This window comes from Equus przewalskii, chromosome 1, assembly GCF_037783145.1.
Source record: "Equus przewalskii isolate Varuska chromosome 1, EquPr2, whole genome shotgun sequence".
In the NCBI taxonomy this organism is placed as follows: domain Eukaryota; kingdom Metazoa; phylum Chordata; class Mammalia; order Perissodactyla; family Equidae; genus Equus; species Equus przewalskii.
In genome coordinates this window covers 161,332,788-161,575,929 of record NC_091831.1, presented here as the reverse complement: position 1 = coordinate 161,575,929, position 243,142 = coordinate 161,332,788, and the positions used below count along the sequence as shown (strand labels likewise).

Sequence of the window (243,142 nt, the reverse complement as noted above, 5' to 3'; positions counted from 1 at the left end):
GATCTGGTAGAGCCGGCAGGTCAGGGGCTGGCTGGTGGAGCCAGTCTGAGGGCCCGGCTGCTGATGTCACCAGTCTGCAGCTTGGGATCTGGGGACCTCCCTGGGCAGGATCAGGCCCAGGCCCAGGCCCATGGGATGGTTTCAGGGGCTGAGCCCCGCTCGGGCTGCATGGGAGGCTGACAGCAAGGCTCCATGAAAGCAGAGGCAGGCAGCCTGAGCTTGGGAACAGAGGGGCTGCTGGATAGGGGTGTGGTGGAAAGGGCTCGCTGCCCCACTGCCCTCGGGTCGGCTCCGCCCAGGAGGAGGGGCTCCTTATGCCCCAGCCCGGCAGGAATCAGCCTGATGTGGGGTCCCTCAGACGGGGCAGTCTCACCAAGGCCCTCCACTTTCACTCAGCTTCAGCCCTGACAGACCCAGCCCCCGCCCCCTCCCGAGCCCCGGCCCCACCCTGCATCCTCAGGTTTCCACGATTTCTGGGTTCCTCGAAAGGGGAAAGAGTGCAGCCAAGCCTCGTTTCCTGCCCCTAATCTCGCCTATCTCGGAAGACAGCCCCCAGAGGCCAGGCCTCCACCCCCCGATGAGGGATGGAGCAACCACGCTTCCCCTTCTCCCCAGCAGCTTGGCCCCGCCCTCCCCCCCCCCCCACCTCATAAACCACTTACCGGCCCGCCCCACACCTTCCACTCGCGCGGCAGCGTCCTGTCCGTCCGCCCCGTCCCGTCAGTCCCGACCTGTTCCACCCCGGCCGCAGGACTCAGCGCTGCCGTTGCCAACACCGCCGCCAGGTGAGGGCCTCCGACGGGCACCGCGGTGCTGAGCCCCGGCGACGGCGATGCCGTCTGGGGGCCACGCGGAGGTCGGGCCCCTGCAGGTGGGGTGCGGGCCAGCCCGAGCCTGTCGCCCCCGCTAGGCTGCCCCCGACGCCCGCCCAGAGACCTGCGGCCCTCCGTCTCTCCCGGCAGCTCCGTGATGGCGTTTGACCCAACGTGGGGAATGCCAAGGACCCCAAGCCCGGCATGTCACCCGCCTATCTTTCGCAAAGAGCCTTGGGTGGGGTATTTGTGCGAAGAAATGGGTCCTAGAGGCGTCAGCCCTTGGACCTCTAGACTGAAGAGCCGGCAGATGGAGGAAGCAAGCCAGGGGATGGTCTGCACCGCTAGGTTTTTGAGGCTGTGACAAGTGCCTACGCTATTCCTGGGACGGGTCCTTGAGCAGGTTTCTGTCTTGGGCGTCTGGTTTGGTGGATGTCTCTGTGGGACTGAGAGGGGGAATACCTTCTCTACGGTGCTGGAAGTTTCTCTAGGTGATTCTGAAAGGAGTCTCTGGGGAAGGTCTCTGGATGGGTCTGGGGGAGTCTCTGGGTCAACATCAGATCATCTCCATCGTCTGGCTGGGACTGAATCAGCTCTCTGGATGGAGGGTCTCCCGGTGGGCTGGCTGGGGCATCCTGGGTACAGGAGGTCTGAGCGGAAGATCAGAGCCTCCCCTGCCTCTTCCACGTAGGCATGACGGATGGTCCTCGTTCAGACGTGGGCCGCTGGGGCGGGAACGCTTGGCAGCCCCCCACCACGCCTTCTCCGGAGCCGGAGCCAGAGCCAGAACCAGACAGTCGTTCTCGCCGAGGAGGCCGTTCCTTTTGGGCTCGCTGCTGTGGCTGCTGCTCCTGCCGGAATGATGACGACTGGGGGCGTGAGCCCTATAGAGACCGAGGGTCTGGCTCCAGAGGTCGAGGATCCCGTTCTGGAGGTCGAAGACCTGACTCCCGGGGCTCTGACTCCCGCCAGCCTGGCTCCCGGGGCAGCGGTGTGAACGCAGCTGGCGATGGCACCATCCGAGGTGAGGCTGACCTGTCCACCTTAGCTAAGAGCTGGAAGGCCTTAACTGAGCCTGGGACTCATCCTGGCATCTCTGGGGGCCTGGGAGGCTAATGTTGGGGGCCTGGACGCCCCGTGGGGCTTCACTGACCCAGAGCTGTGGCCTTGCAGAGGGCATGCTGGTGGTGACCGGCGTGGATCTGCTGAGTTCACGCTCGGACCAGAACCGCCGAGAGCACCACACGGATGAGTTCGAGTATGATGAGCTGATTGTGCGCCGCGGGCAGCCCTTCCACATGGTCCTCCTCCTGTCTCGTCCCTATGAGTCCTCCGATCATATCGCCCTGGAGCTGCTCATCGGTCAGTGGGACCTGAGTGGGAAGGGTGAAGGCCCTAGACTGGCGGGGGGCCTGGCTAGCAGGGCCCCCTAGTCCTAATATTAGGATCAGAGGGCGTCTTTAGGCTCCTCCTCCACCCCACTCCTCACCTCTGCCAGATAAGCAGGTGCAAGTATGTGAGTGTGTCTCTAGGGATGTGTCTCAGGGAAGGTCTTGGCGTCCCCATTTTCCTAAGCTCACCCTCTTCAAGCCTCCAGGAGCTTCTGTCCAAAAACACTCTCTCTTGTGTCTCGATCTTGTGTCAGCATCTCCTTCAGTGTTGCTGCCTCTGTGCATCTTTCCTTCTGGGTCTGCTCTCCTTCCCCCGGGTGTGGCTGGCTCTCTCTGTGCTCTCGGTCCAACTCTGTCTCTCTGTATCTCCATCCCCATGACCCAGGGCAGGTGCCTCCCTCACCCCTCACCACGTTGCATGGTGGCCATGGACTGCCCAGGCTGGTGATTATGCTGCTGCTGGGGGCGGGTGACTCCTCGTACCCCTTGATTAGGGCCTAGCCTCATCCAACCCAGCCTCTAATTTCCCAGATACCCCCACCACCTCCACCAGGGATGCCCTGGGCTCTGGAAGCTGCAGCCCCGGGGAACAAGCAGGGCTGGCCTTCAGGATCTGAACTGCCCTTTCATGTGGGGTGGGGGCATCTGGACCCAGCCAGGCGGAATAGTCAGGCAGGCCAAGGGTGACCTACCCATTTCTGAGTTCAGTGTCGGGGGAACAGGTTTGGGATGTTGGACTTGGGCTTTGCCCTGACATGTGGGCAAACATCGGGTGGGGACAGAGCTACTCTCAGAGAGACTGTCACAGACTAAGGCGATGGCCCAATTCAGGGACATACACACACCGGCTCACACATTCTGGGTGGGGCTGGGAGAAGTCCAAGTCCCCATCCCCCCTCCTCAGGGAGGCCTCACCAGCTAATTGCCACTTCCCCCACCTCAGGAAACAACCCCGAGGTGGGCAAGGGCACCCACGTGATCATCCCAGTGGGCAAGGGGGGCAGTGGCGGCTGGAAGGCCCAGGTGACCAAGGCCAATGGGCAGAATCTGAACCTACGGGTCCATACTTCCCCCAACGCCATCATCGGCAAGTTTCAATTCACGGTCCGCACGCGCACAGAGGCTGGGGAGTTCCAGTTGCCCTTTGACCCCCACAACGAGATCTACATCCTCTTCAATCCCTGGTGCCCAGGTGAGCCAGCTGGAGTCAGGTCATGGGGAGGGCAGGTCAGGGCTTCCTTTCCTAGGATCCTGCTAGGTGCCTGGGTGCCTGGCCCTAGGAGAAGCCAGCCTCCCATTGTCCAGGTGATGGGACCTAGGTCCAGGGCAGAAAGATGACCCACCCAAGGTCACACAGCCTCACCTCCCCTGGTAAAGGGCTTTGGGTACACCCACCTTCTTCCTACCATCTGTCATGCAATGGCCCTTCCCAGGAGCATCCTGTCAGGCTAGAGGCAGCGTCCCCTCTCTTCCTCTGCGGACATGAGTCCTGCAGAATTGGCCCAGGGGCAGGTGGGGCTAGGACAGGGCTGGAGGGAACTAGACATGTGTGTTCTGGGGAAACAGAGGACATCGTGTACGTGGACCATGAGGACTGGCGGCAGGAATACGTGCTTAATGAGTCTGGGAGAATTTACTATGGGACCGAAGCACAGATTGGCGAGAGGACCTGGAACTACGGCCAGGTATGGGTGCCCAAGGCCGCATGCACTCAGGGGAGCTAGAGGCCAGCGGAGGGTAGTGGGAGAGCCAGTGCTGGCCTGGGGGTCGAGCTGGGCCACAGTGGGCCGTGGTCATCTGTGCCTTCCCTCCTTCCAGTTTGACCACGGGGTGCTGGATGCCTGCCTGTACATCCTGGACCGGCGGGGCATGCCCTATGGAGGCCGTGGGGACCCGGTCAATGTCTCCCGGGTCATCTCTGCCATGGTGAGCACCCTCATGTCTCTGAGCCCCCTCGTGTCTCTGAGCCCTACTCTCTGTCTGCCTGCTGCCTCCCCTGTACGCTTCTCCTGCCCTTTGTGATTCCTTCAGGACCCCAGCCCTGTCCCTTCCCTTGCAGAGGGTATTGTGGGGAGGGGTCTCACTTCTCTTCCCTGCATTGCCTGCCCCCACCCCTCCCTTCCTGGCTCCTGTCCCAGTTCTTGTGGAATGTAGGGCCAAACCCAAACTTGGCACACCCAGGATTCACATTCCTGTGTCAGACCAGGGATGGGGGGGGGGGGGCGGGCAGATCTGGGAGGGGTGGGCAGGGCTCAGGCTGCCTGCAAGATCCTGAGGCATTGGGGTGAGGGGCTGGGCTGGGGAACCACACGGCCTCTCCCCCAACTCCCCCCCACCCCATCCTGTCCTGGACAGGTGAACTCCTTGGATGACAATGGGGTCCTGATTGGGAACTGGTCTGGCGATTACTCCCGAGGCACCAACCCATCAGCATGGGTGGGCAGCGTGGAGATCCTACTCAGCTACCTCCGCACTGGCTATTCTGTCCCCTATGGCCAGTGCTGGGTCTTCGCCGGTGTGACCACCACAGGTAGTAGAGGGATGGGGAGAGGAGGAGGGAGGGAAGCCATGCTCCACCTTCACGAGTGAGCTGGGCCCAGCTGTGGCTACAGTGCAGGGGCAGGCCGGGGTGGATGGTAGGCTGGCCTTAATTACCATTAATTAGTGTTAATAACCGAGAGAGGCCTAGGGGAGAGGAAGGAGGAGGGACAAGCAAGGACAAGGCCAAGCAGGTGGACTGGCTTCCCCTAACCCCCAGCGTTCCCTGGCCCGAAGGCCTCCTGGCCCTGGTGACCCCTGACCCAGCTTGGCAACCCCAGTGCCCTTGTGCCCCTGCTGTTCCTGACTAGACACCTCACCTGGCCCCAACCCTGCCCTGTCCCCGGGCCCTGAACCCCAACCCTGGTTCCTCTGCAGTGCTGCGCTGCCTGGGCCTGGCCACCCGGACCGTCACCAACTTCAACTCAGCGCACGACACAGACACGTCCCTCACCATGGACATCTACTTTGACGAGAACATGAAGCCGCTCGAGCACCTGAACCATGATTCCGTCTGGTGAGGCTTGGGCCAGGGATGGACTGCCGTCCTTGCCGAGGATCGGTGACCTGAGGCCTGGGGGCCGAGGGGGTGCTGGGGAGGCCTGGAGGGACTGCTCAGACCCAGCCCTCCCTCCCGTCCATCCAGGAACTTCCACGTGTGGAACGACTGTTGGATGAAGAGGCCGGACCTGCCCTCAGGCTTCGATGGGTGGCAGGTTGTGGATGCCACACCCCAGGAGACCAGCAGTGGTGAGGCGGGGCCCCGCCTGGCTCCTGTACCCCACTTTGGCTCCTCCCAGCTCCCCAGCCTGAGTCACAAACCCCAGAGCATCAGTGCTGGGCTGGGCCTCAGAGCCAGCTCCTTTAACATCACGCTTCTTTCAGCTGGCTTATATATTTCCACCTTCCTATGTAACTGTTTATTTGCCTAAATTTTATTTATTTATAATTACTCAGATGGTTAATTACTCAGATGGTTCAAAAGTCAAAAGATTCAAGAGACTTCAGTGAGAGGTTTCCCATCCCCACCAAATCCACTCTTCTCACTTGCTTTTTTTACTTAAAGGTCCTGGAGATAATTAATTGAAGGGCCTTCTTATTTACGTATTTTTTAAAGTTAGAAAAGAAAGTCGTTATTATAAGTGCTACATGCTGGGAAGGAAAAAAAAAGTATGGAATTGAATAACATAAATTGTAAAAGTTCCCTATGCTCTCTGAAGAGGTTTTTGTTTGGTTTTAAGTGAATTTCTGGGTCCCACCCCAGACCTGATACATCAGACAGTAGAGGGATGGAGTCTAGGAATCTCTATTTTTGAAAGTTCCCCTGGTGATGCTGAAGATCAGCTGGGTCTGAGACCCACTCCAAGCCCTCGTGGGACACGTGGGAAGTGGTGGCACAGAGAGGGGCAGTGACTTTCTCTAGGACACAGAGCACTAGATCAGCAGCAGAGCAAACCCAGTCCCTGGTTTTCTCCCTTTCTGACCCAAATTCTCGCTTTCATCATGTCCTCTCCTGTCTGTTCCATTGCTCACTGTGAATTATATATACAGTATAGAAAAAATCAGGGTTCAGGTAGGTTTGAAGAAGAAAACAGCCCCGATAACCCAGCCCTCAGAGATAGTCACGGATGACATAACCTCTAGTCTCTTTTCTGTGTCCCCATACACGTTTCTGCAAAAATTAGACCTGTCATACACTTTGTTCTCAAGCCGGTGTCGTGTCCCCGTCCACCCTCCAGTCCCGGGCAGTGGGGCCTGCTTCCTTCTGGCCTCTTCCTTCCTCCCCCAGGTCCAATAGCCCATGCTGAGACTACATTCCTCCTCTGGTCTCTGGCCAGACCCCTCCCTCTCAATCGTCTTCCCCCTGAGTTGTGCAACCCAGTGAGGCCTGCGATGCTGGAAGAGCCCGGCCCAGGACCCTGGGAGATCTGAGTTCCCGCCCCCAGTGGGGAAGTGGTGGGTGGGCGACAGGTGGGGGCTCTGGGGCCAGCCAGCCCTGGGCTTGATTCCAGCTTGATCACTTCTTAGATATGTCATCTCGAGCAAGTTCCTTGCACCTTTGGGCTCTGCTGTTTTTGTGTGTCATGTGGGGATAACATGTACCATGTAGGGTGATTGGGAGAATTGCATGGGATCCTCATGTATTAGAGAGACCAGCAGCATGCCTGGAATAGTCCCCACTCAGTAAATCTTAGCTCCTTCCATTCTCTCTGTATCGCACTGTCCTGTGAGATCCTGAGATCTGCTTTGCCTCGCTGAGCCTCAGTTTCCCCATCTTTAAAGGGGGCCATAGTGCTAGGTGTTTTCTAAGATTCTTTCCTGTTGGATGGTTCTCCCTTCATGTTCCATGTCCTCTCTTGCCAAGCCTCCTCCCCATCAGGCCATCTCCTCTAGAAAAACCTCCTGAGCACAAGGAGGACAGACTCTATATCCCACCAGCGCCATCCCCACCTCCCCACAGAGAGGACACAGCAGGCTGTAGAGCTGGAGGTTTGTTCTGGATTTTTCTGGAATGGTGGCTGCAGTGTCACTGCTCTCCCAGCCAGCAAGCAGAGCCACAAGAGGGCTCTGGGTTTGATTCAATGTAGGAGGGGAGGGTCCTGACCTCTGGGGGTCACAGATAGGCAATATCCAACCTCAGCCAGTGGAGGAAGAGTATACGACGACTTAGTGATCAAGGCAGGCGTGTCCAGGCCCCACGCACCCCCTGCTGCCTGAGGCCAAAGGAGACTGTGCTCTTCTTTGTTTTCCTTCCCCGGGTTGGACCAGGTGGCGCTGACCCTGAGGCAGGGGGCACTGGGCCTGGGTGGGTGGGCCTCTCCCCAGCATCTGAGGGTCCCTTTCGGTCTCCTCGGACCTCTCACCTCCGTCCTGCCCTCACTCCCCCAGGCATCTTCTGCTGTGGCCCCTGCTCCGTGGAGTCCATCAAGAACGGCCTGGTGTACATGAAGTACGACACGCCCTTCATTTTTGCTGAGGTGAGGCCTGTGCTCCGGGGACCAGAGCTCTGGCGTCCATCCTGGGTTCTCTGGTCCTGCCTTCACCGCTGACTGACTAGCTGTGTGATCTTGGGCAAGTCGTTCTTTCTACGAGTCTTAGTTTCCTCAACTGTAAAAAAGAATATGTAATAATGGCTGCCGTGCTTCCTATACTCAGGATCAAAAGAAATAATGGGTATGAAACTGCTTAATAAGTCATAAAGCCAGTGAATGGGCATAAGGGATTACTGTCATTAATGCCCTAATGTGCTGCAAGGAGCCTCCCAGACCGGCTTCTTCCCTGCTCCCTGGTCTTGTCTGGCTCAGCTTGGAAAGTCGCCCAGTTTGGCTCTGCCAGGAGGCTCCCAACCTTTGGATCTAGCCCTCCCTGCCGCTCCAGGATTGGGGAAGGCAGCTGGGAATCAGGCCTGCCCTCAGGCCCTCTGGCTCGCTCGTTCCTGGGTTACACCCCCCACAAACCCTCAACAGGTGAACAGTGACAAGGTTTACTGGCAGCGGCAGGACGATGGCAGCTTCAAGATTGTGTACGTGGAGGAGAAGGCCATTGGCACACTCATCATCACGAAAGCCATTGGCTCCAGCATGCGGGAGGACGTCACCCACATCTATAAGCACCCAGAAGGTACTATTCCCCCTAACCTGGCCGGCTCCGGCCCATGCCACGTGTTCCTGCTGAGCACTTGCTCACCCTGCAGTAGCTGTAACTTCACCCTTGACCTTCAACCCCCCAGGCTCAGAAGCAGAGCGGAAGGCAGTGGAGACAGCAGCAGCCCACGGCAGCAAACCCAACGTCTATGCCAACCGGGACACAGCTGAGGACGTGGCCATGCAGGTGGAGGCACAGGACGCAGTGATGGGGCAGGACCTGACCGTCTCCGTGGTGCTGACCAATCGCGGCAGCAGCCGCCGCACCGTGAAGCTGCACCTCTACCTCTCAGTTACCTTCTACACTGGTGTCACCGGGTCCGTGTTCAAGGAGAGCAAGAAGGAAGTGGTGCTGCAGCCAGGGGCCTGTAAGTGCTCCTTCCTGGGCCCTGTCCCCTGGATGGCTGGGCACCTGGGGGCTGTGGACACGGAGACCCTGGGAGGTCAGTCTGGGGAAAGCAGGCCTTGGTGACGCCGTGCTCTTCTCCCCAGCGGACCGTGTGGCCATGCCTGTGGCCTACACAGAATATAAACCCCACCTCGTGGACCAGGGGGCCATGCTGCTCAACGTCTCTGGCCACGTCAAGGAGAGTGGGCAGGTGCTGGCCAAGCAGCATACCTTCCGTCTGCGCACCCCAGACCTCTCCCTCTCAGTGAGTGCGGCTTGCTGGGCGTGAGGGCTTGCCAGGGGCTGAGGGAGATCGGAGGGGAAAGAGAGAGGCCACTAAGCCAGGAGCCATTCCAGGAGGAGAAGTTCAGGGCCTGGCTCTGAGCTCTTGGGCCTCAGGCTCCTCATCTGTAAAATGAGATCATATCCCCGATTCTGTGGTACCTTCACGTGGGGAGTGGGTTGGAGTTTCCTCTCTGGCTTTTGGGGAGCCTTCTCTCAGGGACAGAAATGTGGGACTCGGGGAGGTTTTGACTCCCGAGGAAGGAGTTTTCTCTCTCTGGTGGAGTGTGCGACATGCCACACAATGTGTTTGGCGGGGGTCTCTGATGTGGGGGTGGGCCCCTCTTTTTCTCAGCTGCTGGGAGCAGCCGTGGTTGGCCAGGAGTGCGAAGTGCAGATTGTCTTCAAGAACCCCCTGCCTGTCACCCTCACCAACGTCGTCTTCCGGCTTGAGGGCTCTGGGCTACAGAGACCCAAGATCCTCAACGTGGGGTGAGTCTGGCCTCTCGGCCTGTCCCTGCAGCTGCCCCTGCTGCCTCCCAGGCTGCCCTGGGGCCCGGCTTCACTTCCTTTCTTTGTCAGGATGGGTGCGGTCTGTCAGGCCCAACCAAGCAGCTAGGGGCCAGCCAGCAGTAGCTTTTGACTCAGTTCAGTCCAAGGAGCATTTCAGGAGACCTGCTGTGGGCCTCGCCCTGCCTCCTGTCTCATTAGGGAGCTAAAACTTCCCGAGGGAATCATCAGCACCTCCTCACAAACATGGCTCAGCTCTCAGGAGTTGACCAGCCACTTTCAGGAATATTATCTCATTTGGAAACCACAGAAACCCTTTAAAGGACATTAGAGATCATCCTATGGTTAAAAGCAAAGCTTTGGGATACTAAAGGCTTGGGTTCGAGTCCCAGCTCCATCACTCACTGCCCTTGGGCAAGTGACTTATCTCCTGTAAGCCTCAGTTTTGTCACCTGGAAAGTGGGGATCACCTGGGGCCCTGGCTCTGAGGGTTCGTGGTGAGAATCAGATGAGAGGATGCACGGAAAGTATGTAGCTGGTGTGTGGCACAAAGTCAGGGCTCTGGGGGTAGCGGCCAACCACACTTTACAGATGGCGAGGCTGTGGCCACATCTCACGGGGGCTCATGGCTCATAAGGGGCAGACTCCACTCTTCCTGCCGTGGCACACGCCACACATGTGCTCTCAAGCTTGTTGACTGGTTTGTGCCATGAGAGCCGAGCAGCAGTTCCAGAGCACAGGGCCCCTTGCCCCGGGCCCTCACCCAGCCTGCCTGGGCATGATCCTGGGCTAAGTGAGGCTGTGTACCCAATGAGGGCACACACAGTGCTTGTGTTCCTGGCCTGTGCTGTCATCTCTGACACAGACCCGCATATGCTGCCCTGTCTCTTCCCAAGAATGGCACAGAGGGAAAGCAGAGAAGGCTAGAGGCTGCACTTTAAGATCAGCTTTCTGGGGACAAGGGGAGGCATTTTCCTCTTTCGACAAAGGCCCGCGTGGAGGGTCTGGGTGGGGGAGGCAGAGGGTCCTGGCCCAGCTGCCCACCCTTCCCCCTCACAGTAGGCTCTGCCTGGTCGTGGCTGCCCCTTCTGTCAACAGGCCAAAGCTGAAAGGGTTGCTCTCCTGATCTTTGCCTCAGCCTGGCCCCTGGATGCAGTGACATGTCTCAGAGGAGTGCTTTCCAGGTGCTGCCCTATAAGGGTCTCTGGCAGCATAGAGAGGGGAGCTTGGGACTCCCAGATAGCTCACCCTGCAGGCAACTCTCACCTGCAGATGCTGGAGGAAGGTTTCCCTGTTCTGAGGGTCCCCCAGAGCTGGACGCCCTTGGCAGCCTCGCCAGACCTTTGATTCTTGCCCCCACCTGGGAGTAAGGAGAGGACCACTGAGCTGAGCACCAGACACCTGGCTCTCTCTTCAGCTGTGGGGCTTTTGTGAGTCTCCTCCCATTTAAAGGCCCCAGTCTTCTTCCCACCAGTAAGTGAGAGGGTTGGATGACGGTTTTTCAAGGCAGGACCTTCTTGGACATTCTGTGCCTCCTCTGCTGCTATGAGCCCAAGCCAGGGCCTTCAGGACAATTGAGAGCCCCAAGGGGGAAATCCCTGAGCTGTGGGTTGGGATATATTAGATTCCAAGATGGGCGTTACTTAGCTCTCATTTGCACATCAAAGGCTGTGGTATGGAACCCCATTATAGCATAAGGTGTGCCACCCAGTGTGGCGACTGGCCGCTTAATAAACATTCCAGAACTTACTCCTCCAGACGGCTGTTGTCACCACCAAAGCAGTCACCAGCAGAGGCTGGAAGTCTGTTCCAAACGCTTCTCGGGGATTTTCCCCAGAGCCTGAATCATATCCTCTAGAATGTCCCTTGGGTGGCCTCCTTGGGGGGGTGGTTTTGACTTTGGGGAACCAGCCTAAAGTCATTTAGAGCTAATTCTAATTAATAAGTTAGGCTAACAAGGTGGGCAGTAATGCCCTTTTCAATCAGAAATGAAGTTTGGCTGTAGAGGAGGGCCAAGGAGTTTTTAAAAATGTTTCGAGCGCTGGCAGCGTGGTTGAACAGTGTATAATTGAAGGTCAGTGCTAATTTGGATGTCTAAATTCCGACATCCGTGTCAGGGAGTTGGTTTCATTATCTGTGCTCAGCTACAGGCATATTGTAGCATTCACAGCTAATGAGCTCAGCCTGAACTCGCAAACGGGTGTGGCAAAGGTCTCGCCTGACACCAGGACAGGGGCAGGGAGCGAGCTTGATGTCCCCAGCTGGAACCTGGAAAGCAATTTCTCTTGGAAGTAATGATAAATAAAGGCTAGGTTCTGAAATAGTACAGTCCAATTATAGTAGGGGTTAAATAGACCTGAGAAAGCTGGTCTGAGCCTAAACAACTTTAACTTTGTATCTATGGAAAAGTGGGCACAAATTAAAAACACAAATTTGTAACCAACCAAAGTAGAGACTACCGGTCAAGTTATAGACTTAATTTCTAGTTGTATGTTATGATGGGAAGTCTGGAAATTAAGTCTATAACTTAACAGCTAGGCTATATCTATCTCTCTGCCCACTCCCCCCCCCCCCCCCCCCGCCACGCCCATGGAGCTTGGAGGCACCTTCAACACCAGCTGATTCCACCTCCTCATTTGACATTCACTTCCGTTTTACAGACCCAAAAGTGAGGATCAGAGACATTCAGTAACTTCTCCTAAACCACACAGCTAACAGTGATAAACGAAGCAGGACAGAGCAGTCCAGGGAAGCCCCTTGGAAGCAGGTCCAAACGAAATGTTTTGCCCCAAGGAGAGCTCATCCTTGAAGTTGGGGTGCTGGCTTATTCCCTTGTAGGACTGGAGGCATCTGCACAGGGTCTGGCTCCAGAGACGGTCCCCAGGGCAGGCTTGGGTTGAGTAGGGGCCGGAGGTAAAGGTTTAGGCGGGTGCAGGAAAGGACAGAAGCTAACAGGCATGAGCAGATGCGGTGTAAACGCAATCCTGTTCGGTGTCTAAGGTGCGCGTTCAGATTGCCGGAGGAGCTCAGAGAAGGGTGAGATTCATTTTCCTGATGGCAGGGGGTGCTCAAGGGAGCCCTCCCTGAGGAGGTGGTGCGAGCTGGGCCTGGAGAAAGCCCAGGGGCACGGCATGAAAAGGGAGGTGAGTTGAGGGAAGGGAAGGAGCTCGGGGCTGGGGGGCAGGAGGAATAATAATGAGGCGGGGCCAGCAGGTGGGCTGAGTCACAGTGAGCCTGTGTGTCGGGTTAGGGAACTGAGATCTCATCCCGTAAGAACCAAGGAAGCCAAGCCCTTGACGGGTTCAGTTCACCTCCCAGTGGTTAGAGACTAGAATGGAAAAACGAGACGGGGAGGCCAGGAGGCCAGTTAGACAGCTGGTGAAACTGTGATTCCCAGAGAGCTGGTCTGGGAATAGATTTTCAGAGGTCCATGAAGAAGGGAGAAAATGAAGACGCTGTAGTGTGTGTGTAGGGGTGTGTGTGTGTGTGCACGCATGCGTGTGCCTCTCACTCTCTCAATCGCACACACACACACATGCACACGAGAGTGTGTGTCAACTTAAAGATGCCAGTTGTCTATTCTTGGGAAAGACTTTCCTTTTTTTCTGAGATAACATCCTTCTAACGTCTTGGGGTATTAAAATGCTCTTTCTTCTTTGGAAAGACGATCATGGCAGAAGATAATTAATTTCCTTCCACTTTCTTGGCAAAACTGAAAGTATTTGGCAATACTGTGTCGAACCCCAAAGTCTCGTTTCGAAGTTTCCTTGGTCTTGGAAACCCCAGGCGGGATGGGGATGGTCTGGTGAGGCAGGAGCCTCATTGACAGAGAGGGGGAGGCGGGGACAGTCTGTCCAGGTGTTTGTGGGAGCGGGGAGGGAGGAGTCCCGGATGACGCGGAGATTTCCAGCTCAGGCAGCTGGGTGGGTGGCCGCTGATCTGGCTGTGTGGAGGCGGCTGTGGGGGTCAGGCTTTGTCCTGGTCATGGGCGTGGAGATTCCAGCTGAGCCAAGAAATGTCTTAAGGGCCCCACCTTCTGCTCCTGCCTTCCTGGCTGCCCCGTCAGTTCTTACTCCCCACTCCACCCCCAGTCACCCCAGGCCCATGACCCTGTCTCTGCCCACAGGGACATTGGGGGCAATGAGACTGTGACGCTGCGCCAGACGTTCGTGCCTGTGCGACCAGGTCCCCGCCAGCTCATCGCCAGCTTGGACAGTCCACAGCTCTCCCAGGTGCATGGTGTCATCCAGGTGGACGTTGCCCCAGCCCCCGGGGGCGGGAGCTTCTTCTCAGATGCTAGAGGCAACAGTCGCTCAGGAGAGACCATCCCGATGGCTTCTCGAGGTGGGGCTTAGCCCTGGGCCAGGAGCAGTGGGACTGGAGTCGGATGAGCAAGGACACTGCCTCAAGACAGGGGCCCCACACAGAGCGGCTCCCCAGGGGCTCGGGTGGAGAGGCCTGGGCCCCTGGGGAGGGAGCCCATCTTCACTTGCACTGGGTGGCACAGATGCTAGTAATCTGTTTTTTAATGAAGCTGCTGTTCTCTCTATTGATCAGTCCATGCCAGCCCGACGAGTGTGGACCCATGGTCTGTCCCAGGGATGCGTGGGCATTTCTGGCTGCCCTGTTCAGAGAAGCATGGCTGGCAGGGCAGCAAGGGTGCCAGCTCAGCAGCTCTTGAGACAGGGCCTGCTTAGCATGAGGACAGCCTCCAGTGCTTGCCTGACCAGTCTCCTCCCACCCTAGGGGGCTTCTGCTGACCAAAGCCCTTTTGAAACCCCCTGGGTTGGGGTGGGACTGCCCCCCTTCCACGGTACCCACTGTGGGAAAGAAGGACCTAAATTCCTTTTGTAGGCACATGTTTGAGATAGAAATAGGCTGGAGGACTTGCTGAGCAGCAAAGGCCACTTTCCAATATTTGTTTTCAAATATCCTTGTCTAAGAATTTTTACAAAAGTAACACATGTTCAATGTTGAATAGTAAGAAAATAGAGAAAATTGTAAAGAAGAAAATAGCAATGAGCCTCACCCACCACTATGTACAGAAAATAACCATTAACATTGTGTTCAGATGCTGCTTTCCCCCCCACGTAACCTTGGTGAGCATTTCCCCATGACATTAAATATTCTTTGAAAACATCATGTGTAAGACTGGATGATAGTCTCGGCTTCCGGGCCGCCCTCCTGGTCCTCCTGAGTCTCTGACTGCCTTCTCAGTCTTCTTGGCTGGCGCCTCTGCCTCTGCTCAGCCTCGGGCCGTTGGAGTGACTCAGGCCTCCTCTCCAGGCTCTCTCTCATCCAGCTTCACTCTGCCCAGGTGAGCTCTGCCAGTCCCGTGGTTTTAAGGATCACTGGCTCCCCAAATTGTATGTTTTCCTTGAACCTCAAACTTGTATATTTACTGCCTTCTCAACGTCTCTGCTAGATGTCTCACAGACACCCCAAGTGTGACATGTCCAAGATCAAACTCCTGACCTGCCTCCGGTACACCCTCCTGCAGCCCCCTCCATATCAGTAAATGGCAACTCCATCTTTCTGGTTTCTTGGGCCCCAAATCCTGGTGTCTCCCTTGACTCCTTTCTTTCTCTCACATCCCCCATCCAATCTGTCAGCACATCTCAGTGGTTCTATCTCCCGTCCATTTGTGTCCAGAATCTGACCCCTCCTCATCACCCACAGCTGCCACCCTGCCAGAGCTGCCTTCATCTCTCACCTGGATTGCTGGACCCGCTTCCTAGCCATTTCCCCACCTCCGCTCTTGCCCTCTGATACTCTGCTCTTTATGTAGCAGCCGGAATGAACAGGTGACCCCATCGGTTCAATCCTTTGCTCAAAAACCTTCTACTGGCTTCCCCCAAAACCAGAGGCCTTACAGTGCTCTGTGACTCCACCCTCACCTCCCCTCCCCACTCCCCGGGCCTGGTCCATTCCAGGTCGCTGGCCCTACTTTCCTGGACAGAGCCAGGCACACACCTGTTCCAGGGCCTCTGCAGGGCTACGCGCTCTGCCTAAGTTCTTCCCCAGACGGCTCCGTGGTTCGCTCCCTCGTCTCCTTCAAGTCTTGCTTAAGTGCCACATCTCTGTGAGGGCTTCCCTACCATCCCATTCTAAAATTTCAGCACCTTCCACACTCCCTATGCCCCTTTCTGCCTTATTTTTCTCCGCAGCACATATTACCATCTGACATTCTATATATTGAATTCTTTGCATTAGCTGTTTATTATCAAACTCTCTCTACCAGTACTGCCCCATCCTAGTCTAAGCCACCATCCCCCCTCACTTGGATTGAAGCCCCAGCCCTCACTAGCCTGCCTCCCCCACCACCACCCGCCCCCCCCCCCCGCCCCCGCCCTGTCTATTCTCAACTTGGCAGCCAGGGGGATGCTTTTAAATGTCAGTCAGATCATGTCACCAATCCACTCACACCCTCCAGTGCCTCCTCACCTCTTGCAGAATAACAGCCGTGGTTCTCCTTGTGACCCTGGGGGCCCTGCAGGGGTGGTCCTACTCCTCCTATGATCTCAGCCCCCTACCCTCCATCGCTCAGCTTCACCTTTCTTGTTTCTTGAAGCCTCCACCTCAGGGCCTGTGGACTTGCTGTTTCCCCTGCCTGGCACACTCTGCCCCAACACCCACGTGGCTGGCACCCTCCCTGCCTTTGAGGTCGTTCCTCAAATATCACTATCTTAATGAGGCCTTTTCTGGCCGTCCTATTTTAGAGTGCACCCCACTCCCCTCCTCTGTACCACTTTTCCAGCTTTATTTTTCTCCATAGCACTTATCCTCATCCAACATACTATTTTAACCCTGCATCTGTCTAGTGTGTCTCCCCTCCCCCAACTAGAATATAAACTTGTGGAGTATATATCTCGTGATTTTTGTCCAATTTGTTCTTTGCTATATGTTCAGAATTCAGCGCATAGAAATGCCCGCTCGATACTTGCTGAGTGAATAAGAATGGAGGCACTAATCTATTTAGACATAATAACTCATATCATCTTCCCGACAACCTTGTAAGGTAGGCTGTACTTCTGTGCCCCCTCCACAGATGCAGAACTGAGGCAAAAGGGGTTAGGTAATTTGTCCATCGTCATTTAGCCGTCTGGTAGGATTAGAACCGGGGAGTCTGGCTCCACAGCCGATAGTCCGTCTCAGATTGAAAGTGGCCCCACAGGGTCTTAATGCCGCCCCCAAACTGTCTTTCCCCTAGTTGTGCCATCTCATTGTCACTCTAATGACCCAGCCAAAAACCTGTAAGTGGCCACTGATTCCTCCCTTTCCTTTCCTCTAACAGTCGATCCATCAGCAAGTCTTTTTTTTTTCTGCTTTTTTCTCCCCAAATCCTCCCAGCACGTAGTTGTGTATTTTTAGTTGTAGGTCCTTCTAGTTGTGGCACCTGGGACGCCACCTCAATGTGGCCTGATGAGTGGTACTATGTCCGCGCCCAGGATCCAAACCAGCAAAACCCTGGGCCGTGGGGAAGCAGAGCACGCGAACTTAACCACTCGGCCACAGGGCCGGCCCCCATCAGCAAGTCTTATCAGCCCTACTTCCAAAATATGTCTGAACCTGTCACTCTCTCCACGGACGCTGTCACTGTGCTCTCCCGACAGAACTGCTCTACCCTCCTGGTGTGTTTCCACTCTTGTTCTTGAATAATCCAATTTCTACACAGCCAGTGAGCTTTCTGAGCTTTCAATTAAATGCTGGTGCCCTCCTGCTTTAAACCTTCCAGTGCTTTCCCGTCACCCTTGGAACCATCCGAAGTCCTACCCTGCTCCATCTGGCCCCGCGGACCCCTCCACCCTCATATCCACCATGCGCCCCTGGTCCTTCTGCCTCAGCCCCACCGTCCTTCTGCTTCTCAAACTCACCACCCTTCTACCTAAGACTTGGCCCCTTGCTCCTCTTCCGGAGGAACATTCTTCCCCCGTGGGTGGCATGGCCGGTCCCCTCCTCTTGTTCAGGTCTCAGCTTAAATGTCACCACCTCAGGAGGCTGTTCTCTGGCCATGACTCCGGTTAGTCTTCCGGCCTCCCAGTCTCTCCAGCATATCACCCTGTTTATTTCGCCTCCTGCCCAGCACCTATTCTTTCACATCAGCGTGATTGTTTATTGATTAAATTCTGTCTTTTTTCTCTAAAAGGTGAGCTCCATAAGACTTCAGACCTTGTCTGTCTTGTTCACACCCCCATCCCGGGTCCTAGAACAGGGCCTGGTACAGAGCCGCACAGGAAATGTTTGCTACTTACAGATTTAAAAGCAACAATCTGCAAAATGTGACTTATCATTGTTCCTTGATTTATGGAGCAAACTCCAGCGGTTGCACCAAGTTTTGTTTTTTTTTTTTAAAGATTTTATTTTTTCCCTTTTTCTCCCCAAAGCCCTCTGGTACATAGTTGTATATTCTTTGTTGTGGGTCCTTCTAGTTGTGGCATGTGGGACGCTGCCTCAGCGTGGTTTGATGAGCAGTGCCATGTCCGCGCCCAGGATTTGAACCAACGAAACACTGGGCCGCCTGCAGCAGAGCGCGCGAACTTAACAACTCGGCCACGGGGCCAGCCCCCCCAAGTTTTTAATAACAAATGAACAAATTCTGTCCCATAGATGTGACCTGATTTATTTGATTAATCCCTCGTTCCTGGAAATGTAAGTCTTCCCAACGTTTGCTATTACACACAGAGCTATGATAAATATCCTTGTACGAGCACATAAATCTTTGCGCTCGTTTTTATTATTCCCTTAAAATAATCTCTTAGAGTGAGAATTACTGGGTAAAGGGATTGAGCGTCTTTAAGGTAGTTGATACATTTTGTTAAATTAGTTTCCAGAAAGATTGAGCAGTAACACAATAGTATCTCTTTTTATTGAGCACCTGGGAGAAAAGGTGAGAGCTTAAGATTTCTCACAATTTTGTAACTTGCTTCACATTTGTTCATTTTACCATGGTCTTCTGTATTTATTAGAGCTTAAAAATACTTGAAATCCGGGGCTGGCCCCGTGGCCGAGTGGTTGGGTTCGCGCGCTCCGCTGCAGGCGGCCCAGTGTTTCGTCGGTTCGAATCCTGGGCGCGGACATGGCACTGCTCGTCGGACCACGCTGGGGCGGCGTCCCGCATGCCACAGCTGGAGGAACCCACAGCAAAGAATGCACAGCTGTGTGCTGGGGGGCTTTGGGGAGAGAAAGGAAAAAATAAAATCTTTCAAAAAAAAAAAATGCTTGAAATCCTCAAAAAGAAAAAAAAAAAAGGGAAAGCAGTGCTATTCTCCAAACAGCTGGAGGGAAAGAAACAAATATATGTTGAGCTCCTACTATGAGTTAAGCTCAAACTAGGTGCTTTATGGGGATCATCTGCCTTAGTTCTCTGGAGGAGGGCATTAGGGTCCCTGTTGTACCAGCTCAGTCTGCTCTGGCCTCAGGCCTCTGGTTCCCCTCCCACCAGAATGTGAGCCCCCGGAAGGCAGGGACCTTATCTCTCTTACTCACTGCCGATTCACAGTCCGTGACATGGAGGAGGTGCTCAATTAAATCTGTTGAATGGAAGATGAACTAAAATGGAGGGTGACGGGGAGTCCTGAAGCTTGGGGGAGCAGCCGAGGATTGTGTTTTGGAGCATTTGTGGGAAGAATAGCTGATGGGTGCCTAGAGCCGCTCTGGGACAGAGAGACATGAATGGGTCTCAGGGGAGCTGGATAATGCCCAGCAGAGCTCTTGCTGGGACGGCAGCTCAGAAAACTGTGCTAGGGAAACCTATTTTATGCTGTTTATATTTAGTTATATGATTATTTCCTTTACATCATCCTTTATGGAACAGAGTGCAATTTTTTTTAAATAAAACAAAGAGAAGGTGATCTTAGTCTTGGTTTTAGGAAATCCACTAGAGTTGTCCTCTTGGTTGGTGGCCCTGGACAATGATGAGCCAGGCATTGTCTCTGAGTCTTGGTGACCTGTTCCGGTTTTCCTAGGACACCTGGTATATAAAGTTGATCATCAGGCAGGAAGTGGATTCTTTGCATCAGTAGCCCAGGGTTTCCTGAGTGTGAAGAACCAGTATTCTCCTTAATTCCCATGCCCCAAGAGTTTCAGTTGGGAAGATTAGTGTGGACTATGGTAGCTTCAATGAAAGCCCAACAGCAGGGAAGGGGACCATCCTAGGCCTGGAGAATCAGGCTGGATAGGAGACTCCCTGAACCCCATGTGGGTGGGTTCAGTTTGGCAAAACCTGTGACTAATTCTGGAAGCCCCTGCAGCTCCTGGGCCCAGGGAGCAAGTGTGGGTGTGGAATCCTGAGAGTGCATATACCAACTCCTGCAGTTGGTTTTCTAAGAGGGCGTTGAGTGGGTGGGAGAAACACGGCAGACCCTGTGGACAGCAGAGTGCTCCCCAAATAAGCATGGAAGCTGGAAGGCCTGCCCTTTTGGTCAGAGTTCTTGGAAAATCCTGGGAGAGGTAAAAACACCGAAGAGAAGATTTTTCTCTTCCTGCTCATTAATCCAGGTGGATCTAATTACAAATTTAAAAGCAAAAATTTAATGTGACTTATAAATGTTTTTCAGATATATGGATTGGACTCCAGTGGTTGCATTTCATTTTAAATAAAGTTAATTTTTAAAATAATAGCTAGCTTCAGCTGTTTGAAGATCCACCCCGGAAAGGGATTTTTGTCCACAGTTAGACCAGAATCTTACAGGAGACTCTGACTGGGAGGGTCCAGCCATGGTGGTGGCCAAGGGACCCATTCCTTCACCCAATTAACAAATATTTAGTGGCATGTACCAAGCAATGGGCCAAGTACTGTAACACAGGACAAGCCTAGTTTCTGCCTTATGGAGCTTACAACCTGAGAGAGAAACAGATTGGTTGAGTAACTGCACAAAACAAAAGAGAGTAAATAGCCCTGAGGTTTACAGTAAAGGCATGTGACCTGGCCTGCTGGTGGGGGTTAAGAAAGCTTTATCTGAATAGGTGACCCTGGAGGATAGCTAGCCAGAGAGGGAAGGGAGATCACTCCAGGCAAAGGGAATAGCCTGTGCAAAGACCCTGGGGTGGAAGGGAGTCTGGAAGCATACACAAGACTAAAAGAAGGGCAGTGTGGCTAAAGCAGAGAGAGCAAAGGGCAGAGTGGAGGAGGTGAAGCTGAGGGACACAGGGCCAAGACTTGGGGGGCCTTCTAGCCACAGTGAGGATCTTGGTCTGCAGTGGGAAGCCTGTGAAAGATTTAAGGGATTAGAGGTGACATGACCAGATTGAGTGTTTTGAACAGATTACTCTGCCTGTAGTGTCAAGAATGAATGGAAGCAGGGCTGGAGTGGATGCAGAGACACAGAGTGGAAAGCAGTTGTAGTCGTTTATGGTAGAGATTGTAGTTTGGGCCAGAACAGTGGTGCTGGAGACAGAGTGGAAAACTTGGAGAAATATCCAGGAGGTAAAATTCACAGGACTTTGGGAGGGATGGGATGTGGCTGGGTGGAAGGCAGAGAGGAGCAGTAAAGAGAAGACCCAGGTTTCTGGCTTGTGGAACAACACTGATTGGTGGTGTCATCCACTGATACAGGGACTGCTGTCCCTCACCAGAGAGGAAACTGCAAGGGAGGGTGTGGCTTAGAGACACAGAGTCAATCCCCTTTGTATAGCTCTCTTCTACCTGGAAATTTTCCTTTGGTTGACTTCTGGAGGATTTTGGCTTTGGTTTGAATGAAACTGTTCCTTACCCCAGGGTTCTTAAGTGTAGTCCCTAGACTACTGACATTAGAATCACCTGAGATGCTTATTAATAATTCAGATTTCTGGGCCCCAGCATAGACCTCATGAACAGAATCCCTGCAGCAGGGGCCAAGAAGTCTGTATTTTAACAAGCTCACTAAGGGTTTGACTCCCGTGCACACTAAGGATTGAGAACAACTTTTCCCAAGCCATCCCTGCCTACACCCTTCTTGGGCCAGCAGCAGCCATGAGACCACATGCCCAGTGTTCTGAGTTCCAACCACTTGTCTTCTTGAACCTTTGAGTTGAAGAAGGCTTGCAAGACAAGGGGCTCCTGGGGCAGGAAAAAGAGGACTAAAAAATAGGAGCTGTTCCTATGAGCTGTAAACACATGGACAAGGTGCTGCAACAGGCGCCAGTGGCATAACATGTACTAAAAAGAATCAAGCCCTTCCTTCAAGGGGCTCCCGCCCAGTGGGGGTGACGGGCATGTAAGCATTCAAAACACAGCAAATGCATACGCAGTACTTACTAGAAGCCAGGCACTGTCCCAAGTGCTTTATATTTACTAACTCACTTAGTCCTTCCAACAACCTTAAAAGATGGGTTCTGCATAGCAGTGGTGGCGATAAAAGGATGCTGAGGGCCCCAGGAGAACTATGAAGGGCTTCATGGAGGTGGTTATCAGATGAACCACAAAAGATGAGAAAAAGTCAAGTCCAAGAGGCAAGAAGGACAGAGGAATCATCCAGTATGTGCAAGGTACAGAAATGTGAGACAACACAGTATATTTGGAAAATGCAAACAGTTTGATGAGGACTGGCATATAGGTGCATGATGAGGGCAAAGTTGCAAGGAATGTGGAGGAAGAGGCAGGCCTGGCCAGATCATTAAAAATCCTTTTGCCGTATTTCGGAGCTTGAACTTTCTTTTGAAAGTACGACGGAGCTTTCAGTTAGGGATGATACGATCAGCGTTGCATTTCAGAAGATTCATGATGAAAGCAACATGGAAAAGAACTCACAGAGGAGTTGGGCTGGAGGTGGGCAGACCAGAGTCTTCTCACTGTGAGAGACGGGGGAACCCGAAAGAGGGCAGAGGCAGTGAAAGAGAAAAACAGGGGTGGGTGGGAGGTTCTATAGAAGTAGAGCTGATTAGACTTGGCGATGGATTTGATTTGGAGGGGAGGGAGGACAGAGTTAAGGACAGTGGTCTGGGTTTCTGACTCATGGGTCAAGAGAGGTGCCATGGACAGAAACACGGAGCCCAGGAGGAAGGGCAGAATTTTAAAGGGACAATAACTTCCAGTTTTCAGTCTGGCAGGTAAGGAGCTTGGAAGTCCTCACTCCTGTCCTCACAACAGGAAAAGATGAACAAACTGGAAACAATAACTCTTCTTACATCTGCTGGAGGATTGAAGTCATGAGGGACATGCCCCCCAAATTCGAGAGACAGACAAGCAGATACAGAGAATCACAACTCACTGAAACAGAGGCCCAGGAGCAGAAAGCTCTGGGGGAACGAGCGCCAGGATGGGAAGTGTGAACTCTCACCAACAAAGCACTGGAGGCTCAGGGCAGACAAATCTGAGAGTTTAAGCTCTAGGGGCCCAGTCTTAGGGGGTCCCCACACTTTCCTGAGCTTTACCTCCAGGAGCTCTACTAGGTTCTCACAGTGAAGATCACAGAAAAAAGCCCCTTGTGGGTCTGGCAGGGAAAGGGGAAAAGCAGCCCTTTTGAAACACACCCAGGGCATTCTGTTCTTCTTAAGGCCTGCCTTCAGAAGGAACTATTCTACCAGAGCCGAAGTGACCTGGGAAGAGGGAAATACCCGACTCCAGGCTGCTCTAGCCTTCTTGTCTTACCTACCAGTGGGAGGAGGGGGAGACAGGACTGAGGAGCCCGTGTGCAGTTCACAGTCCAGAGGCACAGGCTCACTGAAAGACTGAGAGCTGAACACAGGACTACAAGACGCTTCCCCTCGCCGTCACCTCACCACCACATCAGCAGAGCTCCCGTATAACAGGGGAATACAATGGAAAGACTGCACGTCTCAGACCTTATTTAAGAAGTCTCTAGGGGCTGGCCTGGTGGCACAGTGGTTAAGTGTGCACATTCCGCTTCAGTGGCCCGGGGTTCACTGGTTCAAATCCCAGGTGTGAACATGGCACCGCTTGGCAGACCATGCTGTGGTAGGCATCCCACATATAAAGTAGAGGAAGATGGGCACAGATGTTAGCTCAGCACCAGTCTTCCTCAGCAAAAAGAGGAGGATTGGCAGCAGATGTTAGCTCAGGGCTAATCTTTCTTGAAAAAAAAAAAAGAAGTCTCTAGGGAACTCCAAAGACAACAAGGGAGACAATAATGAGGACACCAGAGGAAATTTTAGCCTCTGACATTTACAGATACAGCAAACAATAAAGACAGCCTAACCCCTAGCCAGGTAAACATAAAACCTCACACCGAAAGCTTATTTACCTCAGTTCATTTGACCCAGTACACCTGACTTTCAACACAAAAATTAAAAAGCATACCTAAAGATAAAAAAAACACCAACAATTTGAAGAGACAGAGTGAGCATCAGAACCAGACTGAGATGTGGCAGAGATATTGGAATTATCAGACCGGGAATTTAAAACAACTATGATCAATATGCTAAGGGCTTTAATGGAAAAAGTGGACAACATGTAAGAAGAGGTGGGTAATATAAGCAGAGAGATGTAAACTAAGGACCAAAAAGAAATGCTAGAAATAAATAATACCATAACACAAAGGAAGAATGCCTTTAATGGGCTCATCAACAGACTGGATATGGCCAAGGAAAGAATCAGTGAACTTGAAGAACTATCAGTAGAAATTTCCAAAACTGAAATGCGAAGAGAAAAAAAATGAAAAAGACACTGGAGAATATCCAAGAACTGTGGGACAATTACTAAAAATGTAGTATATGCATAATGAGAACCACAAAGAAAAGAAAGAAAGAAACAGAAGAAATATTTGAAGCAATAATGACTAAGAATTTTCCAAAGTTAATGATAGACGCCAAACACAGATCCAGAAAGCTCAGAAAACACCAAGCAGGATTAAAAAAAAAAAAAAAAAAAAAAATGGGGCTGGCCCCGTGGCCGAGTGGTTAAGTTCACGCGCTCTGCTGCAGGCGGCCCAATGTTTCGTTGGTTCGAATCCTGGACGCGGACATGGCACTGCTCATCAAACCACGCTGAGGCAGCGTCCCACATGCCACAACTAGAAGGACCCACAACGAAGAATATACAACTATGTACCGGGGGGCTTTGGGGAGAAAAAGGAAAAAATAAAATCTTTAAAAAAAAAAAAAATCTATGCCTAGACATCATATTCAAACTGCAGAAAACCAAAAACCAAGAGAAAATCTTGAAAGAAAGCTGGGGAAGGAGGGAACCTTATCTACAGAGGAGCAAGGATAAGAATTACATCAGCCTTCTCACCAGAAACCACGCAAGCAAGAAGAGAGCAGAATGTAATGTTTAACATGCTAAAGGAAAAAAGCCCCCCAATCTGGACTTCTGTATCCAGCAAAACTGGGGGGGGGGGGGGGGGGTGACCTCATCAAGCCAACACCCCAGGAGACAAGATAGCAAGAGCTGATGGAGAAAACCCCAAGAGCACGCAGGAGAAAGTGCTCCTGCCCCCAACCTGCCCTGGGCCCACTCCACTGCCTAGGATCTCAGCTGAAAGCGGAGGGCTTAGAATACACAGCTCTCGACCCCCACCCAGTGGTGACAGGCGGTAACTGCAACCAAATAATATCAGAATGCAAAAAACCCAACCCACATACTCTAACATCAGACACTCCATCAAATCTCCAGACCAGAGAGAAAACGACAAACACCCAGAATTCAGTCCTGAGGATACAGAAATATATAAGCTAAATGACAATGAATTCAAAATAGCTATCATCAAAAAACTCAACAAGGCAAAAGAGAATGTAGAGAAACAATTCAACGAGTTCAGGAGCTACTTCACAAAAGAGATTGAAACTATAAAGAAGAATCAATCAGAAATATTAGAGATGAAAGACACAATGGAAGAGATAAAACAAAATATGGATTCCCTGAATGCTCAAGTGAACATCACAGAGGAGTGTATCAGCATAATTGAAGATAGACATGTTGAAATGCTCCAGACAGAGGAGAGAGAACTAAGACTAAAAAGAAATGAAGAAAGTCCCTGAGAAATATCCTACTCAATGAGGAAATGCAACATAAGAATGATACGTATTCAAGAAGGAGAAGAGAAGGAGAATGGAGCAGAAAGTGTGTTCAAAGAAATAATAGCAGAGAACTTCCAAAATCTAGGGAATGAGAGGGAAATCTGTGTGGAAGAGGCTTCCAGATCTCCTAGATTTGTCTCTGTAAAAAGACCTACTGCAAGGCATATAGCAGTAAAGCTGACAAAAATGAATGACAAAGAAAAGACTAAGGGCAGCAAAGCAGAAGAAAATAACCTACAAAGGAACCCCATCAGGCTTTCAGTGGATTTCTCTGCAGAAATCTTACAAGCTAGGTGAGAATGGAACGATACATTCAAATCTTTTTTCTTCTACTTTTCCTCCCCAAACCCCCCCAGTATATAGTTGTATATTTTTAGTTGTGGGTCCTTGTAGTTGTGGCATATGGGATGCCGCCTCAATGTGGCCTGACAAGCGGTGCCATGTCTGTGCCCAGGATCCAAACCAGTGAAACACCGGGCTGCCAAAGCGGAGCGCACGAACTTAACCACTCAGCCACAGGGCCAGCCCCCAAAATCTTTAAAAAACAAAAACATTCATCCAAGAATACTCTATCCAGCAAAAATATCCTTGAGATATGAGGGAGAAATTAAAACTTTCCCAGACAAACAAAAGCCAAGGGACTTGGTAGCCATGAGATGCGCCCCCCCCCCATAAGAAATCCTCAAGAAGGCGCTCATACTTGAAAAAAGAAAAGGGGTCACAAAACACAGAGTAAGGAGATAAATAGGTAGACAGAATCAGAATAGGATAGCAAATATTCACCTATAGCATTAAGCTAACGGGATGGAAAACACCAAGAACAAAGATAATCCTGTCATTTTAACCACAAACTCACAACACAAGTTGGAATAAGATATGAGGAAAACAACCTAGGGGGGAGGAGAAAGGGACTGAATTGGTTTAGACTAAGGAAATAAGAGGCCATCAGAAAATGGACTATCTTATACACTTATATATCTGAATACAAACCTCAGGATAACCACTAAACAAAAAAGCATAACAGAGACACAAAGAATAAATGAGGAGAAAACAAAGAAACACATCATAAAAAACTACATAATTCAATGGGTAGACCAAAACACACAGGATGAGAAAAGGAAATGCAGGAAAACAGGAAAACAAGTGATAAAATGACAGCATTAAGCCCTCATACATCAATAATCACCCTAAACGTAAATGGATTGAATCCTCCAACAAAAAGACACAGAGTGGTGAGATGGATTAAAGAACAAGACCCAACAATTTTTGTTGCCTCCAGGAAACACATCTCAGCTCCAATGACAAACACAGGCTCAGAGTGAAGAGATGGAAGATGATACTCCAAGCTAATGGCAAACAAAAGAAAGCAGGTGTCGCAATACTTATATCAGACAAAGTAGACTTCAAGATAAGGCAGGTAAAGAGAGACAAAGAGGGGCAATATAGTGATCAAAGAGACACTCTATCAGGAAGAAATAACTCTTATAAATATCTATGCACCCAACCCTGGAGCACCAAATTTCCTAAAAAGAAGATATTATTAATAACACAATTATAGTATGGGACCTCAACACTCCACTCACATCAATGGATACATCATCCAGACAGAAAATCAACAAGGAAACAGTGGAATTAAATGACAAGGTAAACCAGTTAGACTTAATAGACATACATAGAACACTCCATCCAAAAACAGAAGAATACACATTCTTTTCAAGTGCACACGGAACATTCTCAAGGATAGACTGTATGTTGGGAAACAAGGCAAGCCTCAATAAATTTAAGAACATTGAAATAATAACAAGCATCTTTTCTGATCATAATGCTATAAAGCTAGAAATTAATTACAAGGAAAAAGCTGAGAAAGGGACAAAGATGTGGAGACTAAACAACATGCTATTGAACAAGCAATGGATCATTGAAGAAATTAAAGGAGAAATCAAAAAATATCTGGAGACAAATGAAAATGATAACATACCATACCAACTCATATGGGATGCAGCAAAGGCCATACTAAGAGGAAAATTCAGGGGCCGGCCCCATGGCCGAGTGGTTAGGTTCATGCACTCCACTTCGGCAGCCCAGGGTTTCACCAGTTTGGATCCTGGGTGCAGACATGGCACCACTCATCAAGCCATGCTGAGGTGGCATCCCACATGCCACAAGTAGAAGGACCCACAACTAAAAATACACAACTATGTACCAGGGGGCTTTGGGGAGAAAAAGGAAAAATAAAATCTTTAAAAAAAAAAAAAAAAGGGAAATTCATCACAATACAGGCACACCTTAACAAACAAGAAAAATCCCAAATAAGCAATCTCAAATTACACCTAACTGAATTAGAAAAAGAAGAACAAACAAAGCCTACAGTCAGAAGAAGGAGAGAAATTTAAAAAACAGAGCAGAAATAAATTCTTTTGAAACAATAAAAGGCAGTGGAAAGGATCAATGAAACAGAGTTGGTTCTCTGAGAAGATAAATAAAATTGACAACCCCCTAGCCAGACTTACAAAGAAAAAAAGAGAAAGCTCAAATAAACAAAATCAGAAATGAAAAAGGAGAAATAACAGACTGCACAGAAATACCATGGATTATAGGAGAATACTACAAAAAACTATATGCCAACAAAATGGATAATCTAGAGGAAATGGATAAATTCTTAGACTCTTACAACCTCCCAAAGCTGAATCAAGAAGAAACAATCTGAATAGACCAATCACAAGGAAAGAGAATGAAAGAGTAATGAAAAGCATCCCAAAGAATAAAACCCCAGGACCAGATGACCTCCCTGAGGAATTCCACCAAACCTTTAGAGAGGATTTAATACCTGTCCTGCTCAAGCTATTCCAAAAAATTAGGGAAGATGGAACACTTCCTAACACATTCTACGAGGCCAACATCACTCTGATACCAAAGCCTGACAAGGACAACACAAAAAAGGAAAACTACAGGTCAATATCACTGATAAACAGATGCGAAAATTCCTAACAAAATTTTGGCAACCTGAATTCAGCAATACATCAAAAGGATCATACATCATGATCACATGGGATTCATACCAGGGGCATAGGGATGGTTCAACATCCGCAAATCAATCAACGTGATACAACACATCAACAAACCGAGGAGTAAAAATCACATGATCATCTCAATAGACACAGAGAAAGCATTTGACAAGATCCAACCGCCATTTATGATAAAAACTCTTAATAAAACAGGGATAGAAGGAAAGTACCTCAACATAATAAACACCATATATGATAAACCCACAGCCAACATCATATTCAATGGGCAAAAACTCAACAGCATCCCCCTAAGAACAGGAACAAGTCAAGGATGCCCTCAATCGCCACTCTTATTCAACATAGTACTGGAGATTTGGGCCAGAGCAATAAGGCAAGTGAAAGAAATAAAGGGACTCCAAATAGGGAGTGAAGAAGTGAAACTCTTGCTGTTTGCAGATGACATGATCTTATATATAGAAAACCCCAAAGAATCCATCAGAAAGCTAACAGAAATAATCAACAACTGCAGTAAAGTTGCAGGGTATGAAATCAACTTACAAAAATCATTTGCTTTTCTATACTCCAATAATGCACTTACAGAAAGAGAACTCAAGAATACCATTCCATTTGCAATCACAACTAAAAGAATAAAGTACCGAGGAATAAATTTAACCAAGGAGGTGAAGGACTTATACAATGAAAACTATAAGACATAACTGAAAGAAATTGATAATGACATAAAGAGATGCAAAGATATTCCATGCACATGGTTTGGAAGAACAAACATAGTTAAAATGTCCATACTACCCAAAGCAATTGACAGATTCAATGCAATCCCAATCAGAATCCCAATGACCTTCTTCAAGGAAATAGAGCAAAGAATCCTAAAATTCATATGGGGCAATGAAAGACCCCAAATTGCTAAGGCAATCCTGAGAAAACAGAACAAAGCTGGAGGTATGACAATCCCTGACTTCAAAATGTACTACAAAGCCATAGTGATCAAAACGGCATGGTACTGGTACAAAAACAGGCACACAGATCAATGGAACAGAACTGCAGAAATAAAACCACACATCTACGGACAGCTAATCTTCAACAAAGGTGCCAAGAACATACAACGGAGAAAAGATAGTCTCTTCAATAAATGGTGTTGGGAAAAGTGGACAGCCACATGCAAAAGAATGAAGGTAAACTGTTTTCTCATGCCATACACAAAAATAAAACTCAACTTGAAGATACGTCCTGAAACTATAAAACTCCTGGAAGATAATATAGGTAGTACACTCTTTGACATCGAACTAAAAAGGATCTTTTCAAATCTCAGACAAGGGAAACAAAAGAAAAAATAAATAAGTGGGAGTTCATCAGACTAAAGAGCTTCTGCAAGGCAAAAGAAACTAGAATCAAAACACACAGACAACTCACTAAATGGGAGAAAATATTTGCAAATCATATATCTGACAAGGGGTTAATCTCCATAATATATAAGGAACTCACACAACTGAACAATAAAACAATAAAACAGCCCAATCAAAAAATGGGCAGAGGATATGAACAGATGTTTTTCCAAAGAAGATATACAGATGGCCAATAAACGCATGAAAAGCTGTTCAACATCACTAACCATCAGGGAAATGTAAATCAAAACTACACTAAGATACCACCTTACACCTGTTAAAATGGATATAATCACTAAGACTAAAAATAAATGTTGGAGAGGGTGTGGAGAAAAGGAAATCCTCACACACTGCTGGTGGAGTGCAAACTGTTGCAGCCACTATGGAAAACAGTATGGAGATTCCTCAAAAAACTAAAAATAGAACTACCATATGACCCAGCTATCCCACTACTGGGTTTCTACCCAAACAATTTGAAATCAACAACCCAAAGTAACATATGTACCCCTATGTTCATTGCAGTACTATTCACAATAGCCAAGACATGGAAACAATCCAAGTGTCCATCCACTGATGATTGGATAAAGAAGATGTGGTATATATATACAATGGAATACTACTCAGCCATAAAAAAGACAAATTCATCCCGTTTGCAATAACATGGAAGGACCTGGAGGGAATTATGCTAAATGAAATAAGCCAGACGGAGAAAGACAAACACCAGATGATTTCACTCACGTGTGGAATATAAAGAAACACATGGACAAAGAAAACAGTTCAGTGGTTACCAGGGGAAGGGAGGTGGGGGGTGGTCACAGGGGGTGAAGGGGAGCACTTATGTGGTGACAGTCAAGAAATAATGTACAACTGAAATCTCGCATTGATGTGAACTATTATGAAGTCAATAAAAAAAGAAATTCTTTAGAAATAATGAAAATTATGTAGGTCAGAACCTCAGATCTACAGAAAGGAAGAACTTTACAGAAAATAAAGGTAAAATAAAAAAGGAAGATAACTAGAATTTCATACGTGTCCGATTCGGGTACTTTGGGACTTCCAACTAGATGTCCCGCGGGCAGCTGAATGTGTGGATCGTCTCAGAAGACTGATCGTGAGTGGAGACAGGGAGGAGATGGGCGCCATCGTCCCCAGGGAGGGAGACGGCCCAAGGAAAGGGTGGTTTCACTGGACCCCTGAAGGTAGTCAGGGCAGTTAATTCATTCAACCAACAAAGGCTATACACTGTGCCAGGTTCTGTAGGTACTTGGCGATGGAAATAAAGAGAGATAGCAGGAAGGGTGACCAGGAGACAGACAAGTAAATCAGTTACATTATGGGGCTGACTAGGGTAAGCATACAACAGAAATTTGAAAAAGAAAACTTTTATTTTTTATGTAAAAACTACACAATACAAAAAAAAAAAGATCTCAAACAGAAAAGCACAAAAAATTACCTACAGTTTCACCATCTAAAGAAAACCAGGTTAACAATCTGATGTATCTTTCAAACTTTGTATTTTATTTTCCGAAGGCGGGCACCCTCTCCTGTTCAGCAAGAGGAACAGTTGGATTCTTACTGGAAGCGGCGCGGCGCCGGGGAAGACGTGGCCGGCGCTGCTGTGGGGGCCGGGACCTAAGAAACCGCCTTTCAGGGGTGAAGACGATGGAGAGGGGAAGCGGCACGATCCTCGCCCTCACGCTGGGCAGTCAGACTTCAGAGAGGGATGCGCCCGCTCCGCGCGCTCCGCGGACAACGGCCGGGGCAGCACGGATGGGCGTGCCCCCCGGCTAACCGCCGACCGCGGTGACGGGCAGAGGGCGGGGCGGCGCCGGATCTGCCTGGGCGGGGCCTTGTGACGCCGCGTCAGTTTCTCTGCTCTCGCGGCTCATTGGCTCGCCATTGCGGTCCTTTTCCGGGGCAGGGAAGCTGGTCGCGGAGCCGGAAGCGAGGCAGCCCTCGGGTTCGAGACAGCTGTGGCGGCGTTTACAGCAGAGCGACCCGGTGTCAGTGAAGCCGACCAGCTTCCCCGGAAATTCAGGCTCCAGCCCGAGTTGGGGAAGACCGCCAGCGTTCTGGTGACTTAGGGAAGGGTGCTAAGTCAGATCGCGAAAGACGCGGCGCAGATCGAGACAGCCGAGCCACTGAGGGCCGCCGGCTGCCCCGCCCCTGGGAGGAGTCCGGAAACCTCGCCGCGGAGGAAGGAACCCAAAAGGGCCGCCCCCGGGGCGGAGCCCGCCGGCCATGGCCACGCCCCCGGGGGCCGGTCCCGCAGTTCTGCGCTTCGCGGCCGCAGCCAGCTGGCAGGTCGTACGCCGACGCTGCGTCGAGCACTATCCGCAAGTGCTGGAGTTTCTGCGAGCCCTGCGCGCTGCTGCCCCTGGTTTGGTTCGCTACCGGCACCATGAACGCCTGTGTATGGGCCTAAAGGCCAAGGTATTGAAGCCAGTAGGACCTGGGAGAGGGGAAGGGGGCGCGATGGGAGGACCTAACAAGGGCCAGCCGCATAGGGGTGGCGAATGGAACCGGTGGAAAAGGGCAACTTGCCCTGAAATGGGTATTCTGAGCTCAGTAGCCTTCACAGGTGGTGGTAGAGCTGATCCTGCAAGGCCGGCCTTGGGCCCAGGTTCTGAATGCCCTGTATCACCACTTCCCAGAGCCTGGACCTGTAGTGCGGGACCCCAAAACTGTGAGTAATACCTGGAACAAGCCCTAACTACTCAGTCAGCACTCCATGCAAAGTTGCTGCTCCTCCCAGACACTGGATCCTGGTGCCCCTAACTTGTCTGCCTTCCTTACCCTCAACAGACAAAGCAGGATCTGAGGAAGATCTCGGAGGCACAAGAAACCTTTCGCCAGCAGGTGAAGCAGCTGGCAGAGGCTCCTGTGGATTTGGCTTCGAAGCTGCAGGTGAGACTGGCTGGTTTGGAAGCTATGACATGGCTGTTTTCTCTAGTCCACTTCTGACCAGCTTTCGTCCCCCCTGCAGGAACTTGAACAAGAGTATGGGGAACCCTTTCTGGCTGCCATGGAAAAGCTGTTTTTTGAATACTTGTGTCAGATGGAGAAAGCACTGCCTCGCGTGCAGGCACAGCAGGTTTTGTTGGGACAGAACACAACAGGGCGGAGTGCAGGGTGGTGGTATTAAGAACTGTGGTCTTCATGCCCCTCTCCCTGCCCACAGCTGCAGGATGTGCTGAGTTGGATGCAGCCTGGAGTTTCTGTCACTTCTTCTTTTGCCTTGACCCAATATGGTGTGGACATGGGGTGGCCACTTCCAGGTACCAGGACTATCTGGGTGAAGTAGGAATTTGGGGTAGAGTGTTTGGCCTGAGACCTTTTGAGACAGCCCATTGGAAGGGTTACCTCGGCCTGAGGCAGAAACCAGAGTGAGTTGATGTGTTATTGTCGGTTCTCTTTATAGGAGTTTTGTTTTCTTTTTCAGAGTGCTCTGATGCTGATTCCATGAATGTGACAGAGCCCATGGAGCAGAGTCCTCCTCGGCAACCAAGACTAGCACTCCACGATCCTCTACCAGAAGCCAGACCTGGCCCATACCTTCCTCAGGGAGCAGGCTCAAGGAAACACCCAGAACCTTTGGCTGGCCACCACTTCAATCTGGCCCCTCTAGGCCGGCGAAGAATCCAGTCCCAGTGGGCATCCACCAGAGGAGGCCATAAGGAGCGCCCCACAGTCATGCTGTTACCCTTTAGGAATCTAGGTTCACCACCCCAGGTCATTTCTAAGCCTGAGAACCAGGAAGAATATGGGACACATGTGGCAGATCCAGCAGGTGCTGTGGGCAGGCGAGCAGCCTCCACTGGAAAGTCTAAGAGTGCATCCCAGACCCTGGGGGGAAGGGCTCTGAAGGAGAACTCAGTTGACTTGTCTGCCTCGGAGCAAAAGGAGTGAGTAGATGGGTTGCTTCCCCCTACTAGCAGCACACTCTTTGCCTGCTTTCCCTTCACCCTATCTTCTTTGCTTGCTCCCACCTCAGGAATTGTTTGGATTGCCCCATGGACCCCCTGAGACTATCATTATCACCTCCTAGGGCCAGGAAGCCAGGTAGGTATTCTGAGTCAGGACTGGGTCAGACAGCCTCCTCTCTTGGGGACTCTTGAGGGCCTCTGTTCACCTAGAAGAGTGCTTTGTCTCTGCTTTCCTTCCTGCAGTGGGTCCTCCATCTATGTGCAGCTCTGTCATTACCATAGGGGACTTGGTTTTGGACTCTGATGAGGAAGAAAATGGCCAGAGGGAAGGAAGGGTGAGTAGGAAGGAAGAGAAAGCTAGGGAAGGCTATGGGCAGAACAAGACAGAGAAACCTACATGCTCCAGAATCCGGAGGGCTCGCAGTGGTTTCAGATGATGACAGGCTCTCCCTGCTCCCTTCTCTGCAGGAGTCTCTGGATAACTATCAGAAGACAAAGTTTGACACCCTGATCCCCACCTTCTGTGAATACCTCCCCCCTTAAATCCCAGTGCCGTGGCTGTCCCTTCCCCTGACCATGTAGACAGCTCTAGACTCCTCTGATAGGACTGGAATGCCTTCTGCACTCTGCCTCTCTCCTTCCTCCTCAGCTGTACACGCAGTTTAGCGGGAATAAAGTGGAAGTCCACGCCTGACTAGTGCTCAAATGACTTTCTAACGCTTGATGATTAAACTCTGGATTTGTTACAACACTGTCTTGGTGTGAGGGAGGGGAATTAAGGCTTCTTTAAGGTCAGTCTAGGTCACTCCTTAGAAACAGTAGGGGCCTCTCCAGAGCTGGAAGAATCCCTACGCCTTTATACTTCCCTTGGAAAGTGTTGTTCAGATGTGGCCAGAAGGGTTACCAGGTTGAGAGCTTGGAAGAAAAATTTCCTTTTGCTATTCTGAACAGATCTATGTGTGTCCTGATGCCAGAATATACTTTGTAAATTCTCATGCTGCCATGCTACCTGGGGGCGGTGGCACTAGAATGGAGATATTTCACGGGAAAAGTACTCACTGTCCTTGACTCCACTGGGTCAGTGCCAGCTCCATCTCTACTTGCCCTGGAATAGCACCCAGATGCCCAGCTTTGTGCAGAAAGCCCCAGAATCTCTTTACAGTCGTTGGGATCTCTCTTTATTGAGGTATTTAAAATAAGTAAATACTACTTCTAAGTTTTTGAGATATTCAAAGATCCTATTTAATAAAGCTAATTCACAAAACATGATTCTAAAAGCCTACCTCTTCCAGACCGAGGCCATATAAAACACTGATGTAGCAATCAGCATCTTTTCCTTTTGATAATCTTCAGAATGCTAGGTGGTCCGATTCCCATTGGACTATCTCACTTCATCATCTCAGCGTGCCTGCCTTGCTTCCTTTCCAGTGAGTGCCCTGGGCATTTTGTGTGTACAGACAGAGCAGTACAGAATTATTCCAGGAGCCCTCAGGAGTGAGATGATAGGGAATGACTAAGTAATAAATGGCCATAGTAGCTGGGATGGGTGAGAGGCCCACTGGGGAGCCCTGTGCTGGGTGCTGGTGCCTTGGGAGGGCAGAATTGCTCAGGTCTAGCTCTCGTCACCGAAGATTGGATTCCACTGCTGGGTGACACGGATGAAGGTAGTTCTTCGGCTCAGCTCCTTCAGCTTAGCTGCTCCCACGTAGGTACATGTGGAGCGGATGCCTCCAAGGATGTCTCGGATGGTATATTTCACGTCCCCTTTAAAGGGCACCTCCACTGTCTTTCCCTCTGAGGCCCTTAGAGGAGGAAAAACTTTCTTACCTTTTCTTTTTGGATTCCTTAGGCCCAGTGACTTCCCCATTCTCTAGCATCTAGCCCCAGTTTATCACCTTTCTCCCAAGAACAGTATTATCCATCTCCCAGCAGCCATCAGTTCTGCAGCCATCCAGCTTAGTCACACTTTCCAAGACCCCTCAGCTCCTGGGCCCCCACACATACCTGTACTCAGACACGGACCCAGCGTACTTCTTCATGGCTGTTTCCGAACTCATTCCGTAGAAGAGCTTGTACTTCTTCCCATCCCTTTCGATGAGCTCACCACCTGACTCGCTGTGCCCAGCCAGCATGCCACCCAGCATCACGAAGTCAGCCCCTGCCCCTGCCAGCATCAACAAGGGGGGAAGAGACAAAGCTGGCCCAGGTGCCCACATGCCCACTTGCCCACTCTCAGAAGAAACTTATGCCAAATTTTCAGTCCTGACAGTGATTTCAGCATCTTCCTCATTTTGTTTCCCTAGCTGGGCCTGCTCTGCCCTGGCCTCTACTCTTCAGTAGGCCCGATTTCCCCAAGAATTTAAAAAGATCCTCTGGAGAGTCCCTGCCTGGCCTTTTACTCTCTCCTTTTTGCTGTTTTTGCCATCTTCTAGTCATTTCTTTTTACTGTGCCCAGCTGAACAAGACTCACTGCAAGTGTCCCAAGAGCAGAGGTCTCTGACTTTAGTGTGAGCCAGGACTACCTGGGAGGCTGTGAAAAAGGCAGATTTGCAGCCCCGCTCCCCAGAGCCTGACTGTAGGTTTGGGGTAGGGCTCAGGAATCTACGTTGTCTACCAGCCCAGGGAACGGTGCAGGTGGTCCTCATCCACACTTGGAGAGTCCATATCAAAGCTGCAGGATTTCCCCTGCTGGCTTGCCCCACGTGACTCCACAGGCTTCAAGGTCACTAGGTTCCTATTATGAAAGAATCTGAAGGGTTCTCTCAGCCTTTCCTAGCTTGATCCTAGACCCTCAGAGGTGACTCATCCTCTTCTACAGGATCCTCCTTCCGTGCCCTCCCAACGTCCTTACCGAAAGCCTTGGCCACATCCCCAGGACAGGTACAGCCTCCATCCTGCAAAGTAAGGAACACTATGAAGAGACAGCATGGCCTTCCCAAGCCCTCTCAGCAGTGTCCCCATGGCCCACCTCAAAGTGACAGGAACCCAGGTGTCCTGATGCACCTCTACCAGAGCCTCCATACCTGGGAGAAAACCCACAGGTTTGGCAGCTCTCATCCTACCCTGCCCTTGGGCCTTACTGAAATGATGTGGCCTTTGAGGCCATGAGCAGCGTCTGCACACTCCATCACTGCACTGAGCTGTGGATAACCCACTCCAGTTTTCTTCCGAGTGGTACACACAGAGCCTGAGAAGAACGTGACATGGATGAGAGGGAAGTGCTCCACAGGTGTTTGCCACCGAAGGGGTAGCCAGTGGCTCCCAGTGAACCAGCTTACCTGGGCCAATTCCCACTTTGATGATGTCAGCCCCAGAGAGGATCAGCTCTTCCACCATCTCTCCCGTTACCACATTCCCTGCCTGAGAGAGCAATCAAAACAGCATTGTTAGGGTCAGAAGAGAGAGGAGGTTGCATGCTCTCATAGATAGTATGCCAGGACCATGACCTGCCAACATTATGACAAAAAAAGGTACCTGGGCTCCCTCTACTGGGACCTCTGAGGGCTTTCAGACTAGTCATTTCAAAGGACCCTGCTTCCCAAGCTAAGGTAAGGGGGTGAGCGGCCAGTGTCACTGTTGCACCAGAATAAACCTGGGGTCCAATTGGACCAAGCTTAAATGTGATTTACAGCAGATTTATCTCCCCCTCCCCACCAAGAGACCCAACATATCCTGTCCTTAAACTTTTATGTCATAAAATGTCTGTGGCTTCAGGGAAAGGAAGACATGGTAATGAAGGCTAAATACCCATCTGCACAGCTGTATTTGCTTTTGATGGACAGAACAGAGAGACCCCCTAGATGCTGTGAAGATAATGAGGCCTTGTCATCACTCCTCTAGGCTTGGACAAAAATAAAACATTGTTTTATGCTACCCCTTTAATATAATTGCAGTAACATGTCCATTTCAGTGGGCAGGTGTATATGGACCGCCGGTGTTGTTCCCTCACGGTTTGGTGAGTGATGTCAGGGATTTTGGATTTACAAAGACTCTCTGTCAAAGGTGAGATAACTGCACTGACCAATAAATAAACATTTTAAGCATGGAACCGTGGATAATCACCCAGTAACAAAATTAAGTGGACTATGAAAGTCACAATGTAGCAGAAGAGAAATGAACTGATGTAACAAATGACTTGGCAGGAAAGAGGGGAAGAAGGAGAGGAATGTACCAACTACAGGGGGATAGAAACATACCATGATGGTGTGTTCAGGGAAGCGCTTCCTCACATTCTTTACAAATTCAACAAAGTGTTCAGAGTAGCCATTTGCCACATCCAGACATATATATTTCACCTGGGGAACAGCTTCCAAGATCTGTTCCAGCTGCTCAAAGTCTGAAGAGCCCGCGCTGGCAGCCAGATGCTGTGGGAGAAACAGGGCCATTGGCATGTCAGAAATGACCCGGGGAGCAGCCAGGTGGGGAGGTGAGAGTGGGTCCCCAGCAAGACAAAAAAAGATTTCTGGAAAACTGGGATAAGGAAGGGATTGGGGAAGGCCAGTGTTACCTCAAGACAGTCAGGATTCTGGCTAGCAAACTCTTCCCACTGCTTGAGGCTGTAGTGTTTATGGACAGCAGTGAAGAGGGAGAACTGTGGAGAAGAAAGGCATCAGAAAGGAGAGAACTTTATTAGGGTGCTTTTTTCTAGAAACAGACCTTTATACTATTCTATCTGAGGGAGAAAAGGACTGAAGCCTGGAACGAGCAACTTGAAGAAGTCAGTGGCTTAACTGGGATTTTCGTTCAATCATTATTCTCCCTACAAATCCCAGTAGGGCTTTTTACCATAAGTTAGTACTTGTCAAACACTCTCACCAAAGTACTGTCATCTAGATTGGCTTTCACCTGCCAGCACATACGGTGCTTCTGACCTAAAAGGTGACAAGAACAAGCTGTTGGTACAGTGGGAAAATCAGTAGGTTAGAACCATGAAGAGGGTAGACAGAGCCGGTGTCTGCCTGCACTGACTCAGCCGTTCCTCCTATGGTAATCTAGTACTGAACTAAACTATTTTTGGTTATCTTCTCGTCCATTTACCAGCAGTAATCCAGTGAGTCTAAATGCTCACAAAAGGTAAGGCCTCAAGGTGAATGGAGCCAATAAGGTGCTACCCCATCCTTTCTCCGTCTCCACTGGAGTAAAGGACAAATTTTCTTGAGACATGCACCAATGTGAAAAGTCTATGTCATTCAGTCTATTTCAGTCAACCAAGTTCAAGGATATAATGACTCATCAGACTTGCATTCCCTAGCTCAACAACTTACAAACAATATCACAATACTTTGAGAAAGCTGGCCACTGTGAATGCTGGTGTTTGTACTTTAAAAGTGTTGACATGCAGAGCCGGCCCCGTGACCGAGTTGTTAAGTTCATGCTCTCTGCTTCAGTGGCCCAGGGTTTCGCTGGTTCGGATTCTGGGCGTGGACATGGCACCGCTCATCAGGCCACAGTTGAGGCGGCATCTCACATGCCACAAATGGAAGGACCCACAACTAAAAATATAAAACTATGTACCAGGGGGCTTTGGGGAGAAAAAGGGAAAATAAAATCTTTTAAAAAAGTGCGGACATGCAAAGAGACGAGAGACAGCAGTTGACTGAGACAGCACAAATCCTGCAAGTGACAGAAATCCAAGGAAGTCATGTATCAACCAACAGTAAGGAAGTGCGATTGCTATACTCAGTCAGAGATCATCAACACTATGTAGCTAAAGCTGGTATTGAATTCTGCTTTCTCAGTAACACTCTGCCATCAATATGCTGACAAACAGAAAAACCAATCTAGGAAGTCAGCAGACCTTGGAGATATACTGGCACAATGAGCACATCCAATTACATACCAAGGTAGAGATCTAGAAAAAGATGCCTGCTTGCATCCAACCTTTTTATTATTACTGTGAGACTTAGCTCTCTGTCTAAAATCTGACTTCTTTAGCACTCATCGGCAGTACTGAAAAGCCAGGCTCAACATAAAGCATCAAGACAGTCCCAAAGAGGTCCATGTATTATGGCATGTCTATTGACGCTGAAGTCAGATTCCCCATTCCTCAACTCTGCTCGACAGGGCATGCAGGCAACAGCAGGACTCCTAAGTAGTTAGTGGATGGCAACAGCAATACAGCACTAAAACTCCACAAACTATCAACCTCAGAGAAATGACAGGAGACATTCCACAAAGACTTACAGCAATCAAAAACAGAGAAAGGGAGATAAGTCCTGAAGGCTAACAGAGCCACAGCAGGAGCAGAGTCCATCAACCAGGGCTACATGGATTAACCAGAAGAGTGCATGTGTTCTCAGAGTGCCCAGAGTAACTATCTACCTTCTCAGCTACAAGTATAGAGGCAGGTAATATTACTGACAGAAGCAGCATCTTCCATTTTGAAAGTGAACAATAACCTGTATATAAGAAAAACACATTCCATTTTGAGCATATCCCAGAAACTCCCAGGAACCTAGGACTCAAAATAGAAAAGAACAAGATTAAAAAACAAAAAGGATAGCAGGCATAAAAGAAGAATAATAAGCTTCTTCTCTCTAGGATCGTCTAGTTAGGAATTTTTGAATGCTCAAACTATATTTAGTTTCTGGACTAAAACAGTGAATGCTTATGTCCTAACAATGGTGTAACTGGAGGGACACATGTGATTTGGAGGAGGTGACCTGGGTGGTGGGAAGAGTTGGCAGGATGTATAAACTGTTGGACAGGAGAAAAGGGAAAGTTCTGTTCCTATATCAGAAAAATGGAGGCAAAACTTAGCCTTGAACATCACTAACGCAGGTGGTCCTTTGAACTTATCAGATAAAGGAATCTTAGTACTGGAGAAAATAGTAAATCGGAGCATCCTGATTGTTAATTGCCTGAGTTGACTTGGCATGGGGATGGGGACGCAAATACCTCTGCAGTCAGCCCACATAAACTGGACACCATTGAGGAGAGGGCATGAGGGAAGTCCTACCTTACAGAGAACCTTGGCCATTTCAAAAGTGCCCACAGTATCCATATTGGAGGCAATAATGGGGATCCCCGTGTACATCTGCTTTGAGTTCCGAAATGAAAAGGATCTTGTGAGATCCACCTGCAGATATAAAGAGGAAACTGAGCATTTTGTTTAAAAAAACTATATAACAGGCCCATAACGGCCCCCAAAACAGCTAACAAAGATTTAATTAGAGTTGCAGCCCATCCCAAGAATGTGACCTTTAAACAGTGAATCTGAAATTTCCTGAGTTGAACTAGTGAGGTAATCTGCATGACAAAACCCGTGCCAGTTCCCTTCCCCCCGCGCCCCCCAAAGAAGATGGTCTGGCCCAAAATATCTTTTTTCTTCTTTTGTTAACAACTCCCTTGCTCCACCCCTCTTCCTTTAAAAATCTTTGATTTTTGTACAACCCCTAGGAGCTCCCTTCTGGTGGCTACATGCGATGCTGCCCAGTTCATAAATCGTTTAATAAAGTCAATTAGGTCTTCGGACTTCCTTGATTGAATTTTGTTTTCTAATACACTCATCCAAAAAACAAGTACTGCACGAGGACAGAGCTAGGAATCTTTCTCAGTCCTGGACCGCCAGGAACTTCCGCCAGGAACTTGGGGTCAAGAAGTGCAACTAGGGAAGCCGGCTCACCTCACTTCGAGACTTAAGGGTACTTCGTTTGGGCCTCAACAGGACATCCTGGAAGGCCAGTTTGACGTCGTTGTCGATGTGAGGCATAGCGAGATCCTCAGGGTAGTGACGGATCTGAGGGCTGGAAGGTAGGAAAAATCAGGAGGGGGGGAGCTGAACCCGTAGCAGGCCTTACTGCCCTGTTAGGTTTAGCAGCAGGGCTCATCTCTTTCCTCGCTTAAACTGTGGAAGGTCCGGGCATTGGTCGAGGCATGGTCCCTGAAGACTGTCACCTTTGACCTGTCCCATGTTTGCGATTACCCTCGGTGTCTCCATCCTAGGTACTAGTTGTGAGGAGAAGAATTGGGATGGAGTCATGAGTGACTCTACAAGAGTGCATTCGTTACCCCGCTACTTTCATTCTCCCGCCCCCGGAAAGAGCAATTTGGAGTAAGACGCTGATTTGGGGACGAAAAGGAATGCGGGGTGGGGGGGGCATAACCAGCTTCCGGAATAGGGGTACTCACTTCCTGTCGCCGTGACCCAGGTGGCAGTTGACCGATGTTCCCCTTGCTTAGCAACTAGCCTCAAGCAGCCCCGCTGAGCCTTGTGGGCTACTCCAATAGCTTCCGCTAATTGCGGGCGAGAAACATTAACCCAGGAACTCTAGCTTCAGCGGGGCCTTGCCAGGCCTTCTGGGTAACAGAGTTCACATACTGAGGTTGCCGTTAGATCCTCAACGTTGCCGTCGCCCCTTGGAGGGGCGGGAGACTACAACTCCCAGAGTGAAACGCGCGGAGCCCCGTGGCACTATGGGAGAAGTAGTCCGTTCCACCCCCGCCCTCCACTAGCCTGGGCTTGCAAGGGTCTCTCAGAATCGTGGAGGCGTCATCTCTGCTGTAACTAAGCTGGCCGCCTTCTTTTCATTTCCGACGCCACCGAAGCGAAACCCGGGAGCATTCCTGAGCCTTTTGGAAACCCCGTGGAAAGGAGGGGGTGGAGCCAGACAGTGACCCGGAAGCAGACGTGACTCCCATAGGCAGAGTGCTGGGCAGCGGCAGCGGCGACTGCAGCGGTAGAAGCAGCAATTTATCTGCGCGCGGCCCCAAACTGGGAAGAAGATGCTAATTAAAGTGAAGGTGGGAGCACCTCCAGCCTTGCCAAGACGCAGTGGTACTGGGCTGGCCGCTGTGCCTTGCGGGAGAAGTGGGGAAGGGAAACCACGCCTTTCCCGAGCCTGGAGGGCACTGACAGCCTCAGGGCTCCGCGCGAGGGGTGATGGGAAGTAGGGGGACCCAAAAGGGCTGTGAGAGCTGAGGGCTGGCCCCGCCTGACGACCCCGGGGTCTCTGCCATTCCTGCTTTCTCGCCAGAACTGGGCCATGACCCAGAAGGAGGCCGCCTTTGTCCGAGATCTCGCTGTGTTCGAACCCCCGCGGTCAGAGAGCAGCAGCTTGGCTCCCCGCTCCTTCAGATTCTTATGATGAGCTCTGATCTCCATTCTTCATGCCCGGGTTACCTGCTTCTCCCGGCCCCTAACATAGGCTGCCTCCGAACACAGCACAAAAACGTTAGCCTGGGGAAGCGGGGGGCCTCCCAGGAGCTAGACTGTAAGCCTTTGCTGATTGTCGCCAAGGTGTAGTATCTCAGCCGGCCTTCAGGAACCAAAGCTGGGAGTGTGTTCAGTCAGCACCTGACTGAGGCAGGTTAGTTATCAGTGCCCTAGTTCTTGGCACTAGCAGTGTTTCCTTCATCTACACCTCTCTGCTCCCGTGGTTCTTCATCAATTCCCAACCCTCATTAGTCCTGTCTGCTATTTCCTCTTCTGTATCTTTAGACAGAGAGACAAAAACTAACAATTGATGTAGTGAAACATTAGTTTGGCCTTTTTACTGCTAAGTCAGTCTGTCGTTCTTTCATCAGCTCCTTAGCGTATTTACCATACATAATAGCCACTCTTAACCTCTTCGGTCCTTCCAAACCACCTCTTCGATAAGGATTGAGGTCAAACAGGGTGCGTGTTAAAGGTCGTTGTTTTTCAGACTTTGAGTAGTACCCTATAAAAGAGCCAGTATTTGTGAAATTAATTTAATGAGTCACAAGCAACATTAAAAGAGAAGAAAGAAAATAGAATTATCAGGGTATACTGCTGGATGAGAGTATTGTTTTGTGAAATTTTTGTTTTCATTTTATATGTATATTACACACATGTATGTTACTAGTTCATGTGATTTTCTTATTGTGGGTCACTGTCAAGAAAGTTTGAGAAACACTAGCAGATGAATGCTTTTATGTTTTCAATGCATATGGTTTCTCATGTCCTCCTTGGCCTCTCTTAGTCTAAAGAAGAGGTTATTATTATACTTGGGTTCAACGTTTTGTAAGATTTTTTTTTTTTATCTCAACCTACACTAAGAAATTTTACCTCCTGCCCCATACAGACACAAAAAACTTAGCATGTGTGATATGCTCTGATGTTTTCAATTCTATTCGAAGTTGCTTTCATAACCCACTGATGGGTTGAGACCTGCAGTTTAAAAAAAGTACCGTGTTCTAGATGGACTTCTCACCTTGAGAGTGCGTAAGAATCACCTGGAGATCTTGTTAAAATGCTGATTTTAATTCACTAGGTCTGGGACGGGAGCCGAGCGTCTGCATTTCTGATATGCTCCCAGGTCATGCTGATGCTGCTTATCTGGGGACTGCCCTTTGAGTAGCAAGCTTCTAGATTTAGATTTCGTCTCTCTGAATCTGTTTTAATTTTGTATTTCTCTGAAATTCAGTCTCCTTTCCCAAAACACTTTCCTTTCCGCCTTCAAACAGATTTCTCTGCCTTCCTTCTCTCCTTTTTGTTTACTGCATTTCTTTATACATTAAATACATATGAAAGCAAATAGTTAGCTGTCAATTCCTATATAAATGATAGGTTTTTATTAGCAGGGTTCCTTTGTGAATTATTCATTTTTCAACTGTCATCTCTGTGTAGCTGACTTCTGTCTCTCTTTCTGCAATCCTTTAGCAACTAAATCCCTCCTGATTTAAATCTTCTCTTGCTACTTCATCTCTGTCTTTCTAAAGTTAAATATATCATCTTCTGTCTTAAGGTATCTTCCCAATGCTCATCTCATACATTGACCCCATCAATCTACCAGGTGTCTGGAACCCAGTTCTTTAGAGTCATTGTTCTCTTATAGAACCTAATTTTTCCTTTGATACCTGTTTCTGCTTGATTTTCTTTTCCATTCCTGTTACCCTTATTCTGGTCTGGGGTCTCATTAGCTTAGGTCTTTATTGCCCTGTGATACCTCCAGCCAGGTTTTCCTATCACCATACCTTCTAGAGTTTAGAGTCCAAACCAAGATGTGGTGTACAAAATCGTAGTGTACAGGTCTTCTTTCGACTTCTTTTTCATCATATTCTCTCCCCAGATCCTGCATTGATCCCCTCTTAGCAGATTACTTTGGGCAACTGTCTTTACTTTCTACGCCCCAGTTTTCCCATTCATGTTTTTTTAACAGAATAAAACACAAAGTTCTTAAGGTTTCATTTCAATGAGTTTTTAACAACGGTATACTCTCATGTATACACAAGATCGAGAACATCTTCACCCCCTCCTCTGAAAGTTCCAGGGGTTGGTTTTGCTTGTTTTAGAACTTCATATAAATGGGATTATACGATATGTAGTTTTTGTGTCTGGCTTCTTTCACTCAGCATTATGCCTATTGTATCTGTAGTTCCTTCTTATAACTGAGTAGTAGTCCGTTGGATGACTGTGTCACACTGTGTTTATCCATTCTGCAGTTGATGGACATTTGAGTTGTCAGTTTGAGCCGGTTTTTGGCTATTATGAGTAAGGCTCCTCATACAGGTCTTTTGTTATACAGGTCTTTTTGTGAACATGTTTTCACTTCCTTTGGATAAATATCTAAGAGTGGAATTACTGGGTCACATGGTAGATATATGTAACTTTAAAAGAAACTGCCAAACAGTTCCCCAAGGGGTTGTACCGTTTTACATTCCCACCTGCAGTGAATGAGCATTCCAGCTGCTGTGTGCCCTTGCTAACTTGTAGTCATGTCAGGCATTTTTATTTGAGCTATTATGGTGAGTGTGAAAAGTTGTCTCATTCGGGTTTAAATTAATCTCCATTGATTTTCACTCACCACTCACTTGGTCATTGCACCTTATATTTGGACAATAATATTCATATGGTAGTTCCTTGTATGTTGGTTTGTTCTGTTAATTGTATGCCTCATTGTTTCTTGATTGTAAATCTTCACTTGAAAAAGATTCATAGCAAAGACTGCATTGCTTAATTTCTTTTATATCTCTTCCAGTGCCTAAAGGGGTATGTTGAGCTTAGGTTTATCATAGAGTTGTTAGATAGCATTGAATGTGTTCCCAGGTCACAATGACCAGATCTGAGGGAAGCAACCCAGTATGACATGATATATTGAGAATATCCTTTAAAATTGTTCAGTTTCTTTAAGAACAACTTTAATTATGGACGATTTCAAATATATACAACACCAGAGAGAAGGACATAACGCACCCTTTACCCAGCCTAAAAAGCTGTCATCTTGTGGCCAATCTTATTTATATTTACCAACTCTACTTATCTGATATTTTATAAAGCAAATCCCAGACAGCATAGCATGTTATTCATACATATTTCAATATTTACCTGTAAAAAGTTCTTTTTTCCCCCATGTCACCGTAATTGTCACACCTAAAAAATTAACAATGATTTCTTACTATCATCAAATTTACTCTGCTGTTTCATTTGTTTTTTACAGTTTGTTTGAATCTGGATCCAACTAAGATGATACATTGCAATTGGTTGATATGTATTTTAAGCCTTTTTAAATCTGTAATTCCCCCCTTAGAGTTTCCTACAGTTTGGATTTGCTGATTACTTCCCCATGTTGTCTTTTAATTTATTCCTCTTTCCTCTGTGCTTCCTGTCAGTTAGTAACAAGATCTAGAGGCTTGAGTAGTCTTTTTTGTATGTTTATGTGAGGGAATAGTTCATAGGTGGTGGTGTGGGATGCACTTCTGTCAGGTTATTTTGCTTTCTGTGATGTTGGTCATGCCTCCATCCATTATTTCATTGGAGGTTACAAAATGAGGATATTCTGATTTTTTTTGTTGGTTCATATACTAGCTGGAATGCTTGAGCAGTGTTCAATATGGTAGCCATTAGCCACGTGGGCTATCGAGCACTTGAAATGTGGGTAGTGAGACTAAGGAATTGAAGTTTTCTTTCAATTACTTATTTTAATTGTATTTAATTTAATTATAAAAACTGAAACCTTATTCAGTCGTTGGGAAACTTTTAAGTATGTTTGGAACAAGTTAAATATGTAAATCTATTTTTCCAACTGTAAATTATGAAATTTAAATACAGATCAAGTATTTCAGATTAAAATTTACTATCTGACCTGAGAGAAGTGCTGTAAGAATGAAATGCACACAGGATTTTGAAGATTTGGTTAGAAAAAAAGTATAAAATATATTAATAATTTTTGTATTGGTTACATATGGAAGTGATAATATTTTGAATATATTGACTTAAGAATATTAAAATTAATTTCACCTTTTAAATATATGGCTACTAGTGTATTTAAAATTGTATATGAGCTTGCATTACATTTCTCTTTTTGTGTTGTTTAAAGATTGGCACCTGAGCTAACAACTTGCCAATCTCTTTTTTTTTTCTGCTTTTTCTCCCCACATCCCCCCAGTATATAGTTGTATATATATTTTTTTAGTTGTGGGTTCTTCTAGTTGTGGCATGTGGGATGCCACCTCAACATGGCCCGATAAGTGGTGCTGCATCTGCGCCCAGGATCCGAACTGGTGAAACCCTGGGCCACCAAAGTGGAGTGCGCAAACCCAACCAGTTGACCACAGGGCCAGCTCCACATTACATTTCTATTTCTGTTGGGCAGTGCTGCTTTACAGAATTGTTTCCTTATACTCTCCTCAAGATCAGTGTTTTAAAAATAATTTTTTTTCTCATTACAGTGTATTTATGGTATAAAAAAATGGAAAACACCGAAAAGCACAAATAATATAATTAAAATCACCCATAATCTCACAACTCAAGATAAAAGCCCTGATGTATATATCCTTCCAAACGTTTTCGAAAGCGCATAAATACACATGTTCTTTTTTTTTGTTTTTACAAAATTGGAATTATATTGCTATTCTAAACATTATTTGAAGACTGTGTGATTTTCCTTCTTATGTTTGTACCACAATTTATTTAACCCTCAATTGTTTGATATTTAGATTGTGTCTAAGTTTTCAGCGTCAGAAGGCTGCAGTGATGTTGTTGTGGGTACATTTTTGGACACAGTCCTGCTTATTTTCTCAGAAGTGTTGTTGCTGGGATGCTGTATTGCCCGATTGCTCTCCATATACGTTCATGGGCTTCTACAGTCAGTTTCAAAAACAAAGGGCCAATCCTATGGTTTTAGTGTTTACAAACCAATAATTTTTTTTCATGTCGTACAGCCCAAGCATCTTACTCTTGGGAGAGCAGTTCTAGACCTTCTCTTAAACTCTTTCTTACTCTTTAAGCATTTTTATTGTCAGAATGAATATTTGTTTACTAATATTGATGTGACAAAGGAATATATATATATATATATATATATATATATATATATTTTTTTTTTTTTTTTAAGGAAGATTAGCCCTGAGCTAACATCTGCTGCCAATCCTCCTCTTGTTGCTGAGGAAGACTGGCCCTGAGCTCACATCCGTGCCCATCTTCCTCCATTTTAAATGTGGGACACCTACCACAGCATGGCTTGCCAAGCAGTGCCATGTCTGCACCTGGGATCCGAACCCGGGAACCCTGGGCCACCGAAGTAGAACGTGCGAACTTAACCACTACACCACTGGGCCTGCCCCAGGAATATATTTTTATTAGAAATGTAAATGGTACAGATAAAGCAAGTTACCTCCCCTCAGTCCTACTCCCCTTCTCGAAGATAGTCACTATTAAGAGAGACGTATGCTTTTAATCCCTTCTTCTATGCATGTACATATGTCTGTATCTCCATACAGAAAATGATAGATAATTATACATTCTCTAGATCTTTCCATGTTAGTGTATAAGCTGTTACATAATAAATATGTCATTCTATGGATGTACCATAGTTTAATAGTTTTCTTATTAATAGGCATTAGGCTATTTCTAGTCTTTTGCTCTTACAAAAGGTGCTGCAGCAAACCTCACCTGTTCCTCTCTGGATCCATGCTCAAGCTTTTCCTCCAACTTAGTTACCTAGAAATAGAACTCTCTGGTTGAAGAGTCTTCTCATTCAAAGTATTAAGATCAATAAAGTGAAATAATTTGTGGACAGCACAGAATTGCAAACTTTTCATTTCGTCAGGAAAGGGCCTAAAAAAAATCATTGTATATTGTCACTGTCATTTCATAAAAGGACATTTTAACACCCAAATATATTTAGTTTCATGAAAATCTCACTGTTGTCATTATTTTTCTCATTTTACCATAGACTATTGAAAATTTTCACACGGACCACCTTGGGTTCGGGTAGAAACTTGAAAATCACTGTTGTAATTTATTCTTTTGCATCCAAACAGGTAAATCCAAAGGAGTTACTCTTGCATTTTTGGAAATATACTTGGTTCTGAACCACTCTCATAGTTGAGAAATTAGGTCCTCAGTACTTCTTCATGCTGGTCTAGGTGAATACCATAAGTAGAAACCGTGTGTTATTTTGTGAACCTTCTGCAGGATCGTATACTGGATCTCAATACTAGACCAGCCGGACTCAGTTAAGCAGTACCGAGTACAGACTTAAAAGTTCAGGCTCTGGGTCCGAAGAGTCTGTGTTTGGATCTGCACACTCCTTTTGACTTCCTAGGCATGCTTTTTAACCTGTCCAAGCCCCATTTTCCTCATCTATAAAAGAGTGATAGTAATAGTACGTATCTCATAAATACTAGCAAGAATTAAACAGATTGATGCCTGTGGGACACTCAGCATAGTTTCTGACTCTTGCAAAGTGTTTGGTAAATGTTGGCTGTGATCATAACCTGATCATTGGTGTATTTGGCCCTTCCACAAATATTTACTGACTGCTCGTATGTCAAACCCTGTGCTTTGTGCTTAGATTAGAACAGTCTCTGTCCTTTAGGAAGCTGTAGTGTAAGTTGGAGAGTTTAACACTTAAACAACTAGCTCTAGTGGGTACTGAAGTGCACTGGTGGCAAGTCATTGATCTTATATTGCAGGGTCCTTGAAGGTTTGAGAAGAGTGGGGGAGGGTATGGCAACAAGGAAACGAGTAGAAGCAAAGAAATGCCCTTAAACTAGACCGTACATGGTGTGTTTGTGGTCTGGGTTACTGTAGACTGGCGCGGATAGAGCTTTAAGAGCAAAGACGCGTGGGAGATTAGATTGAATGGAGCATGGTATTTGTACGTGTACTGTCAGTATGATTATTGCATTTGGATATCATCAGGCCTTAGCCTATGGAAGAAGTCGAGAAGAGCAGAGCTGCAATTTAGGATTTAGGTAGGAGTCTAGAGAAGATATGGGGGAATAGAATGTGGAATTCTAGTGTTCCTTAAGAAGCTGGTCAGAGATGGTCTCTTGTGTCCTTGAGAATTCTTTGAATTACCTGAATGTTCAGTTCTAGCATTCATGTATAAAACTGGCTCCTTCTGACTCAAAAGAATACTTTCCTTAGGATACCTCTCATCACTGTCTCATCTAAAAGAACTCCAGTGTTCTCATGGATTCTAGTGGGGTGGGGGTGGGAGATGACCTGTGGCATTAAGAGGGTCAAATAATTCACAGAATTTTGCCCTATCAAAGTTGTCCATAGCCTAAAAATGTTTGACGAATACAGGTATGGTCAAAGCCTTCTGATTCTTCAAACCAGCTTAGCTGAGAATGTGTATCTCTCAGAAAGCAGTAGATCCCCAGGGACGAGGACAGGATGTTTTACCTAGAAGATGAATTATGTAGTGGGCTATAGGACTCATGAAACCCTTGCCTGTTTCAGACGCTGACCGGAAAGGAGATTGAGATTGACATTGAACCCACAGACAAGGTAACGTATGCCCACCACCTCTTCGTGCCTATCGCCCTGCATGTACGTTTGTTTGGATATGCTGATGAATGTAGTCCTTTGCTCTCATGCTATGTGCATAGCTCTTGTTCTTCCCACTTCCGTCCTACCCCTAGCAGCCCCTGACTACTTGTTCTCCTAAAGGTGGAGCGAATCAAGGAGCGTGTGGAAGAGAAAGAGGGAATCCCCCCACAGCAGCAGCGGCTTATCTACAGTGGTAAACAGATGTGAGTCTGGAATGGGAATGAGGGCATGGCGATCTTATGTGAAGATGAGGGCGCAAATACTGCCAGTGGAGGGGGCCTGCCTCTTTGTTTTGGTGCCTTGGACCCTTTAGCAATTTGGTGAAGCCCCTGAACCCCTTCTCAGAATAAGATTTTTGCAGACTTAAAATATGTAGAATTACAAAAGAAAGTAATTATATTGATATACAGTTATCAAAATACTAAAAAAGCAAATTTGTGATATAATTATCTATGTGCTTATTTATTAATACATTAAGGTCTAATGGTGGGTCCAATAACTACCATAATTTTGAAATATTTTCAAGATACTTGCAAATAGTTGTATTATGATATGAAAATATCTAATTTCTGTTGTTAACAGATTACCCATATTGCTAATACCACTGAGTGTTTTTACCTATGTTCAAGATTAAAAGAAATATCATATTTCAGTTAGGGGTTAGTAAAAATAAAGATGTAATTTTTTTCTCATCTGAGTTCATAGACCCCCAGAGAGATCCATAAAACCCAACCAAGAACCCTGTTCTAGAAGGTATTTCTAATGCTTTTTTGGCCTCCTTTTCCTGCAGGAATGATGAGAAGACAGCAGCTGATTACAAGATCCTAGGCGGTTCAGTCCTCCATCTGGTGTTGGCTCTGAGAGGAGGCGGTGGTCTTAGGCAGTGATGGACCCTCCCTCCATTTTACCTCCTTACCCTGTCGCTCGTAATGAGGCATCATATATCCTCTCACTTTCTGGGACACCAGAGCCACTGCCCCGTCTCATGGATGCCCAGTCTTGTGTGTCTACTGGTGGGAGACTGTGAGGGCCCCAGGATGCAGTGTTCCTGGCCCAAAGGGCCCTTGCTGGCTACTGGGTTTTAGTTTGCAGTCCTGCGTGCTTCCCTCTGTTATGGCTATGTCCCTGATTGTCAATAAAATATTTCCTGGCCTCTTGGAATCTATCTTCTCTTGCACAAATGTGATTGAAATCAAAGTGGACCCAGTGCACACTCGGTTACGCCAGGCTGAAGGAGTAGGACAGTGGAAGGGAATGTGCCCTCAGAAGGATTATCAGACCCTAGGAATGCCTGCTCTCAGTGGTGTGCTGGAGCCAGCACTTACCAGCTCACGAGAGCTAATTATTGGCGTCTGTTCTCAACCCCATGTTGAGTGACTTCATGTTGGTAGCTTGAAATTGGCCATGGTAGGAATATTTACAGAAATTGGCAGACAATACAAATCAGTCTCACCCACAGAATGGTGGTTACGTATCTACCAGCATACTACTGGCATGGGTGGTAGAACCAGGAGAGTGAATTCTTTCCCACTGTGGCCTACTGGACGTTTGGGCCTGGTTTGAGAGAGGCCTCAAGGGTTTTGCAGACACTCCTGTTTTTGATAGGAAAGATTCACCCTGGGCTAACATCTGTTGCCAATCTTCCGCTTTTTTTCCTCTCCAAAGCCCCGGTACATAGTTGTATATTCTAGTTGTCCTAGTTCTTGTGTGTGAGCTGCCACCACAGTGTGGTTACTGATAGACGAGTGGTGTGGTTCTGCGACCAGAGCTGAACCTGGGCCTTGGAAGCTGAGCACACTGAACTTTAACCACTAGGCCATCAGGGCTGGCTCTGCAGACGCTCCGTTCTTTATGGCTGGTATTGCTGGGGCTCTGGGTTCTACAGTACGGAGAGAGGCTGACACGGAGAAGGGTGGAGTGAGGAGTGACACAAGCTACGATACATCACTTAGGTCTCGGTAAGATAAAATGAGATGGGTCCCAGAAAAAAAGGCTTCCCTTCCCTGGCTTCTCTAGTTTAGTAGAATGGCGAGGCTGGGTGTAGTGGGAACGTAAGGGAAGAAGATCTCTTGAAGAGACAAAGACCTCTGGTCCTGCGCGCGGTGGCTCAGGCATTTGCTGCAGGCTGTTCCCTCCTCCACCATCAGAAGGCGCTCTTGCGCAGTCTTCAGACTGACAGCCCCGGCGCGGCGTGGCGGCGCTCTAGCCGCGTGTCTCAGGCCGGCGGGGCGGCCTCGTAGCCCTGGGAGCGCTGCGAGGACTCTGTGGCCGCGGGGAAACCCCGCCTCCGAGCAGTCGGCTTGCGGCGCTGGTGATGGCGCAGCTCCCGAAGCTGGCGGTCTTCGATCTGGGTGAGGGCCCGACTTGGGAGAGTTTCGTAGGGCGCTCTCTTCCCAAACCCCAGTTGCAGCGCTCGAGGCCCTGCGCCCTCCAAGGCTGAACCCCCGCTTCCTCTCGCAGATTACACGCTCTGGCCTTTCTGGGTGGACACGCACGTAGACCCCCCGTTCCACAAGGGCAGGTGAGGCGGGGCTGGGGGGCGGGCCCGGCGGGCCTGCCGGCGCTGAGCGCTCTCTCGCCCTCTCCAGTGATGGAGCTGTACGAGACAGGCGGGGCCAAACCGTCCGACTGTACCCAGAGGTGCCTGAGGTCCTGGAACGATTGCAGGGCCTTGGGGTGCCCGTCGCGGCCGCTTCCCGGTAAGAAGAGCGACTGAAAAAAACTCAGTTCGATGCTGAGAGATGCGTGCATGAGGAGACTTCCCGTGTAACCCCTTGGCTACAAAAATTTCGGCCATGTATGTTTGCAAATACTTCGATATTTTTCTAATTGTACCCTCTCCTGTGCCTTTTATTAAACATTGGCTAGAGCCACGCATGTCAGACAAGAAGGATATGGAGTTGAATAAGGGCCGAGGATGCCTGGCCATGCTGGAATACAGCAAGTTATTCCCCCCTGGTTATACGTAAGTTAACTTGCAGCCCTGGCCCTCCACACTCCTGATCTCATCTTCTACACCTTTGTGCAGGACAAGTGAGACTGAAGGTGCCAACCAGCTACTGGAGCTCTTTGACCTTGTCAGATACTTTGTTCATCGCGAAATCTATCCAGGCAGCAAGGTCACACACTTTAAGAGGTACGTGGGGAGGAGCAGAGAGAGACAAGACCAGAGAGCTGGAGGAGCGAAGAAGCCAACGTGGTTACCCCCTGCCCTCACCCCCTGCCCTGTCTTGCACAGGTTGCAGCAGAAGACTGGAGTTCTTTTCTCCCAGATGATCTTCTTTGATGATGAGAAGCGGAATATTGTAGATGTCGGCAAACTGGGTACTGAGTGGTGAAAACAGCCATTTGGGCAATGAGGAGATGGGGTTCCTAGGAGGGGTTAGGTAGATATGTACAGGATGGATAGTTTGCATGACGGGTGACACCCACAAAAGATGAGAGTAATTGTAGGGAGCCCTGAAGGCCTGATGAAACGTCGTTTCTTTTCTTTTCAGGTGTTACCTGCATTCATGTGCGGAATGGCATGAGTCTTCACACCCTAACTCAAGGCTTAGAGACATTTACAAAGGCCCAAGCTGGACCCTGAGATCCAGCCCCGTGGATGAGCCTCATTGGAGGCATAAAACTGAAAGGAAATCAGAAAGGAAGACATTTTCAGGTGTATTTGCAAATTATTAAAGTGTATTTGCATGTGACAGAAGAGAACTTACCCACAGTGTGGGTTGTTTCTACTTTTCTAGCGTGTGAACCGGGGTCGGCTGCCCGGAGGTGGCAAGACTGGAGTGTGAGGTCTTAGACTGCGTCAGGTTCTGCCTTATAAACTTGTGGCAAGCCCAAGACTATGATTCCCTTGTGCTCACCCCATCCCCACCCCTCTCCGGAGCTCTGTCAAGAGCATGAAGAACTCTTCCACTGGCCCCAAGTAGTGGGGTGCGTGACCCTGCACATTTCCCTCCAGGAAACAAGTACTTTGTTTTTTGGGGGGCGGGGCGGCCTTTTTATATAGTGGAAAATGAAGCGTCCGCTTTAAGAGAAGCGCGTGGAAGTGGGGCTGGAGGCTTGGGTCACGTGATAGAAATGGGCTCGTCTGCGCCTCTTGATGATGTCGTCGCGGTGCCCCAAGGAGGGATTGGCCGAGGCCAGTCTCCGCGTGATGAGACAGGACCCTCCCCGAGAGCAAGGCGGAAGTGTGCGGGCCGCCGCGGGGCGCAGGCGGGAGAGGCTGGGGTCGCGATGAGTGGGCTCGGCCGACTCTTCGGGAGGGGTGAGCCGGGCGAGACTGGTCGACCGGGAGGTGCTGGCCCCAGGGGTCGGGGAGACCGGAGGGGAAGAGACCCGGGAGACAGGCTGTCCCGAAAATCCCGGCCGATGGCCCGGCAAGGCCTTCTCCGGTGCCAGGAGGCCCCGCCTTGTCAGCGAGTCCCCCTCCGTGTGCCGTCCTTCCCCCACCCCCGGAGGGCAGAGCTCGAGGCCCGGGAGGGGACGTGAGAGAAGAGCGTGGCGACTGTGCCGGCTCCCACTGTGTAGGCTTGGGGGATGAGTTTCTGCCTGTTGTCGTGCAGTTCTTTCCAAACCCCTGGTGCTTGCTTTATTCTGGGCAAGAGGGAATCTGAGAGGACGAGGAAAGATTGCCTTCTTGAAGCTCTTATCTGGTGGGCAAAGACAAGCAAAAATCGGCATTTACAGTGTAGTGTGGCAACCCCACTGTGGAGATGTTCCTAAAAACCAGGGGAGCACAGAGGAAGCAGGAGTCTGGGGGCAGTGATCCAGGAGGCTAGAAATGTGCCAGGTGGGGAATTGACATTCTCCAGGAAGAGCTAACTGTATGCAAAAGAGAGGCTGGAAAGAGTATGATATATTCAGGGAAAAGAAGTTCTGGCTGCCCTGTGAGTGAGTGTGTGTGTGTGTGTGTGTGTGTGCGCGCATGCTGAAGGGGAAGAGGAAAGTAGAAGGCAGTGTGGATGGAGAGGTGAATGAGAGCCAGATCATGAAGCACCTTGTTTGTCTTGTTTAAAAAGTTTTCGATTTTATCCTGTAGGCAGTGGAGAGTATGGAAGGATTTTAAGCAGGCAAGGGCCATCAGATTTTTGTTTTAAATAACTCTATTAGATGTGCAGAAGATGAAGGGGAAAATCAAGATCAGACTTTTTTTCCTTTGGCCCCCTGTATTTCATTCAGTTTGATCCTGTAGAGTCAGGACCTTGGGCATCTCCTAGGACAGCAAGAGGAACGGTGATTAAAAAAGGGACTCAGCTCTGGTGAGGGGTGTGACAATGGGGAGGCCATGCATGTGTGGGTGCAGGGGGTGTATGGGAAATCTCTGTACCTTCCACTCAAGTTGCTGTCAACCTAAAACTGCTCTAAAAAATAAAGTCTATTAATTAAAAAAAAAATTAGAAATGAATTGAAAGGCAGCTTGGAATAGCAAAAGAACACTGGCTTTGGATGTCATACTGCCACATTTCAATTCCTGCTCAATCTCTTACGGGTTGTGATTTTAGACAAAAAAATGTAACATCTTTGTGTCTATCTTCATATTTATAAAGTGAAGATAGCACGTTCGCTGTAGAGAGCCATTTTGGGATTAATAATAACAGTCAAGTGCCTAGCACACACTGTGCACTCAGTGATTAGTGGCGAGTATTCTTCCTTCACACAATGTGGGCCTGCTCCATTGGACTCCAGGGAAGAAGGAGAAGGGGCCCACCCCTGAAGAGGCAATACAGAAACTGAAGGAGACGGAGAAGATACTGATCAAGAAACAGGAGTTTCTGGAGCACAAGATTCAACAGGAGCTACAAACGGCCAAGAAGCATGGCACCAAGAATAAGAGAGGTAAGGGGGAAAGGCGCCTTTAGGAGGGCCAGGTGGGCAGCAGGGGCTTCTGGCTCTGATGTTCAGCGTGTGGGCTGGGTCAGCCGCCCTACAGGCTTTGCGGAGGAAGAAAAGACTGGAACAGCAGCTGGCACAAATTGACGGGACATTATCCACCCTGGAGTTTCAGCGTGAGGCCATTGAGAATGCCACCACCAATGTCGAAGTGCTTCGTACCATGGAGCTTGCTGCCCAAGGCATGAAGAAAGCCTACCAGGACATGTGGGTACGGGGGTAGGGAAGGAGGGGGCCCAGGCACTGGGGAGAGTAGCTTGGTATTGTGCTTTGAATCTTACAACCTCTCAGAATGTGAGATCACAGTATAGACACCTCTAATGGCTAGACCTCTGTCCGCCTCCTTGCTTCCTGCAAGAAGATCTCTCTGCTGGCTGGGGCATTCCAGGGAGGAGAGATGATTTCCTAATTGTTAAAGATCCTTCCGAGAAGGAAGTGCAACCTGTCCTCCCCACTGTGGCTTCTTGCCATTTCTCAGCCTCGTCTTGCTCTTTACAATTGTCCAGGGATCTCTTCTACCTGGTAGCCGTAAGTTTATCAGTCTGAGGCCATGGGCAGGAGGGACTTCCTTCTTGTGAGGTGAGAACGTCAGGGGGGTTGTTGCCTAATTTTTTGGCTATATATCTTGTTCTCAGGGACATTGACAAGGTGGATGAACTGATGGCTGACATCACAGAACAGCAGGAGGTGGCCCAGCAGATCTCAGATGCCATTTCTCGGCCTTTGGGCTTTGGAGAGGATGTGGATGAGGTGATTGGAAGTGAGGGGTCAGGGAATATTGGAGAAAAGCATGGGACCAGGCAGAAGGGATGCCCAAAAGAATTGTGCGGCAAGTTCTGGGGAGGAACTCCAGAAGTGGTATGTTTTTAGAAGTAGAAGTTTCCTTTCTTCATCTTGAATAGTCTTGTCGTCCCCCATCCAGGATGAACTGTTGGAGGAGCTAGAGCAGCTGGAGCAGGAGGAATCAGCCCGGGAGTTGTTACCTGTGGATGATAAGGAGGAAGAACCTCCAGTCAAACTACCCAGTGTACCCACCCATGTGCCAGCAGAGCCAGGTACCCAGGGCTGTTCTGTTGTCTCAAGGACTTGAGAGGGTGGGATAGATATGGGGAAGATTATTCCTCAGTCATCCTGCCTCAAAGGAACCAGGCAGAGAGGGCTGCTGCTGCAGTTGCACAGGTTGTTGACTGCATAAGGGCACCTGGCTGAAGGGGAATGGGGACTGAAATCTGGCCTGTGCTCCATTCAGCAAGCTGTGTACCCTGGCTTAGGGCTGCAAACACTGGGAGAAAGGCATCTTTTTCTAACTTGCACAAAGATGCTATGGGAATAGCAGCAGCCCAGCAAGCAGAAGGACCACACCTTTAGGTTCTTTGCTAGGGAGAGAGAATTTAGCAGGCTCTGAGTGTTCTAGCAGGGGATGGTTGGAAGTTTCTGAAGCCTTAACACTTCTTTCTTTCTCTGGGTGTCCTTGTCCCCAAGCTCCCGAGGCAGATGAAGATGCAGAAGCACTGAAGCAGTTGGCTACCTGGGTGTCCTGACGAGTCTGGCCTTGTCTTCTTGACGCTGCCTTTGTTGCTCTTTTCCTTAAGTGCCAAGTGCTGAGCTAAAGGACCATAGCCCTATTGGGAGGTCCTGCTGAGGGTGGTAGTATGACCCTGCCGGAGAAAAGGGTCTGTTGCCCTCCCATCCCTGGCTCAACTCTCAACAAGGATCTTGGTGCGGGAGAGCCCCTGGGCTCCTTTCTCTTTGATAGCACTTACAGTGCCCTTGTTCCCAATAAAATTGGGTGGATGGAGTCCTAGTGCTTCTGCTGCCTGCTCTACACCTGAAACTCTTCCCCTGGTCCTTGGAGCTTTATTTCAAGCAATGAATAATAATGGGAATAATGAAGGAGCATTGGAACATAGAATAAATGGGAGTTTCCAATATCTTAACCTACTGTGTTCCAGGCAGATACTGTTTGATCTTTCAAGTTGGTTTGTCCCAGAGTTGCCTAGTGCTGAGGTTGAGGAAACTGCCATCTGTTACTTAGGACTGTGTGGAGCTGTCTCTGTGTCTTCCCTCATCACTTTGTCCCAATCATGCCTCTGCCAAGACAGGCCCATAATTTACTACCCATTGTCCTTTTGCAAAGCCCCTTTTCAAGGACAGAGAGGGAGAATACAGGGATAAAGTAGTTTTCCTTTATTCAGAACCCATAGGTAAAAGGCTCGGTTTGAACTGGCACTTGTGTGTCTAGGGGCAATAATGCGAGGGGTCATGACTCAGTGGGATTGTCTCAGTAGTGGTTAAGGTGACATTTGGAGGAGGGAGAAGGCACCAAGATAGTTCACGCATCCTGATACCCATTTCTAACGGAACAGTGACATCCCTTTGGATTATAGACAGAGGCAGAGCCATGACCACAGAGCAGCCAGGGCCTCCACCCCACGGCTTGAACATTTAGAGTGCACAGAGATGTAAAACAATGAGCATGTACTTAGTGAGAATGATGAAGCTTCCCAAGGGCAGGTGTTCATCTGAGCACCCCTCCCCATGAGCCACATACAAGCTACATTTTGAATCACAACGTTGACTTAACAGGAGTCTGTTACAGACTCTGGGCAGAAATCCACCTCTTTCCGTCAGCAGTCTTCCCTGCCAAGTTTCCCCTGAGGAAAGAATGTCTTTGACCTCAGCTGATGAAACTAAATCAGAATTAATTTATTTTTGGTATAAAAGATTTTTAGCCCCAGACCCTTCTGCTTTGCTTTTCTCTCAGTCCCCTCCCTCAGCCACTTTCAGGTACTGATTTCCAAGGACTGGCGATTAGTGGTGCTGGGGAACTGGCACATGGCCTCGAGCAGCCTGATCTCATTGGTGGGTTGCTCAGGCTGGAACTTGAGCACCCAGGGATCCTTGATGATGTCCAGGATGGTGGCACGCTTGGTGGCTTGGCATAGCATCTGGAGGACCAGGTTCTAGGGCAGGGGAGAGAGAGGTCTTGGCTGAGCTTGCCCCCATTGTGCCACACTGGCAATGAGCAGCTGGACCTAAGAAAGAAGCAGGATAGCCCATCATGCTACTCTGGTGAGAGGGGCTGTGGCCCCGACGTTATCCTGAAGAGCCAGGCATTTAATTCCCTTGGAAGGGAGGGGAAGGAAGTTTCCTTGGGGGAATCCCCTGCGAAATCCCTTTCTGGCCTAGGGAGAGAGAGGCTGAAACCTGCTTATGACATCGAAGGTGCAGAGCCCTTTGGTTGGCCCTTTAAGCCCTCCCACTATTCTAGGGCAGGGGCAAGGCCTTCCCTAGGGTTGGGAGGCCTAGGTTGGGTATTCCTTCCCTGTGGGTCATCCCTGAGGCCTCAGCCCTTCTGGGGGAGCCAGCACCTTGCACTCCTGGGAGATGGTGTGGTTAGATGGAAAAGTGACCTCCTTCTGAGTCTCTTTCAGCAGCTTCTTGAGATTGGTGTCATCAAAGGGCAGACGGGCAACCACTAGAGTGTAGAGGATGACCCCCATGCTCCAGGTGTCAGACAGGAAAGGGTTGTAGGGCAAGCCCAGCAGGATCTCCGGGCAGGCATAAGCAAAGCTGCCACAGTAGGTCTGGCTGAGGTGGGTAACGCAGTTCGCTTGGCGGTAGGAAGGGCTACTGCGCACAGGCTGGCTAGAAGGCACCGTCTTGGCGAAGCCAAAGTCCGATATCTTCACATTCTCCCGCTTGTCCAGCAATAGGTTCTCCAACTTTAAGTCCCTACCAGCAGCAGAAAGGCTGGGGGTCAGGCTGGGGAGAGGGCTTAGTGTTAGACCGGGAGCTGAAGGGCCACGGGTCAGAGGCTAGAGATGAGGAAAGGCAAAGTGGGAGAGACACCATTATGAGGACACAAGGCAGAGAGGAAGGAAAGCCATGGAGTTGTGAGCAGAGGCCAAAGAGGAGAGAGGATGGTAGCTGAGGATCACTGGGAGCTCACCATCGTATTTCATCAAGTGCTTTGCTCACAGTGGGTACTTAATAAACATTCTTGACCAGATGAATGGATGAAATAAAATAGAGTGAATGAATGGGCCCAGATACAAGGGAAGAAGAAAGGACTGAAAATGGGAGATGTGCATGAAACCCCCTCTAGAGCCCAAAGGCCCCAGTCTGGGTGGCAGCGCCCTCACCGGTGCACAATGCCCTTGCTGTGCAGGTAGGCGATGCCCAGGGTCATCTGGGAGAACCACTTGCCAGCAAGGGGCTCAGAGCAGGCCCCATAGCGCTGGATCCATTCAAGGACGTCACCACCTTGAGCCAGCTCCAGAATGATGTATACCCGGGATGTGGTCTCGATGGCCTGATAGAAGTTGATGAGGTACTTGTGCCGCAGGACCTTCATTACCTGGCCCCGGGAGAGAGACCCATCAAACCTGGGAAGGGAGAACCCTGCCTGTGCTCCCAGCCCTCCTAGTCTCCCACTGCCACTTCCTTAGAACTTTTCAACAGAATCAAACCCGAGGGCAGGTGGCCTGGAGGCAAGCCCTATGCTTTGCACTTTTACTTTTTGAGGGGCTGGAGGTGACTGGGTAGGTGGAAAGAGGTTAAATTTACATCAGGTAATTTTCGTAGCTGCTTAGTGAGACATTCAGTTCTGGTTTGGGGGTTTCTGGTCCCACCCTCTCCTAACCATATCCCCTCTGAGAAGCCTTAAGCAGCTTGGTACCAGTTCCGTCTTCCAGCCCCCCTTTCCAACCTGTATCTCGCGGGGCAGGAACTTGTTAAGATAGTCCTCGGACGCCTTCTTCTTTGAGATAATCTTGACAGCCACCATGACCTTCTGCTTTGTGTAGTAAGCCTCGTACACCGTCCCATAGGAGCCATTGCCAATAACCTTGCCCACCTCGTAACCATACTCCTCCATGACAGAGCGGTAGGCTGAGGTGGGAGGTGCTGCCTCCAAGGTGTTTCCCTTCCCCATGGTGTTGGGCTTGCCGCGAGCAGGGAGCTTTGCTACTTAAAAGCCTCCTGCCTGCTCAGAAAGCCAACACCTCGATATACCAAGGGCTAGGGTACCACAGTGAGGTTAGTCTCTGAGTGCTTGCCTGTGTAGTCACACAAGTCTGGGATGCTGGACTTGGCTCTCCACCAGGAATTTGGAGGAGGAAGAAGGGAGAAGCAGTTCTTTTTGTCTTGACTGGCTGTTGTTACTTTTGCCTCTTGGTTACGGAACTCCCCAAGGTCCCACATTCCAAACACATCACAATTCACCTTCTATCCACCACTGGCCACAAAGCTGGAAAATGAAGTGCAGTTTGGAACATATTCAGTCCTGGAGGCACCTTCCGAATCTGGTGAGACTCCCTCCACAGATCTGACCCCTTCAACCATTCATGTTTATTGAGCACCTATTGTGTGCCTGGCAGCATGCTGAGTACTGGGATAAAATAACCAGTAAGGCCAATAGAGACCCTATACTCCTAGAGTTTGTAGTCCAGCATAAGAAACACGTGAGTGTGAGAATATCACAGAGAACTGCAAGGTGTTGTAGAAGCATGTTCTAAGGAATCCAGCTCTAAAATGCATTTTTTTTTTTGGCTTAAAACCATTTTTTTTTTGCAAATTGAGCTGGGCTCAGTTGGGTGGTTCCTCTGGTGGTCTCTTCTCAGCTAGGATGGTTTCTTTCTGCTGCCTATGGTCTCATTATCCAACCTACTAGCCCGACTTCCTTAAAGAGCAGCACTACATTTCGTAAGAAAAAAGAAACTGCATGACTAATTGAGGCCTAGGCTCCAAAATCACAAAGCATCACTTCCATACCTTTATATGAGTAAAGACAGTTACAAGGTTTCAAGGATCACTTAGATTGAAGGGGTGGAGAAGTAGACTCCAAATCTTAACCTTGAAATGCATTTTTTTTTTTTTTTAGGAAGATTGGCCCTGAACTAACATCTGTTGCAAATCTTCCTCTTTTTTTATTCTCTCCAAAGCCCCTGTATGTATTTGTAATCCTAGTTGTAAGTTCTTCTAGTTCTTTTACATGGGATGCCACCACACAGGGCTTGATGAGTGGTGTGTAGGTCTTGTGCCCAGGGTCTGAACCGCTGAAGCAGGGCACATGAACTTAACCGCCAAGCCACTGGGCTGGCCCCTGAAATGCATTCTTATTTGCCTTCCATGACCTTGAACCCTGTAGTTTTCCTCTCATCCTTCTAGCCATTCCTGACTCCAGTGGAGCCTCATCTTCCTCCATCCATCCCTTAATCATATTCCAAGGGTTCTATCACAGGGCTTATTTCCTCAGACCTTTACATCTTCCCTTAAGGATCTCATCTACTCCAAAGATTTCAATTACTACATTAATGCTGACTGCTCCTAATCTCATCTTTGTCACAGATATCTCTAGAGTTCCAGATCGAGCATCCAGTTGCTCACTGAACATCACATGGACGTCTTCCCCAGGCACCTTAAACTCACCATGTCCAAAATTGAATTCCTTATTTTCTTCCCCCAGACTTCCTCTTTCTGTGAGTTGTATACTAGTTGTCCTCAGTTTAGACACTTCCCTCTGCCTTAGCCCCTACATTCCAATCTGCCACCAAATCCTATCTCTTCTACCTTCTAATTGTCTCTTTAATAATACATTCAAATTTCTCCAAGCCCACTGCCACTACCTTAGTCCAAGCCTCCATCATTTCTTAACTGATTGCTCTAGCCAAGCTTTCTGCTCTCCTCTAGTCTGATCACCCTGCAGTCCAAGGCATGAATCTGATTTTATTCCCATTTAAAGCAGGATCAACTCCAAATTCTTTTATATAGCTTTACTATTTAATTCTGCATGCCTCTCCAATTTTATCTTTTAAGATACACACAATGCTCCAGCCAAACACAACTGAGCTTCGCCTTCATCGTTCCCTCTGTTCTGGCAAATTCCTACTCTCCCTTCAGGACTTAGCTCTTGAGCTGTGTTAAGGAAGGCTTTGCTGACTGCTCAAGCCCAAATTAGATGTTCCCCCTTCGTGGGTGCTCCCACAGCCCCAATACTTTCTCTGTCACAGTACCTAACGCAGTGTCTGTTATTGCTTTTTTGCTTACATCTCCCACTAGGCTCTACGGGAGGTCAACTGACAAGAGGGAGATAAGTTAGAGGTCTGAGAAGAATGGGTTGTGGAGAATGGAAGCGAGCCGATTTGGAAAATGAGCAGGATCACTGGGCAGCATGGAGGCATAACTGAGGTTGAAGATCACAATTTATAGACACATGATCTTAACACATCAGAGTGTTAAGCTTCCTTTAGCATCCTGGGTATAGGTGCTTGAATGTTGACAGATGAGTTGATCCATCATTGAGGTTTCACTTGGCAGCTGCAGTGAAACAATGGGAGAGAGACATGAAGAAGACAGGCAAGAACGTGGCTGAAATGATGGAATGCGTAACCTAAGCTGCACGGGTTAGGAAGACAAACTAGAAAAAGACCAAAGGGGCAGCGGGAGGGGTCACAGTTCTCAGTGAAATGGAAGAACAAGGTTGGTGGGAATGACAGAGGACAAAAGGTTGTGGTCATAGAGGTCTAGATTTAAGATTGTGTGTGGGGGGGAGGGTAAGGGGGCTTGCAGAGGAAAGAACAAGGGAAGAATCAGATTTCTTTTATCTTCCATCCTCCAAAACAAAAATGCCAACAACAGATTATGCCATAGGCTACAGGAAAATTCCCATTTATTGGCAGCCTGACCCTGCTGGCCGGATGGTTCCAAAGTCCTGTTGGAATCCAGATCTACACCCTCAGTCTATCAAGATGAGAGGTAGTCCAGGGCACACTCAACCCCACCCATCTTCCGTTCTCCTGGATAGGTAGCTGGCCCCTTGGATAGGTACCTTGGTGACAGCTCTGTTCTCATCATGTATAGGGGGTAAACCAGTTCATTCAAGGAATGTGCATTAAGCTGCCTCCTATATACAAAAACACTGCTAGGTCCTGAGGATACCAAGATAGATAAATTATAGACTTCCTGTGCGGAGTTCGCAATTAGCAAGGGAGACAGACCCATAAGAAGTAAAATAACAGTACAGTGAGACAAAGTGCTATAAACAAAGACTGGAAGGAGATCAAGGGAAGACTTTATAGGGAAGGTGGCCTTTGCACGGCTCAGAGAAGTCTCCAGGCAGGTACGCAGGAATGGTAGATTGGGCAGTCTGGTAGAAGGAACTAAACGAGGCTTATGAGCTTGAGAGAACATGACATCTGAGATTTCAATGTAAATACAGGTTAGGGTTTCAGAAGGGGAATGTACCTGGAGAAGTAACTAAGCTCCAGGTCTGAGAGGCCTCAACTGCCAGCTTTTTGGACTTTATCTTATGTGCTCATGGCCTCAATGTGGTGTGCATCAAAATCAGAGCTTGTTAAAAATACTGATGCCCAGTTACCACCTCCCCCAAGATCCTGATTCGGTGAGACCCAGGTATCTATATTTTTAATAAGCTTCTAGCTGAATCTGATGCATACCAAGATTTGAGAACCACTGTCGCAGCAAATCGGACACCTTTAAGATTTAAAAAACAAAATCCTTGCAGCAGTAATGTGGAAAATGGATTCAAGAGGGGAGGTGAGGAGATTAGCAAGGTGGCTGTCATGGTAATTTAAGTCAGAGGATGGGGCCTGAACCAAGGCAGCCGTGGAGGGCAAGTATTTGGAAGTGATAAGACATATGCAGAGGTGGCTTGGTGGCATTGATCTGAGTGGGGAGGTATTGAGAAAGAGGTCTGGGGTTTCTGACTTTAGAGACCAGGTGGTTGTCACTTAAAGACTATTCCAAAGCTACTCTAAGTTACTTTTCTAATTACAAAATCTACCAATTGTCTAGAAAACTCAACCTCCTACTTCCTGGAACCTCACCTCCTCCTGCAGGGAGGGGGGCTGGGTCAGAGGGCAGAAGTGTGTAAATGAAGGACTTTTCAGGTCAGCAGCCAATTGTGGTTTTCCACTATACTACTTTCCCTCGGGGAGAGGGAACCTTAAGTCAGCTTCCTTATGGGTAATCCAAAGGGAAATCACTGCCCCTGGGTGTCATCTCCAGGCGTCCTCCCCCAGTGGCAGATCCCCTTAAAATAGCTGAGATGGACAAGGATAAACTTTTCCAGAATAACCTGCATTACACAATTAAGAGGAGTCCAAACACATACACACAGATAATTAAGAACAAAAACATTGAAAGAGATGAAAGTATGGCAAGCTTCTTTACCTCCAAGTAACAATAACCCTGTCAGGCCGCCCATCTCACAGGGGAAAAGGGCAGACGCTCTCTCTCTTTGCGTGCCTCTACACCCGACCAGGCTCAGGCTTGCCCATCGTAGGATAAGGGACGGTCATTACACGGCCAGGGAGGAGACCTCCGGTACGGCCTTGGGAAGCTATTTTTATGTATGTGTTTGTTTTTTGGCGGGAGGCAATTCATGACGGGTGGGAGAGAAGCGGTGAGGTGAGATCCAGACTCTAGGACCTTTGCACGGGCTGTCCCCTCGCTGTCCTGAAATAGCGACGCCCAAAGCCTCACCCCGCCCGGGTTGGAGACCGTGAACCGCCCCTCAGGTCTCTGCCTCAGCAGTCGCTGGCGAGTCCCACCGGTTGTGCCGGCCACTGCTGCGGGCACCCACTAGGTGTGGGCCCGGGGGCCGCCCGCTCCGTCTCCTGGACAGTCACTGGGGGCGAGCGGCGGGCACCGCTCTCAGGTCTCCGCCCCAAACCTTCCTGGGGACGGACGAGTAGCCCGGCAGAGACTCTTAATCTGAAGGGGCGTCTGCGTCCTCGCGGCCCGGCCCCGGCCCCGGCCCGAGCCCCAGTCGCGGGAAACCGCCGGCGGAGCGCCTCCGCGGCTGCGGCAGTGGGGGCGCGGCCACCAGCTCCAGGAAAAGAGCTGTCCGCCCGGCTGAGGTCCCCGCGGGCGAGGGCGGAAGTGGTAAGACCGACGTGTCCCGGGCTGCTCTCCTGCTCGCCGGGAGGACCCCCGCGGAGGGACGGGCCGGTCGAGCCTCGCGGCGTCTCCGGAGCGGCGCCGGGCCTCCGGCGGCAGAGAGCTCATCCGGGAGCACTTCACCGAGCCGAGGGCCGTGTCCCTGGCGGGGCGGCCGCAGCCGCTGCTATCAGGCACAGAGGCAGCCAGCCGTGGAGGTCGGAAGGCGGGTCCTCTCCGGGCCGCCGCTAGCGCGCCGCTCTGGGGGAGACCCCGGCAGGAGCCCAAGGGCAGCTGCGGGGTCGCAGAGGCCGCTGGCGCCGCCTCGGCCAGCCCTCCCCGCGCGGTGAGGACCCCGGGGCTGCGGCGGGAAGGGGCCCGAGGCGCGAGGCCGCGTGGCGTTGCTATGGAAACGGGTTGGGGCGCGCGGAGAGGTCCCCGGCTGGCGGGCTGCGGGAGGGGGGAACCCCAGGTTGAGAAGACTAGACAGTAGAGGGGCCCAGGAGCCCCGTCTGCAGGATAGAGCGACATGGTGTGTGGGGGGGGGGGGGGAGGGGTCAGGAGGTGGCCTCCCGAGGGACCAGGGACGATGGGAGAGGCCAAGGGGAGGAATTGGAGCCTTTGGGCGTCAATTCGAAGGACCTGACCTGGGGCATCTTGAGTTGATCCCTGGTTTCCATAACCGCAGGACTCACCCAAACAGGTTCTGCTGCCTTAAGGATGACAGTCCTAGGGCACCCTCGAAGTTGGAGCTGCCAGTGGTTGCCACTCCTGATGCTGCTGCTGGGCACAGGCCATGAGCCAGGGGCAGAAGGTGTGACACACTACAAGACCGGCGACCCCGTCATTCTATATGTCAACAAAGTGGGACCCTACCATAACCCTCAGGAGACTTACCATTACTATCAGCTTCCAGTCTGCTGCCCTGAGAAGATCCGTCACAAAAGCCTTAGCCTGGGTGAAGTGCTGGATGGGGACCGAATGGCTGAGTCTTTGTATGAGATCCGCTTCCGGGAGAATGTGGAGAAGAGAATTCTGTGCCACATGCAGCTCAGTTCTGCACAGGTCAGCCTCTCCACACTGGCTAGAACTTAGGCCTCCCTGCCAGGGGCTAACAGCAGTGCCTGATGTTTATGGTTTTCAAAGCACCTTTATGGAAGTGATCTGACTTGACTCTAACTACAACCCCATGTGGCAGGCAGGGCAGGTGGTATTATTTGCATTCAGTTGACAGAGAAACCTACTTGCTCAGAAGTGACTTTTTCAAGACTACATGGTGAATTACAACTAAAATTAGCTATAATGTGAGATCCCAGGGCTCCTGACTCCAGGTTTCTCTGTTGGTAATAAGGTCCCATCTATCACTCCTAGAGAGCTTCCTTCCATACCTACCTCGTGGCTCTTTCTCAGTTGGCTCCTTTACACTCTGCCTAGTCTTCCTGTCATGCTTCTTTCTTGAGCACATCCTACCTTAGGGCACTTTTCCTTAGTCTATCCCAGACCTTCGTACCCCTTGCCTCACTCCTTTTTCTAGGCCTTAACCCTGTTAAGTCACACTTGCTCTTGTTGGAGAATCCCAGCATATTAGGGTCTAACCCAGTGGTTCTCAACAGGGGGCAGTTTTCTCTCCTAAGGGATGTCTGACAATGTCTGGAGATATTTCTGATTGTCAATACTAGGGGTTCTACTGACATCTAGTGGGAAGAAGTCAGGGATGGTGCATCTTACAATGCACAGGAAAGCCCCACACAGCAAAGGCTTATCCAGCCCAAAATGTCAGTAGTACCAAGGTCGAGAAACCCTGCTTTAACTCTGAGCCTGGGCAGGCCTTGTCTGACTCCTGACTTGCTCTTTGTAGGTGGAACAGTTGCGCCAGGCCATCGAGGAACTGTACTACTTTGAATTTGTGGTGGACGACTTGCCACTCCGTGGCTTTGTGGGCTACATGGAGGAGAGTGGCTTCCTGCCTCACAGCCACAAGATAGGACTCTGGACCCATCTGGACTTCCACCTAGAATTCCATGGAGATCGAATTATATTTGCCAATGTCTCAGTGCGGGACGTCAAACCCCACAGTTTAGATGGGTTACGACCTGATGAATTCTTAGGCCTCACTCACACATACAGTGTGCGCTGGTCTGAGACTTCTGTGGAACGTCGGAGTGACAGGCGCCGTGGTGATGATGGTGGTTTCTTTCCCCGGACACTGGAAATTCATTGGTTGTCCATCATCAATTCCATGGTGCTTGTGTTTTTACTGGTGGGTTTTGTGGCTGTCATTCTCATGCGTGTGCTTCGGAACGACCTGGCTCGGTACAACTTGGATGAGGAGACAACCTCTGGAGGTTCTGGTGATGACTTTGACCAAGGTGACAATGGCTGGAAAATTATCCATACAGATGTCTTCCGCTTCCCTCCATACCGTGGTCTGCTCTGTGCTGTGCTTGGTGTGGGTGCCCAGTTCCTGGCCCTTGGCACTGGTGAGGTGATAAAAATTAATCAGGGATTTCTCTCAAGGGGTAGGACTAAGTAGGCAGCTTGTTCAGAAAAGACCTGCAGATCTTCACTTCTGTCCAAGGTGAGGGGAAGTCCTAAGGGTGGGGTGGCTCTAGCAAGGACGTGTATATCCTGTTGTGGGGTTTCTGGACAACAGAATTGGGGGATATTGTTTTGCTGGAGGCCCTGGGTCTGGGAGAAAGGGGGCTGATTCCTCTGAAATTGCCAGAAGAGGGATAGGTGAGACCTAACACGGGCTTTCCACTACCACCCACAGGCATTATTGTCATGGCGCTGCTGGGCATGTTCAATGTGCACCGGCACGGGGCCATTAACTCAGCAGCCATCTTGTTGTACGCCCTGACTTGCTGCATCTCTGGCTACGTGTCCAGCCACTTCTACCGGCAGATCGGAGGCGAGCGTTGGGTGTGGAACATCATTCTCACCACCAGTCTCTTCTCTGGTGAGGACTGCCCTTTCCCTGGTGGGCCGACTTAGGAACTTCGAACACATCATGGAACCTGGGACAGAGTCAGAGTAAGGCTTTAAGGAAATGAAAATAGGCAAAAGAAACAATAAGAAAAACCATTCAAAAGTCAAGAAGCATCCCTTGTGTGCAGTTAAAAATTATTAAGCTCTTAAAATGTCCTAGGGGGCCAGCCTGGTGGTGCAGCAGTTAAGTGCACATGTTCTGCTTCGGCGGCCCGGGGTTCGCCAGTTTGGATCCCGGGGGCAGACATGGCACCACTTGTCACACCGTGCTGTGCTAGGCGTCCCACATATAAAGTAGAGGAAGATGGGCACAGATGTGAGCTCAGGGCCAGTCTTCCTCAGCAAAAAGAGGAGGATTGGCGGCAGATGTTAGCTCACGACTACTCTTCCTCAAAAAAAAAAAAAAAAAATTAAAAAAATGTCCTAGGCAGCGTGGTAAGCACTCAACACGCCTTCATCTCATTTCATCCTCACAACAACTATATGAAGTAGGTAATATTGTCCCCATTTTACAGATGAGGAAATTGGACTTCAGGCTGGACTGAGTTAAGTAACTTGCCTGAGATTACACTCCTAAAAAGCAGTGACCCAGGTTTCAGACCCAGGCAGTCTGACTCTTGAGCTTGTCTTCTCAACCATCACACTGAAATAATTTGAATTTATTTTTTGATACTCTCTTTGTTTTTATTTTTCAGTTTTTTTGTTTTAGAGGTGGGCTACCCCACTCTAGCCTTTGAAGTCAGTATGCCCTTTCAAAGGCAGTATTAGTTTCCATTCTGAACATTTTGTGTTCCCAGTCCTAAATGTATGATTTATATTCCATCACATTTATGTTTGAACCAGGGCTTCCTGAAAACAGGGCCTTAATCCAAAGGAGTGGCTCATGCTAGGAATCACTGATGCCACAGCAGGATAGGCCCTTGGAGGCAGGTGGGTTTATGTCACTGTTAGCTCATTATGTTACAGCTGCCTTGATCCTTAATGATGATGGATAGGGGAGGGGGTGTTGGTCAGATAAGGAAGAAGGAACAACAAGACATGAAAGGGTAGAGTCTAGGAGCAGGACGTCCCATGCCACTCCCCTATACGTCCAGTCTGATTGGGTGCCCCCAGGGATGTAGCCTGTAGTGCTGACTCTCCCATTGGGGGCCCATCCTGCAGTGCCTTTCTTCCTGACGTGGAGTGTGGTGAACTCGGTGCATTGGGCCAATGGTTCGACACAGGCTCTGCCAGCTACCACCATCCTGCTGCTTCTGACGGTTTGGCTGCTGGTGGGCTTTCCCCTCACTGTCATTGGAGGCATCTTCGGGAAGAACAACGCTAGCCCCTTTGATGCACCTTGTCGCACCAAGAACATCGCCCGGGAAATCCCACCCCAGCCCTGGTACAAGTCTACGCTCATCCACATGACTGTTGGAGGCTTCCTGCCTTTCAGGTATCCTCCTTTTATTCCGTGGCCATCACTCGCAGGTTCCTGACCTTAACTGTTCCTTTCCCCACTCACCCCATGCCCTAACCCAACACCAGCGATAATCCCTGGTTCAGCCATACCACTAAGATCACTCAATGCCTCCTCCTTTCTCCAAGCAGGACTGAGCTTGAATCAGTTCAAATATGAAGGTGTCTCACATGTAAAGCTCTCCAGAGACGTTGCTCCTTTCGCCATCTGCCTGGTTTCTGACTTTAGTGTCTACAGGCACCTTGTGGGGCTTAAAGCCCGTTTGATTACTCATTCAGTTTTGTTGAGTACCTCTTAGTGTCAGGCAGATAATACAGTGGAAAATAAAACAGACATGATCCCTGCTCTCAACTTATCAAAGGAGATGTTCTTGAAATGAGGTAAAAGAGTCCCCATCAAGCCAGGAGCTCCAGGGCAGGGAATGCAATGGGTCCACTTTCCACAGTGACCCAGTAGCATGGAGGGGTCGTGGCTGGATTTTGGCTTGGCTGCTGTGCTGGCAGTGCACAGCCTTTTAATGCTGTGTGTCGTGTCTTCTCTTCACAGTGCCATCTCTGTGGAGCTGTACTACATCTTTGCCACAGTATGGGGTCGGGAGCAGTACACTTTGTACGGCATCCTCTTCTTTGTCTTCGCCATCCTTCTGAGCGTGGGGGCTTGCATCTCCATCGCGCTCACCTACTTCCAGTTGTCTGGAGAGGATTACCGCTGGTGGTGGCGATCCGTGCTGAGTGTCGGCTCCACGGGGCTCTTCATCTTCCTCTACTCGGTTTTCTACTATGCCCGGCGCTCCAACATGTCAGGGGCGGTACAGACAGTAGAGTTTTTCGGCTACTCCTTACTCACCGGTTACGTCTTCTTCCTCATGCTGGGCACCATCTCCTTCTTTTCTTCCCTAAAATTCATCCGTTATATCTATGTTAACCTCAAGATGGACTGAGTTTTGGGTGGCAAAACTATTGCTCTTCTCTCCCTTTCTTCACGCCCCCTTGATCTCTCTTACCAACATCTCCTCTGATGGAGTGACTGAATTGTGTGATGGCATTGTTGCCTTCCCCTTTGCCCTTTGGGCCTCCCGTCCCGAGAGGGCCTGGAAATTATAAATATTATATAAGGAGTATATATTTGAACTTTTTAAGTTGTCTTTAGTTTGGGTCCTGATTTTTCTTTTTACAATTATCAAAATAAAATTTATTAAGAAAAAGGATCCTGTAGTTGGAGGGTTTGGTCTGGATATAGGAACTCGAGCCCTGCCGTCCAGGGCACTGTCCCTTAGACCGCCGGGTCGGCCGCGGAATGCAGAGAACTCGGGTTCTCCACGGAGCTTGGGAACTCTCGGCTGGGGGAACCCACATCGCTAGGGCCCTGTTTCCGCGGCTCAGCCGGCGCTCAGCCCACCGGAAATGGCGGAGCCGGAGCTCTTTGTGCGAAGCGAGTTGAATCACCCTGGCGACGGGAGGGGCGCAGAGCAACGCCCTTTCCGCCGGAAGTGGGTTTCAAAGTCTCCACGTGCTGTCCCTCCCCCTCCCGGCCTGGTAGCGGCGGCTCCGCTGCTGCCATGGAGCCGGCCGGCCTGGAGCAGATCCTGCGGGAGCTGCTGCTGCCAGACACCGAGCGCATCCGCCAGGTACGGGGCAGGCGGGCCGGACCCGGCCGGGGCGAGCGAGAGGCTGGGGGCCGGGGCCGACTCTGACCCCCATCCTCTCCCCAGGCCACCGAGCAGCTCCAGACCGCTCTTCGGGACCCCGCCGCCCTGCCCGCGCTCTGCGATCTGCTGGCTTCGGCGCCCGACCCTCAGGTGAGGCTCCTGTCCTTCCCTCTGGGCTTCCTGCCTCTACGCCACTGGTCAAGCCCCAGCTCCTGCCCCCTGCGGCCCTCTCAGCACCGCCCTGCCGGACCCTCACGTGCCTGCTCCCTCCTCCCAGATCCGCCAGTTCGCGGCCGTTCTGACCCGCAGACGACTGAACACCCGCTGGCGACGGCTGGCGGCGGAGCATCGGGAGAGGTGGGCTGGGCCGGGGGCGGGGCGGGGCCAGGCTGAGGCGGTTCTGGGGCGGGCCCAGTACCAAACACCTGCCACCTGTGTTCCAGCCTCAAGTCCCTGGTCCTGGTGGCCCTCCAGAGAGAGACAGAGTAAGTGCCTACCCGCCTTCTCTTGGGATCCTAATTGAGTCCAGGTTGAGACCGTCTCTGGGTTTCTGCGTTCTCTTTCAGCTTGGGGCTGGGATCTGGGGGGCAGGGACTTCAGTTCTACACCAAGGGTGGAGCAAGGATTCTCAGGCTGTGTCGAAGACTGAAGTTGTTGAGAATGGACTGTGATGGTCTGCCAAACCTGAGTCAGAAGAATGGAACTGAAATTCAGTCTGAGTAAAGCCAAGCTCACCAAATTACACACCCACCATGTTGCTGGTTTTGTGCTGAGCTGCTGTCTTAAATGTCCCAACTTGGCAAAGACCTTGTGCCCACATCTGGAGGGTTCTCTCCTCGCCACCGATGGAGGCAGGGCCAGTGTGTGCAGGGGAGGGTATTGGAAGGTGATTGGGGGTGGGGGGGCAATCTCTCCTGTTTGCAGGCATTCTGTGTGCCTTAGCCTGGCCCAGCTCTCAGCCACCATTTTTCGAAAGGAAGGCCTGGAAGGCTGGCCTCAGCTCATGCAGCTTCTTCAGCACAGTACCCACAGCCCCCACATCCCGGAGAGAGAGGTACTATCACATAGTTGGCGAGAGGGAGGGACTGAGAGGCTGGATAGACCACGTAAGCTTTTCCCTCTCATCTCTTATTCCTGCACAGATGGGGCTTTTGCTGCTAAGTGTGGTAGTGACCTCCCGGCCTGAAGCCTTCCGACGCCACCACCGGGAGCTTCTTCGGCTTCTGAATGAGACCCTGGGTGAGGTGGGCTCTCCCGGGCTCCTCTTCTACTCCCTGCGCACTCTGACCACCATGGCCCCTTACCTCGGCACTGATGATGTGGTGAGACATGGGCCCTCACCTTCCTTGGCTCCCTGTCCTCAGGCCTTCATGTCCTCACTCTTGCAGGCTGCAGAGCTCCTTCAGATTCTTTCTCTGCCTTTTGTCCTTCTAACAATTGAGACGGGGTGCTGTGGGCGGCTGTGCCTGGGGTCCTCCTGTGTCCAGGCTTTGAGGAAGCTGCCAGCTTCTGAGGCCTGAGATTAGGCTGCGTCGTGCTTTCTGTGATTCAGCTCATCCTGTGTCCTCCAGCCTCTTGCACGGATGTTGGTGCCCAAGCTCATCGTCGCTGTGCAGGCTCTGATCCCTGTAGATGAGGTGAGGACATTTGGGCAGGAGCCCTGTTGGAAGGAGAGTACAGGAGCATCCAGCCTGGCCCACTGAAGAAGAGCCTGGTAACCCTATGACTCGTCTATCTGTCTGGCAGGCAAAGACCTGTGAGGCCCTGGAGGCCCTGGATGAATTGCTGGAGTCAGAGATGCCCATCGTCACCTCCCACCTCTCAGAGGTCCTCACCTTCTGCCTGGAGGTGAGCCTGGGGTAGGCACATCCCCTGCTGCTTGTTCTGCTGCGAGTTTCCATGCCTGTCTCTGATTTGTGTTGGTCTCTGGGCAGGTGGCTAGAAATGTGGCCCTGGGCGATGCAATACGTGTGCGAATTCTCTGCTGCCTCACTTTCTTGGTCAAAGTCAGGAGCAAGGTGAGGGCCCTGTTGCACATCACCCTACCCCCATGTCCATCCCTCATCTCACTCCTGGGGCTTTCTGTCCATCCCAGGGTGTCTAAAAGACCGTAGCTAAGATGTTCGAGACTTGGTTTGGCCTTACCCCAGCTCCTGGCTGGGCGATTGGGAATCTCCTGCCAGACCCCTTGTGGTCTGGAAGGTTAGAATTTTTAATGTGATTCCATGTTGGGAGCAGATTCTCAGGGATACCATTTCACCCTCCCTCTGAAGGCCTTACTGAAGAATCGTCTTCTGCCATCCTTGCTGCACACCCTTTTCCCCATCATGGCTGCCGAGCCCCCGCTAGGCCAGCTGGATCCTGAGGACCAGGATTCGGATGAGGAAGAGCTGGAGATTGGCCTGGTTGGGGAGACTCCCAAGCACTTTGCTGTACAGGTGGGATGTGGGACAGCAGCAGGGGGCAGGGCGTTAGATGGCTGTGGGAGGTTGGGGACAGAGATGGGGTCCAGCAAAGTCGTCCTGTCTTTGTTAGGTTGTGGACATGTTGGCGCTACATTTGCCCCCCGAGAAGCTCTGTCCCCTGCTGGTAAGTGTGGCTTGGTCCTTCTAGTGCCACTACCCCTCAGATGTGCCTAGTCCCCCCAAAGCTGAGGATGTCTGGGCCAGTAGGTTTGGAGGGCCTGTTGCCACAGGAATGGGCATGCTCATGCCAGGGTTCTACCTGCTCCCCTAGATGCCCATGCTGGAAGAGGCCTTGCAGAACGAGAACCCCTACCAGCGCAAGGCTGGGCTCCTGGTGCTGGCTGTGCTGTCTGACGGAGCTGGCGACCACATCAGGCAAAGGTGTTTATTCCCTTCTTGGAGTGAGGGGAGGGTGGGCCGTGGGGAGGAGGACCACATGGCCCATGGCAGTCCTGGTCTATGCTTGTCATTTGGGCCTGACTATCAATGGCATATCCCCCGACTCTCCAAAGTGTCCTGGTTTGGGAGATAAATGGCAGCCGTAGCTATAGGGACCACGGGGTGGTGCCCACCATCTGGTGACAGAGAAAGCCTCAGTTTTCCCCAGGAAAACAGGAGCATGGACTCTCGGGTCCTCTCCCTCAGACTACATCCTCTTGTCCTACCCTGTCCAGACTGCTGCCCCCACTGCTGCAGATCGTGTGCAAGGGCCTGGAGGACCCATCACAAGTTGTACGCAATGCTGCGCTGTTTGCCCTGGGCCAGTTCTCAGAGAACCTACAGGTCAGCAAGGCTGAATGTGGGCGCCCGCATTTCAGAGTCCCCACCCATCCCAGGGACCAGCTTTCCCTCAGCTTCATCTCTCCAGGCATCCCTGCTGCCATCGGTGCTTAGGTGTGTGCCCTGCGGTTGAGCTGACTCAGGGCCCTCTTTCTCCTTCCCCTAGCCCCACATCAGCAGCTATTCAGGGGAGGTGATGCCACTGCTCCTCGCCTACCTGAAGTCAGTGCCTCCCAGGCAAACACAGCACCTAGCCAAGGCCTGCTATGCCCTGGAGAATTTCGTGGAGAACCTAGGTAGTGATGGCGGTTGGGGTGCAAGGGAGAAGAGGGGGCTGTGGCTTTGGCTGAAGGGGCAGGATGTGCGGCTCCCTGAACCACTGCCTGAGGTGGGGAATGGGGTGTCGTGGGACCATAAGGAGGGTCAGTCTGGAGGCAGAGGTAGGAGATCCAGGTTGGTTGTTGGAGGAGGACCTTTTCCCACAGGGCCTAAAGTGCACCCCTACCTTCCGGAGCTTATGGAGTGCATGCTGCAGCCTCTGAGGAACCCCAGCAGCCCCCGGGCCAAGGAGCTGGCTGTGAGCGCCTTGGGGGCCATTGGTGAGGAGGAGGCAGGAGGTGGGGCCCGGGGTTCACCCAGGGAGCCTGTGGCAGGCAGTCCCTGCCCCCCTTCCAGCTCTGATCCTGTCCTTCCATCCTGCAGCCACGGCTGCCCAGGCCTCCCTGCTGCCCTACTTCCCCACCATCATGGAGCACCTGCGGGAATTCCTGCTGACAAGCCATGAGGACCTCCAGCCTGTGCGGATCCAGAGCCTGGGTGAGTAGGGGCTCCCAGCAGAGTTCCCAGTACTGGGGGAGGGCTGATGCTCATCTAGTGTTCACAGAGATCTCCTCAGGAGAGATCTCCCCCAGGAGAGATCTCATGGAAGAAGATACTCTTCACGCTATACCTAGGAGTAGGTGGGGTTTCTGAATTCCCCGCAGCTGCCACCTTTGGTGCCCCAGGTCTTCACCCAGCACACCTCTGGTCCAGCTCCACATCCTGGTGCTAACCAAGCCCTTGCCCCCACAGAGACACTGGGGGTGCTGGCACGAGCAGTGGGGGAGCCCATGAGGCCCCTGGCTGAGGAGTGCTGCCTGCTGGGGCTGAGCCTGTGCGACCAGGTAGACGACCCTGACTTGCGGCGCTGCACGTGAGTGAGCCCTCACCCTGCCCCGGGCCGTGGTTTCCCCCGGCTACCCCATCCTGTCTGGCTACAGTAGGCAGACTTGACAGCTTCCCCCTGCCTCCACCAGGTACAGCCTGTTTGCAGCCTTGTCAGGGCTGATGGGTGAGGGCCTGGCACCCCACCTGCCACAGATCACCACGCTCATGCTGTTGTCGCTGCGTTCCACCGAGGGCATTGTGGTGAGCAGAGAGTGGGTGGACCGGGCTGACTGGGGAAGGCCAGCCCTGCGATGGGATTTATCTCCTGGGCCCAGCTGAGCCAGGGTCCCTGCTGTGCCTCCTCTGTGTAGCCTCAGTATGACGGAAGCAGCTCCTTCCTTCTGTTTGATGACGAGAGTGATGGGGAGGAAGAGGAGGAGCTCATGGATGAGGATGAGGAAGAGGAGGAAAACTCAGAGATCTCAGGGTGCGGAGAGGTTTCATTCTATTCAGAGGAATCTTGGCTTTGGACAAGGACCCAGTGCTGGATCTGCTCCTACTGGTGCCTGATCGCTGCTGCCTGCCTCCCTCCCTCTAGGTACAGTGTGGAGAACGCCTTCTTCGATGAGAAGGAAGACACCTGTGCTGCCCTGGGGGAGATCTCTGTGAACACCAGGTGAGCCTCGGCCCTTCCCTGGTACTGGGAAACCCACCTGGGAGCCCCTTCCCCATGGCCGTCTGTCTGTCCACAGTGTGGCCTTCCTCCCCTACATGGAGAGCGTCTTTGAAGAAGTATTCAAACTGCTGGAGGTGAGTGGGCCGGTGGGTGAGGTGGGCGTGGTCCGAGGGCTAGGGGGCCCTGTGTTCACCCTGCATACAGTAGGCACATCCTACCCCTGCTCATCTGCAGTGCCCTCACCTGAATGTGCGGAAGGCAGCCCATGAGGCCCTGGGTCAGTTCTGCTGTGCGCTGCACAAGGCCTGTCAAAGCTGCCCCTCAGAACCCAACACTGCTGGTGAGAAGAGGAGGCTGGGGCCTGTGGAGGCGGGGGTGGGGGTGGGGGGCAGGGCCTGCCCGGGGCTTCAGCGCATAATGTCCCCAGCTCTGCAGGCTGCCTTGGCCCGGGTGGTACCGTGCTATGTGCAGGCAGTGAACAAGGACCGGGAGCGCCAGGTGGTGATGGCTGTGCTGGAGGCCCTGACGGGGGTGCTGCGCAGCTGTGGGCCCCTCACACTACAGCCCCCTGGGCGCCTTGCTGAGCTCTGCAGCGTGCTCAAGGCTGTGCTGCAGAGGAAGGTGAGTGAGGCAGGTGGGCTATGGGATGAAGAGGGGGCCTGGCCCCAGGTGGGGATAGTCAGAGCCTACGGGTTCAGCTTCCCCCTACCCCGACCCCATGGGAAGGAGAAGGGGCAGGAGAGCCTGGGCTGAGCTGCGCTCCCTCTTCCCGCAGACAGCCTGTCAGGACACTGACGAGGAGGAGGAGGAGGAGGACCAGGTGAGAGCTCAGGATGCCAACTGGGAGCAGGCAGTTCAGGTGGTCTCCCCTGGGCAGGGTGGACAGTGTACATGCGCCCGGCTGGAGGAGCCAGGTCTGCTAAAGGGTTGGGAAGGGCTCCGAATGCTGCAGCCTTGCTCCTGCTAAGGCAGGGGCGGTTCCGGGAAGGCTTTCTGGAGGTGGGCTTAGATTGCTAGGTGAGAGTAGGAGGGCCAGGGGAAGATGCTGGGCTGCAGACAAGCCCAGCCTGGGAGGGTCCCGTCCTGTCAAGCAAGGGCAGGCCCCAGGGGACCCCCGCAATGGGGGGCCCTGGTGGAAGGTGCCCACAGTCCCAGATCTGGCCCTGGTGCTCCAGCCCGTTCTGGCCCCACAGGCTGAATACGACGCCATGTTGCTTGAGCATGCTGGCGAGGCCATCCCTGCCCTGGCAGCCGCGGCTGGGGGAGACACCTTCGCCCCCTTCTTTGCTGGCTTCTTGCCGTTATTGCTATGTAAGACGGTGAGTGCTCCATTCTCTGACTTTGAACCCCCTTCAGCCTGTGTACTCTGTGCCAAACCAGCTGACTGACACTCCTTCCCCCACCAGAAACAAGGCTGCACAGTGGCAGAGAAGTCCTTTGCAGTGGGGACGCTGGCAGAGTCCATTCAGGGCCTAGGCACTGCCTCAGCCCAGTTTGTGTCCCGGCTACTCCCCGTGCTGTTGAGCACCGCCCGGGAGGCAGACCCTGAGGTGCGGAGCAATGCCATCTTTGGGCTGGGTGTGTTGGCAGAGCATGGGGGCCGCCCTGCCCAGGAGTATCCTTGGCTTGCCAGGTGAGGTGAGGTTGGGAGGGTGTCCCTGGGGCTTGGCAATGGGAGAGGTCTGCCCGTGTGCCTCTTCCTTGACTGTGGACCAGACACTTCCCCAAGCTGCTGGGGCTCCTGTTGCCCCTCCTGGCCCGGGAGCGCCATGATCGTGTCCATGACAACATCTGTGGGGCACTTGCCCGCCTGCTCATGGCCAGTCCCACAAGGAAACCCGAGCCCCAGGTGAGGAATGGGGGCATCAGGCAGGGCCAGGAAGTGGAGGAGGAGGGTGCAGAGGGTGCAGGGCAAGGGGCCAGAGCCATCTGTGTGTCCAGGTGCTGGCTGCACTTCTGCATGCCCTGCCACTGAAGGAGGACTTGGAGGAGTGGGTCACCATAGGGCACCTCTTCAGCTTCCTGTACCAGAGCAGCCCTGACCAGGTAACCTCGATGTCGGAGCCCTCAGAGGGGAGCTGGATGCTTCAGTCTCAGTGATAGGCAGAGCTGGCATCAGTTGTAGCTGACTCAGAGTGACACTTTAAGCTGCCCTTCTCTGGCCATTTCTACTTTCTGGTCTGAGCCAGAAGTCACAGCTTCCCTAGACCAGGGCTCTTTCAGACTGTGCTCTGTGGAGCCTGGGTAGTCTGGGCCACCCCACTGTCCATTCCAGTAAGAATAGCTCTGCTTTCTGAATGAGATTTGTCTGTACCATGTGGCTGGGTGTGGACTCATGTCCTGGTGTTCCTGTGTCTACCTTGTCTTGCACCATTAGCGCTCTTATGTTGGTGGAGCTCCTGGGTGTCTGGAGTTGAGTCTTGAGGTCATGACTTCAGTCATCTTTGGTCACAATCCCCTGTCCTCTCCCGCCAGAATTATGACCACCATGTTTCCTGGCTCTTTCTCATGTTTCTCAGATGCCCGTGAATCACCGTCGGGCTCAAATAGCCCTGGCGGGAGACTCTGCCTCTCCTTGGCCTCTGCCACCCACCCTAGTCCCGAGGCCCAGGGGTGCTGCTGCCCGAGTCGGCCCTTCTTTTCCCACAGGTGGTAGATGTGGCTCCTGAACTTCTGCGCATCTGCAGCCTCAATCTGGCTGACAACAAGATCCCACCAGGTGAGGGTGGCAGTTGTGGGGCAGGGCTGGAGGGGAGGCAGGGAGCAGCAGGACTGAGGCCTGGGGCAGCTCAGGGTTGGGGACCAGTCCTCCCTGGATCTCTCCCTCTTCACTCTCCACCCAGACACCAAGGCTGCACTGCTGCTGCTCCTGACGTTTTTGGCCAAACAGCACGCTGACAGCTTCCATTCGGCACTGGGCTCACTGCCTGGTGACAAGGCTCAGGAGCTCCAGGCCGTCCTGGGCCTCACCTAGACTGGGGGCTGCAGCCGGGCCAGAGAGAACAGAGCCCACCCAGGCCCCAACACCACCTCTCAGCCCAGTTCCAACTTACACCTTACCAAAGATTCTGACCTCATACCCACTTGGAGTCTCAGCCCTGTTTGCTGCCTTATGGGGGCGTCTCTGGGACTGGATCTGTTATGCTGTGGGACAATCCAAATGGAGCTGTGACATCACTCTGTAATAAAGGTAGTTCATGTTCTGTATGAACAGGAGGGATAGAGATGCATGTTCAGAAATGAGGCAGGCAGGGGCTGGTAAGGCAGAACATAGTTTAATGTAGCCAGTTTCCTGGCAGCTTTATAAGTTGTCTCTAACCACAGTGGAATCGGGGTCCTGGCTGGATCAGAAGGCGCCCGTATGGCTTCTCTTGTTCCACGTGAAGGATCTGCTGCGCCGCAAGCACTGGTCAAGAGGGGAGGAGAGGGCCAGTCAGAGGAAGTCCCTCTAGCAGCATCTGGCCTGTGTGTCCCGTCCCCTCACACATGCACACACACGTGCCCACGCTCACCCAGGAGCAGGTAGAAGACCCGGGCAGCCATCCTGCGGGGGCTGAGAGGCGGTACCAGGCTGCTGAAGTCAGGGGCCCTCTTGGCCTGCAGCTCCAGTGCCACTGCCCTAGGGGGGTCAAGCACAGTTAGCTGATGCCCAGCCCAGGCCCACTGATCGAGGCTCCCCTCCCTGGTACCTGTGCACGGCCTCCAGTGAGAGCATCTCGGGCTCCAGGGGCAGCTCCAAAGGCATCTCCACCGGTACTTCAGGGAGTTCAGGCACCACGGGCAGTGCAGGGACCTCTGGCTGCTCCACCTCAGCCCAGGCCCTAGGAGAACGTGTGAGTCAGGTGGAGCAGGGAAGGTGGCAGCTGTGATGGTGACGAGGGGCATGCCCCTCCTAGCCACTTCCCCACCTGGCCGGGGCTACGGCCCGAGCCCACCGGGCTGGCTGCTTACCAGCGCTCTTCCGGGGGCACGAGGCTGATGCGGGCCTCCTCCTCAGCCGCTTCTAGGGAGAGCTCTGCTGGGGGAGGGGAGGGTCTGAGCAGGTGCTTGGATCTGAGCAGTTGGGACTTTCAGGCCACCTGGTCAAACTGGATGCTGGAGCTGTGCAGTGACTTGTTAACACACCGGGGAGAACTAAGGGAATCAATCTATGCTTCCTTGTTAAACGCTCCCTCTGACGAAAACTGTCAGTAGTGGGGGCACCAGTTTCCCAGGACGGTGGTTAGGGTAGTGGTCTCCACTGTTCCTTCTTCTCCGGGTGCTTACCTGCAGACACCATGAGGGGCCCACTGGGCTCCAGGGCCTCCCTCAGGACCTGGGGATGAGAGAAAGAGCACTGAGACCCCAAGCATTACAGAAGCACCTGGGGCAGGGGTGAGGCAGTCCCAGCCCTGAACCAGCCTTGGCTCCAGAACAGGACACACCCAATCCCATGTCCAGGATCTGGCACTGCTGCTCATGTGGGCAGGAGGCCTGCGGGGGCTCGGGCAAAGCAGACCACTCCAGGAAGAGTGAGGGTGCAGGTACCTCAATGTCACTCGGAGTCTCAGGCTTTCTCCTTTCCTCCTCAGCCACTAGCTCCCTCTCAGCAGCCTCCTCTTCAGGCTCCAGGGGCGGCCTTCGCCGGAGTGCTCTTGGGGGTGGCTGGGCACAATGGGTCCAGAAAGCCAGCAGTTCTGGGGGTAGCCGGCCAGCTGGGGACAAGGGGAAATGAGGTTTGAGGTGTGGAGGAACACCAAGAGCAAGGAATGTGCGTTCAGAGGATCCCACACGCCAGCTCCCACCACTCTTCTTACAGTGGGTCGGGGTTCGAAACAGCTCTCCAGGGCTTGTGATGGTTCGTTCAGGCGGCTGTACCATTGGCTGCAGGGTGGAGAAGGCCAAAGCCCAGTTAGGAGAGAGCACTTGTTGCCCCTTCTCCATCTCTGCAGTGCCTTGTTCCATGGCCTCTGGCCTTTCAACTCTTCCAGGCTCCTGCCCCTGCCTGCTCCACCCATGGCTAAGAGTAGGACTATTTTAACCGGTGCTCATGGGTGTGCTGGGCAGGGTCACTAAAGGAGCATGAAGAGTTGTGCATCTGCAAACCCCCAACCATGCACTTGGGGGATGTTCCCCATGCCTCCCCAGGCGTTTAAAGGCCAGCATGCACCTCCCCAGGCCCTTCCTGCCCCACTCTGGCCGTGGAGCCTGTGTGCACTCACACACTCCCAGCAGTGGGCTCTGATCTGCATTTGTTCCTGGAATTTCTCCCGGGAGATCTGAGTCTCCTTGTCCCAGAACAGTAACCGGCGGCGGCGGCGGCGAGGTGGACTCCTTGGAGGTGGGGCGACTGGGGGCCTCCTCCGCTGGGTAGAGAGTGGGGGAAGGGGCAAGGCTACCCATTACTCCTTTTCCCGTCATCCTGCTGGGCTGCAAACAGGCCCCACACTCCCGCCCCTAGAGGTGCCCTGGGAAGGGGCTTGGGCAGAGCCTCCTCTGGGAGTGTGTAGCTCCTACCCTGTAGGAGGGTACCCACCTGGGAAGTGCAGGCTGGATAAAAGGGGGTATGATGGGAGCCCCACTTACTAATTTGAACAAAGGCCAGTGTAGCCTAGCAGTGGCCTTGGGCTTGGGGAAGCTGCTATGGGTGAGCAGCTCTGGCAGAGCAGGGCCAAGAGGAGGCACGGCTTGGAAGGGATACTACTCACCTCTGGGCTGACTGGGGGCGGCAGACGCACCTCCAGCGGGGGGGTCACCTCTGCAACAACATTCTAGGTCTCGGCTCTGCCCCACACCCATCATCCTCACAGCCCCCAGGCTATCACCCAGAGGGTCCTCCCAGCAAGTAGGAATACAGGGCCCTTGTCTGCAGCAGGTGTGCAAGTGCCCCCAGGAAGGACCCAGGCATGGCAGGCACTCACCAGGAAGTGGGACCGCAGGCTCCCAGACTGCCAGCTTCAGCTCCTCAGGGGCTGGGACCTCGCTTGGAAGGGGCTCTACTGCCCTTTCCAACCTGAGGGAAAGTGGGCAAGAGAAATGAGGACAGCCCCTCCCAGCACTGACCCCCTTCCCAGCCCCGAGGTTCCAGCCCTTACTCTGCAAGAGCTGTGGGTGAGAGCGGAGGGACTATGGCTTCCGGCTCCAGGGCCCGGGGCTCCTCCTTGGGCTCTGCAGAGATAGGATCAGGGCTCAGAGTGCAGAAGAGAAGAGATGGGAGCACTGCCTGGGCCCAGACTGCCCATGTCAGGGGCCTGACTGTCCAGCGCTAGGCGAGCCCCATGTTGCCAGATAGGCCTACCCTCTAACAAGATAGCTTCGCCTTCCTCAGCAACCAGCAGGTCCAACTCTCGGCGGCTGATCTCTGGGAGGTCCCGTTCACCCTGTTGGGAGAGGAAGAACAAGGACAGCAGACTCAATTCCATTTCTGAAAAAGGCAAGTGGATCCAGGGGACTGGGTCTGCCATGGGCCAGGCAGAGGAAGCCCACTGGGTGCTCAGGCGCCAGGACAGGGAGTAGGGAAATGGAGAAGGAGAAGGCAGGACTCTGGGGACAGAGAAGTGGATGCAGGGGGGCTGGGCCATCAGAAGCAGGACTCAGGCCTCAGGCTCTGTGTGCAGGGGGAGCACTCACTTCAATGTGCAGAATGCGTATGGGCTCCGCCTCCAGGAGGGTGATGGCCTCGGGAGACACCACAGTGACCGGGACCCTTTCTGGAGAGGCAGGGAAGTCACATCAGCCCCTCTGCTGCTTTCCAGTTCCCACACCCATGTGGTGAGGCAAAAGCATGGACTCTGTGGTCAAGTCAGCCTGGGTTCTAGTGAGGCCCAGGCCAGTCTGGCAATCTGACCCCAGATATGTTGCTTAACCACCATGGGCTTCACTTCACTTTCCTCATCTGAAAAACGGGGATGAGAATTCTGATCTCAGGACTCGTTAGGCTGTGATGAGGCTACACACATAAAGTGCCCCTCACAGGGCCTGGCTCCTAAGAGAAGCTCAAAGATGGTTATTTCTTCAGCTCTTGGACCTCCCTATGCCTCTCACCAGAAAGAAGGCTCTCTCTGCTCACCTGGCTTCCTAGGCTCTGGAGGGACTTCAGGAGGGATCTCCTCAAGAACTCTCTCTGGGCTCACAGCCTCTAAGAGATGTCGAATCTTGGGGGAGGGATTGGGGAAAAGATAGGGTTCAGCTTTAGGCCCCCGTTTTCCCACTTTCACCTCCTTATCCAGACAGTGGACGGTAATAGCTCTTTATGTGTAATTCTTGTGGCACTGCCATCAGCATCCATGAACTCACTTGCCATCTGGTCTCCTTTCCTCCCATTCCTGCCCTCAGCCCCCACCCCCAGTTGTAGCCTTTGTCAACTTGTGCAAGAAGCACTGCATCCTTATATCAAGTCTTGTAGGGGACACAGGGAACAGAGACAATTCCTGATCTTAAGGAGCATACGATCTAGTGGGGAAATAAGTTTGCAAATGACCCCAACAAGAGTCAACACAAAGGATAAAACAAGGCCCTAGTAATGTGCTAAGTTCCAAAACAACATTTGGTTCTGACCGTGAGTGGGATAAAGGCTTCATGGAAAAGGGTAGTGTTTGCTTGAGGTCTTTAAGGATATGTAGGACTTAACTGGTAAAGAGTGAGGGGTGACCATTACAGGTCTGGGAAACAGCACAAGCAAAGAAGTGAATGTGGCATCTTCAGGACACGTGGGTCAGACCAGTGTTTGGAAGCCTAAGATGCCCAGGGGATGTGCTGAGAGACGGCTGGGGATGGCTAGCCCTGGACCACGGCATGGAGGCCCTAAATGCTAGTAGTCTGTTTGCAATGGGAAAACACTGGAGGTGTCTTTGAAGAAAGAATAACGTTGTCTAAGCTGGGGGGTGTTGGGAATGGATGGAGAAGGACATGGGGAGGGAACCCAATGCCAAGGGATGATGAGGGCCTGCATTAGGGCCTCAGCAGTGGGAACAGTGCAGGGATGAGTGGGAACAAGAGCTGCCTCTAAGATGATCCTGAATAGGTAAGCAGGGTGGGCTTGTCTGGATGGTTCCACCGTGACAGTCCCCCTGTACTGACTCCTGTGTGGCTGAGCTGTGGCAGGCCCCCTTCCCCCAGCCCCAGTGTCAGATGGGCACAAGAACAGCACTTCCCTTCTGCACTGTCAACTCATCAGTCTGAGTTTCCTGGGGGAATGAGCTCTACCTGAGGGATCCTGAAGGGGCTAGGAAGTCTGGGATCCACCGACATCATCCCAAAGAAGGGGTCTGGAGCATCTTCCAGAGTCTCCATCATGGTCAGGCGGTTAGGAAGCAGCAGGCTGGGTCTGAGAAACAATGTGGGCTGTCAGGGACTGAGGTTGGGATGGGCTGAGGCTAAGCAGCCAGGCTCCCCACTAAAGGCTGGGTGATCCCAGTTCCACGGGGACACTCACAGCTCAGGCTCCACCATATCAATGCGGATCTGCAGCTGGGCACGGTGCAGGCGCTCGAGGATGTGCTGGATGTCCTCTGTGGGCAGGGAGGGCAAGGTAGAGAGCCAGCCTAGCTGAATCCCACTCAGTTCTGCCCGCTTCAGAGCCCTCCCAGCCTTACCTACGAGGTACTGGCATTGTTGAAAGTAGACCCGGATCACGCCGATCTGGAGCTGGGCTGAGAGGTAGAGGGAGAAGCGGGGCCGCGGCAGGCCGGGCTGCGGGGGCTGCACTCGGGCCAGCACATAATTGAGGATTTCCTCGCTGGAGGAACAACGTGCCCTGATCACTGCTGCGCCAAGGACGGGCCCCACAAGGACCCGCGCCAAAAACTACCCACCGCAATCCATCCCCTAACCCACCCAGGCACCAGGCCACGCCTCCCTTTTCTGAGCCTTACCACGTCTTCACCACGTTCACCTTCAGGTATTCGCGCTTCACCAACCGGCTGCCGCGCGTCGCAGCCAGCCTGAAGGGGGTGAGCGGATGGGGTTGGAAGGCGTGCGTCGCACTGGGATTTCTGGCCGCCACTCCCCGCGCCCACCCGTCTCAGCCGGCCCTTACCAGATGGTGGCGAAGCAGCCGGTGTGGCGCTGAAGCACGCTGGGATAGTAGAACATCGTTCCTTGGGAGGTTCACCTTCGTCTCTACCACTCCGTGTGGATCTCAATTCGAATTCTTTAGGCACAGGATTTCCCAACACCGAGGGAGATAAGTAAGGATTTGGACAGGTGGGGGCGGGTGGACGTGGAATGCTAAGTAAAAGAACTGATAAACAGTTGGTGGATAAACGATGAGGGGAGACGTGAATGGAGGTGCAGATGGGACGGAGTTGGGACGCCCCTCTCTGTCGGCCCTGAGTGGGTTTGCGCGCCGCGTGGGTGCTTCGAACTTACTGGAGCCTTCCGGGTTGGGTTCCAGGTTGGAGATGCAGAGCTCTGGAGGGAGGCCCGGGCTGTGACCCAGACGAGGTGCCAAGGGAGAACGGACGTCCTCTGCAGAGATGCCGGGCTCCCGGACCTTTGCCCTCAGCTTGGGCCCCTGCAGCTCCGGCCGGGTCGCCCTCCCGCGGGACTGGATCCCGCCGCAGGGAGCGCGCGCTTGGGTGCTTTGCGCCTCGCTGCTCGTTAGATGGCGGCGGCCCGCAGAACAGCCAATGAGGACTGGGGGTCGGCGTGGGAGCGCTCGTTCCGGGGCGCCAAGGAGGCTGCCTGCGTTCGAGGCCACAGGGGTCTCCCGAGGCCGCAGCCAGCCAATGGGAAGAACCTTGCGCGCTGCAGGGGCCATTGTGAGGTGTCCTGACCAATGGGCTCTCGTTCTCGCCCCTGGGACCGAGGGTTCCTCGGCGGCGCTTTTCTGCCTACCAATGAGCGGGGAGCAAACCCCAGCCTCCCCCCCTGCAGCGAGCCTGGTAACAAGGGCGCTGCAACCAGCAGGCAAGGTCGGGTCATGCCGAGGGCAACCGCCCGGGCCCTGTTCGGACGTCTGACCTGCGGTTGGACCCTGCCCTTTCCCTCAAATCCCGCCAAGTAGCAATTGATTGACTGTGCCCAGCCTCAGGCCCATCGTGAGCTGGGAGGTAGAAACATGAGAGGTGGCCTTGGAGCCGCCGCAGGTCGCTGGGGGAAGTCAGATCTCACAGGAAGCCGGGTCATTTCCTTACACTTCAGCAGTTTTCCTGACCTTGAGCAATTTAGGTTGTGGGCATCCGTCATCTGGCTGTTTTCCAGTCGTGAATATTCTCCCCGCTGAAACAGGCTCTAGCTTCGTTGGATGCAGGGCACACTTCTCAGCATACAAAAGCCACTTGTCTCAAACCGTTCTTTGTGTAAAATTAAACAGTGCGTTGTAGTTACAAATATCTCTTGTCCCCAGGCCTCCTGCCTTTGCACAGCCATTTCTTTGGCCTAAAATACCCTTCCCAGCCTCAACTCCAGGGTGTGTTTCTGGCTCTTTACAACTGGGCTCTTCTTGGAGCTGAGCTGACCCTATTTTATCTTGTTCCTTCAGTCTGGGAGCTCTTGAGTTTGGGGTCTTGTTTTTTCACTTAGTGCCTGGAATCCAGCTCAGTAAGTAGTTGTCAAATAAATATGCAATTGCCCTAAACTTAAAACCACAGAATGTCAAGGCTGGAATGGATTTCATAGCCCAAGCCTTGCCTTTACAGCTGAGAAAACAGAGGCCCATAGAGACTGTTTCTCCCAGCCCTCACAGCTCCTTAGTGACAGCCTGCTCTCTGAATTTTAGTGTCCTCATTCCCTATTCCAGTGTGCTTCGCTAAAGTGGTGTCTCTATGGTACTTATAAACTGTTTTAATCACTGTACATCTGTTGTCAGTGTTCCTAAGTGTTCACACTGGGGCACAAACATGATAAAGTGGGGGCACCCGCTCTAAAGGTGCTTAGAATCTACTTTAGGAGATCAGCATGGGCCACAGTCATTTGTTCATTCACCCATCACCCATTCACCCAGTATTTATTCCATGCCTACTACGTGGCAGTCTCTCCTCTAGGCACTATGGATATAGCATGAACAAAACAAGTCCCTGTTCTCATGGAGTAGGGAGGGAGAGATGATAAAAAAGTAGACACATAGAAATATGTGAAGTGGTGATCAGTGCTATGAAGAAAAATGAGGCAGCAGAGGAGAACAGAGTATTTTAGACAAAAGAACCAGCAAGTGCAAAGGTCCTGAGGCAGAAATGTGTTTGGTGGGTTCAAGGAGCCTAGAGCAAAGTGACTGAGGAGAAAAATGGCAAGGGGTGAGGTTAGAGAGGGAGATGGGGCCCTATCACAAGGACCTTGGAGGCCACTGTAAGGGTTTGGGCTTTTACCCTGAGTTGAGAGCCAATGGAAGATTTTGAGCAGAGGAGTGAGTTGGTGAGATTTGTGTGTTAAGCGGATCTCTACCGTACTGAGAGTAGGTTGAAGGTCAACAAGAGGAGAAGCAGAAAAGAAGCTGTGGAAGGAAGCAGGAAGAAGAAGTGTGAGAGATGACGGTGGCGTGTTCCAAAGTGGTGGTGGTGGAAACAGAGAGAAGGAGTCAGATTCTGGAAAGATTTTGAAGGAATAGCGAAGGGATTTGCTGATGGGCTGGGTAGGGTGTGTGAGAGAAAATAGAAGTGAAGGGGGTAGCAGGTACAAAGAAGGTCCAGGAGGGCTTTCAGCAAATCGAGTACCTGATTTCCTCACTACTAGTGAGGACGCCTGTTTAAGCTCATGGCTTTGCAGGAGGAGGATGGGCAAGACTGAAGAGAAGGCAGGTCCAAGGAGGCCGAAGGGCTCAAAAGCAGCGCTCAAGTGTGTCAAGTGAGTCAGCAAGAAGATGCTCGAGGATCTGGATTTGATCACGGAGGTGAGCAACTCTTCCCTCTGATTTCCCCTCCCTTGCCAGGCCCCAGGGCCTCCAGCCCCTAGTTTCAGGTCAACTTCAAAGTTCTCCTGTCCCTTTAGATGCCCAGGCCAGAGTCTGACCCCAGGCCTGCTGTGAAGGCCCGAATCAGAGGCCTCTACCCAAGAACTGTGGAGCCCGACTTTCCCATGCGAAGTTGGTGGCTATGATGGCTGTGGGCTCAGTGCCCGTCCTGGTGGCTGACCCTGACCCTCTCCCTAATCCTGGGTGCCTCGAGGGTACAGAGAGCCAGGCCCAGAACCCAGAGCCCAGACAGCTTCCCCACTAGAGCCTCTGGGTGGAGGAGAGGAAAGCGGCCCAGAGACGCCAGCAGGAAGAGAGCCCAAGTGCTCTCACAACTTAACACCGCCCTGCAACCCTGCCACCTTCTTCTCCCAACAAATCGGATACTGATCCTTTTTTCAATGAAATTTTATTTCAAATCCTTAGTGAACATCTAAGAAGAAAATATAAAGTGCTTGGTTCTGGGGTTGGGGAAGAGGGAAAGGCCCTGAGTTCACCCCATTTGGACTTTCCCAGTTCAATTCCTCAGAGATAGACAGTGTATTTCAAAATTAAAAAAAACAAGGATAAAAATCATCCTTGAGTTCCCCACTAGCCAGGGTACACGAGGAGTTCGAGGACGCAATCATCACAGACAACCATGGAGAACTAGCACTGAGGGAGGCCGGTCGCCAACGTGGAGAAGGAATCTCTTTCAAAGGAGACAGGAGAACAGAGAGGGGAGGAGGACGGCGGGCTCCCCAGGCTCTGCACCAAGGACAGAATGGCTGCCTGCTCCTCTGGAGTCTCCTCCAGTAAATGTCGGGCAAAGGCCTGCTCCATCTGCGCCAGAAGAGGTGGGGAGAAGGGACCGTGAGCACAGCAGGCGGGCTCTGCCCCCAGGAGCCCCTCCCCTGGGACCGCCCTGCTCCTCCTGGAACCCCACCCCCACCCCCATAGGAGGCTATTCTGCTCCTACCCCAAACTCACCTGCACTGTGATCAGACTCTTTGGGGTGTGGCTGCGGTCAGGGCTCTCCTCCCAGAAATTCAGTGTTACTCGGAACTTGGGTGGGGGGCCCAGGCCCTGGAAGTACCTGGCCAAGTCTGAAAGAGAAAGGGTCAAGACTTGGAAGAAAGAAAAAAGAAGAGAGAGGGCCACAGGCAGGGAGGAGACAGGGAGGAACCCATAGCAGAGAAAGACAGGTGGGCGCGGGGCCACTTGGAGACCAAGGCCAGAGCAGGAGCTGCAGGGTTGCGAGGCTGTTGCCTTGCTCCAGAAATGCTAGGAACTAAGCTGCTACTCCTCCATTTGCAAAGAGGAAAAGGTGCCCCTTCCTGGGGTAAGAAGTATTTAGAGGAGGCCAAGGAACACACAGCCCGACAAGCTCTCTGCTGGGCGAGGGTAGAGTCCCCGCAACAGCAGCCCTGGCTGCTAACCAAGATGTGCCCACACCCTTGTCTGCTTGTACCCTCCCTACGGAGGCATCTATGGCTCTGGGGACACACACACTCGGGTCCCCTTTACTTCTGGCTGCCACACCCAAGGTGAGAGTTAGAGTTGAATAGAGGCAGGAAGTGGAATTCCAAGCATGGATGGGAGAGGGGGCAAACTGAGGGGATGCCTGGAGTGTGGTAGGGCCACGCGTTGTGACGTGTGCCAGCTCGCCCGAATGTGTGGATGGTCATGGGTGCAAGTGTGTATGTGGGAGAAGGCCACGGGGCGCACCCTCCCATGATGATTGTACACTTCCACATGATGGTGCTCCCCGAGATGTGACACTCTGGAGCCCATCTTCTGTGGCCTTGGCTGGGGAAGGAGGGCTGCCAGGGCTGAGCGCAGGGCTCCACAGGATGCTCTGCACAGGCTGTGAGGGAGGACCTGCTGGAGGGAGCACAGGGGGCTGGCAGGTCCTACCAAGTCGAGCCCAGCGGGGACTAAAGGGTAGGGACAGGGGCTCAGGGCCTGGAGCAGTCTCACCTCTACAGAAGTGGGTGGTTCTGAAGAGCTCCACGCACTTATTGCTGGGCAGGAGATGCGGGCCTGGACCAGGAGGGGTCCTGGGTGCGTTCCAGGAGATGGGGATGGGGCAAAGGCGTTGCACGAAGAGGCCTCGGGAGTTACTGGCCACCAGGACGCCTCTCTCGAGCTGGCTCAGCAGGCGCTGGGTGGGCTCTTGCGGGCCAGGCTTGGGAAATACTACCTGCTCCATGCCATACTGGGAGCCTGAGGGCTCAGCCACGAGGCGGCAGTCCAGGCTCTGCACCTGGGCCTCACCCACCACGCGCCCATCGTAGATGAAGGTGAGCAGCAGCGAGTAGTCTGTGGCCATCTGCACCAGTGCCTCTCCCCAGGGGTCCACCTGGTCAGCACAAGGCTCTGGGGAAACAAAAAGGGGCTCCTTGCAAATCCAGTGTCTTTATTTTGCTGATGAGGGGTGTGAGACCCAGAGAGGGAAACCAAGCCAGGCCTGGGAAGAACAAGGCAGGCTGTGGGGTGGGGACAGCAGCTGTACCTTCTGAGGTTAGAAAAGATACCCTCCCTCCTCATCCTCACCCCCCAACCCTCACCAGCCAGGGGGCTTCCTGTCAGACTTTCCCATCACTCAGGAGAGTATCTAATACAGAAATTCCCACTGAGGGCTCAGGGCTTAATGCCCCGGTCTTACAGCTGACAAGAAGGTCCCAGAGATTGGGCCTTTGCTTAACCCACAGAACTCAGTGTTTCAAAGTGGATTTCCAGGGGACAGAGTATGCAGGGGTTTTTTTGTTTTTTTTTGGTGAGGAAGGTTGTCACTGAGCTAACATCTGTGCCAATCTTCCTCTATTTTATGGGGGACACCACCACCGAGTGGCTTGATGAGTGGTATGTAGGTCCATACCTGGGATCTGAACCTGTGAACCCCGGGCCGCCGGAGTAGAGTGCGCAAACTTAACCACTAAGCCACCAGGCTGGCCCCTGTAGTGGGTATTTTTGAGAAGCAAACTGTTTGGAGTCTGGAGTCTGGCCAGGTGCCTCTGTCCCGGGAAGGTGGGCCCAGCTTGTGGCAAGCCCTGACAGATTAGATAATGCATGCATAGCCACAAGAAGATGACCTGGGGGCACAGGGAGCAGGGATGAGTCAGAAACACCACCTGAGTCTGGAGAGGAGAGAAGCTCCAGGGACCCCTGATCTCCTTGGACAGGGGCCTCAGTTTTGTCTGTACCTGGAAGGGGAGCAGAGGCATGTCGTTCAGACTGGGACTGGGAAGTCCAAGGACCAGAGAGTGTGGCATGGGATGACACACAAAGCAGGGGAGGTGGTACCTTCCTGAGGCTCAGGGCTGTTGCTGCTGCTGCTGCTCCCGAAGTCTGAATGGCCCGAATCCCCATTGGCCACTACCTCCTCCTGCAGACACAGGGACTATCATTGGCCACCTCTCCCCCTAGTTACTGGCCTGCCCTCAGGCCCACCCAGCTCTCTCCCCAGCTCTTACATTCTTGAGGGGGTCCTGGGGCAAGGAGGGACTGAGTATGCAGTTCTTCCTGGCACCCCCATCCTCCTCCCTCTCAGAGGACACAGAACTGTGGTGTCGCTTTGATGGTGATTTCTGGGTCCCTGGCTGGGCTGTAGAATATTGTTCAGGGGGAGAGAAAGGTCAGAGCCTTAAGTGGGGACAGGAGGTAGGGGAAGGAGAGGAGGCAGTAAAAAGATGGGCAGGACTGGACAGGGGACCCTCGGGAGCCGCTCCCCGTGGACAGGGATAGGGTGGAACTCTGACCAAGGTTGTGGAGTGGGCCCGCCTCCTCCCAGCAGGCTCTGATCTCCAACCTTCCTCCCTAGTCTGCTGATTCTAGGAGTAGTTGGGCAAGGGGACACTCACCAGGAAGGGTTCCTGGTGGCAGCAGCCGATACACCTTGTAGGGCTCAGCCCCATCCCGATGGCCATTCTCAGGAACCTCCTCAAATTCAAGACTCTTGTTGAGAGCACAGCGCAGACGGGTCTTCCAGATAGCAGGGCCTTCTGTGTCCCCTTCCTTGTACTTCCCCTTAAATATCGCCCAGGCCTAGGAGAAAGAGGGAGTGGAGAAGGGGCGTCACAGACCCCGGCTGACCCTCCACCAGGGCCAGCTTCGCGGACATGCGGCCTGAGCACTCACACAGCCTGGGATAGGTCTATGCTCCGCTGTTGCCGTCTTGAAATCCTTAATTTTTGCATTTTCATTTTATACTGGGCTCTGATAATTACATAGCTGGTTCTACCCTCCAATTCCCCTTAATTTAAAACCCAGGCAGACGAAACCCCTCGAGGGCAAGAGCGCCAGTGCAAACTCCATCCTCACTCGGAGGGAGGGGCTGGTTCCCAGGCCCTTTCACCTTGAAGAAGGCGGCATCCTGGTCCTCCCTGAAGTCCTGCTTGCCTGCGTGCTTCCAGGGAATCCGGAACATGGTCTTAGCGGCATCATCCCAGCACACCCCTGGGAACTGCCCGCTTTCCACTTGCTCTACCACCCAGTTCCGGAGCTTTCTGGTGCAGCGTGCCCTGCCGGATGCCATCCTGGGGAGGAGAGCAGCAGGAAGCATCAATAGAAATGACACTTTGGGAGGGCACATCTGCTGAGATCCTGGCCATGGGGGTTGGATTCTGGCAAGGCCCCCAGAAATCCCATTCATCCTTTGCCTCCAGACATAGCTCAAAATTCTCTGAGGCTGAACTGTTTCTGCCATTACTAGTGATTACAAAAAATACATTCTTTTTAACATCTGGAGATGTGACATCTGGAAGGAAACCTTAGACCTTGGTCTTAATTTTAAGACTTTTTGGGAATCTATCATTTTGTTGTTCTGTTCCTGGTAAGAGGCCTGTCTAGATTCCCCAAGCATTTGCAGAGGCTGTGTCTGTTCTGAGATGGCTCATCAACCCACCCCCCCCATCTCCCCCATCCTTTAACCCCTTAACCCCCATTCCTCCCCTCTGCTTGCCCCAGGGGTAGGTCGGGTAGGGAGCTGGGGGCAGGGGGTGGAGCTGCAGGGAAGTGGGCAGGGCCAGAAGGCAAGACAACAAACAGGGCCACCTGGAGCAAGGGCAGAGCCTTCTTCCCTGAACAACCTGACAGCTCGTCCTCCTGTCCTTTGCCGATAGCGCTCCGGTCACTGGCCCCTGGTCAGTCTCTCACTCGGGCCAAACCTCCTGCTTCCTAGCTCACAGACCTGCTGTTTATTCCTCAGTCTAGCAGGGTCCCCTGGGAGTCCCTGCTCCCACTTCCAATCCTGCCCTAGACCCAGGCTGACACCCGTTCTTAGCTGATCTTACCTGAGCTGCTGTGCCGGCTGTCCCAGGGCTCTGCTGACCTCAGCTCGGCTCCTGGCTGGGCTGCTTCCTGATCTCTCCGCCCCTTTCTACAGTCCCCACCCTAAGTTTCACTTCTACTCCCCCGAGGTCCTTTTCCCAGAAATCACGTGGTCCCGAGTTGCAGGGCAACCAGTCACCACCAGAGGGAAGCAGCATCTGAGAATCTTGCTGTGAAGATGCAGGAGGGCCCCGCCCTACCCAGGCTCATTCCCCATCCGCCCTCAGATAGATACTCCTTGCTTGTATCTTATCATCTGTGACACTACTGCTTCCCCAGGGAGGCCACAGTGTCCTGGAGTCTGGCCTGGGACCTCTGGATAGCTCTGTATCCCCTGTGCATCTGTGTTCTCCCACAGTGCGTGCTTAGTGCCTATTAGGTGTCCTCAAATATCAGCTGAATTTGATGAAAGGAAGGGAGACTGGGAAGAAGGAAGCCCGAGATGGGGCTGGCTGGGCAGGGCCTCCCTCGGGCATCCATGGTGTCAATTCCTTCCCGGCCCAAAGTCCAAGGAGGGTTATGCGGTGGGCTGCAGGGGCCCCTTTCAGTAAAGCTCTGTTCACCCCCCTTTCCCTGCTGCCCCTAGATGGTGGGGCCAGGAAGAAGGACCACTAAGAAGCCTGGGCAAGGAGATGCTTCTTTATTGGTGCTGGAGCTGTTCCTGAGGGAGTCGGGCCATGGGACCCTCATCACGACCCTCGCCCTCAGCTACTTCCTCCTGCGGGGGATACTCTGTCCCAGGGGCACGTCTTCCATCAGCTTCTGCAGAAGGAGAGAGAAGATGATGACACTGGAAGCCTGGAGCTCAGACACAGGCTGGACAGGGGACTTGTAGAGCATGGGGTCAGAGGTGAGGCTCGAGGGAGACTTCACCTGTAACAAGCGGGTGTGGTAGGCGGGGGTGTCCTCCCCAGCCAGCGGCTGGGGGCGCATGTGCAGGTAGCGCTCGGCAGCCGTCTCCAGCTCCTCCACCTCATACAGGGTGGCTGGGTCCAGCGAGTGGGCATTGATGAGGCTCACAAGATACTCTTTGTAGTGTGCCCTGGGGAGATGAGAGGGCAGAATATTTGTTCTTCTGTTCAGCTAATATTAACTGAGTGTTCCCAGCACCTTGCTGGGCACTGGCATACTTGGACAAACAAGATTGACAACCCTCGCCTGTTGTACTTGTAGGTACTATCAACCTGGGCACCCTGCCTGCTACTACCTATCCATGCCCTTGCCCAGAAAGCACCCTCCCTCTCCCTCCCGGAGACCCAATTAACTGCCTGGCATTCCCCCAGCGCTCCTGTCCTCCTCCCTGAAACCATGCTCCATGCCCTGGCTGGCACTCACTGGCAGAGGCCGGCATAGCCAGCGGGCGTCTCCTTGCCACAAGCTTCGTCCCGGAGCCCATTGGGAACCTCCTTCTGCTCCATCACTCGGCAGCCACCTAAGTGTAAGGGAAGGAAGGGACCCTTTGATGGGAGGAGACTACTGACCGCAAAGCTCCAGGAGAACTGGGATATCGATGGGGGCATGGGAGGCAGCCTCCAGGGAAGGGACCGAGGACAGGAGCCCCTGCTCTGACAGCCGGGGTCCTTACAGATGCCATCACAGCAGACCAATTCTGACACAGGCAGGGACCTTGCTGTCCATGCTTTCATGCGAGCTGCTTTTGGCTCACAATCACATAGTCCCCTAAGATGGCTCTTTTGGTTGGGGTTTAGCTCTTGCATACTTAATTTATTCTGTGAACGTCTTACTCCATCTAGATGGCACAAAGCAGGGAGCCATAGGTAACAGCTGCCTGTTGCCCCCATGGAACTTCAGATAGTGCAACTCTCAAGTCTCATTAAATAGTCCTTGAGGTAACTAATAATCACTATTGTTTGGAAATGGGAGAAGAAAATGAATATGGAGGTCCCAAGGGCTTTAATGTGGCTTTATGTAAAAGAGCTTAGCTGCAAGGTGGCTATTACCCCGATTTTACAGAGGAAGAAACAAGACCCAGGAGGTTAATTAACCCGCCCAAGGGCACACAACAAGTAGGCACAGGATGGCTCTGAACCCAGGTCTGAACCCAGACCAAAGCCTCCTCTTGACCCGCCACACAGTGGGAGCCCAGCCCACCATCCCTTCTCCAAGGCTTGTCCCGACACTCACCTCCAGGGACCGCCCGGGCACCTGCTGGGGGCTCTGTGTTGAACATGACGTTATTGTCCTGAGGAGGGGCAGACAGATGGGCGTTAGGATCCCCTGCATGTCAGCCCGCCGATTCCCCAGCACACAGCCTTTCCCTTCCTGCCACCCTGGGCCCTGCCTCCTCTCCTGGACAACCTGCAAACCCAGCCAGCTGGCCACCCCTGACCTGTAGCAGCTTCTGGAGCCGGAGAGCAGTCCAGTCCCGCAGGTAGAAGAGGCAGTCTCGGGGGTGGTGGCCGTGCAGGGACTTTTTCACCCGGCAGTTAGGGTCTGGACATTTCTGGTGGAAACCCAGATGAGAGGGGAAGTTGGAGACTGTTGGGGTCCTGGCCTCTCAGGAACCCCTGTGTGAGGGGTGTAGGGGTCGGGGGAGACGGAGACACTGGAGGGTCTGGAGCAAGCAGAGGGGTAAAAGGGACAGAGGGAGGTGCTTTACACCCTACTGGCCTCCTCTTCTCTTCCCCTGGGCCGCATCTTAGTGGCCTCTGCCCCTCACACCCGATGGCAGCCCCCACCCTTTTATCCCTTCAACCCCATTCTCTGGGCTCACATTCTTGGCGTAAAAGGCATTGTAGCAGCCACTGCAGAACTCGTGGCGGCACTGGGTGCAGTGAAAGTGCATGCAGCCTCCTCGGGCCAGTGCGTACGAGAACTTGCACTTGGGGCAATCTGCAAGGGACAGCAGGTCAGGGCTGGGGCTGCCACTGCTCCTCGAGGCCCTCAGGAGCAGTGGGGCAGCCTTACCAATGCCATTTTCCTGAAGATACATTGCCAAGCCCTGGGCCTGGTATTCTGGGTCATTGTTGCGTTTCCAGTTCTGGAAATCCTCGCAGCTCCGGCCTCGGTGCTGCTCCTCCCACTGCCAGAAGGAAAGCGAGCTTCACGAGCAAGCTCCATCCCAGGCTCTTCTTGCTAGTCCCTCACTCATATCCAGTGGTCACTGGCTTAGTCTATGGCACTGTCATCCACTGTTGGCTTCAAGCCCACAGGGAGCAGCCAGCCTTGGTTCTTTCATTTCCTCTTAGCACTCCATATTCACCAGCAAGTCTTGCTTCCACCACCCGAGCCTATCTCAACCCTGCCCTGTTTCTTCCTCCCTACCATGACCACCTTACTCCGGGCTGCTCAGGCCTTGCCTCAGTTACTAGTCTCTCAGCCTCCACTCCTGCTCCCTTCTCCACCTGGCAACCGAAGTGCCTTTGAAAGTATAAGTCGGGCAGCTTCAACAGTATTGGGAGCGTTCTAGATTTAAAGTTTGGTGGGAGGGTCTCAGGTGTTCATCTTATTGTGTTTCACAATACAGATGCAACTTTTTGGTATCAAATATTAAGCTTTTTAAAGGTAACTGAGATAGTATCACCCCTTGCTTAGCCTTAGAATGAAAGGCAAATACCTTCCTCCCGCGGCCTCACGGCCTCTCCTGCTCTGGCAGCTAGCTCCTCTCCCACGCCTGCCACTCTCAGCCTTGCTCTTGAGGCTCCAGCCACACAACTCTTTTTTATGACTTTGGCCTTTCCATGTGTTGTTCTTTCTGTCCCGAATACTCTTTGCATAGTTGGCTTCTTCTTAACTTTCAGGCCTGAGCTTAAATTAAACCATTTTAGAGAAGACTTGTCTGACTTCTCTATCCTAAGTAGGTCCATTCCATTATTTCTAATCTCAGATTCCTATTTGTTTTCTTCATAGAACTTATGCATGAAACTGTGCTCTTTCCCTCCCTCCTTTCCTGCCTCCCTCATACTCCCTCCTTCCTTTCCTCCATTCCCTCTCACTGTTCCTTTCTCCTTTATCTTACCTTTCACTCCTCCTCCCCCTTCATGCTTCCTCCCCCTCCTGCCTTTATCCCCTCTCTTCCCTCATCCCTCCTTCCTCCTCCCCCTCTTCATTCTTCCTCCACCCTCATCCTCCCTCCTTTATCCTTCTTCCCCATTCCTCTTTCCTCCTCCCTGCCTCACCCTTCCTCCCCATCCTTTTCCCTCTTCCCACCATCCTTTCTGCCCATCCTTCCTCCTCCATTCTTCATCCCTCCTCCCCATCCCTCCTCACCTCATCCTTCCTCCCTCATCCTTCACCACTCATTTCCTCATCCTTCTACCCACCTTCATCCTTCCTCCCTCCTTCATCCTTCCTCCATCTTCCTCCCTCCCTCCCTGACTAGTCTGTAAGCTCTTTGGGCCCAGAGCTGAGTCTAACCCAGTACCTGCCAGTAGTTCAGCAAGTATTTCTCAAAGGATGGATGTGCCTCACCTGGCGCTTACAGCGCACACAGAAGGTCTGGTGACACTGGGGACAAGTTGCCTCCAGCTGCTCACGCTCGTATATGAAGCCAAAGGAGCACTGTGGGTGCAAGAGCATAAAGCTATATGAGGCCTAATCTGGCACCACCCCCTGCCCCTCCAGTCAGCTCCTCTGGGCAGACCACTTACCTGGGCACACCACAGGAACTTGGGGTCCCGCATGAGCACACCCTCAGTCAGCTTCTTGTGGAACAGCGCATAGGCATCTGGCTCTAGGCTCTCTCGAAGCTGTGAACAGGATGCACAAGTGGTGGGTGGGCAGGGTTCCTGTTCAAAGCCCAAGGTGCCCTGAGTCCTAGAGCTGCAGTACCTGGATGTCAAGGGTGGAGAAGTAGCTGAGCAACTGCGTGTCATCGGTGAGGTCGGGGCGGCCACAGGCGGGGCACACCATGTCTGTGATGTGCTTCTCTTTCAAGGCGATGGTGAAGTGCTGACGGAAGCAGTCGGGACAGATGGTGCACTCACAGGAGGTCAGGGCCTGCATCTGTGGGCGGGAGGCGGGGGGGGTGTCAGGAGCCACAGCTGCCAGCCAGAGGAAGGAGCAGTAGCCAGGTGTCTGCTGAGAGCCAGGGTCTAATTGACACCTGGGCAGGGGTAGCAACCTCAAATGCCAACAAATGCCAGGCAGGCAACCTAAGTGTCTGAAGACTGTCAGGTGGAGGAGGACAGACACCAGCGAGACTTAGGGTAAACGGAAGAACACCCTCTAAAGGCATTCATGTTCAATTAAAAGCAAACACACAAGTAACATCCTTGCAATGACAAAACTATAGAGATGGAGAACAGCCTAGTGGTTGCCAGGTGATGGGAGGAGGGGAAGAAGGTTACAACTATACAGGGGTAGCAGGAGGGGGCTCCTTTGTGGTGATGGATGAGTCTGTATCTTGATTGTGGTAGCAGTTACAGGAATCTATACGTGGGATAAAAGTGCATAGAACCACACACACACATCCATGTGAAAAATGAACAGGGGCTGCAGTCTAGCCAACACTGTACCAATGTCTAGTTCTTGGTCTTGATGCTGTACTATAATTACATAAGATGTTGCCATTGGGCGAAGGTGGGGGAAGAGCACACAAGACTCTACTATTTTTACAACTTTCTGTGAATCTACGATTATTTTAAAATAAGGAGTAAAGGGGCCGGCCCCATGGCCAAGTGGTTAAGTCTGTGCCATGTGCTCCACTTCGGCGGTTCAGGGTTTCACCAGTTTGAATCCTGGGCGCAGACATGGCATCGCTCATAAGGCCACGCTGAGACAGCGTCCCACGGGCCACAACTAGAAGGACCCACAACTATAATATACAACTATGTACTAGGGGGATTTGGGGAGAAAAAGCAGAAGAAGAAAAAAAAAGATTGGCAACAGTTGTTAGCTCAGGTGCCGATCTTTAAAAAAACAAAATAAAATAAGGAGTAAAAATAAAACAAAACAAAAAACACAGAGAGCCACCCTAACTAAACTGGACTGTATTTGGTCAAAGAACTGCCACTTCCGACCCAGAGTAAGTGGGGGCTCAGGGGATATGAGGGGCCTGTTCCTACCAACTGGATATTTGATGATGACATTAAAGAATTACTGTTAATTTGTTTTGGTGTGACAATGGTATTTGTGGCTGTTTTCAAAGAGCCTTACCTTCTAGAGATACATACTGAAATATTTACAGATAAACTATATGATGCCTGAGATCTGCTTCAAAATAATCCTCTGTGTATGTAGGTGAAATAAGGATTGGCCATACATTGATAACTGCAGAAGCATGGTGATGAATACATGGTGAGAGGGTTGGGGGTAGAGGAGGAAACTTCTTATACATTTTTTCTACTATTGTCTTCCTGAAATTTTGCATAATAGAACATTAAAAAAAAAGGAGGGGAGGTGGCCTATTCCTGCCCTCCCCTTCCCAGAACCCTTCAGGGGCACATGGGTAACTGCAGAGCAAAAGATAGGACCAGAGATGAGGCTGGGGTGGAGTTGGGGTCCAAGGGGAATAGAGTCATTGGAAGGTCAGGTGCAGTGGGGAGGGGCTTACCCGGTTACGGGGCAGGGCCCAGCCACACACGGCACATTCTTGGGCAAGCAAGCGGCGGAGGAAGGCCCGGTCCTGGCTGTGCCTGACAGCTTCCACCACGTCCCCCAACTCATAGTTCCTGGGTGTCTCCTGCAGCAGCGACAGCGCCAGCTCTGCCCGGCCCCAGCTGGGGAGTGCGTAGACCGCCAAAAGCCGTCTGACCAGGCTCTGCAATGTGATTCAGGCAGAGAGGGAAGATGATGCTGTCAGACCCCAGGGGTCCTACCCGTCAGCCTTCCCTCAGCCCAAGTGGGCTCTTCACCTCCTCCCAGCACCTGCTTATCTGGCCCGTCCCAGGAAGGGGTGGTCTCAGGGCCACTGTCCCAGAGGCGCTGATGGAAGGGCTCTAGGCGCTGGCGCTGCAGCTCAGTCAGGGCCCGTGTCACGTCACCCCCGTGCTGGAACAACGCTTGGAGAGACCCCTCCTCAGGCCCAAAGCCCAGGGACCGGAGCTCCTGCACCTGCCAGTTGGGCATGGAGAGAAGGAGTGAAAAGGGAAAAAACAAGCAGAGGAGAGTGAAAGGCTCTGAGGCCCACAACCCGCAGCCCTGCCCCGCCTCCAGCACAGCTGGTACCTTCCTTCGCCGGGCCCGCACACACTCCTGCACAGCTTCATCAAGATTGCCGTGACGATCCAGCCAGGCTTTCCGGGCCTCCTGACAGGAAAAGGCACCCAGTCCCGGGTCCTGCTGTCCAGCCAGCTCAGCCACCATCTCCAGCACGTAGGGCAGCTCTGAGCGCAACCACTGCAGAGGCACCTCGGTGCCTGAGTACTGCAGAGCCGAGAAGACCTCCTCTGGACAGGCGCCTGCAGCTTCCCCTTCCTAAGGGACAGTCCCACCCAGACAGAGGGCCCATCAGGAAGGGAACCCTCCACCGTTCCCAGCCCCAACCAAAATGCTAACAGTGGTTGAGCTCAGATGTGTGGATCATGTGAGCTGTGCACAGCATGACACCTGTCACGGGGGAAGTGTTTAATAAGAGGCAGCTGCTGCTAACAATGACAAGTTTTATAAGAACTCATTAATCAACAGCCTCTCCCTTCCCCCACCAGCTCAGCCTCACTTCATCCCAGGCCCAAATCCTCACCCGGATCTTCATCACTAGCTGGAGGCCTTCCTCCCGCATCTTGTCTTGGCGCTGCTTCTCAGGGTCCCCACAGGAACTGGGCAAGGGGGCACTGAGGCGTCGTGGAAGCCCTGGTTCGGGGAGTCGCTCTTCCAAAGAGCTGGCATGGGGCCGGGGGGCGTGCTGTACTGGGGTGGGGCTGCTGGTTCGGTTGCACATAGCACACACCCAGCCAGGGCCCGAGTTGCAGAAGGTACAGTGAATACAGTACCAGAATGGAGTCTGGGCAGAGGAGAGCAAAGTATCCCCCTGCTGGGAAGGCAGAAAGAATTATCCCATTGAAAGCTGGCTGAGGCTCAAGATGGAAATACAGGGAGCTGGGGGGATGACACAGGGGAACCGAAGGAAAATGGGATGAGGAAGTAGAGAATGGCCTGTGGTAACAGGTGCAAATAAAGAGCTGGGGAGGCCAAGAACAGGTTACCTGATGGGGCTGCCTGCAAACGCCAGGCTCCCGAGAATCCACCACCAAGCTAGGAGGCTGAGCCAGCCGAGGTCGCTCACACATGGCACATAGCACAGCCGCCGCCTCATTCTCAAAGGTGCAGCTCTGGCAGGCCCAGCGACCCCGTGCAAGCTCAGGTTCTAGGGGCCCAGCTCCTTGGGGACCCTCGATCCCTAGCCCTAGCCCCTTACAGCCTCGGGGCCGACTGCAGGCCACACAGAGCACTACCCAAGATTCATTTAACATGGCACAGGCAGCACAGTGCCAGGGCAGACGGGCACTTGCGGGATCAGGGGGAGAAAGGGAGCTGTTTCCGAAGGCCAGCAGGGAGGCTGACTGAGGCCGTGGTGGAGCCGGGGCAGGTAAGCTGTAATGCAAAAGCAGACATGGCTGCTGAGGGGGACTCTGGTGCCTGGGTCCCTTACCCCTGGGCATCCCTCATTCCCTGCATAACAACACATGGCTCTGGCCTTTGCACACACTGTTCTGTCTGGAACACTCCCATATCCATAGCCTGTTCAATGTTTAAATGACTGCTTAAAGTTCACATCTTGCTGGTAAATATCCCTAACACAGGGCCTGACCCAGAATGGTTGCTTAAAATACCACCAACTGACTGAGCCGATGATCCTTCAGACTAGGTTGCATCCTCCTACTACCTATTGGCACAACATAATAATCTATCTTGTTGTGACTGCTATTGCTTGATATGTATGTTTATGATCTCCCGGAGGCAGTAACTGGTTACTTGCCCTCTATGAATCAGTCTTTAGCATAGAATCTGATGCATGGTAAATACTCAAGTAACTGTAAGTTCTCTCAATTTCACTCCCATCCAGAAGAGAAGGCATCTTACCTGGGGGTCAGGCGGGTGGTCTGGGGGGCCCCAGATAGGGTCTGGCGGAGGTGATGGGCACGGAATGGGTGCCCGTGGAACAGGAGATCACAAGCTGGGCACAAGGTCTGTTTACAGGATGAGCAGTGCAGTGTGCCTGGGGCAGAACCACAGAGGAAACAGGGACCGGGAGTGGGGCCTGGAGAACAGGAGAGAAGAAAGAGAGCATCTTTCTGAAAAAGACCAGGTTACATCTGAATCTGCTGTGGAGGGGGACAAGCCACAGACTACTTTTCACCATATCTGGTCTCAAGGTAATGATTTTAATCTCTTTTAAAAAAAAAAAAAAAGGGAAGATAACCAAGAAGATAGATAGAGAAGGGCCCCAAATTTCCATCAATATGGTCTACTAACACTCCCTCCTCCCAATATGGGACCCATAATACCTAGGGCAGAGGGTGTGGTGAGGGGGCCAGGAGCAATCTCTCTCTGTAGGGGGGCAAACTCTGAGAGCTGCAGTATCTGAAGAAAAAGGGCAGGGAATAGGAAAGGGTTTGGGGACACAGAGTCCCACAACCCCTGTCCCCTTCGTTCATCAGGCCCCAGAGCCCCATTCCTGCCTTCCTTACATCATCTTCAACCTTGTCTTTCAGCAGCTGCTCCAGTGCTTGCTGTCTTGGGTGAGTATTCTGCAAACAAGATAAGAGGAGTTCCCACCTAACAGCCCCAGTACAAGGCCCTCTGTGAAAGCCCTGGTCCCCCAACATTCACAGGGAGAACAGTATGAGGAGTTCCCAGGTTGCTGTGGGGACTAAGCCCATGGTTTAGCAGCATGGGGGTCCCCAGATTGGCTTTGGAGCTAGGCTGGGCTCCCCAGCCCTGATGCTTAGAGACACCTAGAGACACCTCACCTGTAACAGTAGGCTGAGCTCTGTCCGAAGCAGCAGCACGTCCAGTGTGACTGTAGCAACTTGGTGCTCATCTGGCTCCTTCTGTCTCTCAGGGAAGCTCAGCCCATCTGGCTGCTCCTCTGTGTAGCCATACAATCGCAGAACATCCCGGCCCCCCTGCCAAACATTCAAACCAGTCACCGCCCAGAGGCCCCCTTCCCGATAGGGTTGGACCCCTCCCCATTTAACACAGCCTCAGGCCCATTCTAGCCAACCCCCAGCCCAGGCCAATCCTCTTCTCCCATACGGGGCCCAGGGGCTTCACCTGCACAGCATCCACCGTACTGCGAAAGACGGGGTTATTAAACTTGACCCCGCGCCAGTACCGGGGTCGCTGAGGGCTGAGGAGGTTGCGGCCGTATTTCTCCAGGATGTTTAGGGCCGTGGACAGGGTGTTGAGGTAGTTTCGGGGCTGGGAGCAGACAGAGAGCAGAGCGCTGTGAGCCCACCCCGGCCTCAGGTCCCACGTCCCCGTCCCGAGCCGGGCCGGGCCTCACCTCTCCGTGAGCGTTGCAGCGGACCAGGCGTGCGGCGTCCAGCTGCAAGTAGCGGGTTGCTGGCGGCAGAGAGGTGACCAGCAGCGGCCGGAGCTGCTCCGAGGAAAACGCCTGCCCGGAATCCCTCCTCAGGGCGCTCGCCAGCTCCTCGCGGGCCGCCAGGAAGGCCCGCTCCTCCTCCGCCGGCATGCTGAGATAGGGGTCAGCCCCAGCCCCGCCGCCCGCCGGGACCCGGCGCAGGCTGCGCGCGGCCCTCCGGCCTAGTGTCCGGCTTCACGGCCCAGCCCAGTCCGCGCAGCCGCCCCGGGTCACTCCGGCCACGGTCACTCTTCGGCCCTGGGCCCCTAGCCAGGGTCAGCCGGGAACAGGAAGTGCTAGGAAAGAAGGCGGGATTGCGACCCAATTTCAGGGGAAGGGGAGGAGCTTAAGGCTAAGGAAGGGCGGGGCCAGGAATCAGGGGCGTGGCTAAGAAGGAAGGCCGAGTCTCAGCCAATGAGAGGGCAAATGGTCCCTGGCTCCTCTCCCCGAGCCTCTCGGCTTTCAACTCTGTTCTAGCGCGCCTCCCCGCCTTCCTCCAGGCTGGTTCCGCCCCTTTCCGGATAAACCCGAGGCGCGGGGTTACCGTATTTCCCGCAAAGCCTTCCTCTCTGTCCAGACTGATTAGTCGGCCACGCTCCGGTCCCCACTGGGAAGTCCCACTCTGCCGGGGACTCAACACTGGCAGGCCTGAGCCCCCACTAAAGCGAGTCCTGCCCCTTCTCCAGTAGGTCTTGAAGGCAGGGCTCCCTCCCGGAGGAAGCCCCCTCGCTTGCTCCCTTGCATATCCTGCTAGACCTTCTCAGCAACAGGCCCTCTCTCCTGCTGCTTCTCCCACCCGCTCTGTCCCTCTCCAGCCCCTCCTCGCAGTAGAACCCTCTAGGGGGAGCCCCACCACTGAATACCCCGTTTCACACTCTCCCGCACCAACCCAGGACTTCCCCTGGACGGCCCTTGCCCCTCCCTGTAAGCCACGCCCCTTCTCCGAGGGACAGCCCCTGTTCTGTCTCCGCGGTCCCGCTGGTCCTAGCTCCTCCCTCGGACGGCCCCTGGGCTTGTGACCGAGTCAGCACCGCCTCTCCTAGTAGCAACTAGCCGAGAATGGCTGAGGGGCTCCCTACGGTTTGCAATCTGCCAGGGGGAGGGGGAACAGCAAGAAGGGGGCGGGGTTGAGGGGGGCGGGCCTGGACGTGGGGAGTGAAAGCGAAAGCCCAGGCGGCGAGCCGGGAGACCGATCTACCTGCTGGAGCAGCATGGCCAAGCCTTGTGGGGTGCGCCTGAGCGGGGAAGCCCGCAAACAGGTAACGGGGGGCTGGGAGGCCAGAAAGGGGCCAGGGAACCCTCCTGGATGAGGCCCAGCCGGGCGCTCCATGGGACCGAGGCCGTGCCAGAGAACTCCCCCAACCTCCCTTTAGTGCTTTCACTTCTCCCCGGGGATTCCCAGATTCCTGCCCTCTGGCCGGTCTCTGCACTGAGCATGGGCTTCCAGGGAAATCTGGCTTGTGGTGGCAAAGGCCTGAGCCAAGTTGGAGGGCATCCCGTTGGGAGTGGGATCTTACTTTTAACAACTGAGCCCCTTAACCAACATCCGGGTACTGCTCTCTGTGCAGGTGGATGTCTTCAGGCAAAATCTTTTCCAGGAGGTAAGTCTTCAGGATTTAAGCGATTTGACTGAGAATCTTGGACTAATCCTTGAGGGTCACAACCTCCCAGAGTGATTTCTGAACCCACTCTAAACCTGGGCCCTACTTCCTTTATCAGACCTTCACCCAAGATAAGCTCCTAATGATTGATCTCTACCTTTTATTTGACCCTTCTTAATACTCTCCTCACTTCTGCCACTTCCTCTCCTCTCTTTTGGTGTGGAGGAAAAGGCTGTGGCCCCAAAGCAGGGATACCACAGTCCTTACCTTCCTCTGCTTCCCAACTTGGGCAAGGCCCTTCACTTTTCCTCACTTCCTCAGTGAATGAGGGCTTCACTTTCCTCATTCGTTAGTATTGGATCCAATGATTTCCAAGGGCCCCTCCAGTCCCACTTCTCAGACATCTCATTGAGCATCTTCTATGATTCCCCACCCTTGCAATGTAACCCACAGGCTGAGGAATTCCTCTACAGATTCTTGCCACAGAAAATCATGTACCTGAATCAGCTCTTGCAGGTGAGTAGTGTGGGCCCCTCCTGCCCCACCCCATGGCCTCTCTCCTCTCCACCCACCCTCTCTAGCTAACAACTGGGTTTAGCATGCAGAGAACAGTGGTGACTGGTGGACTGGGAACGTTTGGATGGTGTGAGGCCTGAGCCTAGACTGAGAGGCAGAGGGCAGGTGGGATGTGTTGAGGGGAAGACTGTGACTCGGGATGAGGGGAAGAGGCTGGGCAGGCCCTGACAGTGAGCTCTGTGCAGGAGGATTCCCTCAACGTGGCTGACCTGACCTCTCTCCGGGCCCCACTGGACATCCCCATCCCAGACCCCCCACCCAAGGATGATGAGGTGAGACACTCAGGCCGTAGGGCTCAGACTATAAACCCAGGGGAGACGGGTGACCCTCCAACCTCCATGACTTTTCTAAAGCTACTTTCCCCTTTTTTACCTTAGATGGAAACAGATAAGCAGGAGAAGAAAGAAGGTGAGAGAGGAGGGGGTGGCTAGGGAAGGGGAAATGGCACATTGATTGCTGGATAAGAAGGGGCCTGAATCCTCTCTTTCTCACAGTCCCCAAGTGCGGCTTTCTCCCTGGGAACGAGAAGGTCCTGGCCCTGCTTGCCCTGGTTAAGCCAGAAGTCTGGACTCTTAAAGAAAAATGCATTCTGGTAAGCCTGGGAACTGGGGGAAGTAGAAAGACAAGACAAGCCAGGCAGGCCCTGGTCTCCTTCAGAGATGCAAGTCCTTCATTCAGGGACCTATTCCCAAAATGGGAAACTTCCTTCTGCGCCTGGGTTTGGATACCTTTTATTCTCCTCATTCTGCTGGACCTCTGATATCACAATGGTATCCCCCAAATCAGAGACTGTACCCACTTCCATAACCTCAGAATCTACTGCTGTAACAGGTCCACAGTGCAGGTGATGTGATATAGTGTGTTGGTTTAAGAGCTTGGGCCCTAGAGGGAGACTGCCTGGGTTCAGATCCTGACACTTACCACTTGCCTAGCTGATTACCCTAAGTCAGTCACTTGGACTTTCTGTGACTCAGTTTTTTCATCTGTTAAGTGGGTACAGTAAGAACATACACCTTGAAAGTTTGCTATGAGGGTTAAAAAAGTTATATAATACATAGCACAGTGCCTGGCACATAATAAGTAGTCAATTAAATATGGCTATTATTAGGAAGTGGCAGTAATAGGAAGAACCCAGTAAGTTTGTTGAGTGATTCCTACATGATATCTCTTAGGTGATCACATGGATCCAGCACCTGATCCCCAAGATTGAGGATGGAAATGACTTTGGGGTGGCAATCCAGGTAAGAAAGGGGTGTGTGAGGATGGTGAGAGCGGGAGAGACTTGGGGAGGGAGGGATAGGAGCTAGACATGACCCAGGAGAAGGAGGAAGATGGCGAGTGAAGGAGGGAGGAGATGAAGTGTTTTCTTTGCCTCCCATCTCTTTTTGTCACCACAGGAGAAGGTGCTAGAAAGGGTGAATGCGGTCAAGACCAAAGTGGAAGCCTTCCAGACAACCATTTCCAAGTGAGGGCAGCTGGAGGACCACCACGGGGGGCTGCAGGGACGTTACTTTGGGACTCCCAAAGCTGGACAGTCCCATGAGGATAGTGGGGGGCTTTGGGAAGGGTCTGAAGGAGTATATCTCTCTGAATGCTCATTCTTGTGGATATTCCCTTTGCTTCCGGCAGGTACTTCTTAGAACGCGGGGATGCTGTGGCCAAGGCCTCTAAGGAGACCCATGTAGTGAGTGGATAGTCCACCAGCCTTCTGGCTGCGGCTGGCTGGGGTTGGGGTGAGGAAGTGGAGGGATAGAAGTCCTCCTTGTCTGATTTCTGACCTTCCCAATGTGGAGAATATTAAGCCAAATGCATTGCCTAAGAAAACTGATTTGGGCTTCAAAAACCTTGACCTCTTTCTCTGCTTGATCCTGTGGGATTCCATTTCTTGGTGCTGAGAAGGGGCTCATCCTCAAGTTACCTATTCCCTATATGAGGAAACTCAACCAATGTCCCAACCTCCCATGGGGCTAAGTCAGCTTTGCCTCCTACATCCCAGATGGATTACCGGGCCCTGGTACACGAGCGAGACGAGGCGGCCTATGGGGAGCTCAGGGCCATGGTGCTGGACCTGAGAGCCTTCTATGTGAGTGTGGAGTAAGCCCCTAAGGGAGGTGGATGTGGGCAGGGGAAAGTCCAAGAACCTGACTGCTGCCCTTCTGGCCTTCTTCCAGGCTGAGCTTTATCATATCATCAGCAGCAACCTGGAGAAGATTGTCAACCCCAAGGGTGAAGAGAAACCATCTATGTACTGATCCCAGGGCTAGAAGGGACATAAATGACCTATACTTTGTGTGGATTACCTCCAGTGTGTGTCATTTATTTAAAAAGCATTTATTGAGTGCCACCTGTCTCCAGACTCTGAATGTGAATGCAGTGGTGGGACAGGGAAGGGGTGCCAGGAAGACAAAGATGAATCAGACGCCCATCCTGTTCTTAAGAAGTCATCTTAAAGAACAGGGTGGAAACGCTTACATGCCGTGACAGCCATGCAGATAACCCGTATTTGGGAATTTCACAAGATTATTTCCATCCTGGGGGTCTCATAAGTGCTTCCTGGAAGAGGTGGCATTTGGGCAGAGACTTTATAGGAATAATCAGGCTTTGGACAAAGGGAAAACTCTGTGGCTGAGGTGAAGGAGTGAAGGAGCAACCCTCATCAGCTGAAAGCAAGCCTGGAGGGAGAATGAGGTTTCGTGGGAGAATTAAGGGTGAATGGTTGGCCTCCTCAAGGGCTGGGGGTCGGGGAGTGGGGGTGGGGGGTGCCGGGAGCTCCCAAGGCATTATGGTGAAGGAAATTACATGTAAATTTCTCCTTTTGTTCTTTTTTCCCCTCCTTCAGCCAATTGCCGTCTTTATTTCTGCAGATACTACATTAAGGGTCATATACCCTGTAGTCGCAAAGCTCATTAGTAAGTGACAGAGCCGGTCTAGAGTACAAATCCACTCACTCCATAGCAGAAGCAAGGCGGTCTGCTGCGCGCCCACGCTCCAAGAGCCTCCGCTCCCGGACACACGACGCAGGGCGCGCTTCGCCCGCTGGCTCTGCGGGGTGGGGGCGGGCGGCACGGGGAACAGACGAAGCCATCCTGCAATCCAGAGCCGGAGTCGGGCTGCCTAGCCAATCAGGGTGCGGGCAGTTCTCTTTAGTTTACAGTTGTGGGTTCTTTCCAATTCGCTGGGGCCAGGTCTGCACGCGGCCGGTGATTGGGCAAAAGCAGAACCTCTAAGCCTATCAAAGATCACCACGTGGGCGGGACTCCAGAAGCCGGTCTGGCTTGGAGCGGCAGGCTCTGGGTCCCGCAGACAGGCGCGGGTCTGCGGCCGCCTGCTGGGGGCGGGCGGAGGCGGGGCTCGGCGCCGCAGCATGCAATCTGGACCGCCGGCGTGCCGGGCCAGGTGGGGGCCGGGCGTCGGGGCCGAGGTCGCCCGGAGCCGGCGGGCTGCCTTCGAGCCGAGTCAGCCTCACTGCCGAACCTAAGGGAGGGGGCACGGGGAAGGCCAAGGAGGGCGCCGGGGCGCTAGAGGGAACTTTGCGGACGCGAGCTGGGGCTCCTCTCGCCATGGGGGAGGTGGAGATCTCGGCCCGGGCCTACGTGAAGATGTGTCTGCATGCCGCCCGGTATCCGCACGCCGCGGTCAACGGGCTGTTGCTGGCGCCGGCGCAGCGGTCGGAAGAATGCCTGTGCCTCACCGACTGTGTGCCCCTGTTCCATAGCCACCTGGCCCTGTCCGTCATGCTGGAGGTCGCCCTCAACCAGGTGCCGCCGCTGGATGCCCACAGACCGCCGCGATCCCCTAACACCCCTAGCCCAAGCCCATCCCCGGCTTCTTGGCAGCAGTGCGCACCCACAGGGCGGGCGGCACGATTTCGATACTGATGGCCCTTTCCCACGGCAGGTGGATGTGTGGGGCGCGCAGGCCGGGCTGGTAGTGGCTGGGTACTACCATGCCAATGCAGCTCTGGACGACCAGAGGTGAGTGGGGTAGCCAGAAGCAGAAGTCTAACGGTAATGGGTTTTGGGGGGGGGGGGGGCGGTCAAGAGAACCCCTCTTGGTCAGTCTTTCCATCTGTCTTCATCAAATGCTTAGGAGCAAGGCCTGTCCACCAGACACTAGGCTGGGTATTGGAGTGAGGAAAGATAAAGAAATATAGAGGAGCTTCCTGGAGGAGCTGACGTGGGGGTGGGGAGGATAACTGTGTATCAATAGGAACAGGCTGACACCTGCTTTAACTGAGGTGCTCCCCAGGTGTTGAAAGAACACAGAGGAAGCCCAACTAGCAACTTTAAAAAAGGAAATTTCTTTTTCTGTGTATAGAAAAAGTTTTCTACTTACGTATTAATCATGTTTCTGGATCAAATTATACATACTGTTGTGTAATTTGTTTTTCTCTCCTCACTTAATATCTGACATCTTTCCATCTCTAAAGCAAGATCTACCTTACCCTATAGGATATAGTGTATAGCTATATAGTACAAATATGGAGGCACCATGATTTATTTAATGCCTTACATTAAACATTGAGGTTGTTTCCTATTTTTTGTTATTACAGACATTGTCCTATTATTACAGTAAATTCTTTGTAAGTGGAATTTCTGGGTCAGCATATGTATAGTATGCAGTTTGGTTATGCCAAATTACACTCCCAAAAGACCACTTTTGATTTCCACTCTCATCATCAGCATCTGAGCACCTGTTCCTCACAGCACTCAAGCACCAAGCTGTCGTGCATGAAGCATCAAGCAGGCCTGACCCCCCCAGGCCAGCTACAGGGAAAGGCCATCACTGTGCCCACGTCTGTGAGACCTAGGAGGCCCAGCTCAAATGCACAGGGTTGCCCACAGTCAGCTCCTCACTTCTCTGATCTTCCCTTTACACAGCCCTGGGCCCCTGGCCTTGAAAATCGCTGGGCGGATTGCAGAATTCTTCCCTGATGCAGTACTTATTATGGTGAGGCTTGGGTTTCAGGGTGGGGAGTTGGAGAGAAAGTAGGAAGGGGGATCCTTGAAACCCTCACCTGCCCTTCCTTGTCCACACAGTTGGATAATCAGAAACTGGTGCCTCAGCCTCATGTCCCCCCAGTCATCGTCCTGGAGAACCACGGGCTCCGCTGGGTCCCCAAGGACAAGAACTTGTGAGTGCCCCACTCTTCCCAGCTCTTCTTGGAAGCCCACAGCTCCTGGGCCTCCTGTCCTTGGTTCTGCCCCAAGGGTCCTTCTCTAGACCCTAACATCTGCCAAGTGTCTGGCCCCACTGCCTGCTGAGTTTGACCTCCATGGGGGTTATTATTTCAGAGTGATGTGGAGGGACTGGGAAGAGTCACGGCACATGGTGGGAGCACTACTGGACGGCCGGGCCTACCAGCACCTTGTGGACTTTGACTGCCACCTCGACGACATCCGACAGGACTGGACCAACCAGCAGCTCAACACTCAAATCACTCAATGGGTTGGTCCCACCAATGGAAATACCTGAGCCAGGGCCGGGGTGGGTGGTCAGGCTCCAATAAAGAGACTTGGGCTGATGGGCAACGGTATGATGATATTTATTGTGCCTGCGAGGCAAGGTGAGGGAGAACCCCCAACAGGCAGAAGGTGGGGGAAGGTCTGGAGTCCCCTGTAAATGGCGGAAAGGTCTCTTCTGGAGCCATCGCAGAATGAGAGGAGGCTCTCAATAGATCATTCCCTTTGTTTCTCCCCTGGGCTTCTTGAGCTTCTCAAAGTTCTTCAGGATGATGTCATATAACACAGCCTACAGAGCCAGGGAGGAGTGGGGGTCAGCTGCTGGCCCCCAGTGGCTCTGTGCCCCATCTCTAGCCTTGTGAGAGGTCGAGTTTTGACACCCTTCACCCCCAGCCTGCAGGGTCAGGGAGTGGGTGGCCTGGGGAAGCTGCTCCTGCCCACCCCTGCCCTCGCCTCCTCACATAAGCATTGCGGATCTCCATGACCATCAGCCGGATGTCCCGGTACTCTGCCTCATCCAGCTCGTGCACCAGCTGCCGATAATCACCCTGCAGGAGACCCGGGTCAAGCCTACTTCAAATGTGTCCTTCCCCCTACGCACCCTGACCTGGGCCTCACCTACCACGTGGGGCTGCTTGGCTGCTTTGGTCACAGCATCGCCTCGCTCAGAGAAATACCTGTGGGAAGTAGACAGGTGTAGAGAGGAAAAGAAGGAGGGAGCCCAGGCCTCTGTCCAAGCTGAAAGCAGAGTGTGCATGCGGGTGCAGGTGGGTCGTCACTCACTTGGAGATTTGCGTGTGGAAGCCTTCCAGCTTGGTGTGAAGGGCGGTCATCAGCTCAAACACCTTCTCCTGGAGAAAGAATGCAAGGGGGAAAGTGGAAAGCAGCATGGATTAGAGGAAAGGAGGCAGAGGAGTGGGGCTGCGCTCTTACCTGGACAGCCACTCCGAAATTGTTCCCATCCTCAATCCGAGGTATCTGCAGCTGCAACCAGGTGGTGACCTGGGAGAAGAGAATGGCATCAAAGCCACATCAGCCGCCAACGCAATTCCCAAGTTCCTTTGCTTCCTTGCCCACAGTGGGTAGAGGTATGCCAGGTCCATCCTGAGCCCCAGGGCCTGGAATTCTGGCTTCCCTGGCTGTGCCCTCTCTGTTAAGACCTACCACATGCCATGCCCTAACTGGCAGAGACTAAGGAGGACAAAGGGTTTGGCCTGAAGCCTGGGGTGGAAGTGGGAGGGCTCACCAGGTTGAGCTGCTCAATGACATCCTTGATCTCAGGCTTTAGGCGCTGCAGAAGGACTACAATCTTCTCATTGCAGTTCACTGGGCCACAGGGAGGGCCTAGGGAGTGGACAATGGGTCAGTCACATGGCTAGGACTGTGTAAGGGGCAGGGAAGAGAAGTCTTAGGGAGGAGCTCCTGGGAGGTGAGACTCAAGTCCCTTCCCACCACAGGGGTACCTTTGTCTTCATCGTCCCCTTTCTTCTTTTCATCCTTGTCTTCCTTCTGCAGGGAGAGAGGAGTCCTTGGGAGTCAGGCCTAAGGCTGATTTTCCCCATGCTTGGGTCCCTCCTCCCAGCTCTTCCCAGCTTGCCTCCTGCTGTTTCTTCCGCTCCTCCTTCTCTTTCTCCTTGACTGGATCAGGCACTGGGATGTCCAAGGGGGCCTTCAGATTGCTCAGGTTGGCTTCATTGAGAACTGGCTCCTGGTGCATGCAGGTTGGGAGGAGGGCTGGAGGCAAGGGCATCCCTCTCACCTCCTCACTTCATGGCCCCCCAGACTCTCCCCTTGGCCTCTACTCTCTAGTTCCCTGCCCTGCCCCAGTACCTTTAAAAATGCATCCAACTCAGAAATCTTCTTGGGGAAATAGCTCCCCAGCAGGTTCTCTGTCTATGCGTGAGGTGGGGGTGGGGGAAGATGGGGGTCAGAATGGAATGCCCTTCCCAGGAAGGCAGGAAGCAAGGAAGGGCTAGCAGTGGGAGTTGCGTAGGGGTGGGGTCTGATGGCACAGGTCTTACCTTGGAACACAGGTCCTCACGGAACACATCCACCTGTGGGACACACGCAGCCCTTCAGACACCTTACTTTATGGCCAGTTTATTTAGGGCCTGACCTGGGGAAGGGTGGAGTGGATCCCGTGGGGTTGGGGAGGGTGGAGTGGATCCTAGTAGGGCTGGATTTGGGAGATGAGCACATTCCTGGCAGTGAAGCGCGAGTGGTTCAAGTGAGAAGAGATCCCTCGGGTCTCCTGGGCTGTGTGAGGAGGGCTGTAGGAGAGCCTCTGCGACTGGGGCAGGGACGCAGTGGCCTGTGGAGTGGGTCCCAGGGCCCACCCAGTGGGAAAGGCCACGAGGTGGCAGGGCAGGTCCCGCAGCCCGTCTGTGTGTGGCCCGGGCCCCGCGCCAGCGGACTTCCCCTCCATGCCTGCTCTCCGCTTCACCTCACCCCGCTGAGCCTCGGCCGCCTCGCCTCCCCCTGCAGGCGGACCTCGACGGTCTCCCCGGGGCTCAGGTGCTCCAGGCACCGAGGCTCACGTGGGCTCCGATGACCGACAGTGATTAGAGTCGGGGGCTGGGGAGCCGGGTGGCGGATGTTTCCAGGCTTTCGGGGCCACGCCTCCCCACTGGGCCCATCCTGGACCCCGCAGCGCTCACCTTGGCTTGGGCTTCGGGCTGGACCCTGAGCGTGGCCATGGCCGCGGCCGGGGGCCTGGCGCCGCGCGCGAAGGGAGCGGGCACAGGGAAGGGAAAGCGAAAGCAGTGCCGGCTCCCCGCACGGCCTTCCTGCGGACTGGTAGTGGAGCTGCTAGGGGAGGCGGGGACAGGCGGAGAAGAGAGGCCCGGCGGGCGGCCGAGACGGGGCTCCCCCTAGAGCCGGAGAGGCGCGTTTCCAGCGCTCGGCCACCTCCCCCTTCCCCTCCCCGACTCGCTCTCGAAGCCCCGCCTCCCCGTCCCACTTCCCCGTTCCAGCCTCCCTACTGCCTCCGCCCGTCCGGCCTCCCCCTTCGTCGCCTTCCTTCTCCTCCTCACCTCCCCACGCCCCGCTTCCCACCTCCCCGCTTCCCACCGCCCTGCCTCCTGACTCCTCACGGCCTCTTGTCTTCCCCTGCTCTGTCTGGGACAGCGATAAGCCTTATCTGGCTCTCTTCCATCTTTCCTCAGAGATAGAGCAAGACCTGGCCTCCCTTCCCTAGCCCTGCCGTTGTGGACCTTTGGCTCCCCGGGCATCGTCTGGCCCATGCAGTGACATTCAGACGCTGGCTCCACCGCAACCGAGGTCCTAGTCAGCTCCCTGCTGACCCGTGTGGACTCCACTCCTCCATAAGCCACTCCACACAGCGACGGGATTATGCCTTTCTCTTGCTTAAAACTTTCTCGACTTCCTGTTGACCTTAGAGTGAAATCTAAAGGGCTCTCCTGGCGCATAAGGCCTGCCTGGCCTGCCCGGCACCTGGTCCCCTTCAACTTCACTTTCCACTGCTTTCTCCTCTTTATTACACTTGCAAATACCTGGGCTTACCATTTGTTTCGAACCCGGTCAGTGTCGCTAGTTCATTCCTACCTCAGGGTCTTTGCCCTTGTTGATCACTTTGCCTGACACACCCTTCCCCTGCCTCACGTTGCCATTCGGTTCTCAGCGGAAATGTCACCTCTTCAGAGAGAACTCTCTCCATCATCCTTTATAAAGTACCTCCCCCCAAGTGTCTCTATTACAAAGCAGCATGTTTAGTACCTTCACAACACTTATCTCTCTCAGATTGGTCAGTTTATTTTTTGAGGAGAGTGTGGGTTAGACCAGAGGTTGGCAAACTTTTTCTGTGAAAGGCCAGATGTTTTATTTTAGGCTTTGTGGGCCATATGGTGTCTGTAGCTGCTATTTGACTCTACCGTTGCAGCGGGCAAACAGCTATGCCTAAATGAATAAGTGTGTCTAGGTTCCAATAAAACTTTATTTATGGACCCTGGAATTTGAATGTCGTGTAATTTTCATGTGTCATGAAATATCATTCTTCTTTGATTTTTTCAATCATTAAAAATACAAAAACCATTCTTAGCTCTCAGGTCATACGACAACTGGCCACAGGAGGGCTGTAGTTTGCTGGCCTCTGGTTAGAGCAGAGACAAGGGACCCATTTTGCCTGGGTTTATAGTCCTGGCTCTGATATTAACTAGCTGTGAACAAGTTACTTAACCTCTGGGGCTTAGTATTCACAAGTGTAGAATGGGAATACTACCAAACCTACCTCATAGTGGTGTTGTTGTGAGGGCTAAATCTGTTAACTTATATGAAGAACTTACTGACACTTAGAACAGTGCTTGGCACATAGTAAGCACAATACTAGAATTTGCTATTATTTGTGTTTATCATCTGCCTCCCCCATTAAGCCATAAGCCCCTAAACAGCAGAAACCTTGTCTTTCTTGTTCACAAGGCGTGGAACTATGCTTGGCTCAATAAACATCTGTTAAATAAAGGAGCACACTTGGACCCCCTACGGGGAAGACAGGGATGGAAGGGTCCCTGAGTAGGGTGCCCAGATAGGCAGCCCCTGAGGAAGGCAGAGGATGGAGTTCAGTGGAGGAGGCAGGAAGAATGAATCAACCAGGCTGGAGATGGAGCCCCTGATCAGCCGGAATGCTGCCCCTACCTAAGGGCACTGTTATCTGCCCTGGCAGCACCGTTCCTTGACATCAGAGCCCCAGATAGCTCGAAGTGTGCAGGGCCTAGGAGGCTGAAAGGACAGCAGGAGGGATGGAGATCCAGCATAAGGCAGGACATTCAAGGTAGATGAAAGCAAGGAATGGCTGAGGAGCCTCCCTGGGACCACCAGACCCTTCTAACAATCCCACCCTTTCTAGGTCCCCCCAGCTGAATGATGAGAGGAGCCAGAGCCAGGCCTGATGTGTTTTTATTTCTTTCAGTTGTGCTTGCGGCTGGAGTGTGGGTGAGGGAAGAGCCCGTGGCCCGGGCTCCCTGGAGACCAGGGCTGGTGATACCAGCTGCCGTAGGTGAGGTACCAGGCAAAGGTGCCCACGGCGGCACCCACCACCTTGTGAGTATACTGGTGGAAATAGATGACAGTACAGAGCAGCAAGAAGTTCCAGAGGCCCAGCAGCAGCACGTTGAGTAGGAAGACGAGGCGCAGGGGCGCGCCGGCGGGCAGCCCGTGGGCCAGGTACTTGGCAAACACTGCCGCTTCCTCGGCCATGAGCAGGCAGCAGAAGGTGAGCAGGAAGGTGTGGGAGGAAACGGTGTAGCCCCGCCACTGGTGGCCGGCCGCCAGGCAGCTGCGGCGGTCGGGCAGCTCGTGGAGCAGCAGGCCCTGGGGCAGAGGCTCGAAACAGGAGCCCGTCAGGTCCTCAATGAGCAGGAAGGCCCGGCCGGCCCCCCGCCACACAGCTGCCCCCACCACCAGCCGGCTCAGGTGCCGGGCAGTCACTGCTACACGCCTTGTAGCCAGGAAAACTACCAGCAACACGAAGCCCCCCAGGAAGGTGCATGTCCAGCCCCACGCTGAGTTCACAAACTTTCTGTGGGCAGAGAAGAGGGGAAGCTACTGAGACCTCTTAGCCCCGTGTCCCTGATCTGTGTTCCCATCGCGGCTGTGTCCCCAGTCCTGCATATCATTACTGGTTCTCTGTTTCCTGTGCCCTCTTACCCTGCCCTGCCGCCCTCCCACCTCCCCATCCACTTAAACTTTGCCATCTTCTTAGAGGCCATTCAGCCTTCTAGGGGCCACATTTCCTCTTCAGCTCTGCTCCTGCCTTCCCCTGTACCCCCATGATTGTTCCCCTCCCCCTCCTCCGACCTTCTCCTCAACCTCCTAGCCTATTTTTAGTGTCCGGACTGGCAGGAGGACAGAAGGCTGCAGGAGGGAGCTAGGCTCCCAGAGCGCAGGGAGCTGGTGCCCATAGCCTCGAGTGGACTCACATGTTGAAGAAGTTGCCGTGGCTGGCGAAGATAGTCCGAGGGTTGACGTGGAACTGCAGAAGGGGCCCAAAGATGACCACTGCTGCCAACCAGGCGTGGTAGAGGCGCCGCAAGCAGGGGCTGCCCAGGAGGCGAGCAGCTTGTTCACTTCCAAAGTACAGCAACGCAGAGGCCACCCAGAGCAGCACCTTGACCAGGCAGCCCAGTACTGCCCGGATTCGGGCCCCGGCCCCCGGCCCTGCCCCCACCACCGGCCCCCACTCCATGTTCCCTCCCCTCCCCACTAACTGCTTGCTCTGCTGGGTGGCTGAGGAGGGGCTGATGGGGCACCCCCTGGACAAGGACAGGCAGTGACAGGTGTGGCAGACACAGAGCAGAGTTCTGTTGGCAGCTGGCAGGCGGGGGAGAGGGGCGGGGGGCAGTGAGGGGCCAGGGCAGAGGGCTGCCACTCAGCAGGGTCCTAGCTTCGGGTATGTGTCCTGACAGCAGCCTGTGTCCTTTCTTGTTAGTCCTGTGTACCCTTGACCCTCTTAGGTCTGTGTCCCCAGCTCCAACCATGTTCTAGTTCATGTTTCAGGGCCAGGCCTGCTGTTCAGGGCTGTCTTTGTCCACAGCCTGCTTGGGTCTGCCTCTGTTTGGTCAGTCACCCCCACCACACCCCAACTTTACTGTGTGTTTGCTCCACAGGGAAATCAGGGGTCGGGAAGATAAAACTAACCAAACCTTGGTAGTCATTAAAAAAATCTGTGTCTGCCTCATCACTGGTGTGGTCCAGCCTGTCTCCTGAGTTCTGAGCATGAGAGCCCACCACTGCAGATGGCTGTGCATGGCACTGTGTCCAACTCAGGCCTGGGAGGCATATCAGCAGGGTTAGCCACTTTAGTGCACGGTGACCCCAGGGACTTGGCCCAGCCCCAGCTCCTGTCTGGTCTGAGGGGTTAGTTTGGCCCCAGGAGTGCTGTGTAAACCGTGGTGGTTGTGCAATGCACAAGACATCAAATCTAAAGGGGGACCATTCCTTGGTATATTTATTATGATGGCCAATAGATGAAATTCAAGTGTCCCAGGGGAGGTGTACTGTATGAGACGGTGGTGGCCCAGGCTGGACTCTCAGAACCCCAAAGATCAGGTTTACTCCCAGGTGAGAGGGGGCGGAGGAGACCCTAGAAGGAAAACCCCCAGGCTGGAGTCCATGGACCTTAGGTTGTGACATCCAATCAATTATCCTGGGCCTCAGCTGCACAAAAGACTTGGCCTCCCAGCCTGGCCACTGGGGCTGGAGCCACAGAGGGGAGAGTAACCTACCCCAGGGATATCCCTGCTATTCAGTAACTGTCTTGAGATCCCTTTTGTCTTCCTTCCCCATTCTTCAAAACTGGTGGTGGGACTTCAGGGCACAGTGGAGGTCCAGGAAGTAGCGAAAGGAATGAGCAAGCAAGGACACCTGGGTTCTAGGCCCAACTGTATGGCACTGGGAAAATAAACTAACCCTCCTTGGTCTCCGGGGCCCTCATCTGCAAACTGATCGAGATGGATTAGTCCATCGGGTTCCTTGCAGATCCTAAAGCTCAAACCTTGGCATAGATCCTGCTCAGGGACCTTATGCATGAAGACCAACAGAACCCCTCACACATTTTTACGTTGACAAGACACATTTTCATTGTAATTTTAAATAGTTGCAAAGGACATAATTTCCAGTGTATTGTACATACTCACATTCAAAAATAAAGCTATTTATATCACTTTTTAAATATATCCAATGGAATCTAAACACTACAGTGATTATATACCTATTATCCATTTAAAAAACATGTGACAAGACCTTAATAGTCAGAAATTATATTTCTATTCTACTTCCCCTACAGAATTTATCCTAATATGTTTTTATGCCTGAAAGTCTTTTATTGATCACACTTCTCTGAAAAAAAAAAGTATATAATTTGAAACAATTTTTAAACATTCCCTGTGACCATAACGCCCTAAAAGTTAAAAATTTTTTCTTCTGAATTGAATTTTCATAATATTGTAAGTAGTACAAAATGTATTATTAGTGCAACAAACATTACACACGTTTTGATAATTAATAATAAACTAAAATTGTATTGGAGACGTATCTTAATGAGAACGGATGGTTCTTGGGGCCTTGATTAAATGAGGCTTTGAGGATACTAATAATTTTAATTTGCCTCTAACTCTGACGCCCTGGAGGTAATACGGGTCTGGGTGAGATGGGTGGCATCTCTGGGGTGAAGCGGTAGAGGGGAGTGAAAAGGGCCGGGGGGCGGGGGGAGGAGACCTGGCATGACAGTTTCACACCAGGCAGATCAACTGGAGGAGAGAACACATGGAGGCTGGGCATCTGGACAATTTATTCTTGTATCCTGTTTTGCGGTGAAATAGGTACCCCCATTACCCCTTGCTATGTCTTTGAGAACCCCCAGAAGTGAGTATCCGGTTTGAAAATTGCCTTAGAGAGAATGAGGTGTCACGGGGAAAGACAGATCAGAGGTGGCTGTGAAGCCCGGCTCCCCTCTTGACCACACCATCGGTCTGTCTGCGCGCTGCCTGACCTCTGCACATCTCCACTTCCTCACCTGGTCAGAGGGTGGCTGTGAGGGGGGAGGAAGTCCTGAGTGTGAAGTGGCAGACGGGGCCGGGCGTCAGTGCCCACCAGGTTCTCTCTGGCTCTAGGCTACTTCTTCTGGAAGACTGGACCAGCACCAGGGCTGGCCCCACAGCAGAGCTGATGCGAGTTTTTTTTTTTTTGAGCAAGAGTAGCCCTGAGCTAACTACTGCCAATCCTCCTCTTTTTGCTGAGGAAGACTGGCCCTGAGCTAACATCCATGCCCATCTTCCTCTACTTTATACGTGGGATGCCTGCCACAGCATGGCTTTTGCCAAGCAGTGTCATGTCCGCACCCGGGATCTGCACTGGCGAACCCTGGGCCGCCGAGAAGCGGAATGAGTGAACTTAACCGCTGCACCACCCGGCTGGCCCGATGTGAGCATTCTGAGCTCTAATCTAAAATGTGCTTTTTTCCTGCTATCTTGATTTCCACTTGCTGGGAAGTTTCTGAGGTTGACAGGGACCGCCTGTTGCAAATCTCAGTTAACAAATGATTTTGGTGTTCCCCTTCATCTTGGGGCATCAAAAGGATGTTTTCTCCCACAGAGGAGCATATCTGAAGGCTTTGTTGAAACTATTTCCTTGAGGTGAGAGGATAAAAGACCTCAGACAGGAAAAAGAAAAGGAGACAGAGACAGATACTGAGCCGGTTCCCACAGAGAGTTTATTGAGGGAGCCAAAGCTGCTGAGAGGACGAAGGAGTCCTATTTCAACAGCCCTCCTTGAAGCTGCTGGCCTCCAGCATGATGGACACGCTGGGAGGGGAGGGCCTGCCCTGTGTGGGGCCACACGGAGCCTCTCACACCACAGCCTGTCCTACCCCAAAGACCCAGACGTAGGAGAGAGAAGACACAATTCCCGTCCCAGAAGGGTGCCGAGGACACACCTCACCCATCCCACCCTCCCCTAAAGGGCTAGAGCTCTAGCCATTGGGACCTCTGGGAGAAAGGCCAGGACGCCTGGCCCTCTGATTGGCCAGTCTAATTCTCAACGTGAAGTCCTGGGCAATGGGCCCGGCTGACAGCTCAGTTCAGACCTGGCCCCAAGCATCTACTCTAGGAGCTAACACTTAACATCCACACATGATTAAAAACACACAGGACGGTTCTCCTGCTGACAAAGGCCACACCCCAGATAATGGCAGTCCTGCCAGAAACTGGCCAGAGATAGAGACCCAAGTCAACTGGGTGTGAGCACCTGAGACCACTCTGCCCCCCGTGGAGGATCTTCCAGGGCTCTGCTGGGGCCCTGAAGCCTGGGCTTCTGTTTCTCCCCATCCAATGTCGGTGATTTCCCGAAGATCCCCCAGAAGGGAGAAAGGAAGGAGGAGGCGGAGAGCTTGTCAAGAGGCTCACTCATGTATGAGGCTGGAGGTCAGGCCTATTGGGGCGAGGAAAAGGCTGTAGAGGGGTGGGGCACTGGAGCAGGGGTGCTGGGGCGTTCCTCGGACTCTGGCATGTCATCCTGGAAGTACTCAGCCTGGCAGTACTGCCACAGACGCAGGTTCCCATCCCACTGCAGGGCAGAAGATGGCAAGTAGTCAGGGGGTGCTGCCCCCTCCCAGGTCCAAGTCCCAGACACACAGTCACCCCCCTAACCCTCATAACCTCACCGAACTGCTGACAATCTTCTCCTCAAAGGGGTGCCAACTGACATCACGCACGCAGGCCTTGTGGTTGGTCAGCTTCTTCACGATGTGGCCGCTGAGGAGGTCGTACACTGTCCAGGAAAGGCCAGAGTGGACAAGGGCTGCCAGAGGAGCTTCTAACCACCCCTCATCTCTCCCTGAACAGCACCGTGTCTCCTAGGCAACGTCCCACTCTCCCAGGGAGCAAAGCCCACACCAGAGGATGGTGTCATTCCTCAGTTTCTCTTCTTTTTCCCTACCTCAGGTTGAGGGTATGCTCTAGCCGAGTTTGGGTATCTCTGAGCCTGAGCTAAATTTCACAGGGTCTACAGTTAAGAAAATGCCATGTGGCTTTAAAGCTTTTAGCAGCAATTTTCTTTCTTTTTTTTTTTTTAAGATTAGCCCTGAGCTAACATCTGCCGCCAATCCTCCTCTTTTTGCTGAGGAAGACCGGCCCTGAGCTCACATCTGTGCCCATCTTCCTCTACTTTATATGTGGGACACCTGCCACAGCCTGGCAGTGGTGCATAGGTCCACACCTGGGATCTGAACCAGCGAACTGTGGGCCACCAAAGTGGAACGTGTGAATTTAACTACTGTGCCACCAGGCCAGACCCAGCAGCAATTTTCTAAAAAGCCCACAAGATATGGAAGGCACCACAAAAGTGAACAACAGGCTGTCTCCATAGGTGTGTGAAGCTCCTGCTCCGTATCTGGCCGGGGCTGCATCTTTCTCTCTTTATGGATGGGGCTCCGTCTGAGTGCCTGCCTCGGCAGGCAGGGCACTGACTTGGGCTCCTTATATCTGTAGCTGTGTTTGTGTTTCTTTTCATGCATTTGTCCTGCTTCAGTGGCTGTCTGTCCTTTACTACTAGCTGCTGTCTTTTTGGGTCTTTCTTTTTATCTCTGCAGTCTCTTTCCCTGACTAGCTAAAAAACAGAACGAAGCATATTTTTGGTAATCTATCATATTTACTGACGAGAATTCTATGTTCCTTCTCTTAATTTACAATGCTGATGGACAGAATGTTTTCTATTTCTCTGGGTAAGCCTCCTCCACTCCAAGCCAAATTAAATTCCACTTGTAGTCGCCCCTGGGTGTTTCAAGGTGGTCACTGGTGGGGTTACAGCTGGAAGGCCAGAGAAACCTTCCTGCCCTTCTCGAGGCCCCTGTGCTGACACAACCCTTACCGACCACTTTGCCAGTAGAGCAGCCACTGTAGATGAACTGCTGGCCCGTGCTGTGAGTGGGGGAGAATCGGCAGCGGATGAGGGTGTGCAGCACCCCGTGGCCCCTGTAGGTCATCAAGGAGCTGTCCCCAGGGAGCTTCAGCTTCCGCCAGGCTGAGCAGGGATGAAGGGAGAGCCCTAGGTCAGAGTCTGGATTCTCCTGTATCCCCAGTCCTTAGCAAAGATCGATGCTCACAGACAATCGCCTTTCCAATCCCCAACTGGTGGCTCTTTCCCCAGCTAACGGTCAGCTGATATTCACCAACAGGGCTCTGCAGGTTGTTAAGATACTGAAATACTTTTGCATTGGTTGGTTCTGAGTGATCCCCAGTCCCCAGCTGTGGGACCCCTGGCTCTCCCATGGTGCAGCAAACAAAGAGTTAATGCCTGGCAAGGGGGAGTGGGGAGAGGGTTCCAGGACTCAGCTCCAGGCTACAGCCACATCTGCATGTCCATGCCAGGCATTCAATATTTTAACTACCACCCCAAACTCTTCATTCTCCAGACCTCAGGTTCCACCTTCCACTCTCACCTTTTTTGGGCACCTGCTGCCAGCGGTAGTCCCAGTTTTGCTGTGTGGCAGCCTGGCGTGAGGCTTCCATGCCTTCCCGGCTGGAAAAGCGTCGGATATCCCAGAGCTTGATGGTCTGGTCTTTGGAGTTAGAGATGAGATACCGGGCATCACCCTGTCAATCCCAAGATGGATAATGAAGCGTCAGAGTTTGCAGAAGTCAGGGTCTGTCAGTCCGGCTCCTGTTCTCCAGTTGAGGGGTAAGAACTCCAGGCCTCTGACTGTGCTTGCCTCCTTCATCCAGGCGAGCTCACCATCAGTTTTCTACCACAGATCCTACCCCTGGCTAAGTTTCCCCTTCTTTGCCCAGGGCACTGGCTGGGCCTCCTATTCTGTCCTGGAGTAGATGTCTTCTACAGAAAGCCCTGCCCTGCAACTGGTGGGTACCGATGCGTCTCATGTTTCCTGGCTTAAGACCTTTCCCTAAACTCCAGCTCTTGCAAACCTTGGCTGATAAGGAGCTTGGCAAGGTCCCACACCTTTGATGCCCTCCAGGACAACAGGAACCTTAGCAACCTGGCTATGCAGTCCTGTCTCCCTGCCTACCTTGCTGTCAATGAAGGTGATGCCATCCTGGTGTCCAGCCAGTGCACCCACGGGCTTGGGGTCATCTTCCCGCATGGTACGTCGATCCCACACTTTGCAGATGGCATCATCACCCCCAGAGAACAGGATTTGAGAGCTTATGTCAGCAAAGGCCACTGCATTCACATCATCCTCATGGGACTCAATCTAGGGGAGAAGGAAGCCAGGATACCTTTAGGTCTTCTTCGAGGCCAAGGACCAGGAGGCAGAGGCCCTAAGTCTCAGGAGCAATACCTGAAGGGTGCGCCGGTTCTGGTCTCGATCAAAGACATACAGGCAGCCGTCATTGGCCCTGAAAGGAAAGGGATAAAGAGGGTCCCTGAGCCAGGTTGGAGAGGACCAAAGCTATGTGCGTTCTGGACCAGTCCCTCTTGAGAAACTGGCTGCAGGGCAAGCGCTTGTCTTTTCTTATACAGGAGGTGGGAGAAGAGTTAGCTGTGTTTGCAAGGAGGGTTGAGACCTCCCATCTCATGCTGGAGAAATGGTAAGCAAGAGGTGAAACAAGTCGTTAACCTTGCCCTTGGAGCAGGGCTAGTTGTTCTCCAGCTGCCTGGGGAGGGGTGTCCTGTGCCCACTCTGTTACAGCAGAGCTGGTCTCTGGGAGAACTCCTACCTCACTAATGGGGGGAGACGTCCTCCGAACACTCACCCTCCTAGTACTTCTCGTCCATCGGAGGAGACAGCAATGGAGAAGACAGCAAAGCGACGCTCATCTGGCCTGAAAAGAGCAAAGAAGAAGCCAGGTTAAGTGGACTTTCCTCCAGCCTTTGACAATCTACACAGAATCTGACGTGGGTTGCAAGGCACACTTCTAAGGGGAGAAAGAAGTCCTGCCAACACGTGCCAGAATGTGGATCATCTCAGTGAGAACCCAGAAATAATCCTGCAACCATCAATTTTACCCTGGTCCTTGGGCTGACAGGATGGGTGGCTCCCTCCCAGGAATCCACACAGAGAAACTGGCAACCAGTGTACTTTTCCCTTTAAGCAGGAGTCTCAGTTCAAGAGGTTTGCTCCTGGAGAGCCTTCGCTGAGAAGTTTCTGATGAGTCTGACCAGGAAGGGAAGCCAGTACCTTAGATCCAAGGCAGTGTGTGTGTCTCCTTCCCCGTAGATGTTGCAGATATGAACTTAAAAGAAGCAAGAGAAACAAGAATCTTTCAGGGCTGCAGGAGGGAGATGGAACAAAGGGCAAGGATGTCAGCTCTGAAAGTAACCTTCCCAGGAGATGGCGTGGAGTCCTGGCTCAGAGGAGACGGGCATCTGGAGACCTCAGGTCCCAGCTAGAAAGATACTGGAAGGCTGGGGCATACTCACTGTAATCAGACCAGCTGGAGTATAGGAAGTGGTTCCCATCAGGGGTGAAAGCCACATCCAGGACGCTCCAGCCTACATCCCGGGCCTTGATGCTCTTGAATTTATGAAAGCGGCCATACCGGCAGTCGTACAGTCGGATTGTCTGGTCTGTGTAAATGGGGATCAGGCAGAATTAGGGAACATCCTCCTCAATCCTCCCTAGATCAGACCACTCTCACTCAGTGCATCTGTGAATTGTACTCTGGCTAAGCATCTCTAAGCCAGGGTCTGAGCTCCCTGGGTTTGGGGCTTTCTAGCCTCAGGCAGGAGGAACGTTCCTTGTTCCAGGGAAGTTTGTAGGACCAGGGTCTGGTACCTTGGCAAGCAGACATGAAGATTTGACCATCTTTGCTGTAGATGCCACAGAAAGCCTTCTGAGAGTAGGTATCAGTGAAGGCCAGATCATTGGGCAAGAAGCTGAGAAAGCAGAGAGAAAGCAAGGGTGAAGGGAGCTCAGGATGAGGACTGTCCCAGTGAGCAGAATCCTAACAGAGCTGTTGTGAGGACAAGCGCATTCTTCCCTTTTGGCTTTGGGTACAATCCCCTCTCTTTCACTCTGTCATCATCTCACTTTCTATACTTTTTTTTTTTTTTAAAGATTGGCACCTGAGCTAACATCTGAGCCAACTCTTTTTTTTTCTTCTCCTCAAAGCCCCCCAGTACACAACTGTACATTCTAGTTGTAGGTCCTTCTGCTTGTGGTATGTGGGACCCTACGTCAGCATGGCCTGATAAGTGGTGCCATGTCCACGCCCAGGATCCGAACTGGCGAAACCCTGGGCCGCTGAAGCGGAGCACGCGAACTTAACCACTCGGCCACTGGGCCGGCCCCTCAACTTCTATACTTTTCTACTTTATTTACTCTCAAGGTTTCAACCCCATTTCACTAACGTTAATATCCCTGAGGATCCTCTAACACTATCCCTTGAAATTTATGGGATAAGACCTATCTGGCCCTTAGAATCTCTCCAGCAGCCCCATACTCACTGAGACATCACTCGAGACTGTTCTCCAAGGGAGAAGCTTCCCCGGTGGCAGAGGCCCCGTTCTCTCTAAAGGAAGGGATTGGGGAATATTGCTAGCAGAAACAGCAGCCACACCAAGCCCCCTCCTCCAGAGATATTGCTTTGCTACAGCAATGGACACCACACACAGTGGTATGTCCCACCAAGCTCCGATGCAGGCTGGCTGAGAACTCTCCAGCTCCAGACCTTGAGGCTTCCTTGGAAAGTTTACTTCCCTCTTCTCTGGGGCTGACAGAGCTTCTGGCTACCTGGACAGGCCTGCTGCCGGGTTGACTGGAGGAGGAGAGGCCTACCTGGTGCAGCATTTGAGGAAAGCTGTGCTCCTGGGCTGCCCGCTTAAGCCCCAGCCGCCCTGTGGCCAATTCCACCTGCGTCTTGATCTCATTGCATTCCAGTTCCCGGGTGTCAGGGGTTGCATCCACTGTGAGTACCAAGGAGAAGTTTCATCTTAGGTCTTCCAGCCCCAGAGGACAGTCAGCAGAACTGTGCCCCCAAGTGCACTCAATGTGGCTTAATCTACTGGGGCTGCAAGGACTCCCTCATTCCCTGAATCACCTCATCTTCTTTCAACTTAACCTATTGCTCTTTGCCAAAATTTTAAAAAAAGAGGTTTTCTAAGGAAAGTCTTCTGATGTTAGGGTCTCGGTCTGCCATTCCTCTTACCGGGTGGGTTGTATCGGTCCCCGAGACGACCATCCCAGGCACTGTCATGCTCTTCCTCCGAGTCCGAGAGGGCCTGGATGAGTTGTAAATTTGCTGCACCTCCTCCCTGCACCAACCTCACTTGGCCTCTGTGAAGAGACCCCCACGATAAAGGAGAGGATCCCTTCCCCAAACCTACCAAATTCAGGGTCAATGGCTATCCAGCTTAGACCACCTGGTACTCAGACCCTCATACCGTCCCCACTTTGAGGTTTGAGGCTGACCAGACGTTGGCTATTATTTTCAGTCTCCTATAACATGCAGTAGGAAACTAATTCTCACTCTTACAGCAGGAGTAGAGAACCCCAATATTGCGTGGAGGTTGACAGACCTTCTAAATTGACTTCCCAGAGAGCTAAAAATTGTGAGAGCGTTTCCTGCTGAGCCTCAGCCTGAGGAGTCCAGCACAGAAAACAGTATTCCGAAGGGATCCCCACTCTTGTCTTCTCCCCAAGGAGCCAGAGCTAAGAAAAAAAGGCAGCTGCACCCTTCTCCAGTCAATTCCTGGTGGTCACTTCCCTCAAAGCATTCTTTCCTCAAGAACAGGGCAAGTGTTAGATTAATTTAAACTTGTTTTTCAAGTAAATCCACATGGCCTCATACCACATGTCGATAACGTCACTAAAGTTCAACACCCACCTCCCAACTTTTCTCTCACCCTTTACATCACTCCTTTCCCACCAGGTCCCCCCTCCCCTTTTTTTTTACTTACTTGGAAAATAGATGACATTTGTGTAGTCATCGCTAGAGAGGCTCCCCTGAACGGTCCTCTCAAACACAAGAGCGAGTCATCCTGGTGACCCTCTCTGGGCAAGAACCGCTCTTACTGGGTATGGTGCTGAGTGCCATGAGCGTTCTGCTCAAACAGAACAGCTGTCCTGGGCTAATCCCATTCTCTATCCTCTGTAACTCCCCTGCCTGGAGTTGGGATCAAGGGGCTGTGGTGGCGCCTGGTGGCGACACACCAGAGGGAAAGTTACCTGCGGAGGAGATAGGCCAGTACCTGGGCCAGATCCACATCTTCATCCTCCTCTTCCTCTTCCTCACTCCGACGCAGGCCAGCCCCTCTTCGGGGCAAGCCGTCGGAGGGGTCTCCGGACCCAGTTCCTGCGCTGCTGCTGTTCCGTGATCCCATCTTCTGGTCACAGCATCCTTAGGTTCTGCGTAGGGACTCCTCCTGTCACTTCCTTGGGTTTGGTGAAAGCAAAGCCTGCTCTAGAAATACCAGGGTGTCCTGAGATAGGGCGGTAGCTCTCTCTAGGAGGGCGACCCTTTCTAGGGACTGAGGTACCTTCTCTTCAGTCTGTGACAACTCCCAAGGCTTCGGGAACACAAACCTTTCCCAATCCTGCCAAGCAAAAAAGGAAAGAGTGAAGCCTGGGCGCTACCCTAGCTCACCAATGAGAATCCTTTGAAGAAGAATTTCTCAGTTCTCTACCTCAAACTCACCTATCAAAGTCCCTGACGGGGGGGTGGATTCCCAGGTAACCTCTCTGGCCGACCAATCAAAACCCCTCGCGGAAGAAAGCGCCTCATTAGCTTATCTCATCTAGCCAATTAGAAGACTTAGAACTCAAAGACCCCCGACGCCCCCCTTACCGACCAATCAGAGCGCTCTCTTGCGAAAGCCGGCAGCAGAGACAACCAATGAGGTTAGCATTCGGCCTAACACCCCCTCCTCCCTTGCCTCACGCCCACGTGGTGTGCCGGGGGTGTGTACGCCCAGGGGGAGGCAGGGAGGAAGCCGAGAAGCACCTCCCACTGAAGCCGGCGGTTACCGCCCCGCGCGAGACCACCCACCAGCCAGGAGCTGTCGCAGGACCCGCAGCGGCGCGAGGCCTTGTTTACGCCGACTGCCGCCGCAGCGTCGGCCAACCGCTCCGCCGTCACGCGCCGCCTTCGTCACGTACCTCCCGGCTTCCCGGCCGGCGGACTGTTAGACGTCACGCGACGCCCCTGATGGCCCCGCCCCCTTGGCCCGCTAACTGGACAGAGGAGCACGGTGATTGGCAGGTGGGCGGGAGAAAGTTTGTGAGGGGTGTAAAGGGAGTAGAAAGTGCGCGACTGTGGAGCGGCGTTCGCTCCTTAGGAGTAAGTGGGGAACTGGCTACTTCCTGAATCAGAGACCCCGGAACTAGACTTCACTGCTGACAGCGGGGCTTACAAAAGAAGTTGGTGGTTCTCTACCGAGAGCTGTGTTAGCGAGGGCTACAATTTGCCGTCAGCCTCTAAAGTTCATTTGGCTTCGCACTTTTCAGACGATCTCTAAGGGTCATTCCGACTCCCCCCTCCCTCCCATCCTTCCTGCTTTCACAGGCTGCAGCTTCCGTAGGACCTGCCCCAAGGGGTGCCCGGCGCCTTTGGGGTGTGTTCCTGTCACAGATGGGGACCTAGACCTCCACACCCTCCCTTCCGGGTTTAACTGCCAGAAGCCTTGTTCTTGTGGGGACCGCCCAGTCTAGACCTCCCCTTCACCGTTTTAGCAACTTTTTAGATGACCCCTGGCTTCCCTCCGCTGTCTTTGTAGACGCTCCCTAACACAGCCCGGGTCTCCACCGGCCTCCCGAGTTCTGGCAGTTCCCCTTAGACGTTCCCCGGGCCCTCTGGGATTTGCAGACCTTCCCTAGACCTTCTGTCCCCGCGATTCCTCTCCGCCCCTGGCCACTGGTTGGGGGAGGGCACGCGTCGCCTCCTACCCCCTCCTCGGTTTATGAGTAACCGGGCTGAGTCCAAGGCCAGGACTTGCCACGTCCCGGGATCCTCGCCCAGTGACCTCGCTGTGCTGGGTGCAAAGGCCCGGGGTCCAAGCTGCACCTCGCTCCCCGGGGCCGCCCTCCCTTACAAGTGCTCCGAGCTGTCCCCTCCCAGAGGCCCCCGAGGGCAGGGAGGGCTCTCGGTTCCCCTGGGCCCCCCGTCTGGGACTCACTCTTCCCGGGAAGGCGAGGGTGTGGCCAGTCCTTCGGGTGTCGTCTCCTGATCTCTAGACCGCTAGACCGGAGCTTATCATCTCTGGTCATCAGCCCCGGCTGCATGGGCATGCGACCTGTGCAGTCGAACCCGTACTTGGTGTAATGTTGTGCTATCGCCGCCTTGAAATTCTCAAGTGTTGAACGAGCACCCCGCATTTTCATCTTGATCTGGGCTCTACTTCTTATGTAGCCAGTTCTGCCGGTCACCCGTTTCTTACTGCCAGATTACTTACTATCTGTGCTCTATAACATTTATTGAGACCTTAGCGTTCTGTGATTTTGGGGTTATCCAGCCTGGAAAATCTGGAATCATTTTAAAAGATGATCTTTCCCTCCTCTTTGCCCTTTAAATTCAAGTACTGTATATTCTTTAGCTAATCAGTTGAGGTTGTTTTCACAGTTACCACCCCAAATCAAACTGTAATTACTTCATGTCTCGTCTAGTTGATCCGCTGGAAGAACTCTCCTCTAATAGCATTTAGTTCTTAAGAGCCAGCAAGTGATTCGCTCTTGTTTATTTTTGCAAATACAAATTTCCAAATTTGTGTCTGTTTTTTACCAGCCTGGTGTTATGTTACTTCAGCCAAACAAATATGCCCATAAATTCCTTGCTTGTTTCCACCTCCACACCTTCCCAGGATAATTTCTTATCTGGGGGAAACTTTGTCACTACCACTCAGACTCCCTTTCTCTCCACCCATTGGTACCATTTCCAGGAATCTAGCCTGGATGGATATGCTAAATCTAGCATAAAGATTTCTATTCAGCAATTATTGATCATAGTAAAACACTGGAAACAAGATAGATCCAAATATACTACAATATGGAGGGTGAAGGGGATTGGTTAAATAAATTATGGTCCACATGGTGGACACAGAAGTACCAGGCAGCCATTAAAATGACGTTGTAGTCTTCTATTTTTATGTCATGGGAAATTGTGTAAGTTACATTGTGAGGTTTAGAAAAAGGTGGTAGTCAGTTCTTCTGGTGACATGTTGTGGTGGATGCAAAAACAATATGGTTTCAATTTTTCATAAAAAAGTGTAAAAATACCCAGGCTCATTATGTCATGAAACAAATAATAAAATGGAGAAGGACTTGCACGAACTAAGGACAGATGTATAGGATGAACAAAGCATTATGCCTAATACCATTTGAGCACCAGAAGTCCACAAAAAACAAAAGCTTCTGTTAAACTCATCTCCTTAATAATGCATATTTTGGTTACCGCTTTCTTCTTCTCCTTAGCCTCTTCTCCTCCTTACCACTTACAAATTCAGTTTAAAACTGAGTAAAATCTAAATTCAAGCCTTTGAAATAGGGAACTTGTACATTATTGAATAAAACATTTAAAAGTCATGGTAAATGTTAAAAAAGATCTGAGATTTTGTGACTGACATGAATCTTAACATCAAATTGAACGCTTAAGAATATAGGATTTCCTCTCTGGATCCATTGATTGATTTTTTTGTATGTAAAAGATTTTTAAGCCTATGGCTTTGATTATGTCACTTGTGACATAATATTTTTAAAATGTATATGAGCATTTGTGGCTTAGGATATAGTATGTGTTCCATTGAAATAAAATGGTATTTCTTTAAAAATAGTTATAATTAAGTCATTTTGCTAAACTCTGTGGGCCTTCCCTCTCCTGATTTTGAAATTTGGCATGTTGCTTGGTGACGATTTGTAAAGTGCTTTTCATTTGGGCAGCCGCTACTCTCTCCAGCTACACTTAAAGCCACAGAGAATTTTTCTACCTTCAGCACCCATTTTGGGAGGGTCCTGGTAAGTGCTAAGTAAATGTCAGCTAGTTGACTTCCTGTCTGACCTGCTTTGGGCTGTTTCCTGCTCATCAGCATCTCCACTAGGTGGCGGGCTGGGCTAGAGAAGAAAGAAGGAAAGCAAATTTTTCTTTTTCTGGCTAACCTTGTCCTCCCTCTGGGCCGCTCCAGCGCCTAGCCTGGTGACTGCACAGAGCTCCTGGGACACGTGTACAGTTCCGGGCAACACAGGGAAAGTTCTGTGTTCCAAAGTGATTCATGACATGTGTTTATTTATACATTATCTTCTTTTAGCCTTCTGTGTATAGAAGGAAAGGGGGAAGTATGCTAATTTACCCAGGCCTTAAAATGTGTTGACTATAAGGCAATTGAGTAATCATGGCATTTCTAATACTCTCAAGTCCTGTGTCCTTGAGAACCAGAATATTTTTGTGTGGTGGATGGGAGGTACTGATGTGATATAGAAGTTAGAAACCCTTTAGCCTTGAGTTTGAATAGGAGCTATCAGAATGAATTTATAAGGTGTTTTATCTTCATATCCCTATCCACCAAAAAGGTTGAGAAACAATGACCAAGCCAGGAGCAATGAACACTCCTACCACCCGGATCTGAAAATACCATTTCCGCTGGTAAGAAACCAGAGCTTGGAGAAATGGCTCATTCCAAGTCTGGGGCAGAAAATGCACAAGATGAGTGTGGAATAGCTTATCTTACCAGAGAGCAAAGAGGCCAGCAAACACTGTCGGGGTGATGTCAAAGGGACTCAGGAGCCCAGCTCTCACAGACAAGGATGGGACAATTTGAGCATTAATAAGGATTAAAAAAGGAAATGCAAGGAAGTGAGTCACACACACCATGGTATCCATTTATGCCAGGAAGGGCGGGCTGTGATGAAGATGAAGAACATGGTTGGGGGGGCGGTATTTTGGGTGTCTGGCAAATTTCTGTTTCTTTCTCTAGGTGATGGTTTTAACGGTGTTCACTTTATATTAGTTTACTAAGCTATATTCTATTTGTTTTGTATGGTTTTCTGTATCTGTGTTTTATTTTAAAATAAAAAGGTTAATTAAAATGTGTTAACTATTTTTTATCATCTATCTGGAACCTCAGGGCATGTAATTCAATGTTATTCGAATTGACAGAATCATTTTTAAGGCTCACACCTTCACATCGCTGTGCGTTTAGATACCAGAAAGGTGCCCGGAACCTCAGTCCCGTCTCTTTCCTGGAGGGACTTCTTTCCAAACCTGTTTTCTTTCTCCCCTAAATCTTATTTACATTGCTCATTTTCCTCTAAAACTATAGAGGCAGCAATACATAATATAGGCTTACAGGGCCTACCCTAATCAATATAGAGTGGGAAGGTGAGGATGGCTAACGTATATTTAGTGGTTACTCCAGGCCGAGCACCATTCTGAGTGCCAGGCTCCCCTGACTCCCCTGACTCTTTTAATCCTCCTAACAACACTGTGAGGTGTAGGCATATCCCCATGTTACAGATGAAGAAACTGAGAGGCACCCCTGGCTTGAGTCTACTATGTGCCTAATATCTGTCTTATGCTGCCTCTGATCATGTTTCAGTTATCATGTACTATTTGTGAAGCTGAGGATTTGGCTATATATTTTTAAGTGTCATGTACTCCATTGCTAACTGTGTTTTAGCATGTGATCCACTCTGACCTCTAGATTCTTTTCTGCTCTCACACATTGTAGCTGGTTAATGGCTTTTTTTCTATGAGATCACTTGGTGTTTCCTCCTCCAGTGTTTTCTTTTGAGGGAATTCCCAGTAATGCCATTTTATTTGTTGAAGTTTGTTCTCATTTTCTGGGTACAGGCTTCCATCTTACCCACCTCAGTTTGTACATTCACTCAGCCTGATCCAGATCACAGGTGAACTTATCTTCAGCTGATGCCCCTGATTTATGTAGGATCATCACTGTTTTTGTAATTTCCTTCTAAAGTTGACTTCAGAGGAGTTTAGGCCAAGGCCTTGCTACTCAAACTGTGGTCCTGGACCAGCATAATCAATATCACCCAGGAGCTCATAAGATAAACAGAATCTCCGGGCCACCCCAGACTTGCTGAATGAGAATCTGCTTTTACAAGATCCCCAGGTGATTCATACGCACTTTTACGTTTAAGTGAGAAGCATGGGCTAGGTGACTTCTAAGATCCTTATAGTTCTACAAGTCTGTGCTGCTAGGAGAGTCTATGCAGTCATTGTTTACCCTTGGCTCTAAATTCACTAGCTGTGTGGCCTTGGGCAATTACTTGACCTCTCTGTGCCTTTGTTTCTTCATCTGTAAAATGCCTCAAAGTTGTTTTGTAATGTGCTTAAAACAGTGCCTGGCACACGGAAGTTACTGTAGAAGTGTTAGCTGTCTTAATATTGAATAAACGCTCACGAATACTTTGCAAGTCCCAATTTCAGGTCAGGCAGGAGGAAGAGGTTTGAGAATCAACAGTGAAACCGCTTCACTGGAGAACGGGGTTACAGAGGCTTCTGTGTGTCTGAGTGGGAAATCAGGAAGTTTAGGCTGGAGGCTATACTGAGCAGCCGGCAGAGGCCCGCGTCTTTTTAAGACCTCAGGACTCAGAGTAGATAGTGCCTTCTCCCAGAAATTCCTACTTATATGGCCCAATGGTAGAGCTGCCTGTAAGATCCTTGATACCACAAGGCTGTGTCAGGCCAGGCCACACTGGGCGCCAGTTGCTTGGAAGGGCTGGAAGAAGATTGTGAAATTGGTGTTAGAGGGAAGCCTGTGAAGATCGGTGGGAAATAAAAACAGCACAAATGTTACACAAAATAAATGAGCATCTCTTATTATTGGTCAGCGTGTGGGGGCAGGTCTGTGGCCTGGTCTCACGGCACTCCGAAGATGTTACTAATATCAAATTGCTCATATTTTCTGCAAGCTTCGTGGCTCTCCTATTCCTACAGGGGACTCAGGTCACATTCTGCGCACACGTCCCTCCAGCGCCTCCAGCTCAGCCAACACTTCCTTGGGCAGATCCTGGTTGACCTGCTCGGTCAGGTAGCTCCGAATGTCACGAACCTCCTGTTCCCAGAAGTCCTTTGGGAGCGAGAATAGCTGGGTGGTGTCTATGGCTCCCAGGCCACTGAGATCCAAGGCGCCTTCCTTTGGCACCAGCCCAATGGGTGTCTCTTGGGCACTGTCCTCCCCTTCTAGCCGCCGGCAGATCCAGTCCAGCACCCGAGCATTCTCTCCAAAGCCTGGCCACAGGAAGTGGCCTGCCTCATCACGCCGGAACCAGTTGACATGGAAGATGCGAGGCAGCCGGACCCCCTTGCGCCCCTCCATGCTCAGCCAGTGTTCTAGGTAGCGCCCAAAGTTGTAACCGAAAAAGGGCCGCATGGCAAAGGGGTCGTGCATGATGATCTTTCCTAGGGAGGGAAGCAGGCTAGGTAAGGAATCTTCCTCCTTACTGGAGAAGAGAGGGGCATCCTGCTGCAGCTGGAAGAAGTTGTGTAATGTTTGTGGTTCTGGAATATCCTCGGGCAGGGTGAAGAGAAGGGACTGGGGGAAAGGTACATGTGGGAGGGGGCAGGCAGAAGGAAGATGTGGCTCAGGAAGGGAGGGAAGAGGCAATGTGGGCACATGGGACAGGGGCAAAGGGAGGGCGCTCACCCTTGTGTTCAGCCGCAGCAGTGGACTCAGAGCGCATGGCACTGCCCACAAACACCCCGTGGCGCCAGTTGAAGGCCTCATATACCAGGGGTACTCCTAGAATACCAGTGAACGGGGTCACAGGCAGCGCTTCTCTTTGGACCCTCACTCCATCCCTTCTGGTGATCCCGACTCCTAGTCTCTGTCTCCTAGGACCTTAGCTGTCCCACTTTCAAACCCCATGCCTCCCCCCCATTTTGCATTTTCCAGGGCAGAGCTCTGAAGACAAACAGCTCCAGGTGGTGATCTAGGCTGAGGCTCCCTGAGCTTTAAGTACAAGAGGGAGGTGGGCCCTGATTTACAGCCAGACCCTTTATGGAGAAGGCATGGAGCCTATCTGAGGTTTACCTTTGGGTCTGCGGCCTCCAAAGATGATGGCATCAATGGGGACACCCTCAGGCGCTTCCCAGGCTGGGTCTATAATGGGGCACTGGCGAGCCGGGGCACAAAAGCGAGAGTTGGGATGTGCACAGGGCTCCTTGTCACCTGGCGGAGGAAATACAAATACTTTCAGTTGCAAGGACATGTCCAACGCCAACAACGTAGGCAGGTGCAGGCACTCTTGCGTGATTTCTTTTTGCCTCATCAGCTCCCTGCAACTTTGTGTGATAAGGAGTAGGGAGAAGGGGGCCAGGGACATCTCACCTAAAGGATCGGGTTATTTATCCATAATGGTTCAGCCAGCTGAGCTATGTGAGAAGAGTGGGAGAGGAACTGGGGTTCAGCAGGGTACTAAAGTTTATGCCAAACTATAGCCATGTGGCATTGAGCAGTGCTCAAAGAAATGGGGTTTGATATTGGCATAAGATTATAATAGAATTTCCCCCCCAGAAACTATTTCTTTATTTACGGGGTTAGTATTTAAATAAACGCTCAAACCTAAAGCGAAAACTAAGGCTGTCAGTTCAGCATTTTGGTCAATTGACTTTCCATCAGCAAACAGGGGAAGACAGAATCTCCTAACTATCAAAATGCAAACAGGAATTGATTTTAAAGCTAACAGAATTTTGGTGATTTCCCTCAGTCTGCTCAGACCCTGATGGAGTGACAGGGCTTGAAGAACTCAGACAAGGACATAACCTGGGCAGGCATAACCTGAGGAGCCAGGTGATTTGGCCTCTTTTGGGTGCCCCAGTGACAGGCTGGGACTGAGTCAGTGGTAGATGTGCAAGGCACCATCATGGGGGCCCTGAATTGACGTGGTGCCTTCTCTGCTGGAGGTTACTGGTCAGACCAGGGGGGCAAGGGAGTCACAGAGCCAGCACTCCCTGCCCTCTTCCTGCCCCTCAGCTCCTGCCTCCACCATCAATAAGAGCCATCCCTTCCACTTCTGTCTTGTACTTTCATCAGCCCCCAATTCAGGAGCCTAGCACAGGGTATAATTCTGGGAACGGAAGCTGGGCACAACACATACTAGTTATACCCCTGAATCCAGAGATGATGAAAGGGTTGGGGGACTAGCCTGGGGAAATATGAAAGGTTCTTGGGTTTCTCAATTGGGTGGGGAGGCTGAGGAGGCTTAATGATGATGTTGGAGAAAATGAAGGGTGAGCAGATGACGAGGGTGACTGCTAGGCCAGCCTGGACAACTTGAATACAGGCTTCAGCGACCACAAGGCCACCCTCCCCTGCCATGTGCTTCTTTGCTCCCATCCTAGGTCTCTGGGCTCTCTCACTGCTGAAGGCCACTGAAAGCTGTGGGTCCAGAGAGCAGGGTTGGGGGAGGGGGCAGGGCTACAAGGCACGTGGGGTAATGGCTGGGTTGAGAAACTAGCTTCTAGGAGAGGCTAAGGAGCTGGTCTGACTTGGTTTGGAAGGAGGACTGGGGTGTATGTGTTGGAAGGACCGGGGAAGGCTGAGGGTAACAACACTGACCTTTAGACAATGGTTATTATCCAAGGGGATGGTGGGAGCCAAGTGGCAGGGGGAGGGGCAGGCTTCTTCCTTCCTATTGGGTCAAAGTTTATGGATCTTTGAGCTCAATTCCTTCTGTAATAACTTTCAAAACAGTCCTTCTCTTTCTTTTTCTTGGTTTTTTTTTTTTTTTTTTTAACAGTATCTAGCTTTTCCTATGTATTTGGCACTGTGCTAAACCCTCTGCATGCATCATATAACGGAATCCTCCAACAACCTTGTGAGGTAGGTACTGTGATAACTACCCCATTCAGCTGACGAGGAAACTGATGCTCAGGAGGTTAAGCAAGTAAGCCAGGTCACAAAGCGAATACTTGGTGGAGTTAGGATGTGAACTGAGACCTTGCCTGGGGTTGGAAACTGCGAACATTCACAACTTCCTGTGCCTCCCAGAGTCCTGGAAGATGGCTGCAGGTTGTGGAGAAGGCTTTTACATCGTCAAGGTGCTGAGCCCTGAGGGCTGTGTCATGACACCCCCTGACTGCCCCCTACATACCAGGTTTCCAGGGTTTGCCCAACCAGGAGGTCACGGTGACGCCAGGTGAAAGAGGCTGGTCAATGCCCTCCCAGTACACGCCACCGTCGCTGGTCTCAGCCACGTTGGTGAAAAGAGTGTTACTCTGGATTGTGGCCATGGCATTGGGATTGGTGGTGGCAGAGGTGCCAGGGGCCACCCCGAAGAAGCCATTCTCAGGGTTGATGGCCCGGAGTTGCCCTGTCAGGAGAAGTGAAAGAAAGGACCAAACAGGAGGTGTTGAGAGGTGCAGCCACAGAAGGTCCTGCTCTACCCCTCCCCACCCTGACCTGGACCCTGGGGACGGGGAGAGGCCTTGTGTCTCTAGGGTGGCTGGGCTGCTGGGAGGTACAGGGCAGAGTTGGTTGTTTAGGAAAAGGTTCTTACTGACAAAGCTCTGGGAGCAGTGGAGGGGGGACTCCTATGCTCTGGTAAGACCCAGAACCGAGAGTATGATCTGAGGGCCTCTCACCATCGCTGTCAAACCTCATCCAGGCGATGTCATCCCCCACACATTCCACTTTCCAGTCTGGCAGAGCTGGCCGCATCATGGCCATGTTCGTCTTGCCACAGGCACTGGGAAAGGCAGCTGCCACATAGCGTTTCTTCCCCGCAGGGTTGGTGATACCCAGGATCTGCATATTGGGGAGACAGGGAACAAGGAGGAGGTCACCAAAGATCAGGCATGGTCTGCGTGGGAAGGACAGCTAGGGGTTAATGGGGAGGACAGATGTTTATATACCGCCTTGCCACTGGGCCTGGGGTGGTGGCAAGGGGAAGCCCCCCGACATTCCACAGCCTGGGGCCAAAGCTTCGGGCATTTGGGCAGAGTCCCTGCCCACCAACCTGGCACCTGGTAGTGGGGAGGCAAGGCTAAGGCTGACTGGCCAGGCCCCGCCCCTGCTCTGCCCCCCGCCCCTGCCCAGGTCCTCACCAGGCCCTCACCAGCATGTGCTCCGCCAGCCAGCCCTCATCCCGGGCCAGCCGAGATGCGATGCGAAGGGCAAAACACTTCTTGCCCAGCAGGGAGTTGCCACCATAGCCACTGCCGAAGGAGACGATCTCCCGCTGGTCGGGCACGTGGCCAATCAGGGTTTTCTCTGGGTTGCATGGCCACTGGCTCACGGGCTCCCCTGGAGACAATGGAGTCATGGGGCTGCTGGCAGGGGCACCAGGAACAGGAGTGTCAGGGGCCAGAGGGATCAGGGATTGGCAGGAGAGACACTTGGGAGCAGTGGTGGTACCAATGAGTGGCTAAAGCCCCCCACCTCATAACGTCCTTCAGCTCCCATGCCCCTATTCTTGGACACGGGTAACTGACTTTTCCCCATCTTGTGCAAAGTGCTCTGCCAACAGCCTCACCCTAGCCCAGACTGCTGCCCTAGATCCTGGGAATTAGGTGTCTCACTAATCAGGATGGGGAAGATTTGGGGTTCCCTCCAAGAGTAGGCTGCCCTCTGTGCCCTCCCCGGGGCAGAGCCAGCACTCACCTTGCCCTGTCAGGGGCTGGCCCACGGAGTGCAGACCCTTGACAAAGTCACCATCTCCCAGGGCCTGAAGCACAGGAGTCCCCAGCCGGGTCATGATACGCATGCTTGCCACCACGTAGGCCGAGTCAGTGAGCTGCACTCCGATTCGGGACAGTGGGGAGCCCACAGGACCCATGCTGAATGGAAGCACATACATGGTTCGGCCTATGGAGGAAAACACCACCTGGATGAAGGGTTCCAACCTGTTCATCCCTTCAGCACCCCCACCTCTGTGTCCTGGCCCTGGTTACCCTGCATGCAGCCCGGAAACCTCTCATCCATGGCCCGCTGGAACTCAGCTGGGGACATCCAGTTGCCCAGCTGCCCGCGGGCCCCACCAGCCACGAGGGGCACCGTGTCCCGTTGAGAAGGCGTTACAATCACCGTCTTGCTCTCTACTCGTGCCACATCCTTGGGGTCTGTGCGGGCCAGCCAGCTGGGGGAGACGGGATTATCAGGAAGATGGTGGCCAGCAGCCTCCCTCAGCCACAGACTCACTCTTTCAAGTCCAGCTGTGACTCTAGGCCTTCTGTTGGCCTATTGTTTCTCATTCATTCACTCCTCAGTCACTTCCTCCAGGTTTTGTCCCACCTAAGGGGTAGTTCCCATGACCCGGGTCCTGTAAAGGCCTCTACCCCTGGTAAAAACTCCCTGAACTTGTGAGTAAAAAAAATAGCAAAGCCTTTTATTTGTATCAGCTTCATTTAACATAAAAATACCGACCAATCCCAATAACTTCCGATTCTATTTCCCCTAAAGCACTCACTCTTGCTCATTCCATTCAGATGGCCTAGCTAACTTTGATTTTGTCTTGGTTAACCCAAAGTGGCCTCAGTACAGCAGCTGCCCCCATCTCGCGATCGCTGGGCTCACAGTTTACCAGTTATTGTACTTGGGGAGCTTTCGGATGAGTCCCTGCTCCTCCAGCAGAGTCAGTATGGCCGTGTTCTCAGCCTCGGTCCCATCACAGATGTGGATGCCCTCTGGTTGGCACAGGCGGGCACTGTGCTCCACAAAGTCTCGAACCCCAGCAGGAAGCTGGCCCAGATCTCCACTGAATACTCGCAGGGTCTGAAGGCTGCGCCATGATGACCAGCCCCAGGGGCTCAGCCCACGCCAGCCAAGCCTGCAGGAGAAGAAACAGAGAGGTAACGAGCCAGGTGTTCTCATGGAGGACGGGCAACTGGAGCAGACGGGAAGTTTGCGCTGATGGGGAGCAGGCTAAAGCAGCTGTGGGTGCAGGCACCATGAAAAGCAGGTCGAAGTAGGTGTGTGGGATGGGTTCAGGCCACGTGTAGCTTGTGGCCTTTATGATGCTTAGTGAGGGTATCTCTTGGTCAGCAAGGGACAGGGCTCACCCAATGAACACGAAGGCACATGCCTGGCTGTGTGGAAGTGTATGTGCAGGCTCGCTGATGTTATTGCGGGCTTAGACCATGGCCATGTTTAATGATGTCTGGTCAATGTTTACAAAGGAGCAAGTGCCCTATGGCCCAAGTGTTGGTCAACTGTGCCCAGGTGACAGCTTCATACATCTGGTGTTTGAAGCCCTCATCCCTGTTCTTTCCATTCTCAAGTACAGTTTTTATAAGTTAAAAAGGCAGCTGTTTTTTTTTCTTCTGGTGTGTATGCTGTAAGAATATGAAAGCCTCAAGCAAAGAACCCAGTCTTTGAGATGGTACAGTTCCAGGTTTCTAGATTCCTAGATTCTAGATGGTCCAGTTCCAGGCTCTTGCACAGAGAGTGGGTGACTGGATGCTGAGGTTCCAGGCATAGGATCTGCTGCAGCCCACCTGGGCCGACAAGGATTGCCTAAAGTGTTGCCATTGGGTAGGTATTTTTGAGCTGTGTGGAAGGCTGACTATTGGGGAGTGTCACTGGCTGGGGTTCATGCCTGGATGCCCAGGAGGGCAGGGTCCCTGTTGGCTCTCCTTTGAAACCCCTGGGAGAGGGAGAAGCAGGGTCTGCTCTGATTGGCTTGGACCCAGGGTGGAGTGACCCAGAGAGAGCAAAGGCCAAGAGAGGGAAGCTGCCTTTCTCCTATGCCAGAGCCTCACCCACCAGAAACTGTACCCCACACACCCAGGACCATGTGACCCTGTCTGTCCCCAGGCTCTCTTTCCTAGAGGACACATGCCTAGAGAGCTTTGGGTGTTGGCGGTAGGGTGCAATATCAGACCTCAGGAGGCTCAGACTCAGAGGGTGTGAGCCCGGGAAGGGAGAAAGCTCAGACCATGCATGTGGGGGCCGGAGCCTGGCTGGAGTGGGAGCTGGGGAAGCTTCCACTGGGCAGAGCAGGAGGGAAACCCAGTGTGGCCCCAAAGACAGAAGTGGAGCGTTCCTGGGACCTGGGTCTGTTCCTGACTCAGAGAGGTTTTCCCTGAGCACTTATTTTATTTTATTTTATTTTGCTGAGGAAGATTTGCCCTGAGCTAACATCTGTGCCTATCTTCCTCTATTTTTGCATGTGGGTCGCCACCACAGCATGGCTGATGAGTGGTGTAGGTCTACAACCGGGATCTGAAACTGCGAACCTGGGTCTCTGAAGTGAAGTGCCCAGAACCTAACCACTAGGTCACGGGCCGGCCCCTCTGAGCACTAAGTTTAAAGGCACATAGTCCTGGCGAGAGCCTCTCTCCAGGGAAAGCTTGGCTGAGGGAGTCTCTTGAGAAGCTGCTCCACTCCCCTCCAGTCCCCTGAGTGGGACCTTCTCCTTTTCCTATGCTTCAGACACCACCCACAATGGCTGGGCAAGTGGAACCAGCTGTGGGAGAAGCATGGGGTCAGCTCAGACTCTGGGACAAAAGCTGGGAGAATGGGGGCTACAGAGGGAAAACAGCAAGCTGTGAAAAGGGGGAGAGGGCAGGCAAGCAGGGCCTAGGGTCTCCCGTCCTGGACAGGAGATGAAGCCAGCCGTAGAAGAACTGAAGGCAACCTGGCCCCCTCCTCCACCTTGTTTCTCTCCTTCTCCTGGCCCCAGGTCCCTCTGGCTGGGTCCCGCTTCCCGCCAGGTTCCAGTGCGGGGGAGGCCGGGGAATGGATGTTTACCTTCTACCTTCTTTAAGGAGCTCTGAGATCAATCCCCAGAGGCTCATGCACCCTTGACCCCAGGGCCCTACTGCTGTTCATCGCAACCTGGGGCACAGGAGTTACATCTGTAAAGGAGAGGAGGAAACACGGAGAATGGGTTCGGCGAGGGCGAGCGAGGAGGGAGAAGGAAGTTCTGAGAGTGGCAGATAGAGACCGCGAGGACAGAGATCAGCAGAGCAGGGAGGGGGAGGAGGTGACGGAAACCCAGAGACCCAGAGGGCTGAGGCCGCCCCGGATCTCCGGCGATACGAGACGTACGCCCGGCGAGGCCAGGGATCAAGACACATTCGCCCCCTGCCCGCCTCCTCCTCAGATGGGAAACAGGGCGGAGGTGGGCGAGCAGGAGACCGCAACTGGCAGCCCCGGGGGGCGAGCGCGGCGGAAGGTGCGGGTCGGCCCCGGGCTGGGGGTCACTCACCGCAGGCCGGGGCGGTACACAGCGGCCATGGCACCTGGGCGGGGGCTGCCGGGTGACCGCGAGAACGAGCGGAGCCGGGGAGATATGGAAGGCGGGGAAGGAGGGAGCGCGGCGAAGCGAGCGGGAGCGGAGGTTCGGCGGGAGGCGCTTAAAAAGGAGGCGGGAGGGCGCAAGGGCGGAACCTAGCACGTCCTGCACGACCCTCTCTCCGCCCCGCCAGCAGGCCAGCAATCCCGGCCCCCGGGCTCCGGGCCCAAGGTCCGCCCTGCCGCCGCCCCACCCCCTGCATCCTAGCCCCCAAACCCATCTCTCTCATTGGAAGACTGGGTCCTCACCTCGGCTCTCTCCTCTTCGAGGCCCCGCCCCCTGCTCCACCTCGCCCGCTGCAAATGATGTAACTTTGAGGACTCTTGCTCCTGAAAGGTAGCAACTGGGAGACATTAGGTGGCAAACAAGCTCCAGGAATGAGGAGCGAGGCCAGGGAAAGGAGCCCACGGGGGCTGGAAGTCTGGAAGCAGGGGTGGTGATGGCATTGCTTGTACTCTTCTTCCTGGGGACTGGGCACTCTGAGCCCTAGGATCTTCAGTTTTCCAGGGCCCCAATGCTAAGGGCCCCAATACTAAGGTCCCCTCAGTCCCCAACTCCCCAATCCCTGTGTCTTCTCCCCCTGATCAGGCTCCCTTATGCCTTACCATGAAATGGTGGTGTCTCTCCACCCCCGAGTCTCTTCTTTGAGCCTCTGCCCTGGTCATTCTCTCTCCACATTCCTCTGGAGGACTCATCTGCCCCACTCAACCACCACCATAAAGTCCTCGGGTAATTTCTCAAGTTATATCTCCATCCAGACATTTCTCTTCAACTTGAAACCACTAGATATCACCCCAAACGCCAAAGCACCTCAAACTCAGCATGTCTATGGTAGGCATCTGCCCCTTTCTGATAACAGCGCTCCGACGTTCCGTTCCTGGAACCACCTCCTCAGTCTGTGTGGTCATGTGGGTCTCCTGGAGGTAGGCCAATGTGTGTTTCTCTCTCTGGCCATAGCAATTGGGAATGTTCAGGGATGGGCATGAGGTCTCTCTCTGGGGCTTTTTCTGTAAACTTTGAAAATTAGCTTTCTTCCTGTTGGGGTTGGTGAGCTGGTAGAATACATGCCTGGAGCTGCTGGTTGTCAGCTTGTCACTGCAAAGCAGGAAGCTAGCTGAGACAGAAGCCAGTCTAGAGGAAGCAGAGCAGAGGGACTGACAGATTCATGATTTCACTTACAGGAGTCAATAAAATTCTTCTCTTGCTCAAGCTAATTTTAAGTGGATTTGCAACGGAAGCAGTGTTGATTCTCAGATTTCTCAGAGGTCTGTGCTGGAACACAGTGGGCAAGGAGAGCGGGCCTTCAGCCTTGGGCTTGCTGCTGGCCCTCATCCCTTCCACCTAGGCTCCATCGGGCCTCCAAACTCATGCGTATGTATGGGACTCTTCCCTCCAGTCCTACATCCAAGCTCTGTCCACACCTACCCTGCTGCAAACAGCTGCCTCGTTGGCCACCCTTTGAACCTAAAGGTTTGCACACTGGTGGCAGCACGGTCGACCGATCAAAGGCCATCATCTCTTCCATAATCCTGCGCCTGCTTTTGTGGCTCCCTATCTCAGGGAATGGCACTGCCATCTAGCCATTTGCCCCAGAGGAACCTGAATCAGTCTAGACTATTCCTTTCTTATCCTCCGTAGCCAATCAGACACCAGGACCTTTGGATCTGTAATTCACAGTTAGCTCTCAGAGCTGTGTCTATCCCCATGGCCACTGCCTTAGCTCAGGCTTCTCTCTCACCTGGCTTCAGGTGACAGCTTCCAAGTCACCTCCTGGCCCTCTGTGTCTCCAAATGCCACCCCCTCTCCCTCCCACCAAGCTACCCTCCAAAATCTGCACTCAAGTTCACTTTGGGAAATTAAGAGAGAGGGATAATGTTTATCCTGTGGACACAAGGTGCCAGGCTCCCTGCCAACAGCTTGACCTGCATACTCTCATTCAGTTTCAACCACCCTGTTTTACAGATGTGGCCACTGAGGCTTCAAGAGGTTAAGTCATTTGCTCAAAGTCACACAACTGGTCAGTAGGAGAAACGAAATCTGAATCTAGGTCTTTCTGACTCTACCAAACTGTTTTTCCCCCCTGCAATTCTATGCTGTCCCTTTGATTTATCATTTTTTTTAAAAAAGAGATCATATTATTCTGAGGCTTAAAATCCTTTCAAGGCTTCCTATCACGTGGCGACTGACACCCTTCCTAATCCAGCTCCTATTTATCCCACGTTATCACCTCACCTCCCTACTTGCCACCTTCTCGCCCACATACCGTGCTCCGCAGTTTCCAGAGCACTTCCGTGAACTCTTTCTGCCCTTCAGACTTAAATTAACATCACCTCCTACATGAAGTCATTTTGCCCCTTAGAATTAACATCTATCTCATCTCTGTTGGTTCTAAACTGTGTACGTACCTATAGTTTTGTACTTATCACACTTGATTATAGTTGTTTTTCTATCTCTGTAATGCTCACTAGAGTGTTAGCTTCTCGAGAGAAGGATCCAAATTTTAGTCTTGTTTTTATCCTAGCTTCTAGCAGAATCTGGCCTGTACTAGGCATTTAATAAATGTTGGTTGAATGAAAGAATAAACGAGTCCTATGACTCTGAATCTGCCCCCATTCCTTCCTTCCTCAACTTGAGGCAGCCTGAGCAAGGGGCTCCTGTGAGGATTTCCTTGCGCTGCTGATTCCCCTTATCTGCCACACACTTTTGGGCAGCTCCTTGGCTCTCTCCCAGCCTGGCCCAGTGTCCACAGCGCACCACCAGGGGGCAGGATGTGACCAGCCTTGCCTTGGTCTGCATTTTTCTCCTTCCCAGGGCTCTCTGGGTTTGGCCTTTGGATGTCTCACAGACCCCCCTGCAAGTGGATGCTGTGGGGTGCTGCCCAGATCTCCCCTTCAGGATCATGGCGCTGATTGTCCCAGCTGCTGAGTGTTGGCTGCTGATGGCTCATAGCTGAATGCTTCCCTGAGAACTACCCGTGGCTGAAGGCAGCTGCCTTGCCAAATGCAACACCCCTTTCCTGGGGCAGCGTGTATCCAGTGACTGGTTGTTGCAGGGGTGCAAAGGCCTGGCCCCCTTGCCTCGATTTGGGACGACTCTGAATCAATTCCAGACCTCTTATGGGATCAGCTGAAGCCTCTTTTGCAACTGCAATGCATTTCAACTTCTCCCTCTGCCCAGTCTGCTCCTCTCACTCCCTTTGAAAGTCTTCCCCAATAAACCACCTGTACACAAGTTTCCATCTTGGAGTTTGTTTCTAGCCTAAGATATCTCCCAAACTCAACTTGAGTACTGCACTAACCCTCTTATCTGACTCTGAGTCCATTTTTGCCCTCCTCCATGCTAGATCCAAAGGGATCTTTTCAAACACAATCTGATCATATCATGTCCCTGCTGAAAATCCCTTAGTAGCTTCTCACTGCTCTTAGAATAAAGCCCACATCGTCAACTTGGCTTACAAGGCTCTGCGAGATCTGGCCCCTGTCAACTTCTCTACCCTCACCGCCCACCATTCTTCCCACCTTCCTTGGTTTTCACTCTCTGGCTACATTGGTCTTTTTTTCAGTTTCCTGAACACGTCTGCCTCTCTCCCGCCCAGAGTCTTTGCATATATTGTTCCTGCAGCTTGGAATCCTCACCTTCTCCACACCTCCAGGCATGGTTACTTCTTACTCACCTGACCAGTCTCAGTTTAACGTGACTTCCTTAGGCAAACTGTCCCCACAATGTCTCTCCCTCCCACACCCCAGCATTAGATTAGGTCTTCATGAAATACAATCACATAGCCCCCTGCCCTTCTCATTCATTGCACTCATCTCAGTTGTAGTGGTTTATTTTCATGTAGGCCCATTCCTAACATATGCAGGGCCTGGAGTAGGAGTACAGATAGAGACTCACAAACCTTGTGTTTAAATATTTAAAATGTGTAACTCAAGCGAACAAACTGTTAAATAAAATATGTTCTATTCTTCTACCTTGACAAATATATACATAATGGTCTGGACTTTGGTTCAAATTTGGATATTATTTGGGGTCCTCAGGATTCCACAGCAGAATGTGGTAGTGTAGGGACAGGTAGCTTTTGGCCAGTGGCCCTTGGGCCCATTTCTTATCCCACTCCTGACACCATTGTGTACTGTGAACGGCCTCATGTGCGCATGTGTGGAACTCCTTGTCTACACATCCCAAATCTGCCCACAACCTCCTTCAAACAGCCGCCCCTTGGCCATGTGTTGAGTCTAGGGATGTGTGCATGCGTAGTGTGGTCCACTCTTGGGAGGGCAAACCCTAGAAGTGGGCTTGGGGCCCTTTGGGCAGGGAATTCCTAGGTGTCTGGAGTGTGGTTCAGAAGGGGATTGGGGTGTGGGCAGAGAAGGCTTGGACTCCTCACTCCATGGCACACAGCCAGACAAGGGACAGAGTGGAGGCTTCCAAAGTGCAGGGCCCAGGGCAGGGGCCACTCTTGTCTGGGCCCAAGGGCAATAAACTGATGTTTCTCTGTTTCAGTCTGTAAGCTCCATGATGGCAGGGCTAGTGTCAGTCTGATTTACTGAGGTGTCCCTAAGCCTAGCACAGTGCCCGGGGCAGAGCAGGTGTTTAATAAATGTTCATCAAATGAATGTACAAGATTTGAGGATTGGGATCCATTACTGAAGATCTAGATACCAAAAGCCAGAACGAGGAATGATAAAGGTCTTACGGGGCTCTGAAAATGGGGGTGCAGGACAGAGGAGCTGGTGATAGCACTCTGGATTACTGTCTGTCCCCTCTCCTCTCCTTCCTTTTTGTGTTGTACCCCACTCCTCCAGGCCCTTTGCCTGCCATGGAGGCTGTCTTTCCCCATGGTCCAGTATCCCTCTGTCCATATCTTTCTACTTTTTCACCCTGTGGCCACTGCTCTCTCTCTGTGGCCTGACCATCCATCTGTCTATTCCTCTGGATTTGTTTCTAGTGTTTGGTCCCCAATCTTACTTCCCTCTGGCCCTTTCTGCTACCACTTTGTCTTCTCCTCCTTTGCTCCCATCACCTCTCTTGTTATCTTTTATTTCCTTCCTGGTCCCCTCCCAGAAGCCTTCCTCTCTTTGAGTTCCTCAGGGCCCTTTGTCCATCCATGTGCCTATGTCCCTCTGCCTCCTTCATTCCCAGTCCCTGGAGAGTCCCTGACTTGTTATGCCCTCTATCCCAGATCTATACCTGCTGCCTCCTTTGCTAAGTCTTCTTGCCTCCCTTCCTCTGTTCTGTCATTCCCAGAGTCCACCTGGCTTCATCTTTTTCATCCCTATTTCCCTGTCCCCATATGTCCTTGAGCCAGTCAGTCTCAGCATTCATTTCCCCCTCGCCCCCACCAGCCCTGGCTGCCACCAAGAGAACCCATTAACCACCTCCTGGGTCCCCTCTGGCTGTCACAGCCTCGCTTCTGTGTCCTTGGTCCTTCCCCTGGCCCAGCCCTCACTCCTCAGACTCCTTTCCCTGGTCAGTGGCGCCTGGTCTGAGCCCTGAGCAGCTCAACGCGCCTGAGCTTGTTTAGTCTGACTCCTTTAGCCCGTTAGCAGCTTAGCCCTCCCACCTCTCCTTTGAGCCCTCCAGTAAACAAGAGGATCAGTGCAGACCTGACATCTGCTGGGGGGCAAGTGTCTGGCCAGGCCAGATCAGGCTTCATCAACACCGCCTATTCCTTCTTCAACCAGGGAAATTCTGGGGTCTTTTTTCTGCCTGTTTGCCTTAGACCCACATTCCATGGGCATGTGTATGGGGTTCCCTTTCTCCCTGCTCCCCATTCCCACTTTGTGGCCTTGTTCCCAGGCCTTGGGCTTTTTGCTGTTTCTGCAAAAACAGCACTAGATTCAGGCAATCACACTGGGAAGCCTTTCTACTTGAATAATGACAATGGTCTCTTCTCCAAAAAATGGAGGCCAAGTGTGGGCAGAGAGAGATGTCGTCTGATCTAGGTCTTGTTACATGTGTGTACTGAGCATGGCAGGAGAGACCACACACACACACACAGTGTCACGCACCAAGGGAAGCTGAGTTGACCATAGGCAGTCTGTAGAGCAGTGGTTCTCAAACTTAAGTGTTCGTCAAAATTGCCTGGAGGGCTTATTAAAACACAGATTTTTTTTGGCCCCATCCAGTGAGTTTCTGATTCAGTAGCTTTGAGGCGAGGTCAGAGAATTTGCACTTCTAACAAGTTCCCAGGTGATGCTGCTGCTCTGGGGACCACACTTTGAGAATCACTGCCTTAGATCGTCTGAATCCACCAGCTTTTTCTTGGAGCTCTATTCTAGTACAGACCCCATTTAAACAGCTTCAGACAGGTTTAAACATCTCCTTGGCTAATTCCTAGTATCCCTGTTCCAACTTCTACTCAGGGATGATAGCTCTAAGAGGTGTTAGGGGATTAGGCTAAAAATGTAGGTCACTGTCCAGCCATCTGGGAACCAGGATGAGCCAGAGAGGAAAAGGGAGGGATGGAGACACACAAGGAAAAGGTGAGAGGAAGCAGAGGGCATGTGAGGGCAGTTACAAAAGTGTCTTGGATGGATTGGTGGTGATCAGATTTGTGTCCTGCGGTGGCCCGGAAGGAAGGAGCAGAGTTCCTCGTTCTCCCTTCTCTTGCTCCTTCTCCCAAGCTGGGCTGCCTGTCCTGGGGCTGGGTCATTCAGAGTGGGAGAGCCTGAGGATTGGATGGCCGAGTCCTGGAGACTCACCGTGGGGAGGGTTGCTTATCTTTCTGATGCAATGGCTGTGATGGGCGTGAGGCAGGGGGCAGAAATGTGAGAATTCCTGGAAACAGGAAACAGACCCAACAGGCCAGGTGAGAGGGGGTTGGAGAGAGCTTGTACACCCCAAAAACACTGACAAGAGGCTGCAGAGCCTTGGAGGGTAAGGGCGCTGGGAGCTTGTCTGGTCCTCTCTTCCGGTCCCCGTCTCTCAGTCACCAAGGGCTGAGGGTTGTGTTCATATGAGGGTGGTGGTTGGGGCCAATGTGGCTCTCTGTACTGGGAGGCTGAGCACATCTGAGTCAGACCATCAGTGAGGAGCTTTGTTGGGGAAAATGCCCCCTTTCCTTCCTTGAGAACAGGCATAGGCATACATGTCCTCCCCCTCACTCCCCCCAACCCCCCAGGACAATGAGATATGCAAATGATCCCCTTACCTCATTGGCTGGAGGCCTCAGGACCACAGATGACCTCAGAGCGCTGGCCCTTTAAGAGTGCCCTTTGGGCTCTGTGCCCACAGCCCCTTGTTCTGAGCACAGAGCCGCCAGGCCCTGCTCAATGGGGCCTCCAGTCTCTGGGGAAGCTGTGCCCACCTGGCTCTGACACTGACCACATCATCTCTGCCATCCCTAAAGTGAGTATGTCCGCGGCCCACCTAGGTGCCAGGCTGCTCACCCAGAGCCCCCTCCTCCAACACCTGCTCTCTGCTCTCTGTTGCCTGTTTTCAGGGACCTTCACACTTCTGTCCTCTGCTCCACTCCCACCCAGACTGGCCTTATGTCCCTCACTGCTATCACTTCAGAAAGATAAACAACCCCCTTACTTATCTCTTCATCCAATTCACTCTGGACACCTCCTTCAGGGGCTCACGGTCTCCTCCTTGCCAAGGGTCAGTTCCTTCAATCTGTGTCTTTGTTCCCATCCCCTCTGTCCTGTCAAGGGTAGGGAGCTCAATAGATGGGCAAAAACCCTTCCCTGGTTCCTTGGGACAGGAAAAGAGAGAAGCCTGGTCCTTCTTCCTGACTCTCTGGGCAGAGCCTGGGGGCCTGAGATGTGGTTGGAAAGAGGGCTACCTAGGCTTGGGGCATCAAGATGGAGCCAAACGCTAAGCCCCGCCTTGCCTCTCCTGGGGCTGGTGGTGGGGCTGTTGGAACTGGGCTAGAGCTTGGGACTTCCAGGCTGGGAAGGATCTCCGAGGTCATCTAGCCAGAGGTTCCTAGATGAGCACCCGCTCCATGGTTGATAAGACAGAGGAGAGGTCCTTGAGGACATAAGTTCGAGGCACTCTGTGTTGAGGTTGAACAGATAGTTACTGAAGGACTTCTCAGATTAATATGCTGCTGTGCTTTGTGAATCTGCAAGAGGTGGGGATGAGAGGCAGCATTTCTCAAAATTATCTGAGCATAGACCTCTTCTTGAGTGTTTTTCAGACTTAGTGCTTCACAGAACACTCTTTGGGAACTGTTAAAGTCTAACTTCCTTCCTTGGATAGAAGGAGAAACTGGGGTCAGAAAGGGGAAGGGGGTCTGCTCAAGTTCACACAACAGAGCAGGTTCTGAGTAGAGGGGGAAAACCAGTCTTGGTTCATTCCCCTTGGAGAGATTGGCCTTGGGGAAAGATTGTCAGCACTCAGTCCTGATCTTTCTAGAACTGATTTGAGGACCTTTCTTTTTTTCCTTGGAAAGTCTCTTGCTCCTATAAAAGGTATTCACTAATTGCTTAATCCATAGAACAGATGTGCACTGAGGGTCTTCTATGTGCAAGGCTCTGGCCTGGGGCTCTGAGAGAGAGGTATCACGCACGTTATCCTCATAGATTAAAAATCACAGCATACGTGACTTCCCATTGTCCTAAAATATACACATACTCTATCACAGTTAATTAAGCAAATCTTTTAAATTGCTTGGAAATGAAATGATGTCTCTTGAGATGACAGAGCCTCTCAGCACGTCCCAGCATTAAAGTTGGGAGCACTGCCATCTTCCTCTTGTTTTTCATAGATCCCAGAGGCACCAGTGGGCCAGAGGCTGTGTTATCCTCTTCCTCATCCAGGCCTTTAAGCTGCTTGCCACCGGTCAGGAGCCCCTGCCACCTAAAAAGTTGCCCCCAGCCCGGAGGTGACTATGTAGGGAGCAGAGCTGCACATCTCCCCGGCTTTCCAGAACTCTGGCTCTAGGGCACTTGGGCTTCAGGGGAAGCAAGTTTTGGGAAAGGAGGCTGGCAGGCAGCCTCCAGGTGCTCCAAACCTCTCCTCTTCTTTTGCAGGTGCACCCCTCCCAATCCAGCCCCAGAATGGCACTGCCACCTAGCCCCCTGGCCATGGAATATGTCAATGACTTTGACTTGATGAAGTTTGAGGTAAAGCGGGAACCCTCGGAGGGGCGATCTGCCCCTCCTACAGCCTCACTGGGTTCCACCCCCTACAGCTCAGTGCCTCCTTCACCCACCTTCAGTGAGCCAGGCATGGTGGGGGCCACCGAGGGACCCCGGCCAGGCCTGGAGGAGCTGTACTGGCTGGCCACCCTACAGCAACAGCTGGGGGCTGGGGAGGCACTGGGGCTGAGTCCGGAGGAGGCCGTGGAGCTGCTGCAGGGTCAGAGCCCAGTCCCTGGTGAGGGGCCCCATGGCTACTACCCAGGGAGCCCGGAGGAGACCGGAGCCCAGCATACCCAGGTGAGTGATCAGTGAGCCAGTCTGAGGGGAGGCAGGCTGAGGGAGGAGGGCAGTTCAAGAGGGAGGAGAGTTCCCAGAGGGGGTTACAGATTGGGAAAGAGACAGAAGGCAGAAGGGAAGAAGGGCCCTTGAAAGAAATCAGATAGAGAACACTACGTCCTCCGCCCTCCCTTTTTTCCAAATGATGAGAAATGAGTAGGCTGAACCAGGAGGAAGAAGAAGATAAGGTTAGAAGAGGACCGAAAGGGGAGGATTGAGAACGAAAGGGCGTCAGGGAGCGGTTGTTTACGAGGAGGTAAATGATACCGTGTCTGTGGACACCAGGAAAAGGGTTGTGCGTAGAAGGGAGCGGAGTTATGACTGTGGGAACCGGAATGAGGCTGGCCCTTTCAAGACTTCGTGCTTCCACGGCCCTCAACCTTCTCAGGAAGAATAGGGACTCATCCTATTAATTATAGACACAGATGGGGGTGTTGAGGGCATTAGGATGTAATCCAAATCCTTTGAGGGTCACAGGGTTGCGGCCTTCAGGACAGGGGAGAGAGGCGCGTTGGAGGGGCGGGGTCCGTCTGGGCGCGGGCCCGCAGGTCACGCGGGCCTGGAGCCGGATGCTGAGGACCGCGGAGGGGCGGTGCGGGCTCTGGTGCGCCATTGGCTCGCCTGACCGTGGGAGGCGGGGCCTGCCGCGTGGGGCGGAGCCAAAGATGCGCTAGCCCCTTAGCCAGGACCGCGTGGCCCCAGGCGGGTTGGGACTGGGGCGGGGTCTGGACTGCGAGATCCATTCAGTGGCAGGGCGAGCCTGCCGGTAAAGGTGGGAGCCGGGGGTGGAGCCTCCCCGGGGGCAGGGCCACTCTGGCGTCGGGACCTGTGTATGGAGTGCGTAGCACCCGGCGCTGACCAGGTCTCTGCCCGCTTCCTCTGCAGCTGGCCGAGCGGTTTTCGGACGCGGCGCTGGTGTCGATGTCTGTGCGGGAGCTAAACCGGCAGCTGCGGGGCTGCGGGCGCGACGAGGCGCTGCGGCTGAAGCAGAGGCGCCGCACGCTGAAGAACCGCGGTTACGCGCAGGCCTGTCGCTCCAAGCGGCTGCAGCAGCGGCGCGGGCTGGAGGCCGAGCGTGCCCGCCTGGCCGCCCAGCTGGACGCGCTGAGGGCCGAGGTAGCCCGCCTGGCCAGGGAGCGCGACCTCTACAAGGCTCGCTGTGACCGGCTGACCTCGAGCGGCCCCGGGTCCGGGGACCACGCCCACTTCTTCCTCTGAGCCGCTTGGGGCCGCAGAATGGCGGAGTAGGTGGGTGGGGGGCACCACCCAGGAGGCGGCGGTACCATTCACTAGGTGGTTACTGAGCACCTTCTGGTGCCAGACACTCCCTTGTATGACCACGCAAATATCCCCAAACTTGCTGGACCCTCAAGGCATGCTCCGAAGTTAGATGCTGATCATTATCTGGGAAGAGGGGTGCCCTCTCACGCAGATCGTGCACAGAAACTCTCCACCTCCCGCCCCATCCCAAATGACCAGGACGCTGAGATCTGCAGAGCCAGTGCCGGGCCCTGTGTGTGTGTGTGGAGCGTGGATGATGGCTGGGTGACACAGTGAATGAGGGTGCAGCTTCCCCCTCAGTTTAGATTTTAATTCAAGGTTTTCAACCTGTAGTGCATTAAGGTGGTAATTAGCAACGAGGCTGTATTTTCATTCGGAGGCTTGTAATCTCCCCATTGTAGGACTACTGCATTTTCAAGATTTCAATTCCCACTAGCAAGACAGACTAGGAACTCTATCCAAGAGGCTTTCTTCCTACGCAACCGGTGGCCTCCAAGGCCCAGAGCAGTGAAGGCCTGAGGAGCTCTGGGGATGGCTGGTGTGGGCCGGGAGAGAACCCTGGGCAGAAGTCTGGAGACCTGGGCCCTAGTCCCAGCTGTGCCACAGGATACCTCTGTCACCTGGAGCAAATCCCTTGCTCCCTGTGTCTGGATTACCTAATCTAATCCTCATTTGGCTTGGATGACTTCTGACACCTTTCCAGTCTGGCATTTTCTTAGTGTGGGAGTCCCTAAGACAACTTCACCAAAGGGACTTGCTGTCCTACTCTAGCTTCCTGACTGCAGCTTGGGCAGTGGGTGAGCCCATGCGCTGGTCTTCTGCTGCTCCCTCCAGGCTGCCTTGGCCTCCAAACCTGCATAGGTGCCCCTGCTACCTCCTGCCTCTCTGAGGGCTAAGGTGAGACTTTCTCCAGCATGACGAGGAGCTGAGAGAATGCAGCTTTTGTGAATTAAACTTGAAGTCCAGGCAGAACTTTACACTATTGGTTAAATGTTCTTGCAATTTAAGAAGTGTTCATTCTTTATCCTGGCTCCAGGCTTCTGTGTGTGTGTGTGTGTATGAGAGAAAGAGAGAGAGAGAGGGAACCCCCCACCTGGACTGCGTGGTGCATCTCAGTTCTGGAGGCCCAATGAAAATGGGGTGGACGGGTGGGGATTGGGCCAGATGGAGCCTTCCCCTCCCACTACCACAGCACAGAAGCCTAGGAGCAGCAGTGACCAGCTTGGCCCGCCTATGGCTATCCAGAGGTCTCACAGTTGCCATGGTAACCCAGCCCTCTGGTTCAGCAGCCTATGGAGAGAGTGGGCGGGGATCTGGGCAGAGCAGAGGCATTGAACTGAGAGTAGCTACCTCACCAGCCACTGTTGTAGATCCTCTAAGGGACACAATAAATGGGAGAAGCAGTGAGGCGTGGGGAAGAGCCTCCCATATGTCTCTCTTCCTTTCTGCCCCCCTCCATCCACCCCCTCCCCAGCTGTCTCTTCCCATCACAATTCTTGTTCCCTCCTCCCCCTCCTCTAGCCCAGCTCATCCCTCCTCCACTCAGGAGCCTGACATGGGAGGCCTCTCCTCCATCTCCCCCAGGATTTCTTTCTCTTCTCCTCTCCCTTTCCCACTACTGGCCACTGGCCACCGTCTCTGGCTCTGGCTCCTCTCTCTTAGGCTCATGGCACCTTTAGCTTCTCCTCCTTCATGCCCTTCCACAGCATCATTGAAGGGGGAGGCTGGGGCAGGGAGGGTCCTTCCAGGAGCCCAGCTCTTCTTCCTCACTCTGGGTATCACCTGTGTCCTTGCCTGCCCTCTGGAACTGCAAGCCAGACCCACCGCCGCTCTTGCACTTGACTGGCTGAGGCCCTGCACAGCACACACACGGGCAGACATGCCCATCCACAGGCACCCACATCTCTACAACAATCAGGCCACATATATGGACACCTGGGTCTCAAGATGAGGGTCACAGGGATACACCTCACACAGAAGTTGCACACTAGTGATTAAGACTGTGGGCACTTTGGGCAGAGGAGCCTGTGCTCAAGTTCCAGGCCTACCAGATCTTTACTACGGGTGAGTTCAAATCAAGCCTCACTTGCTTTGTCAGAAAATGGGGAAAGTAATGGTAACTACCTAGTGAGAATGCATGCATTTTAAGCACTTAGCACAAAGCTTCACGTGTGCTAAAGAAGCATGTTTGCTGCTGTCGTTAATGTTATTAAGAATACACAGCTGGACTTCCTGAACCATAAAGGCCACACTCATGGAGAGTCAGGGAGGTGCAAGAACACACGCACACATTCACACACCCAGGAAAACCAGGCTGCACGGACCTTAGGTGCCCCCTCTGTATTCGTAATTCACTAGCAGACCTGCTGCCTCCTGCAGTGCCCCCCAATACCCCTTCTCGGCCCGCCCCACAGCTGTGTGGGGGCCGGGGTTCAGCCCCTGGGGGACTCAGCTGGGCTCCTCTGGAGACAGCTGTAAGAGGGTATCAGCCTGCCCCTTGACAGCCCCTTATTACCCCCCATCTCCAGTAATTAATCCTCATGGTGCCTGGGCCCCCTGGGGTTGGGAGGGGAGGGGAGGGGCTGCTCAGATCCCACTGGCACATAGTTGAGGTGAACCTGTAGGGACATCAGGCTGCCTGGAATTCTGGCTCAGATTTTGAAAGGCGCTGGTCCTCATTTCTTAATGGTGTGTGTGTGGGTGCTACGGCCTGCCCACTGGGCATCTGAGGCATGAGGGGTAGAGGCTGAGATGCTAGGAGTGGTTCCCTTTATTAACAGCCAGAAAGTCAGATTACTGAAGAAAGTCACTGAGGGGCCACAAGGTTGAAGGGTGTGGGGCCTGGAGAGATGGGGACAGGGCTCACCACTCGCTTCCGGCACCCAGGGGCACAGCTGGACCAAGGGGGAGAGGCACTGGTCACTCGAGTCACAAGGGTCAGGACACCTGGGAAATGGTGGTATAGTCATAAGTGCCCTCTTTTACACCACATCCAGCCACGATGGGCTCCACCAAGCCCCACCTTGCACCCCCTAATGTCCACCCCTTTGGGCCCCCAGGACTCACTGAGAGGCTGAGGGAGTGTTGATCCGGTGGAGGCAGTCACGGGCTAGGGCTGGGGGTGGTGGCCGGCGTGCAGGGCCTGGGAGCCCCCGGGCTGATGCCCTGGCTGGCGTAGTACTCCACCACCTGCCGCGGCACTTCCGCCAGGACGCACTTAGCTAGCGCAGAGGGTGCGGCCTGGGGGTGGGGACCGGAACGTGGTTAGGGCAGGAGAGTGGACGAGGCGGGGTCAGGTAAGGGGGCGGGGCTTCGCCTTGGCCTCTGGAGGGGTCCAGCGTCTTCGCAGGACATCAGCTTGGTGGGAGAGACAGGTCAGATTTGGGGGCATGAGGACCTGAGGAGTCCTTCAGCCGGGAGGGGCGCCGGGTACTTACATCCTTGAAGTCCCGGAAGGGCACGAACTGGACGATGTCGCGGGCCGCGGGCACCCCTCGGGGGCAGCGCAAGGTACCGTCGTCGCCGTCCAGCAGTCGCATGTCAGAGAAGTCGGCATTGCCCACACCCACGATGATGATGGACATGGGCAGGCGGGAGGCGCGCACGATGGCGGTGCGGGTCTCGGCCATGTCGCTCACCACGCCATCCGTGAGCACCAGCAGCACCGAGTACTTCTGAGGGCAGGCAGAGGGGAGGAAGGGTCGGCTCCGTGTGCAAGGGCATTGGCACCCACTCCAAGCCGGGCCCCTGGCCCCACAGGAGGACACCTGGGGCAGCCCCTGGTTGCCAGCTTGGTCTCCTCACCGTGGCTTGGCCGGTGCTCTGCTCCCGCTGGGCTGGCCCAGCTACTCGGTTGATGATGGGGGCCACGTTGGTGGGACCATAGAGCTGGATCTGGGGCAGGCAACGGCGATAGGAGGCGATGACCCCTGAGATCTCTGTGGGCAAAGGGATGAGGCTGGCAGAGATTAGCAGGGAGTCCTTCCTGACACTCCTTAAAGCGAGAAGGTGCTTCCCTGTCTGGGGACTGCCCTGCCCCCCCAAGTTCCTCACTAAGTAGGAGGAGAGTTGGGTGGTCGAGGCGCTGGGGGAGTTGGGTGGGCAGATGCTGAGCCAGGAGCTGGAAGTCTTACCAAATGAAGACAGGTGCTGGATGGGTGAAGGGTCAGGGACTGGGCCCATGGGAATGGAGTCTGTGCTCCTGCATGGGCTATACAGGATGTGCAGCAAGCTGGAGGTGGGAAGGCAGGGCTGGTGGGAATCTCCCCTCTTACCTTCACATTCAGGATTTTCTGGGTCAAAGTTGATAGCAAAGTCATGGGACACCTGTGAGGGTAAGGTGAGGCAGCAAGGGGGTGTCTTTCCTTCTTGTCTGACTCTCCCACCATCTCCTGTCTTCCTCTCAAACCCAGCCTACCTCGAAGTTGGGGGGGATTCGAGCCCCAAAGCCAAACGCTGGGAACCGCTTATCGCTGGGGAGAAGAAAAGGCTGTGGGGGCCCATCGGGCAAGGCCTCCCTACCTGTGCCCCCGCCCCCACCTCCTCCTACCTGTCGTAGTCCTGGCAGATGCCTCCCACTGCACGCAGGGCCTGCAGGTAGTGGTTGGGCTGGCGGGGGCTGAGGCAGTGTAGGGACTGGCTGCTTCTCGGGTCCCCATTGGAGGCGGTGAAGTCAATGGCCACCTGGTGGGGAAGGGGGAAGTGTCATGTTGCATCCATGAGAGCCAACAGAGAGGCCAGGCCAGAGCTAGGGTCTGTAAGGAGGACTAAGATGAATCTGGATGAGCCCATCACAGGTAGCCTCATCATGGGGTGGGGCAAGGGGAACAGGATGACAACCCTAAGACTCGTGAGAGGCCCAAGTAGGGGCAGTGGAGATTCTGGGCTCCTTCAGTTCACTATGCTCTTGGCCTGTGTGCCTCTTGCCTGTGTCCCCACCCCCTGGGCCTTTACCGTGAAGCTGATCTGGCAGCCTCCCATGATGTAATCCAGGAAGGTGTGCACCTTCTCCACCTGGCGGGAGGGAGGGAGGCAAAGTGGAGGGATGGTCCTTAGAGGAGGGAGCTGGATGGGGCTTCTGTAGGGTAAGTGGAGGGACCAGGATTTTTGAGATTGAAGTTCACGCTGGGATAGGACAAGCCTTCTCGTTCCCAGAAGCAGAGAAAGTGGTTTTTGAAACAAGGGCAGGGTTGAAGGCGAGGGTGCGGTCGGGGTTGGGGCTGGGCCAGGGCTTCGGAAGACGCTGGGTTTACCGTGCACCGGGCCAGCACCACGGTCCCTGAGCTCTTGTAATTCTTCTTCTTGTCCCGGTACTTGGGGTTGATACAGTCCCACTGCATCTAGACCCCACATGCCCCACAAGCCTAGGGTCACGATTCCTTCAGGTGACCCCTTGCCCCGCTTCCCGCAGAGCCTCCCAGAGCAAAACCTGCCATGCCTCAGTCGTTAGGCTGAGCCAGGGTGCTTTCCACCCTCTCCACCTCCTGTGACAGATGGCCGTCTCTTTAGCACCCTCAAGATTTTTCCAGGGATCTGGGTGGGATTCTGGGGAGTGGGGTGGGGTCTTTGTGGCACCTCCTGCCCAGGGTCTGCCGTTCCTTCCTGCATCTCCTGGAAGGTGCTGGTGAACTCGCCGATGAAGTCATGCTTCCCACTCGAGTCGTAGTCATACACCAGGAACTGGGAAGTTGCGGGCGGGGGTAGGGGGGTGTTAGGGTCAGGGTCAGGGATGCTTTGCAGAGGTTCCTGGGGCAGGGGAAAGGACTCAGGGAGGTAGGGGCCTGACAGTCTCTAGGCCCAAACAGATGTCCTCAACCTGCCCAAAGAGGCCACCTGCTGAACTTCATCCTTTGGCTCAGTCTGGCAGGGACTTTGGCCTCCGATATAAGGCACACAGTGTAAGAACACTGAGCTCTGACCGGTTCTTTACCCCACAATGGGAAGGGCTTGTCTCAGGGAGCGAGGGAAAGGGCTTGCCACACTCAGGGAGAAGGTCTCAGACAGAGGCCCAGTGCTCCAATCAGCTGCCCTTGGTGGCAGGGCTTCACCTTGAGAGGCCGGTGGACATCACAGCTGCATAGGGAGTGCAGGGACAGGCGGAACGGCTCCCAGCTGGGGTTCAGGTTGTTCTTCACCACCTTAGAGAGGCCCCAGAGGCTGGTCACCTCCTATCTAAGTTTCCTACTCTGCTCTTCCTCCCTCCTTCCCCATTGCCCCAGGCACCAACCTCGGTCCTCCAGACCAGCTGGTCACTCTGTTCCCCGTTGGTCTTATAGATCTCCATGAAAGGGTCAGACTTGCTGAACAGATCCTGAGGGACAGGGGAAGGGGCCCATGAGCCTGGTGAGGTCTGCAGGGGGAGGCAGCTAACGCTGAGAAGCGAGCAGCACAGGGGCCCTGGGATTGGTCTTGAGTGGGGGGAGCCTCGGCTCTCTAACAGGAGATGGGGGCCTGGACTCTGGGGTTCCAACCTTGTTGTCCAGCTTGTGGGCTCTGAAGGTGAGTTGCACATAGTCGTTGGTGCCGGATACCTCCTCGGCCACGATCTGCCAGGGGACACAAGTGGCAGGACCCCGCCACCCCCCACCACAAGGGCCACCCCATGTGCACTCTCCCTTAGGAGGGTACCAGTCTTGGGCATGATGTTACCAGGATGTCCATGCAGGGGCATTGACCGCTCTGCCCAAGGGTGAGTACAGGGGACCTTGCCTACCGTGATGGTGGACTTGCCCGCTGTCTTCCCATTCTTCAGCAGCAATGGCTTAGTGACCTTGGTTTGTGACACAATCTGGGGATGGAGGTGGAGGGAGATCCAGTTGTGGTGACCCCCTGCCTTGGCCAGGGTACAAGGGACAAGGGAATCAGTGCCCTCTGAATGCCCACAGGGGCTGCACTCGGGCTAGGGTTGGACTTAATCTTCATGGCAACCTTAAGAGGTAGGCACTGTGACCCCATTGTTTAGATGAGGAAACTAAGATTCAGAGAGGTTTAGAATCTTGCCCAAGGCTGCACAGCCAGTGAATGTTGGAGATGGGGTCTAAGCCCTGATTGAACTAGCTCTGGAGCTCACACTGTCTGTTATTTTGGCTGTTAGAGGCAGAAGCTGGGGTTGGGTGGGGTGGGAATGCAAACCTGGCCCAAGGTGCATTCCGTAGAGCCCAGGAAGGTGTCATTGCGGGGGCTGGTAGCTCCGTCCTCAGCGTCAAACACGTGGAACTGCAGGGGCTGCTTCTCCTCAAAAAAGTACTCGAGGGCCAGCACCCGAGAGAAGACGGGGCTGGAGCAGGAGCGTAGCACCTCCGTGTGCTCCACCTGCGGCAGGAGGAGTGAGGGCCCTGTGGGAACCCAGGCTACTTTTCTCTGCCCTGGACCACCTCACTCCTGCCAGCTTCCCTTGGACTCCCACATCCCCAGCGACTAGCTCTTCCCTCTCTAGGCTGAACCCTGAGCTCAGGGTGCCGCCAGCCCACCAGACCGTCAGCTCTCTGGGGCTCTCATAAGGCTTTTAGGGGTTGTGCCACTGCCTCCAGTGCGGTGTTGGGACCCTCTGGGACTCTGGGCTGTGGAAACTGTAAAATGGTTTGGGTTCGTAATGGTGGCACACTCGTCTCCAAGGTTACCCACACAGCTGAGAAGAAACCCCTCAGAATCCTCACGTTCCATCATGAGACTTTCATCGCCCCCACCTGGCCTCCCTCCTTCCCGGGCCAGGGGGTTAGTGAAGGAAAGACCCAAGCCCCTTCTCACCTCCACCCACTGCTCGTCAGAGTAGAGCTTGAGCAACACGCAGGGGTGGGGCTTGGTGAGTGTGTCTCGGTCCAGGAGGCCGTGGCAGGACACCCGCAGCTCCACCCGCGAGGCCCCCAGTGTCATGGCTGGGGGCTCAGGCACCCATCCCATCTCAGGGTCAGACATGTCACTGGGGGGACAGAGATGACCTGGACAGTGGAAAGGAAACACCTGCCAAGGGAGGGGTCGGTCTGAGAGCCTGCCCTCCTTTGTCCTGCTGCCTGAGGCCCTGGGATCTCTTGCATCCCCTGTCTCCCCCACCCTCGGCTCAGCTTCCCAGAGCTCAGAGCAGGGGAGGGCGGAGGACCTGAGCCTCTCACTCCTGCACAGCCCTGTGCTCCTGTCACCCCTGTTGACCTAGTGTGCATGGGTGGGGCTGGAGAGGCTGGAGGGTTGGTGGGGTTCCCGGCAGTCTTGGCTCCTAGGCCATCGATTGATCCACGCTTTCTGCTGCCTCAGCACCTTCTGCTATTTCCCAGCTGATGTTTGAGCCAGCGCTGCACTCAGGCTTGGCACGAGGGAGCTGAACTGGGGCAAGGGGGTGGGGAAGGGGGTGGAGGGGCCCCTGAAAGTCTGAAGAGGACCGGCCTCAGGAGCGGAGTCTGTGATGGGCAGGAGGAGGCAGGTTGCAGGGGGCCCTGCCGGCTGTCCCTATCCACCTCCCCCGACTCACTTTCTGGTTGGCTGATGGAAAGGGAGGGGTGGTGGGCTGGGGGAGTTGGAGGCAGAGCCCTGTCCCTGCTGAAAGCTCCTCCAGGTTCCCCCCCACCCCCCCACTCCCCCCCGCCCGCAGGGGCTCCCACGGTGACAACTCTCGCTTCCCTCTCCACCTCCCCTGTTCTCACACTTCTTGGCAGCGCTTGCATTGTCTCTTAGCGACAGGATTTTTGGGGAGCCGCGGCCCCCTCCATGCTGCCTGTGGGATGCACGCAAGCCACCCTCCCCCAGCAGTGGTGCCAAGCCTCGGGCAGCAGCAGGCAGGGGTACACTGGCCGAGCTTATGGTCGGTTGGTCCATCTATCTGTGTCTGTCCACATCTCAGGGTGAGGCTGTCTGCTCTCATGTCGTGCTTCCCCCAGCAAGTGTGCGTGGGTGTGTCTGAATGCCCCCTCCCCGTGTGTCTGTCCTCTAGTTGTGTGTCTGTCTTCAGGAGGGTGTGACATTTCCTGTACCTCGCTCGGAACTGGGACCCTTCTCTGGCTGGATGCTGCTCCCACCCCATCACCCAGTGTGCCTTTCTGGATATGTGAGGGAGGGTCTGGGGTGGGGGGGTCTCTGCCGTCCAGCCATGAGTTTCCCAGTTCTCTCAGATCCCCTGAGATGGGCAGGGGCGTGTGGTGGCGAGGGGATCGGGCAGGACTGGAGACCTCTCTGGGGCCTGGGGGAGAGTTGTTATGGAGACTGGGCCAGGCTGGGCCAGGCTGGGGCTGGGCTGGGGAGGAAGGGTGGGCTCACCTGGGCTCTAGTCGGGGGCTCCTCTCTCCGGCTCTCTGGCCCTGGCCCTGACTCCCTTGCTGCTCCAGCCACTGGCGCTGGCTCCGACTCCGGCTCCAGCTCCGACTCTGCTGCTATTTATGGGGCCTGGATGGGGAGGGGTGGGGGGGCTGCAGCACCAGCTCCCCCCGCACAGACTGGTTGGGAGGGAGAGGAGGGGAGGGGCAGAGCCACTGCCTGGGAGGGAGCCACAGAACTTGGGGAGGAGGGCGGACTCGGGGTGGCACAGAGGCAGGACCCCCACAGACACAGTGACACACATCTTCTCCTTCACGCCACACCCACACCCAGCATCACAGAGATGCACACATTGCGGTGGTATGTGCGCACACACACATTCACACTGGGAAATGATGGGGACACATGCACCCACGACTCACAGGCTCGCACATATCTTGACACACACAGGCGCCAGCACATAAACCCACTGTGACACCACGACAGTGACAGCCCTATGGATACACATAGGGAAACACACCCTGTCTCACGAGACTCTCCACATCGCACTTGTTAAGGATATTTGCAGTCACATGCAAAAGAACGCTGGGCTATACTTGTCACACGCACACACATACACTCACTCACACCAACCGGAATATAACAGAGCGGAGATCTTCACGTGCTCCTTAAAAGCCATCACGTACCATGCCGGACCTCATAGCTTTGAGAATGAGGGCCAGTTTCCCAGCCACCTTTTAACAGGGAGACACAAGGGAATGGACCCAATTGCTTAAGGGCACACAGTCTCACATCCGGGTCACACAGCCCCCCGAAGACAGGGGATGTCTGGTGGGGAGATGTGCTGAGGACTGATTCCTGAGGCTTCTTCTTGGTGCCCAGAATGCACCCCCTCCTGGAGATTCAACCCATATGGCCACATTCTTGTGGGAGGGGCCAGGCCACGCACAGATTTGAGGAAACAAGACATTAGTCATTCCCTAGTGAGACCAGGGGAAGTGAGCAATTGCCTAGGGAGCTGCAGCCCCACGTGGGTACGTGGCGATCTGGGATGAGTACGCAAGAGGGTTTACCAGAACATCTTCACCCTCCACCTCCTGAGTTGCTCATATATTAAGGTAGCAGCCATTTACCAAGCATCTCCTGGGTGCCAGGCACTGTGCCAGGGCGGGGGCTACACAGGTGATTAAGATATAGCTCCTGCCCCTGGGGGAGGTGCATGTCACTAGAACAGACAGACCAGCAGACAGAGATAATAAGCGAATACACAAGTGCAATTAAGTGTGACAGGTGCAAAGTTGTGGACCTGTTCAGGATGCAGTGGGCCACAAACAGGGAGGGTTCCATTTAGATGAGTTGGGGGAGGGCATCAGGAACGGCTTTACAGAGGAGGCTCTTGAGCCGAGTCTTGAATGCCAAGCTAGTATTTGTTAGTATGCCAATGCGAACGGTTAATTGTTGACCTTCTCATGCCATAGACTCCCTCTCACTTCTGCTCACCTACAGGCCACGCTACTGTTGGGATTTATGACTATTGGTGGTGCCCCCAGGATGACCCAACAGCATTTAACTCCAGCATTAGTGAGCTTGTCTGTGTGTAAACACACACACACTCACACATACACACATAGCATACTGCTCCCCAATCTCCTCCTGGTACATCAATCCCACCGTACCCGCCGAGGCAGGACATGCACTGGTACTGGTTTCTGCCCTTTTGGTCCTTCTCCAGCCAGCTCACCCCAGACCTTGCACATAACAGCCACCCTGGCTGGGAGACTTGTCGGTCCCCTCCCCTCCAGTCCAGCACATCTCCAGTCTTCTCCTCTTCTCCTCACAGAACCCCAGCCCCACCCCTGTGGGGCGTTCCTCGGTTTTCCCAACTGCGAGGGCTTGTGGAAGGGGAGCAGATGGTGGGGAGGGGGCAGAGAATGGGGAAGACAGCAGAGACTTGAGGCAGGTGGTGATTTTGTTTTTTATTCTATACAAGTGAGGAGAGAGCCCCTGGGGAGAGAGGGACAGATCTGCCCTTCCGGAGGAGGAGATGGCCCCACCCCTAAGCTCTCTGCAGAGCCAGCACGGCACCCAGAGCCTCCCTCTCTCCAGGTTGCTCCCTCCCTTCCTGTCCCCCACCATCATCCTGCCATCCTGCCCCTGTGGGACTGGGGCTGGCAGAGGGGCCTGGGGGTGTCGGGTGGGTGGGGGTCTGAGTCCTTGTGAGGCACATGTTGAGAGGCGGGCTGGGGTGGGTGCTGCAGCCGCTGTCAGTCTGTTCCTGGCTCACTGGTTCCTGCTGGGGACAAATCCAGGGGGCCCTGTTTCCTGGGCAGGGAGAGCCAGCTGCCCAGTGTAGCGGCGCTATGTCAGACAGATGGGTGGGAATGGGACCGACCTCTCGCCCACCCCGCTGGCACCTGTGGGGTCAGGGGGCCGTCTTCTATCAGGCTCCAGCTTGTCGCAGGACTGTGCCCGCCGTGTCCTCTTGGGCTTCAGAGGGGCAGTCCGGCGGCCCGGTTCCAGGGGCCCTGGAATGACAGTCAGGGCAGGCCTGGCACATGAGTGGGGCTCACAGGCTGGCGTTCATCCAGGCTGTGACTCCTGATTGTCTGTAGCTCATTCCCTGCCTGGGAAGTGGACCCAATGTGGACAGCAAGACCCCAGAGGTGCCCCAAGCCCCTTCCAGCCAGGTGGCAGACCTTGGACCTCCGGCTCCTCTTGGTCCTGCTGTGAGCCCAGCCGCAGCCGGGGCTTGTTCACTCCTGGGGCTGCTCCCCCAGCCTCAGCCTCCTCCCTGCCCCCTGGCTCCTGGGAGGGGTGGCGGCCCCTGGGCACTGCCACCGGCTTGGGGGGCCGTGGAGCTACAGGGGTGTCCTGCAGCTGGGAGAAGAAGGAAGATGCTCAGTCAGTTAGTCCACCCTTTTGGCTCATCAAAGTGCCTTCCCCACCTTCCTTGCCGGCCCTCACCTTGGCATTCCTAGCAGGAACCGTCCTCTCTGGGAATAGGGCCCCCTCCTTCTCCTCCTCTCCATCTTGGGAGGCTGGGCTGGGGCTCTGGCAGCTGTGGTTGGGGGCGCTCTCCTCAGCTGGGGGATGGGAAGAGAGGAGAAACTGCAGGAAAAGGCATTTTTGCAGAGCCCTCCCTGTCTCCGTCCCTGTGGGGCCCTGGGGGCCAGGACTGCGCCGCCCCCCCCCCCACCAAGCCCATTTGTTACTATGTCTCTGCCTTTGATGTCCCCTTCTGCTCTCACATTTTCTTAGCTCTGGTCCCCAGGATCATCCTGAGCCCATCACCTCTGGAGGGGGTCCTGGCCTGGCTGACCCTCTTGAAGAGCAGGGCCTGCGCCTGTTCCTGCTGGGCAGAGCAGGCCCTGCTGGGTCCCCAGGCATGGCTGCCCATCCAGGGCTGCAGTGCCCTGGGGCCTGCCAAGGCTGCAGCCTGGCATTCCCAGGACTGTCTGCCAGTCTGATTTACATGGTGAGAGCCTTGAGGAGAGGCGCCCTCACTCCCCCCACTCCCCACCCTCCTCCCGCCTCTGTGGCTTTATGCAACCTGAGCCTGAGGCTTTGTCACCTGGAAGGTATTGTCAGTGTGTGTTTCTGTGAGGTGTGAGTGAGAGAGACTTGGAGGGTGCTGGCGGTAGGGCCATGCGCAGTGGAGCATCCAACTACGGTGGTCTCCTAAAATGAAGGATGGAGCCCCGCTTTGGGGGTTTTAACTAGTCTGTGTGTGGGATGGGGTCATCAGCAAAGATGCCCTGGTGCTGGGTCGGCCTTGGAGGAGGGGGCAGGAGCAGAGGCACTGCTGAGCCTGGGCCAGCCTGGTGCTGCACCATGCCTTTATGCCCTAGCCCTGGGGTGGGAGTGGAGGAGACTGAGGGAGTGTCCACATCTACAGAGAGATTTGTCCACGTCATTGTGGTTGGAGGGCCACCAACTTGAGTGGAGGCCGAGTTGACTAGCTCTCCTTCAGTGGCTCCCTAAGTGAGAGGTGCTCTGAACCCAGAAGAAGGGAGGCATCATACCATCATCCCCTCTCCTTTATTCCTCCAGAGTCTCGGAGCCAGAGGTAAGTGACTTGCTTAAGGTCAACACTGCTGGTGGTGGCTGAGCTAGGACTAACCCCCAGGTGTCTGACCTCCAAGGCAGGACTCTTGCTCCTTCCTTGTGACACCTTTCTGACTGAGCTGAGGACGGCCTGGAAAGCTATTTTTGGAAGACACTGGGATGTCCAAGCTGGGCCTGGCGGGGCTGGTACTGCCCTCCCTCTTTCCCAGCTGAGGTGCAGAGAGAAGCCTTCTTTATGGAGGCTGCCACTTTGCTGATGGTGGCCAGAGGTGGCCTTTGCCCTAGAGACTTCCCCAGAACCATCCACAAAGCGTTGTTGTCTGCTAACCCTGGCAAAGCCACTTTTGTTCTGTAGGCCCTCTCTTCCGGTTGGGTTGTCTGTCTCTTTTGGATGTAGCTTTGTAAATATCCCTAAACATTTTCACTGTGTTGACTTCTTACTGCCCCACCTTGGCTGTAAATTCCCCAGCGCCGGGGCCGTAGCTTCTGTTTCTTTGGACACACCCTGGGCCTGCAGTGCTGCGGCCCGAGAAGAGGCGTTCCATACCTATGTGCCATGTGGCCTCTGCTCTGCGCATGGCGCTGAAGCTCGGCTTGGTGCTTTGAGGGGGTGGTGGGGGCTTCCAGGCTCCAGGCCCTGGGGTGGAGGGGGGTATGAGAGAAGGGAAAGGCAAGTCAGTAGGGGCCTCCGAGAAAGGGCCCAAAACAGGCAGTGAGGGCCACCATTCTCACCTGCGTCATCCGAAGAGCGCCGTTTCTGCCAAGCCTGGACGCTGCCCTCCAGGTCTGGGCCTGGGCCCTGAAAGGACAGCTGAGTCAGGTCCTAAGAAAAGTCCCCTCCACACGGGGACTGCAGTTAACAAGGAGCTTCTGCCCCAGCACCTCCTGTCATTTGTCCCTAGAAACTTGGACGTTTTTTTCCAAAGAGTAGCACCCACACCACCCTAGGGGCATAAGAAATGGTTTACACGTGTGAAAATGCTATTATTTTAATAGTTACATGTTCATTTTATGTGTAGTAGAAAAAAACATGACTACTACGATAAGCCCACGATTTTAAAGATGATAATGCTTAGGTCCAGACTAAGTTAAAAAGGTGAGTTGATTTAAATAAAAATAACGTGTAAAGATTAATACAGGTGTTAGGTGGAGAAGGTAAAAGTTGCCCTAAAGGTGGTAAAGTCACCCAATTTGGAAACACAGCTCAAGAGGTCAGTATTTTTACAACCAGCCATTTTACAAGGAAGCAGAGGCTCCGGGAGGTTAAGTGAGCCGTCCAGGATTCCACGGCCAGTGGGTGGGATGGGCAGGACTGCAGCTAATACCTTCCACTGTCACTGTTCCACTCTCTCTCCACTGCCTGCCAGGGACAGTGCACAGGGAGGGGAGGGTGGTAGACAGGGACCCACGGGACCCTCGGTTTACCTCCGGCTCCCCTCACCTCTCGTTTCCCATCGAAGCTCCAACCCTTGGCTCTTCCCAACCCAGGAAGGGCAACACCGTGGACTCTTGGCTGCTGTGCCGTCCCAGGGGCCTGGACCCCTTCCCCTGGCTCTGTCCCCTCAGTGCCCTGGAACAAGGTCTCAGGTTTATAAGCAGTTCCCAATGGAGAAGGGGTTCCAAGGGAGTAGGGGAGGGCCCCTGCCCCTCTGGGGTGCCAGCCTAGGGAAGCCCTGCCAGACCCCTGCCCTCTGAGGAGTCCGCCCTCCTCTGCTTGCAGCACTCCCAGCATGCTCTGGGTCACCAGGCTTAGCCAGACTCTCAAGGGGCAGGAAATTGGGATGACCAAGGTTCCCCAGAACCCCGAGTCCTAGCATTCTCCCACTAATTGCTGGGCTGGGGTCAGTGGGTGGGCTACGTGTGGGACAGCAAACGGGGAGGATGCAGCATACCCTCTTCACTTACCATCTTCCTGCGGAAGGAAGGCCCCCGGCCCCCTCCAAATCCAGGGAGGAGGCCACTCTCCTCCTCTGGGCTCCAGCAGGGGGAGGAGTTATTGCCGAGGCTGGGAGGGTCTGGGCTTGGGGGGCTCTCCTGAGTGGGGGGTGGGGGAGGGGGTGGAGGGAGGAGGAGCCCGGTGGTGGGGGACCCTGGCCCCCGGTCCCCCTTGAAGCTCCGGGGCCGGCGAAAGTGAAACAGGCCTCGGCGCCTCTTCTTCTGGAGTGGAGGCAGCGGCGGCTCCGAGAGGCCGGGCCGCAGGGTCCGCAGAGTCCGGGGATAGCTGGGCAGGGTCGGGGTGAGTCAGGACAAAGCCACAGGGAGACGTGAATCCCAGATGCAGAGGTGGCACAGGACCCAGGGTGGTGCTGGTGCTAGTCCAGTCCTGGGTCTAATAAACCTCCCGCTTTCCTCTGTCATCTGGTCTCTCCTAGAGTTGGTGTCCTCACCTTCCCTGTCATAATCCTCCGGCAGCCTCTTCCACCCCCATCCACTCTTTCCTCCCAGGCACCTCTCCCCCTCTTCTTCTCTCCACCTCTCCAAGTGACCCAGTTCTTTCTGGACAGATGCTGGGGAGTCTGTGCAGGACAGTGACAGAGAACACACCCTCCAGGCCTCTTACCACTGTCATCCCATCCCAGGGCCTGCCGCCTCCCCGTCCCCCACCCTGTCCCCACCATCCCACTGTCGTGGTTCACCCTGGTCTCATCCTTTTCTGCTGTCCTGAGAAGATTCAGAGAGCATGGGAGCTAAGGGCAGGGTGGAGAAGAATGAGAATGTGGGGGAAATGTCCCAGGGAGACTGGCTTTGGGGCACTGCCACTGGAGAGGCCTCTGTGGGAGCTGGGAGGACACAGGAGTCCTTCCCGGTCCTTGGGGCTTGCTGAAAACGGGAGCGTGTCTAGGTGCCACACCTGGAACTTTCATCCATGACCCTTCGGCTGAAGAAGTCCTCCAGCCCCTCATCCAGGCGGGTGGCCATCCCGTTCTCCTGACGTGTCCCAGGTACTGGCACCTGCTGGGAGGAAGGTCTGTAGGCTATCTCATCTGGGTCAGGAAGCCCCTCCCATCCACTGAGGGCCTTCCCCTTTGCACTGGACTTGCCTCCTCTTGGCCCCATGGAAATTTAGACTTCAGTCCACCTGGGCATTGCCTAAGCATGGTGGCTCTTGGCTCTATCCTTCACCAAAATGAGAACTGCCACTGTCTGGCAGACAGAGATTTCCTGTCTGTGACAAGGTCTAGCTCCCATCCAAGCTGGATAATCCGCCTCTGTTTGGTGGCCTTCCTGGGCCCCTGCCCGATACCCCAAGGCTGGTGCCTCTGGCATTTGCATCCTAAAGCCAGCACCCCTGGCGCCAGCATTGTGAAGTCAAGTTGGTTCTCTTTCGAGGTCTTAGGGACTCACATTGGGCCGACCAGGTCCTGGAGGGGTGGTCCTGGGGGGCCGAGGCCTGCCCTGTGTTTGATGCCTTAGTTTATAGCCGTGAGTGGGCAGTTCGGATAAACCTTCCCAGGAGCCACTAGCTGTGGGCTGGCTGCTCCCGAGTCCTGAGAACCAGCCAGGGGGGGTCCCCAGGCTCCCCAGCTGGCTTTCCATGTCCTGAGGGCTCCCACCTGTGGGGACAGCAGTGTTAGAGGGACTAGCAGGAGAGACAGGGAGGAAGCAGCCTGTTTGAACAGAGAAAACAGAAAGAAATCCAGGGTCTGGGAAAGGTCTGGGGACCTGGAGGACATTAGAATTGAGGCCGGGGGACTCACTGATGAAGGCAGACACCGGCCGGATCTTGCGGCAGCGTTTCTGCTTTTTGATGGCCATGGTGTCCTACAGAAATGGAGACGGATTGGATGGTTGGGCCAGGTCACAAGTCCCAGGAGCCTCACCTGGAGCCTCCCATTCCTCATAAAGCCTTCTCTTTAGGTCTGTCCTGCCTCCCTCTCCTCAGGCGGTTGAGGCACTGGGACGAAGGAAGAGACTGGGTTGGATCCGGGCTGGTGGATGAGACCAGGCCCAGTGAGGGCAGGGAGTAGAGTCCAGAGAAGCAGGAGGGGACAGTGTTCTGCAGGTTCGGGGCAGGCCTAGCTTAAGGAGGGGAGTGGAGGGTTGGGGGTGCTCACGATGTTGGTGCCAAGTTCATCATCTGTGGTCTCCTCGTGGTCATGGTTCCGGCCTCGGCCCCGGGAGGACAGATCCTGCCCTTGGCCTGGCCCCCCTGGTGGATCTGACAGTGTCCTTAGCTGGGCCAGGTGCCTGGCCTGGGGAAGGACAGGTGTGAATAGGATCCCAAGGAAGCTGCCCACCGCCCAGGGCCTTGATGGGGAGGGGTGGTTGGGGGAATGGGCTGAGCGGGGTGCAGGGCATGCCTGGGCCTGGCTGGGGTTCAGAAGCCTTACCAGGCTCTTGTGGGAGTGGTACAGCTCCTGCAGGATCTCGTCCACTATGGAGTTGGTCAAGTAGGTGACGACTGAGAGCTTCACTTCACTGTGGGCACAGGGGAGGCTGCTCAGCCCCCCTCCCCCCACTGAGCCTCAGCCCATCTTCCCCAGATGCCTGAGGGTGCAGGCGAGCTAGCCTGGTCGTCCACAGAGAACACGGCTGCTGGAGGAGACCCCTTAGGTTCACCACACTCATGTCTCCACAAGGGCATACCCAGTCCCACCCACTGGCCCCTAGTCTAGGTGTGTGTGGGTGAGGAGAGTGGGTAAGGAGGAACTGAGGAGAAAGAGGAGCAAGAGGGCTCCGGGTCAGTCCCCTGGAGCTGCAGTGGAGCAGAGCTGGGTAAATTGGGGTACTGAGTGAACGCTGCTGGTCTCTGCTGTAAGAGCACACACCAGCGCTTCTTGAACCAGGCCGTTGCACGTATGTGCAATAATTTTCCTTTGCTTTGGCGAGTGGTGGCATCCGGAATGAAAGAGCTCCAGTGGGTAAGGAGAACTCAGGGGAGAGAGGGTAGTCCATGCACCACGATTCACATCGTTTTTCTCTGTCCCTGCCTCTGAGAAGGCTGAACTTTGTTTCTGGGAGGTGATTCTTGTTGTCTATGTGTGGCTGTGTGGCTGTGTGCGTGTGCGTGTGTGTGTGTACCCCTGTGTGTGCGCTGCCCTGCCTCCTAAACCCAGACTCAGCACTTAGATTTCTAGGGCAAAGATCAGTCAGACCCTAAATAGCAAAGTTGCAGTTGGTTAAAGATTTATCCCTTGTAATGGAGATTGCGCCATTCATTATTAATTGCTGGTAGCTGGGCCCAAAGTCCCTAAGTGCCCTGGGCTGAATCCAGCACCCCTCCCAACACCCCCCCCCCCCCCCCCCCCCCCCCCCCCCGGCGCCCATCCCCGCCTCTCACTCCAGCTTGTTCTGAATGTCCTGCCCCGCCTGCTCCAGCAGCGCCCCTCGGATGAAGTTCCGGGGCACGGTGACACGCTCGGCCACATTGCTCAGCATCTTGTTGTGGCCCTCGGCCACCCGCATGGCCACGGGGCATAACTCCTGTGTTAAGCTGACCATCGACTCCAGGATCACCTAGAGTGGGGGAAGTGAGGCCAGAGCCCCAAGGGGAGCTGGGTCAGGGCTGGCACCACAGTGGAAGGGACCCTAGCCTGTGCATGCCAGCTCCCTGTGGTGGGATTGAGGGGCCTGCCGGGGTCACAGGGCCAGTTAGCAGCAGAGCCTGGGACACTCAGGCTTCCCCACATCTTGCTCAGTGCCCTTGCCACCCTACCATAAGGACAAAGGGGAGTCAGTTCAAGGGTTCGAGTCCAGAGGGGAGAGGTCGGAGTTCAGTGGTCAAGGTCAAAGCTAGCAGAAAAAAATCCAAGCCAGTTTTCTAGCAAAGCGTGGCACAGTGGCAGTGTGGGTGGTCTCAACTCTGTGTTTCCTTCTTGTCCCCAGTAATCTCCCTGCACTGACCTCAGGTGAGAGCCTTGGTAAACACTTGCTCCCTCCTCAGGACTTGCCTGCAGCTCCTTGTCCACAGCCTTGGACACCTCACTGGCCACTGACTCCAGCCTCTGCCGCACAGGCCCATCGTTGGCCAACACATGGCCCAGCTCGTAGAGGCTGGGAAACAGCTGTGGAAGGAGGGAAGGGGTTATGATCAGAAGGCCAGAATTAGGCCTTACTAGGTCCCTGGGGGCCCCTGGTCAGTAGGGCAGATGCTCGGGACAGGTCCTGGACACTCTGGGTTAGCATGGCGGGCCTTCTTGGGTTCTCTGCACTGTCATGGAAAGGGGTGCTGCTGGGGGCTTACCGCCCGGGAGTTCTTGGCGTCCTTGATGAGGTCCCGAGCATAGAGCAACTCATCCTGCACAGGCTCCAGCGGGCACAGCCTCAGGGCCCGCACCTCCTCCTGCACTCGTCCACACAGCCGCTGCAGCATCTGGAGCACAGTTGGCGGGAGTGTCACAGGGGACCCCCGTACACTCATCTTCCTAGGTGGGACCCCAGATACTCCATTTCTGTGCCCTTTGGGCAGTGCTACTGGCACCGGCACTGACGGGGTGGTGGTGATGATGTTTCTGGATGGCCTATTCTCTCCTCTTCTTGTGATGCACTTCTTGAACGCCCGGTGGAGCTCCCACAGTCTGTACACCCCTTGTTTGGAGACCCCCTGCTGTTTGCCCACATGTTCTCTCCTGTTTGGGGCCCAAATTCAGAATGTCCTATCTTTCCGCTTTCCCCTTCTAGTTATGAGCTCCACACGATGCCTCTTTCAAACTCCCCACCCCCACACACTATCACATCCCAGCTGTGCCCTGCAAGCCCCATGCATGCCCCATGTGTCCCGGAGGGAAATGTTTACTTGCTCGGCGCTGCTGGTCACCAGGCCCTGCTGCAGCCTGAAGGCCTGCTCCTGGGGGCACGTCTGGGAGTGGTTGTTCCTCACCAAGCACCACTGGATCTGGAGATGACGGGGTGGGTGGGGTCAGGCCTGGGGATGGGGGCTGGCCCCTGCCCCTCACTGTTCCACCCTGCTTAGGCCGCCACCTTCTGCCAGACGTCCTCGGTGCGTTCTGGGGCGCTGCGGTAGGCTTGGGAGATGTCGCTCACGGGGAAGGACATGAAGCGCAGTGTGTGGTTGCTGTGGGACACAGTAGAACAGCTGAGAGGGGGAAGAGGTGAGGAGGAGAGGCCCCTGCTCCCCAAAATCCACCCCCTTCTGCCCATTTCCCTCATCTGGCCCTCCTAATATTTCTGTGCAAATAGGTTAAGCAGGCTGGGGTGGGACTGGCGAGGTTCAGGCCTGGTCCAGGCACAGCGAGGCTGGGGGTGCGGGTCAGGCAGAGCCCTGGACCACTTACCTCTCCAGGGCCCTCGCAATGTCCAGAAAGCCCAGGGCAGATGTATTGTTCCGATCCCATAGGATAGTTCTGGGGAGAGAGTGAGCACTGGCTTGTTATCCCTCCCTCTGGGTCCCTCTTAGGGGGCAGGGACACAATCCCCCTCTGGAGCCCTCCCTCCTTTCCTGGGCAATGGTTCTGGGACTGAGGGCCTCCTGGAAGCTGGGCTACAGAGCAGCGAGGCAAGCATGTATGTGTGGGTGGCTGGGGCTCCAGGTCAGAAGTCCCAGGTGTGGGCCCCACCTGAGGGAGGAGTTTATCTGCAGGGCCTTAGACAGCATCTTGGCCCCGATGTCCTCCATGCCGTTGCCACTCAGGTCCACCTTAGCCAGGCAGGTGTTGCTGCCCAGGGCATTGATGAGGATGCTGGTGCGAAGCTTCAGCCGGGAGTCTGCCACCGACAGTGACTGCAGGGACTGTGTGGGCAAGTGGGGGGTTGGGCCCAGTGCCAGCAGCCCCTGCCACTGCAGGTCCCTCCCAGGCCCAGGCACTCACACAGTCCTCTTCCTGGATCAGCTGCACCAGCTTGTGGAGGATCTCCTCCAGGGTCCTGCGGGGAGTCGGGGCTCAGAGTAGGAGGGGAAGGGGCTGGGGTTATGCTATTGGAGGAGCAGAGAGGTGGCTTGAGCAGGGAGGGGGCCAGAGGTAATACAGTGAGCCAAAAAGATAGGTGGATGATGGAGCGAGCGTCTGTGGGTACAGGGAGGAGGCCTCACTTGGCTTTGACATTGAAGTTCTTGCCCAGGAATAGGTGCTTGAGGGACTTGTTCTTGCCAAGCGCGGGCACCAGTGTCAGGAGGTCTGAGTCGAACCCTGGCCAGTAGATGGGAGAGGCCTGGCCTTGAGGCTGGAGGTTCCCTAGAGTCTCCTCAGGGCTTCTCCCCAACACTCCAGACCCCTGTCCCCACCCGGCCTCCAGGAAGGGAAGCACCCCCACTCACCATTGTCTGACAGATCCAGGCTGCCCACACAGGTGACAGCCCCCAGCTGCTCCTGCAAAGCCTGGGCTCCCGCTGAGCGGAGCTGCAGGGACACGGTGGGGGTGGAGTGGGGAGGCAGGGGTGGGGGTGGGGGGTAGGGCACCTTTAATGCTTACAGGCCAGAGTAGTCACACCAGGACTCAAGGTCATACCAGGTCTCAGGTGTAAAATCAGGAGGCCCCTTCTCCTCACCAGATCTTCCCTAGGGCTCCCTCCCCTCCCTTCCGCCAGAAGTCTCCAGGCCGCTGCTCCGGAGACAGCTTGCTCCTGCCCTCTGGTGGGAATGCCTGGTATCTCCCACGCCAAAGCCTTAAGGGCAGAGCTACTGGAGGCTGAAAATGACCTCTGGAAGGAGGGACACAGACCACAGACTGAGAAGGGAAAGTGGAGGTGTGGTCAGGTCCGGGGTGGCAGGTCGGTAGTACAGAGGCAAGAGGGAGCCAGGGTTTGACTTAGGTCAGAGACATGAACAGTGTGGCGATGGGTGGGGACAGGCAGTGCGGTTGGGGGACTGAGGGCTCACCTCACAGCTGCTGACATCCAGGTGCAGGTCACTGAGGTGACTGTTGAGGGAGAGGCCCTGGAGCAGTGCCCTGCGGGAGGAAGGTCAGCAGGCCCGCTTTTACCCCTCACCCCCTTCTCTCCCAGTTCCCCCTTGGACACCCCCCAACCCTGCACCCACCCGACCTGAGGGCCTCCAGGGGCAGCCTCGTGGCGGACAGGTTGACGTGGCTCAGTGTGTAGGCACTGCTGAAGAACTGCTTGAAGGCCGGCGGGGCCTCCCGGCCCTTCCTGCAGAGACTCCTGGGGTCAGCAAGGGAGGGGACGCCCACCACTTGCCCCATCCCTCCCTGCACCCCTTGTGTTCCCACCTGTGGGAACAGCTGTTGCGCGCCAGGTTGAGGTAGGTGAGGTGGGAGCAGCAGCCATGGAGCAGGGCGCCCAGAAGCTGTGGGAAGAGACACGGTGGGTCCCACAGGGGCTGGGGTCTTCAGCCTCTGTGGTCAGTCTGTGTGAGCCCCACTGTGGATGCCCACTTCACATCTAATGCCTCAGTTTCCCCTCTGTGGAAAGTGGGTCCACTCTCTGCCTGGCCCCCAGGGGTGGAGGAGAGGCTCATGGGCAGTGGATGTGTAAATCCAGGGCTACCACGGGCCCATAAGGTGCCTTGCTAAGTTGAGGAAAGTGTCCTTTCCTCCTCGTGGACTCAGCCCTGCTCCAGGGTGCACAGCTGGGGAACAGAGCCAGGGCTGGCTTTTAGGCACAGCCAGCACCACCTTGGGCTGCAACTGGGATAAGGTGCCACACAGGTGTGAGCTATGGGCATTGCTTTATAATTCAGCTGAACTGGAAGTCATCCCACCGGCTTTGTCCATCTCCCTCCAAGGAGAGGGGTGAGGAAGAGACCCACCCTGGCCTCCCCAATCACTGCAGGCTGGCTCCCCCATCACCAACCCCTCACCAAGTCAATGGCACAGTCAGTCCCTGCCAGGTCCAGGTGCACCAGAGCATTGGGCTGGGCCAGGAAACTGTAGAGGGCCTGGGAAGGAAGGACAGAGGGGCTGCAGGGGAAGGGGTGATAGAGCCCCTCCACCCCTGGGCTGCAAGGCAGAGACCCCCAGGCCCTGATGCCCGAGGGAGCTTCTGTGGGGGCTTGAGGCTACGTTCTGTGGACTCACATTGGCCTCGTCTGTGGCAAGCAGCCCAGGGTTCTTGCTCAGGTCCAGGTATCGAAGGGAGCTGGCAAAGGCCGGGTTGGCCCCGAAGGTCTGGCCCAGCGCCTGGAGCCCTGAGCACAGCGGGCACTGGGCTGGGTTGGCCCCCATCCCCACCTCCTCCCCTTGTACACAACTCTTCCCCGCTCCCCAAATGTGGCTCCTTTCCCTTCTTTGATCCCTGGGATGCTGTGTGAGTGTGTGGGTACACCTCTGGGGCTCAACCCCCCAGGCAGCGCTGGGGGATGGTCAGAAGTCAGAGGTCAGGGGTCCCGGTGCAAGTACCTCTAGGGGAAATGGCAGTCTTGGCCAGGCACAGCTTGGTGAGGCCAGTTGGGAAGCAGAGGAGCTGCTGGCTCAGACTGAGGAAACCTGGGGAGTGGAGAGAGAAAAGAGCCAGGTGAGAGGCTGTGCGGTGGGCACAGGGGGTGCAGCGTCAGAGTGGGGGTTCGAGTGGGGTACAGGCCTGGGGTCAAGGATGGCGGTGTTGAGGCGGGGGCTGGCATCAGGTCCGAGAGCCCCTGTTCAGACCCGGGTTGGGCTCTGGGCTAGGACAGGGGTCTGCATTGCAGTGGGGGCAGGATTCAGGGCTGGGGCTCACCCTTGTCCTCGATGGGGTTGTGGGACAGAGTGAGGGCATGCAGCACACAGCTCCCGTTCTCCCCAAACACCCCGGCCAGCTTCTGGACAAAGTCCCTTCAGGGAAGGGGAGGAAGGGTTTGTTTGTGCCAGCCCCTGGGCCTCCCCTCCTCCTCCACCGCCTGCCTGGCTGGGGCTGCAACAGTCAGAGGCCCCCACAGGTGGGGAGCAGTTCGGAGCCTGCCAGGGAGCTTGTCACCTCTCCAGAGTACCTGGGAAGTTGTGCTGGGACAAAGCCCAGCTTTGGGTCCTCAAGACTGGGGCAGTCTACCCTGCTCGGGAGTTGATGGAAGAAGGGGGTGGGCAAGGGGCATCCTGGGCAAGGGCCATGGAGCTGGGGGTCAGGAGGCTTGGGTCTGAGTCCCAGCTTGACCACTGACTTGCTTTGTGCCCTCTTTGGGCCTCAGGCTCCTCTTCTGTAAAGTGGGGAGCTGAGTGAGACAGCTCAGAGGCCTGAATCATGCTCTGAGGTTCTGGGACCCTAAGACTACATCCAGGGGGCACCACTGCCCAAGAAGGAGGCTGGCCTCACGTCTTCAGCCCGGTGTTGTCCAGCACCAGCTCTTCGAGGCTCCCAGACTTGCTCAGGGTGTGTAGCACCTGTTCTAGCACTTCAGAGCCCTGAGGACAGAGGGGGTGCTGTGATCAGGAACCAGAGAGGGCAGTGCTCTCCCCCCCACCCCCCTGCCCCTCCCAGTCCCTACCAGCCGCAGGTCCTTGCAGTAGAGTTTGGTGAACCACTGGTTGTAGGCCAGGGCTGCCACCATTAGGGCCAAGTCTCTGGAGAGATTGAAGAGGGCAGGAAAGTGGTGAGCAGGTGTCTGGGGCAGGAAAGAAGAGACTAGGGATGAGGTGGTTGGGCTGGGGAAAGCCTGGATGAGTAGAAGGTAGTGGGGGGTGGGGTTGGGGAGATAGAACTGGGGTACGGCTGGGACCAGAAGGGAGAACCTGGAAAGGCCAGAGTTGGGCTGAGGCTGGAATAGCGGGTGTGTGTTTGTGTGTGTGTGAGTCTCCACTCTGTTGACTTACCGGCTCTCCAAGTGGCTGAAATCCAAAAGATTGAACTCCCGGTTATCCTCGGCATGATAGATGGTGTCCACATCCTTGGAGAGGTGGAACTGGCTCACACCCGCTCCCTTCCTCCTCCTCTGCCCCCTCCCTCCTGGTCCCACCTGCCCACCTGCTGAGTCCCTGCCCAACGCACCCATTGCACCTCCTCACGGCAGTGCAGCCCATTGTAGTCACACAGGGCAGCGTAGGTCTCAGAGAAGCCACCTGTGGGGCAGGAGATGGGTTGGCTCCATAGGGGTAAGGGGGTGGGGAACAGGCTTGCAGTTCAAGGAAAGTCAAAGTCATTTTATGTGCCGGGGTCCAGGGTTCCTGCTACTCCATGAACCTCTGAGGTCCGGGAGCTGTGGAGTCCTCAGGGCAGGCACAGCCCCATGCACATAGGACTCTGGACAAGGGGCAGGTGCTTTAGGTCCCACTTTCCTCAAGTCTGCCCCAGCTCACCACAGACACTGTGAGTGGTAGATGTGGAAGTCTCAGAGTTGGGGGATGTGTCTCGGGGCCCTTCGGGGGTGTCTGCGTTTCCACGCCGGATTAGACATCTGGAAAATGAACAAATCCATCCCAGAGAGGGGTGGAAAGAAGCTCGCAATTCTACCTGTTACAGCTTCAGGATCCCCAGGGAAAAGCAAGAGTGGGGACATGAGAGCTCTTTTCCTCAGTGTCCCAGGAGCCCAGGTCCAGGGGAAAGAGGGAGGGAGAAGTCTCCTATTGTTTAACCCCTTGGGAGACTCCTCCTTTGCCACTCACCCCGGGCCAGGGCAGACCTTGGAGAGAGCAGAGTTCACGTGGCGTGTCACCTGGTCCACACTCTCAGCCGAAGGCAGCCGCATGCTCACCATGCCACGCTCTGTCTCCACTAGGATCTGGGGGACAGGGGGCAGCAGGGCCTCAGATATCAACTCCTTCCTCCCACTGGCCCAATAGTGGGGCCCTGAGCCCTAGCTCACCTGGTTCTGACTGAGCGTGTTGAAGGCGCGGATCTCCAGGACATTGAAGGAGCTCTCCACCTGAGGGGACATGGGGTGCTCAGCTCACAGGAAGGGCCTGGCTGCCAGGCTTGGGAGGGAGCTCTCGGTTTCCTCGGCCCAACTCACCTTGGCTGGGACTTTAAGGGGGAAGAGGTGGAGGCGCCAGGAGGTCAGGGCCTTCAGAGAAAGGAAAAGAATGTCAGCAGCAAATGGCAGCTTCCTGGGCCCTAGTCACCCTGCCCTCCTTTAGTCCCTTCAGCCTGTGTGCAACCCCTGCCCTGGGGGTCCTCCCTCTCTCTCATGCCCCACCCTAGGCTCCTGGACATCCACCCCGTCCAGCCTGCCCCGGGCTATGTCTCCTCAGCTCTCCCCCAACTCTGTCTCCCCTGCCCCCAGACTCCCTGCCCTCACCAGCACTCGGTCCTCAAACTTCTTAGGCTTTGTCTCCAGCTTCACCCGGTGTTGTTGGATCACAGCCCCCTGGCTCAGGCACCTCCGGATGCTGTCTGCAGGGGGTGGGGCATGCTCAGAGCTCCGTTTACCCTGCACCCCCTCCACCTCCCACTTCCCCAGGGCTCTCCAGGGGCAGGGGCAGAGGGGAAGAGAGAGAAACAGAGAGACAAAGAAGAACAGGGACAGACACTTTTCCTTCTTGGGTGACTTTTCTCTTCCTATTAGAGGGGGTGTGGAGAAAACTCTGGCTCCTGAAGTCCCTAAGTCAGGGGACAGTCGTTGAGTTGACACTGTCTGTGGGAGAGTGTCTTACACTTCTGAGGGTGTGAAGGATTGTTCCAACCCATGCATTCCAGCAGCCGTCGACACATACACAGTGAGTCAGTCTGTGGGGGCGTGGGCTGTCCCTTTGACTATGTTTTAGGTGGTCTGGGTGTGTCCGCCTTTTACTATGTGTGTGTGCATGCCTTCTGAAGATGCTGGGGAGCCTGCGCGTGGCATTGGTGGGGATGGATAAGTGTGAATGAGTATGCTGTGCCTGTAGGTGTGAAAGGGGCATAGAGCAGCCAGACAGTTCCGGTGTGAATGGGGGTGAGGGGTGGGAAGGAGTTAGTGTTTAAATGAGCCCCGTACCCATCTGCTAGCAGAACCATCCAGATATATCCCAGAGAGAGTGTGTGAGTGTGTGAGTGAGTGTGTGAGAGTGTGGCGGGGGTGCGGTTTCTATAAAGATGTGTTTACACACATCTCATGATTGTGCTTGCGCGTGTGTGGAGGTGTGGGAAATCGTCACGGCGCAGCATGCCTCTGAGTATCCTTGAGCGTCCTGGCCTCTGCGTGGGCTAGCCTGCGCTCCCGCCTCTGGGGGTCAGGGCTGTGGCAGCGCTTGGGGGTCGGGCCTTGGTTCGGGCTGAGTCTGAGAACCATGCGGAACTGGAGAGGCCTTGAAGTGTGGGTGTAGGGTAGCGAGGCGGGCAGGCTGGGACAGGGGCTGTGGAAGGCGAGCTGCAGAGAACATGCTCTTGGTTTTAGCTCCAACCCAGGCCCTCTTCCCTGTCTTCCTTCTTTGCCCCACTGGCCTGGGCGCTGCCGGCTGCTAGCGGGGCTCTCTAGGGCCAGTTCCGGGGCGGGGCCAGGAGGAGGGAGGGTGTTGAGCCAAGAGGCGGTCAGGACCAGGGGCAGCTCCCATCGCCCGGCGGGGCGGTCCGGGCCCCGCCCGGGGGAAAACGGGGACTCTCCGGAAGGGAGACTCGACACCGGGCGAGGGGTGGGCCAGGATCACTGAGATTAAGCCCCAGGGAGCGCAAGGGGACTGCACCTGTCACCGAAGATCGGGACGGGCGGCTCTGGGACAGGAAGGTCCTGATAGGGTGAGGTGAGAGGGGCAGCGGAGGATGTTCCGGGGACAGCGACGCCCCGAGTAGGGGCGGGGGCGGGGGCTGCCTTGGAGCCGGGATGCTTGGGGGGCCGGGGGGGCGGGAAGCACTGGGGCTGGGGCGTATCGCGGGGAGGAACGCACTGGGTCTGGGATGCTCCCGGACGGGGCGTCCCGGAGACCACCGCAGCCTCGTACCTTGCAGCTCGCGGGTGAGCTCCGCGCTGGGCTTGGCCATGGCGGCCGCTGCTGCTGCTGTTGCTGCAGAGGAGCCGCCGCCGCCGCCGGGAGCCGCGGCACATGCTAGACCCGGCGCCGGCAGGGCCCAGGCGCTGAGCGCTGCAGCAGCCGCGAGCCCGCTCCTGTCAGGGGCGGCTGCGCGAGCGCTCCTCCCCCCGCCTCTGAGCTCCGGGTCTCCCGCCCCGCCCGGAGAGGCACCGGACTGAGCATGCGCGCCGCGCCTCAGAGCCGCGTGAGACCCCGCGCGCGCTCGCGCCCACCCCTCCCGCCGGCTCCCGCGTGCGACGCCCCGTGCGTGCCGCTTGCCCAGGCCATCTCCCGTCCCGGGGGCGGTGTCCCCGCTTTCCGTGCCACCTGCTTTTCGGGCACTGTGAGAAGAACCCATTTCTTTTGTTTGTGGGCCTGGGTACCCCTCCCCAGGTCATCCTTGCAAGGCTCCTCCCTTTTCACCGCTTGCTCGGGATCCGTCCAGCTCGTCCTTGCTGACCCGCGAAGGCACTCGGGGTTGAGGGCGATGCCGGGAGAGGACCTGGATGGATCTGGAGGAGTTTGTCCTTTCTTTCCCGCTCGCCCAGCCTCGGGGATCCCTGCGGTGTTCTTGGCACCATCCCCACGGGTGCGAGGCCGAGAGTAGCACCTGGGAATTCCCGTGCCACCTCCTCCCAGCTGGCAGCTCTGCGGTTGTCTCCACCCCCGAGCATTAGGCTCAGGTCCTGGAGACAGGGAGGAGGGTTAGGGAGATCCAGAGATCCAGTCCAGTCAGACTTATACTCTCTGCTTGGCTACACATCTATGCACCCCACACTAAAAACTGAATACATTGATTCAAAGCAACATGATCATCTGCATTTTATTTGCACCTCATTTGCAAGTTCTTAATATCCAACCCTGCTCATCCCACTCCAGGTTGCTTCTCTCCCATCTCCCTCAGATTTCCCGGATGCTCCCCCAAAATATTAGTCGGTCGTTTCCAGTGAGACTCAGCCTTCTCACCAGGCCTGCACTGTGTTCTCAGGGGAAGTCTTTATCCAAGGCTACAGCAACACCGGGAATCCTCATAGGACCACACCTTGACCGCAGGGAACGCTGGATCATTTTTCAGGGCAGAATTGATTTGGGGGGCTTAAGGTGAGCAATATGATAGGCAGAGGTGGGAAAGGCCAGCCGATGAGTGCTGGAAAAGGACTCGATGAACGCTGGAGTAGGAGCCCAATCTTCCGTAGTGGGCTGTCTCCAGGTCCTCAGAGGCGGGATGAGGCCCCTCCCCCCACCACCACTGTCTCCCCAGTGATGTAGCTGGCATCTTCAGAGCACAGGAAAGATACGATGCCCGCACACTCCTTCGGCTCGCCTAACCTGGGGAAGAAGGGAAACAAGGAAGGGAGTAAAAATCAGACAGGCCAGGCCCCCTGACGTGGCCCACAGGGAATGAAATTTGCTTCACCAAAACATATCATGATTTTTCAGGACCAGGGTTCAAGCTTCCTGTCCATCAAATAGGGTTACCATGAAGATAAACCGTTAGAGTAAATACTGCATAAATACAGAACTCTGCAAAAAACACTACACATTATATTCAAAAAATATAGAGACGCTTTGTTTTTTAGAGAACTCAGGACCCCAAATCCAAAGTTATATAAACTGGTGAGCAGCTATTTCACACTTCAAAGATTTATTTCACATGTGTGCATACCATTCAAGCATCAGGGAGTCTGTGAGACAGTAAATGGTTTGTTTAAAATGATTCCACTTGTGAAGTGGAGTTGAAGTTCAATTCACAGACAACTTTTTCAGGAATCTATTTTCATCCGTTAAAGTCAGGTTCATTTTGTGAGAATGTGCTAATTTTCAGTGTTTGTATCAGTGATTGCATAGTTAGGGAACTTTTTAACTTAAGTGCCATAAAATGCTCTAGAGGAGGGTAGAGTATCTCAGATCTAGAAGTCCTGGATCAGTGGTTCTCCAACCCAGCTGCACATTGTAATCATCTGGGAGGCTTAAATTCCTCCAGCCCCCTACCGGCCGCCGAAAAAGGATGTCCAGATCCTCCCTTGAGCCAATTAAGAAAGAATCTCTGGGAGTGGGTCCTGTGCATCTGTGGTTTCACAGGCACCCCAGCTGATTCTAATGCACATCCAAGATTGGGAAGCGTGGGGCTGGGTCATTCCCTGGGGCTCCAGGATGACAATACCCTGACTTAGTAGTGAGCTGTGAACTAGGCCTGACCTCAGAATGGCTTTGAAAACACTGGAGGGGGCCTGGGATGTTGGGACCAGTAAAGAGGAGGCATTGCTGGCACGGGGACAAGGTGGAGAAGCTAAAGACAAGAGAGAGTTCCCAGAAGCCAGAAACTGGAGAGAGGCAGGGAACCTAGAGGAAAAGGAGCCAGATGAAGGTGCCTGAGCAGTTGGGCCAGCCCTTCGGGGAAGAGGCTAGTTTTCCTAGGCAAGGGGAGTTTTGGGACTGACTAAAGCTCTTCATTCCTTTTATTTGTATGTAGGATCATCAACCTGAGCTTTGGGAACATGCCTCTTTTTATTCCAGAGGGACTAAAAAAGCATGATTTTGGTCCCTGGCGGGGATGCCTGGTGGGGCCGGGGGTGGGGAGGCCCAGGTGGGGAGGAGTCAGGGCCTCTCCCAGAGCAATGTTCTGTTGAAACCCAGAGGCCTCTGTGTTTGGTTTTCTGCAGTGGAACCAAACTCCTTGCACATCCTGCTCTAGAGATGCAGTGTTCATGAACTTGTGAGGCAGAGGAGAGCAAGCCCATGTTGTCTGTGGACCAAGAGACAGCAAGCTGCGGGCTGGTGCGGGGCCAGACCTTTTGTCTTTATCCCTCCTAACCCTCCCCTGTGACAGCCTTACCTGCTTATCCTCATGATGTTTTTCATATTCTTCTCTCTTTCCTTGTCCATCCACAACTGCAGGAAAAAAAGAGAAATCTCTTTATGTGAAAGAGGAGGAAAGAGAGGGACAGAGGGGGGAGACTGCCCACCCTCACATCCATTGAGAGGCAGTCCTTCCAAGCTCCCAGTCTTTCCCCACCGTCCTCTTCTGTTTCATTCTTTTCAGGTTCTAGTGAAGCAGTTCGCTGGGCCTCCCCAATCCTCATTCACTTAAGGAGCTCTGAAACTGTGAGTAGAGTCTGAATTCCTCAGTCTCCACCGCACACCTCAAGAAAGGAGCATGTGGGGGTCTGGTCTGGACAAGTGGCTGGTGTGGAGTGGGAACATGGAAAAGCCCAGGGAGGAGGCGGGAGTGGCTTGGAGCTTGGGACCCACGCGCTGGGCTCCCCCATGCAGGAAGATCCCTAGTGGGATGCAGGACTCCCCTTCTCACCACTTGGCTGAAGCTAGTCTTGATGAGTCCGGGAGCCAGGCAGTTCACCCTAATGTTCCTTGGGGCCAGCTCTGAGGCCAGGTTCTTGGTGAGGCCCAGCAAGGCTGTTTTACTAACATTGTAAGGGCCCAGGCCCTAGGGAAGGAGAGAGTGGGTTAGTCTCTTCGTTTCCAGTTCATTCTTGGTTTTATTATAAGACAGAAAGGACAGCAGATACTAGGGCATCTCCTGTAATGGTTAGAAACTGTCTGTGGCTAACCCTCCCCTAGGTTGAGGTTCGTGGAAGCAAGGCATCTATTTTGTGGGAAGGGACTTGGTGGTGTGATTCCAAAAAGGGACACAAACTTCTTAGGGTAGCTGGAGGGGTAGAAAGACTCAGGACGGAGGAAGGGATGGAAGTAGTAGAGAAAAGCTTTCTTACAAAAAGCGGAGTATAGGCTCCTAGGGAGGACACGAGCACCACTGAGCCGCCTCTGGAAAAAGAGAAGAATGACCCTTTTCCCAGCAGAGACCCCTGCCCTCAGCCCACGTGGGACCCTCACACCCAGGCTCCCTCTCACTCTCTGTACCCTCGTTTCTCCATCTCAGGCACCACTGCCTTTATGATCAGGGCTGGAGCCTTCACATTAATGTCCAGAACCTGAAATCGAGAGAAGAAGGGGAAACAGCATGAGGGAAGGGAGCTGGAGAAGGCAGGGCGATGAGGAGTTATAGTGGGGTTCCTAAGATCTGTTTGTTAGGGCTGGTGGAGATCCTAGAGATGATTTCCCCAGACCCTACACAGGAAGAGACTGAGGCCCGGGGAGAAGTGTCTTTCACTGGCTGATTCAGCTAAAGAATGACACATTAGGTTTGGATGAGAAAGAATGGAGCCTGGTTCATCTTTCCTAATCAGACAAGTACGCTTGGCCCAGGATGGACCTAAACTCTCAGGGCTGTTTTGGATTTGAGCTGGATTTTCTGTATTTCTTCCAACTAGGGAGAGTCTGGAATTGGGTCAGCCTCCTGGACCTGCCTCAGAGCAGGCTGTACTTCTCAGGGAACATGGGGCCTGACCCCGGGCACCTGGGCTTGTTCCGGCACTTCTCTGGCTTCTGAGCTTAGGGAGTGAGATGCTCTTGGCCCTCCAGGATGGATTGACTGGCTGGACATTTATTGGAGAATGGGATCATGAAGAAGCACTTTTTGGGGAAGCTGGGGCATAGGCTACTGTCAAAACCTCACATCCATAATTTAAAACAAATGCATGACCCTTGTTTACATGGTTCTAGGCACTGCTGGAGTGTCCCCTCCCATACCCGCCATGCAAACTTCTTATTTTGAAAAGTTCAGTCAACTTATTTTGAAAAGTTCAACTTTTCAACAGAAAAGTTGAAATAAAAGTATAATGACTACCCAGATATCCTTTATAATACATCCACCAATTGTTCACATTTTGTCCCATTTGCTCTATCCAGGTATCTACACACTTTTTTCCTGAACCATTGAAGGCAAGTTGCAGATGTCATAATGCTCTAGCCCTAAATACTTTAGCATTATTTCCAAAGAATAAGGACGTTCTTACACACCACAATCCATTATCGCACCCAAGAAATTGAACAGTGATAATAATGATTTTACCTAATATGCTGTCCATAATAAAACTTCCCCAGTTGTCCCCCAAATGTCCTTATTTTAAAAATCCAGGGTCCAATCAAGGATCAACCATTGCATTTAGATTTGATGCACTGTGATATTTTTAAAAAATGCAAAATAAAAAGAAAAATTACTTGGTTTAAAGCTGATTTTCATGTGGCCTCTATTCAGACTGCTCATGAAAGCTATTTCTCTACTTTAAAGGATATCAATCAGGAGCTGACTCACTGAAGAGCTTTTGCACTTTGATCTTTTATATCTGTGAAACACTGACAAATAAACTATAATATTTTAGTATCCTTAAACTTCAGTGTTGAGAAATTGTTGATGACATCAGAGTAAAAAGCAAAACCACGGGAGATCATAAAAAGTTTAGCATTTCCAAATCATGTGGGAATACTAACCTTAGTAAACAAAGATGAATATTTTAATTAAGGCTTTATAATTAAAGGATATAGGTGTGTGAAATATATTATAAATATAATTTAACTATACACGCTCACATAAAAACCAATATTCCACACTTGAATTTAGACACCTGGAGCTCAGATTTCCTTGACATTGTAGGTAAGCAGCAGCACAGGCCTTTTTCAAAGGCTGTCTGTTAAAAAGTGGCAACTTAGGTGATTTCACCAGAATTGGGATTTCACTTAACTAGCAGCTACTACAGTTTTCCAACTAATGAGAAATTCTTTTTCGGTAGCTGAAAAGAGGACGGGTGGTGTGTAAGTTTAACTGTATTAGTTATTGGCATATTAGTTGCCATGCCTCTGCTGGAAAGAAACCAGGAGGAAGAGCCTGGATAAGCATGTCGAGGGAGAGAGCTGGGGGAGGGAAGCAGAAGAAGGCTAGCAAGGAGCAAACGGAAGAAGACAAAGCTGAGGAGAAGCAGAAATGAAAGAGAAGGGCAGGGGTAGAGGAAGCCACCTCCCACTTGCCCTTTACCAGGTGCACTCCAGGTGTCGGAAATCGTGAGGATTCCTCACATTGACATGGCACTTGACAAATGCATTCTAAAAGCACACAGAGTTTGCACTGTTTTCCGAGGCCCACCTCCTGCTGCTTAATCTAATCCCTCTCACCTTGTCCCATATCTCCTCGGTGGCATCCATCATATTTCCAAACAGAGGGCTGACGGCAGCATTGGAGACCAGGATGTCAATGCCCCCATGAAGGTTCACGGCCTAGAGAGAAGCAGGTGTGAATGAGGGCTGCAGGTCAGGAAGGGGGTGCATTTCCCAGTGTTGATAAAGCATTCCTTCTTAGGAACAAAATGATGTCAAAATGACAGCTCTTTTTCTTGAAATGTTTCTCTCCAAAGCTACCCTAGGCTCTGCTGCTGAACATCGAAGGCCGTCTTAATTTCATTTGCAGCCTCTTCTTACTGCCCCCACTTCTTCTAAGGCTGTCGCTGGCCCTTTGCTCTTGACACTTTCCCCTTGGGGAGCTCCTTTATTCTCATGGCTTCAGCCCTCACCTCAAAACCCACTTCCAGACTCTCTCTGTTTTCACACTGATTCCCTGCCCTATTTCTCTGAGCGCTTACTATCCAGTTCTCCTTGGGGGAGTTACCATGATCTCAAACTCCATCTGTCCGCACGTACCTGAACGGAGAAACTGCTTTAAAGAGACTCACAGAAAGTTACCACCAAGAGGGGCCTTTGAGACCAGCTGGCCAAGGGTCCTCATGGTGAAGGTGATGAAACTGAGGTCCAGGGACATTAATTTCTCAAGGACATACACTCAGTGACAACATACTAGGTTTGGCTGAGAACAGGAGGCCTGCTCATTCAGTCTTTGGGAGGGGTGAACTGATCTGCTCAGGGCACAAAGCTGGTTAGTGGTGGTAGGACTGAGGTCAGTCTCCTACTTTCTAACGCAGAGCTAATTCCTAAGGGTTCTCTGAAAGTGAGCTGGGGTCACAATGAAACTGCGCTACCCAGGAAAGCTATGACTATGACAGGGAGGACACCAGCCTGGGTTTAAAGCAGTCCTACCCTGAGTCAGGATGTCATTTTCTCCCCCTCCCCCCTTTTCATTGGCCTAGAGGCATGGAAGATTCAAGGCACAAACTGAGATTTAAGACAGGAAAATCAAGCACGGCAACATCTCACCTCCTTAATAAATCGTAAGGAGGTGGTGAAGGCGTGTCCTGGAGTCATCAGTGGCCAAAAAGAGTCTGCCAACAGTACGGCCACCCTGAAACTGGACTTTGCATTTGCTCAGAACTGGCAATTTTGATGCCTTGGACAAGTGGCACTAAAAGGGCCCTCCATCAACTTTGTGCTTCACAATATGGTGCACAGAGGGGTGTTATTAACAATGTGTACCATCTGCTAGCTCCTCGTTTTAACTAATTATTCTTGCTAACTAGGTGCTAAGCTCAGTTGTTTCTATACTCCTGAAGGAATGCTTGGACTGTCAACACGTGAATTTAACAAAGTTTAAAGTCACAGAATCTTTTCAAACCTGTGTCAATACTTCCTTGCACTCTCTACATTTTGGTGTCCTGGCACAGAGCCCCAGTCACCTGCCTCGGCCCTGTGTAAGTCTCGCCTGTGCACTTGTGACCAGGAAAGTGCAGAAGATGTCAGAAAGTGCTGTGTGCTGTGCTCTGCATGTGTCTGTTTGGATGTGGGGAGAACACAGTGGAAAGCACCAGAATTTCATTTCTGCTGTGCATCCTGGGCCCTCTCCTTCCGGGCCTATCAACACGGAATGGGGAGAAGGCTGGGTTTTGACTAAACAGAGACAGAGAACCGTAGAAGATTAATAACAAAGGTACTCAGGACCACCCAGGAATTCTCTAACTCTGGCTGTAAATTGTGTGATCACTATGCTAAAGTGGTTAAGAGTTCTTGTTCTGTGTTCTGATAAGTTTTTTTTATTTTTGAAGACGATTAACCCTAAGCTAACATCTGCGGCCAATCCTCCTTTTTGTTGAGGAAGATTGGCCCTGAGCTAACATCTGTGCCCATCTTCCTCTACTTTAAATGCGGGACACCTGCCACAGCATGGCTTGATAAGCCATGGTGCATAGGTCCACGCCCCTGATCCAAACCGGTGAACCACGAACTGGGCTGCCGAAGCAGAATGTGTGAACTTAACCGCTATGTCACTGGGCCGGCCCCCAAGAGGTATATTTTTAAGAAAAAGTATCATCAAGTGGAGAAGCAGCTAATCTGGTCTCTGCTCATCACGCCTTTGACAAGCTCTGAGGCCACTGGGTAGTAACATCCTTGGGGCAGCAGCTCCTCATCGCAGGGTAACAGCTGGCAATAAGCAGAACACATCTCAAATTGCTAGCAAGTATCTTATGATTCTTCTCCCAACAGCGGTCACTCTAAGGACCTGAGAGTCGTTTTGACTCATTCCACTTATTTCCCATTTCTTGACATCAAGTTAGAAAAAAGAAAATCTTGGTTGGTTTCCAGTAAATGTCTCTTGGGACATCCATTCTGGTCCCACCACTACTGCTCTAGATGTGAATGACAGTGACAAATTCCTCACTGACATCCTTGGCTGGGAGTCTTCTCTACTCCAATATATCCTTCCTACCAGTGCCAGATTACTTTTCTTTAATAACCATTTTCATCTTGCTCAAAACCTCCCATGGCTTCTTATTTCCTCCAAGAACATGTAAACTCCTCCTTGGGAGGCCATGGAGGCCCCTGTCCCTATCTTTCCCACCAGCCATTTCCCACCAGCGCTCCCAAGCCCGTGCTCCCTGCTGTGGATTCATGGTGCTTCCCTCGCCCTTTCAGTCCTCCTTGGCTGTCTGCTCATTTTGCAGGGTCATCTGGAACCCTGTCCCTACTCCATTTGTCCAGTCCCACCCTCTCCTCAAGGTCTAGCTTAAGTCCACTTCTGGGCCAGGGCTGCAGGATGGGTTAAGTGGACCCGGTAGGGGTGAGAGCTGTTTTCCTGGCAGGATTTTGATATTAAGTTGCTACGTACATTTCATAGGGCTAGGTATTAACTGGCCCAGGATCCCAGATGGCTCCCTTCACCCTCAGGATCAAGGTCCCAGTCTCAGGCTCTGTCCAGCAGCCTGTGTCAGGCCAGGTGACTTTCTTGGACTCACATTTGGCTCTTTCCAATGCACATTTAAGCATGCCATAAAAATGGAAAAACCTTACACCGTCTATCATACCACCATTTACCATTATTTAAGGTTCACCTTTTCTAAGATTATCCAAATTATTTCTGCCAGCCTTCTAATCTGTTAGCACAATCCCTTACTTTCCACTCTGGGTAGACTCTCCCTTCCACTCCAAGGAATAAGATGTGTGCCCTGAGCCTGGGGGAAGAGCAGCTTCCTTGCCGGATGCTCGTATTTTCTTGTGCAGCTAGAAGGCTGGTGCCAAGTACTATACCTGAGATGGGCTTCGACACTTTCTTTGAGACTGAAGTCCAGGTGGGCACATAAGGCCTGGCCCGAAACTAGTGGGGAAATGCCTGCTAGTCTGCAAGTGGCTTGGCAAATCTGAGTTGACTCACAGCTCTTTCCTGACTAGCTGTGGGACCTCGGAATGCTGCTCCAGCTTTCCGAACCAGTCTCTGTAAACACGGAGAATAGTCCTTGCTTTGCTTGGCTTGTCGTCAGGTTTAGAGAGAACCCGTGTAAGGCTCTGAGCAAAGTGAATGGCACATAGTAGGTGATTGAAAAATGGTGGGCTACCTCCTATAGGTTCCCAGGGACTCGACTGTATAAGCAGAAGAACAGGGACCTGATTGCTTACTAGCTTAAGGGTGGGAACATCTATATTGTGAGTGTATTTACTCTTCTCATCTGCCCAGATAGATTGGAAACTGCTGGAAAGCCAGGACCAGCGGTCTTTTGGGGTGCCGAAAGGGATGATACAGGGTTGAGGCATTAGAGTGGATTTTGATTCTGAGACTGGGATAGGATGATTTTCGGGGACATAACAGAAAGGTACACAATAAAAGTGTGCTGGCGGGTGGGTGCGGGTACACAGAACGCACTGTTGTGTGTTAGTTAATAGTGCTGGCTTGCAGCACAACAATGTCCAGGAAAGCAGGGGAGGAGGCTCAGCCTGGCTTCCTTCTGCTACTCCTGGCTCTCTGCCCAAATGCTTGCCATTCACCATGGCCACCAGCCGCTCCCGGTCCTCGGCCTTCCCCACGTGGCACACGGTGCCTGTCACACTCAGCCCCTCCTCCTGTAGCACTGCCACTGCCCGGTCCACGTTCTGCTGCTTCCGGCTGCTGACCACCACATGGGCCCCGTCCTGGGCCAGACGCCGGGCGATGGCGAAGCCGATCCTGCGGGCAGAGAGAGACAAGGACTGTCAAGTCTGGTCCAGGGAAAGATGGTGAGGACATGGGCTCTGGAGTCGGACTGCCTGCATTTCAATTCCAGCTCTCCCTCTGAAGGACCTCTGTGTGCTTGCATTATATGTTAAATAGGGTTAATGGCACAGCCATTACCTTACAGATGGACAAGCTTAGTACATTTTTGGCACTCACTTATTTCTCTGATGATTTTGGCCCTCAGGCTAGGCTCCCAGGAAGTGACATCACCTTCCATGGGCCCCAGCACAGGTCCCAGGCCTCATCCCCTGTAGGGACTGAGGGGAGAGAAAGGAACTAGGGGTGCAGCACCTCCATGATTGGAGGGTCTTACTCAAAAGGGCCCCTGCCCCCAAATATCTTCCTTACTAGTCTACATCATCTCAAAATTCTATCATTAGTTACGTTTTGGAGTGCAAGTGAACCGGTGAGTCTCTGGTTAAAAACGTAAATTTTTTACATTACCCACCCCCCCCCCAGAGTAAAGTTTACACACTTTGCAATTGTCAACCATTAGCATTTTGTATATATCTGTATTTCAGATTTGTGAAGAGCTGGCATCTAGCAAAGTCCCACGGGAATGAGAAACAGGATAGACAAGAGTGATGGTGTTACCGGCTCTTAGTTAATATCAGCCCTGATATTGGTTCCCTTACAGTGAACCTGGCATGTATGGGGTTAAAAGTAAAAACCTGCATTCCTAGTTCCCTGGGTCTTTAGTTACACTCATACGTAAATATTTGTTTCTTTAGCCTCTGACTCCCTGAGCTTTTCAACCAAATAGAAGTTACAAATTGTTAAAGCCCAGATGACTTCAAACTGGGCTCCTGCTAAAGTTGTGGCTAATCCCAGGACCTTGAAGTTCTTGAGCAGAGAAACTAATATCCAGAGAATATCGAGAAACCCCCAACTTCCCAGGCCCAACTCCTTGGCTTCCTGACGTCAGAGTCTACCTTCCACCACGGAGAAAACAGCCCAGGACACTCATCTGAGAAATCCTTAGTCTCTGCTGGAAGCAGCCCCAGACACAGGCCGATGGGAAAATGCTGACCAAGAAGGCCATGCCCCACCTCCCCTACCTAAAGCCCCAAATAAAAACCCCTACCCATTTCTTAACGGGGAGCAAGCAACTTTTGGGGAACTAGCCCTTGCTTTGCTCCCTCTGCCTGGCAAAGTAAAGCCTTTCCTTTCGCACCGAAGACTCTGTTCTCTTATTTGGATTGACATCGGGATCAGAGACTGAACTTTCGGTAGCAGTGGGTGAGAAACAAGCTGGACAAGGAGGGCCAAAATGTACTGAGCTAAACAAAAATCTGGACACATGGGTCGTGTGTCTCGTCTGGGTAAGGGGCGCCGTTTTGCGAGACTTGTGGGGGTGCGCAAACGGGGTGTCTGGAACATTTCCATAGCCGACGGAGGCGGTGGGATAGGGTTTTTGAAATCTGGACTTAGATTTCCGGCGTCTGATCTTCCCCAGACTGTGTGAGTAGGGCCGGTTGATTGCGGCAGCCCAGGGCACGGGGAGACTGGACTGATGGGGGCAGCACTGAGGTGGCGCAGCTGAGCCAGAGGAGGCCGCGACCGGAAACTGGCAATGGTGGGGTCAGGGTCAGAGGAATCAGAGGGGCTGCAGGTCCCTACCGAGTTCCTTTCTTCCGAGGCCGCGTGTGAGGCCTGAGGACACGGGCCCCTGAGGCAAAGGACAAGGTTAGTACCTGTTTCCAGACAGCGCGGGCCTCAGAGACTCGTGCCCGGGCACTCACCCGTCGGTGGAAGCCGTCACTAGGGCCACCTTATTCGCGAGCGGGCCCCTGCGCGCCATCCCGGAGCTGGCCATCCGCACCGACTTCCACGTCCGCGCGCAGCCGCCCAGCAGCCGCCCCACTCTCCCCATGGAGCGGGCTTCTGTGCTAGCGGGGTGGTGACAGCGGGGTAGGGCAAGGGGCAGGGCGAGGGACGGGCCGCCTCCCTGCCCGGCTTCCCGCCAGCCCAGGAGCAGGAAGGCTGGTCCGCTCGGGGCCAGCTCTTCGCCCCGGGAGCCCGCTGTGCCGCGGGCGCCCCCTGCCGGCAACAGCCCCGACCCCCCGCAGTCCTCTGCTCCTCCCCGCGGCTGTGGGACAGCGCTGCCCCTCCAGGTTCCCTGTAGGGCCCGCCCCCCTGCAGGAACCCGCGGACTTTCCCGCTCCCCGCCCTGCTTCCACATCTGCTTGCCCACGTCATTTTTCTGGGGGCGGGGAGAGAGGGAGCTTTGAGTTGATTGCTTTTGCTTCCCAGAACCTCAAGATGGACCTCCTTCTCCAAGGACGTCTGGGTCTACACATCTGACAGCCCGCAGGAGGGCAAATGTTTTGAGATTGCCCTTGGAGGTGAGGCCTGTGGTCCCCACCGAGTCACCACGTGAGGGTTTCAGGTGAGGATGGAGGAGCCTGGGAGCGAGACGTGCTGGGGAGCAGCTGGGCTAGGCCTGGCACTGCCCTTCACTCTGGCCGAAGGTCTCCTGCATCCTCCCACGCCTGGAGGGCAGACTCTGACCATGTGTAACCAGTGTGCAGGGATAAAGATCCTGACTGGAAAGGATCTCTTGTATCTTTCACCCCAAGAGGACTTGCTCATTTTACAGGGCCCAAGTGGTAGCAAAGAGGCTGGATGGTCCGCCAATCAGAGGTAGGAACACAGAGAGCTCAGGAGTACTCAGTTCTCCACAATCACCCAGGTCCCCAGGTCTTAGCCTCCGTCCTAGTTGGATAAACATTTGCTGAATGTCAAAGCACTTTATAAACTGTCAACTGCTAAACGCATAGTGATTATTGCCCCCATATGGTAATTATTATTGCCTCCGCAGGCCAGGCTCTGCGGATGTAAACTGAGGATGTTGGAGTAGATGATGGATAAAGTCCTCTCCAGCTATAAATTCTATGTCTAAGACTTCATCCTCCACTTCTGCCAAGTGGGCTGAAATGATCTCCCTCCCGGGTTTCTGGGAGAATTAATAAATCTGGGTGGCTTATGGTATGCTGTGGAAAGCCCCCTACAGAGCCAAGTGCCAGCGTCTGAATTGGTTTAACCCAGTGGCCTCCAAATGCCAGACTGAGAAGTAGTGCTGGTCCATGGCAAACTTTTCACTAGTTCAAGGCAAAAATGAGAAAAATAAAGATAACATAGCGAGTTTCATAAAGCCAAGCTTATTTAATGTAACAGATAGTCCTTTATTCTGGGATATGCTTTTGCTCTTTTTTTTTTTTTTCGGTGTTAGTCTTTTTGTTAAGAAAAGGTAATGAAAACAGATGGATAGTTTGAGAAAACTGTTGTTAGTTGGTGAAATCGCCGGTTTGGCAAATTTATGTCAGTCCCTACAATTAGAGGAGAGAGAATCCTGGTCTGTGAAACTCAGTTCTGGGGATCGCTGTTTAATAGAATTCGTACTTGCTGAGGATTCATTTAGTATACGTATAGGTCAGCTGAGCAGCTAAAAAAGGATTTCAGCATTCAAAAGGGGGTATGTGAGTAGCGAATGATGTAACAAACAGTATATTCTTCAATGGAGAAGTTACAGCCTCGGGACTCAGCTTGGTACTCAGCACGTGCCGATGAGATAAGAGAGCGTAAGTCTAATTTCCCCATGTCCAGGGAAAACTGACTCTCTGACTGGTGCCCCTCAGTCTGAACTTTGTGAATTCTTGACAACAGAGGCTGGATCGCGTGGCAGCCCTCTTCCTCCTCCCCTGTTCGGAGCTATTGCGCTGTAGAAACCCTTCCCAGTGCTCCACACCTGTGTGTGGGGTTGAGGTGGAGGGAGGGCTTGTAGGAGGACTGGAGCGGGGTTCTCGGGCCTCTTGGTTCAAAGGCACAGGCCTGCAGGGCGTGTTTGATCTCCCTTCACCTCCTACCCAGAGATGGGCAGCCAATTCCAGGTGCTGAGGTTGGGAAGGAGAGTGGGGGAGACCACACCCCAAGGAGCCAAGGGTTCTGGGAAAAGATAATTCTGGCCTGGGAGCTCTGTGAACATCACATGGCCCCTCCGTGTCTGGGCAAGGTTGATATTTGGCCTCCCGTACCACTTCTTTTGGGAGAGCACAGGGGACATTAGGGAGGGCATCTATAAACAGATAGGGTAGGGGGAAGGCAAGAAGTGTGAGTCTCTAGCTCCTACTCTTCATCAAGCTGGTTTGTTGGAGATGTGGGTAGGAAATCTTTGGGGGAAATACATGCATATGTAGGAGTCTCTTTGAAATGGGAACTGTAATAGGCCAGGGGATTGTTCTTGCATGGAGGTGGTACCATCTGCGGATCTTGAGGAAATGCCTCTGCGATTGAGGACCACACTCCCAGCTTCTACTAGGGCTGACTGTGGTCCAGAAGGGAATTCGCCTGGGATGGAGTTGAAGTCTTGCATTTTGCAATAGCCATCTCAGATTGGCCATTGACTCACGCATCATTGACACAAGGCAGGCTTGGGCGGTGCGGGAGGGCTGTGTGATAACAACAGCTTTGACAGAACACTTACTAAGTATCAGCAAGTGTTGGGTGCTTTTTATAAATTTTATTGAATATTTCTAATCCAGGGAGGTAGGCATTTTTATTTCCATATGTGAAATCAGAGTGAGTCATGACAATCTGACCTGCTGTCAATGTTGAATAGCTACACTAAATTTTTCTAACATTGTTGGAGAATGACAGTTTTCTTAGAAATTAATTTTCTCTGAATTGGAATTTTACTTTCAGCACTATGTTTTTGTTTTCATCATTAGGATATCTATTCTTTAAATTATAAAAATAACAGAGTCATGATTTTTAAGAGACAGAAAGTTATAAAGTGAAAGGTAAAAAAGTAACTCTTCTCTATGCTTCTTTTATCTGCTCCCCATATGGCTCTTGGTCTTGTGTATTTTTCCAGAAGTTTCCTATGCAGTTACATGCATTTTTCTTTAAAAATGTTTCCTACAGGTGGAATGACACTATACATTCTCTCCTTCAAATTGCTTGCTTCTTTTCTTTCTTCTTTTTCCCTCCTTCTTTCTTTCATTTCTTAAAATACGTTCTTGGAGACTGTTCTGAGCAGTACACAATAGATCTGCTTTATGCTCTCTCTCCCTTTTAAAAATAGCTGTACAGTACTCCATTGTGTGGATAGTCCATAATTTATTTAGCCAGTCTCCTGCTGATGAACATTTAGGCAGCTTCCAGTGTTTTGCTATTTCAAACAATGTTACAATGAACAACCTTGGATGTGTATATATTTTGTGTTTGCTGCAAATACATTTTTACGCTAGGTCAAATGTTTTAAATTGACAGCCATGGTCAAATTACCTTAAAAAAGGTTAACCAGTTCTGATGGATTTGTTTTTCTAAAGTGAGTTTACCTGCTGCCGTACTCTCTTATACATAGTACATAGAATAGTTAAACTTTGGTTGAGGGCATGAGCTCAGTGATAAGTGGTAACACACCCTGCCCTCTGAGGCTGGGAGCCCATGGGGATTAATAGGGCCCGCTCACCTGCAGCTGGCAGACCTGAGGCGTACTCAGTTCCAGCCACCTTTGTCATTAGGAATGCCAGCCCATGGTTGTCAGATATTAGGAATTTTAAACAGAAGGTGATACCGAGCAATGGGCTCGCTCTGCTCTCCGTGATGCGAGCCAATTACTTACAACGAGTTAAAGGTGGAGAAAGGAAGTTTAACTAAATTAGCCAGCTAATCAGAAGATGGGTGACTAATGTCTCAAAAACTCATCTTCAAGGATTATGGAATCTTGAGGCAGTTATATAGGGAAAATGGGCAGTGAGGAGCCGGTCCAGGGATATTGGTCTCCAGGCAGGACAGGCCCCAGGCATCACATCGTTTCATTCTTCTGTCATCTGTGATGGACACCTTGTAGGTGTGTTTCCCGCCTGTGGTCAGCCTGTTCCTGGAGGGAAACTCATAGAACAAAGTTTTAATTTATCAGGGTATCAGGGAGTACATACGTAAGTGGAGGCCATAAATCAGGAGAGCATGTGAATTTTTTAGAGTATGTGCAGAGCAGCGCGTAATCACAAAGAGGAGGGGCTGGGGCCATTTAGTGTAACAAGATGGCCTCACTTATGCTCACTCACAGTTTCCCCCCTGTTAGTAGTAACCCATAATCTTATGGTCAAGGGGGAGACAGGGTGTCCTACTTTTTCTAGTTACTTCCTGCTGAATCAGGATGTCGTAGGGAGACCATAGCATGGAAAAGAGTCAACTGTGAAAGACATATTTTAGCTCTCCAAGGGGTTCCGCCACGCATTTTCCCCCCGATACTGGTGGGAAAGTTTCCTGTGATTTGGGGGCTGCCTTGACCCGGGAGTGATACATCCAGGGTTTTATGTCTGCAAGTTTTACGGATGAGTGAGTGAGTGGTGAGAAGAATCTCAAAAGGGCCTGTCCATTTGGGTGACAACTGGTTTTAGAGTCCCTGATCTCTCCAAGTTTTCAGCAAAACATGGTCACCAGGTTGGAAGGCATGTAGAGGGATGTCAGACAGATATGTAGACCTATGAGAAGTAAGCTCACGGACAGAAGTTAATACAGAGTTTAATGATTTAACATAATTAGCAATCATGGCATTGCTTAAAATGTCCAGAGATTCAGTCCCAGGGGAAGATGCCTGAAAGTGTCTCCCACATAGAATTTTGACAGGATTCAATTTAAGTCCGCTTTAGGGAGCTGCTCTAACCCGTAGCTGGGCAAAGAGCAGTGCCTTATCCCAAGTTATTAGTTGTGTTTCATGACAGATTTTGGCAAGGGTCTTCTTTAAGATGTGATTCATTTTCTCCATCTTTCCAGTTGATTGAAGTTTCCAGGCTGAGTGTCGTATCCATCGGATGTCTAAGCTTTTGGATACTTGTTGGATTATTTGGGAGACAAAGGCTGGTCCATTATCGCTCTGCAAGGTATTAGGCAGACCAAACCTAGGGATGGTTTCTTAGCAACAAGCGAGTGACTTCTGATGCTTTCTGTCTGAGTGGGAAAGGCTTCTCCCCACCCAGTGAAGGTGTCCACAAAGACTAACAAAAACCTAAAATTCCTAGCTGCCTGGGGCATCTGGGAGAGTCTATTTGTCAGCCTTCATTAGGCCAATTATTTTTATGTTGGGTGCCCAGATATGGGGGACCGGAAGCAGACTTGGGATTGTTCTTTGCACAGATTATGCAATTTTTAGTTAGGTAAGGCCGTGTGATGTACTTTTAGATGCATTAGATTCTCCCTGTGGTGGCCAGGGCAGTGCGTGATAGCTGCCTGAGCAGGCTCATTAATAGCAACAAGTAGTTTTAAGATTTTTAGGGCCGTGTCTGATTTCCCTTTGTCCTGCTGTTAAGAGTCCCCTTTCTTTCCAAATTGTCCCATGAGCATGAACTACAGCAAAGGCAAAACAGGAATCTGTGTATATATTTTCTCTTTTCCCTTGAGCTGGATGTAGAGCCCGAGTGAGGGTGACGATTTTCACCTTTTGAGCCAATATCCCTGGGGGTAGGGCTTTGGCCTCCAAAGTCTCTTGTAAAGTTATGACTGTGTACCCTGCGTGTCTCTTACCTTGATCCATGAAGCTGCTGCCATCTGTGAAGAGTTTCAGGTCTGGTTCTTCCAATGGACAGTCCAACAAATCAGGTTGTCTAGAATACATTGTCTCTGTAACTTGTGAGCAGTCATGTTCTAAGTCTTCTAATGTCTTATTAGGGAGCAAGGTGGCTGGGTTTAGGGAGGATGATACTTGCATCCATACATTTGGATTATCCAAAAAGATGGCCCAGTATTTGCCCATCCTTCGTGAAGTGAGCCAGTGTCCCTCTTCTGTTCCGGTAATGTGAGTTCTTGATGTGGCACGTATTCCATGGTGGGTTGGCCCAGGGTTAATCTTTGAGCTTCCTGCAGGATGTTGCAGGTAGCAGCCACTGCCCTGAGGCAGCGAGGGTCAGCCCTTGACAGTCTGATCCAATTGCTTGGAAAAATAAGTTACTGGCTAGGGGGTCATGCCCAGTTTTTGAGTTAAAACCCCCAAGCTTATTCCCTGCCTTTCATGTTGGTACATATTAAGGGCTTGTCCAAGTGAGGAAGTCCTAAGGCTGGGGCTGAAATTAAATTTGTCTTGATGGTATCAAAGGCCACCTGAGACTTCTTCGCCCATTCTAGTGGCTCCTGCTCTAGCCTTTTTAGAGCCTTATAGAGGGGCTTTACTTTGAGACCATAGTTAGGGATCCAGATCCGACAGAAACCAGCCATGCCCAAGAATCTTTGTAGTTGTTGCTGGGTGGTGGGAGGGCTTAGGCACCTTATAGTTTTTTTTTTGGTCTGGCAGCAGTTCCTTTTGGCTTTGATTTTTGAGGAAGACTGGCCCTGAGCTAACATCTGTGCCCATCTTCCTCTGCTTTATATGTGGGACACCTGCCACAGCATGGCTTGACAAGTAGTGTGTAGGTCTGCACCGGGGATCCGAACTGGTGAATCCCAGGCCACCAAAGTGGAACGGGCGAACTGAACTGCTGCGTCACCGGACGGGCCCCCCCTTTGGGCTTTTGATAAGGTAAATCCTAAGTACGTAGCTTTTTGTTTGCAGATCTGTGCTTTCTTTTGTGAGACCTTATACCCACATTCAGCCAAATGATTTAAGGTCTTTATTGTGTTGGTCAGACACTGCTCATAAGTGGGGCTCGCTGTCAGGAAGTCATCTACATACCATAACAACAATCCTTCTTGTAATTCTAAGTGGCTCAAACCTTTACCTAGGGCCTCCCCAAATAGTGTAGGAGTTCTTCAAACCCTGGGGGAGCACTGTACAACCATATTATTGAGTGGCCTGAGTGTCTGGGTCACACCACTTAAAGGCAAAATGTTGCGTGATTCTTCTGCTAGTGGTATGCGGAAGAGTGCGTTCTTCACTGAAACTGAAACTGAGTTCTTTCCAAACTGAAAACCAGCCATATTCACCTGGAATGTTGGTTAGTAAGGCGTAAGGGCTGGGCATCACAGGGTGCAGGTCCTGAACCACCTCATCTATGGCACGAAGGTTCTGAACAAACCGATATTTGTCTGATTTGGGTTTCTTAAGGGAGAATAGGAGTATTATATGGCGACTGGTAAGGCCTGATTAATCCTGCTGCCAGGAATTTTTGCAGCACTGGCTGAATGCCTTTCTGAGCCTCCTGTTTTAGCAGATACTGTTTCAGGCTAGGTTTTATCTTTTGGGTTTTCAAGGGTATATGTATTGGCTGGACATTCTTTGCTTTCTCAGGCTTCCTATCTGCCCACTCGTCTGGTCTTCCCTCCTTGAAGATCTCTGGTGGCAGTGGGGCTGGAGGTGGTGTTTGAACACCTAGCAGGGGCGTCTGGAAAATGCTTGTTCCTGTGGCACTTTTACCTCCGGCTGGCCTGGAGCAAAAGTCACTTGAGTATTCAGTTTACATAGAAAGTTTCGTCCCAGGAGGAGAATGGGGTGTTCAGATATATACAATTTTTCCAATTAAAAGATCTGAGATAGAGAAAGGAGAGGGCACCCAAACGAAGCTGGCCAGTTGCCCTTGTCCGTTTATGCCTATGGGATATTGTCACAGTGGAAATTGCCCCGCTGCAGGAAGAGCCCCCTGAACAAATTGTGTTCCTTGTTGGGTTTGGGTTCGAAAAGGAGAGAGCCCCTCTCTCGGACCTGGCAATCCCTCAGACATTTCCCCTTGGGTAAGCGGCAGGCCTGGAAAAGGGGGAGGAGGAGGAGCTGGGGGAACTCCTTGGTCCATCTCCCCTCTTCCCGCATCTAGATATGGCAGCATAAAGGCTTGAACATAGGGGATTTTATTTTCCTTTCTTCCTTCTAGCAGAACCATTCTAGCTGCAAGATGGTATCATAATTGAGCAAACCATTTGGGGGCCACTTTTCTCCTGAGGCCAGTGTTTACTGGGGCCAGGCTACATTACAGTAAAAGGTCATCCTTTTTTCTTTGTCATGGGCTTATAAGTGAAATCAGCCTAATTGGCCAGCATGCAGCCTAGTGGGCCTCTCTTTTTCTTTTTTCTCGGAAGGGACAGAGCAGCACCCGTGGTGGTAAAGTTTGTGTCTGACCATTAATAGACCCAGAGAAAGGTGCAGGGGTTGACTCCAGAAGACCAGATAACTACAGGCCTTTTCCAAATCCCACTCTGCCCGAGAACACAGTTCTTGCATCAGTGCTGAACAAGCCAAAGAGACAAGAGAGAATGGCTTAAGGTGGGGTAAAGATCTTATCTCCCAATGCCAGTCTAGTGGGTCAGATGCCTGGTACAGAGAAAAACCGGCACACAGACTAGTGGAACAACACACACTCTCAGGAGAACAGGCCATACTGGTGGGTACACCACAGAAAAACCAGAGACTCGTGACTCCCCTAGCTGCAGACTAGGTGATTGTAAGCTCGTCAGTTTACAATCCTGTCCTTTGTCTTCCAGTCACTGAAGCATTAGAGGCAGTTGGCAAGGGAGGAAACCACAAGGGGAATTCCACAGGTGGAAAAAGCTGAATGGCAGCTGCAGGGGAAAAATCCCAAAATAGTCTCCTCCAAGTCAGAGGCAGAGGCTGTGGTCCCATCTGGGTCACCAGAATTTGATATCAAGTAATGGGTTCGCTCTGCTCTCGAAGATCTGAGCCGATTGTCACAACGAGTTAGAGATGGAGAAAGGAAGTTTAATTAGATTAGCCAGCTAATCGGAAGATGGGTGACTAATGTCTCAAAAACCCATCTTCAAGGAGTACAGAATCTTGAGGCAGTTATATAGTGAAAATGGGCAGTGAGGAGAGGATCCAGGGATGTTGGTCTCTAGGCATGACTGGCTCCCGGCATTACATTGTTCCATTCTTTGGTCAGCTGCGATGGACACCTTGTAGATATGTTTTCCACCTGTGGTCAGCCTGTTCCTGGAGAGAAACTCACAGAACAAATTTTTTTTTAATTTTAAAAATTTTTAATTTAGAAATTTTAATTTATCAAGGTATCAGGGAGTACATATGTAAACAGAGGCCATAAATCAGGAGAGCATGTGAATTTTGTAACAGTATGTGCAGAACAGCGCGTAGTCACACAGAGGGGGCACTGGGGCCATTTAGTGTAACAAGGTGGCCTCACATGCTCACTTACAAGGGTAGAAATCTGGATTTTAATGTGAAATATTTGATTTTTAAATCTTGACAACAAATTTACTAAAAAAAAAAAAAAAAAGAAACCAAAACAGTGAATGAATCTGTAGGTGCCAGAGACTGACACAGTCTCTGCCTATTTAAATGTAATGGACTATTAATTTTGTGAGATATTACTCTATCTAGAATCTCATAACTGTTGTATATCTCACTCAATTTCTGGTTTTTCGATTTCTTTCCTGACTGCTCTGTATTTAGGCAGCTGTTCGTGAACACCATTTAGGAATCATCCATCCAGTCTTCCTTCAGGTCCTTTTCAGGAGCTCTGTACAGCAGCAGGTGAAAGATTCCTATGAGACAGGCATCAGCTTCTCTTTTCCCTCACGCCAGGATTGCTTTCTTCTTCAGTAATTGGGGAGGGGTGGTGGTGGTGGAGGATGTCCCCCAATCTATTTTCAGGTAGCAACTGGCCCCATCTTGGGCCTTAGTGTTTTCTGCTGGTCAATGCTGGGACCTCCAGGATTATAGTCTGCATGGTTTCTGTGTGGGTACAGCATCCAGTTGCCTTATCCTGTATTCCTCACAATGCACTAAGAAATTCACTGAAGATTTGAATTACAATATAGGGGGACAGATGCTCCAAATAAGATGCCTAACATGACTTCTGGTTGGGTCCTTTATGGGCACAAAGAAATTCCCAGCAATGTTTTCAAAATTGTGGTTTCCCCCATTTTCCTTCCTCAGAGACAGTCCCTGTGGCAGACACGGAGATGCAGATAACAGCTCAGATCCTCCTAGAAAGCACTCGTGCTGGCTGCTGGGAGCTTGATTAGCTGTCAGCCTCCAGCTGACAGTTAACTCCTTCTCAGGGTGGCACCAGCCGGTAACTGAGCAGGACGGGGGTACCAGGACCTCGTCATTTCTGCCTAAAATGGGGCTCCTCCAGCAGGCCATCTTTGTTTTGGAGCTTCCTGTTGGGCTGGTGTTCGTCAGATCTGCATCTCACCGTCTAACAGCTCCTTCTTCTCAGTCCTGCTTCCTCCCTTTTGTTTCACAGGTGTTATTCTGACTGAACCTTTAAACTCAACTCCAACCAGGCATCGGCTTTGCTGAGAACTCACTGACAGTCTCCTTTCTTCAGAATCTTCCCACTCCCGGCAGAGAGGGGTTGTTCTCCTGGAGGATCTGTCCTTTCCCCTGAAACAGAGTATCAGGGCATTCCGAGGCGAGAATCACATCTTTACATTTCTTGCCAGCTTGAGTTATTCAACGGGGAGCTTTTGTGGACAATTGCAGGGTGAGCTTTGGCAGTCTGGGGCCAGCACCACAGTACAAGTCTTGTTCGGAGCACCACGCGTTCTCCTTGAGATCTCTCTGCTAGTATGAGATGAAGAAATGTCCTCTCACCCCTCCTGAGGCGTTCCATTTTCCAGTGAGGAATTTCAGGATCAAATGAACACACACATGCACTCACACACATACACTCACACAGAGAGACACACACACAGACGTACACTCCTTCCAAGAACGAACAGCAATTCTTAGGGACAATGCAGTCTAAATCCACATTAAGAAAGAGAACCGTTTCCCTAGAGATGCCAGCCTGCCCTCTCTGGAGATAACATTTGACATTATTATGCAAAGCAGTTTCAGTTCTCCTGTCCTGCTTTTGGAACAGTGTAAGAGGCCAATGGTGTGAAATGAATAGGGCCCATCACTCGCCTCGGCAAAAGACAGCCTACTTCTGAGGGCTCTGTCTTTGTCGGGCTAGATCAAATTCTTGAGCAGATCTGCACTCTTTTCCATCTCTGCAAAGGAAGTTTAAGAATTGATTATCCTTCACCTCAAGCAAACCCTCAGGAGGGAGGGGGATGAGTGGGTTTGTCCTTCTGGTTACATATGCTCTGTCCACTCATTTTGAATTTAATGACACAGAGTATGTTATGACCTTTTGATACATTGTAAAAAAACCAAGGAATCATACAATGCACACTTTCTGCACCTTGTTTTTTAAAAAACATTGTATTTTGAAGTAATTATAGACTCACAGTAATTATAGACTCAAAAGTAGTATATAGAGACCCCATGGACCCTTCCCCTAATGGTGACATCTTCCAGTGGTGGCATCTGTAGTACCATATCAAGACCAAGACATTGCCATTGGTGCAATACTGTTAACTAGATTAAAGCCCTTACTCAGTGTTCATTATTTTTTATATGCGCTCATTTGTGTGTGTCAATGTGTGTGTGTGTGTGCACGTGTGCGCATGCGGGCACACTCCTAACTTGTTGGTCTGTTTTGGAGACCTTCGACTAGCAGGCGGTTCAGATCTTCATCCTCATTCCCTCTTCTGTTATCTGGATGGACTATCACTTGTTGGTCCCCTGTTGAAGTCCACGTTAGTTGTTAATGGCTTTTCTCTCATACATAGAGTACTGCAATAGCATCCTGTACACAGAGCTGGGAGCACTTGTGCTAAGCCCAGCTCGATAGCTGAAGGGATAGGGCAAAGTGTATGTGCCTTTGACATTTTAATAGAAATTGCCAATTGCCCTCCAGAAAATCTGTGCCCCTGTCCTATTTCACGGAACCTTCCTGAAGGGCAATTCTGTGGGATGGTGTCCATTTCAACGCACCTTCCTAGCACTCAGTTTCACCAAACATTTTAACTTTTGCCAATCGGGGTGAAAAAAGAATCTTTCGATTTACATTTCTTTAAGGTGATTATTTTTTCATATGTTTGCAGGTATTTGTATTTCTTGTTTCCTAACTGCTTGTTCATGCCCTTTGTCCTTATTGGGTTGTTACTTTTTTTTTCTTATTTATTCTTCTAAACTCTTTATCAGAGAAAATTAACCGTTTGACTGTTACGTGTTGCAAATATTTTTATTGATTTGACTTTTGAATTTATGTCTTTTTAATGTCCTATAGATGTTTTACATTTTCATGGAATCAAATTTATTTATCTTTTTTTTATGGCTTCTGAGTTTTATGTCATGCTTAGAAGGGCCTTTCTTACTTCAAGAGTATAAAAAATTCACTCATGTTTCCGTGCAGTTATTCAATGTTTTGTGTGTGTGTGTGTGTGTGTGTGTGTGTGTGTGTGCGTGTTTAAATCTTTGGGCCATCTGGTATTTGTTCCTGAATGGGAAGTGAGCTAGAGATCCAGGTTAATTTTTTCCCAAATGGTTAACCAGTTATCTCAGGGCTATTTGATTATCCCCCATGCCTTGATTTCTTTGTTATTTGCACATGTTCTTGAGCCTATTTCCAGATTCTTTTATCCCATTGATTTGTCTGTCTGTTCCCAAGTCAGGATTTTGATAGATATTGCAAAGAGGAGAAAGGAAAGTGGAAAAAGTGCCATAAAATAATTTCAAATAGAGCAGCATGGGCAATTCAAAGGAGGGAGAGAGTATTTTTAGTCGGGGTGGTCTGGAAAAGCTTCTTGAAAGAGGGACATTTAAGACAAAGCTTGAAGGATGAGAAAATGAGTCAAAGGGAAAGCAGAGCAAAGGCAGGAGGCAGGAGGTGGTGGACGTTTGTGAGCATGTCTGTGGACTCTGCAGGGGAGCCCACGCTCCGCCCCTTGTGTTGTTATGCATGCAGGTCTTGAATGCTGTCAACAGCAGACAGAAATCTTTGTATTACTCTCTCAAGGCATTTTGAGGATACACCACGAGAGCTACAAGTTGAGCATCGCCTGTTTTCTAGGAATATCTATTGTCAATTCCAATTCTCACCACCATGAGCAAAGTTGATATTATTATCCCCATTTTAGGAACGAAGAATGAGGAAAAGCCCAAGTGAGTTAAATAACAGCTCATGGGTAGCAGCACTGAGATTCAAATCCATGGCCAGCAAGTGAAAAAAAAGAATAGAAAACATCACAGTCGCTCACTCATGATAGGGGGTTGGTCACAGGTGCTGTCCTTGCACTGTCCTTGCTCTGCCCATGTCATTGGATCCCTCTCCCTTCTCTGTGCTCACCAGCTGAATTCCAGTACGAGTGCTTGCCCCAAAGTCAGCATGTTGTTGGAAGTTGCAGGAGAGCCAGAGGACCCTAGGAATTTGTGTCCCCTCCCTCCCTCCACAGCCCTGAACCGATGACTGATGGGGACGGGGATATACGTACTCTAGCTCTTTTCCCCCTCATTGGGGTGACTTTGAGATGACCCACAATGCTCCCTAAACCCTGGGAATGGTGCATAATTACCCTCTACGTGACTTGGATCCATATTGCACCCTTACTGGTCCACCTTCCCCACTCCTCTAAAGACTCTTTTCCCTGGAAATAGTTCCTAATAAATCACTTTTATATACATCTTCCTCTAAGGCAGTATTGTTTCATGAAACCTGTTTCAGCTATGTAGAGGGGTGGGTGAGTGTGTGAGTGTGTGTGTGTCTGTGTATTGGTTGCCACTTAATATGCATTTCTTACTGTGGAGCCAAAAAGTTCGAAAGCCAGTGTCCTAGACCACGTTAAGCTGTCTCTCTATTTGTGTGGATAGTTCACTGAGCTGGAAAGTTTCCTGGATGCCCCAGAATCAGAACTGCAGATCAGATTCCAGGTTTTATGGTCTATTGAGTACAGCGGCTTAAAATACATTGAATAAAAATGTATTAGTCATAGGTCTAGAGAATGCCATCAACTTTGAGCTGTTCTTTGAACTTCTTTGGTCAGTCTAGCTTGCCGAATGGGTTTCAAAGTCCAGATTTCCCTCTACTAAGGTTGATAAAAGTGGTATAAAAGTCTTGATGGTTGCTTACTAATTTTTTGCAAACTAGCAGAAAAAGGAAGACCAAGTTCGCCTTGCTGCAGAGCCAAAGGGCATGCTTGCCCACATGGCAGGGTAGTCTTCCCAGAGCTCCAGCCCAGGGCTTGGCTTAGATGGAGAGAGGTGGGGTGTTCAGAATTGCTCTGCATTTACCTCTGAAGACAGTGCAGTTAAGGGAAGGGAAGATAACACACGACATACTCACTAACAACCAACAGGCCTTAGCAAAGAGATCAGGCAAGTCTGTTTATGCAATCTGTGGGACCCTGGGGCAAGCCTGGCTGCCAGAATCCATGGAGGCCAGGCATGGAGGGTGGAGGATGCCAACTCCCAAAGTACACTGGAGATGAAATCTGGAAGGTGGTGCAAGGGAAAGGTAAGATACCTATCTTCCCAGGGAAACCTTGGGAGCCCTGCCATCATGGTGTCAGTTGAAGATCCTTACTTGTTAGTACATGAGGTGGATAGGCTCCATGTTTAATTGTTTTCTTTTTGAGGAAGATTAGCCCTGAGCTAATTGCTGCCAATCCTCCTCTTTTTGCTGAAGAAGACTGGCCCTGAGCTAACATCCGTGCCCATCCTCCTCTACTTTATATGTGGGACGCCTACCACAGCATCGCATGCCAAGCGGTGCCATGTCTGCACCCGGGATCCGAACTGGCAAACCCCGGGCCACCGAAGTGGAACGTGCGCACTTAACTGCTGTGCCACCGGGCCGGCCCCAGGCTCCATATTTAGAAAAGAAAAAAATATGTTGAAAATCCAGTGGAATGATTAAGAAAAAAAGGAAGGAGATCTCAGCTCATCAAGTTGAGGATCATGACGACTGAGAGTTAAGAATTTATAGCACCTCTAAGATTGTCCCAAGGAAGAGCCATGCTTCATGGTAGACATGGACATTCTGGTCACCCTGAAAGTGTCCCCCAGGGTGGACAGTGGGTGCTCATCAGTACCGTCAAGGTCTGGTTTAAGGATCCTTCAGCACCAGCCAACTCCCTCTCTCCTGATTCCACATCCACTCCACCACTTTCTGCTTGTGACTCCAGGCAGGAGGTATGGATCACAATAACACCTTTTCTCATCACTGGAAGGGCATGTTCCCCTCCAAAACTTAATCCACTGGCTTTTGAGACGAAGTCAACTTCATAGGAGTCTAGGTGGTGAGAGTCGGAACCGTACTCCCGCTGAGGTGTTGACTATCTAAGTTGCTGGCTGACTAGTCTGAGAACCACGCCAGGAGTCAGGACCCTGTGAGGCCCAGCATGAAAAGGGTAGTCAGATCTCACAGGCTCCAAGACACAGAGGAGCAGGGCCCCCATCAGAGATGATCCTGAGGCCGAGCTGAGAACCTGGGGGGAGGCAGTGTGAGCGATTCCTGACTGGGCGCAGCAAGCTTTGACTCTTGGTGAGACTCTAGGGTTCAGCCAGAAAGGGGGTGTTCACATGGGGATGGGGATAGAGAAGCCTTTGACTCTAGGGAGCAGAGCAGGGGTGGGAGGGAGATGGATGGGGTCAGTTTTGTTCTCAATTTCTGTCTTGCCCTCTGTTCTTGGAAAGTTAGCTGAGAAAGGAGGCTTTGAGCTCTATCTCCAGGGTAAGAGCTGCTCAATTTTTTTTTTTTTTTGAGGAAGATTAGCCCTGAGCTAACTGCTGCCAATCCTCCTCTTTTTTTGCTGAGGAAGACTGGCCCTGAGCTAACATCTGTGCCCATCTTCCTCTACTTTATATGTGGGACACCTGCCACAGCATGGCTTGCCAAGCGGTGCCATGTCCGCACCCGGGATCTGAACCAGCAAACCCTGGGCTGCTGAAGCGGAACGTGCGCACTTAACCGCTGAGCCACCGGGCCGGCCCCAGACCTGCTCAATTCTTGACGAGAGGCTCCCTCACTCAGGATTCTGTCTCTGTCTGATGTTCAGGGTGGGCTGGCTCCTATAGGCATGGTGGGGTGGGATGTGGGGGAGATGCTTGGCTTATAGTGCACAAGGATTAAATATTTTACACTTTATTATATTCATTCAGTACTTTCACATAAAACTTATACCATAATTGTTGCAAGGATACACCATTTTTTCCCCAAAGCAGATTCTAATTAATCAACAGTGTGCTGATTAAGCATCTGCAGGAGAAGCACTGTGCTGAACACCGTAGGAGATTAAAGATTTACAGCACAAACTTAGTCCTTAGTCAAGAATTGACAATCTAGCTGAGGAGTTAGGACATGTCAAGGAAACACATAGAAAACAACCGCTTAAAAAAGTGCTAACCTAAGAGTTATTTTATCCAAACCTCCTTTGCTCTCTTCCATTGCATCTCCTCCAGAGGGGGCTCAACCCTGCCCTGGCTGGTGGACCTCTGGGGCACTATTCCCGTGGTCCACCCATGCCTCATGACTCAGTCCCCTGCCTTCCCACAGGGCTCAGTAGGGGCGGCTGGGAGTACGGGTTCGTGTGGAGGTGTCTCCAGAAAATGGATCCTGCAAAGGTGATCATGCCAGATAAAAACAGCTTTAATCCTTCCATTGTCTTCCGTTAAAATTGCGTGGGTTGGGTTAGTTAAATGGGTCAGATGTACCTTGTTAAATCAATAAGCATCTGCTGAGTCTCACATAGGCAGAAGGAAGAGAAAAGGCCATCAGGAGAGCCAGATGTGGACTTCTTGGGGGCTCCCTCGTGGCTTTCCCATGTTCTCTCACTGTGCCATCATACCCATCTTCTTCAAGAAAACATTTCCCCCACTTGTGCTAATGCTTGTGAGTGTCATCATTTGTGCATGATCCTGTGAACTAGACAGGTTGAAGAACTCCTGCTCTTGGTGGGCCCACCTTTCTCAACAGGGGTTCCAGGAGAGAACTAAGTTCTACAGAACATTATTTGAGCGACTATTTCCTCAATTATCCAATGATGGTATATAGTACTATTCTAGAAGCATAAGAGACACAAGGTAATTCATACATACAATAGATGCCTTAGGGCATTAGGGCTTAGTTCTCTCGTGGAAGTCTGATCTAGAAGTGTTGCTCCAGGCCCCACGCCGAGGGTGTCAAGCAATGCCTGAGCTCCCTCCTTTTCATCGCCTGCCTCACTTGCCACAAGTGACCCACAAGGACTTCTTAAGCCATGAGTTTTGACAGTGTAGACTAACTGTAATTGGAGTTCAAAGGAGAGACCAGAGCCCTGTGGGTGTCACTATGTTAACTTACGATGTTGTTAGACATACTAACGTCTAGTATGAACCTAGATTAAGGAGTGAACGTGGAGGGAGCAGAAGCCTCACAGACTTGTGTCTCCCTCGTTCCCTCTCAGGGAACTCTGCAAGCAGGGTGGCTTGGAATGGCCACACATTTGGGCAACGACTTTCCTCTGCAGTGTGGAATTGGAAAACCTCTGTTCAAAAAACACACTTTAGATATTGCAAACAGTGCTTTAAAGGGCAAAGGTAAAGCAAGTATACCTCTCCCAATGGATGGATGAATTTAGAGCTTTTATGATGTGGCAAGAGAAGACAAGGTGTTGAGTAAATCTGGAATTCGTTGTATTGCGGAATAGACAGAGAAGTTAAGAGAACCTTGAGCTTGTCAGGATGAGAACGGAAACCTGTTGGGACAAAAGAGCACAGGCACCTGCTGACTCTCTGCTTCTCACTCCCCATGTGGAGCTGGGCTGGGAGGAGGCCTGGGAAATACTGTAATGTTGGAGCTTAAGTGTTTAGGACAGCATTTTCTCTGAGTCAGGCTTGGCCTGGACATCACCTGACTCCCATGTTTTGGAGATCGCTTGGGGGACAATACATTCCTCCAAGATTCCTTTCTCTCCTCTGACTGGATCAGGAAGAACCTAGTTTTCGTGGGCCCCTGCAGGCTCTCAGAATAACTCCATCCCCGCCTCTCCGCCACTATTGTGCACTGAATCCTGCTTGCAACCCCTAACTTCCCCCTTTGGCTGAGGACCCTTCTGTTCTTCCCTGCCAGATCCAGGGAGGCTGAGAGGTAGCATTACAATTTGCCTTGCTGCAATGATAGCTCCTGGGGCCATGTCTCTGTATAAAGACCTGCTCACTCAGACCTAGTGTCACCTGTGGAGCCACAAACCTTATTCTTATTCTAGGTCAGCTCTCCCTCCTATATGTTCTTATGTACTTCCCTTTTGAAATACTTATTATACTAATGATTATTTATTTAATATTTGTTTTCCCCAGTAGATTATGAGTTCCCTGGGATCAGGAACTGAGCCTGTCTTGCTCATGCCATATCCCTATTACCAAGTACAACAAAACCATCCTACACATTCAAAGAGGGGATTTAGAACAGAGATTCATTACACAGGTAATGGACAGAGGTGAGAAGCCAAATGGGCTGAAGAAACAACCAGATATTAGCGACAGCAGGAAGCTACCACCACCACCACCAGGGCTTGAAGGATATGGGAGACGGATGGTGGTGCCAGAATCAGAAGCCGAGGCCGTATCATGGCTGGGACTGCCAAGAACCCTGGAGAGACGGCTGTCGGACGGGGAGCTGGAACCACTGTAGGAAAATGATGCTCAGAAGAGAGATGGGGCAGACAAAATAACCTGGCTGCTCTACTTCTCAACCTCCAATCTCTTGCTACTGCCTCCCAGTGGCCATTCTAGCTGGAAGATGATAGGCAAGGATTATCAGGAAACAGGGTTTTCAGGAGAAGGGTGGGGAAGAGATCTGAGAGCAAATAGGCAATGACCGGTACCATATGAACTAATAAATGTTTGTTGCTTACCTGAATGGGTAGGCATATAGACGTGCATTAAATATTGGCTGATCAATAATTTAAAGTAGCCACAGTCCTGTCATTCACAGCTTGTCAAAACAATTCCATCCCTCACTTCTCTGCTGCTAGTTGTCACAGATGTCTTCTTGGTGTCTTCTTGAGACACCAGTTTTGACAGCGTAAACTAAGTGTAATTGAAGTTCAAAGGAGAGACAAGATCCCTGAGGTCAGCAACTTCGTTCTGATTAACTTCATTCTGAATTACTTCAATTAAAACAAATTTCTTCTGCTGGAACCCAAAATCCGGTAAAGATGTAGGCCGTTTAATGCTAGCCAGTTTGAAATCCAGCCCAGCTTTCTTGAGCCTCGAATCTAACAGCTGCAGGGATAGCTTGCCTCAAAACGACACAAGGAACCATTTCTGAGGCAAAGACGCAGCCTGTCCCTCACAGGCAGGCCCTTGCTTAGGGTTTCAGGTCAGTGGTAGAGCCATCCAAGCATTTCATCCCAGATGGGCGCTGGCGCCTTATCAGAGGCAGAGAAGGCTGCAATTCTAGGTGTGTCCACCAGAGGGGGACAGGGCCTCCCTTCACAGAGGCGCGACTGTGGCTTGGCGCCTCGCCCATGCCTTGGCAGGATGCTGCCTTGTGGCGTCTACTTTTAGGGACCTCATGTGTTGAAGCAGATCTGGAGGAATAGAGGCTGCTCTGATTCCAGAGGGAGGAATTTCCTCTTTCAGTTCCATCATTTTCCCTTTCACTGGTTCATTATATGTTTAATAACAGTTGATTTGAAAAATTTACAAATTGGGAAATTAAAGTAAGGGTGTGTGTGTGTGCAAGTGTGCATGCACGCGTGCACAAACACATATGTGCACATTTTGAAGGTGGGGTAACAGGAAGTGGGGAGAATTCTGGTCACATCAATTAATGCCTGAACCTACAGCTTAAATATTATTTAATGTTGTAGAAATTCAGAGCCAGAAAAAGACCTTGGAAAGAACTTAGCATCCTCTTCCTTTATAGCTAAGGAAACCAACGTAGCCTTTGCTGCTTGCAAGATGCCTGGAAGATTCAGAAACGTCAGGATTGCAGTTAATAAGTAGAGTTATTGAAGGGTTTGTGGTAAAATTTTATTTCACTATGCCATCCTCGTTCCCCCTCTTTTAGGCCCAGCTTGAACCTTAACAGCAGTGACAAAGCACGAAAAGGCATTTTTCAGTTTTCTCTGGAAAACGTTTGGCTCTCTGGTTCCAATCTCATCTTTGGTCTTTGGATTCTTTCCAGACTCTGTTGAACCAGAGGATAGAAAGATCTGACATGATAGGAAAATTATCCAGGAAGATAGCGGACTGAGTAGAAACCCAACCAAACTCATAATCACAAATTCTATTACAAACAATCAGGAATTTTACTAAAGAATTTTCAACAGTGCAGGAGAGGTCAGTCACCAAGGTAATTTAGGGGAATATGCATAAACTGGAAAAAAATGCTGGCTCCCCGAAAAAGTTTCATCACTCAAAAAAGACCAAAGAACGTACAGAAAATTTTATTTTAATTACTCCTGGAAAAGAGTAACTGCAGGGAAGCACACAGAATTCAGAAAATGGTTGGAGCCTCTTGTCAAGGAAATGAAGTGGACATGCCATCGTCTCAAGTGAGAGAAGGTCAGAATTAAAAAGAATGAAGGTAATTAATGACCATTGCAAAAGACAAACTGAAAATGTGATTTAAGCTGCACAAAGCAGAAACGGCACTTAAATCGGTAAAAAAACTTGAGCAATATATCCAGAATTTTAAGAAAGTAAATTAAGAAATGAAATATTTCAGGAGGTCAGATCTGGGGAATAGAGTTCAGCATGGCAATTTCTGAAGAGCTAGACTTCCTGAATAAGCAGACAAAATAAAAGGCATTAAATCAATAAATAAAGAGCCAATAATACATTTTTCCAGAACCAATAAGAGATTGGATTTGAAATAGAGAAGAGTCGTATGGTCTAATAGAATAGTATGAACATTTGAAGAGGGACTTCTTATTTACAAAACAGTTTTGACGCTCAGACATCTTTTTATTTGCTCTTCACAACAAATATGTGAGGTGGACAGATGTTATTATTCTCCTATTTTGCTGATAGAAATTGGCCTCCAAGAGGCTAAGGGATTTGCCCAAGAGATATAACTAGCATGTGAAAAGCCCAAGTACAAGTCCAGGTCTTGCTCTCCAAAGTGGGAGGGTCTTATATACATTTTAAACAATAAGGAAAATACATCTGCAATAACAAGCAAAAAAGAGAAGGTCACTTTTAAAAGAATATAAATTGGAAAGACTATTGCCTTTTGTAGAATACCTAAAAAGAGCTCGGTGGATGTGAATACCCCAAGGTTCCGAGAGAGAGAGAACGTGCCCATTCATTCTTGACCATGTCGAAGTGTGCTTCACGTGGATGCAACAAAGACTGTAAGCTCTCCAAGGTCCTAGAAATCCAAGCAGTCACTCACCTTGTTCCACTTGGCTCTGAGGACGGCTTCTAACAGAAGTCTGCATTAAACACAGAAACCTAAGTCGGTGATGTTGACCTGAGTTATCTGTTACACAGATAGGTAAGGGAGAACGGTAGGAGGAAGCATTTTTTGTTGATAAGTATAATTATTGCATTTGATGGAATAAAAGTAAGATGTATCCTCATATCTGTATGAGGCATTACAAACTGCTGTCACCCTTCCAAGAGAATTATTTGGCTAAATGTGACATGGTCCATCCCCTAGATTCAGTGCTACCACTCTAGAAACTTACCCTAAAGTAAGAATTCAAAGAAGAAAAAGTTACAGATAGTTATACTGATATTGTGTATAATATGAAAACTTGAAACAAAAACCCAATAATTGAGTTTTAGCCCAAATTACTATCTGTTAAAAATAATGAAAACGAAATGTGTGTATGAAGTTAGCGATGGAAATAGAACTCGACTTTTTACAACACCGGGATTAAACAATGAAAACGTGTGCCTGTGGGTAAAATATTGGAATACAATTTAGAGAAATACCATGGGCTAATTTAGGTGTGGGACTGAAGTTGAACTTTTTTATTTTCTTTCTTCAAATAATTTGAAACATATAAATGGTTAGGAAATTGCCAGTGCTGTTGATGGAGCACGGCCAGTCCCATCCAGCTCAGAGATTCACGGCCTCTCTCTGAAGGGATAAGAAACTGCTCGCAGCCGCTGTGTCTGGGTAGGAGAACTGGGGGTCCGTGGGCCTGGGGAACAGGGCTGAGAAGAGACTCAATTTTCCCTCTATACCCTTTGATGCATTTTGTTTTTATATCCTGCGCATGTGGCACCAATTACAAAAATGATATCTAGGCGCAATAAATCTACATTGACTATATTTCTTGTCCAAAAATTGGGTCAAATGGTCTGATGATACGACAGCATAGTTGAAATCAATGTAGTCTTGGAAAATCCAGAACATTTAATCGGTGTGCTGAGTAATTGGAAGTAGTGGGGAGTGGAGACCACGCTGAGGCTAGGAAGAAGGGAACAGGTGGGAATGACCCTACCTGGGAGACTGGTCAAAGCGGTGGAGACCAGCCTGAATCTTGGAGGTTGAGGGCCAAGAGTGCAGGAAACTGCAATGCAAAAGATGAATAGAGATGGTGGCAAAGACCCCAGAGGAAAAGTGGGTGTTGTGGGTGACAAGGAGAGGGAAGCATGGGCTGCCACAGCAAGGGAGGCCAGGACCACTCCTGTGTACAGTGTGGATAGAAACTGAGGGGTATGGTGTGGAGTGGGTGACCATTCTGGCCATACCCTCTGGGGTGAAAGGTGGGGACCCCAGGAAGGCTTGGAACAGGGAGCCTACTGGGGTGGGTTGCTGAGGCCAGCATGAGTAGGGGAGGAAGCAGACACACCAGGCTGGGCCAGGGTTCTGAGGTAGCTGTGGATCTTAATGATTCCTTCTCTTAAATAGTTGGTGAGGTAGAAAGAACAGGATTAGCTGAAGATGTTAACTTGTTAATCAGAATGAGACCTGAGGAACCACAGACCCCCAGAAAGAGTAGCAGGTGTCTAGATGGGTCTAGGAGCTGCTGAGGGGAGGGTGCCAGGGCAGGTGTGGTGTTTTTGTGGAAGGGGATGCATTAGACTCCTCCGACCTCATCGGATGCTTGAGTCATGGGAACATGCTCACCAGGTAACCCTCTTGTGGTACTATTTGGCTTCTCCACAGGGATAAAACTTGCTATCGGAAGATGAGAATAACTTTCCCCTTCAGAAATTATTTCTCATTGTTTACCAAAATAGTTAAGAGAACTGAACTGATGCGGGCTCAGCGAGCCAAGGAATTGAAAGAAACATGTCTTGGACTCTCAAGGTCTGGTAGTAGTGCTCTTTTATTCAGAGAATAGCATGGGGACAGGACCCATGGGCAGTGAGAGCTGCAGCTTGGGGACAGGACCCATGGGCAGTGAGAGCTGCAGCTTGGGGACAGGACCCATGGGCAGTGAGAGCTGCAGCTTGGGGACAGGACCCATGGGCAGTGAAAAGCTGCAGGCATGGGGACAGGACCTGTGGGCAGTGAAGAGCTGCAGGTGTGGGGACAGGACCCATGGGCAGTGAAGAGCTACAATGTGTTGAGGGTTGGGGCTAAATTTGTAAGACATGGGTACATGACTTATTTTTACCAGACAAAGAAAGATGATGTAAAAAGTCATTAAAATGGTATCAGTGCAGGTGGGGTCTGGTTATTCTGTGGTCGTATAACTTCAGATATGAATCAGGTCATATAGATCGGCATGTAGGCCAGGACACCTTGGGCTTCTCTCCCTGGGGCAGCCTTGATCCACATCAGAACCACGTTCAAATTCTGGCTCTGTCTCTTCCTGGCTGGTGACCTTGGGCAGGTTACTTGACCTTCCTGTGCCTCAGTTTCCTCAACAATAGAATGAGGATACTGATAATACCTGCCTCATTCTTGTGAGGGACAGTGGGTTAAACCATGTCAGAGCACTCAATGCTCAATGCGTGGCAGGTGCTGGACGCACACCCATGTTGTTTATGGAGAATCACCCACTTGGCATTCCGGCTTATCCACATTAGGCTGTGAGCTTGCTCAGGATGCTGTTGCCCCTGAGAAATTGTCCTGCTCTCTCTGTGCTGGTAGAACCAGGTTTCTGAGCCTGTAAGCTTGAGAGGAAGGCGTTCAGCCATGATGCCTTCTCCAAAGTCACAACTTTGACTGGGGGTCCTGAGGTGGGTACCCAGCTGGCTGCCTCCGGGAAAACCCCCACTTCTCGTGTTCTGCCTTTTCGTCCACAGGTTCAGGCCACGAGGGATTGTGGGGAGGGTTGGATAGGATGTCTGTAAGGGCCTGGCAGGGAGCAGGCACTGAGTAAATGCAGTTGCCTGCTTCCCCCTCACAAGGTACCTTGGCCCTTGTCCTCCAGGGTTTGCAGTCCGTTGGGGAGACAGACTTGCCAGGAAATCATACAGCCATACATGAAGTGCTGGGGGACCCAGAGGAAGGAGGAATCTGCTGAGCAAGGGGAGGGAGAACGGGGGGCGGGGGGGAGGTTGCATTTGTTCTGAGGAAAATTCCGGCAGCTCACTAGAAGTAGAGGACATGGTTTGCCTGAGTTTGGAGGGGTGGATAGGCTACAGGCAGCTGGAGTGGCCGCAGCCTGGGCGTGTGTGGCGGAATGGTGGGGGGTGAGACGGGGCAGCTTGATCGTGGCCAGATCCCGTGAGTATGAACAATGACAAACTGTGCTGTGCTCCTGTTTTGGTTTCGTCCTACAGGCGATGGGGATCCCCTGAAGAATTGCAGGTAGGTGAGTGACAAAAGAGGATGTGTATTTAGATGGGAGGTCCTTGAGAACAGGGGGAGTGGCTTACCCTTGTGTCTTCAGTAAGAAATATACAATTTTATTCAAGGTAAGAAATCAACATTTGGTAAGGGAATGGACGCCAGCACTGGCGGCTGTGGAGGACAGATGGGCATCAGGGAGACCCCTAAGGAGGCCGTCACAGTAGCCCAGGTGGGGACATTGAGAGAGTGAATGGAGGTGGCAAGAGGGCCTGGAGAGGAGGTGACATGACAGTTGAGACTTGTGAAGTAGAATCATAGCATTTGGGGACTGGCTGGGCTGGAGGAGTGACAGTGAAGATCAAGCCAAGGAAAATTTATGATTTCTAGCTGGGGTGCTGGCAAAGCTATTAAAAAATGAAAGGAAAATAGGAGAAAGCACCAATTTGCTAAAGTTTAGGACAACAACACAGTGCTCAGTGGATGTAAATGATTTTTTCTTCTCTCAATAATTTTGCCTGAAAGCAGACTGTCATTGTTAACACTTCTGATCATCTCTCTTGAGTCTTTGAGAGGACTAGTAGTTTCAGCTTAAAGGCAGGATTAAAAAAAAAATCACGTTACAATTTTCACCCATGTATTTTTAAGTCATAGGTATGATGGGACGTCTCTGAAAAGGCAAGTATAAGTTAATTTGTTTACATTTAAACATTAAAAATACACAGCTGAGTGGAAGATACAGAGGTTCCCCCTATGTCCCCTGTCGGCACACATGCACAGCCTCCCCCGTTATCAACATCCCCCACTGGAGTGACACATTTGTTACAATTGAGGAGCCCACATTGACACATCATTTTCACCCAGAACCTAAAATCACTCTAAAAAATAAAATCTATTAATTAAAAAGCCCCACACAAATGTATACTTGTGTATGTTGTATATGTATGTACATACAACTGTATACTGCTGCATGTTGTGGAGACAAGCGGGACACACCTGGTGCACGACTGGTGCATGACCAGTCAGTCTGGTGCATGACTGTGACCCTCGGCCTCTCTCTAAGTGGCCTGGCAATGAGCCAGCTCTCAGACTCAGTGTCCTATGGAGCTGTGGGCTCCCAAGTTCTCCAAAGTCTGGAAGCTGAGGCATCTCATAGAATTCCCCTAAACAGTAGGCACCTAAGATTAGTGCTATTTGGTGTGCATATCTACAACGTTTATTTCCTCACGTGAGGCCACTTCCATACACATCCCATAAAATGGAAGAGTACAAGGGGTGGGCATCTCCACAGCACATCCCATCCACTTGCCCCCAGCACACGTTTCCACAGGTGTGGAGGGCAGGGACGAGCCCTGCTGACCCCGCTCCCATGAGTTCCATCTGCCCCGAGCGACCCTGGTTGGTGCCCATCCTGAGCCCTTTGCAGAACAACTGTGCCGTCTTATTCCAGATCCTGTGGAAATAACAAATGAGCGCTGTGGATGAGAAGACACCCTCTGTCCTGGGGCGAGCTGCATTCAAGTCCGTTTCAGCCAGCAGAGGAAAAGCTATTGTTTCATCTCCTAACACGTGGTTTAATTATTTCTACCACCAGATTGAACAAAGCTCTAAAGTGAAATTTGAAATAGCACGAGGATTTTATGAAGATCTTGTCTAGTAAATTCCAGCTCATATTGCCCCATCCACAGAATCTAAAAGACTGCTATCTACTTTTCTTACTGTTTTCAAGGGGAAAAAAATTTTAGATCTTTTTCCCCCCTGGCCTTCCAAATAATGGTGGTACATTTTCCCTTGAAAGGCGTGGACCTCTAGAGGCTTCTGCTGCTTTATTGATCAGGTTTGAGTTAATGGTAGAGGTTTGTTTGAAGTAGATTTTGTATGTGTGTTTGAGGTGAAATTCATGCAAAGAAACAGGTGGAACGTTCCTCTGGGCTCTTGCTGTGGCCAAGAAGATTTTATCCTTTTTTTAACCCCCTTTCCTTTCTCTGGGAATGAAAATAACTCTTAAAAAACTTAGTTGGCTTTGTAGTTTGTCCAGTTATTGGGAATCAAAAAAATCTCATAATGACATTACCAGGTTTAATGTGACTACATTTATGTAATTATAAGGACCAGTTGTATTTAAAAAACATTAATTTTTGATGAAAACTATAAGTGCTTATTAAAGCACTCAGACTTTCTTCTTTCTGGTAACTGCTACCTGAAAATATCTCTGAATATTGTCTGTAAGGGAAAATATTTTCAAAAACGTGGAAAGTTATGCCACAAGGTGCATAATCCCAAATCACATAGACTCAAAAGAGCCAAAATATATAAACTGAATGTGTGTGTGTATAAATTATATATGCCATGTGCTTTCTTCTTTCTACTCTTCGATATAGAGTATAATTCTTTTCTTGTATACTCAGAAACACAATAGTAATGATGTATTTCTAGTGATCACCTAGAAATCTTGATAAGGTGGATGAAGAATGGGAACCTGTAGTTAAGCGTAGTCTTGGTGGCACAAAATAAGGGTGGTAGCAGAGGAAGCTGGGAGAGGGGCCGCTAGCTCCTGCTCTGCCCTGTGGTTCTTGCAAAACCGGCTGTAGGCAGATGACGGCAGTGACGAAGGGTGTAGAACCTGGAGATGAAGCAGAATGAAGTCTAGACACTCTGAAGTGGATTAGCAAGAGCTCTGCACCAGGTGGAACAAGGAGGAGAACGCTATCCTACTCATTCCCTTTCTTCTCCAACTTGTAAACATTAAAACATTATATTTTGTGTGTTTTTCTGGGAGGAATGATTCGAGTGTCTGAGGTGGTGAGGGAGAGAGGAAAGTGGTGAGAAGGCATTTGCTCCGAAGAGATGGGGGGAGATAATTGCACTGCTTCATGGCTGGCTGAGTTCTCCCAGCTCTATCTGGGATAAAGAGAATGGACAACTGGAGATTTTCCTCCTGGACAGTTGCTATTACACTGACTACTACTGGGGTCAGAAGTGTTGCTGCTGTGGATGACTTCGAAGAGAACTATTATTGAGAATCATTTGTAATGAGATTTTGCTTCTAGTTATGAAATATTTGATAACCAAATTTCTAACACAAATGATTAAACAGGTCTAAAGACCTTTAATGGTAGGATTTGTTAAACGATGTATTAATCAAAAATACCAGTATCTTTCTAATTCGTGTGGCTTGCTTGGGCGTATTGAATGTATAACCTGTGATCTATCTGGACTGAATTGAGCCTTATTACGACAGCATTCCGAAAGATGTGTTTTATTCTCCCAGCCTACTACTAACCGGAAGTTTTGCAATGGTCATTCCTAGAAAATAGTCAATAAAATTTCTTAGATGAATTGATCTCAAGCACAATTCAAGGTTTATTAATTTATTAGTGGGGAGAGTAAGGAATGTGCTGGTCTAGAAAGGATATGACAGTGGAGGGGTTTTAGAGTTGACAAATGATTCTTATGTAAGCAGCTAGTTTTAAAAAAGTAAGAAAAATTGCAGTTTCATTTCAAAGGTCACCAAAACATTGAGTCCACACTGGTTGTTGGGAAGGAAATCCCTGGCAGGATGGTCTGAAATGACAAGCGTGCAGACCCTCAGGCCCAGAGAAAGCAAAATTTCTCAGAAGCAAATGACAAGAGGCTGCAGTGTGGTCAGTAATGGGAATAACAAGATTTCAGCCCCAAGTTATGTTATGACTAATAACAAGAAAGCCTGAATGGCATCGAGCCTCTGAGGCCTGGCCGCCAGGTAACAAGGTCTCAATTTTGAGCTGCCCAAAGCCAGTGGCTTTTCTCAAATGAGACTAAACCTGCTCATTTCCTAGTTTTGGGACAAGCTTTTTAACTTCCTTTAACAAAAGTTTCTCTGATTTAAAATTGATTAAGAATGACTAAAACGCGGGGCCGGCCCTGTGGCCTAGTGGTTAAGTTCATGCGCTCTGCCTTGGCAGCCCAGAGTTTCGCTGGTTCGGATCCTGGGGACGAACATGGCACCGCTCATCAGGCCATGCTGAGGCGGTGTCCCACATAGCAGAACTAGTGGGACCTACATCTGCAATATACAACTATGTACTGGGGGGCTTTGGGGAAAAGAATTAAAACAAACAAGCAAACAAACAAACAAAAAAAAGGAAGATTGGCAAAAGACGTTAGCTCAGGTGCCGATCTTTAAAACAAACAAACAAAAAAGAATGACTAAAACAAAATATGGCCTGTATTTTGTTTCAGCCCCCACTGGTCTGATACCACCTGGTGTACTGTGATCCAGTTTGCTACTAACCACCTAAGCTAGTGTAGACCCCACAAGTTGAGAACTCAGTCCTCCACAAGACTGCCCCCACTTCAGATGCCAGGCACACTTTGGGGGTCCCCAGGCTACTTGCACTTTTGACCAACTGGCTACAAATTTGGGAGCCTCCCACGGCCCTCTCAGGTTTGATAATTTGCTAGAATGACTCGCAGAACTCAGGAAAGCACCATATTTATGATTATAATTTTATTATAAAGGATACAGAACAGGACCAGACAAATGAAGAGACACGTGGTGCAACGTCTGGGAGAGTCTCGACTGTGGAGCTTCCCTGCCCTCTCGGGACCTGTCACTCTCCCAGCACATCCATGTGTTCACCAACCAGGAAGCGCCCCTGAGCTTCGACGTCCAGTTTTTATTGGGGTTTCATTACGTTGCTATGACTGATTAAAGCTTTGACCAAGTGACTGACTGCAATATCCAACCCTCCTCCCCACCCTGTGGGAGCTGTTGCTCAAAGTCACAACCTTCTAATCAGGTGGTCGGTCTTTCTGGGGACCAGCACCATCCTGAAGCCATCTAGGAGCCCCCTGAGTCATCTCATCAGCATAAACTCAGGTGTGATCCAGGGTCTCATGAATAACAAATGCACGTCTATCACTTGGGAAATTCCAAGGATTTTAGAAGCTCTGTGCCAGGAGCCCAGCCAAAGACCAGACAAACTCTACTGAACCATAGCATGAGAATATAGGGGATGTGGGCGTGCTTTTATATAGTGAACTTTAAATGATATTTAGGGAGTTCTGATATGTTTTCCAAACTGGAGCCAGAGCACCGGGAAAAGACCATGTGGGGACACAGTGAGAAGATGGCCGTCTACAAGCCAATGAGAGAGAGGTCTCAGGAGAAACCAGACCTTCCAACACCCTGACCTCTGACTTCCAGCCTCTAGAACTGTGAGAAATAAATTTCTGTGGTTTAAGCCACCCAATCTGTGATATGTTTGTTGCGGCAGCCCTAGCAGAGGAAGACAGGACCTTTGTTTACGCACTTGCTTGAAATTTGCTTTTCTAGAGTCCTTGTCAGTTGCATTCCTAGGGAGACTCGAAGACGTTCTACCAAATGCCTGCTGCTCATTTACTACCTGGGGATGGTTCCTGGCTCCGCGTCGGGTGGTGATTCTGCCAGTGCCGCTGTTCTGTGCTGAGCCTTCGGTGCTCTGCTCCTTCCTGCTGTCTTCTCTCCTTTTCTGTTCACTGCTGTGCTGTCCTCGGCTGTTCCCTACCTGCATTTTGTGACACTTTCTGTTTATACCATTAAATCTGTCCTGGGCTGGAGCTACCCCAGGGCTGTTTCTGTTGAATGATCTTATGCCCTCTGTCAGGTGGGTTAGTCTTGCTCTGTATAATCATTCTGTTGGAAAGCTATAGGAAGTAGACACAGAGGAATTAGGTTAGTTAGTAAAATAAGTGGAATAAAATACCAAACTCCTGACCTCATATTTAACTGTCCTTTCCACTCTACCCTTGAATAGGTTCTCATTTGTGAGCAAATGTACAGAAAATTTTGTTGACTATCTTTCCACCTCTCCCAATCTGTGGACCAATAGCAAACTACTTGTCCTTTTCAAACACCTCATCAGAGTCTTAGACTGCAGGAATGGGAAGAAGCAATTAATAGCAATAAGCTCAACTTTTCTTAACTTTCTCCTTCAGAGGTTCTGAGCAAAGAGAATAAAGAATCCAGATCACCCGAAAGCTCTAATCAAAGGGAAATGGACTGAATAGCTAGATGATAACATTACTACTAATCATTCAGTGTCTGCTTTGTAAAAAGCTGCTGGTGAATTCATCCATATCAGGCACTGATATGTTCATACCTTCAATTTTTCTTAAAATCTATGAGAAAAATACCTTGGTTTTCCCACTTGAGATTAAAAAGTGTTCTAAAAATACCTTATTATAAATGACTTGTTTATGGAGACCCAAAAGAGTCCATAAAGGATGGAATATAGATATAATTTAAGGGAGATAAGTTTAGGGTTTTATGAGTTTTTTTTAAAGGATGAAGAGGAAGCGTCCAGCTCTTCTAGTGGATGTGACAGATGCTTGAGTTCTTCTCTTGATCATCTTGTCCTTTCACAAGCAGTCCTCATGTTGAAAGGAGTAAAATGGAGATGATTCACCCTAAAATACGCAGGTCATCTGACGAAGAAGAATAACCATCTGCCAAGAGAACTTTTCCTACTAAAACTTCTGCATCCCCTCTAAGGTTTAAAGACAACTTGTGTCTTTCCCATTAAGCTTCTCCAGTGTCTTCAGACTCTAGCCTACTTGCCACAGACACCTACATCCTTACTGCACATTCACGCAAATCCACCGACACCCTGTTTCATGGTTTAGAAGAGTTTTTCCCTTTTTAGTGAGGATGCAATCAGGATAAGATCTGGAACAGCAGCAGTTTTAGAATTAATCATTTTGTTTGTTTTCAAAGCCCGATTTAATAACTCTTTCAAAATAGATCTCAAAACTGTGCAGCCCAATTGTAATAAAAATTCTGGTGCAGAGCCCTGCACATCACAAGGCGCTGCCTTCCCTTGGCCAGTTTCTAAATTGCTATGTATTGTTTTCTCAATCTTTTCATGTCATTAATAGAGGCAGATGGAAAAACAGCTTAGCTCTTTATCCCTTTCCTTTGCTGGCTCCTGTACTGGGTGTCTTCTTTTTGCCCCTCTAGACCCACTTTCCACCCATCCACTCCTAGTCAGGGAGTCTGGCCCATTTGGACGTCATTAACATACCCTCTGATGCCTTCTGGCTTCTGGTTGGGTTTGGCTAATATAATCATCAGCAGAGATGGAGATGGGGGTTCAGAGGGAGGTGGGGGTGTTTATTCCAGGGGCTCATTCTCTTCTAGTTTAAAAGGGATGGGTGGCCTTTTTCATGTTGCTACTCTCTCTGGGTGCCCAGAATCTCCCTTTCCTGAGACCTTTCAGGCCTAGAGGTAGTAACCAAGGCATGCAGTATCCATTGTTGGTTTCATAAGCCCTGCGCCTGCCTTCGTAAATAGTCCCTTTATTAAAATCTCAAATAGCCTGATTTCCATAAGCCATCTGTTTCTAGCTGGGTCTCTGACACCCTTTCTTGCATTTCTCTCTCATCTTTTCTCCCTTTTTTTTTTGTTCTCTCTCTTATCCTCCATTGTTCATTTCCTCTTTTCTAATCTCTTCCTTCTGACTACCATTTTTTCTTTCTATCTCTATCTCCTCTCTCTGATCCTCATTTTCTATTTTTCTATCATCTATATTCATGCTTTTCATTACAGTAATACTGCTTTTATTTACCTTATTTAGGGGTGGAGATGAGCTCCACTTAATGAAAAACTTAAATAGTTTGGAAAATGTAAAAGCAAGCCATTATTGCTGTTGGGAGTGAAAATGGTACAACCACGTTGGGAAATGGTTTGGCAGTTTCTTAAAAAGTGAAACACACATCTATCATATGATCTAGCCATTCCACTTGCAGGTATTTTTTTTTTTAAAGATTTTTTATTTTTATTTTTTTCCTTTTCCTCCCCAAAGCCCCCCAGTACATAGTTGTATATTCTTCGTTGTGGGTCCTTCTAGTTGTGGCATGTGGGACGCTGCCTCAGCGTGGTTTGATGAGCAGTGCCATGTCCGTGCCCAGGATTCGAACCTACGAAACACTGGGCTGCCTGCAGCGGAGCGCGCGAACTTAACCACTCGACCACGGGGCCAGCCCCCCTTTTTTTTTTTTAAAGATTTTTTATTTTTATTTCGTAGGTATTTACCCAAGAAAACTGAAAGCATGTGAAGACTTTTACGTGAATATTCATAGCAGCTTTGTTTATAATAGCCAAAAAGTGGAAATAACTCAAATGTCCAGCACCAGGTGAGCGTATAAACAAATTGTAGTATGTCTATGTGATGGAATGCTACTTAACACTGTAAAGGAATAAATTATTGATATGTACACAGCATAGATGAATCTCAAAATAGCTAGGTTGAGCGAAAGAAGCCAGACGAAAAAGAGTGCATACTGCATGATTCCATCTATATGAAACCAACTAGTCTATAGTGACAGAAAAACAGATCAGTGGTCACCTGAAGGTGAGGGGCTCTGGGAGGGCAGGAGGTGAGGATTACAGAGGTACCATTTGGAGGTAAATGAATATGTTCACTATCTTGATTGTGATGATGGTTTCATGGGTGTATACATATGTCAAAACTTACCAGATTGTGCACTATAAACACGTGCAGTTATTGTGTGTCAGTGATACTTCAATAAAGCTGTCAAAAATGACACACGATGGTGGGCTTCAAGATGGTACGTTAGTTTCCCGTTGCTGCCATAACAAATTACCATAAACTCAGTGGCCCAAAACAATACAAATCTATTCTCGTGTAGTTCTGGGGGTCAGAAGTCCAAGATCAGTCTCACTGGGCTAAAGTCAAGGTGTTGGTAGGACTGGTTCCTTTTGGAGGTTCTCAGAGGAGACTCCATTTCCTTGTATTTTTCAGCTTCTGGTGGCCACCTGTATTCCTTGGCTTGTGGCCCCTTCCTCCACCTTCAAAAGGCGTCACTCCAACCTCTTCTTCCATCATCACATCACCTTCTCCTCTTTGTGGTAAAGAGCTCTCTCTGCCTGTCTCTTATAAGTATACTTGTGATTACATTTAAGACCCACCCAGATAACCCAAGATAATCTCCCCATTTTAAGATCCTTAACATAATCACATGTGCAATGTGCTTGTTGTCATGTATGGAAACATTCTCAGGTTCTTGGGATTAGTAGCTAGATATCTTCAGGGCCATTACTGAGCCTGCCTCGGAAGTTATATTGTTCGCTCTGCAAAAATGCTTATTGCTTACTGTCTGGGAATAGCTTATGTCCGTCTGATGTGCACTGAGATATTTAGAAGTAGCCCTGGCTCTGGAAGAGAAGAGAACAACTTTGAGGTTGGATATACCTGAAAAAGCTCACTGTGCAGAAATCATTGACTGTATTACTTCCTGTGCAGAATTATAAGGCATCCCCAGTGTCACAGCCTAAACATTCGAGCCCATTCTCACATGAAGAGAGGGCTTGAGCGGCTGGAGAAAGGATGAGCATCAGACAAATGTTGTCATTTTGCTCAAAGCTAATCCCTATCTTCCAGGCTTCAATCTGCCCTTTGTTAACTCATCTCTAATCACATTTCCCTTTATAACACTCTCTCTGCTGGTCTGACCAGCGAGGTGCTGGGAAAATCCTCACCACCCGATTACTCTGTAGAGAGCAAACATCAGGGCCCATAGGTAGAGAAACTTCTAGAGAAGCTGCTGAGATGGGGTTCTCATTCCTAAAGGAGGATGGACCGTGGGTTTCGCTGACTGGTGACCCCAGCCTTCGTGAGCTTTCTTGGAAGAGTGAGGAGCCTGGGGATAGGGTGTGTTATGCTGGAGGATGGAGTCAGAAAGAGAATTTTCCTCTTAAGAAGCCCCCAGGTGCAACAGATGGAAGCAGAGCAATACTCTTGCTGCCGCCCTGGGTGGCTGCCTTGTGTCTGAACTCTCGTCTACACCAGCAGGAGGACCAATTTGTGGAAGCAGCCTTGCCCCATCCAAAAATGTTTCTAAACTGGTAGTTCTCCAGGTTATGATCTCCTACACAAGGGAGAGAGTCACAAACAAATGACAAATGCAACACTAGAATCTAGAATAGTGATAATTACTGGTTGAAGCTTGGGTACATCTAGCAACGCCTTTGGGGTCCACAGGATAGTTCTTAGTCTGTAAAATGAAGGGCAAGGGCCACGTGAAAAAGTACTTTCCTATAGGCAGAGGAGAAGGTCCTGTTTGTTCTTGCTGGGTTTCCTCCATGCAGCATGGAGCCTGGGGACTCCGGCTGTCTCTCCCATGCAAAAGGTCAGGTAAGGCAGATACGGAGGCCTGGGGAGATGGGAATGCTATGCAGGTGTGGACGTAGTTGAAGTTCCTTCCCTTGCCTGAAGGGGTCAGCAAAGGCATAGGAAGGGTGGAGACATCTTGACTCCCAGGAGAGAAAGTAATTCCTAATAGGCCACCAGGCCCCAAGAGTGACAACATGGATGGACCTTGAGGGTATTATGCTGAGTGAAATAAGTCAGAGGGAGAAAGTCAAATACCGTATGATCTCACTCATAAGTAGAAGATAAAAACGACAAAAAACCCCCACCACATAGCATTGGAGATTGGACTGGTGGTTACCATTGGGGAAGGGGGGAGGGGGGAGGGCAAAAGGGGTGATTAGGGTCACATGTGAGGGGATGCACTATAATTAGTGTTCGGGTGGTGAACATGATGTAATGTATACAGAATTCGAAATATGATGTGCATCCGAAAAAAATAAAAATTAAAAAAACACAAAAAAACAAATAAAGATTAATGCCATGAAAAAAAATTAAAAAAAAAAAAAAAAAGAGAGACAGCCCCTACCCAGCTGCTGTGTGATTTCTCTGCTTGGACATTGACAGATCCTCCCACAGGATTCCCATACCTGCCTGGAGATACTGGAGCTGGCCCTGGGTGTTGGAGAATGGAAGTCTACGTGGTATACGAGAAAGGAGTGGGCCCAAGGGCCCCAACTGAGGGGGACCACAAGGATATAGAATCCCCCAGATCTGCCCTCTTGGACACTTTCCCTGGGATATCTATGCCACAGCCAGAGACTGTAATCAAGTCATCAAAGCTAATAAGATGATTTCCACATTAAATGAAATTGTGGATGAAAAATGGGGATGCAGGAAACAGACTAATGGTTCTAATGTTTTTCCCAACCTTTCACTTCTCAATAAAGTGCAGTCATCTGACTCCTTGTTTACGTGGTAGGAAAATGATGACTCCTCCGAGAAGCTCTTAGCAATAATCCTTTTGTTCCTTGTTTCCTTGTGTCTAGTTGGGTGGGGACAGGCAGGAGAAATGATGACAGAGATGGGCTTGAAGTCAAGGTTTGCCCCATCTGACTTCCTACCCAGTTTCACTGATTGCCACATTTTCAATAGTCAATAACATTTCTATTTTGTAATTAGAAAAGTAGGAAAAGAATACACTCTTATTATTTAAAAACAGAGGAAAAACAAAAACCTCTTTTTACTTAACTCCTCCGGTCTACTCCCTTCCTCAGAAGTACCTATCATTGTTGATTTGGGAAATCTCCTTCTCCAGATATGTAGTGGTTTGGAAATATGTCCACAGTTGTTTATACTACTTCCTTCAAGAAGTGGAGCCTAATTCCCCTCACCGTAAGGGTAGGGTATAGTTAGTGACCTGCTTTTAAAGCATGGAATGGGGCAGAAGTGATGATTTGTGATGTCTGCCATTAGGACTTGAATGGTGTTGAGTCTTTCTCCTCTTTCATGCTTTCTTGGGCCACCTGCTCTGGGGGAAGCCAGCTGCTGTGTTGTGAGGACACTCAAGTAGACTTAAGGAGAGGCCCCTGCGGTGAGGAACTGAGGCCTCCTGCCAACAACCATATGATTGAGCCATGAGGAAATTATTGTTATAGATTCTGGCACCTGGGAGGGCACAGGCTCTCTGGTGTTGGGGGCACTCTGCTCCTCAGGGTTCCCTGTTCCCGGGAATAAGCAGAGGACAGAGCATATAATCCCCAAGTACATTTGTCTCCTGACAAAGAGTACCTAAGAGTTTATATAATAGATATACCTAGCTTCAGAGCTTGTGTTATGTGGTGGTTGCTGGTATTTGCTGCCAGGAATACCCTTCAGGATTAAAGGATTTTACTACCCCAGCTGCTGGGAGTACTGCTGGCAGAAAAACTCTCAACAGTCAAACCCCTCAGAGATTTCTTTAGCTGAAGAGAGCTGCCAAGCCCGAGGTCATGCCCCCTTCCCAGCAGCCCACATCCAATGATTGATTAATGAGTGGTGTGGAGCCCAGCCCTCTCACCCCAACTCAGGAGAGCTCTGGAGGGTCATCCCATCTTCAGAACTCCCTGCAGGACTGACTGAGGTGTTCCATTGAGACTGCATTGTGGCCAGACTCCATCCTCTGCCCAACCCTGCTTCCCTCTCTTCCTTTTTGCAAGTGTTCATACCAAAAACACTTCTTAATAAAGCTCCTGCATGTTTCAGAGTCTACTTCCTGGGAAACCCAAGCAGGGACAGTGGGTGCCAGGAGTATTCTACGAAAGCAGATGGTGACATAGGGTTTTAGAGCTGGATTGCTAACCCCCCAGCTGGCGGCACTGGAGATAGACAGCAGCGACAGAAGGTGGTGGCGCAACTGTTCACTGGTTATGAATTGTGATGGTGTCCTGGTGGAAGGGAATGCAGCGACTGTTATAAGTCATTAGAGAAATACAGGGGGAAGAGTAACTGTATTGATGCTCTGGAAAAGGGTAACAAAAAGCTGAGAGTAATTAGTTATTAAAGGCCAAGTGTCAAAGATGGAGGACCTCTTTGGAAGCATATAAGGAGGCTCTTATCTCCTGCAGCCAGAGGGCAGAGAAAGCTGAGAATCAGGCTTACTCCTACAAGTGAAGAAGCTCTAAAAGAGGTTCAACTCCCAACTAAGTCAGGCCTGCTATGCCAAGGACAGGGCCCTCGGTGGGAGAGAATGGGACTCTATACATGACATGGGCCATCAGAGTTGATACCCCAGAATCTTGAATCTTTGCTTTCCCCTGGGAAACATGGGGTGGAAGCACAAGTGGCCGTGTTTGCCATCACTCCCAGTGACCAACTTGGGGAAAATTTTTTCCCATCCCTACATCTCTGGGCTCTGTGAATTTAAAGCATCCCCAAAGAGGAAATGCTTTCGCTTGGAAAATAGTAAGAATTCTATTGAACCATAAGGTATGGCTGCCATCTGGATACTTTGGGCTCCTTGTGACAAGGGACAGCAGCGAAATAGAGGATTCACCATCCTGACAGGACTAACTGACCCTGATCATTAAGTAGATGGAACTGCTGTTACACAGTGGGGGCAGGCAGGATCACAATGAGAAGACAATATGGGAAATCTCTTCAAATACAAATCTCTTTCAGTTTGATATAGAAATTTACTTTACGGATGTACTTTCAAAAATGTGCCAACATATTTGTACAAGAACACTTATGTTGGAGTTATTTATATTGAAAAACTCAAAACAAAATAACCTACCTCAAAACTACTTAGTATTTTTTAATAGGGAGTTGTTTAAGTAGATCATAGTATATCTACCCTTATTTGGCACCGTGCATCGTTAACAGAATGGAGTAGATCTGTATGTGCTCATCTCCAAAGTATATGGGTAACTGCAAAAAGTAATGTGCAGAGTAGTCTAAGTAAATCTTTGGATACAAATAAGATATAAATATGCACGTTGATATATGCACACACATTTTTCTGAGTGATACATAGCCATGTTTTTTAGGAGTGATTGCCTTTAGGGAGTAACATTGGCAGGTTTGTAAAAATCTTTTTGAATTTTCTTTTATATCTGACTTATCTAACTATATCCATGGGTCATAGTGCTTTCATTTATAAATAGTTAATAGCAAATGTCTGGGAAGTGATATTATAAGTCATTTAAATTTTATTCTTTTCAATTTTTGTTTTAAAAATGGTTGAATGCTATTTAAGAATATCCAGAATCAGGAAAATAAGTGGGGAGTAGGTCCATATTTTGTTCCCCCTTTTGGGCTTCAAATCATTTGCAAATCAAATTCTAAAACTTCAGACAAAGCAGCCTGGTGAAGAATCCACTTGTGTGTCATCACCTGGCAACTTGTCCATCTGCCACCCCACCACCTCAGCATTCCCAGTAAGAGGATCCTTCTCTTACTTGGTTATCTGTAGTTATAAAAGGTGTGTGTGTGTGTGTGTGCGTGTCTGTCTGTCTGTCTGTGTGTTGAATGGTATGGAGGGATAGTGCCCTTTCCTCTGGGTTATACCCAGTAAAAGGGGCACCACATAACAATTGACACAGTCTCCCAATATTGCCACTCAGCAGCCCTGGGTCCTTTGGGTGGGGCATAAACCTGTTTCCAGGCTGGCAGGGTCAGGGCCGGTCCTGGCATCAGCTGAGCTTGCATTCCACCCTGCCTTCCTCCTTCTCTCCCTCTCTGTGGATTCTCTCGGGGGGCCGGGTCAGGGGGGCATCACGGGTCCCGCCAGCTGTTCTCAGTCAGGGGTGCTTGAGCTCCTCAGGTACGCTGTAGTAACTTTGGCTGTCAAAGGGACTCAGATTCCTTCCTCTCAGGAGTTCTGCGTCCGTGTAAATGTATGGGAGCAAAGGGAGAGATGTTTGGGTTTGTTTGGCTGCCTGGCAGCATCCAAGAACCATATATCATATTCCAGTGGGTACGTCAGGGGAGGGCTGACATGACTCCATTTGCCTACGGAGTCTGAACCCAGGCCCTCTTGGGACCTGATAGTGTCCTGTGGCCTCTCCCTGGTGTGGGCCTTGGTTCTGTATGCTGTTGCACCCAGCCCTCCCTTCTCTGACGGTTGTAGTCTGGCGTAGGATGCCTCTCATTCTTCCCAGCATATTTCTAAGTGTGGTGGACTGAGCAGTTTCTTTCTCTTTTGGGGGAGGGGAATGTATTTCACTATTTATTTATGAGAAATATTCCACATCTGTGATCCTCTTCAGTCAGAAGTTCTATGAGACGATGCCATTAGCCTTTGTCAGTCAGAGAAAGGAGTCATCTGACTCCTCCATCCTGCAAATGGCCCTGCAGATAGCATAGGTTTTAATCTGGCCATTGAACACGCCTGTCACCTTGTGAGCCTTGGCCACGTTCATCTGGTTGGATGTGTGGTCCTTGGAGCTGATGATGCCATTGCTTGTGGAGCATTTCTGCTGCAGGTACAAGTCCACAAACATGCCGGTGTTGCTCTGCACGTCGAGGCCACGCCTGGTGCCACCACCACCTGGACAGTTTCTTGTGATTCATTTCTTCAGCTCTGTGATGTGAGACCAGGTTGCCCCGACAAAAACTTCAGACAAGAACAAGACAATAGGGCCAAATGCTTTCTTCCTCTGCAACAAACGTCCTCTGCTCTGTGCTGAAGCTCAGGCTAACTGAAGTGCTTCATAAATGTTAAACCATTCTACTAACTTGGGATCTGGTGTTTTCTGGTGTTTCACTAGAGTGAAAGTTACTGAATGCAGTCCCAGCGGCCATTCCCCTGACTCTGTCTTAGGGGGCTGCTTGCTTCATCAAGAAGAGGTGAGTTTATGGGTCATGTGGAGAACCTTCTCAGTTCTCCTGGACCTGTCTTTCTTCTGTAGTTCGCACAACCTCTGAGCAAGTCAGTCATGCTGAATTTGGCCTTCTGGGCTCACTCCATAAGAGATCTGGCCAAAGGCCCAGCGATCTCTTTGTTTCATGTCCATGGAAGTAGCATGTACCTCTCATCTCTGATTTAGGGCACTGTGTGCCCGCCCACACTCTGGCTCTGGTGCTCATTCTGCTCTACTTGAGTCCCCAAGTCATGAGTCTTTCTCATTTAAGTCTCATCGGTGTTGATGTTAGCAGGAGGGGTAACCAAAGTAGTCAGGGGAACTAACTCATATTATGGAAGGTGGCATGGAAAAATGTTTTTTAACTGTCATGGGAGAGTGTAAAATCTCAGATCAGCCATTTTCAGGTGAAGATTATGCAAAACGTGGAAATCATCTTAAAAATTAGTTTTAAAAAAATTTATAAAAGACATTTATTTATATGGTTTAAAAAAGGAAGTAGTCTAGGAAAATGTCAAATGAATGGTAAAATCTCTAGTCCCTTTCTATTTTCAGTTCTTCCAGAGGCTAGAGATTAGGAAAAACAAAAAAGCTGGATCACTACTTCATTTTTAATACCAAATAAATTACGCATAAATCAAGTTGTTTGACACAAAAATGAAACTGTATAAGTACCGGAGGAAAATACAAGAGAATATATATATTTTAGAAGATCCTTAATGTACGACACTTTCCTTGGCATGAGTTAATAACCAAAGCCGTAAAAGGATAGGCTGATACATTTGACTATATCATATTCAATATTTATCTATTTTTTGCTTTACTACTTTCTCTATTACAGTGTCAAATAGAAGTGATAATATCAGGCATTTTTGTCTTGTTCTTGACTTCAAGTGGAAAGCTTTCAAATGGCGTCATTAAGTTATCTGTGTGTTGCATTTTTTTTGTAGATGCTATGTATTAGGTTAATGAAGTTCTATTCTTAGTTTGCTATTAGTTTGTCATGAATAAATGTTGATCATCAAATGATTTTTCTTCATTCATTGTTATGATAATATGAATTTTCTCCTTGAATCTATGGTGAATTATATTGGTTGATTTTTTAAAAATACAATTTTTTAGAGCAGTTTTAGGTTGACAACAAAATTGAGAGGATGCTACGGAGATTTCCCATATACCCTCTGTACCCACACATGTGTAGCCTTACTATTATTAACATCACTCATCAGAATGGTACTTTTTTTTTTAACCAAAGATGGATTTACCTTGACACATCATAATCACCCAAAGTCCATAGTTTACCTTGGGGTTCACTCGTGGTGGTGTACATTCTATGGATTTGGACAAAAGGGCAATGACATGTATCCATCATTATAACATACAGACTATTTTCACTGCCCTAAAGATCCTCTGTACTTTGTCTATTCCTCTCTCCCCCCACTCTCCAACTCTGGCAACTGCTGGTCTTGTTATTGTCTCCACAGTCTTGCCTTTTCCAGAATGTCATATTACCGGAATCACACAGTTTGTAGCCTTTTCAGATTGGCTTTCTTTCACTTAGGAGTATGCATTTAAGTTTCCTCCATGTCTTTAAGTGGCTTGAGAGCTCATTTCTTTTTAGTGCTGAATAATTTTCCATTGTCTGGATGTACCACAGTTTGTTTATCCACTCACCTGCTGAAGGACGTATTTGTTGTGCTCAAGTTTTGACAATTATGAATAAACCTGCTATAAACATCTGTCTACAGGTTTTTGTGTGGACAGAAGTTTTCAACTCCTTTGGATAAATACCAAGGAGCACAATTTGCTGGATTGTATGGTAAGAGTAGGTTTAGTTTTGTGAGAAACTACCAAGCTGTCTTCCAAAGTGGCTGTACTATTTTACATTCTACCAGCAACGTATGAGAGTTCCTGTTGCTCTACATCCTTGTCAGCTTTTTTTTTAAAGATTTTATTTGTTTTCCTTTTTCTCCCCAAAGCTCCCAGGTATATAGTTGTGTATTTTCAGTTGTGGGTCCTTCTAGCTGTGGCATGTGGGATGCCATCTCAGCATGGCCTGACGAGCGGTGCCACATCCACGCCCAGGAGCCGAAGCGGCATTCGCGAACTCAACCACTCAGCCACAGGGCCGGCCCCTCGTCAGCTTTTGCTATTGTCAGTGTTCCAGATTTTGACCATTCTAAAATGTTTATAGTGGTATCTCGTTGTTTTAATTTGCATTTCCCTGATAACATACGATGTGGAGTATCTTTTCATATGCTATTTGCCTTTTGTATGCCTTCTTTGGTGAGGTGTCTGTTAAGATCTTTGGTCTGTTTTTAATTGGATTGTTTGTTTTCTTATTGTTGAATTTTAAGAGTTCTTTGCATATTTTCTATATGTCTTTGGCAAATATTTTCTCCAAGTCTGTGTCTTGTCTTCAAATTCTCTTGGTATTGAGAGCAGAAGTTTTTAATTTTAATGAAGTCCAGCTTATCAATTATTTCTTTCATAGATCATGTCTTTGACGTTATTTCTAAAAGGGCATCACCATACCCAAGGTCATCTGTTTTCTTCTAGGGGTTTTACAGTTTTATGTTTTACATCTAGGTCCATGATACGTTTTGAGTTAATTTTTGTAAGAGTTTAAGGTCTGTGTCTAGATTCACTTTTTTGCATGTGAAGGTCCAGTTGTTCCAGCACTATTTGTTGAAGAGACTATCTTTGCTCCATTTTATTACCTTTGCTCCTTTGTCAAAGATCAGTTGACTGTGTTTATGGAGGCCTATTTCTGGGTTCTCTGTTCTGTTCCACTGATCCATTTGTCTATTCTTTTGCCAATACCACACTGTTTGATTACCACAGCTTTGCAGTAAGTCTGAAGTTGGGTTGTGTCAGTCCTCCAACTTCGTTCTTCTCCTTTAATATTGTTGGCTATTCTGGGTCCTGATTGGTTTTCCAAATGTTAAATCAATCATGGTTTCTGTCGTGAGCTTAACTTTGTCATAATGTTGTTTTTAAAAGAGTTTTACTAAGATACAATTGACAAATAAAACTGTATATATTTAAGGTGTACAATGTGATGATTTGATATGCATATACACTGTGAAACGATTACCACAATATAATGAACACATCCATCACCTTACATAGTTAACATTGTTTTAGGTAGGTGAGAACACTTAGGATGTACTCTCTTAAAAAATTTCAAGTATACAATACAGTATTATTAACTATAGTCACCATGTTGTACATTAAATCCCTGGAATTTATTCATCTTAAACTGAAAGTTTGTACCCTTTGACCAACGTCTCCCCAATTCCCCCACTCCCAACCCCTGACAACCCCCATTCTACTCTCTGTTTCTACGAGTTAGACTTTTTCTTTTCTAGATTCCACATATGCGTGAAATCATACAGTGTTTGTCTTTCTCTGTCTGGCTTATTTCATTTAGCATAATGTCCTCCAGGTTCGTCCATGTTGTCACAAATGGCAAGATTTCTTTTTATGGCTAATTAATATTCCACTGCATATGTATACCACATTTTCTTTATCCATTTATCTATTGGCAAATACTTAGGTTGTTTCCATATCTTGGATGTTGTGAATAATGCTGAATGAACATGGGAGGGCAGATATCTGTTTGGGATACTGATTTCATTTCCTTCAGATATATACCCAGAATTGGGATTGCTGGATCATATGGTATTCTATTTTTAATTTTTTGAGGAATCTCCATGCCATTTTCCATAGTGGCTGCACCAATTTGCATTCCCACTAACAGTACACAAGTATTCCTTTCTCTTCACCTCCTTGCCAGCACTTGTTATCTCTTGTCTTTTTAGTAACAGCCATCTTAACAGGTGTGAGGTGATATTTCATTGTGGTTTTGATTTGCATGTTTCTGATGATTACTGATGTTGAACATCTTTTCATGTACTTGTTGGCAATTTGCATGTCTTCTGTGGGAACATATCTATTCAAGTCCTTTGCCATTTTTAAATCAGATTATTATTTTTTTTCCATTGAGTTGTATGAGTTTCTTATATATTTTAGATATTAATATTAACCCTTATCAGACATATGATTTGCAAATATTTTCTTCCATTCCCTAGGTTGCTTTTCATTTGGCTGATTGTTTCTTTGCCATGCAGCAACTTTTTAGTTTGATGTAGTCCCACTTCTTTATTTTTTCTTTTGTTATGTGTGCTTTTGGTGTCATATCCAAAAAATCATAGTCAAGACCAATGTCAAGGAGCTTTTTCTTTATGTTTTCTTCTAGAAGTTTTTTAGTTTCAGGGCTTAAGTCTTTAATCCATTTCTAGTTAATTTTTGTGAGTGGTATAAGATAGGGGTCCAGTTTCATTCTTTGGCATATGGTTATCGGGTTTTCCCAAGACCATTTATTGAAGAGACTCTCCTCTCCTCATCATCTATTCTTGGTGCCCTCATCAAAGATTAGTTGACTGTATATGCATGGGTTTATTTCTGGGCACTCTATTCTGTTCCATTGGTCTATGTGTTTGTTTTTATGCCAGTCCCATACTGTTTTGATTACTATAGCTTTGTAATATAGTTTGAAATCAGGAAGTGTGATACCTCCAGCTTTGTTCTTCTTTCTCAAGATTGCTTTGGCTGTTCAGGGTCTTTTGTGGTTGCATATGAATTCTAGAATTGTTTTTTTCTATTTCTGTAAAAAATGCCTTTGGAATTTTGATAGGGATTGCATTGAATCTGTAGATTGCTTTGAGTGTTAGGGATATTTTAACAATATTAATTCTTCCAATCCATGAACAAGGGACATCTTTCCTTTATTTGTGTCTTCTTCAACTTCTTTCACCAATGTCTTATAGTTTTCAGTGTACAGGTCTTTAACCTCCTTGGTTAATTATATTTCTAAGCATTTTATTGTTTCAATGCTATTATAAATGAGATTCTTTTCTTAATTCCTCTTTTTGGTAGTTTGTTGTTAATGTATAGAAATGCAACTGATTTTTGTATGTTCATTTTGTATCATGCAACTTTACGGAATTAATTTCTTTTTTTTTCAGATTTTTAAAAAAAATTTTCCTTTTTCTCCCCAAAGCCCCCCAATACATAGTTGTGTATTTTTAGTTGTGGGTCCTTCTAGTTGTGGCATGTGGGACACTGCCTCAATGTGGCTTGATGAGCGGTGCCATGTTCTCACCCAGGATCCGAACCGGTGAAACCCTGGGCCGCCCCAGCAGAGTGCGAGAACTTAACCACTTGGCCGTGGGGCCAGCCCCCTGAATTAGTTTCTTAGTTCTTACAGTTTTTCAGTGGAGTTGTTAGAGTTTTCTGTGTATGAGATCACGGCATCTGAAGAAACAGTTCTACATCTTCCTTTCCAATTTGGATGCCTTTTCTTTCTTTTTCTTGCTTAATTGTTCTGACTAAACTTGCAGTGCTATGCTGAACAGAAGTGGAAAGAGTGAGCATCCTTGCCTTGTTCCCAATCTTAAGGAAAAGTTTTCAGCTTTTCACCATTGAGATGATGTTAGCTGTGGACTGCTCATATATGGGCTTTATTATGTTGAGGTACATTCCTTCTGTACCTAACTTGTGAGTGCTTTTATCATGAAAGGATGTTGAATTTTGTCAAATGCTTTTCATGCATCTATTGAGATGATCATATGATTTTAATCCTTCATTCTTTCATTGTGGTGTGTCATGCTTATCGATTTGCATATGTCGAACCACCCTTGCATCTCAGTGCTAAGTCCCACTTGATCATGGTGGATGATCCTTTTAATGTGCTGTTGAATTCAGTTTGCTGGTATTTTGTTGAGGATTTTTGTATCTACATTCATCAGAGATACTGTCTTGTAATTTTCTTTTTTTATAGTGTCCTTGTCTAGCTTTAGTATCAGAGTAATGCTGGCCTCATAAAATGAGTTTGAAAGTTTTCCTGCTTCTTCAATTTTTTGAGAAGTATTGGTATTAATTATTTAAATAGTTGGTAGAAGAAGCCACCTGGTCCAGGGCTTTTCTTCGGTGGGACATTTTTGATTGCTGATTCAATTTCCTTACTAGTTATTGGTCTGTTTAGATTTTCTATTTCTTCATGATTCAGTCTTGGTATGTTTCTAGGAATTTGTCCATTTCTACTGGGTTATCCAATTTGTTGGTATATAATTATTGATAATAGTCTCTTATGATTCTTTCTGTTTTGGTGGTATCAGTTGTAATGTCTCTTCTCTCATCCCTGATTTTATTTATTCGAGTCTTCTTTTTTTCTTAGTTTACCTACAGTTTTGTCAATTTTATCTTTTTGAAAAAACAGCTCTTAGTTTTGTTGATTTTTTTCTAGTGTTTTCTAGCATCTATTTCATTTATATCTACTCTGATATATGTTATTTCCTCTCTTCTGCTAACTTTGGGCTTAGTTTGCTTTCATTTTTCCAGTTCCTTGAGGTGTAGAGTTAGGTTGTATATTTGAGATCTTGGCACAGACCTGTGCCACCTTAGAGGAGGGGTGATTCAGATAAAGTGAAAATGTTCTTACTGTCTTCAATGCACTAATTCTTGGATTTTTTTCCTGCAGTGGTGGGTTGGAACTTCTCCACTGGACTCCTGGACTTCACTAAGGTGCTCTCACCAGTGGGTGATTGTCTACATTGATGTTCTATGGGGAGTAATGGTGGATCCAAAAAAATAGCCTCACATACTATAAACATAAGGAATATCTTAAATAATTTCACTATAGTGTTAAAATTTGACAACCTTGAATCCCTTGATGGAAAACCTGCATTTCTGGGCTGTCCTATTCAGAACTGACCATTTTGGGTTCAGTTGGCTATTATTAGAACTTCTTAAGATGGATGCTTACCTCATTAATTTTCTTTTATCAATGAAGCATTTAAGGCTGTAATTCTCCTTCTAAGTACTGCTTTAATAGTTTATATAGACAAGAAGAGTTTCATTTGGTTCATGGTGGGAGTAGGGTCAAAGCCTGATCGGAGCTTGTTCAAGAAAGAATTTGGGGCGAGGGGAAGGAGACAGGAACTGAACATGAAGTACTGACAACACTTTTGAGAAGTTTCACCTAAAAGAGAAGGAGAACACGGATCGCTGCTGCAAGGGCAGTGTGAGCAGCTGCTCAGAAGCTCTCCCAGTGAGATAACCATTGGTTAATAATCATAGCCAAGAAAATTGTTCTTAAAGAAACAATCTTTAAGTCCCTGAAAATTGTCCTAAGGGCATATTGTATAGCAGATGCTGAAAGATTTGCTTAAGAAAAATCTATTAAATCTTGGTAAGAGCTCATGAACCCAATGAAACTGCTCTCGTCAAGGTCAGCAATGCCTTCCGCGTTGCTAAATTCAATAGCCAAATCCCATTTTCATCTTACTTGACCTGCCAGAAGTGTTTGATACAGTCGATCTCACCTTCCTCCGTGAAATGCTTTCTTTGCTTTCAGTACCCTCCACTCTTCTGGTTCCTAGTTTTCCTCCCATATTTGCTTCTCTTTCTCAGTATCCTTTGCTGGCATCTTGGAACCACTCCTTAGACCTCTTGTCCTTTTTATCTACACTCATTTCCTTGATGATCTCACCCAGTCTCACGGTTTTCAATATTCATCCATATGCTGATGGTTTTCAAATTTGTATCTCCAGGCCAGGCCTCTCTTTCAAACTGCACACATTCCTGAGGACACAAGACTTTGCATTTGGAGCCCTCCCAGTTCTAGATTCTGTCATATGTGTCTCTTCTTTTGG

General features: G+C 51.3%; 23 protein-coding genes and 2 long non-coding RNA genes across 130 annotated transcripts; 11 read left to right on the top strand and 14 right to left on the bottom strand.

The window, feature by feature from the left end:
- Window positions 1-678: 678 nt before the first annotated feature.
- TGM1 (transglutaminase 1) lies at window positions 679-14,707 on the top strand. 2 transcript variants are annotated; one of them, XM_008535429.2, is made up of 15 exons: window positions 679-1,215; window positions 1,504-1,836; window positions 1,986-2,174; window positions 3,147-3,395; window positions 3,770-3,888; window positions 4,022-4,129; window positions 4,559-4,733; window positions 5,120-5,258; window positions 5,388-5,491; window positions 7,631-7,719; window positions 8,209-8,362; window positions 8,472-8,753; window positions 8,878-9,038; window positions 9,411-9,547; window positions 13,692-14,707. In XM_008535429.2, exons 2-15 carry the CDS (start codon window positions 1,506-1,508, stop codon window positions 13,918-13,920), a joined length of 2,466 nt encoding a protein of 821 aa, XP_008533651.1. In that variant the 5' UTR covers window positions 679-1,215; window positions 1,504-1,505; the 3' UTR covers window positions 13,921-14,707. The 2 variants fall into 2 exon arrangements, with proteins under 2 accessions (XP_008533651.1, XP_008533652.1); XM_008535430.2 differs by having other exon boundaries at window positions 728-785.
- Window positions 14,708-30,703: 15,996 nt separating this feature from the next.
- On the top strand, window positions 30,704-35,119 carry TINF2 (TERF1 interacting nuclear factor 2). 3 transcript variants are annotated; one of them, XM_070627474.1, is made up of 10 exons: window positions 30,704-30,917; window positions 31,455-32,357; window positions 32,506-32,610; window positions 32,730-32,831; window positions 32,911-33,018; window positions 33,106-33,202; window positions 33,367-33,829; window positions 33,919-33,986; window positions 34,094-34,185; window positions 34,319-35,119. In XM_070627474.1, exons 2-10 carry the CDS (start codon window positions 32,166-32,168, stop codon window positions 34,391-34,393), a joined length of 1,302 nt encoding a protein of 433 aa, XP_070483575.1. In that variant the 5' UTR covers window positions 30,704-30,917; window positions 31,455-32,165; the 3' UTR covers window positions 34,394-35,119. The 3 variants fall into 3 exon arrangements, with proteins under 3 accessions (XP_070483575.1, XP_008537772.1, XP_008537770.2); XM_008539550.2 differs by lacking the exons at window positions 30,704-30,917; window positions 34,094-34,185 and having other exon boundaries at window positions 31,670-32,357; window positions 34,319-34,599; XM_008539548.2 differs by lacking the exon at window positions 30,704-30,917 and having other exon boundaries at window positions 31,670-32,357; window positions 34,094-34,421.
- Window positions 35,006-42,384, bottom strand: GMPR2 (guanosine monophosphate reductase 2). Its single transcript, XM_008539547.2, has 10 exons — window positions 41,981-42,384; window positions 41,475-41,595; window positions 40,809-40,928; window positions 38,358-38,441; window positions 38,047-38,214; window positions 37,129-37,210; window positions 36,931-37,037; window positions 36,702-36,744; window positions 35,855-36,014; window positions 35,006-35,652 (listed from the first exon to the last, which is right to left on the bottom strand). The coding sequence occupies exons 2-10, from the start codon at window positions 41,559-41,561 to the stop codon at window positions 35,463-35,465; spliced, it is 1,041 nt and encodes a 346-aa protein (XP_008537769.2). The 5' UTR covers window positions 41,562-41,595; window positions 41,981-42,384; the 3' UTR covers window positions 35,006-35,462.
- A 66-nt stretch (window positions 42,385-42,450) lies between these two features.
- Window positions 42,451-51,756, top strand: NEDD8 (NEDD8 ubiquitin like modifier). Its single transcript, XM_070627574.1, has 4 exons — window positions 42,451-42,592; window positions 50,502-50,549; window positions 50,712-50,794; window positions 51,382-51,756. The coding sequence occupies exons 1-4, from the start codon at window positions 42,575-42,577 to the stop codon at window positions 51,476-51,478; spliced, it is 246 nt and encodes an 81-aa protein (XP_070483675.1). The 5' UTR covers window positions 42,451-42,574; the 3' UTR covers window positions 51,479-51,756.
- Window positions 51,757-52,751: 995 nt separating this feature from the next.
- Window positions 52,752-54,303, top strand: MDP1 (magnesium dependent phosphatase 1). Its single transcript, XM_070627566.1, has 6 exons — window positions 52,752-52,942; window positions 53,052-53,112; window positions 53,180-53,290; window positions 53,620-53,727; window positions 53,830-53,915; window positions 54,089-54,303. The coding sequence occupies exons 1-6, from the start codon at window positions 52,906-52,908 to the stop codon at window positions 54,178-54,180; spliced, it is 495 nt and encodes a 164-aa protein (XP_070483667.1). The 5' UTR covers window positions 52,752-52,905; the 3' UTR covers window positions 54,181-54,303.
- A 247-nt stretch (window positions 54,304-54,550) lies between these two features.
- Window positions 54,551-58,317, top strand: CHMP4A (charged multivesicular body protein 4A). Its single transcript, XM_008539545.2, has 6 exons — window positions 54,551-54,858; window positions 56,280-56,429; window positions 56,513-56,690; window positions 57,119-57,233; window positions 57,406-57,538; window positions 57,966-58,317. The coding sequence occupies exons 1-6, from the start codon at window positions 54,672-54,674 to the stop codon at window positions 58,022-58,024; spliced, it is 822 nt and encodes a 273-aa protein (XP_008537767.2). The 5' UTR covers window positions 54,551-54,671; the 3' UTR covers window positions 58,025-58,317.
- An 851-nt stretch (window positions 58,318-59,168) lies between these two features.
- TSSK4 (testis specific serine kinase 4) lies at window positions 59,169-66,734 on the bottom strand. 7 transcript variants are annotated; one of them, XM_070627514.1, is made up of 5 exons: window positions 65,679-66,734; window positions 61,195-61,734; window positions 60,629-60,843; window positions 59,855-60,248; window positions 59,169-59,518 (listed from the first exon to the last, which is right to left on the bottom strand). In XM_070627514.1, the coding sequence occupies exons 2-5, from the start codon at window positions 61,417-61,419 to the stop codon at window positions 59,447-59,449; spliced, it is 906 nt and encodes a 301-aa protein (XP_070483615.1). In that variant the 5' UTR covers window positions 61,420-61,734; window positions 65,679-66,734; the 3' UTR covers window positions 59,169-59,446. The 7 variants fall into 7 exon arrangements, with proteins under 7 accessions (XP_070483615.1, XP_070483593.1, XP_008537768.1 ...); XM_070627492.1 differs by having other exon boundaries at window positions 59,169-59,446; XM_008539546.2 differs by having other exon boundaries at window positions 59,169-59,446; window positions 59,855-60,218.
- TM9SF1 (transmembrane 9 superfamily member 1) lies at window positions 66,275-72,040 on the top strand. Of its 2 annotated transcripts, none has more exons than XM_070627029.1 (6): window positions 66,275-66,732; window positions 67,075-67,451; window positions 68,245-68,866; window positions 69,160-69,345; window positions 70,536-70,809; window positions 71,380-72,040. In XM_070627029.1, exons 2-6 carry the CDS (start codon window positions 67,107-67,109, stop codon window positions 71,771-71,773), a joined length of 1,821 nt encoding a protein of 606 aa, XP_070483130.1. In that variant the 5' UTR covers window positions 66,275-66,732; window positions 67,075-67,106; the 3' UTR covers window positions 71,774-72,040. The 2 variants fall into 2 exon arrangements, with proteins under 2 accessions (XP_070483130.1, XP_070483137.1); XM_070627036.1 differs by having other exon boundaries at window positions 66,596-66,732; window positions 67,090-67,451.
- On the bottom strand, window positions 69,166-71,383 carry LOC139084554 (uncharacterized). The gene is made up of 2 exons (XR_011542030.1): window positions 70,926-71,383; window positions 69,166-69,403 (listed from the first exon to the last, which is right to left on the bottom strand). It is a non-coding gene; the product is annotated as an uncharacterized lncRNA (long non-coding RNA).
- Window positions 72,040-80,759, top strand: IPO4 (importin 4). Of its 6 annotated transcripts, none has more exons than XM_070626971.1 (30): window positions 72,040-72,460; window positions 72,545-72,631; window positions 72,759-72,838; window positions 72,925-72,966; window positions 73,458-73,535; window positions 73,624-73,803; window positions 74,053-74,118; window positions 74,228-74,329; window positions 74,416-74,499; window positions 74,755-74,919; window positions 75,017-75,070; window positions 75,218-75,327; window positions 75,621-75,729; window positions 75,893-76,022; window positions 76,212-76,325; window positions 76,429-76,542; window positions 76,798-76,918; window positions 77,022-77,133; window positions 77,244-77,359; window positions 77,471-77,548; window positions 77,625-77,682; window positions 77,783-77,888; window positions 77,976-78,169; window positions 78,324-78,368; window positions 78,742-78,867; window positions 78,955-79,163; window positions 79,265-79,397; window positions 79,490-79,594; window positions 80,198-80,267; window positions 80,392-80,759. In XM_070626971.1, exons 5-30 carry the CDS (start codon window positions 73,485-73,487, stop codon window positions 80,520-80,522), a joined length of 2,883 nt encoding a protein of 960 aa, XP_070483072.1. In that variant the 5' UTR covers window positions 72,040-72,460; window positions 72,545-72,631; window positions 72,759-72,838; window positions 72,925-72,966; window positions 73,458-73,484; the 3' UTR covers window positions 80,523-80,759. The 6 variants fall into 6 exon arrangements, with proteins under 6 accessions (XP_070483072.1, XP_008537759.1, XP_008537760.1 ...); XM_008539537.2 differs by having other exon boundaries at window positions 73,406-73,535; window positions 78,724-78,867; XM_008539538.2 differs by having other exon boundaries at window positions 72,250-72,460; window positions 73,406-73,535.
- A 45-nt stretch (window positions 80,760-80,804) lies between these two features.
- On the bottom strand, window positions 80,805-87,805 carry REC8 (REC8 meiotic recombination protein). Of its 3 annotated transcripts, none has more exons than XM_008539540.2 (20): window positions 86,897-87,805; window positions 86,565-86,678; window positions 86,401-86,469; window positions 86,122-86,264; window positions 85,962-86,037; window positions 85,733-85,853; window positions 84,597-84,681; window positions 84,158-84,237; window positions 83,826-83,907; window positions 83,623-83,695; window positions 83,449-83,540; window positions 83,236-83,285; window positions 82,750-82,893; window positions 82,345-82,411; window positions 82,076-82,242; window positions 81,815-81,863; window positions 81,500-81,566; window positions 81,238-81,369; window positions 81,061-81,167; window positions 80,805-80,954 (listed from the first exon to the last, which is right to left on the bottom strand). In XM_008539540.2, the coding sequence occupies exons 2-20, from the start codon at window positions 86,618-86,620 to the stop codon at window positions 80,863-80,865; spliced, it is 1,752 nt and encodes a 583-aa protein (XP_008537762.2). In that variant the 5' UTR covers window positions 86,621-86,678; window positions 86,897-87,805; the 3' UTR covers window positions 80,805-80,862. The 3 variants fall into 3 exon arrangements, with proteins under 3 accessions (XP_008537762.2, XP_008537763.2, XP_070483149.1); XM_008539541.2 differs by having other exon boundaries at window positions 81,500-81,563; XM_070627048.1 differs by lacking the exon at window positions 86,897-87,805 and having other exon boundaries at window positions 86,565-86,755.
- Window positions 87,806-89,798: 1,993 nt separating this feature from the next.
- IRF9 (interferon regulatory factor 9) lies at window positions 89,799-95,243 on the bottom strand. Of its 7 annotated transcripts, XM_070627415.1 has the most exons (10): window positions 94,688-94,826; window positions 93,751-93,931; window positions 93,257-93,440; window positions 92,870-93,000; window positions 92,700-92,781; window positions 92,528-92,599; window positions 91,374-91,772; window positions 91,122-91,277; window positions 90,384-90,499; window positions 89,805-90,236 (listed from the first exon to the last, which is right to left on the bottom strand). In XM_070627415.1, exons 2-10 carry the CDS (start codon window positions 93,928-93,930, stop codon window positions 90,063-90,065), a joined length of 1,494 nt encoding a protein of 497 aa, XP_070483516.1. In that variant the 5' UTR covers window position 93,931; window positions 94,688-94,826; the 3' UTR covers window positions 89,805-90,062. The 7 variants fall into 7 exon arrangements, with proteins under 7 accessions (XP_070483554.1, XP_070483516.1, XP_008537764.2 ...); XM_008539542.2 differs by lacking the exon at window positions 91,122-91,277 and having other exon boundaries at window positions 94,688-95,243; XM_070627422.1 differs by lacking the exon at window positions 92,528-92,599.
- A 106-nt stretch (window positions 95,244-95,349) lies between these two features.
- On the bottom strand, window positions 95,350-105,889 carry RNF31 (ring finger protein 31). 5 transcript variants are annotated; one of them, XM_070626995.1, is made up of 22 exons: window positions 105,755-105,889; window positions 105,133-105,506; window positions 104,901-105,047; window positions 104,597-104,752; window positions 104,315-104,374; window positions 104,132-104,207; window positions 103,707-103,884; window positions 102,830-103,217; window positions 102,367-102,657; window positions 101,853-102,101; window positions 101,553-101,738; window positions 101,239-101,445; window positions 99,516-99,689; window positions 99,335-99,433; window positions 99,156-99,245; window positions 97,653-97,767; window positions 97,459-97,577; window positions 97,075-97,188; window positions 96,870-96,927; window positions 96,060-96,156; window positions 95,598-95,766; window positions 95,350-95,486 (listed from the first exon to the last, which is right to left on the bottom strand). In XM_070626995.1, the coding sequence occupies exons 2-22, from the start codon at window positions 105,319-105,321 to the stop codon at window positions 95,433-95,435; spliced, it is 3,216 nt and encodes a 1,071-aa protein (XP_070483096.1). In that variant the 5' UTR covers window positions 105,322-105,506; window positions 105,755-105,889; the 3' UTR covers window positions 95,350-95,432. The 5 variants fall into 5 exon arrangements, 2 of the variants coding, with proteins under 2 accessions (XP_070483096.1, XP_070483099.1); XR_011541801.1 differs by lacking the exon at window positions 105,755-105,889 and having other exon boundaries at window positions 97,075-97,299; window positions 105,133-105,558; XM_070626998.1 differs by lacking the exon at window positions 105,755-105,889 and having other exon boundaries at window positions 105,133-105,558.
- A 192-nt stretch (window positions 105,890-106,081) lies between these two features.
- On the top strand, window positions 106,082-109,686 carry PSME2 (proteasome activator subunit 2). The gene is made up of 11 exons (XM_008539534.2): window positions 106,082-106,469; window positions 106,779-106,811; window positions 107,265-107,327; window positions 107,573-107,659; window positions 107,765-107,795; window positions 107,882-107,979; window positions 108,560-108,628; window positions 108,785-108,852; window positions 109,017-109,071; window positions 109,384-109,470; window positions 109,559-109,686. The coding sequence occupies exons 1-11, from the start codon at window positions 106,422-106,424 to the stop codon at window positions 109,637-109,639; spliced, it is 720 nt and encodes a 239-aa protein (XP_008537756.1). The 5' UTR covers window positions 106,082-106,421; the 3' UTR covers window positions 109,640-109,686.
- Window positions 109,687-110,789: 1,103 nt separating this feature from the next.
- EMC9 (ER membrane protein complex subunit 9) lies at window positions 110,790-112,918 on the top strand. Its single transcript, XM_008539532.2, has 5 exons — window positions 110,790-111,145; window positions 111,285-111,361; window positions 112,268-112,337; window positions 112,427-112,521; window positions 112,682-112,918. The coding sequence occupies exons 1-5, from the start codon at window positions 110,948-110,950 to the stop codon at window positions 112,860-112,862; spliced, it is 621 nt and encodes a 206-aa protein (XP_008537754.1). The 5' UTR covers window positions 110,790-110,947; the 3' UTR covers window positions 112,863-112,918.
- Window positions 112,917-115,909, bottom strand: PSME1 (proteasome activator subunit 1). Its single transcript, XM_008539533.2, has 11 exons — window positions 115,507-115,909; window positions 114,871-114,903; window positions 114,680-114,742; window positions 114,447-114,557; window positions 114,313-114,358; window positions 114,096-114,193; window positions 113,783-113,851; window positions 113,633-113,700; window positions 113,472-113,526; window positions 113,311-113,397; window positions 112,917-113,138 (listed from the first exon to the last, which is right to left on the bottom strand). The coding sequence occupies exons 1-11, from the start codon at window positions 115,543-115,545 to the stop codon at window positions 113,058-113,060; spliced, it is 750 nt and encodes a 249-aa protein (XP_008537755.1). The 5' UTR covers window positions 115,546-115,909; the 3' UTR covers window positions 112,917-113,057.
- Window positions 115,910-117,744: 1,835 nt separating this feature from the next.
- On the bottom strand, window positions 117,745-119,262 carry FITM1 (fat storage inducing transmembrane protein 1). Its single transcript, XM_008539530.2, has 2 exons — window positions 118,783-119,262; window positions 117,745-118,382 (listed from the first exon to the last, which is right to left on the bottom strand). The coding sequence occupies exons 1-2, from the start codon at window positions 119,046-119,048 to the stop codon at window positions 117,770-117,772; spliced, it is 879 nt and encodes a 292-aa protein (XP_008537752.2). The 5' UTR covers window positions 119,049-119,262; the 3' UTR covers window positions 117,745-117,769.
- A 2,788-nt stretch (window positions 119,263-122,050) lies between these two features.
- DCAF11 (DDB1 and CUL4 associated factor 11) lies at window positions 122,051-133,469 on the bottom strand. Of its 45 annotated transcripts, none has more exons than XM_070627181.1 (18): window positions 133,401-133,469; window positions 131,429-131,545; window positions 129,952-130,016; window positions 129,794-129,850; window positions 129,483-129,712; window positions 128,464-128,591; window positions 128,094-128,221; window positions 127,763-127,827; window positions 127,092-127,192; window positions 126,737-126,883; window positions 126,495-126,549; window positions 126,070-126,138; window positions 125,655-125,712; window positions 125,382-125,567; window positions 124,797-124,950; window positions 124,226-124,378; window positions 123,021-123,127; window positions 122,051-122,923 (listed from the first exon to the last, which is right to left on the bottom strand). In XM_070627181.1, the coding sequence occupies exons 5-18, from the start codon at window positions 129,635-129,637 to the stop codon at window positions 122,789-122,791; spliced, it is 1,641 nt and encodes a 546-aa protein (XP_070483282.1). In that variant the 5' UTR covers window positions 129,638-129,712; window positions 129,794-129,850; window positions 129,952-130,016; window positions 131,429-131,545; window positions 133,401-133,469; the 3' UTR covers window positions 122,051-122,788. The 45 variants fall into 45 exon arrangements, with proteins under 45 accessions (XP_070483282.1, XP_070483324.1, XP_070483199.1 ...); XM_070627223.1 differs by having other exon boundaries at window positions 129,483-129,689; window positions 133,401-133,467; XM_070627098.1 differs by having other exon boundaries at window positions 129,483-129,717; window positions 133,401-133,457.
- Window positions 133,470-136,053: 2,584 nt separating this feature from the next.
- PCK2 (phosphoenolpyruvate carboxykinase 2, mitochondrial) lies at window positions 136,054-144,727 on the bottom strand. The gene is made up of 10 exons (XM_008539526.2): window positions 144,411-144,727; window positions 141,783-142,028; window positions 141,154-141,338; window positions 140,864-141,067; window positions 140,319-140,506; window positions 139,846-140,008; window positions 139,356-139,574; window positions 137,294-137,431; window positions 136,907-137,002; window positions 136,054-136,662 (listed from the first exon to the last, which is right to left on the bottom strand). Exons 1-10 carry the CDS (start codon window positions 144,437-144,439, stop codon window positions 136,208-136,210), a joined length of 1,923 nt encoding a protein of 640 aa, XP_008537748.1. The 5' UTR covers window positions 144,440-144,727; the 3' UTR covers window positions 136,054-136,207.
- Window positions 144,728-151,715: 6,988 nt separating this feature from the next.
- Window positions 151,716-156,183, top strand: NRL (neural retina leucine zipper). Its single transcript, XM_070626939.1, has 3 exons — window positions 151,716-151,847; window positions 153,479-153,886; window positions 154,811-156,183. The coding sequence occupies exons 2-3, from the start codon at window positions 153,506-153,508 to the stop codon at window positions 155,141-155,143; spliced, it is 714 nt and encodes a 237-aa protein (XP_070483040.1). The 5' UTR covers window positions 151,716-151,847; window positions 153,479-153,505; the 3' UTR covers window positions 155,144-156,183.
- A 1,775-nt stretch (window positions 156,184-157,958) lies between these two features.
- On the bottom strand, window positions 157,959-165,372 carry CPNE6 (copine 6). 3 transcript variants are annotated; one of them, XM_070626917.1, is made up of 18 exons: window positions 165,133-165,372; window positions 164,450-164,575; window positions 162,953-163,143; window positions 162,338-162,517; window positions 161,919-161,993; window positions 161,677-161,751; window positions 161,433-161,516; window positions 161,254-161,343; window positions 160,781-160,885; window positions 160,459-160,545; window positions 160,160-160,219; window positions 159,756-159,889; window positions 159,624-159,678; window positions 159,481-159,532; window positions 159,011-159,144; window positions 158,644-158,880; window positions 158,273-158,446; window positions 157,959-158,152 (listed from the first exon to the last, which is right to left on the bottom strand). In XM_070626917.1, the coding sequence occupies exons 3-17, from the start codon at window positions 163,118-163,120 to the stop codon at window positions 158,309-158,311; spliced, it is 1,674 nt and encodes a 557-aa protein (XP_070483018.1). In that variant the 5' UTR covers window positions 163,121-163,143; window positions 164,450-164,575; window positions 165,133-165,372; the 3' UTR covers window positions 157,959-158,152; window positions 158,273-158,308. The 3 variants fall into 3 exon arrangements, with proteins under 3 accessions (XP_070483018.1, XP_070483030.1, XP_070483026.1); XM_070626929.1 differs by having other exon boundaries at window positions 162,953-163,165; window positions 165,133-165,342; XM_070626925.1 differs by having other exon boundaries at window positions 165,080-165,333.
- Window positions 165,373-166,402: 1,030 nt separating this feature from the next.
- Window positions 166,403-184,051, bottom strand: CARMIL3 (capping protein regulator and myosin 1 linker 3). Of its 28 annotated transcripts, none has more exons than XR_011541758.1 (40): window positions 183,185-184,051; window positions 181,570-181,664; window positions 181,285-181,335; window positions 181,138-181,197; window positions 180,938-181,053; window positions 180,632-180,729; window positions 180,300-180,394; window positions 180,149-180,222; window positions 179,824-179,899; window positions 179,652-179,740; window positions 179,082-179,176; window positions 178,766-178,852; window positions 178,445-178,554; window positions 178,228-178,305; window positions 177,638-177,714; window positions 177,453-177,557; window positions 177,289-177,358; window positions 176,727-176,808; window positions 176,502-176,598; window positions 176,281-176,335; window positions 176,029-176,201; window positions 175,747-175,815; window positions 175,433-175,526; window positions 175,248-175,346; window positions 174,696-174,824; window positions 174,403-174,516; window positions 173,793-173,968; window positions 172,843-172,930; window positions 172,567-172,704; window positions 172,210-172,273; window positions 171,857-172,065; window positions 171,363-171,466; window positions 170,417-170,732; window positions 169,953-170,081; window positions 169,244-169,310; window positions 169,059-169,148; window positions 167,411-167,554; window positions 167,143-167,323; window positions 166,861-166,971; window positions 166,403-166,739 (listed from the first exon to the last, which is right to left on the bottom strand). XR_011541758.1 is itself a non-coding variant. In XM_070626733.1 (40 exons), the coding sequence occupies exons 1-40, from the start codon at window positions 183,609-183,611 to the stop codon at window positions 166,727-166,729; spliced, it is 4,557 nt and encodes a 1,518-aa protein (XP_070482834.1). In that variant the 5' UTR covers window positions 183,612-184,051; the 3' UTR covers window positions 166,403-166,726. The 28 variants fall into 28 exon arrangements, 25 of the variants coding, with proteins under 25 accessions (XP_070482834.1, XP_070482840.1, XP_070482842.1 ...); XR_011541757.1 differs by having other exon boundaries at window positions 166,403-166,736; XM_070626733.1 differs by having other exon boundaries at window positions 166,839-166,971; window positions 167,411-167,529; window positions 169,059-169,163.
- LOC103564014 (uncharacterized) lies at window positions 182,746-231,045 on the top strand. Of its 5 annotated transcripts, none has more exons than XR_011541767.1 (5): window positions 182,746-182,986; window positions 186,297-186,358; window positions 227,998-228,106; window positions 228,736-228,842; window positions 230,710-231,045. It is a non-coding gene; the product is annotated as an uncharacterized lncRNA (long non-coding RNA). The 5 variants fall into 5 exon arrangements; XR_011541772.1 differs by having other exon boundaries at window positions 182,761-182,981; XR_011541768.1 differs by lacking the exons at window positions 182,746-182,986; window positions 186,297-186,358 and adding exons at window positions 195,080-195,218; window positions 195,786-195,877.
- On the bottom strand, window positions 184,051-195,730 carry LOC103564013 (dehydrogenase/reductase SDR family member 4-like). 2 transcript variants are annotated; one of them, XM_070626867.1, is made up of 8 exons: window positions 195,275-195,730; window positions 193,307-193,484; window positions 189,281-189,382; window positions 187,133-187,203; window positions 186,985-187,036; window positions 186,564-186,698; window positions 186,090-186,145; window positions 184,051-184,582 (listed from the first exon to the last, which is right to left on the bottom strand). In XM_070626867.1, exons 1-8 carry the CDS (start codon window positions 195,712-195,714, stop codon window positions 184,468-184,470), a joined length of 1,149 nt encoding a protein of 382 aa, XP_070482968.1. In that variant the 5' UTR covers window positions 195,715-195,730; the 3' UTR covers window positions 184,051-184,467. The 2 variants fall into 2 exon arrangements, with proteins under 2 accessions (XP_070482968.1, XP_070482973.1); XM_070626872.1 differs by having other exon boundaries at window positions 195,227-195,553.
- A 3,824-nt stretch (window positions 231,046-234,869) lies between the features above and the next one.
- On the bottom strand, window positions 234,870-235,064 carry LOC103564012 (small ribosomal subunit protein eS21-like). Its single transcript, XM_070626879.1, has one exon. It carries the CDS (start codon window positions 235,062-235,064, stop codon window positions 234,870-234,872), a length of 195 nt encoding a protein of 64 aa, XP_070482980.1.
- Between the last annotated feature and the right edge of the window lie 8,078 nt (window positions 235,065-243,142).

Bases quoted from the DNA above. Each gene is read 5' to 3' on its own strand.
- NRL (XM_070626939.1), top strand. From the start codon at position 153,506: ATGGCACTGCCACCTAGCCCCCTGGCCATGGAATATGTCAATGACTTT. The intron at 153,887-154,810 runs GTGAGTGATCAG...CTTCCTCTGCAG, and splicing joins CCGGAGCCCAGCATACCCAG to CTGGCCGAGCGGTTTTCGGA.
- RNF31 (XM_070626995.1), bottom strand. From the start codon at position 105,321: ATGCCGGCGGAGGAGGAGCGGGCCTTCCTGGCGGCCCGCGAGGAGCTG. The intron at 105,048-105,132 runs GTGAGGCCCGGC...GTCTGCTCCCAG, and splicing joins GCTGCAACGCTCACGGAGAG to CCCCGAAACTACCTCAACAC. The intron at 102,102-102,366 runs GTGAGGATTTGG...ACTGTCCCTTAG, and splicing joins AGCTAGTGATGAAGATCCGG to GAAGGGGAAGCTGCAGGCGC.
- TM9SF1 (XM_070627029.1), top strand. From the start codon at position 67,107: ATGACAGTCCTAGGGCACCCTCGAAGTTGGAGCTGCCAGTGGTTGCCA. The intron at 68,867-69,159 runs GTGAGGTGATAA...TACCACCCACAG, and splicing joins GTTCCTGGCCCTTGGCACTG to GCATTATTGTCATGGCGCTG. The intron at 70,810-71,379 runs GTATCCTCCTTT...TTCTCTTCACAG, and splicing joins GGAGGCTTCCTGCCTTTCAG to TGCCATCTCTGTGGAGCTGT.
- GMPR2 (XM_008539547.2), bottom strand. From the start codon at position 41,561: ATGCCTCACATCGACAACGACGTCAAACTGGCCTTCCAGGATGTCCTG. The intron at 38,442-40,808 runs GTAGGACTTCCC...TCTTCTCCACAG, and splicing joins TGGCCAAGGTTCTCTGTAAG to TTCTCCCTCTTCACTGCTGT. The intron at 36,745-36,930 runs GTAAGGCCCAAG...CTTACTTTGCAG, and splicing joins TCAAAGGCCACATCATTTCA to GATGGAGGCTGTACCTGTCC.
- PSME2 (XM_008539534.2), top strand. From the start codon at position 106,422: ATGGCCAAGCCTTGTGGGGTGCGCCTGAGCGGGGAAGCCCGCAAACAG. The intron at 106,812-107,264 runs GTAAGTCTTCAG...TGTAACCCACAG, and splicing joins GGCAAAATCTTTTCCAGGAG to GCTGAGGAATTCCTCTACAG. The intron at 107,980-108,559 runs GTAAGCCTGGGA...GATATCTCTTAG, and splicing joins TTAAAGAAAAATGCATTCTG to GTGATCACATGGATCCAGCA.
- MDP1 (XM_070627566.1), top strand. From the start codon at position 52,906: ATGGCGCAGCTCCCGAAGCTGGCGGTCTTCGATCTGG. The intron at 52,943-53,051 runs GTGAGGGCCCGA...TTCCTCTCGCAG, and splicing joins GCTGGCGGTCTTCGATCTGG to ATTACACGCTCTGGCCTTTC. The intron at 53,728-53,829 runs GTACGTGGGGAG...TGTCTTGCACAG, and splicing joins AAGGTCACACACTTTAAGAG to GTTGCAGCAGAAGACTGGAG.
- PSME1 (XM_008539533.2), bottom strand. From the start codon at position 115,545: ATGGCCACGCTCAGGGTCCAGCCCGAAGCCCAAGCCAAG. The intron at 114,904-115,506 runs GTGAGCGCTGCG...TGTGTCCCACAG, and splicing joins AGCCCGAAGCCCAAGCCAAG to GTGGATGTGTTCCGTGAGGA. The intron at 113,527-113,632 runs GTGAGTGACGAC...TACTTCCCACAG, and splicing joins TTCCACACGCAAATCTCCAA to GTATTTCTCTGAGCGAGGCG.
- FITM1 (XM_008539530.2), bottom strand. From the start codon at position 119,048: ATGGAGTGGGGGCCGGTGGTGGGGGCAGGGCCGGGGGCCGGGGCCCGA. The intron at 118,383-118,782 runs GTGAGTCCACTC...CTCTGCCCACAG, and splicing joins CACGGCAACTTCTTCAACAT to AAAGTTTGTGAACTCAGCGT.
- EMC9 (XM_008539532.2), top strand. From the start codon at position 110,948: ATGGGGGAGGTGGAGATCTCGGCCCGGGCCTACGTGAAGATGTGTCTG. The intron at 111,362-112,267 runs GTGAGTGGGGTA...CCCTTTACACAG, and splicing joins GCAGCTCTGGACGACCAGAG to CCCTGGGCCCCTGGCCTTGA. The intron at 112,522-112,681 runs GTGAGTGCCCCA...TTATTATTTCAG, and splicing joins GTCCCCAAGGACAAGAACTT to AGTGATGTGGAGGGACTGGG.
- LOC103564013 (XM_070626867.1), bottom strand. From the start codon at position 195,714: ATGTGGAAGCAGGGCGGGGAGCGGGAAAGTCCGCGGGTTCCTGCAGGG. The intron at 189,383-193,306 runs GTGAATGGCAAG...GCTTCTCTCTAG, and splicing joins GGGAGCGGCTGGTGGCCATG to GCCGTGAACCTTCATGGGGG. The intron at 186,699-186,984 runs GTAAGAAAGCTT...CTCCTTCCCTAG, and splicing joins GAGCCTATACTCCGCTTTTT to GGCCTGGGCCCTTACAATGT.
- TGM1 (XM_008535429.2), top strand. From the start codon at position 1,506: ATGACGGATGGTCCTCGTTCAGACGTGGGCCGCTGGGGCGGGAACGCT. The intron at 3,889-4,021 runs GTATGGGTGCCC...CCCTCCTTCCAG, and splicing joins GGACCTGGAACTACGGCCAG to TTTGACCACGGGGTGCTGGA. The intron at 7,720-8,208 runs GTGAGGCCTGTG...AACCCTCAACAG, and splicing joins CGCCCTTCATTTTTGCTGAG to GTGAACAGTGACAAGGTTTA.
- DCAF11 (XM_070627181.1), bottom strand. From the start codon at position 129,637: ATGGGATCACGGAACAGCAGCAGCGCAGGAACTGGGTCCGGAGACCCC. The intron at 125,713-126,069 runs GTGAGTGTTCGG...CTTTCCTTTCAG, and splicing joins GGACGAGAAGTACTAGGAGG to GGCCAATGACGGCTGCCTGT. The intron at 122,924-123,020 runs GTGAGGTTATGA...TCTGCCCTGCAG, and splicing joins AGAAGATTGTCAGCAGTTCG to TGGGATGGGAACCTGCGTCT.
- TINF2 (XM_008539548.2), top strand. From the start codon at position 32,166: ATGGCCACGCCCCCGGGGGCCGGTCCCGCAGTTCTGCGCTTCGCGGCC. The intron at 33,203-33,366 runs GTACCAGGACTA...TTTCTTTTTCAG, and splicing joins CATGGGGTGGCCACTTCCAG to AGTGCTCTGATGCTGATTCC. The intron at 33,830-33,918 runs GTGAGTAGATGG...CTCCCACCTCAG, and splicing joins TCTGCCTCGGAGCAAAAGGA to GAATTGTTTGGATTGCCCCA.
- CARMIL3 (XM_070626724.1), bottom strand. From the start codon at position 183,611: ATGGGTTCTTCTCACAGTGCCCGAAAAGCAGGTGGCACGGAAAGCGGG. The intron at 176,336-176,501 runs GTGAGGCCTCCT...GACTCCCCGCAG, and splicing joins AACTTCAATGTCAAAGCCAA to GACCCTGGAGGAGATCCTCC. The intron at 176,202-176,280 runs GTGAGTGCCTGG...TTGCCCACACAG, and splicing joins TGATCCAGGAAGAGGACTGT to TCCCTGCAGTCACTGTCGGT.
- CHMP4A (XM_008539545.2), top strand. From the start codon at position 54,672: ATGGGCTCGTCTGCGCCTCTTGATGATGTCGTCGCGGTGCCCCAAGGA. The intron at 56,430-56,512 runs GTAAGGGGGAAA...GGGCTGGGTCAG, and splicing joins TGGCACCAAGAATAAGAGAG to CCGCCCTACAGGCTTTGCGG. The intron at 57,234-57,405 runs GTGATTGGAAGT...TCCCCCATCCAG, and splicing joins TTGGAGAGGATGTGGATGAG to GATGAACTGTTGGAGGAGCT.
- REC8 (XM_008539540.2), bottom strand. From the start codon at position 86,620: ATGTTCTACTATCCCAGCGTGCTTCAGCGCCACACCGGCTGCTTCGCC. The intron at 83,908-84,157 runs GTGAGTGCTCCC...CTCTCCCAACAG, and splicing joins TACGCATTCTGCACATTGAA to GGTGAACGGGACCTCCCAGA. The intron at 82,412-82,749 runs GTGAGTGCACAC...TCCACCCTGCAG, and splicing joins GAGCCCACTGCTGGGAGTGT to CCAATGGTACAGCCGCCTGA.
- NEDD8 (XM_070627574.1), top strand. The intron at 50,550-50,711 runs GTAACGTATGCC...GTTCTCCTAAAG, and splicing joins ACATTGAACCCACAGACAAG to GTGGAGCGAATCAAGGAGCG. The intron at 50,795-51,381 runs GTGAGTCTGGAA...CTTTTCCTGCAG, and splicing joins ATCTACAGTGGTAAACAGAT to GAATGATGAGAAGACAGCAG.
- IRF9 (XM_070627415.1), bottom strand. From the start codon at position 93,930: ATGGCATCCGGCAGGGCACGCTGCACCAGAAAGCTCCGGAACTGGGTG. The intron at 93,001-93,256 runs GTGAGTGTCCCC...AATATTCTACAG, and splicing joins GCCACCAGGAACCCTTCCTG to CCCAGCCAGGGACCCAGAAA. The intron at 91,773-92,527 runs GTGGTGTTTCTG...TTGTTTCCCCAG, and splicing joins TCTCTCCTCTCCAGACTCAG to AGCCTTGTGCTGACCAGGTG.
- LOC103564012 (XM_070626879.1), bottom strand. From the start codon at position 235,064: ATGTTTGTGGACTTGTACCTGCAGCAGAAATGCTCCACAAGCAATGGC.
- CPNE6 (XM_070626917.1), bottom strand. From the start codon at position 163,120: ATGTCTGACCCTGAGATGGGATGGGTGCCTGAGCCCCCAGCCATGACA. The intron at 160,886-161,253 runs GTGAAGCCCTGC...GCAACTTCCCAG, and splicing joins ATGTCCACCGGCCTCTCAAG to TTCCTGGTGTATGACTACGA. The intron at 159,679-159,755 runs GTAGGAGGAGGT...TCTTCTCCCCAG, and splicing joins ATCTGCCAGGACTACGACAG to CGATAAGCGGTTCCCAGCGT.
- IPO4 (XM_008539537.2), top strand. From the start codon at position 72,392: ATGGAGCCGGCCGGCCTGGAGCAGATCCTGCGGGAGCTGCTGCTGCCA. The intron at 72,967-73,405 runs GTAAGTGCCTAC...TCCTGTTTGCAG, and splicing joins GCCCTCCAGAGAGAGACAGA to GCATTCTGTGTGCCTTAGCC. The intron at 74,119-74,227 runs GTGAGGACATTT...TCTGTCTGGCAG, and splicing joins CTCTGATCCCTGTAGATGAG to GCAAAGACCTGTGAGGCCCT.
- PCK2 (XM_008539526.2), bottom strand. From the start codon at position 144,439: ATGGCCGCTGTGTACCGCCCCGGCCTGCG. The intron at 137,003-137,293 runs GTAAACCTCAGA...CTGGTATTCTAG, and splicing joins TGGAGGCCGCAGACCCAAAG to GAGTACCCCTGGTATATGAG. The intron at 136,663-136,906 runs GTGAGCGCCCTC...TTCCCTCCCTAG, and splicing joins TGCTGCGGCTGAACACAAGG to GAAAGATCATCATGCACGAC.
- TSSK4 (XM_070627492.1), bottom strand. From the start codon at position 61,419: ATGGGGAAGGGAAACACCTTGGAGGCAGCACCTCCCACCTCAGCCTAC. The intron at 60,844-61,194 runs GTTGGAAAGGGG...TCCCGGGGCCAG, and splicing joins TCCTGCCCCGCGAGATACAG to GTAATGAAGGTCCTGCGGCA. The intron at 60,249-60,628 runs GTGAGGGCGCTG...CCCTCTCCCCAG, and splicing joins AGCAAGGGCATTGTGCACCG to CCTGACCCCCAGCCTTTCTG.